Source organism: Stegodyphus dumicola, chromosome 2 (genome assembly GCF_044657685.1).
Source record: "Stegodyphus dumicola isolate Sdum_Otavi_A_Nest chromosome 2, ASM4465768v1".
Classification (NCBI taxonomy): domain Eukaryota; kingdom Metazoa; phylum Arthropoda; class Arachnida; order Araneae; family Eresidae; genus Stegodyphus; species Stegodyphus dumicola.
Window position 1 is genome coordinate 274,589,226 of NC_140769.1, and position 288,358 is coordinate 274,877,583.

The 288,358-nt window shown below is 34.2% G+C and overlaps 1 protein-coding gene, 1 long non-coding RNA gene and 1 other non-coding gene across 3 annotated transcripts; 1 reads left to right on the plus strand and 2 right to left on the minus strand.

The window, feature by feature from the left end:
- Positions 1-14,575: 14,575 nt before the first annotated feature.
- On the minus strand, positions 14,576-197,282 carry LOC118187353 (corticotropin-releasing hormone receptor 2-like). The gene is made up of 12 exons (XM_085810284.1): positions 197,264-197,282; positions 194,727-194,864; positions 160,195-160,289; positions 154,635-154,738; positions 146,019-146,148; positions 124,485-124,641; positions 97,873-98,003; positions 86,482-86,567; positions 51,572-51,646; positions 43,369-43,504; positions 24,040-24,081; positions 14,576-19,642 (listed from the first exon to the last, which is right to left on the minus strand). The coding sequence occupies exons 1-12, from the start codon at positions 197,280-197,282 to the stop codon at positions 19,391-19,393; spliced, it is 1,365 nt and encodes a 454-aa protein (XP_085666410.1). The 3' UTR covers positions 14,576-19,390.
- Positions 57,611-64,545, minus strand: LOC146998980 (uncharacterized). Its single transcript, XR_015039372.1, has 3 exons — positions 64,473-64,545; positions 60,784-60,873; positions 57,611-57,745 (listed from the first exon to the last, which is right to left on the minus strand). It is a non-coding gene; the product is annotated as an uncharacterized LOC146998980 (long non-coding RNA).
- Positions 197,283-217,718: 20,436 nt separating the features above from the next.
- On the plus strand, positions 217,719-217,789 carry TRNAP-GGG (transfer RNA proline (anticodon GGG)). The gene has a single exon. It is a non-coding gene; the product is annotated as a tRNA-Pro (tRNA).
- The last annotated feature ends 70,569 nt before the right edge of the window (positions 217,790-288,358 follow it).

Consider the following 288,358-nt stretch of genomic DNA (forward strand, 5'->3'; position numbering starts at 1 on the left):
TTATTAAATATCATGTTCTTCGCACTTAAACCATAAAATTCAGTTCAAGAGTAATTTTGCAATATAATTTTAAATTGAGCATATTTTTAGAATTTCCGATACACAGTCTCGCGCGCTGGAGATAATAATGTATTTTCTGTACAACGTTGCCATGGCTCGCTTTGAAATCCTTGAGTTCGTTAATCAAAAATTCGTTAAAGTTTTACAAAATATGACATCGATAATAAAACAAATTCCAAATTTAAAATTTGAGCTTCTATAGGGCCCATATTCGCCATTCAAAATTGGATGGCTCTAGGTACCGTTGTTTTATCACAGTGCGAGAAACATGCATACATTTATGCAGATTCTTGATTTTTTAATTTCTTTAAATATAATACAGACCTCTAATATTGGGTGGCAACAGTTTGAAAAGTAAACCGACATTCAGAGTGATTCGACATAAAATCTCAAAACGAAAACAATAGTCCCTCAGGGACAAAGCTCATTTGGACTAATTAATAAATAAAAAATCTGAAAGTTTTCAAATTTTATACTAGTTTTTTTTTTTTTTTTTTTTTTTTTTTTTTTTTTACCCCATTTACAGATGCATACACGTTTCTAGAGCATTTGGGCTAACTCCATTTTGAGCTGAACATATTTAAAAACTGCATACTTTTAGAATTTCCGATAAACAAATTCCAATTTCCGATAAACAATCTCGCGCGCTGGAGATACAATTTTTTTTTCCATACTGTGTTGTTATCGCTCGCTTTGAAATCGTTGAGTTTGTTAATACAAATTTAAGTTTTACAAAACGTAAAATAGGAAATAAAACAGATTCGAATTTCAAAAAAAAAATTCGCGTTTCCAGGTGCCAGTGTTTGGGTGGAGGATTACGTTATTCAAAATTTGATGGGTCTGCAAATACCGTCGTTTCTTCACAATGCGAGGAACATTCATGTCCATTCTCCTTCTTTTAAAATAATACAGGGCGATAATATTTGGTAGCTACAATTTGAAAAGTGATTAAGCCTTTTCCAGTGATTTAACGTAAAATCCCGTTTCTAGACTAGAGCTAACGCTTCTTTAGGCTAAAAATTACTTACTTTTTACTCGTATTTAATTGAAAATATATTTTATATTATTATTATACTTATGTGTGCGTCCAATTATATATACCTACAGTATTATTTTAAATGTAAACAAATTAAATTTAAATTTTAACAAACACGTATAAAAGTAAAAAAGCAAATTTAAAAATTTAAAGAAAAAAAAAAAAGTGTAAACATACAAAACATTTAAAGGATTAAATTATCCAACTAATCTACAATATCATTTAAATTCATAAGCATAAGCAAATCAAGTGCAAAACCAAACCATGCAAATAAATTCACTAATTTAGCAAATTAAAATTAATCCAAACAATTTTTTTAAAAATGCATAAGTGAATGACTCTTTAGCAGGCAGGAGACAGACTTATCAAGGGGAAGTGTCCTCCAAACCTAACTCTGCAATGATTCAATTCAAGTTTCGTCGGGAAGTGTCCTCCAAACCTAACTCTGCAATGATTCAATTCGTGTTTCGTCATTCATGCAGGCAAAAGTCAAAACCAAAAGTAAAAAGTGAAGAATGTCCAAAAAGAAATACCAACTTATACGAATAAGGAAAATATATATCGCTACATATTTACGTATTTATATATTTAAATCAAAAATTTGAGATGATTTGGTTTCAAATTCTTCGATTTTTTCTCTACCATTTCGGTTTACTGGAATTTTACCTTACATTCATCCAAGCTTATATTAATAAGATAAAAATCCTAGAAAAATAAGCAAAAATGATAAAAGTATGTATAAGTAAAAGAATAAAATTGATAGATTACTTGGCACGAAAGACAAGGAAATGAAAATACCGAAAACTGCGCGATGTCTGACCTGTTTTCGCTCAAATTATTTTGTTTATTCAGCAGACGATAAAATTTGCGGGAGCAGCAGTTCTTTCCTGATTAGTCAGTGCTTTATGAGCAATGCATTTTAGGTTGCTAACTTCCAGTAGCTACATTTCGATTTTAAGACGTGAATTAACGGACTTGAAATCTTTCAGAACGAGATCCTTATCGCAATTTTTGATAGCGGAACATAAAGAAATAGCGTAATTTACATTCATTCTTACTTCCATCCTTCCAAAAGTATTTCGAAATGAATAAATAAAAAAGAATTCGAAAAAGCTTAATATTGCGCAAGGGCAGGCTGAAGCATGGTCTTGAATTCAAAATATTTAATATTCTAAACAAATATTAATGCTACTTATTATTCTGTTCGGATGTTCTAGAAATGACAAAAACTTTTAATTCATTTCTGTGGTTTTAAATTAAGAAAAATGTTTCTGAGATTACTTTTGTGTGGTTACCCCACCTGGGGAATAACTGAGGTGTCGGTGTGTATTTTAATTATGGCAAAGCACACTAGGGCTATCTGCCTAAGGGGAGGGATGCCTTCGTGGAGGACTTTCAAAGGGAAACTGGCTCGTATACACGTTACACATGAGAAAAACCACGAAAACACCCATGCAGCCAGCCCGTTCGCGGTATTCGAACCTCGGACCGAACTACCAGTGTTCAGCGACTTTACCGCTCGGCCGCTGGTGGGCAACTGAGGTGTCGGAAATAGCGCAATAAATTTCAAGCTGACCCCGACCTAAATGCAAATATCAAAGAAAAATTTAAAGAAAAGGTCTCAAATAAATGTCTTTCAGATTTTATATTGCGCCCAAAGGGGCGTTTTTTAACGTTTTGTATGTTACTTGATTAAATATCATGTTTTTCGCACCTAAACCATAAAATTCAATTCAATAGAAATTTCACAAGATATTTAAAACAGCATATCTTTAAAATTTTCGATAAACAGTCTCCCGCGCTGAACAAAAATGTTCCCCCCCGTACAATATTAATCCAGATTGTTAATAAAAAATTCTTTAATGTTTGTCAAAATATGAAATAGAGAATAAAACAAATTTGGGTTTCCAAATGCCCATATTCGAATGGAGGACTACGTTATTCAAAATTGGATGTCTCTAAATTCCGTCGTTTTATCACAGTGCGAGAAATATACATAGATTTATGCAGATTCTTCATTATTTAATTTCTTTAAATATAATGCAGGACGCTAATATTTGGTGGCAACAATTTGAAAAGTGAACCGATATTTATAGTGAACGGACGAAAAATTAATAGCCCTTCTAGATAAATTGCCCCTTTGGACTAATAATAGCTTAAGATTAGACAATATTAATCTTAAGCCATAATAATAGCTATAATGCATATTTAGACGATAGAAATTTAAAAGCAGCAGTAATTTCAAGTAGGTCTTCAGCCCCTCCCCAGCTATGTATCTATTAACTGCACTGAATTTAAATCTGTTACAGATGTTTAAAGATTTATGTTAAATTTAGCACAGTCTGTCAAAACATTTCACTAACCTTAAATGCAATCTGAACTACAGTTTCGATCTGAGAAGGTTTAATTTAATCTCCCTGCAAACCCGTTCCGCTTAGAAAGCCCTCTTATGAAGGCATATCTTCCCTTAGGTAGGTACTCCTTGTGTGTCAGTCAGTTATCAAAATAAATTTAATCTAATTGTGTTCCTTTGCTTCAGAGCCCAAAGTTAAAACGTTTGCCAATTCGTGTGCTATCGAATTGTTTTCTAATTCTCTTATCTAAGCGCTGCTGATTGAATCAAACACCAAAGCGTAATAGCAAGTATAATATTGTTATTATAGTTTGGAAAATCACTGCCTGAAAATGGTCATTAAATAAATAAAAAAAAAGTAATCAGATCTTGTTTAATTTTACCTTATTTATTTCACGTACTGTCATTGTTATTTAATTTTACGTTATTTGTACGCAAAATTAAGTCCATGAATTTTGTGCCTGGAGTTTTTACCGTTTTAGTAAAGTAAAGATGTTTGTACAAGAATTACGCGAAATGCAGTAAAAATGCGCGAAAGGAAGTAAAAAGTGCTTTAATTAGATATATTAAATCCTATTTGAAAAAAAAAACTGTGGCTTTCATAATCTCATCACTATACAACGTATCACATTTAATAATTAAAAAGAGTTATGTGATACAAACGCCATAGGTTTCAGTGTTAAAGGAAACCAGATCGTCCCTACTCTTTCTTGCCGACATGTCGGTGACGCGCGCCCCGCCCACTGGGTTAGTCTATATCTTATAAGATCCATGGTAAATCTTTGTTGACGTCATGCAGCAGATTGACGACAAGTTTATAAGATCGCGCTTTGTTAGTAAAATAGTTTTACAAAAGCAGTTGGCACGTGTGCAGTGTGTGGAGTCCCTGATCCCCAGACCTCAACCTATGCGATTTTGGGTCTTTTGGGACAGTTGAAAAATCTGGTAAGTCGTGGCAATCCAAGAACTTTACCTGATTTTAAAGCGATCATTTCAAGCCACGTGCTGACATTTCCCAGCACACATTTCGGTCAACTTTGAAACATGCCATCTTGTGATTTCAGATGGTAGCTGAAAATGATTGTCAACACGTGGACCATGTTTTTTATTTCCTTGTACGAAGTAAAAAGGAAGTATTGTAATCGCGAAAGGTTTCCGGCAGCATATTTCAACGAAAATATCCAATTTGACAGCTTTCGAATGCAATTTAACGATGTTTTTGCGTGATATTTGTACGTAAGGACAGAATAAAAGACTCTTTTCCTCCAAAAAAATTACAAAATTGCTTTAAAATGAATTCTGAAGAGAATTTTTCGTGGCGTCTGTACGAACGTATCTACGTACGTACGTATCTCGCATAACTCAAAAAACGAGTACCCTCAGAATGTTGAAATTTTGTATATAAGACTGCTATAAGATGTAGATGTGCACCTTTGGTTGCAATCGGCCGCACCAAACGTATATAAATATATTTATATATATATCCACTCTGTTACCCATCTCAGTTTCTTTACTCTTATATGTCTGTAAATTGTACATTTTTTTGTTTAAAAATGATTGAATTATGTTGCTTTTATCTTCCGGTTAATGTTTTTATTCCTTTAGTAAATCTGTATGCAATATGTTTAGAATTATCAACAATTTAAAAGTTCTTTAAGTGCCGCTAAGCCTAATAATTTTTTTGACGGCGGCCATTGCTTGTTTACATTTGAAACAGCAGAGTAATGGATTTGTTGCCAATCTAGAGAAACTTAGCTTAGCAACAACAAAGATAACGCCTTCAATTATTATTGCGAATTAAATCATGCTTAATCCTTTCTGGAATTTTTTAGAGGGAATAAATGCTTAAGATTTACTTAATTTTTAATAATTAGTAATTTTAATACAAATATTTTGAGGTTTTACGTATTTTTGCCTTCTTGGGAAGTGAGAACTGAATTAATTGAATGAGAAATATTGAATCGTCTGTGAAAAACTTTCTTTTTTGTTTTGTTTGCTTAATTTCTTTTATACATCGTTCTAGCTTTATTATAGTATTTGAATAGAACCTGTGGCAACGATTAGATAATTCTTTAAAAGAAATAAATTTTGTACATTCTGAGTTATAATATGAACGAAATATAATACTGTTAAGTGAACCTAGCGCCAGAGTGTCGCTATGGTAAACAAATAGAGTTAATTTTAAAGAATGCATTTATTCTATTGTGGCTTATGCGCTGTCGGCGAAGTAGATTTAATTCAATCGAATAAGTTTAAACGAAATTCAAGAAAAAATGCGTATAATTTAATATTTCGTACAAGGAAGTCATGTGGTGTACACATCAGGTTTTTTAGTAACAAAATTTGAAAAACTGTAAATCTGCGTAAGGTTTATCCAAAGCTGTTAACAGTTATCTTTTTATCTAAAGCTACTTTCCTGTCGATTCTAATTTCAGCTTACAAATTTCCTGCCAGAGTGCGTTTCTAGAATCGCGGTTAAATGCAAATGAAGGAGGACCAGTACTTAAGTCGAAGTTCCACTGACTTCGTTAGAGAGCCAGAGATTTTGACTAGCGCGCGTTCTCCTTTTGGCTACACATTCTCTAAGCTGTTACTACGATTGCCGTATTTCAGGACCTTGATAGCTTTGCCGTTTAGTTAGCATTAAAAAGGCCAACTCCTGTAGAGTTTTGATAGCTTTAAGCTATATCTTTTTAGTTAAGCATTAGTTAAGTTTAATTTCTTATTATTCTTGAGGTCAAGCCCAAGTGCAGGCTTTTATGTACGTCTTGAGAAAGGGTCATCTGTAAAACTTTATTTAGAGCAATTAAGGGTAATTAACACTTCTCAAGTTTATGTGTCTGTCTCCCGAACTAAAGTGAATATTCGCTTCCCAGTTCTCAAGGTTCCGCACACTTAGCTGTAAGTTCTAGGTAGGAACCTTATATCTGTTATAAAGTTGTGGCTAAATGTATAATTTATTAATATAATGCCCTCTATTAATAACTAATATTATTCTATGAAAGACAATCACATCCCTTCATTATGTTCTGTATTATTTTTTGTGCACAAAAATGAAAGTTTAACTTTGGTGCCGGTCGGCAAAAAGGCACTAAAGGTGCAGGAACTGAATTCACCATTATGCTAAGTTTCAAATGTAAACAAATATGGCTGCTATGGTGATAAAAAATTAGGCTTAGCCGCACTTTAACGGCTTTTAAATTGTTGATAATTCTACAGCTATTACACGCAGATTAACCAAAGGTATAAAAACCTTAACCGGAAGATAAGAACAAGATAATTCAATCACTTTTACAGCAAACAAAGGCCCAATTTGCCAACATGTAAGAATAATAAAAACTGAGCTCACGGAGCTGAGTAACAGAGTGGGTACATATAAATATATACTTTTGGTGCGGCCGATTCCAACTACACTCATGTCCATAAATTAAGGATAATTCGGAGTCACGCGGAAATCGAACTCTAAAATAAATATATCACCTGTAAAATCAGTACTCACATCTTCAAGAATCATATGCAAATTTCAGAAAGTAACCAGATGATACCGATGGTACGTCACAATGACGAGAGTGTAAGAGAGTGATATATAAGGAATACAGGCAAAGAAGTAAAATCGTTCGCAGGCGCTTTATAAGCATTTCAGTGCAATGACCGAATAGTTTTGACACAAAGGACGCATTTGGATGATATTTTACGTGATAGAATTATCGGCCGTCTGGAATGTGGGTGTACGAAACTGGAAGTATCAGACGAACTTGGAATTGCCCAGAGTGTCATCTCCAGGCTTTGGCAACGATTCCAAGATGATGGTAATGTGAGTAGACGTTACAGCACAGGTCGCACCAGAGTTACAACGCCGAATGAGGACCGGTATTTGGCAGTTACTGCCAAAAGAAGCAGGCGGAGCACAGCCTCAGACCTGTCTCGTCATCTCTCTTCAGCCACTGGTACGACAATTTCAAGGCAGACCGTGTACAGACGCTTAGGACAGATTGGTCTATATGCTCGTAGACCTGTCAGATGCGTTCCACTTACTGCAACTCACTGTCGCCTGCTGTTAGCCTGGAGTAGAGAGCATGCATTGTGGACACCGCGACAGTGGGCTTGTGTGATGTTTTCCAACGAGTCCAGGTTTAGCTTGCAGTTTGATTCTCGTCGGACTTTCATATGGAAAGCTCCAGATACCCGTTACCACCAAAAAAACATCATTGAACGACACCGTTACGGTGGTGCAGGAGTGCTCGTTTGGGGTGGAATTATTCTGGGTCCCAGAACTGACCTGCATGTTCAAATTGGAACCATGACAAGCCAAATCTATCGGGACGTCATTCTGGAACAGCATGTACGTTTGTTTCGGGGGGCCATGGGCGTACAATTTGTGTTTATGGATGACAACGCCCGTCCTCACCGTGCAAACATCGTAAGCGAATGCCTTCAATCGGAGGATATCACCGGTATGGACTGGCTAGCATCCTCACCGGACCATCCAGTAGAGCACGTGTGGGACATGCTTGGCCGACGAGTTGCAGCCCGTCAAGCTCCTCCTATATGTCTACCGGAACTTCGGAGAGCATTGCTTTTTGAGTGGTGTAATATCCCCCAAGATCAGATCGATTATTTGATACTCAGCATGCCTAGGCGTTGTACGGACTGTATTGCATCGTCTGGGAGACATACAATGTATTAACAAACATACCAAACATGTAATATTGGTTTTTTTGTAAATAGTTCTTTTTTTGTAATTTGCTCCAGGGAGAAAAAATCGCTAATTTTTTTAATAATATCAAACATATAGCATCTTTTTTTTGCTCTTTACCTTTTGTTTAATAAATAAGCTTTACAAATAAGTCAAATTTGTTTTTCTTCTAACTCTTCCATTGCCTGATTTTGCATTATCCTTAATTTATGGACATGAGTGTAAAAAGGGAGGTGAATAACTATATGTTATAGCAATCCTATATACAAAATTTCACAATTTTCTGATCAGTTGTTTGGCTTGTAGGCAGCTTTGAAATAGGGTTCTTTAATTATGGACTTCTCTTAAACTTAGTTCGTACGTTATTGAATATGCTGCTGCTGTTGAAATGTCTAAAATTTGTTATGAAGAGATTCTTCTCTTAACATTTTATTGCAATAATAGCATAAGAAACAATAAAAAATATTACAAAACGAATCTGAAAGTTTTCAGATTTTATATATCTGATAGTTTTCAGATTTTATATTATGCCTAAAGGGGCGTTTTTTAACATTTTGTGTTACCTTTAGTTTTTAAATATCATGTTCTTAGCACTTAAACCATAAAATTCAATTCAAGAGCAATATCGGAAAATAATTTAAGAAGAGCATATCTTTAAAATTTACGATACACAGTGTCGCACGTGGAAATAAAAATGTTTCCGTAAAGTGTTGCCATTTTTCGCCTGGAAATCGTCGAGCTTCTTAATCAAAAACTCAAAAATGCTTTACAAAATATGAAAGAGATAATAAAATAAATTCCAAATTTGGGCTTCCAGATGCCCATATTCGGATGGAGCTTACGATATTCAAAATTGGATGGCTCTAAGTACCGTCGTTTTATCACAATGCAAAAAACATACAAACTTTTATGCAGATTCTTCATTATTTAATTTTTTTTAATATAAGGCAGGCGATAACATTATTGGCAACAATTTGAAAAGTGAAACGATGTTTTTAGTTAAATGCCACAAAATACCAAAGCGAAATTAATAGCCTTTTTGCGCAAAAAATGACTAAAAAACTGAATTTATTCCATTGTTTTTTAAATTATACATTGCATTTTGAAGTAGGCACAATTGAAAAAATGGGCGAGTTGTTTGTATAGTAAATAACAAAAATTTTTGCAATACCAAGGAAATAAATTACTAGATAACAAGCTACATTTGGTTAAATTATGCTTATTATAAATCTTATGTTCAGAAATGGGAGGATAGTTATAGTTATGAACCAATGATACATGTCTTCTGAGCGGTGTGTAAGAGCATTGTTTGAGGATCTGCAAGGTGAAGTAGTTGCACAACCAAATATTTGAAGAACAGGTGTTCTGTAGATAAGATTGGAACAAGAATGGGTCATTACACTTAAAGCGCAGTTACTCCATATCAGAGTAGCTCTTAGTTTAATACGATGTGTCTACTTCAGATAAAGATTATGAGAGTTATGTTTTTATGAATAGTTTTATTACGTTTTTTCATTAGTAATGAATACAAAAGCTGATGTGTTATGTTTTTATTTGGTGTTCCTGGAATATGCATTAAAAAAATCTGATGTGTACACCACATAACTTCCTTGCAAGGAATATTAAATTATATGCATTTTTTGCTCCATTTCATTTAAACTTATTTCCTCGACTTTCATTAGAGATATATTTCTTATTCAATTAATTGAGTTCTCATTTCGCGGCAAGGCAGAAATACATAAAACTTCAAAATATCTTCATTAAAATTTAAAAAATATAGAAAAAAATAAAACACCAAATACAGTGACGACAAAAAAAAAAAAAAAAAAAAAAAAGAAGAAGAAAAAAATTTTTTTTACTACTAAAATCAGAGTTTCTGCGGAACAGCAAGCTATTCGGCCAGCGGGCAACAAGGCAGATGCCATGCGAAGATGCCTATGCGAAGCAAAATTATTGTTAATGATATTGTTAATTTTTTCAACATATCCCGAAAATAGAAAGTGAAAACACATGTGGATCAAGAAGTCTGCAAACAATAAGGACAACAACAACGGTATAGTAATAATAATAATAATAATAATAATAATAATGATAATAAAATAAAATCTGAAAGGTTTAAGATTTTGATTCAAACCCAAAAGGGATTGTTAAGGTTTTTTTACGCTCCGGCTGAGATCGCAGTCTGTTCTTGCACTCATTCCTGTTAATCCATTTTTTTTTGTCTTTTTAGCTTTAATATTAAGCATTAGTTTCTTCTCGCACTTAAGCCACATAAAAAAAAAAAAAAAAAAAAAAAAAAAATAAAAAAAATAAAAAAATCTACACATTTCAACAAAAAAATCGAAAATTTTCAAAAGCTGCATAGAAGTATATGTTTAGAATAAATTTTTTCTCTTTTTATTTATTAACTTTCTATGTATTAACTTCATTTATTAAATATCACATTCGTCACACTTACGTCACATAAATTCAATTCAACAGCAAACTAAAAAAAAAATGTAATTTAAGTACTTAACATTTTGTGTGTTATCGTTATTTATTAAATGTCATGTGCTTCGCACTTAAACCATAAAATTCAGTTCAACAGCAATATGGCAAAATAATTTTAAAAATGAGCCTATCTTTAGAATTTCCGATACACAGTCTCGTGCGTTGGAGATAAAAATGTTCTTTTTTTTTTTTCTTTTTCCGTACAGTGTTGCCATTGCTCGCTTTGAAATCGTTTAGTTTGTTAATCGAAAATTCATTGAAGTGTTACAAAATATGAAATCGATAGTAAAACAAATTTCAAATTCCAATAGGGCTTCCACATGCCCATATTCTATGAAAGATTACGTTATTCAAATTTTGATGGTTCTAGGTACCGTTGTTTTATCACAATACCAGAAACATACATACATTCATGCAGATACCTCATTATCTAATTTCTTTAAATTTAAAACAGGTCGATAATATTTGGTGGCAACAGTTTGAAAAGTGAAACGGACATTCAGAGTGATTCGACGCAAAATCGCAAAACGAAAAAAATAGTCAATCAGGGACAAAGCCCCTTTGGACTAAAATTCAGAGAAAAAGCTCTTATGGACTGAAATATCTTGGCGTTATGTTTTATAACAAATTAAATTTTATAGAGCATTTTAAGTTAATACAAAGACGAGCTGATCTGATTTTATTAACTTATAGAACTTTTTCAGCTGAGATTTTAGCCTTGAAATCCTCCACTCTGAGGAAGATTTACTTCAGTGTAGTGTAGCCAATCATCATGAATGGAAATGGAGCCTAGGGATCCAGGGCACGGAAACTGGTTAGATTACGGAAGAAGTTAGACTTCAGAGAGCTTGGGGTTTAGCTTTAACTCGATGTTTCAGAACGGTGCTTACCGAGGCCGTCTTTGTGTTGGCTGGGTTGCCTCCTCTCTCAATTTTATAAGAATTTTATTATGAGAAATTTTATTTAGAACTGGACGAATGGAATTGAAAATATATGAATGTTATTTAGTTACAAACAATGTTTTTGAAAAATTTAACATTAATTTAATACATCCTTCCAATAGATTTGGTTTTGTTTTTGATAAAAGTAAATCCAACTGTTGATGTATTTGATATTTATACAGATGGTTCTGGGGTCGGAGGGAGCGTAGGAGCTGCCTTTGTTGTTTTTTTACTACGGAACTGAGGTGAATTGTAGAATGTTTAAGTTGAACATACATAATTCAGTTTTCCAAGCAGAAAGTGAAGCGTTCAAACAAGCCTTATCATGGATTACAAATACCTTGTTTATACCCACGTCTGTAAATATTTACACTGACTGCCTGCCACTTCTCCACGCGCTCTCCCGCCCAGACAATTTCAATCCATTAATTGCCGAAATTAAGAGTCATTTAGAAACTTGTGAGTTCATATTTAAATATTAAGCTACATTGGGTTAAAGCCCATATAGGCTTTATTGGTAATGAGAGGGCCGACAGCCTGGCCAAGCAGGCGGTCTCAAATCTCAGTGCAATGGATATTGCAGTAACAGGTTCGAAGAGAATTGCTATTCGAAGAATGAAAGAATTTTACGTTAACAGATGGAAAATACAGTGGTTCTCTTCACCTAAAAACAAAGGATTTATGGAACAAATTAAATTCACGAATAAAATGAAATGTATGAACAATATTGATGTTAATCAGGTTTTAACTGGACATGGTAGGTTTCCGTTCTATTTCAACCGATTTAATCTGCAGGAAAATAAACTATGTAATAGTTGTCAGGTTGATGGTGATGCTAGGCATGTTTTGGTTGATTGTAGTTTAACTGCTCCTATTAGACAGATTTTTAACTGATTTTAATGTAAGTGTCATTAATTTTAAAGTTGTTAAATCATATTCTATTGCTCTAATGAGTTTATCAATGAAAATAAGGCGCTGGTAGGAATCTTCTGTTAATATTGAATTCTGTATTTATATGGGTTTTAGATATCTGTGACGTTCTATGTTGTGAATTTGTGTTTATGGTTTTTTTTTTCGTTTGTTTGTTTGTTGGTCTGTAATTTTGTGTTAGATGTGCTTTCTTATTTTTAATTAAGTATCTTTGTTGTTGTTTGGGGGTGGCTGGGTTACTGGATGCCCTCGTTTGTGGAGATACAGGGCCTCTTCTTTTGAGCTATGGGGACACTCGTGTCCAGGTGGGCTGAAGGGAGCCTCCAGTTCTTACAGGGCGATAATATTTGGTGGCAACAATTTGAAAAGTGAAACAACGCTCTTCGTGAATCGACGCAAAATGGCAAAACGAAATTAATAGCCCTTCTGGGCAAATTGCCCCTTTGGACAAAAAATATTTAAAAGCATATCCTAGAATTCCCGATTAGTTTGTCAAAGAAGTTGCCATACAGATTTTTATATTCTCTGTATTCTTTCTTAAGAAACCAGGCGCCCTCTCGTTCAGCAGCCCAAAATAGTTATCGTAAAAATGAAAATGTAGGTACTGATTTTTAGTGAGCCCAGCAAGTGTAATTTCATAAAAGTACTGAATATTTCTAATTAGACATCTCATGATTTTAATCCATGTGTATTTAAATCAATTACATTAAAAAAAAGAAAAAATATTCTTAAGAACTGTGTTCATTGCTTTCAGATCGCTCAATTTATTATTAACTTCCAGATTAAATTTGAAAGTATCGTAGGTTTTAATGAATGACACATTAATATCCTAACTTTTAATGAATGAGGTTTTAATAAAATACGTTTATCTTCCACGTGCGCGTGAAAGATAAACGCATTTTATTTCCCGTCCCAGCAACAATTTGATTGCGTGGAAGATAAATGTATTTTATTTCCTGTTTCGGCAAAACTTTGCTTTCGTAGAGCCAAATTTGTTAACTAAAATTGAAAGATAATATCTTACAATTTTTAGAATGGCAGCAGTTTCGCGCACTGGAGATAAAAATGTTTTATTTGAGACAGTACTGCCACTGCTCGGTTTCAAATTGTTGAATTTAAGAATAAAAAATTCATTAAAGTTTTACAAAATATGAAATGAATAAATAATAAAAGACATTCGAAATTCAAAATTCGGACTTCCAAGTGCACATGTTAGGATGGAGAACTACTATGTAAAGACATTAGGTTATTTCGAAGCAGGAGACGTGAAAAATGAGCAATGCCCTCACCGGTAATCGAACTACGGACCTCTAGAATACGCGCCGAGCGTGCTGACCACTACACCACGAAGGCATGCTAAGAAGCTGAGAGAAATACCTTATAGCTATTGACAATTTGATGGCTCTAGGTACCGTCGTCTTTTCGCAGTGCGAGGAATATAACATAAATACATGCAGATTCTTCATTATTTCATTTAAAAATAATACAAGGCGATAATATTTGGTGGCAACAATTTGAAAAATGATGCATTGCTCATAGTGGACCAATGCACAATACTATTTCGAAACTAATAGCCCCTATTGGGCTAATAATAATAATAATAATAATAATAATAATAGTAGTAGTAGTAGTAATAGTAATAATAGTAATAATAATAATAATAATAATAGTAGTAATAATAGTAATAATAGTAATAATAATAATAATAATAATAGTATTAATAATAGTAATAGAAACAGTAATAATAATAATATTAATATTAATAATAATAATAGTAATAATAGTAATAATAATAATAGTAATAATAGTAATAATAATAATAATAATAGTAGTAGTAATAATAGTAATACTACTACTACTACTACTACTACTACTACTACTAATAATAATAATAATAATAATAATAAGACCATCTTACTGCGGTGTGTAAGGGCCACAATTTTTTTTTATTTGGCCATCTCTACTTCAGAACAGTAAAATACGTTTGTTTCACATTAGTGAGTAATTTTGTAAGTGTAGGGAAAATGCACAAATTAGGTTTACAAAATAAAAAGACGAACAGCTTTTACTTTACAACCATTTATTGAAATATATTTCAATGATACAACGATGATGCGGTGAAGAATAATATGCATGCAGAAACCAGCTCATGGGAACACTTTCACATTTACATGAAGATACTTATCAAGTACACGTATTGTAAGATTGCCTGTGGCTGATACAATATACATGGATTGCAAGGGTTTAGGCATCAAACTGTAGATTTAGTTTACAAAGGGAAATGTATTCCTTCATATGTTTCACAAAATTAACTGATACAGGAGACAAACCATCAAACTGAATTTGCTCTGAAATAAAATCACATTAAATTTCCAAGTTTGGATACAAATAACACGATACTTGAACCAGAAACATTATGTAACTCTTTTAACATTCCATGTCTATTATCTGTTAATTTTTCTACAGCAGTAAGTCATTGAAACTCTTTCAACATTAAAAATCCTTCAGCAAGGTAGGCCAGCAAAAGCTATCCAAACTTTATTGAATTCTAGTATATAGGCAGAATATTAAGATTTCTTTAAGCAGTAGTACAGGAGGAAATAAATCAAACATACTAGGTTCAAAAGAAATTTTTACTCTCATCATATAAAAGAAAACTTTACTTTCCTATTTTACTCTCATGATGGGGGGGGGGGAAGAAAAAAGCCAAATGGGAGGGTTTTTTTCTTCCATTTACAAACACATACACATTTCGAGAGCATTTGGGCTAACGCCACTTTGGGCTGAAAATATTTAAAAACAGCATATCTTTAGAATTTCCGATAGACAGTCTCGCGCGTTGGAGATAAAAATGTTTTATTCCTTACAATGTTGCCACTACTCGCTTTGAAATTGTTGAGGGTGGCTCTAGATATACCGCTGTTTTTTCACAATACGAGAAATGTACATATTAAGACACAATAACACGCCGAACAAATACCAATTCAGAAGTCAAACAACAAAAATCAGCGTTATATTTTCAAAATTTTCACAGGACTAGTTTCGATGGTTTTACGGAACCACCATCCTCAGCTGTAAAACCGGAAATGAACAAGATAGGAAATAATGATTAGAGAAGATAAGAAAGCCTGGGCAAGAATAAGCAAGTGGCGCCATCTGTTGATGAAACCAGAACTAAAACATAATTTCTTTAAAGGCCGAAGGCAAAGATGGATTGGAATTAGGATCGTTAACTAGAACAGAAAGATTTTTTTGAATGTGAAAGGCCTCTAGAAAATCCAGTTCTCCAATGGAAGATGTTTTTTGAATAATTTTGGCAGCAGAAAAATTGAAAATGCGATTTTCGGACCAACAATGTTGAGCAACAGAAGACTTCTGTGTTTCCTTTTTTTCTAACGTATGCCTCATGTTCCTTGACGCGAAACTTTAAGGCTCTCATAGTTTGGCCAATGTAAATCAAACCACACTGGCAAGGAATCCTATAAATACCCCAGGAATTCATATCCGGAATGGGGTCCTTGAGTATGGAACTCGGAATTTTATTGATGGGAGAATAAATGTTGCGGTAATAAACGAATAAATGTCTTGAATAAATGAATAAATGTCTTGTTCATTTGCGGTTTTACAGCTGAGGATGGTGGTTCGGTAAGACCATCGAAACTAGTCCTGTGAAAATTTTGAAAATATAACTCTGATTTTTGTTTTTTGTCTTCTGAATTGGTAAACGTACATATGTTTATGCAAATTGTTTTATTATTTAATTTCCTTAAATATAATACAAAGCTATAATATTTGGTGGCAACAATTTGAAAAGTGATTCACACTTTTCTAGTGTAAAATCCCGTTTTGGGACTAATAGCTCATCTTGGATAACGCCATTTGGGCTAAAAAAAAAGCTTTCCTAAGTGTGCTTCGTTAGGTGTTATTATTTGAAACCTATATTGTTTCTTTATTCTTAATTACATATGGATTGCTCAAAATTTTTTGGAGATTATTTTTTGCATTCTTTTTTATTGCAAAATTGAAAACTATATTGCGATGTATTTAAAAAAAATAATGAATTTTCCAGGATGCTATATGCACATTTATACACTTTTTTAATAAAGCACAAAATGAGATATAAAAAGGCTAAATGCTACAAGTATTCAGGAGTATTAAAATTCCATTGCCGAAATATTCTAACACTTCAAAATGTGTAAAAGATATCAACTGATAAATAGCATTTTTGCTTGAATATTTAGGCTTTAGACTAGCTGCAAACTACAGCTTTATTGAAATTTTTATTTTGGAAATGAATCTAAATAATAAAGAAATAAACTATAATAATAAAGAATAATAGATAAATAAATAATAAATAATAAAGGAACTGAATGAAAAATAATAAAGAAATAAATTATTTAGGAATCTTAGAGACTCATATTATTTTAATAAAAAGTAAGAAGTCACAAAATATTCGTCTCTGAATTAAAATAAAAATGATATTAAAATTATAACTAAAGTTTTCGAAATTGATATAATTTGAAACTGTTATTTTTCGTAATTACAATTACAGATAGTAAGTGCATGTCTGAATTGCTTCGTGTAAAATAAGCCAAAAATTATATTTTTTTTATTAACCAGTTAACTATGGCCCCCTCGTTTAAGAGTGCGCACCGTTTTGTGTCGCCAGAATCGAGCCATGACGAGTATATTATCGTCAATCACAGAGTAAGTTGTGCTGGTAAGATATTGGATGAAAAAGATGGGTTTATTTTATAAAACTGAAAATTGTATTACTAATATTTACTTATTTGGTTAACTGAAGCATATATTACACACATATTAAACTAAAAACGCAATAAATTAAATTAAATATTATACATATAAAAGTGAGAATTTAAATTCCTGCTGTGGAGTGATATTCAGCGAAACGGGGTACTATACACAATGGGACTTTGCAAATCGAACACCAGTAACGCGATTCCTTTCTGATCTTACGTTTGTAGCAATGCGAACACCTTCGCGTAGGGTTGTTTCTTTTTCGATGTTCCGGGTATATAATCCGGAACATGATTCCCGCCTAGTTGGCTTACATTAGGTCTAAATGGCCGAGTTTGTGTCGATTTATTTCTTTCATTGGATACGTCGCAAAAGTGTCTTCAATAAATTGGAGCAAAAAGTTGATACGCAATAATGTTTCATTAATTTTACTTCCTTGTACGAAGTAAAAAGGAAGTATTGTAATCGCGAAAAGTTTCAGGCAGCATATTTCAACGAAAATATTTATTTTGACCGCTATCGAATGCAATTTAACGATGTTTTTGCGTGATATCTGTACGTAAGGACAGAATAAAATAATCTTTTCCTTCAAAAAAATTATAAAACTGCTTTAAAATTAATTCTGAAGAGAATTTTTCGTGGCGTCTGTACGAACGTATGTACGTTCGTGCGTACGTACGTATCTCGCACAACTCAAAAACGAGTAGCCTCAGAACGTTGAAATTTTGTATATAGGACTGCTATAACATGTAGATGTGCACCTCGTATTTTGGTAGCAATCGGCCTCACCAAACGTATATAAATATATTTATATATATATCCACTCTGTTACCCGGCTCAGTGATCTCAGTTTCTTTACTCTTATATGTTTGTAAATTGTACATTTTTTTTTCTTTAAAAATGATTGAATTATGTTGTTTTTATCTCCTGGTTAAAGATTTTATGCCTTTGTAAATCTGTGTGCAATATTTTTAGAATTATCAGCAATTTTAAAGTTGTTTAATTGCCGCTAAGCCTGTTTTAATGGCGGCCATTCATGTTTACATTTGAAACAGGAGACTAGTGGATTTGTTGCCAATCTAGAGAAACTTAGCTTCGCAACAACAAAGATAACGCATTCATTTATTATTGCCAATTAAATCATGCTTAATTCTTTCTGGAATTTTTTCGAGGAAATAAGCGTTTGAAATTTACTTCGTAACTTTTAATATAGATATTTTGAGTTTTTATGTATTTTTGCCTTCTCGCGAAGTAAGAACTGAATTAATTAAATGAGAAATACTCAATCGTCTGTGAAAAACTGTTTCTTTTTTGTTTTATTTGCTTAATTTCTTTTATACATAGTTCTAGCTTTATTATAGTATTTGAATAGAACATGTGGCAACGATCAGATAATTCTTTAAATGATATACATTTTGTGCATTCTGAGTTATAATATGAATGAAATATGATACTGTTAAGTAAACCTTGCGCCAGAGTGTCGCTATGGTAAACGAAATGAATTTTAAAGAATGCATTTATTCTATTGTGGTTTATGCGCTGTCGACGAAGTAGGTTTAATTAAATCTAATAAGTTTAAATAAAATGCAAGAAAAAATGCGTATAATTTAATATTCTGTACAAGGAAGTCATGTGGTGTACACATCAGATTTTTTTTTTATATAATATGAATGCATTCAGACACATAATGTCTAAGAAATGGAGAAATATCTTTTTGTAGTACTTTTTGAGTCGTTTTCTTGCTGTGGAGTACGCTATGATAATTCCATCGCTCATGTCCACTCCACCCATTTTTTATTATAATCAATCATTAGCTCCGGTTTCTTTGTTATTATTTTTCTTTTCCCTGTTTCTATTTCGTTGTCATTATGTACAGTACTTACTAAATAAACCTCCCTTTTATCTTTCCATTTCATTAACATAATATACGCGTGACGAGTATACTCGTCAATACACAAAATTGTGCCGATTTTCCATGACGAGTATACTCGTCAATCACAGTTAACTGGTTAAGTAGTGATATTAGTTTTACATCAGTAAAAGACAGACGTTTTGACAGTTACATGCATCAGATGAGAGGGATAATTCCAGTTATGCAATTTACTGGCACATTCACAAAACAGAATTTAAAACACATATGTCCTTTCTTTGTCGTGGTCATCATCAGATTTCCTCCCGTTCACAGACATTTCTTGAAGTGGCATTAGCGTTTTTCTGCAGGGCGCCACCTTGTGGCGAGCGGTGTCTGTTACAGACATATCTGTGTGGGAAAGGAAGGCCATAGATGTTCGCGGCAAACTTCTGTTTCTGGTATATTTGTGATTTGGATTACGACGTATCACTGCCCTCAAGTAGCTGTTGCGCAATACAGTCTGAACCTGTGGATTACAAAATAAAATGTTAAGCTGTTAATTTTACATGCATTTTATCGACATGTGTCTATTGCATAGAAAAAAGTAAAAACAAGTAATATAATTTTTTTTTAAAGTCAACTCTTACTTAGGTCAACAAAGAAAAATTTGGTACTTTTCCGTTTCGCCGGCGCAAATCTCGTCAAGCAGACTTTTTGGCGACAACATACATGTTGTCGCCAAAAATTATATGTATTCCTCGGTTCATATCACGTGACTCCTAGTGATCTCACGTAAACTACGCTACAAAAATCTAATTCTCTCAGTAATTATTTACATTAATTTCAAGTTAAATCTTAAAATTGGAATACAGGTTTAAATGCAAGAATTATTTCAATTCGTGCGAATAGTTTACTCAGAAATTATGTAAAACTGCAGTGCACTTCCCTATTGCATTGTCATTAGAATAGATGAATTTAATCCTTGACCTTGCCTTTTCTGGCAGCAGAAAAATTGAAAGTGTGATTTTCGGACCAACAATGTCGAGCAACAGAAGACTTCTGTGTTTCCTTTTTTCTAAGATATGCCTCATGTTCCTTGACGCGAAATTTTTCAAAAAACATCTTCCGTTGGAGAATTGGATTTTCTAGAGGCATTTCACATTCAAAAAAATCCTTCTGTTCTAGTTAACGATCCTAATTCCAATCCATCTTTGCCTTCGGCCTTTAAAGAAATTATGTTTTAGCTCTGGTTTCACCAACAGATGGCGCCACTTGCTTATTCTTGTCCGGGCTTTCTTATCTTATCTAATCATTATTTCATATTTTGTTCATTTGCGGTTTTGCAGCTGAGGATGGTGGTTCGGTAAAAACATCGAAAGTAGTCCTGTGAAAATTTTGAAAATATAACGCTGATTTTTGTTGCTTTGTAAGGATCTTAAGTTTTACTAACGTTTATTTTATTTTAAATCTTTACTATCACTTCTTATTTTCTACTTCCGGCCAGAATTATAAGCGTGAAGGAGTTTATGCAAAGTTGTCTGGCGAACGCCAAGTATTTAAGTGTGGCCTTTTTGCCAAGCAGAAGAGAGGAAGCCGTGAGTTCGAAGCAGGCTGCTTACCTTAGAAGTTACGCAGTTGCTACTTTGCCTTCCAGGCCAGAGGTTTTAATCCTCTTGATAAATTAAACGTATTGTAGTGTTCACAGTCTCTGTGCTACATACGCTTCCTGTTACTATAAGGCCAATCTTACACGTGTATTATTCTAAAGTTAAATTAGAGTTTAGTTTTATTTGGATATCTTTTACGTTAGACCCCGAGTGGAGGGTCATTGTATTCCGAAGTACGGAAGTCATTGTATATAAAGAAAAATAAAGGGTTTTGTATACCCTTCGTCTGTATCCTGTCTACTTACTACAATTAGTGAACATAGCTTTAGTAAGCTCTCTGTTCTAGTCAGGTCATTGTATGTTTCCGAAGAAGGTTAGAAGAAACATTGAACCTGATAGCTTGACTTCTGAATTAATAAAGGGGAATTAACCCTTCTTGAGTTTACGTTTCTGTTTCCTGAGTTAAAGCGATTATTCGCTTACCAGTTCTCAAAGCTCCACATGCATAGCTGTAACTTCAAGGTTGTAACCCTATAAGCTCATATTTTTTACGATCACCCTGTATCTAGTTAAAAAAAGACATATATATTTGTAAGTATATGTTCAGCACATACTTGCTAAGACATGCATGTGCGGCACAGGTTTCATGCATATTGTCTTTTTTCTTGTAAAGAATTTCTGCATGCAAATATCTACTTGCACTGCCGTCCAGAATCTTAGAATAACGAAAAGTAGGTTGAGAAGGCCGCTAATCTTTCGGATCCCATACCCGATTTTGAAGATATCGTTTTTGATGTACCAAAAACGGGTTAAAAGGACTACATAGACTAAACCTTACGAAAATCACAGCGTTATAACAAAAGACGTGGTATTACACTGTCGATATCATCTCACCAAGATATTCGCAAGAGTGAGATGACTGGTCTTGGAAGAGAGAAGATGCAAATAATAATGCAATAGAAAATGAAATTCTTTTTATATCAGCAAACAGAATAATCAAGTTAAGAACGAATTCGAAGTGCCAGAGGAATATGTTAAGTGACATACAAGAAAAGGAGACGTCCTACATGTTATTGGACATGCTGCGGTAAGATACAGTGTCTCACAAAAGTGATGGGACACTTGTGCTTTACAAAAGGAAACTGCAGTAAAATAAATTAAAAAAACATGTAAAAATTTTTAGTGGGCGTGTTTCATACTTAAATTTAGTAACAATTATTGCATAACATACATTTTCTCAAAATATTAAAATAGTAATTTAATAAAAATACAATTGTTTAGAACGGAGCAGAAAATGGCTCACATAAGTGATGGGACACTTATTTTCCATCAAATATTTATCCAAAAATTTTACTTTCTAAAAGATTTTAATATTTTGTTGGATTTCCTTTGACTTTTAAAACATGATTTAATCTTCTTGGGATGGATTCCACTAATTTTTTTGTGATTTCACCCCATTCTTCTTGAAGCACCGATTTTAATTGTTGTTTTGAAGAAATGGTGTGTTTCTGAATTCTTGATTCCAATCCTTGCCAAGTATTCTCTATGGGATTTAAGTCTGGAGATGGTGGTGGTGTTTTTATTATTTCAGGACAGTTATACAGCAGCCAGAGTCTAACGTTCAAAGTAGTGTGCTTGGGGTCATTGCCCTGGTAGAATTTAAAATCGTTATGAAGGTTCAATTTTCGTGCTGAAGATTTCACATTTTGATTTAAAATGTCAACATACTTGTACTGATCCATTATACTGTCAATAAAAATAAGGTTACCAACTCCAGCGGACGACATACACCCCCATACCATAACTCCTCCTCCACCATGTTTTACTGTTGGCACCAAGTTCTGTTTGCGAAATTCTTCCCTGGGTTTTCTCCACATCAAGATTCTACCGTCAGAACCAAATATATTAAATTTACTCTCATCAGCAAATATAATTTCATTCCAGTAGTCAGAATTCTTATTTATGTTGGATTTTGCGACCAGTTTGAGTTTTCTATTCTTTACACTTACGAAGAATTTTTTCCTGGCTGCTCTATCTTGATATCCAGCAGATCGAATTACTCTTCTAATAGTTTCAGGATTAACAATTATTCCATATAATGCTTGTAAATCAGCAGCAACTTTAGGAGCACTCATTCTTCGATTTTTTTTAATATATCGAACGATAATTTGCTTTATTCCACTAGATAGCTTTGATAGTCGGCCAGGTCTTCTTTTATCCTGAATCATATGATTCTTTTTATATCGTTTAATGATATTGAAAACTGTTGAATGACTGAAGTTAACTATTTCAGCAGTTTCTCTAATAGATTTTCCACGTTCAATATGCGAATTAATAACTAATTTTCGAATTTCAGGCAAAGTTTCTTTTCGTTTAGCATTCATGGCTGCCCAGAGTTAAAAAACACAAAAATTTCCGAAACCAACTGGAGAGAAATACTGAAGACGATTTTATAAATTATTGCCAATTGCTTTTAAGTAACAATAAAAACCCCAAAAAATATTTTTATTGTAGTACGTAGTAGTATCTATTGGTGTCCCATCACTTATGTGAGCCATTTTTTTGCTCCGTTCTAAACAATTGTATTTTTATTAAATTGATATTTTAATATTTTGAGAAAATGTATGTTATGTAATAATTGTTACTAAATTTAAGTATGAAACAAACCTACAAAAAATTTTTACATGTTTTTTTAATTTATTTTATTACAGTTTCCCTTTGTAAAGCACAAGTGTCCCATCACATTTGTGAGACACTGTAGGCTCCTCGCAAAACGGGGTTAGGGTTTCCAGAAAGTAGCAAGGACAGACAGGGTTGCTATATTGGCCACAAAATTGCCCACTTGGCGACAAAATTGGCGATGTGCCATAGACAGTGCGAGAACATTCTAGAACGAATTCTTACCGGTTTTTCCCGAGAATGTTCTCGAAGGCATGCCAAAAGCTATATATACCCTACCTGTACGCATAGTACAGTAGTATGCTAAGTTCAGTAGTAGGGTCTTGAGTTCAGTGATTAACTCTGTAATGCTGACGAATAAATTGTGTTTTGATTCTTCATCAAGTTTGGTCATCAATCACTCAAAACCCACAAACCCGTAAAATTAAAACCCGTAAAAACTCAAAACAAAAGCGTATTTATTTAGAAATTGGAAAAATATGAGGCTTCAAATGAGAAAAATATTCACGGCGGCTGTAGAATTTATGTTCCTTAGAGACAGCTTTCTAAACAATGCATCCGGAAAATGAATCGAAATGTGAATGCATTATTTTTAAATACAAATTTAAGTGATGCGATATGTATTTTTAGTTCTTACCTCGGAGTTCATGAAGCAGTAGAGCAAACCAACAAAAAAACCCTGCAATGAAAAAAAAAAAATATTACTTAAATTATAGTCACACACGATTGTATAAAACTATATATTTATTGTAAATGAACGTATGAATTATATATGAATATCAATGTTATAAAATTATTAAGGGGACCCATACACCTTAAAACCCATAAGATCTTCGAATAAGTGACTGTTGCAAAAATTCGGATAATTTATTTATTTTAAAAGCAATTACTTCCAACATTTTACAGCTGACTACATAATATAGCTGCTTTGTGAAATAGTCATCCGAAAGTTTGTGTTGCCACAAATATTTTCATAATTTAATCCGCTTTGTGACAAAATGTTTCGTCATGTTTCCAGCTCGCGCGCACAGTTGAAAACATTCTGTTGCATAATTTAATTCCATATTTAATATATAGCTTTTATAACATTTGCAAACTACTGTGAACCAACAATTCTAAGAATTTCAAGTTAAATTTTTTATTTTATTTGGAATTGAGTTTGTAAAATGTATTTTATTAAAAAAAATCTGTAATGTTTTCGTTCAAAAAATTTTTTAATATTAAAATATTCATCAGATTTTGGGTTCATTTATAAATTAGTGCCCATATAAAGATTTCCATCCAATTTCAAGTATATACCATTAGCCATTTTTAAAATATCATGCGCGCAAGGTGGAAACATGACGAAAGATTTTGTCACAAAGCGGATTAAATTACAAAAATATTTGTGGCAACACAAACCTTCTGGTTACTCGTTTCCAAAGCAGCTATATTATGTAGTCAGCTGTAAAACGTTTGAAGTAATTGCTTTTAAAATACATAAAATAGCCTAATTCTAGCAACAGTCACATATTTGAAGATTATAAGGGGTTCAAGGTGTATGAGCCCCCCCTTAAATAAGCAGATCATTTGAGAAGAAACTTATCTTCAAGTTAAAGGTAAGAGATAAGGTGCGATATCGAATGATTCACATGTAGGGTAATAATTTTATGGCGACTATAAAAGATTACTGGATACAAAATTGCTTTTTAATAAGCAACATCAAAGAAAAAAATTACTCCATTTGAATAGACACATTAAATGTTTTCATATGAAAAGGAAGTCTCTGTACAAATTTTGTAACACATACCCACAAATGTAACAGGAAATACGATGTTGTCCACTTTTCTACTTTTAGACTGCGATTTCCGGTGTTTACACGGGTCTGCTTTAAGGAAGCGATATATGTCAGTGATTACTATTTTAGCAAATCTTTACCAATACCTCTCTTTATTTACTTAAAATAAAGTGATCAGAGATTTTCGAATATAGTGCAGAACAAAAGGATTTCGAAGCCTTTTTACTTAAAAGGGAGTATTGTAATCGCGAAAAGTGGGACCAAAAGTAAACTTTCTGTTTTGTGCACCGAAAAATCTGCTTTCTTGTGCTGTGGCTGAACTGATTCTCTTTGCGTAGAAACTCTAATTTTTATTTGTCAAAATTGCTTTTTAATTGCTTTAACTGCATTTGGTGTGTTATGTTTTTCTATATTCTTCAATTTTTAAAGAAGATATTTTATGTTTTTATGCATTTTTGCCTTGTAGTGAGAACTGAATTAATTGAATGAGAAATATATCTCTAATGAAATTCGAGGAAGTAAGTTTAAATGAAATGGATTTAAAAGTGTGTATAATTTAATAGGCCATACAAGGAAGTCGTGGTGTCCACATTAGATTTTTTTAAAAAAATTCTCTAAACAGCATTGTATGGAAATAAGTAAAGGAAGTTACACGAACAAATATTTAACACAGCTTGTATTCTAAATTATAATACACTTTGCGAAACGTAATTTATTTCTTCTCAGTTTTAATGCATACTAAATGCCAAACGTTACAGTTCATTTCAAAATCATTAAAAGAAGCAGAATTAAATAAGAGTTACTTCAGTTATTCGCATTTTAGTCAATAGTCTTTGGGATTAAAATGAAAATATAATTATACGAGGGTTGGAACTTTAATAGTGGCAACTATTTATTTACAAGGAATACAAAATTGATTCATGTCACCATGTTTTACAGTCCTTCAATATAGTGGCCAGCATTGTGTACAACCGGTTTCCAACGATGTGGAAGTCGCAGAATACCTGTAGCAGCGCCTGTTTTGTTGATATTTTGAATGGACCGGTCTACTGCCGCAAGAATCTCAGGAACAGTTTGGAAGCGAGTGCCACGAAGTGGCTCCTTCATCTTAGGAATTAAGTCATAGTCACAAGGGCTTAGATCTGGGGAGTATGGTGGATGGTAAAGCACTGCCCAGCCCCATCGCTTAAACAAATCGGTCACAACTTGCGCTGCATGCGGCCGAGCATTGTCATGCAAAATGAGAGGAGCGTTCTGCAGAAAGTGTCGCCGTTTTTTTATCAAAGCTGGTCGGAGATTGTGCTCCAAAAATGAGCAGTAATACTGCGCAGTGACGGTCTGCTGTGGGGGAACGGTATGCGTTAGGATGACACCATCACAGTCGTACACGAGAATCACCATAACTTTCACATTGCTGGGGTTCTGACGAAATTTCGAACGTTGTGGTGACCCTTCAGTTCTGGCTGGTACGATCGGGCCCAAGTCTCATCCAGCATAATGATACGGCGTAAAAAAGCATCTCCTTCGCGCTCATAGCGTTCCAGGTGGGTTCGGGCACCATCGTATCGTAGCCATTTCTGCATGTCCGTCAATTGATGTGGAACCCATCGTGAAGCAATTTTTCTCATGGACAGGCGTTCCTTCAGAATGTGCAGCACAGTCGTATGCGCTAATCCTGTTTGTCCGGCCAGCTGACGAATCGTTTGGCGGCGATCACTGTCCATTAGTGCGGCAACAGCTTGCACGTCTGCATCGCTGACACTCGCATGACCTGCCCGCAGCATGTCTGCCACGTTTTGGCGTCCTTCATTGAATGCTTTCACCCATCTTGCTACGGTTCTGTAAGGCAATGCAGATTCCCCGCAAGCCCCCTGAAGCCCTTGATGACACTGTCGTGCTGTACGACCTCTGGCACATTCAATTTTTATCCAACATCGTTGTTCTTGTTTTGAAAACATCCTGACAACACTTACTTTAGACCGCTAGCTAATACAAGGATTCGTTCTTCGCGTCACTCCGCATGCGCGTGACGTAGGCAGGACGAGTCTTTTTGCTGAGAGGTAAGGTAGGTATGTTGTTTACGTGTGGTATACGCGATATTCTTTGGTTTTGTTGCGTAGCGTTTTTTCAGCTGTGTTGCCACTATTAAAGTTCCAACCCTCGTATCAGACACAATATTAATGATTTACAGCCGGTGTAACGGTTAATGACTCTGAATGTCGTACCGATGGGCACAAGTTGAAATCCCGGAAAAGGCACGGTTTCTGTAAATGTATACTGTCTGCGCGGCTTGGGATACCTAAAATATACGACAAAACGGAAAATTCTCTCGAGCGGTTTGGTGGTAGGAAAAGAGAGGTGTGAGATCCTTAGACCCGTTTCCCTCGAAGATAAATATAAGCTAAAATACTGTCGCTAATAAACATAAAATTCTGTTTATAACATTTAGAATATATTTGTAGGCCGATACTGCCCTGACAGTTTTTTGTTGGGGTATGCGGACTAGAAACTGCGAAAAGTTGCACTGGCTTAGATAACTAATGCCACGTAACATTTTTTATTTAACCATTCTATATATAATTGTCAGTTCCAATATCTGATGTCTTCTAGAAAATGCCCAAACTACCAAGACTCAGGAATTTGAAGCTTTGTAGTTGAATAGTACATAATCCACACGAATAGTAGTATTTCAACCTCATTTTGGAAGGGAATATATTAGTGTTATTTGCTTAATAATGAAACGTAGGCACTTAGTTATTTTACGAACTTAAAATAAATTTCGTGTCTCAATAGATCGATTCAATACAAATTTATTTGACAAACGGAGCTTAACACCTTTTCAACGGGATTTTTTCTAAAAAAGTTTATTTTTTAAAATGTACAGTTTATTTTTCTTTGATTTTTGGACGCGTTAAACTTTCATCCTTGCGACTGCTTTTACAAAAAGAATTTTGGAAAAATTATAATATTTTGTATTTTTAAAACAATTTTTTAAATGAAGCTCCCGAGTACACTTCTCACATTTCACATCTTTAAAGATGTGATTTTGGCAACAATTTTCCTTTCTTATTGTTGTTGATAGATTTTTGATGAAATCGCATCATTTTGAATAGTTTCATTCTTTTAGAAATATGGGCTTGGAAAAAATTTTTCATCGCATTTCTTATGTCACTGTTTTTAAGAGATTGGCATATTTCATTGTCATTTATATATATATATACATAATACATTTTTTATTGATTTTTTTGATAAAGTTGTTCTGCAGAATAAACTTCTGCGCGGAAATTTTTGTTTTCTGAGTTTGTTTCATGTTATTTTTTGCTTATTTCACTATCGAAAATTTTTGCGTGATTTTTTTTTCAACGGAAAGTTGGTTAATTTTTTATTATAATAATTAATATTTGTATTAAGGGATATAGCTTATTTCATTGTAATTTTTTTCTCTTGAAATTATAAGACAAAATATCATGAATGATAGTTTGCTTTTCAGAATTTTTTGATTTTTGTATTCTTTTATGTTATTTATGGCTCATTTCACCGTTTTTAAGATATTGAAAAGTTTTGAGTGATTTGTTTTAGGAAACAAAGTTCTTAACCTCCTTTATACCACTTGAGTTCTTAAGATTTTGCAAAAGGAAGTTGGTTACTTTATTTATTAGGATAATTAATATTTCTATTAAGGGGTATTGTTTATTTCATTGTAATTTTGTTATACGTAATAACTTTTTTTATGAAGTTGTTCTGCAGAGTAAAATTATACGCAGTTTTTAAATTTAACGTTTGGTGTTTCCTTCAGCCATTTTTCCGGTACATTTAAAAGCCAGACGAAGGCTGGCAGCGAAGCTGCTAGTGTAAAATGAAAAGCACCGATGACAATTTCAACTTTTTAAAACTATTCTAAAATTGCTTAACGAAATGCATTAATAAATTTAAACCTTTTGTAGAATTTTTATTTAAAACGTTCCAAATTAGTTGCAACAATCAAAACATACGTTTGAAAAAAAAGTAGGCTTGGCTTAAAAAGTATTTTAAAACCGATTTATCTTTCCCTCTTAAAAAAATGTGCTGACAATACTAATGGAGCATTTCTTTTCACGCCTCTATTTTAGTTTACTCTTTAAAAACTTAAAGTAAATACTTTAAGTTTTTAACTGAACTAATTACTCAAAATACTTAATGTTATATCCTCAAGAGTTAATTAAGCATTCTTCACACGTTGCGAACACTTTTTGTTTCTTTACAGTTACCTAATTAGTTTTTAATAAAGAGTCGGAAGAAAGTAAATTAACTTTTTGCACGATACTTTTGTAATTAATCTGTTTAAGACTTCGAATTGCATCCAAAAACATTTCTTTACTGATTTGTGCTTCCGGAGTAACGATGGAAATCTTTTTAAGGCTACATTTTGTATAGATGCATTGTCAGATGCTGTTTCTAATTTACTCGCTAAAGTTGAAAATAATTAAATGATAGTAAGAGGAAAGACTTCAGTTCAAGCATTGGACAAAAGCAATTACATTCTAATTGAAATCACACATCATTTTATTATTCTGTTGACTTTGTTTGTGTAAATGTAATCTCGCTTGCTACCTAAATTAAGAGGTAAATGCATTTTCATTTAAATTTACCATAGTTACCATAATGGACTAGCAGCTTCGCTGCCAGCCTTCGTCTGGCTTTTAAATGTACCGGAAAAATGGCTGAAGGGAACAAAACGTTAAGTTTAAAAACTGCGTAGAATTTTACTCTGCAGGACAACTTCATAAAGAAAACGCTATTACATATAACAAAATTACAATGAAATAAGCAATATCCCTTAATACAAATATTAATTATCCTAATAAATAAATTAACCAACTTCCCTTTGCAAAATCTTAAGAATTCAAATGGCATAAAGGAGGTTAAGAACTTTGTTGCCTAAAAAAATCACTCAAAACTTTTCAATATCTTAAAAACAATGAAATGAGCAATAAATAACATAAAAGAATACAAAAAAACAAAAAATTCTGAAAAGCAAAGTATCATTAATGACATTTTATCTTATATTTTCAAGAGGAAAAAATGACAATGAAATGAGCTATATCCCTTAATACAAATATTAATTATCTTAATAAAAAAAATTACCCAACTTTCCGTTGAAGAAAAAAAAAATCCTGCAAAACTTTTCAATATCTTAAATAGTGAAATAAGCAAAAAATAACATGAAAGAAACTCAAAAAACAAAAAATTCTGCGCAGAATTTTACTCTGAAGAACAACTTTATCAAAAAAAAAAAAAAAAAAAAAAAAAAAAGTATTATATATATAAAAAAAAATGACAATGAAATATGCCAATCTCTTAAAAACAGTGACTTAAGAAATACGATAAAAAATAGTTGCCAAACCCATATTTCTAAAAGAATGAAACTATTCAAAATGATTCGATTTCATCAAAGATAAGAAACAATAACAATAAGAAAGGAAAATTGTTGTCAAAATCGCATTCTTAAAGATGTGAGATGTGAGAAGTGTACTCGGAAGCTTCATTTAAAATTTTTTTTAAAAATACAAAATATTATCATTTTTCCAAAATTCTTTTTGTAAAAGCAGTCGCAAGTATGAAAGTTTAACGTGATGAAAAATCAAAGAAAAATAAACCGTACATTTTTAAAAATAAACTTTTTAGAAAAAAATCCCGTTGAAAAGGTGTTAAGCTCCCTTTGTTAAATAAATTGGTATTGAATCGATTTATGAAACACGAAATTTATTTTAAGTTCGTAAAATAGCTAAGTGCCTACGTTTCATGACGATGTGAAAATGGAGTGCGTAGAGTAAAATCTCGCTTTCCTATAGCCCATTATGTCTCAAAAGGACGCGATTTCGTCCCAAAACATAAAATAAAAAAAAAATTCGAATTCGAATTTCGAAAAAATCGCTTCGAGGTGCACTGGCTCTTGTCTAGATGCACCTATGTACTAAATTTTGTAGCCGTGGATCTATTAGCTTACGCGCAGCGCAAACGAAAGATACACACACTGCCACACAGACAGACTCTTTCTTTTATTATATGTAGAGAAGATTAATGCCCTAAAGTAGGTGAAGTTTATCTACAATATTAATCTGCTTAGGAGCAATCTACTCCTAAACAGATTAATACTCTCAAATTGCTTGGCACTTTGCTCCTAAACCGATCATAAATGAACAAATTTTCCCACAGGCGCTGTTGCATTCTTTTGCTACGTTTCTATACGGGTTTTTGGATTTGGAATGATTAACGACAACACTTGATGAAAAATGAAAACACAATTTATTAGCCAGTATTACTTAAACCAACTACAAAAAGAAGTCGTTGAAAAACTACGACAAGCACGCTGAAACAATCAGCAACACAGCCTTCTAGGTAAGTGGTGCCCAACCTTTGACCTCTCGCGAACACATTTTGGCCTCTAGCGAGCACATTTCCAAAACATCAACATTTTTGTTAAACATATTTCCAATCTTCTGTGATGCATCTGAAATATTAATTTCGGCAAATGGGTTTGAGATGAATAATAATATTGGTTGAACTTTATGGAAATCAGAGAAGCGGAGTTCAAAATTATTTTTCAGTGCATTTAGGTTTTCCGAGTATTTCTGTGTTTCAATTGCCTTGTGGTTATTAATATGGCTTGATAAACTCTGAAAATGGGTGAAATTTGTTTCTTTCATCTGATTTATCCACAAATTTAACTTTATCTGAAAAGCAGTTACAGCCCCAGTCAATTGAAAAGGTTTTTTTTTCTTTTCCCTGGAGATCTTCGTTCAGTTTGTTCAGTTTAGCTGCTATATGAGAAAACACAGATCACATAACCAATTGTTATTGTTCAATTCTTTTATAACTTTCGTTTTCGGATTCCAAAACCTGCTTTATTGATAAAGGAATTTCTACAAATCGTTGAAGTACTTTTCCCATGCTGAGCCACCTAACATTGGAATGAAGCAATAAGATTCCATGTTCGCTATCAAGTTTATCAGTTAGCAATCAATTATTTTATAACGTCTTGTAAGATAAAAGGGTTGGACAAAAATATGGAAACACCTTTAAAAAACATGTTTCTTTGCTTAATATGGTGTAGGAAACCTGTTGGCATCCAAAACAGCTTGCAGTCTTCTCGAAGTGGATAAATACAGTTCCTGTATGTTTGCCAAGGGAATATTATACCTTTCTTCCTGCAAAACGGTGGCAAGTTCAGATAACGATGTTGGCGGTGGATAACGAGAACGCACTTTCCGTTCCAATGTAGACCACAAAGGTTCGATAATATTCAGGTCTGCTGACTGTGGTGGCCAGGGGAGATGGGACAACTCATCCTCGTGCTCATAAAACCAGTCCTGCACAATGTGAGCTGTGTGAACAGGGGCTTTGTCGTCTTGGAAGACACCATCACCATCGGCGAACAAAGTTTGTACCATGGGATGAACTTGATCGGCTAAAATGTTCACATAAGTCTTGGCAGTCATGTGCCCTGACACAGTTATCATGGGGCTAGCAGAGAACCACGATATGGCTGCCCAAACCATAACAGAACCCCCGACATGTTTCACTCTTGGCAACAAGCAGTCTGTATTATAGGATTGAGATGGCGTTCTCGAGACGTAAACTCGGCCAGAAGTGGGAAACAATGTGAAAGAAGACTCGTCAGACCATATTACTCGCTTCCACTGCTCTATAGTCCAGGCTTTATGACTTAACACCACCTTTTCCTGTTACGGACATTAGCATCACTGATGAGTGGCTTCTCAATTGCAGCACGACCAGCAATGCCCTGTTTATGAAGCTCCCTTCTAATTGTTTTGGTACTCACAGGGTTCGGTAACACAACATTCATTTCAGCAGTAACTTTTGCAGCTGTGGGCTTCTTATTTTTCGTCACAATTGCCCTTAATGATCGTCTGTCACGATCACTCCGGACACACTTTCGTCCGCGCTGTGATTTAGCAGATCATGCTTTTCCGCTTTTCAAATATGCGGAATAAATCTTCGATACAGTACCTCTTCAAACACTAAACACCTCGGCTACCTTGCTTACGGAAGCACCTACCATACGTGCTCCACAACGTTCGAAGTCTGTTAACTCTGACATAATGCAATGACAACCTCACATAACAGTACTCCGACAACAACTGAACTGTTTAGCACATTTACGAAGTTGTATAGGTGGCGTCAGTAGTCAAAAACGCCAGTGCCACCTACATATTTCATTAAAATCAATCTTTCTTTTCAAACATGCATTTCACAAGGTGTTTCCATATTTTTGTCCATCCACTGTATCTCTTATGACTATAAATGCTTACTATATTTTAACAATTAAGAAATGTAAAAGAATGATTATTTTTAAAATATTTTTTGTTCATAGTACCTAATCGGGCTGGTGAGCATATACAAAACGATCGGCGGGCACACTTGAGCTCGCGAGCACAAGGTTGAGCTCTCGAGCACAAGGTTGAGCTCTCGAGCACAAGGTTGAGCTCTCGAGCACAAGGTTGGGCATCGCTGGCGTAAAGACTGGCAACTATATTCAGTGGTAGTGAGCATGATCATACTGACGGCAACAGAAGAGTCAGTAAAGCCATGACCACCAACCACTGGCAATTAAAGGTGAAATTCCGTTGGTGAAAAAAGTGGAAATGAGAATGAAAAATTTAAAAAATGGGTAAAAAATTCTGAAAACAAAAAGTTTCACAAAATTATTCATTACAACGGTGAGCCTGTGTTATTCATATTTAAACAGTTAACGGCCACATTCTGTGCTATTTGGAAAAGTCATCGCGCGCCATACTAAATCAGGACGCGGGCCATGTGATGCATATGCCTGCTTCAAGACGATGCTCCTAGGGGTAGGTGATAAGTATAGTTGCAAGTATACATACATTTATAAATACGAACTATCTTTAAATTCAATACTATTGCATTTGGTCCTTACCTTATCAGGTTCAATGTTCCTTCTAACCTTCTTCGGGAACATGCAAGGACCTGACTCGGAACAGAGAGCTTACTAAAGCTATGTTCAAAACCGTGGGAAGTAAACAGGCTACACAAGAAGGGTATACTAAACCCTTTATTTTTTCTCTATTTACAATGACTTCCGTATTTCGGAATACACCGACCCGCTACTTGGGGTCAAAACGTAAAAGTATAAAAATAAAACTAAACTCTAATTTAACTTTAGAATAATAAACGTGGAAGATTGGCCTTATATTAACAGGAAGCGTATGTAGTACAGAGAACTGTGAACACTACAATACGTTTAAAATTTATCAAGAGGATTAAAACCTCTGGCCTGGAAGGCAACAAGCAACTGCGTAACTTCTAAGGTAAGCGGCCGGCTTCGACTCACTGCTTCCTCTCTCTCGCTTGGCAAAAAGCCACAACTTAAATACTTGGCGTTCGCCAGACAAACTTTGCATAAAAACCTTAACGCTTATAATTCTGGCCGGAAGTAGAAAATAAGAAGTGATAGTAAAGATTTAAAATAAAATAAACGTTAGTAAAACTTAAGATCCTTACAACCTTCTTTAGCCTCTTCCTGTTTTTCAAACAGATGGATGTGTACATGGACATAGTTTGTGCAAATCTTTGACTTTTCTTGGTTTATCTTAACTTGTTCTTCTTGGTTTGACTTATCTTGGTTTTGTGTAGCGGCCATTTTGAAATTGTGCTTTCTTGGCGCCGATCTTGGCGTCAAAAAAGAATCGCCAAAAACATGGGGCACCCAATTGTAAACTTTTACCAAAAGTGTTAATAGCCATTTAAAGCCACGGCTATTCACCTGAAACTTAAACATGTTTCTTAACATTTCAAGACGATTGCAGTAAGGTTTCTCCTATGTTTTTAACAGTTACCTTTAGTTAACGTTACTTTCCTGTCCCTCCTAATTTCAGCTTACATTTTCCTACCAGAATGCGCTTTTAGAATCGCTGTTAAGGCAAATGAGTAAGAGCGGTACTTAACTCGAAGTTCCACTGACTTCTTTAGAGAGCCAGAGATTCTGACTAGCGCGCGTTCTCCTTTTGGCTACACTTTCTCCAAGCTACTATTACTACGCTCGGCCTCATCTCAGGCCCTTGATAGCTTCGCCAGCGTAGTTGATATTTGAGGGGCCAACTACTTAGAAATCTTGATAGCTTCGGCTATATCTTTCAGTTAAGCTTTTAATTAAGTTTCATTTCTTATTGAGTTCAAGCCCAAGTGGAGGTTTTGCTGTACGTCGTGAGAAAGAGACTCTTATTTTGAGAAATAAAGAGTAATTAATCCTTCTTGAGTTTTACATACCTGTTTCTGACATAAAGCCATTATTCGCTTACCTGTTCACGAGGCTCCTACACAGCTGTTAGATAAATGGTTGGAACCACTAATACATATTCGTTGTTCTGTACACTTAACCACATCCGCATACCTTTGTGGAGAACAATCACACTAATACATATTCGTTGTTCTGTACACTTAACCACATCCGCATACCTTTGAGGAGAACAATGACACTAATACATATTCGTTGTTGTGTACACTTAACCACATCCGCATATCTTTGTGCAGAACAATGGAAATACGGAAAAGACAATTCTTGAAGTCTCGTGTGATCTTGTATCGTCTTTAATCTTGAGTTTTGCATTCTGTCCGCTTTAACCCTTTCGCCGTCCTCTCCTGTCCGCGAAAATTCCCCTCCCCCTCCAGCGGCCGTCTGTTTTTCGTAGCCTGTAATATTGTTTTCTCTGTACATCATAACTTTCCATACATGACTTAGTGGATGAATCAAGTAAAATTATAAGGAAATAAAGCAATATTGGAAAATCATATCTCCGCTTATTTCTAATAGCAGGATAATTTGATAACATCTGTTCCAGACGGTTCGCTCCTCCCATTTTGTTGTTGTAATCTTTTACAATTGCTGGGTTTTTTACAGTTCTTTTCCGTGTTCCAACATCAATCATCGAGTTATTATGGACTGTACTCATCAAACGTATATCCTTCTTGTCTTTCCGATTCACAACCTCATTTTTTCTCTTTCTCTGCTGAGTAGACGTTGAAGCCATCTGTCACTGTCCTTGTACCTTATGCAAAATGGCGCGAATATTCATAAAACCCGGGGCAAATTCAATTAGAAATAGAATGTCTGATCAGTGCTGCCCACTAGGAGGTATTTAAACAACCAAAAATAAAAACTCAAACAAGTAAACATTTAGAAAGGGTTTTAAACGTTTAAAAGTTTTAAAATGTAGAAGAACGCTTGCAGCGCGTTACGGCCGCCCTGCTCAAGTTTCGCTTGAAAGCGTTAGACGCGTTACGGACGACGAAGAGGTTAAGCTAAAATTATCCTAAACAAAGCTGTGTATGTTTTCGCATTTATACTTTATCTTATAACTACAAATAATGCTATCCTAATTGTCATTGTGCTATCAAGAGAACAGTTTTTATGATGCCAAACAGTAAACTTTATCTTTAGAGGAGTAATTTTTCGTATTTGATTTATTCGGTAGAAATAAAAAGAAAAAAACGAAGGGGAGGGAGATTATTAGGTCAATAAAAGTTTTCTAATTTTCATATCCTGCACTTCATTAAATTTGAAATTTTAGTTATAAGGTATTTTTTCCGCCTTCTTAGCGTGCTTTCGTGGTGTAGTCGTCTGCTGGCTCAGCGCGTAATTGAGAGGTCCGCGGTTGGATTCCCGGGGTAGGCTTAACTAATTTTTTATTTTGCCTGCTTCCAAAAATACCTAATGCCTCTACAGTGGTGTACGAATTAAAAGGGTGGTTGGTGGATGATGATTCTCTCCACCCAGAATTTGGCGATTGGGTCCCCTAAAAACCCCAGTCGCCCTTTAAAAGAGGGATTACATAAGGTATTTCTCCCGCCTTCTTAGCGTGCCTTCGTGGTGTGGTGGTCTGCACACTCAGCGCGTAATTGAGAGGTCCGTGGTTCGATTCCCGGCGAAGGCGTTGCTAATTTTTCATCTTTCATGCTTCCAAAAATACCTAATGTCTCTATATAGTCTATTAATACAGCATATTTTAAAGCTGAAATTGAAGCATAATATAATTGTAAAAGCTGAGATAACCTGTATAGAAATGAAAGAAAGACGCCACAGGTCGAAGAGCACATTATTATTAGTCCAAAGGGCTATTGTTTTCGTTTTGCGATTTTGCGTCGAATCACTCTGAATGTCCGTTTCACTTTTCAAACTGTTGCCACAAAATATCATCGCCCTGTATTATATCTGCATAAATGTATGTATATTTCTCGCATTGTGATAAAACAACGGTACATAGAGCCATCCAATTTTGAATGACGTAACCCTTCTGCGAATATGGGCATCAAAAAGAGAGAGAGACTTTTTGGACGTAATTTAAAATCTGAAATTTTTCAGATTTTTTTGAAAGTATTTTTTTTTATTCTGATAAGCTACATTGGTTTCTATGGTTGGACATAATATAAGATGATTCAAACATCAGAAAATATTTTTCTGTACAAGTAAAGAGTTATAGGTATCAAAACAAGATCTCGAGCAATCGTAATACGTAAAAGACGCTGTCTACCTATCTATATTGTGGGAACAATAACACTGTTTGGAGATAAATGTGACTCCTGTCCAAAATGTTCAGATGAGAAATCTATAAAAGTAAAGAGTTCAAGGAGTTTCTTGACATCTTCATTTCTTACGGATATAATGATACGTGAACTTTACGTAAATGGGCTGCTAATCCTGTTATTTCTTCTTTATAGTCACGAAATGTTTGGTATGCCATGATATTTGCAAAGCAAACGGTTCGGGTTTCTCCATTATGGATTCAAAACACATCAGTATTTTTCATTTGAGTTTCGCTTAAGAGGAGATTTAAGCGGATTTTATTGGTTTGCATGTAACAACGAACTTTGGCTGAAACCAGTTTCGAAGGTTAACTGACGCATACCGTGTTGAGCAATCTTCAATGTGATTAAGAAACTACTGCTGTAACTTATTCTGTTATATAAAGCAGTTTTCAGATATCAGTTATCGAAGCTTGATTTTTCAATAACTCGTCTATATCATTATTAACAAATATTAGTATTGTTGAAATAAAGATTGCTTAACTAATTAAAAAAAATCTGATGTGTGCACCACACGACTTCCTTTACGGAATATTAAATTATACCCATTTTTTCTTGCATTTCAGTTAAACTTCTTGGATTGGATTAAATATACTTCGTCGATAGCGCATAAACCACAATGCACTCTTTAAAATTCACTATATTCTTAAGAATCTTAAGAATTATCTAATCGTTGCCACATGTTCTGTTCAAATACTATAATAAATCTAAAACGAAGTATAAAAGAAATTAAGCAAAAAACAACAACAACAGAAACGAAACAGTTTTTCACAGACGATTCAGTATTTCTCATTCAATTAATTCGGTTCTCACTTCGCGACAAGGGAAAGTACATTAAACACACACACACACACATATACACTGACTACCAATAAGTATTTGGACACCTATGCAAATGACGATATCTGCGGTCCTAAGGTACGTAACAGACTCCGCCGGTATATATCGTGTAGGAAACAGCATCGGCTTTAGTCGCATGCAAGATGCCTCGCAGTTCGGAGCTCTCTGATTTCGAGAAAAGTATAATTATCGGGTATCACAAATGTGGCCGATCCTTAAGGGACATATCTAGCGGTCTGATGTACCCAAAATCGACAGTGGCCTATATGATTAAGAAGTGGAAGGTGAGCGGTGATTGTTGGAATGTGCCCCGAGTCGGCAGACCAACGAAACTGGGAGATAGACACCGACGAGTGCTGTCCAGAGAAATTCGGAAGAACCGCACCCAACCGATGGCCCTCATCCGCGAGGAGTTTCAACAGGCATCCGGGAGTATTATTTCAGTAAATACCATCCGTAAGGAAGCACATCTGCTTGGTTTTCATGGTCGTGCTGCTGCCCATAAGCCTTTGATCACAAAGTCCAACCGCGCTGCTCGGTTAATGTGGTGCAAAGCACATCGAAATTGGACCGTAGATCAGTGGAAACGGGTTCTTTGGAGTGACGAATCAAAGTTCACCCTTTACCGTTCCGATGGCACGGTCTGGGTCTGGCCTCTTCCTGGAGAACGTCTCCTGCCAGAATGCATTGTGCCAACAGTTAAGTTTGGCGGAGGTGGAATTATGGTTTGGGGGTGTTTCTCCTGGTATGGGCTGGGACCCTTTGTCCCCATTCATGGTAAGCTCAACTCCGATGCCTACTGCACTATTTTGGATGACAATGTGCTTCCTACGTTGTGGCAGTTTTACGGGTTGGACCCCCGTTTCTTTCAGGACGAATGCCAGTTGTCATCTTTCGACGTTAACCAAGGCTTGGTATGGTGCCAATTGAGTTCATCGAATAGACTGGCCTGCCCAGAGTGCAGACCTGAAACCTATAGAGGACCTCTGGGACCAGTTGCATCGCCGAATTCAGGGGTGCACTAACCGTGCAAAATCGGTGAAGGAACTTCTATGTCTTCTCCACGCCGAGTGGAAGAAAATACCACTAGCTGTCATACAGAGACTTGTGGAAAGTATGCCCCGGAGGGTCCACCCTGTAATTACCTCTCGTGGAGGCTCTACCAACTATTGATTTTGAATAAAGTTAGTTTTTCTTTTCTATCACAGGTGTCCAAATACTTATTGGTAGTCAGTGTATATACATATAAAGAAGAGAAAAAGACGTAGCAAATGTTGACGGCGTAGAACGTAGATCCATATTGAAGAGGGAAATGGACACGCTAATCATGCCTATTTCCAGAACACATACATTATTTGATAGTGTTGCGTTAGGAATACAGCACAGCGAAGTAGCGTCCAAGCAGCACAGAGGTTTTCAGTCCAAAAGTGCGCATTTGTCCAGTGTGGCAGTTTGTTAAGAGAAAGGTTTTGATTTAGGTTAGAAAAGTTTTCAGTTGACAAAATTTTGAGTTTATGTTCCGAATTAGCACGACATAAGCGTTACGCAAGCTACTTGACATAGATTAATCTAGAAAAGACGCAGTCCGGGAAAGTTATTGCAATTTTTAGAATACAGAGAAGAAACCCCCAGATTATAAATGAGGAATTAAAAGCCTATTGCTAAATTGAGTTACAAAGCTGATTTAAATATATTTATCTTACATGTATATACATATATGTTAGGTATAACAAAATACGATAGCTGCTTTAAGAAAATAATGGGTGACCTCGAAATTAACGATTCTAGATGATATGTTCTCCCCCTAAATTCATCTGTTCTCTCATATTAGAGATATCTCCATGCTACGTAATGCTTAATGCATGTACTACCTCTTGTCCAATCAAAATAACTGTAAACCAAAACTTTTTTAACTCGAACTAAAATTTTTGATTTCCTCCCTTTTTCCTTTAAGTTGCTGCTACCCTTTTCGCTTACGTTTTCCTCTTGGCAAGACGCTTTGCTGCCGTGCTTACTTATCTAACATGACGTCGTACTTTAAAGTCCGTGTACATGGAAATTATTGCATTCAAATATGATTTAAAAATATCTTGTCTGAAAAAGGATGATTCGATATGCGTTAAAAAAGACTGTAATACTTCAAGCTCAGTTGTGTTAAATGTGTTATCACGCCTTTCCACTCAGCCTTGTCTACAGCCACAAGCTGATAAAAGTATTGGATTCCTACGCATTAAAACATGACATATGTATACATACATATATATATATATATATATGTATGTATATATATATATATATATATATATATACACACACATGTAATAATAAAATTCCATAGTCAAGAATACAATTAAAATTCTAGCTGTATATTCTTTTCATTTTTAATGGCGACGTTCTCTTATTTGAAAGTACGTGGAATTAAATCCACAGCCCCGTAGTCAAGTTGTTTTTCCCGCCTTTTCTACACGTACAGTTTTAGAATGTTCTGGAAATATTTCAAGCGAACTGGATTGGCTGACGAGGCTGACGTCATTTTCTTGGAAGCTCCGCCTATCCAGAGGCTATAAAAAGACTCGCAAAAGGAATATCGGGAGCTTTTTCTTAAATGTCACGATGCAGTAAACTTCATACGAAATGTTATTAGTAGTTCTTTTTTATTTACTCCGGAGATCAGATTTTTGTAATTGCTATTTTCTCCTGAAATATAATAAATGGATCTTGTTTTTTTAAAACTATCTTCTGATAATTTAAGTTACGACTACATTGATGATTCTTCAACAATCTATTTATTCCTGACAAAAGCTGGTACATCACATACATATAATTAGAGAAAAGGAAACAAAGTATATATATATGTGATGTATCAGCTTTAGTCAGGAATAAATAGATTGTTGAAGAATCATAAATTTAGTCGTAGCTTAAATAATCAGACGATAAGTTTAAAAAACAGGATCCATTTATTATTATTCAGGAGAAATAGCAGTTACAAAATTCATATATCCGGAGTAAATAAAAAGAATTACTAATAACGTTTTGTATGAAGTTTACTGCATCGTGACATTTAAGAAAAAAGCCCCGATATTCCTTTTGCGAGTTTTTTTATAGCCTCTAGAAAGGCGGAGCTTCCAAGAAATGACGTCAGCCTCGTCAGCCAATCCAGTTCACTTGAAATATTTCCAGAACATTCTAAAACTGTACGTGTAGAAAAGGCGGGAAAAACAACTTGACTACGGATTGTGGATTTAATTCCACGTACTTTCAAATAAGAGAACGTCGCCATTAAAAAATGAAAAGCACATACAGTTAGAATTTTAGTTGTATTCTTGACTATGGAATTTTATTATTACATATATAAAATACATATATAATTTAAAGTAAAGTAGGAAAAACAAACGATAAAAGACCTATGTGGTCAAGAATTTTGCGCATTGTGCTACAAAATTAAAGAAATTAAAAGATACATTTTAGTACGAACGCTAAAAAGCTGCTTAAATACTGTGGTTCCGTGAAGACTTTAACATAAGCAAAATTAGTTGCAATGAAATGTGTTAAAAGTGAAAAATACAACATTTGATTATTTACAAGTAAAAATAAAAAATAATAGTAAGCTATATGCTAAATTATTTTAGCAGTATATTTAAGTATATTTAAAACATAGTAAAAGTATCAACTAATTAATCGAGTTAAAAATAAAATTAAGAAGCGGTAAATGGTCGATTAGCCCAATTCGAAGTTCACTATGGCACGTCAGGGGAAATATTTTTTTAATGAACCTCGAACTAAGCTAACTCCATCACGCGTTTCGCCGAAACAGACATACTGTCGATTGCAATAAAAAAGGAAGGTGCACAGCTAAGTATTTTAGCAGTCTCATATACAAAATTTTAACGTTTTACGGCTAATCTTTTTGAGTTTACGAGATACTGTAACGTTTTCTGTAGTATTTAACAAAATAACCGATGGGCTCCTTTGTAAAACACAAAATTTTATTCTCAGTTCACAAATATAGATAATTTAAATTTAATCCTATCCATTACAGCTTCACACTCCAGCTTACCATGACAGGTTTTTTTCTCCATAAATTTTTCATACAACTACTAGCTGGTAAAACTTTCAGAATTCCAAATTTGAAACATATTTTTACGTTGCTCGGGAACGGTTACAGGATACAAATATGACGTTGCCACTCCAATATCAAGGATAATAAATATAATTTTTTGTTAAATATTAAAATATTACAATACATACGTACATACGTACGTACAGACGTCACAGAAAAATCTTGTTTTGAATCCATTTTAGAAAAAGAGTTCTTTAATCTATCCACACTTACAGACGTAGCGCAAAGGAACAGTCAAAATGCATATTTGAGCTGAAATATGATACCCGAAATTTTTCGCGATTACAATACTTTTTTACGAAGTAAATAAAATACTTCCCTTCATTCATAAAGGATCATATTATTTCGTTCCTAAGGAATTACTAATAAGCTGAGTCATCAGCAGTAACATAATAACAAATTACGAAGAGTCCATTTACATCAAGTTCTTATGCTGTTACCTTGACGAATAAAAATATCAGAAACTAAATATTTAACAGTTTTTTTAAAAAAATGAATTAAAATTGCTAAATCATTTTCCTTCTTTTCCATCTGCTTGCTTAATCTCAGGGCGCTTTAATTCTTATACAATTGCATTTGCATTGCAACAGCTAAGAAAAATTAAGAGAAGTAAGTGCTTTTGATACCTGTGAAGATTGTAAGATGGCATTGGTAATCATGTAAGCTTCTTCAAACATGGCGTCGTCTTTTGGATTGATGCAGAACATTAAATGGGTAAGGCCCAGAAGAGGAAATAATAAAGCAGTTGCCTTTACGGCTTTCCTGTAAAGAAATTTTATTTTACTCTGCGTGGAGAAAATTGATTAATTTTGGCAAATAAATGAATGAAATTGATTTAGTTATAAACTTGCAGTTTGGGAAACAAATTCTCTTAGACGCTAATAAAGCAGCGACTTTCGGATTTTTTCAGATTTCTATAAAATATAAATTGTTTTAAAAATGATTGTACTATTTAATATCTATTGAATGGCTGATCGTACGGCTATGGCTACAAATTGAAGAAAGGAATCTAATAAGGTAGGTTTCCAAGCTATGACACTTTTGATCACATGACACGCTTGGAGGAGAAACTAACTAAATAAGTAAATAAAATATAAAAAAAGGCCCGAAAGCTTTCAGATTTTATTCCACGCCCAAAGGAGTGATTTTTTTAACGTTTTGTGCGTTGCCTTATAGAAACATTAGAATTTTTTTGAAGCGGGGGAGATGATAAATGAACAACGCCTTCGCCGAGACTCGAACCACTGGCCTCTCGAATACGCGCCGAGCGTGATGACCACTACACTACGAAGGCATGCTAAGAAGGCGGAAAAAATACCTTATAGCCTGTATTTATTAAGTATCATGTTCTTCGCATTTAAAGCATAAAATTCAATTCAACAGCAATATCCCAAAATAATTCTAAAATGACCCTATCTTTTAGAATTTCCGATACACAGGCTCGCGCGCTGGAGATATTTTTTTTTTCTTCCAAATTTTGTTGCCATGGCTCGCTTTGAAATCGTGGAGTTTGTTAATCAAAACTTCTTACAAAATATGAAATCGATAATAAAGCAGATCTCAAATTACGGCCTTCAGATGCCCATATTCGGTTGGAGGACTACGTTATTCAAAATTTGAGGTCTCTAGGCATTGTTATTTTTTGACAGTGCGAGAAAAATGCATACATTCATGCCGATTCTTCATTCTTTAATTTCTTTAAATATAATGCAGGGCTGTAATATTTGGTGGTAACAATTTGAACAGTGAAACACCGTTTTATTGTGGACTACGCAAAATGCCAAAACGAAATTAAAATTGCCGAAACTCTTTTTGAGACGCAGTCTATGGGGAAAGTTCTAATTAGTACATTATTCAATATTGTTTTAATGATCTTGATGCTGGAGGAGTGAAAAATAAGCAATCCTCTCCTCGGGAGTCGAACCCCAGACCTTTCGAATACTCGCCGAGTGTGCTGGCCGTTACAACACGAAGGCATGCTAAGAAGTCGGGAGAAATACCTTATATACTCCCTCTTTTAAAGGGCGATTGGAGATTAGGGGACCCAATCGCCAAGCCTGGTGGTGGAGAATCATCATCTACCATCTTTTTTAGTTCGGGCGCCACATTGTAGAGGCATTAGGTTTTCTCGAAGAAGGAGACATGAAAAATGATCTCTGTCTTCTCGGGACTCGAACCTCTCACCTTTCGAATACGCACCGAGTGTGCTGGCCATTACACCACGAAGGCATGCTCAGAAGGGAGAGAAATATCTTATAGTTTGGCTGAGGGTCAAAACCAACCAATGTGTGTATTAAGATCACGTTTCAGTTTTATGGTATTTTCACTTTAAAACTACCCCCTTTTTTGGGGGGGGGGTGAATAACAAGATAAGTATTACTGAAAATGTAATTAGAAAACGCTTTAAAGATAAAAATTAAAATTAAAATTATAATTTTTATAAAAGCAAGCGTAATTGAAGGAGCTTTATTTTTCCCTTCGATATCAATGGCTTCCCTGATGGAGAAGCTGCTTATGATCTTACTTAACCCTTTCCGGCACGCTACCTTTTAAAGTTGGAATTCTGATAAAAAAAAGATAGGCAGTCTAACTAGGTCTAGAGGAGTACACAAGTAAAATTTTGTGAAGATAGCACTTATCGTTTTAATTCTGTGGGTGGGCCCAAAGTGGGCACACTGATTGAATAGAGCTTCGAAAAGAGTGCAGAAACGAGCATTGTTGTCAATGAACTGACCGATGAGATGCGAAGAAACGAAGAATACAGACGCTCAGTTGTCCTTGATTATCGGTGAGCCCGGTCTGGGCACACCTAGGGTTCGCCGTTTGATTTTAGGCAACATTTCAAGGTAAAAATTTAAAACTAATATAGAATAAGGAGATTAGCATACAGCCAAAAACATAACATAGAAATTTCTTTTCAAACAATTCCTTTTATACCCTAAAAAAAATCTGGAAGACTTTTTTGAAAAATGAGGGTCTTAAAAAACTAAACATGGCTAAAATATATGGATGGTTTGTGTTGAGCTGCCATCTACTATAAATAAAGAAGGTTCAGAGTAACCTATAAATCCTTTTTCATTCAATTTTTATGTGCGTATAGAAGGAAATTTTTAGGCTTGTCTAGACCGGACACACTGTGCCGCATTCACGTTTGAAAAAATATTTGCTCTCATTTATAAGTTAAACCGAACGCGGACAGAATGGCCCAACGTTTTGGAATTATGTATTGCCAAATTTTTCAATTTCTCCTTGAAATTATCTTATAAATATTAAAAAATGCATGTAGCCAGTTTCCCTTAGAAAGTCCTCCACGTAGGCATTCCTTCCCTTAGGCAGATAGCCCTAGTGTGCTTTGCCATAATTAAATACACCAATGCACTAAAAAATTTATGTTCCTTATTGCAACTTTGGAATCAAAGAAAAATGTTAATATTATTCTTTATTTTCAGTTTATCTTTTTATGTAGTCGTCAAATGCTCGTTTCATTTTTATTTTTTGGAATTTATTTTTAGCGCAGAGGAGCGTTAGTTCAGAAGGGCTATTAATCTCGAAAACAGGATTTTGTGTTGAATCACTTTTCAAATTGTTGCCACCAAATATTATCGCCCTGTATTATTTTAAAAGAAATTAAACAAAGGAGAATGTGGATGAATGTAGGTATATTTCTCGCATTGAGCATCTGAAAAACCGAAATTTAAATTTCGAATCTGTTTTATTATCTATTTCCCATTTTGTACAACTTTAAGTAATTTTTAATTAACAAACTCAATGATTTCAAAGTGAGTAATGACAACACTGTACAGAAACAAACTTTTTTACCTCCAGCGGGTAAGCCTGTCTATTGGAAATTCTAAAGATATAGTGTTTTTAAATATTTTTTGATACTTTTGTTGAATTGAATTTTATATGATTTAATTGTGAAAAACTGTAGGGTATTTCTCCAGCCTTCTTTGCCTGCCTTCGTGGTGTTAACTATAGGGTCTGCATGCTAGGAGCGGATTCCAGGGGTCTGAGGTTCGATTCCCGGAGAAGGCGTTGCATATTTTTCAGGTTTCCAAATTACCTAATGTCTCTACAGTGACGCCCGAACTAAAAAAGTGATGGATGATGATACTCCACACCCAGGATTTGTAACTGTATTTTTGTATCTGTATATTTAATTTGTAGTTTTATTAGAATTTTATTGTGAATGTGCAAAATTACCATAGCAAATTGCAACAACAAATGTCAAAACGGTAAAACGAATGCAATCTGCCCTTGTATGGCCATGTAAATGCTCTTGTTAACATTCTAAAAAGCTCCCGAGGCGGCCTCTTGAGGCCCCAGGGAGTTGTTTCTGGTTAGTGGAGGGCGCGGAACACATGCCTGTTTACCTCTGTTTACCTCTGTTAGACATCAGGCGACCCCGTCCTCCGTTACCAACCAACCAACCCAGGATTTGGAGATAGGGTCTTCTAAAAAACCTCAGTCGCCCTTTAAAAGAGCGAGTACATAAGGTACTTCTCCCGCCTTCTTGGCATGCCTTCGTGGTGTGATGGTCGGTTACAGCCGAAAACATCGCGGCAAAAACATCGCAGACGAAAATGTCGCGGAGAAAACAACGCAAGGCGAAAACGTCATGCTACAAAACATCGTGGGAGAAAACATCGCAGTTCTAAAACATCGTGGTACAAAACATCGTCGTCGAAAATAAAGCGGTTCAAAAACATCGCAGTTTAAAAACAACGTCGTCGAAAATATCGTGGTAAAAAATAAAGTATCTACCAATCATCGCATGACGATAACATCGCAGACATGCTTTTTTCAGGCATGCTTTAATAAGTGTAAATGGATATTCCCATAATGATTTGTGAGCGCAAGATGGAAAGAAGGATAATTTTTACTTTCATATTTTTTATTAATTAATACATTTTTGCTGAGAAAATAAAAAGGAAACTTAAGCATAAAAAATTAATGCAACTTTAGCACTTAATAGAATTTTAAACAGACATAGTTAACTAACAAAGGCCATTAATAAAACATTTTATAAAGATTTACTGTTAATATTTCATGAAAAGTATAATCTATAAGTTACATTTAATTTTCTATACTTAAGTTTCCTTCTTACGTTTTCAGCAAAAATTTATTAGTTAATAAAATATGTGAAAGTAAAATTTATCCTTCTTTACACCTTGCGCTCACAAATCATTATGGGAATATCCATTTACATCTATTAAAACCTGAAAAAAGCATGTCTGCGATGTTATCGTCATGCGATGATTTGTAGATACTTTATTTTTTACCACGATGTTTTCGACGACGATGTTTTTAAACAGCGATGTTTTTGAACCGCTTTATTTTCTACGACGATGTTTTGTACCACGATGTTTTAGAACTGCGATGTTTTCTCTTTGCGATGTTTTCTCCCACGATGTTTTGTAGCACGACGTTTTCACCTTGCGTTGTTTTCTCCGCGACGTTTTCGTCCACGATGTTTTTGCCGCGATGTTATCGGCGGACACCGTGGTGGTCTGTACGCTGGGCGCGTATTCCAGAGGTACGAGGTTCGATTCCCGGCGAAGGCGTTGCTCATTTTTCATCTTGCCTGCTTCCAAAAATACTTAATGTCTCTACAGAACATGATATTTAATAGATAACTGAACGTTAGAGAAAGCCCCTTTCAGCGTACTTTCAGATTTTATACAAAATTCTGAAAGCTTTTTAATATATATATAATTTTACATATTACAGTACATAAAATAATATAAAATCCGATAGCTTTCAGATTTTATATTTTTTTATATATTATATTTTATTTTCGTTACTTAAATGGGTCACTCGGTGACTGGGTTACCGAGGCCTGGTCTAACTACCACAACAGTTCAAGAGTCTTCCGGCTTCATGACAACACGCAACCATATTGTCAGGAACAATAATCCGAAAAGCAGGTAATTTGCACTATAAGATGCTTCCTCATCCTCCATAGCGTTTGCCAATTTACGACTCTTTTACAAAATTGTATTTCACTCATTTATTGATGTTAAAATGATTCAACAACGAGACAGTTGTAAAAAATAATTTCGGAGGATTTCTTAAATCTGAGAAGAACTTAATCTTAAATCTAAACTTAAATCGAAGAATCTACGAAGACTTTCGCAAAATTGGCACGAATATATCTCTATCTTGTCGGAAGAAGCGCATCCAGTGCCAGCTATTTTGATAAATAAAAGTTAGTTGTAATAGAGGCATTGTCTGAAGGTCCACTTCTAGACCTGACAGTTCATGTGCAAGCAGTGATTTACATAGCTACAGGCAAGCTTCCGTTCATGCTTACAGCTAAAGATTGTATTCAAGTTACCAAGTTACCGTATATACCCGCGTATAAGTCGAGATATTTTGGACCAAAAAAAAAAAAAAAAAAAAAGACTTCAAAGTGGGGAAGTTTAAAAATTTCTTTATATAATGCAGTTGTTTTCTTCCCGCACTCAAATTGGACGACTTATCAAATAAGTCACTTACTTGAAGTAATTTCATGACTTAAAATTATGTGACGAACTAATCACAGAGTTTCATACTTTAACTAGAGTAAATTTCGATTAAACCAAAGAATTTTCGGTCCCCGAACAACCGATCAATATCGAGCAATAAAAAAGTTTCGCCAACACGCCAAGAAAAGAGAAATGCAGATAGTTTTTACGTACGTATAAGTCTTTATAATAGTTATTGTTCATTCATGAAATACTTTTGTTAACAGGCGTACACGTCAAAATTAAAAAAAAAAAAATAGCCCACGCAATAACTGAACAGTTTTGAATACTTCTTTTAAATTTTAAAAAGGGAAAATGCAGATAGATTTTACGTACGCGAAACTTTTCCGGAACAAATTCTAGAAGGTTCCTATATACGATCATTTTCCCCCAATTATCCCAATATGTATGATGACGAGCCAATGACGACAGAAGAGTTCTATGAAATGTTTGGCGAATCTGACCATGAATCGGACGTTGAAGGATTTTGATTTTGTTTATTTACCAAGGTATTTTTTATCGTATATTTATTTTTTTCTCAGATAATTTTGAATAAATGTAGTACTTAAAAATTTTTTTTCTAAGTTTCTCGATCGATTTCGGAAGTGGGGGGTCGACTTATACGCGGGTTTCTTATTTTCTACGAATTTTTTATGTCGAAGTGGGGCGGTCGACTTATACGCGGTATCGACTTATACGCGGGTATATACGGTAATTGCTTTTACGATTTTGTACTTACGGGCTGATGTCAGTTATACTTGTATTATGGTAGAATTATCTAATATTCAGGTGTACATTTAGAAACGGCAATTCTTTCGACACACACGAAACTTTTCTCTGGATTTGCTTACATACTCCTTGAAATTTAAGATTATTTTATGAACTGCTGACCTAATGAGTATGCATTCTGACTTAAAAGTTATAATATCGTAAATATGAGGGGGGTTCAAACGAAAATTTAAGAAATGACACTAGGGATATATTCAAGTGTTCATTCAAAAGTAATCACCAGAGGTCTGAGCACTATTATTCCATTGTTTCACTAGCCGAGGGATTCCCTCTTCCCAGGATTCCTGTAGCCGTGCCAGGAGCCAGTACTCCACTGTGTCCTTCAGCTCGGCGTCCGAGTTGAAGCGCTTCCCTTTCAGATGTCACTTCTCACCAGACCGTTACCCTTGTCGATGAGTTCGGCCATGATTACCGTGTTTGCCTGGCCTGGTCTTGGGACATCACCCAAACACTCCAGGTCTTCACGAAAACGGGCAGTCTACTTTTTCACTGAATTGTCTGGCACATAGTCATCCCCGTATACGGCCACCCAAATATCGACAGGTTTAACCACTTCGACAGTCAGAAATCTGATAACACCTTGCTGTTCGTCCAATAGTCGTCAAATTTTGCAATGCCAACGCCATGATGTCCCCAGGCGCACTGCTTCATCAATTGGGCAGAACACACAACTTCTTGCTTTTACGCTGCAAAAGAGGACTACTGACCTTACAGCTATAAAAGTTGCCTCACAGCATTATTGTCCTCCTTGAAGAAGAGATTTAGTGCTGATGCGCTCCCTTCGTAGGATGGCCGGCAGAACAGACTGCTACAAACACATGATAAAAAAAATTCAGAAGGCTACTTATAGTGATGCATACACACAGGGTACACAGTCTTATGCTAATTACCGACTAAGTGCGATCACTGATGGTGGTTGTGTCAGATAGACAGCTAACTGCACACAACCACTACCTCCTACAGTAGGAGGTACTGACACAACTGCTTTCTTGTGTCTGCGTCACAAGGCGGGCGCCTGCGCATGCGCACAACCACGCTGGACACTAATATCGCGTCGTTAGGTTATGCCAAAGCGGCATACTTAAATTTCAGCTGGTTTATTTGTTACAGCCTTTCGTACATTTTCTTTTGAACACTTTTTATAATCAGGAAACAAAAGAAAGCTCGAAGACAATTTTGAACTGAACTTACAAATTATAAAGTTTCTTAATACATTATAGAATTAAGAAACTTTATAATTTTATATTTTATATTTATAATATATAATATAAATAAAAAATTGTAAATTATAAATATAAAATTATAAATTATTATTTATAATTTTATATTTATAATTTATAATTTTATATTTACTTTATATTATTCTATAATGCAATTCCGATTCAACAAAGCTTTTACATCTTATCGACTTGTTTTCAAATAATTAACTTTTGAATGAATTTTTAGAATAAACATTAAATGAACTAATTACATAATTTACTCTTAAGTAAAATTCAGTAAAAGTTTTCGTTAAAAAAAAAATCTATATACATACCAATTAATTCGCAGGGGATCACGCGTTGTTACTGACATAGCAGATAATCTCTTACAAGATGATTTTTCTTCTTGTCTGAAAGAAACATAAAAAGAGGTATATGCAGTATTAGAAAGACTTAATAAAGCTATGTGGAATATTAAAAAAACTATCTGACTTTAATTTATGATCTAATTAAAATAGATCATAAATCAAATCTTTTATAATTAGACCTGCAACAAAGAAATCATTATTTGAAAAAATTAATATATACTTTTACAATAAATTACAGTAATTGAACGAAAAGAGATGGTAGCTCTGAGTTCCGTTTTTGTACATAGTGCATGCGAATTTTGAATAAAAATTGTTCCGCTAAATAAAGTATATCTCTAACTATCGTTCCCAAATATGATTTTTCAAGCACTCTTGTTGGAACACCGTTAGAACAAATTTAAAATTTCGAAGTGCTGCCATCTATGAGTGAGATGAGAAACTACTACAAATTGCATGATAATAATTCGACATCAGAGTTTACCGAACTAATTTATTTTAAAAGCGATAATTAAATTAATTAGTAGTTACTTTTATTTTGAAAGACCAGTGGAAAGAATTGTTTTATAAAATGGCCGCAAAATAATTCTTTGTCGCATTTTTCCTGGAAATCTTTGTTTTAAATATAGGGCGAAATTAAGTGCTCTTTGCGTAAAGTGGTTTCAATAATTTCATGGTGTTAATCAGTTCTAGTAGAATTTATTTTCCTAGATTTTATGTATTAAATAATATTGAGAGAAAAAAAGATTTTCATCAACCGAAACAGATTTTCACACTAAAAAATGCAAATATCCAATTTCTGGACGCAATAATTTCTGATGGCAAAACTGAATCAATGCTATTAATGAAAATTTATGTAAGTATAAACAAAATACGAACTTGAAAGGAAATGTTGTTTCTCAGTTTCAGGAATAAATATTTACATATATATAAAAAATTCTTAGATTAAAAAAAGTTATTCTTTTTAAATAATAAAATTATAATTAAAAATTTATTAAAAATATCGTTTTTTAAATATGCTCTCATTTTAACTGTTATTTAGATTTCAGTAAAATGCATTCTTAAAGAATTAATAAGAAGCATTCGTTTGAAATGTCATTATTGCATATGCTGTATTTACAAGTAAATAGCAAAGTTATTTTTAGTCCGAAGGGGCTTTGTCCCTGAAGAACTATTGTTTCCGTTTTACGATTTTGCGCTGAATCACTATAAATGTCCGTTTCACTTTTCAAACTGTTGCCACCCAATGTTAGAGTCCTGTATTATATTTGAAGAAATTAAACAATGAAAAATCTGCATAAGTGTATGCATATTTCTCGCATTGTGATAAAACAACGGTACATACAGCGATCGAATTTTGAATGGCGTAATCCTACTGCGAATATGGGCATGTGGAAGCCCAAATTTGAAATTTGGAATTTGTTTTATGATCGATTTCATATTTTGCAAAACTTTAACGAATTTTTGAGTAACAAACTCAACGATTTGAAAGCGAGCAATAGCAACAATCTACGGAAGGGGAAAAAAAAAAAAAAAAAAAAAAAAAACCCTTTTTATCTCCAGCGCGGAACTGTGTATCAGAAATTCTAAAGATAGGCTCATTTTAAAATTATTTTGCGACATTGCTATTGAACTGAAATTTATAGTTTAAGCGCGAAGAACATGATATTTAATAAATAAATGTAACACACAAAACGTTAAAAAAACGCCCCTTTGGACGTAATTTAAAATCTGAAACATTTCAAATTTTTTTGTAAGTACTATTTCTGATAACAATTTGAATTTGCAAGTTCCTAATTTTTCAAAGATAACTGCAACCAGACCAAATCCAAGTTTTGCAGTAATTAGGTAGATGACTGACATAAAGTCACTATTCTTAATAGCAAATTAAAATTTCTTTTTCCTGAATTTCCAAAACCTATTATAATATTTATAATTTTTACGAGTTGTTGAATTTAAGAAATTATACTCAGGTTTTTATCTGTTGGATTATTTATGAAATTTTTATTTATGCTGAGTCAGTATCAGGAAATACCTAGTTTGCATCTCTGCAGAAATTTTTCTAAAATATTTTTATTTTGGGAAACCGCTTGCTTAAATTTAATTGTGATATTTACTTAAGCAATTTATCGCTATTTGGATTTTAATTTTACCGTTTATTTAGCTGCAAAGCGATGCTTCAAATTTTTAAATCCTATCACTCACTAATGTTTATTTTTTAAAATTAATATTTCTCGCCATCTCATACGATTATAGATTATGTTCTCGATATTCCAATAGATGGCAGCACAAGTTAAAATCGTGGAAAGGAAAAGTGTGATTACGAGCCGCGAAATGTAACTAATTAATTTGAATTGGGAGAAGTTAAAGCTTGAACGACACAACAACGCCGTAGAGAAAAATTAAGGCGAAATATGTAAGGCATCGACAAACTTTACGGGAGTAATGACAGGCTTTGTAATTAATCTGTGAATGACATTCAAAATCGCCAGCAACATCTGAGAACTAGCGCGTTATACTGATTGATTTAAAACCGTGAATTCTTTGCACAATTAATTCTCATTTCTTTAATATTAGAAATATGTTAACGTTGCCAGGTTTAATTTCATTAAAAATTCATCTTATGATATGAGGAGGTAATTAAAAACTCGCATGTAATGAACAATTGAACTGGAAACTCTCACGGGAACATATTATTTCAAAATTATAACCCAGACTATAAAGAAATAAGCAACATTTGAAAGTATTTCAATATGAAGTTTTCTTACACAATGCAGATTATTTGCCTTACTTTTAAGAATCGAAAGTTGCCAACAATTTTTAAAAACCCAACTTCATCCAATCCCCCAATTTTCCCAATCCGCTTGTTTGTAATATTATTATTTATCATTACAAACATCCCTAATCATTTCACTGCTGGGCGGTAGAAGGGGTAGACAGTCAGTGAATTTGCAGGTTAGTGACTAAATCATTGTATAAAGTTTATTCGAGTTTTAATTAATTAATTTAAATGCGTAGTTTTAGTTACATGCGCAGAAATTACCATGTGTAGGAACTTTATTAAAAATCGTATATAATCATAATAAAATATTTTAATAATATTTATGATTTTTATCAATTCAGATTTTTAAACCACTGGTATTAAAGCTATTTTTCAGCTGACTCTTATTTCTGATTTATGGTCAGTTTTAACCATTTGCCTTTCCAACATCAAGTAGTCTACCACATAACACAAATTATTATTATAACCATTCGTAATAAAATATATGAGCAATTTGGGTTAACAAGTGAGATTTCGACGATGCCCCACATAGCACAAAAACATCCTTGGGATATCCCAAGGATGTTGCTCGCGGGATATGCGCACATCCTCAGGACATCCCGGAATATCCCGCGAACCTCCTAAACACCTCCTCCCGAGTGCTTAATGTCACATCCCGGGATATCCTCAGGACATCCTAACCAAGTCCCATCGACAGCGTGCGGGATGTTATTAGGATGTGAACTCCTACTTACTACATCCTCAGGACATCCCACAAACCTCCTAAGCACATCCCATTATATCCTAAAAACATCCTATCTATGTCCCATCGACAGCATATGGGATGTTATTAGGATTTAAAGTCCTACTTACTACATCCTCAGGACATCCCGTAATATCCCAATTTCCTCCTAAACTCATCCTCCTGAGCGCTTAATGTCACATCCCAGTATATCCTTAGGACATCCTATCTACGTCCCACCAACAGCGTACGGGATGTTATCAGGATTTGAAACACTAGTTACAATATCCCTTTAACCTCTTAAATACATACTCTCAACTGCTTAGTGTCACATCCCAGTATATATACAGAGGAAAATTCCAGTGAAAGTATGTGAAGGTGTGATGATCTAAAACCTACTTTTTTTTACACAGATAGTCTCAAATCGTTCTCCTATGGTTACTATGGAAAAATCAGAAATGTTGAAAATATTTATACAACTTATTTTGTTTTTAAATCTGAATTTGTGAATATATTAAAACTGAGCAAGGAAATTAAAATGAATTATTAATACAAAATATTAAAACTGAAAATTTTGCTTTTAAGATATTAAAAATCTTTTGATCATTTTTAAACATCCAATAGCCCCCAAATTGAATTATTCATAATTAAATTATTTTACAAAATCAGTTTCTAATTTCAGTTAATTTGTATTAAAAATTGAATAATAAAATTACCCATTTATTAATCTTTACATAAATGAATCATCTTTCTTTAAAACATGTAAGGAATTTATAGTGTTTTGATGACACTGTTGGGAAATTGTTAAAAGGAATAAATTGTATTTTTAAAACTAAATCAATTCCTAGCCTCAGAATAAATAAATATGTTTTCGTAACATGAGAATGCTGCAGGCTTTTTTATATATTTAATATTTAGTTGTAAAAATTTGACATTATGTTAACAATTCTTTATATCATTCAAAAGGTAACTCAAGAAGCTCTTCTAAAATTCTATCTTTCTGCTCACAAAATTAAAAAAAAAAAAAAAAAAAAAAAAAATCTGAAAGGCCTCAGATTTTAGCAGTCACTCAAAGAGGCTAAAAGTTTATGAATGCATAGATTATCAATACAGATGGGGCAGTGGAAATAGCAAAACATTTTATAAGATACTGACACCAGAAAGTTATATATCTTCTATATATTTGAAAAATGAAGAAATATATCATGTAATTATGTAGAAATATTAAAATGTTTTCAATTAGATATATCATGAATTAAATGCATTTTAAATCAATCAGATTAAAAATTTAAAAAAGCATTGTTAAGAACTGTGTGTAATGCTTTTAAATAGCTTGACTTGTTAGTCAATAATATATTAGATTTTAAAGGTAAATATGTTAAATTTTGCCAAATGGCAAGACTTGAATGAAAAGCAAAACAAGTTTACGACTGACGATATGAAGTCACATTTCAAAACTAATAGCTCTTTTAGATTAAAAAAAAAAGTTCTGAAAATAATTTGCAATGGTTCATTGGTATTATTTTACGCAAAATTCAGCAAAATGAAATTTACCAGTTGAAATCAGCACCAAATTAAACTTTGTAAATTCTAGCACATGTTAAAGGTTGTCTCATCCAGAATTTTATTACTAACCATTCATTTCAGAGCAAAATAAAACAGTAATTGCCATTTATATGACAATCAATATCAAAAATTTAAATCTGCATTTTACGCAACATAGAAAAACTTCAAAAGATCTACGGTTTACCATGCAATTAAGGCATTTTATTCTGCTATCAACTCTACCAATTATTAATTCCATTAAGTATATTCAGTTTACTCTTTCTGCTCAATATATGCAATGTAAAATTTTCCATAAATTTATTAATTCATTTTATTTTGAGGTGAGCTTTTATTCAACTCTCAATGTCAACGAGAATGTTTAGTTCATTTTTTATTCGGTCTCAAAAGAGAAACCAAAATACGTGGATTTATGTACGTGTATTTATGAATCAAAATACATGAGAAATCACAGTGAGAAAAGCACTGCTACCTTAAACTGTGATTATATATAACAAATGCAGTGAATTATAGTTAAAAAATAGTGAAAATATTTATATTTCTGAACTATTTCATATATAACATTTTCAGTTTCGCATATGTGGCAATTTAAGAACTTTTTTACGTATACCAATTTTTTGAAATATCTGCAAATTTTTGTATCTTCAAGGAAAGCTTATTCTTTCACCTTTAGTATATAAGTAATGGTAATTTACCAGATAAAATTACTTAATGGGGAATACAGAAAAATATCTAACCACTTACCTTTGTGACTTCATCTGCAAAGAGACTAAAAAAGTAGTTCAGCTAAATCTGCTATAATAAATATTTATAATAATGCTAAATTATGCAATATCTATTAATATGACAAATTTTTGTAAAGCTATTTATTTGGATGAAAAATAAACACATTCAGAAATTTATGGCACTATATTATGATTAACAGAGGAAAAACACTTTTCAAAATTCAAAATAGTTTTTATTAATCCAATTTATCACATTTTATTTGAATTCATGAAAAACAATCTTATATCCATGTATTCTTATGTATATAAGAACTCTTGATAAATTGGATCTCTGTCATTGCCTTTCACAGCACCTAAAATAAAGAAACACTCACAATTACTATATGTGAATATAATTCATAATTAAATTTAAACAAATGACTATTAGAATGCAAATTAAAGGAAGCATTTAAAATATTTTAACATTTAGTACCTATAAACAGAGTAGCAATTATTTGGTTTTTCGATTATAGTAAAATAAACATGGGGGATGCCTTTTAAAATTTTTTATGTCAGAAAATAAACTCAAACCACCAGCTGAACATATGAGCAGTTTTATCAATCAGCCACTGGTAGGTAACCTGGATACTGAATCAACATATAAAGTTGCCAAGATAAAGAGAGAAACAAAATTATGATAATCACATCTTACCTATTCATAAAACTATTTTAAATTTAATGTGTAGGCAAGTCCAAAAAGAGTGAGAATGAATTTATTTTGCAACACAAAGTAAAGTCTTGCAGGAGCAAAAAAAACTTGTCTCATGAGATTGGCAAGTAAAAAATAATTAACTGCATCTGGTAACATTTATCTGACAACACATAAGTAATTGTTAGCTACATGCAGAAAAAAAAATCTGATCAGGGGCGTAGCTAGAGGGGGGCATCTGTCCCCGGGTGCAGAATCCAAGGGGCGCCAAACTGATGTTAGAACATTTTAGAATTAAATGTTTTCCATCCTTGGCAAGCAGTAGGGGGCACGAAATCTTCAGTTGTCCCTGAGCGCTGAAAACCCTAGCTATGAATCTGATCATGTTAATGCAATTTTAAACTTTTGAATTTAACCGCAGAAATTTACCAAAGAAGTACTTGTAACAGTAGTAAATGAAGATGTGGCTAATCTTTACTGTATGGTACACCTTGGTTTCTGTCTGAAAAAAAATCGCAAAGTGGTATTGGTTGTTTGTGAAATGTGGAAGCCCATTGCGTCAAATAAGTTTTTCGGTAACCCTAATGTTGATAATGTCGGCAAAAGTAGCCTTTGGGAAAAAAAAAAAAAAAAAAAAAAAAAACTTTTTTTTTGTCAATAAAAAGGAGTTATTTCTGCAAATATTGACAACGTGCTGTGATAAATTTAGTTTTGGGCTACTTTTTTTAATAGTAAACCTTTTGTATGGTCCCAGGTTTTTGGTTCTTACCATTCTTTTCAATTACTGTGTTTGGTTGCACGGAAGTGGTATGGTCTTGTATTTTGAACATGCTATTTATTATTTTGGTGTGGGTACCATCGTTTGAGTATGTCTGAGGTGACTAAGAGACGAAAAATTTAATTGAATTGCTTACCTGGAGGATGGTGGTGGGAAGCCTAAACATGCATGTGAAAAAAAAGGTATGTTAAAAAAATGACGTTTCATTTATTTTTTTGTCTCTGTGTGTTAATTTTTGTTAGAAGATTTGTTGTTTAATGTTTTTATGTTAGGAAATATGTATTTTTGGTAACTTATTCCTCTCTGTGTATTTTTGGTTGTCTGTGTGTTAAGACAGTGGCAAATTTTTTCTGGTAACTATGATATTTTTAACTTTCTGATTTTCTTAAAGTGAAAATAGATCAATGTGTACATGGACAAAGTTAAGCAGTGCACAATGCCCAGTTTGTGCAGTTCTCTGTTTTAATAGGTCGATGTGTACATGGACACAGAGTTTGTGTATGTCTTCTTCTGTCTGTCTGCCTAATCACACAGTACTTCTTAGTTTGTTTTTGTGTAGCGGCCACCTTGAAATTGGTGCCGATCCTCTCAGGTGACGATCTTGATATAAAAAAAAGAAACGATTCGCCAAGGGTTACAGTAGAGTAAATTTTTACCAAAGATGTTCTACCATAATCACCATTTCAGTGGTTTAAACACTAGTGGAGCAGTATGCAGAGATGAAGATTGAGTTCTGTTTACACAGCATGATGGTTTAGGCACTCCAGCCATTACAGTGAACAAAATTATAATAAACATAGCCACAATAATTGTCTATAAATATTGATGTATAACACTGCATTAACTAATATATTTCTTATGCTAGTGTATACAGAATCCTTAATCGAAGGGAAAATCAGAAGACTGTGCATGCATTTTCCTTTAACTGAAACATGGATTTGACCATACAAATCTCAGTCTTACGGGACATGCCACACTATGCAGATAGACAGTAAAAAGTGCTTGTGTTGTTTTTATTTGTTAGAGGTGTGAAATAAATATACTTCTAGATTTTAATTTTTTCTTTTCTTGTTTTACATTTGGATTACCTATCAAAAAGTAAGGAATTTTGATATTATTACAATATCGGAGTTAAAATAACAATTATTGGACATGTTAAAGTAATGAAAATTTTAAATTAGGTTAAAAAGTAACCCTTAATGTGGCATATTTTTGAATTAAACTCTATCAACATTAAAAACAACAAAACGTCCCTCTTTATTAAGGACTTTAATTAACTAATTTTAAATACGGAGCTATGAATGAATTTTTTCCCTTGCATGTTATAATAACTGAAACAAAATTACTCTGATACAGTCAAAATTCCTAAATGCAAGTACATAAAATTTACTTTAGCAATTTAAAGAGATGAGACACACTGAACACATGAATAAATTTCTATCAAAGAATAATTTATTAAATTTGGCCCATTCCATAGTAAACTTTAACCATTAGATTACATTATTACACCATGTTATCAGTTTGAAAAGCAAGTCATATGCCAGATCTTGGATGTAAAAGAAATGCACAAAATAATATACAGATTATTGAAAAATGATGTATACCAATAATGATGTTTATAGATATGATTAAACGTAACAGAAAATTTACTGTCACAACCACATTTTTAAGTGAAATGTATTATTTTAACATTTTACAATATTTAAGGTATGGCATTAAATGCAACATTATGTGCCTGGTTATAAGTTAGTAAATTAAAATAATAATAATAATAATAATAATAATAATCAAAGAATGAATGTCATGAAAAATTTCAAAAACAAGCAGAATTTAATTTAGAAGACCTTTAGACACTTATGATAAATAAATTTGAGAATTCTTCACCCAAAATTAAATTATAATTAACTAAAACCAGTTTGACTGACCTTCTACAAAATCCTTCAGCTGCAATTTTTTCTAGCTTGAAAACCAAATTCTTCTCCACATGGTAATAACATCTTAACCAGTTGAAATTCCTGCAGAAAGTTTGATAACACAGTAATAGAATTAATAGAATAGAAAAATTAACACAGAAGTTTAGAACATCATTTAAACTTAACATTATTACAAATTTTGGTGCCTTCTGACTATCTGCAAAGCTGTGAAAATTGGCAAAATGGTTAGTTTATGGTTCATATCTACTGCTCTGTTCACAAGTAATAATTCAAATAAGCACTTTATAAGAAACAAGAAATTTTAGGATGCACACACACAAAAATATATACATTGGGTCAATATTCACATATTTTTCATCCAATGGAATACTATTCAGAAATAAAGATTAAATATAAAGCATGTAAATACATGTGTGTGGTATGCATATTCATAGTTTGCTATTATCGTGTGCATACTCTTGCTGTTTTAGCATAAGTTGAAGCTGTGAGGGCAGATGATAAGAAAGTATCAGAATTTTTCATGTATAAGAAAAGATTGCCCTGACAATAGTATCTCAATTGTTTAGCACTGACATTTACATAGCGCATTAGAAATATATAGTAATATATGTATAATAAAAAGATAATTACATATTATTAATTCATTTTTTTAAATGCCAAACTTTAACAATTCTTTCACATATAATTAAACAGAATTCTTTCACATGAACATCTAAAATCCATTCTTAACTAAAGAATAAATAATAAAACCATGTAAATTTCTTATCAAGCCCATCATTTCCGAAATGTTTACTTCTGAAAGTTCCCAGCATTTCTCAATATATTATTAAATTACTAAACTAAGCATCAATGATCGTCATGTTCGCTAATGTGGCAATATCTTTCACACTTCTTTGTTACCACAAGTAACAAGTAGGCTTCAATAAATCTTTAACTGTTACATGCTACTTTTGTCTAAAATTAGTACAAATAATAAAATTAAATGAGCTCTTTATAATATGCTCAAAGAAATAATTTTGTATGAAAATTTGTATGTTATATATTGGTTTGATTAATGATTCAGGAAATAATTCGGGTTTTCAAAGTGCTTCCAATAATTCAAATTTCAGCTTGTGTCAAAATAAAATCTATAACACAAAGATAAGCAAATTTCCTTATGAACAATGCATTTTAACATTATTCAATCACTGGCAATCACACAGTACTGATTGCTTCAATAAACATTACTGTAACTGTGTTATTTTAAAAGACTGTAATGTTTTAATTATTTCCTTAATTAAAACATTACAGTCTTTTCCTCCTTCTAACACCAAAAGAAAACCCAGATAAGAAATATAAAAATATCAGTAAAAATAAATTATATTATTGAATGACACTTTACATTAATTACACTTATGCATATATTATTTTATTATAAATTATTTCAAAATCAAAGAAGAGAAGGGGGAGAAACTTTAATATTTATTCTAAAATGATATAAACATTAATCATTTAGTACAGTTTGTTATTTCAGGCAAAAAGAATTCACTTTTCTGGATAGCATTTATATTTCCATCTCACTTTCAATGAAACATTAAGAGAAATGCATATAATTTAAACACCAGTTTATTTTATTTATCAGACAGATTATATCAACTCGAAAAAACCTATCAGTAAAATTCGGTAGTAATAATTCTGAATGTTAGCCAACTTGCAAGATTCAACAAAAATTATCAATACTTTTATTATAATGACAATACTACAGTAACATGAACATAAAATTAAACTGCATATAACTATAAAATAAGCCAGCATATAATAATGGTGCATTGGTTTCTAAAACAATGGGCTCCATGAAAAAATACATGTATTATGGTAGCTATTCATATTCTTCAGCTTTCCTAATACAGTCAAAAGTTGTTAATTCGGAAACCCATAATTCGGAATGATCTATAATCCGGACATCCAAACTAAAAACTTTCTGCGCATGCGCCGCGTTGACACATGCGCAGAGGCGTTCACGCGTGCGCGTAAGACCTTTTACGACTGCGCATATGAGTGTGCGCAAGTGCAGAATACGTTTTCGCGTGCGCATTTTATGTATAATGGACGTATAAGCTAAATAATTATCTATTTCAGTTAATGTTGATGATTGCGTTGTTCCTTAATTTTCGAATTGCATCCGGCTTATTATTTTTTGCAGACTGTAAGAGCAATTTTATAAAAGTAAGCTTAAACTTTCGATTATATCAAATAGAATTTCCGATATATATTTGTTAATATGTAAAGGATCTAAAGCGAAAGTATGTTTTGAAATCCGAAATCTGTTTATCAATTTCACGCTGCTCGGCGGCGGGCGCGTAATGAATTGGAAGTTGATTTGTCAGCACTATCCTTATCTTCAGCGCAGATGTTTTTATTTTATTTGGCTTATAATTCCTTACCAAATGTAGTATTTCATCTCGATATGCTCCGTCTTTGATATGATTTAAAACAAGTTCCTCGTCATTATAATTCGCTTCCGATAGCGAAGAAAAGTGACAGAGGTTATTGAAAACAAAAAAATTTCGATTGACAAATTAGTCGGTGTTCTTGACACAGCAATTATAGGACTTGAACGGCGGAACTTTGTAACTGAACAAGAAATTATGTCTGTTTAATAGAATTAAAGAGAAAGTATTATCACATGAAACGAAGCAAAACTTAAACAACTTACATTGAAAGAAAAGTTTAATAAAGTAAACAAATAAATATTAAGCTTTTTCTTTTTGCAAATTTTGATACCCTTTAGATCATAATTGTTCTTTATTTCATAAATTACGGTTTCATATTTTTAATTTTAGAATTTCTGCATGCCATCTTACGAGATTTAAACTGATGATCTATAATCCGGAAAAATCGATAATCCGGAATCGCCGAAGTCCCGACGAGTCCGGATTAACGACTTTTGACTGTATTCTAATGTTCATTTTACATAACTAAAGTATCTAAAATACAATAAAAATGCAAACAATATTTATGAGAAAATATTAAAAGCAATCATAAGCATTTGATTGAATGACCATATTTTGTCTTCCTGCAAGTCGAATCTTAAAATGATATGCAGTTTGAAAAATGCTTAATCCTTTTATAAAATATTCAAAAAAGATTAAAAAAAGGTACTTTTCGGTTATCAGGACCGGGTTCAGAATTGTATTTATGTATGCTTGTATATTTGTATGTTTGTGTGTCTACATATACACATCTATGTACATACTTACGAACACAGGTTCATACATTTCCGATTCTGGTCCCAATAACAGAACAGTACCCCCAAAAAAACTTGAATTACAAACTAGATTAAGATAATGTTTCAACCATACATATTTTGGACAAAACAATGCAAACTCTTATTTTTATACAATTGTTCAAACTATTTAACATAAATTTATTGCTGCAATAAAATAATAAGCAATCTGATCACACATATTATTTTGAAACTGAATACATAAACTAGACTAAAAAAAATTCAGTCATAAACATTTGGATAGCAGGGCAAATTAGATATTTGAAAAAACAGCCAGCCATTGAGATACACGTAATTCACGACAGAATGGTAACAATTCATAAAGCTGTGAAACATTTAACTGTCAAAATGACATAAATAACATAAATTCGAAAAGCAAAAAAAGTAAACATACAAGTATTGCAACTGAACTTACCTTTCATGCAACAAAAAATATCCATACAAGTTAACCTCATGGTCAGCCATTTTGGATTTCGTTTCAAATCAGACACATGTTTACGGATTTGCGGAAGAATACGAGGAACTAGTAGTTTGCCGGATACAATGTGCAATGACGCGAAAGAATATAGTTCTGTAGAACTTCCTACATTATTCCGTAATAAACAGTACTATTTCCTAATTTTTTCTTTATCTAATTAATTAATTAATAAGGAAATAGTTAAATAATGCCGAATTCATTTTTAATGAAATGTAAAATTTTTCATGTATGGGACGACCACCTTCCGTCCAATATTTCTGAGAATATAAACAATTTTGGAATCTGAGAGTATCAGTAAATAAATATATAGAATATCGCCTCTCAAACGACCACTTCTGAAAGTGACCAATAGTTCTGAGATTATAAATAAATATTGATATTAAGCATTATTTCTATAAGACGACCATCTCTATATAAGACCAAAGTTTCTAGAATCTTGGATAGTCATCAGAGATGTATCTTTACTGCGAAATTATCGCACGACTGTAATTCAACATCAATAACAGATCGCGCGATTGAAAAACATTTTCTGTCCTGTAATTAGAGGAAAAAAATTTTCCTTATGAGGTATTTCTCCCGCTTTCCTAGCGTGCCTTCGTGGTGTAATAGTTCTGTACGCTGGGCCGGTATTTCAGAGGTCCGTGGTTCGATTCACGGCGAAGGCGGTTGCTAATTTTTCATCTCTACGGCTTCCCAAAAAAATCCTGATGTCTCTACAGTGGCGCCCGAACTAAAAAGGTGTTGGATGAGGTATATCCACACCCAGGATTTAGTGATTGGATCCCCTTAAAAAAAAGTCGGCCTTTAAAAAGAGAAGTAATATAAGGTATTTCTCCCGCTTTCCTAGCGTGTCTTCGGCCCACTAGCGGCCGAGCGGTAAAGTCGCTGAACCCTGGTAGTGCGATCCGAGGTTCGAATTCCGCGAACGGGCTGGCTGCATGGGTGTTTTCGTGGTTTTCCCCACGTGTAACGTGTATACGAGCCAGTTTCCCTTAGAAAGTCCTCCACGAAGACATCCCTCCCCTTAGGCAAATAGCCCTAGTGTGCTTTGCCATAATTAAATACACCACCACACCTAGCGTGTCTTCGTGGTGTAGTGGTTCTGCACACTGGGCCGGTATTCCAGAGGTCCGTCCTTCGATTCCCGGCGAAGGCAGTTGCTAATTTTTCATGTTTCCTGCTTCCAAAAAAATACCTAATGTCTCTATACCCAAATTTAAAAAAAAAAATCGTTTCCGTAATTAAATATATCTATATCTAATTTTACCTATATTTGTAGTAGGGTTTGTAATCTGTAAGTAATTATACATGTAATTTATACATTTTTTATTAAAAAAATATATGTTATTTAGAATTTTGCAAATATTCTAGAAAATGCTAATCCATTGAAAAAAATCTTTTCCATGACTAAATAAATTTTTAAAAACGTCAGAAAAAATAGCAGTTAAATTTTAATAACAAAATAACAAGAATAAATCATCAATCATATCAATATTTTTAATGTACAGCATTTAGAAACAACGTAGTAAAATACATATGAAAAATAAAATAATGTGCAAGTTTCAGATGTGCAATGTCAAAAAATTAAAACTGGTAAATTTGAGAACAAATATCCTCAAAATGTTTGACAACGAAAGTCCTCCGGACAATGCAGAATGAATGTCCTCAGGATGTGAAATTGGTGAACTCCTCAGGACATCTGAGAATCAACATCTTCAGGACATCCTGTCATATCCCAGGACATAGCGACTTAAATAAGACATCCTCAGGATGTTAAATTACGATCTCCTCAGGACATCTGAGAATCAACATCCTTAGGACATCCTAAGTATGTCCCGGGATATTGCGACTTAAATAGGACATCCTGAGGATGTTTTGTGCAATGGGGAGCATTTGCTTTCCGGTGTCAGGTGGTGGTGACATACAGTGGCTCCCAAAACTGTTCGTACACTTATGATTTTCATTGAAATAGGGCTCTATCCATTAATTAAAAGTAAACTTTCTGAATGAAATTTTAATAATAAGATCTATCATCTATTCGTAACAAAATTACATGAAATATTTTTTAAGTACAGCGCAACTTTTTTTAAGGAAATTAATAATAAAAAAATGACAAACATTTTATCTCACAAAAGTCTTCGTACACTTCAAAAAAAATCTCGACATATTAGTAAATATGTTCAATTTTCGTTAAATTAATATTTAGTAGGATATCCTTTAGCATCCACAACAGCTTTTGAGCATCTGGGAATAGATTTTACTAATTTTTTAGTCCAAAGGGGCTTTGTCCCTGAAGGACTATTGTTTTCGTTTTGCGATTTTGCGTCGGACTCATAAACGTCGGTTCACTTTTCAAACTGTTGCCACAAAATGTTAGAGTCCTGCATTATATTTGAAGAAATTAAATAATGAAAAATCTGCATAAATGATTGTCTATTTCTCGCATTGTGATAAAACAATGGTACATAGAGCCATCGAATTTTGAATGACGAAATCCTACTGCGAATATGGGCATCTGAAATCCCAAATTTGGAATTTGTTTTATTATAGATTTTATATTTTGTAAAACTTTAACGAATTTTTGATTTACAAACTCAATGCTTTAAAAGCGAGAAATGGCAACGTTATATAGAAAAAAAATACTTCCTCGAAAAAAATCTCCAGCTCGCGAGATTGTGTATATCGGAAATTCTAAAGATATGCTTAATTTAACATTATTTTGCGATATTGCTCTTGAACTGAATTTTATGGTTTAAGTGCAAAGAACATGATATTTAATAAATAAAGGTAACACTCAAAACGTTAAAAAAACGCCCCTTTGGACGTAATTTAAAATCTGAAACATTTCAGATTTTATTTATTTATTTATTTATTTATTAGCCAAGTTGAACTGTAATATCCTACAGCTGAGATAATTTTAATATTAATGATAATTTACGTGTAACTTTTCAAACGTTTTCGTTTTTTTTAACGTTTTTTGATTTGCACATAAATATCTGTACATAATTATCTATAAACATTTATTTAGAGCAATCACAAGTTAAACTCATCCTTTAAAATACAAAATTTCAAATTTAAATTTATCAGTAGACTTATTTTATTTGCAGATACTTTTATCGATAATAAGTAATATGTAAAACTTGCGATGGCAATCTGATGAAGGATTCGTATTGTAATGTATTTCTACAATCAAATTTGTAACGCCATATTATTAGGCCAAAGGGGAGTTAGATCCAAAATGACTACTTTCTGCTTTGGTTCGCTTTTCAAACTGTTGCCACCAAATATCATCGCCATGTATTATACTTAAAGAAACTAAATAATGAAGAATCTGCATGAATGCATGAATGTTTCTCGCTTTGTGAAAACGGTACCTAGAGCCATCAAATTTTGAATAACGTAATCCTCCAACCGAACATGGGCACTTGGAAGCCCAAATTTTGAATTCCAATTTGTTTTATTATCTATTTCAAATACTGTAAACTTAAACGACTTTTTAATTAACAAACTCAACGATTTCAAGGCGAGCAATAATTTTATTATCTATTTCAAATACTGTAAACTTTAACGAATTTTTAATTAACAAACTCAACGATTTCAAGGCGGCAATAATTTTATTATCTATTTCAAATACTGTAAACTTTAACGAATTTTTAATTAACAAACTCAACGATTTCAAGGCGAGCAATAATTTTATTATCTATTTCAAATACTGTAAACTTTAACGAATTTTTAATTAACAAACTCAAGGCGAGCAATAATAAATAGACGGTACAGTACGGTAAAAAATATTTTTATCTCCAGCCGCGTAACTGTGCAGCGGAAATTCTAAAGATATGTTGTTTTTGAATATTTTGTCATAGTGCTGATGAACTGAATTTTATGTGATTTAAGTGCAAAGAACATGATATTTAATAAATAAAGGTAACACTCAAAACGTTAAAAAAACGCCCCTTTGGACGTAATTTAAAATCTGAAAAATTTCAGATTTTTTTTTTTTTTTTTCTTTTTTTTCTTTTTTGTAATTTCTGTATCAATGTTCATCCATTCTTCCATCATGACTGTTTTGAGTTCGCTTTTCGTTTTGATGTCGTGTTTTTCTACTCTAACCTCCAGTTCTTCCCAAATGTGTTCTATCTGGCGACTGAGGTGGTGTTTTAAAAACCTGTGGGCAATTATAGAGACACCACAGGTGAACGTATGCTTAGGATCGTTATCATGATTAAAAATAAAGTTGTTTCAAATATCCAAATTTTGGGCTGATAATTTTAAACTGTCTCTTAAAATATTTAAATAAAGAGAATGATTCATTATGCTATCAATAAATACCAAATAACTTAGTTCTAATGTTGTCATGCCCTTCCCCCCACAAGAACACCTCCACCGCCATGCTTAGCTGTTCCAACTAAGTTCTTAGAATGAAGTTCCTAACTTTTTCTTCTCCATACAGTTATTCGACCATCGGAACCAAAAATGTTAAATTTGCTTTCTTCAGCAAATAGGACATTATTCCAGTACGTTTCGGGTGTATTTATCATTGATTTTGCGAATGAAAGCCTAAGCTTTCTGTTTTTCTCACTAACAAAATTTTTTTTACGGGTAGAACGCCCATGTAATCCAGCTTCTCTGAGAACTCGTCGAACAGTTTAAGGTGAAATTGAAGTAGAAAAACGTTGCATTAAATTCTGCAGAAACTTTTACAGTTTTACTGTGGGTTTTTCACAAATTGTCTAATAATAAATCTCTCATCACGTTTAGTTAACTTTCTCGGTCGACCTTTTCTTACTTTGTTTTTAATCCGATTTTCTTCTTTAAAGCGTTTTATCACATACTGCGCTGTAGAATGGGATAAATTAACTCATTTAGCTATATTTCGAATTGATTTACCACTACTATGGTGAAAAATTATCAATTTTCGAATGCTGTTTGTTATTTCTTTACGACTGCAACCCATTTTTCAATAATAAATAGAATATTATGAAATAAACAATAAAAAATTAAAGCAAATGATTTTTCAAATGCCACCACAATGCAAAAATTAAAAAAAGCGGCAAACGATAATTCTAATTTTGATTTTATCCAAAAATATTTCAGTGTACGAAGACTTTTGTGAGATAAAATGTTTATCATTTTTATTTTTATTATTAATTTCTTAAAAATAAAGTTTCGCTATATTTTAAAAATATTTCATTTAATTTTATTACGAATAGATTTTATTATTAAATCTCATTCAGAAAGTTTACTTTTAATTAATGGATAGAGCTTTATTTCAATGAAAATCATAAGTGTACAAACACATTTGGAAGCCACTGTACATACTATTTTCTTTCCTATCCATCTCAGCAAATCATTTCTGTGTAGTTCAACCGTGGCAAAAGCAACCTTCGTTGGCATTCTGCCAAAACACTTAGAATCGTCTAAAAGGGGTGTTAATTACGTGACACAAGGTGAGAGGGGTGACATGAGAGTTTCCTCTCAGTCGAAAGAGGGCGTTTACTATCGAAGGAGTCCCCATGACATCGGGTCATCAGTTGTCTTTCGCCCCCTTGTTTCATATTCACAGAAACAAACGCTGAGGTACGCAATGATATGTAAGCCTAGATACCAAAAATGCTGACATTCTTTTTATTACCATAATATATCAAGTTTTCATGAATAGGGCATATTTCATTGTTTACTTTTAAAAATAAAATCACTAAAAATAATGTTAACTAAATTTGTTAGCACACGTATTCTTTTTGTAGTTTAAAAAAAATATTTAACAATTCTCCACCCCATTTGAGCGAGATATTTTTGCGTTCTTTTCTTAAACATAGTTTTTTTTCCCCTAAATCCAAATATGTGTAATAATGCGTACAGATTTTAGCACTAAAATCAAAAAGAAATATTATAATTATTTATTACAATATAATTATCATAGTTAATTAAATAACTGCAATTATTTATTACCGTATAAGTATTATAACTAATTATTTAGGAATTTTTTTATTTTTCAGTGTGTGTTAGTGTATACATATTTTAGCTCATAGATAAAAAAATAGATATGTACTAATAATTAATTATAGTATACTTCTAATAATTATTGGTTATCGTGATGTTATTACACTCAATTATAATTACCGGAAATTTAGGTCTGTACTTGCTAATAAAAAGCATTTAATTTATAACTTTTATATTATGAATCTTAAAACCGAGTGAAACGAATCTTTAGAATTTTCCGTGATATAGTTCAGACTTTCATCTTGTTAAAAATATGAATATTTATGAACAACAACAACAACAGAAAAAAAAAAAAAAAAAAAAAAAGCTTTCAGATTTTACATTACACCCAAAGGGACATTTTTTAACGGCTTTTATGTTACCTATATTTATTAAATATCATGTTCTTCGCACTTAAACAATAAAATTCAATTCAACAACAATATCACAAAATAATTTTAAAACGAGCATATCTTTAGAATTTACGATACACACAGTTTCGCGCGCTGGTGATAATTTTTTTTTTTCTCCGGACAGTGTTGCCATTGCTCACTTTGAAATCGTTGAGTTTGTTAATCAAAAATTAATTAATGTGTTACAAATTATAAAATCGATAATAAAGGTTACTCCAAATTAGAGCTTCCAGATGCCCATATTCGCGTGGAGGACTACGTTATTCAAAATTGGATGGCTCTAGGTGCCGTTGTTTTATAACAATGCTAGAAACATAGATACATTTATGCAGATTCTTCATTAATTAATTTGTCTGAATAATTATTTAATATATGGTCGTAATATTTGGTGGCAACAATTTGAAAAGTGAATGAACGCAAAATGCCAAAAAGAAATTAATAGCCCTTAAAAATAGAATATATGTAAAAACGATGTTGGTAAATTACATATTTTACATTTAAATTTAAAGAAATTGGACCGTCCTGCAATTAAGAGTACTGCTATATTTACACAGAAATGGTGAAAACCGATTATGCGACAGCACATATAATTTAAAATCAAAACGGCGTTTTCCTTATTACAGTTAACGACGTCGTTCATATCCGTGCTCATTATAATCATATTCTTAAAAATCAAATCAAATTCATTTGTCCTTGCCTCCAGACATTAATGAACGATATTCAAACCGTTAGTTATCCAGAGGAAAAAAATATATGGGATTTTCTTCAAAATTTAAAAATATAATCATATTTCAAATTAATGAGTTTAAATGATTGAGAAAAAAGTCTTGCCGCATAAGATTTACCCCACATTAAATTTACTTTTCTTTTTCTGCTTCATTAACGTTAGAAGTTTAAATGCGATATTTTCCGCAGTAAAAAGTTTTGGTTGTAAATTAAATTTGCAGGAACTTAAACATAATCACGCTTCGAATCCTAAATTTTTTTTTGCTCGGAGAATTGATTTCCTCTGGCAGCATGTGGAAAACAAACAGAATCTTTCCCCGAGAAATGGACGAGAAAAATATTTAGCTTGCGTCAGTATTAGTCTTATATTAAAATAAAATTAAATTCTGTAAGTGTGTGTACACACACTATATATGACGCTATAAACATCGCTCATTAATTAGGAAAAAGTGTAAATGTTAATAAATTTTGCCGTTAAATAAATATCAGAATATGTTTAAAGTTCATATTTTTAAATGGCTGCGTTGTAAATTAACGAGAAAATTCTTATATATATATATGTAATAATAAAATTCCATAATCAAGAATAAACTTAAAATTCTAACTGTATGTTCTTTTCATTTTTAATGGCGACGTTCTCTTATTTGAAAGTACGTGGAATTAAATCTACAGCCCCGTAGTCAAGTTGTTTTTCCCGCCTTTTCTACACGTATAGTTATAGAATGTTCTGGAGATATTTAAAGCGAACTGGAATGGCTGACGAGGCTGACGTCATTTCTTGGAAGCTCCGCCTTTCCAGAGGCTATAAAAAGACTCGCAAAAGGAATATCGGGGCTTTTTCTTAAATGTCACGATGCAGTAAACTTCATACAAAAAGTTATTAGTAATTCTTTTTATTTACTCCGGATATTTGATTTTGTAACTGCTATTTCTCCTGAATAATAATAATTGGATCCTGTTTTTTTTTTTTTTTTTTAAACTTATCGTCTGATAATTTAAGCTACGACTAAAGCTGGTACATCATATATATGTATATATAATAAGACTGCTCCATTATTGTAATAAGACAACGGTATTATTGTAATAAGATGACTTAATGAAAGTAAGTTGCGACGGTCTGGATGTAGTTTTCTGCATTATAACCGTGCAGTTAGCAAGATAACACTCGAAGAACACACATAGCGATAAATTCCAAACATTTTTTTGCTTGATAATGCACATCCTCACCGTGGGTGCGTTATGTACCCTCCTAATTATATACAGCTTACATCTTGAACAATGAACGAAATTAGAAAAGTAAACTCTGCTTGGCTAGCGGCAATGCGAAGCGAAGCAAGAGAGAAGAGCGAAGTTGCGACGCAGTTATCTTTTTATACCGAATTTCATTTCAGATCACATGACATATTAATGTCCAGATGTCGAGTTCAGATTTCATGGATAAGGGCGCAACACAGATTAGATGACGGATCATTTTCATTTAGTTAGGAAAATTATTGCTCTGTTATTTTTAGAATGAAGACAGGAGTGAAAGGGCTATTATTAATTTATTATTTGAAAGATAGATATTTTACACACACACACACACACATATATATGCAAGATAAAAATATGAAAGCAAACTTCTAAATTTAATTCACTATAACCTCTTATATTTTTTACTTCTTTTGGGAACTTTTTCTATCTGTCCTAAAAATAGCACTTAAATCTAAACTGCGTCATTAAAATTAATCATGCGATCTTACGTAACTCTCAGTGCAGATGCCTCTTGACCCATCACCAAAATGTAAACCATACCTAAAGACTGACTCCCTCCTTTCTTTCTATGAACTGATGCGTCACTTTTGCTTGTGCTTTCCTCTTCGCCAGATGCTTTACTGCAGTCATGTATGAGCTGCTATATTCGCTTCTATGGCAATAATATCAAAAATTGTAAGTGTTCTTTAATAGGCACGAGTATAATGCCAAGTGAATTGTAGCCACAAAATGGGAATTTAAATAAATAAAAAGAATTTAATCCGGCTCGACTGCTTCTTCTTCAATATGGATGGACACTCTAAGCATCAAGTATTAGTATTTCTACGCATGTACGTCTCAGTGTTCTTATTTCCAGTGCCTCCAAAAGTGTTCTGTCATTACATTCTTCGGCCAGTCCTAATTATGAAAAAAATCTACACGGGTTTGTTATTCTATGTTCACAGTGAATTATGGGAAAAGTTCTGTTTCACCGAAAATTTGAATGCAAGTTTATGTCGCATTCTCAATCAAATCATTCATGTCGTGTCACCAAACCACATTATATATATATATATATATATATAATTTATTTCCTAAACAGTATTATATATATATATATATGTCTGTGTGTGATGATTTTGTGGATAGGTACAGGCATGATGAAGCTTGGCATCAGAGTCCGAGCGTTGTTTGGCTGCGTGGAATATAGCAGAATGATGACACAGAAGGATTTTGCTTTTAATTGCACATTTTATTCAATTCAAATGGCAAACAATTTTTCTTTTAGATGAAATTCTCCAAATTACACATCAAACAGCGATTTGAACTAAATAAGATTAAATTTACTGCGTCATACTATTCGAACAAAGGGAGACAGATAGAAGAGCGGCAGCAAAGTTCTGAGAGCAACAGGAGGAGAAAGCAGTCTGACGAAAAATGGCGCGAACTCTATTTATACTAGCTGTTACATAACATGCTAGAATACTTTGGAAAGTACTGGTCTAGGGGGGGAAGATCTTGAAATTGCACAAAGTTAATTAGAGGTAAAGGTAAAAGTATGGGGGACACCAGCGATGTACCATAGGTCAACTGGTAACGCCTTCCCATACTAACTCTTTGAAAAAAAAAGCTAGGGTAATTGCAAGTTTTATAAGAATTTGCATAGACTGAAGCTTTTTAAAAGGTCTAGAGTTTGCCTATTATGGTACATCGTGCAATTCCACAGTACGCCCCGCATCCAGTATTTATTAAAAATAATGGTGTAGGGCATAAGTAGATTACAAAATAGTCGGAATACAACTTGAGATTCACAAGATAAATTGAACATCTGATTTGGTGCAACAAAAATAGGAGATAAACATAATTAATAAACAAATAAACATAATGAGATAATTATAATTAGTACTGGCAACACAATGTTAAAATGAATTGTTATAATAATGCTAAAGAGGTGGGTGTCCATGGGTTATTTCAGATATATTGGTTTATTGAAGTTTATAAAGTTCACGTGCGGAGCCATTTTGTCCATAATCACAGCATGTAAAAGTTCACAAAGTTTAAACTGTATGTGGACGTACACTTGACAGGCCGTAGGAAGAGAGTCGTTGTATAATTTTCTGAAACTTTGGATATTGATGTTTATCTTGCCTGTTCACATGGAGTAAAGGCGTATTCGGAAACTAAATACTGTTTTGAAAAAAAAAAAAAAAAAAAAAAAAAAAAAAAATTCTAATCCAATTTTATTTTTACATGAAAATACATGTCTGAAACTATTTTTCAACATAGTTTCCGCCAATGATGAAACACTTGTCATAGCGGCTGATCAGTTTTTGTATACCATCGTCAAAGAAACTTCCCGCCAGTTTCGATAACCACGACTCCACAGCATTTTTCCTGTCATCGTCAGATCCAAAGCGCTTGCCACCAAGCTCGCGCTTCATGTGCAGGAACAAGTGATAGTCGGACGGCGCCAAGTCCGGGCTGTACGGCGGGTGATCGAACTGCTCCCAATGAAACTGTCGAATTAACGATTGAGTGACACCAACAGTATGGGGCCGAGCATTGTCATGGAGCAACACAATTCCTTTACTGAGCATTCCTCTTCGTTTGTTTTGAATGGCACGCCTTAGTTTTGTTAAAGTCTCACAATATCGTGCCGCATTAATGGTTTCACCTCTGGGAAGAAATTCAGTAAGCAAAACGCCTTTCCTATCCCAGAAGACAGTGCACATGATTTTTTGTGATGACATTGCCACTTTGAACTTTTGTGTTTTCGGAGAATGAGTGTGTCTCCACTCCATCGATTGTTGTTTCGATTCTGGTGTGAAATGACCCACCCAAGTTTCATCACCTGTCACAATTTGGTTTAAAAAGTTTTCTCCCTCATCACTGTACCGCGTGAGAAATGTCAGGGCACTACCAAGTCGCTTTGTTTATGTGAACATCAGTGAGCAATTTTGGAACCCATCGGGAACACAGTTTGCGATTATTCAAGTGGTCAGACACAATTTCGAACAAAACAGTACGTGGAATTTGTGGAAATGCCTCTGAAAGAGTTGTCATTGTGAAGCGTCTGTTCTCGTGAATTGCTTCATCAACTTTCCTTACCAAATCATCGGTGACAACAGAAGGCCGACCACTCCCAGCCTCGGCGTGGACATTTGTTCGACCTGCATTAAACATTCTTACCCACTTTCTCACCATTCCATCACTTATCGCGTATTCACCGTAAACTTCTGTCACTTGACGATAAATTTCGGCCGATTTAACATTCCTCGCGTTCAAAAATTTAATCAGGGCACGAATCTCACAGTCAGCGGGAGAACTAATTGTCTTAAACATTTTGAATGTGCACAGCAAACTGAGAGAAGTGACAAGTGACGGTGGACGTGGGCACTGTCCCTTTGCCATACGATTAATCAGTACAGTACCACGTCCATCCTTATCTAGAGCAGGTTGTGTTTAGAGCCATGTGCGCGTCTCGCGTCAGCAAACTGAGAACACAACATAGAGCAACCAAAATGGCGACAATTGAAAGTCAGTGAACAAGAAAGACTAGTGCGCATGCGCGGGGCGCCTACCACAGCGCTGCGACGGCGCTAGACTGAAACGGTACTTAGTTTCCGAATACGCTACCTTTATATACAATAATCGTATAATATATGTTTGTTCTTTGCACTGCAGAAAAAACGGAAGCTCCAAATTTTGAACGCACACAATCTTCCATCAATAAATGTGCATTACGAAGTTCGAATTCAGAATTTCGAATTTGTCTTTTATTTATTTCATACGCTCTGCCACCTTAATAAAATTTTTATTCACAAACTCAATGATTTGAAAGTTATGTTTTATCGCTCGGCAAAGCGTATGATAATTAAATTTCAAATTTAACCAGAAAACTGAACGACTGCCTGAAATAAACTATCTTCATCGTCCATATGCCAGTGATTTGCTCTTCGGCAAAGTGTAAGCTATTTAATTTTTTGTCTCATATTTAATCATCTGTTAAAAGATTAACAAACTAAACAATTTAAAGGCAATAAGTAATAGCTCCCCCTAATTTGCAGTCACAAATTATTAACTGAACGAATGGAATTACACTAGCTGGGCTCCCGAAACCATTATAAATATTTCCATTTTTGTAATAACTATTTTAGGCGTCTATTCTCGTAAGGGACTAATGATAAAAAATAAATCGACATCAAAGATCTTCGAAATTTATGCGACACGAGTCTGGATTATTTTGTAATGAATAACTCTTTTCAGTACGGTACCTGACAGAAGCTATCTGCCACGCCATGACTTCGATCTAAACTCCCACGCAAGGTTAAGAAATTATTTTTCTGCTTACGCAGAGAAAGAGCACATAAAGTTCATGTTTCCGAAAGAGTTTTTGAGAAGTAGTTGATAGACGAACAGAAATATCAGAACTTTCGGAAAACATACTTTGGTTGCCTTCGGTGTAAACTGAGAAGGAGACTAGGGTAGTTTATTTATGTTCGTAGTAAACTAAATTCTTTGCAGCGTCTGGCCGGTGAATTGCTTTATTTTCTGATAGCTGATAAATAACTTTTGTGGCAGATAGGTTTTAGCAGTAGGTTTATATGCACTGATTTCGTATTGCAAAATTCAAAATTATGCTTTCGTGTCCAATTAAGTTTCATAAAATCATAAATTATAAAAATTTTAATCGGAATTTTTAAAATCTATTTTTACTTCCTTGTACGCAGTAAAAAGGAAGTATTGTAATCGCGAAAAGTTTCAGGCAGCATATTTCAACGAAAATATCCATTTTAACCGCTATCGAATGCAATTTAGCGATGGTTTTGCGTGATATCTGTACGTAAGGACAGAATAAAAGACTCGTTTCCTCCAAAAAAATTATAAAACTGCTTTAAATCAATTTTGAAGGGAATTTTTCGTGGCGTTGTACGAACGTATGTACGTACGTATCTCGTATAACTCAAAAACGAGTAGCCTCAGAACGTTGAAATTTTGCATATAGGACTGCTATAACATGTAGATGTGCACCTCGTATTTTTGTTGCAATCGGCCGCACCAAACGTATATAAATATATTTATATATATATCCACTATGTTACCCGGCTCAGTGATCTCAGTTTCTTTACTCTTATATGTTTGTAAATTGTGCATTTTTTTGCTTTAAAATTGATTGAATTATGTTGTTTTTAGCTTCTGGTTAAGGTTTTTATGCCTTTAGTAAATCTGTACGCAATATTTTTAGAATCATCAAAAATTTTAATGTTGTTTAAGTGCCGCTAAGCCTTTTGTTTGATGGCGGCCATTGATTGTTTACATTTAAAACAGCAGACTAGAGCAATCTAGAGAAACTTAGCTTCGCAACAACAAAGACAACGCCTTCATTTATTATTGCCAATTAAAGCATGCTTAATCCTTTCTGGAATTGTTTCGAGGAAATAAGTGTTTAACATTTACTTCGTAATTTTTAATATAGATATTTTGAGTATTTATGTATTTTTGCCTTCTTTAAGTGAGAGCTGAATTAATTGAAAGAGAAATATTCAATCGTCTGTGAAAAACTGTTTCTTTTTAATTTTATTTGCTTAATTGTTTTTATACATCATTCTAGCTTTATTATAGTATTTGAATAGAACATGTGGCAACGATTAGATAATTCTATTCTTTAAATGATATAAATTTTGTGCATTATGAGTTATAATATGAACGAAATAATAATACTGTTAAGTAAACCTAGCGCCAGTGTCGCTATGGTAAACAAAGTCAATTTTAAAGAATGCATTTATCCTATTGTGGTTTATGCGCTGTCGGCGAAGTAGATTTAATTCAATCCAATAAGTTTAAATGAAATTCAAGAAAAAATGCGTATAATTTAATATTCCGTACAAGGAAGTTATGTGGTGTACACATCAGACTTTTTCTTCTAACATTTCTGAAGCTACGGTGAATTGAACAAGTATCGGAAAGACTTATAAGATATTTTCTCCATTTCGGCATGCCTTCATGGTGTAACGGTTAGCATACTAGGCGCGTATTCGAGAGGTCCAAGATTCGAGTCCCGGAAAGGACATTGCTCATTTTTCATGTCTCCTGCTTCCAAAAAAATATACTAATATCTCTACAGGCTTTTAGCGTCAAAGAGTAGAAAACTGGGAGTAGAATACTGAGCCGAGATAAATGTAAGGCGAATGATTTTCAAGGGAAAAGGTAACACAATCACTTTAAATATATTTTTAGCCTAAAGGGCGTTAGCCCAGAAGACTATTAATCTCGTTTTGACATGTTGCATTGAAAACTTCAAATGCCGGTTCACTTTTCAAAATGTTGCCACTAAATATTACCGCCCTGTATTATATTTAAAGAAATTAAGTATTGAAGAATCTGCATAAATGTATGTATGTTTCTCGCATTGTGATAAAACGACGGTACGTAGAGCCATCGAAGTTTGAATAACGTAGGCTTCCACCTCAAGATGAACATCCGGAAGCCCAAATTTGGTACTTGGAATTTGTTTTATTATCTATTTCATATTTTGTAAAACTTGCCATGGCAACACTCTACAGGGAGGGGGAAATATCTTTAGCGTGTGAGACTGGGTAGGAGAAATTCTAAAGATATGCTCATTTAAAAATTATTTTGCAGTATTGCTGTGGTGGAACTGAATTTTATGGTTGAAGTGACAAAAACATGGTATTTGGGTGTAATATGGTCACTTTACTTTAAAAGGTATTTCTCCCACTTCCCTAGCGTGCCTTCGTGGTGTAGTGGTTCTGCTCGCTGGGCCGGTATTCCAGAGGTCCCTGGTTCGATTCCCGGTGAAGGCGGTTGCATATGTTTCATCTCTCTGGCTTCCAAAAAATCTTAATGACTCTACAACTTAACCTGTTTCGCCAAACTAAGTTAATGGCACTACAGGGTTAGGAAGTCATCCTAGTGATTGCTAGCAATCTGACGGTTAGGCCGCCTTTCTACATTTTACACTAATTTTTAATTTCTTGGATATAATTATTTTCATTCACTTGCTTCATTATCTCTAAGATGCCCTTGTTGCAGTCATAGTCCGTGAGCAGTCTATTCACAGAATATGTGATGTAGTCGGAAGGAAATGTAAAATCTGAAAGTTTCCAGATTGCTTTTTTAAATTTAAAATGAATATACATTATTTCTGACTTTATAAATATTATGGAGAGCTGCAATGAATTTTTTATGAGTAGATTACATGGATAATATATAAATAATTAAGAGTGTGAGGATTTATATATTTATTTTTGACTATTAGTTAATTTTGAGTTAAAGTAATGGGTGGCCATAATTAAACTAACAGTGCTCACAATGTTCTGTAGCGCGATCTATTCGCGAGAATGAGGCCAAATTTTGTAGGAAGATTAAACAAGACGGGGGACGAAGGATTTCGCGAAAAAACAAATTAGTTCCAAAAGTCACCGCTAGGGGAATATTTGGCGCTGTGTAATAAAAAATAGAGTGTTAACAAATGCAAATTAATGCGGAATAAAATTTATCGTAGGTAGAACATTACCTCGACAGGACCGGAAACCTGTTCTGTTACCGGAGAGAAATATCGCCACATGTGGAACAGCTTTGTCATTCCGGCACTTCAGCAAAGACAATGCCTGGGGGAAATCATTTTCATGCAAGATGGAGCCCCTCCAACGTTGCTGTACGGGTGCAACAGATGCTACGACAGAAATTCACAACATAAAGAATCATTAGCCGCCACTTTCCAACTGCATGGCCAACTCGGTCGCTTGATCTTACCCCATGCGACTTCTGACTATGGGGTTACCTTAACTCCAAGGTCTATCGAGGAGTGGTCCAGGACCTGGCTACGTTGAAGGATAACATATCAAGGACTGTACGGGAGATTCCTGCAGACATGTTACTTTCTGCTGTTGTGCATACTGTGCACAGAATGCAATATGTGGTCCACAACAGCGGCACCCATATTGAACCTCATTTGAATGCAAAATAAAAGAAAATTTCCGTATTGATTTGCATTTGCTAACACTCTATTTTCTATTACACAGCGCCAAATATTCCCCTAGCGGTGATTTTTGGAACTATTTTTTTTTCGCGGAATCCTTCGTTCCCCGTCTTGTTTAATCTTCCTACAAAATGTGGCGTCATTCTCGCAAATAGATCGCGCTACAGAACACTGAGCACTGTCAGTTTAATTATGGCCACCCGTTACTTTTCTGTCGCTCTCTTTTTCATCCACGCATTTTTCGTGCCAAAACTTAAATGAAATAGTGAGCGATTATAAGGAGGAAAGAAGTGCTATTTAAGCGAAGGCTTCGAAAGTTGATTTTAGAGCGTGCTGTGCCTACTTCAGGCCACCTTGTTATCGTGACTAAATAGCGATTTGATTCTGTGGCGTTGAGTGCTTCTACCCATTAGACTTATCTCGCTGGTTTTCTACAAACCAGAGCCTTACTGCGGGTTATTTTATCATGCGAGTCATTAAGCTAATCTAACTACATTTAATTTTAATTCAGCATTTCTTGTTTAAGTTAAAGTCCAAGTGGGGCGGTCTGTAAGTGTTTGAATAAAAGAGTCTTAAACACCTTTCTTCTGACTTTTGTTTGTATTATAAAACTTGAAGATAATTCTTCTACAGTCTTTTCAGAGCTTGTTAGTGTATGCTTCCCAAGCATGCAAGACGTTATAAGTGGAATTGTGTTTTATTAAAAAGAATTAAAGACTAGCTCTATTAACAATAACCGAATATCACTGTAAATTTGCCTTACCAGGCGGTCTTTTTACTTTTACTGCATTAATGAACTATTTCTCTAGTACTAGTTCACAGCGGACGCGTCGGGAAATGGAACACGGAAATTGAGACTTGGTTTAAATTTATATTGGAACTTTTTATAATAAATAATTTGTTGGCTATCAGTCTCAATGCCTGTTCTACGAAACGCGTTCCGGAATTTATCAGAGTTCGAATATCAATATGCATTTCCCTTGAAGTCCATGATGATGTTCGAATTAGGCTAATTATTCCATTTACCGCTGTCTGTGGTTCTTATTATTTTTAATATGATATTTTTATTTATAATAAATAATTTGTTGGCTATCAGTTTCAATGCCTGTTCTACGAAACGCGTTCCGGAATTTATAAGAGTTCGAATATCAATATGCATTTCCCTTGAAGTCCATGATGATGTTCGAATTAGCCTCCCATTTACCGCTGCTTGTGGTTCTTATTATTTTTAATTTGATATTTTTATTTATAATAAATAATTTGTTGGCTATCAGTCTCAATGCCTGTTCGACGAAACGCGTTCCGGAATTTATCAGAGTTCGACTATCAATATGCATTTCCCTTGAAGTCCATGATAATGTTCGAATTAGGCTAATTATTCCATTTACCGCTGCTTGTGGTTCTTATTATTTTTAATATGATATTTTTATTTATAATAAATAATTTGTTGGCTATCAGTCTCAATGCATGTTCTACGAAACGCGTTCCGGAATTTATAAGAGTTCGAATATCAATATGCCCTTGAAGTCCCTTGGACCCTTGAAGTCCATGATGATGTTCGAATTAGGCTAATTATTCCATTTACCGCTGCTTGTGGTTCTTATTATTTTAAATATGATATTTTGTTGTATTTTTTCTAATATATAATAAGATAGCTTGCACTTTATTTTACATACATTTTTACTTTTAAATTCCAATCAAGTTAAGCATTTATTTTTAGCTTTTCTTTCTTATTTTTTCATACATTCTATATTTTTACATTTTATATTGCAATTAGATTTTTACTATGTGTTTATACTTATGTGCATAGAAACGAAGTATCGCTTTAGACATAGGCTATAGCTTGAAGAATTACTTTTGAACTTTATTTTCAAATTTTGAAGCTCAATGCGCAAAATTCTTAACCTCACATGTCCTTTTTGTCTAGTTCATAAGCTTTTCTTACATTAAAAATAGTCTAATTATAGAGTTATCCATTATTACAATTCTTGCAGTTTACTTTCATACAACTGTAAAACAGAGCTAACTTTAATATCTTACCTTTAATCTCAACTGTAGTGTTCTAGATCTGCAGAAATCTACTAATAGAAAACCAATAATAAGCTGTCGATTCAGATGATTCGTAGTACTTTTAGCGGAGAACTGAAGGAGTGATAATAATAAAAAAAAACATGCTACACGAATCCGTAACACCAGTCTGTAACAACCAATGTATGATCCTAAACCACAAGAGACCAATTAGTACGCTAATATGTCTTGCCCAGTCTTCGCCTCGGTAAACCGAACGTTCAGTGTAATGGGCACCCGGTTAGAAACCTATCCCAGTATAGCAACAGTTTTTCCATTTTTCGATTGTTGTCGAGCATGGTAGTGGAATAAAGATCTACAAGTCCTTGAAATAATGGATAGTAGTAGTCGATGTAGTGGCCAGGAGTTATAAGATGAGTACAGTGACGGAATTGATAAATATTCACTTTCGAAGGCTAGCAGTTGCAGAGTGCGTAGCTGGCTGGAGAGCTTAGGTAGAGCTGCATCGTGGGGCCATCTAATGACCATTCCGGAAAGATCTTAAGCCTGGAAGCTTTAAGGGATCTTAAGCCTTAAGGAAGGAGTGGGTACGATCATCAGCTAAGGAGGAGAAAGGTGATTGGTGGGCGAGAGATCCTGAGTGTACTGGGGTTCTTTTCATTGCCATACAATTTTGAAGGATAGCCGAAAGTAGGGGGGAGGGAGGGATTAGCCTGCTAGATGGAAGTTTAAAGTTAAGAAAATAAGTAATGGTTTAAATGCCCAATCTTATGGACGGATGCTGTTCTAAGATTTTTTGCTGAGGAAGTTTTGCTCAAACTGTTGAATAACCAGCAGATACAGATCTGCAGACGAACACAGATCCAGGTCCGACTTTCAGAACCATACGGAGTTTTGTGTCTATGGTCCCGGGGATCTCATTCTCGCGGGCGCAACCCCCCCCCCCCAGTTTCGGCTTTATACAAAGCATTGGGCAGAACAAACGTAGATATGGATTTTCGTAGTCCTGTTGCCACCGGACACCCTTCCATCGTCATCATTCGTCAAAAGTGCGTTCTGTCACGAGTCCCTGTTACGAGAACTGAATGGAGTCAAATCTCTGGGGATTTGGTCGACGATCTTCGATCTAGCTCCACAACAGCCAGAAGAACAGACACAACAGTACCAGTATGGCCCCTGCCAAGCCTGAACCAGCCTTAGACTGAACTAGGCCTCTAGTATTATGAAGTCAAATTATGGACCCCCGTGGTTAAGACTGCCGAAGTACAGATCCTAGCCAGTACTTCCCAGGAATTCTCCTGAGTCATCCCCCCCGGAGGAAAACCAACATATACAGTAGCCGTTGCCCCGTGATATGTAATTCCAGCAATGTGAGGTCCCAACCCATTGTGGACGTGATGTTGCGACATTTGGGCAACGGTGGATTGGGCGTAGTGGTGCTATTCATTGGTCTGCGCTATTAGCCAGCCCTATCCTCCTTGGATTTTATTCCTGGAATCACGTGACAGATCTGGTGTACGATACACCTGTGGATAGTGAGGAGGTTTTTGTTGCACCCATCTGCATAGCTATCATCATGACAGTCCGAAAGACGCTTGGAATATTTCCTTACCTGCGTGATTTCTTGTGGCGCCAAAGTGAGATTTCTGTTGCAGCTGTTCGTCAAAATTCAAACCCCTCGAGTCCGACTTCTCGTACTATTACAATTGCTATATTTTGATGGTTAAAATAATATCTTTCGATTATGTGTTGCTCTTTCGTTTCTGATCTTTTCTACTTACTTGCACATGTTGATGGCGTTTACGAATTTTCATAGCTATCTGAACCTGATTTATCATTGAATAATCTACTCCTCTCAGAAGTTTACATACGCGATAGCGAATAACCTTATATGTGTAATGCATTAGTAATAAGTTCTAGAAGTGTCTGTCAGTTCATGCTGCCGTATATAAAAGCTGTATAGTATGCACATTTTGAAATCTGGCATCTTTGCTTTAAGACAGGGCTTCTGAAACTGTGGTCGCGGGACCTGCAGTAGGGGATCGCCAAAAATTCTAGCAGTTTTGATATTTCTTGAACTTATTATAATAAGTTTACGATTACCAAATATTTTTGTATTTGAAATGTATCTGAAAATAGATAAAGATAAGACAATACAGACAAAGAAAAAAAAAAAAAAAAAAAGGAAACGTTTCGACTCATTCTTTTTATAATATAAACGTTCATTTTTCTTGCTTTGCAGGTGATGCTGTCATTTCGTCTCCTACTTATTTAAAATTTTCACATTGTTCTATGTCTTAAAATTAGAAATTAAAGTTAATGACCTAAAACTGCAATAGTACATTACAGTATAAGTGAAAAACTCGACAGTTTGACTCACGCGTGTGTCGGATTTGCGCAATGCTTATGGGGTCCCACAAAAATTTTGTAAATATTATGGGGTCCTGGGGGTTGCGAAAAACTCTCAGTGATAAAAAGGAGTCGCAAATGAAAAAAGTTTAAGAAACCCCTGCTTTAAGGAATAATAATGCCATTGTGATTTATGGATCTAAAATTAAAAAATATAATAAAAAGGAATTTATTTGAAAGAATGGACGATGTTACCTTTTTCCCCGCTCTTGCACAATGAAAGGGAAAGGTAAGTAGGTTACTATAAATTAAGAATTTCACTAAGTGAATTATTCTTGGCGCAAACTGAAAAAAAGGCGCCAAGATAAAGGCTTGAATGTCTCTTTAAGTTGCTGAACAAATTGTACAAATTTTAATATTTAAGTATAATTTGAGTCCTAGAATCGGAATATGAGAAAAAATCGGTATGTCATTTCAGAAAAATTCCAATTTTGTTTCGAAATACCTATGTCATAATGTATATATGTAAATATAATATATCATAAGTCGCGCTTTCGATACATGAAAAACACGAGGTAAATTTTATCGACTGGCCCAGCAAAACGGGAGATATTGAACACTTCCCGCATTCTTTTTTGTTCTGTGTATACATTTGCAGGGTGGTGGTGTATTTAATTATGGCAAAACACACTACGGCTATCTGCCTAAGGGGAGGGATACCTTCGTGAAAGACTTTGTAAGGGAAACTGGCTCGTATATACGTTACACATGGGGAAAACCAAGAAAACACACATGCAGCCACGCCCGTTTGCGGGATTCGAACCTCGGGCCGAACTACCAGTGTTCAGCGACTTTACCGCTCAGCCGCTGGTGGGCTACATTTGCAGAGACATGAATTTAATTTCAAATTTAGTAATCTTAGTTTATATTTATGATTTATTTTTTAGTGAGTTTTACAACCAATTCTCTGCCTGAAACACTATTTATAAATTATAACACAAGCACGTAGACAAACACACACGCAGACACACACATGTTTGGGAAAACCATGTAAAATGAAAATAATTCGTAACTTTAACAACATTTGAAATTTTGAAAAATTATTCAATGCTGCATACCTTGTTTTTCTCTAACGGATTAAACTCTGATAATTGTAGAAAGAGCGTAATAAATTACATGTGTTTTCATGTAGTTATTAGTGAACAAGTTGTCTTACTTGATTTGCCTGCTTTCCACAGACGAGCTTCGATTTAGTTTGGTGATCAAGATTCTAACAATATTCACCATGAAGACACTGTTAACCTAAAAGATGCAAAACATTACTGTTATTGGTAAAACAAAGCACATAATAACAATAGCGATCATAAAAGCTTTGAACATTTCATACTCGTATAAATTCTCTCATTTGTAACTAAAATTTCCAAGTGAAAAGTAATGCCATTTGAGATGAGACAAGGATTCAAGATGTATTTTACTTAATAACCAAAATCATATTTGTTATTATGTATTCGAATATTTAAATGTACTTGAAAGGTAGAAAATCTAAGGGCGGGGTAATTGAAAATTGTTTTGTAAAATGTACTAATTAAAAAAATTAATGATAGTTAATTTTTTACCATCAAGTATTTAAAAGAATATTTTAATTGTATTTTAAACAATTCCTGCTTTTTGTATCTAGGAATATTACTTTGTTATAAAGGAAAGTGTATCTGACTTTTTTGAAAATATAAAAATAGTCCTGAAATGTGAATATTAGAGCTAAAAGAAAGGTTTCGAGTAATTTCGATTTAAACACGACGAAAAACGGACATCAAGAAGCACTAATTAAACATGAAAATTTGTAAAAAAGTTAATGTGAGAAGAGGTAAACTTAAATCTAATTAAAAAAAGGTTTAAAAGTCCTAAGTTTCAAATCAGATTAAGAAAGTAAACATTTTACTGTTATGTATATTAAATTTATTAAAAAATATTTACTTTAATTTAAAGAACTGAAGATTTTGATTATAAATCATAAAAAAGAAAATCTGAAAGTTTTCAGATTTTATATTACGTCCCAAAGGGCGTTTATTAACGTTTTGTGTGTTAAATTTATTTATTACTTATCATATTCTTCACACTTAAATCACATAAAATTCAGTTCATCAGCACTATGACAAAATATTCAAAAACAACATATCTTTAGAATTTCCGCTGCACAGTCACGCGGCTGGAGATAAAAATATTTTTTACCGTACAGTACCGTCTATTTATTATTGCTCGCCTTGAAATCGTTGAGTTTGTTAATTAAAAATTCGTTAAAGTTTACAGTATTTGAAATAGATAATAAAATTATTGCTCGCCTTGAAATCGTTGAGTTTGTTAATTAAAAATTCGTTAAAGTTTACAGTATTTGAAATAGATAATAAAATTATTGCTCGCCTTGAAATCGTTGAGTTTGTTAATTAAAAATTCGTTAAAGTTTACAGTATTTGAAATAGATAATAAAATTATTGCTCGCCTTGAAATCGTTGAGTTTGTTAATTAAAAAGTCGTTTAAGTTTACAGTATTTGAAATAGATAATAAAACAAATTGGAATTCAAAATTTGGGCTTCCAAGTGCCCATGTTCGGTTGGAGGATTACGTTATTCAAAATTTGATGGCTCTAGGTACCGTTTTTACAAAGCGAGAAACATTCATGCATTCATGCAGATTCTTCATTATTTAGTTTCTTTAAGTATAATACATGGCGATGATATTTGGTGGCAACTGTTTGAAAAGCGAACCAAAGCAGAAAGTAGTCATTTTGGATCTAACTCCCCTTTGGCCTAATAATATGGCGTTACAAATTTGATTGTAGAAATACATTACAATACGAATCCTTCATCAGATTGCCATCGCAAGTTTTACATATTACTTATTATCGATAAAGGTATCTGCAAATAAAATAAGTCTACTGATAAATTTAAATTTGAAATTTTGTATTTTAAAGGATGAGTTTAACTTGTGATTGCTCTAAATAAATGTTTATAGATAATTATGTACAGATATTTATGTGCAAATCTCTACATATAATAAAAGAAAGAGTCTGTGTGTGTGTGTGTGTGTGTATGTATGTCTTTCGTTCGCGCTGCGCGACAGACTAATAGACCCACAGCTACGAAATTTGGTACATAGTTGCATCTAGACAAGAGCCAGTGCACTTCGAAGCGATTTTTTCGAAATTCGAATTCGAGTTTTTTTTAATTTTATCAATAGGAAAACGAGATTTTACTCTACACATTCCATTTTCACATCGTCATGAAACGTAGACACTTAGCTATTTTACGAACTTAAAATAAATTTCGTGTTTCAATAAATCGATTCAATACGAATTTATTTAACAACGTGAGCTTAACACCTTTTCAACGGGGTTTTATTATAAAAAAGTTTATTTTTAAAAATCTACAGTTTATTTTTCTTTGATTTTTGGACACGTTAAACTTTCATCCTTGCGACTGCTTTTACAAAAAGAATTTTGGAAAAATGATAGTATTTTGTATTTTTAAAAAAATTTTAAATTAAGCTTCCGAGTACACTTCTCAGATCTCGCATCTTTAAAAATGTGATTTTGGCAACCATTTTCCTGTCTTGTTGTTGTTGATAGATTTTTGATGAAATCGCATCATTTTGAATAGTTTCATTCTTTTAGAAATACGGGTTTGGCAACAATTTTTTATCGTATTTCTTAAGTCACTGTTTTTAAGAGATTGGCATATTTCATTGTCATTTTTTTTTATATATATAATACTTTTTTTTTTTTTTTTTTTTTGATAAAGTTGTTCTTCAGAGTAAAATTCTGCGCAGAATTTTTTGTTTTTTGAGTTTCTTTCATGTTATTTTTTGCTTATTTCACTATTTTAAGATATTGAAGAGTTTTGCATGATTTTTTTCTTCAACGGAAAGTTGGTTAATTTTTTTAGTAGGATAATTAATATTTGTATTAAGGGATATAGCTTATTTCATTGTAATTTTTTCTCTTGAAAATATAAGATAAAATATCATTAATTACACTTCGCTTTTCAGTATTTTTTGTTTTTTTGTATTCTTTTATGTTATTTATTGCTCATTTCATTGTCTTTAAGATATTGAAAAGTTTTGAGTGAATTTTTTTTAGGAAACAAAGTTCTTAACCTCCTTTATGCCATTTGAGTTCTTAAGATTTTGCAAAGGGAAGTTGGTTAATTTATTTATTAGGATAATTAATATTTTTATTTAGGGATATTGCTTATTTCATTGTAATTTTGTTATACGTAATAACTTTTATTTTTATGAAGTTGTTCTGCAGAGTAAAATTCTACGCAGTTTTTAAATTTAACGTTTGATGTTCCCTTCAGCCATTTTCCCGGTACATTTAAAAGCCAGACGAAGGCTGGCAAAGAAGCTGCTAATTATACAATATATTAACTAAACACTTTCATTTGCAAATATTAGAATTAAAAGTAGTTACAAATATTAGAATTATTTGTATAAAGAGTTCGTATTCCGTTATGGTGTTTCGAAAAAAAAAAAGAAAAAAAAAGTGCTTTCGGAAAACATATGATCTCTAAAATGCTTAAAAGGATGCCTCAAAACATTTAGGACTGTGAAAAAAAAATAATGGTATTAAGAATCTTTGCCATTCGAGCTAATTTTAAAACTAATTTAATTAACTAATTGATTAAGTCGTGCTTCTCAATCTTTTCGACACCTGACAGGATCTGCAAATAATCTCAGAAATTATTTTCTTCTTAAACAACGAGTGTGAAATGAAAATAAGAAACCTTTTTCAAGCCACCGGACTAAAGTTCGAAAATCCATGATCTGAAAGTCCTGAAGAAGAAATGATTTCAGAGCTTAAGAGATAAAGAGATCGAACAACTGGTCATCAACTGAGCCTTTTTATCGTTAAGAAATGAGGCATTATCAGGAAGCGGTAAAAGTCATCACTCTGCCAAACAGAGGAATTACAAGAAATCTCCCAGAAAGACGAAGCGTAGGATAACTTTTAAGTATTTTGGGATGTTGTTAAGGGGTGTTGGAACTCCAAAATCTTCAAAACATTTTGATTTCTGATTTTTGCATTTTCAAATTTTCTACACTTTTATCTTTCTAAAAATACCATTCTTTAATCTCTATGAAAATTAGAACTGTAAAACAATCTAGTTTTAATTTGTCTTCAACTGCTTTGATCAATGAGGATTTTTACATAAAAATGTGTTTTTCTCCAAACGGGATTTTTTTATACTCGATGTACCTTTTCTCAGGAACTACTGCTCACAGGTATCTAAACTTTTTATGGCTTATTTATTAGGTTCCCTAATATTTACTGAAATGAGCTTTTTGTAATAAACTTAGAAAAAAAAATTTTAAATTTTTTTTTTTGTGTGAGAAAAGTGCTCAATTTTACTATGCCTAACAAAATATTCTGTAATTTACTTTAAAATTCAAAATGCTTCAAAAGCTTAAATTTTTACCTTGAAATTTTGCCTAAAATCAAACGGCGAACCCTACCTGTGCCCAGACCGGGCTCACCGATAACCTAGGACAACTGAGAGTCTGTATTCTTTTTTCCTCCGCATCTCATCGGTCAGTTCTTTGACAACAATGCATGTTTCAGCACTCTTTTCGAAGCTCTATTCAATCAGTGTGCCACTTTGGGCACACCCACAGAATTAAAACGATAAGTGCTAGCTTCTCAAAATTTTACTTGTGTACTCCTCTAGGCCTAATTAGACTTTTTTTTTTAATAAAAACTTGGACTTTAAAAGGTAGCTTGCCGGAAAGGGTTAATAATAAAAAGAAAAAAAAAGTTTTGTGAGAAAGATAAATATTGATACGACGAACTGAAAAAAGACCGAAGGAAAAAAAAAAGAAAGAATTGAAAGCTTTCATATTTTATACTGCGTCCAAACGGGCGTTTCTTTCATTTATAGACACATGCACGTTTCGAGGGCATTTTGGTTAACGCCGTATTGTACTAAAACTATTTAAAAACATCATATGTTTAGAATTTCTGATAGACAGTCTCGCACGCTGGAGATAAATTTTTTTTTTTTTTTTTCCCGTACAGCGTTCCCATTCGTCGTTTTGAACTCGTTGAGTTTGTAAATCAAAAAAATTTGTTAAAGTTTTACAAAATATGAAATAGACAATAAAACAAATTCGAAATTCCAAAAATCGGTCTTCCAGTTGTTGCCCATGTTCGCGTAGAGGACTAAGTTATTCAACATTTGATGATTCTAGGTAGCGTTGTTTTTTCACAATGCGAGAAACATACATACATTCACGCATTATTTAATTTCTTTATATATAATATAGTACGATAGTGCTTGGTGGCAACAATCTGAGAAATGATTTGGAGATTTAAAGTGATTCGACTCAAAATGACGTTCCAAAACTAAGCACTTCTGGGCTTAAAAAAAAAATTGCGAACACTTAAAGCTGTATCGGGAACTCTAAACGCATAGTGCTGTGCTGCTTCTAACATTTTTTGTAATTTTACTGTTGAATTGTAGTTGGCGTAGGCGCCAAGAAAATGATGCTTAATATTAAAGCTAAAAAAAAAAAAAAAAAAAAAAAAAAAAAAAAAAAAAAAAAAAAAAACTGAAATGTTTCAGATTTTAAATTACGTCCAAAGGGGCGTTTTTTAACATTTTGTGTGTAACCTTTCTTTATTAAATATCATGTTCCTCGCACTTAAACCATAAGATCCAGTGCAACAGCAATATCGCAAAATAGTTTTAAAACGAGCCTATCTTTAGAATTTCCGATACAGAGACTCACGCGCTGGAGATAAAAATGTTTTTTCTGCACAACGTTGCCATTGCTCGCTTTGAAATCCTTGAGTTTGTTAATCAAAAATTCGTCAAAGTTTTAAAAAATAGGAAATCGATCATAAAACAAATTTCAAATTTCAAATTGGGTCTTCAACATGCTCATATTCGTTGGAGGATTACGTTATTCAAAATTCGATGACTCTATGTACCGTTGTTTTATCACAATACGAGAAATATACATACATTTACGCAGATTTTTCATTATTTAATTTCTTCAAATATAATGCAGGACTCTAACATTTTGTGGCAACAGTTTGAAAAGTGAACCGACATTTATGAGTCCGACGCAAAATGCCAAAACGTAACTAATAGTCCTTCGGGATTCAAATCCCTTTGGACTAAAAAAAAAAAAAAAACGACGCACCGAGAAGATATAAAGCAAATTAGATACAAATTGATATGCATACAGATTTCGACGGAAAATGCAACATTTTACATTTTGGCTGCCAACGAATGGACGGTTGTCGCTACAGCCCATCTGATCTGCGTAACTGGCAGGATATTTTAGAGGAGAAATTACGATTCCAGGTCAGAAATTCTTTACGAATTTCATTCCGTGTACTCTGGTAGACAGTAGCTATACCTCGAATACAGGTGCGCGAATAATATGCGCAGATGTCAGAATTTGAGAGAGGTCGTGTAGTTGGACTCGAAGAAGCCGGTTGTTCTTATCGGCGAGTAATTCGACATTTGAGCAGGACCGATGAACTATTTGAATATAGGAATGGGTGAACCATGGCCGCACACAGTGTCAAGAACGACGCGGTAGGCCTAGAGAAACGACAGAACGTGAAGGCAGAGCAATCGTCAGAGCGTCACCCACAGCCCCAGATGCATTATTATTATCGATTGTACGTGCAACTAGAGCTTCAGTGACCGCAACGACCATTCATAGACGGCTCACAGAAAGGGGAATGAGGTCACGGCGCCCCTTGCGCCGACTACCATTGATTGACCTCTGTACAACGTCAAGCCCGTTTGCAGTGGTGTCGGGCTCATTCGCACTGGAATGTCACTGACTGGAGTGGAATAGACTTCAGTGATGAGACTCGCTTTGAACTGAGCCCCGAAGACCAGCGAAGGCGAGTCTGGAGACGCCCCGGCAAGCGGTGTGATACCAACCTGACTGCCTTCCGGCAGACAGGCCGACAGCCAGGAGTGATGGTCTGGGGTGCCATTTCATTTTATAGAAGGACCCCTTTGGTTGTCATCCGTCACAACCTTACAGCACAGCGGTACGTCGACGAAGTTCTAAGGCCCGGTGTATTGCCATTCATGTCACGCCCCCTGGGCTTACATTTCAGCAAGATAATGCCCGCCCCCCCACTGCACATGTTTCCACTGCTTGCCTTAATGCTTACCGAACATTACATTGGCCATCAAGGTCGCCGGATCTCTCTCCTATTGAGCACTTTGGAGCATTATGGGCGGGGCCCTCCAACCAGCTCGGGATGTTGACGATCTAACGCGCCAGTTGCACAGAATTTGGCACGATATCCCTCAGGAGGACATCCGCAACCACTATCAATCGATGCCAAGCCGAATAACTGCTTGCATAAGGGCCAGAGGTGGACAAACGCGTTACTAACTTTTTCACTTTGTGAAGCTCTATCACTTCAATAAATCATCCAATTTTTCTCAAACTGTAATAATTTTTTTTTCAGTACATGTACATCACTTCTACCAATTTTCGTCCCATTCGGATAACTTCTTCTTGGTGCATCTTTTTTTTTTTTTTTTTTTTTTTTTTTTTTTTTTTTTTTTTTGTCCAAGAGTGTATTTACATTATAAAATATGAATTTACTTTTGTTTAATGAGAAAATGAAGAAAGTTTCATACAAAAAAGAAACTAGAAGTCATTCACCTTGTGATTTATCAATTTCAATTTTAGTTTCCTGCATTATTTTGGTTCAGCAGTGTTTCATTACCAAAATATCAGCAATAAATTTATATCATTCACATGTTTAGCGTTCTTTTAATTTGTTGGACTGAATTTTTATTTTTGAGGAAAAAAAAAAGGGATAAAAATAAAAAGGTTTCAGATTTTAACTGTCGCCCAAAATTGTTTGTTAAGGTTGTTTACTCTCTCGCTTACCTCGCATTCTGAAACTCTACTGTTACATTCATTCCTACCAACTCCGCTTCTTTTCTTGTCTTTTTAGCTTTATTATTAACAATAATTTTCTTCGCACTTACGCCATATGCAATTAAACAGCAAAATGACAAAAAAATGTTAAAAGCGGCACAACGGTATACGTTTAGAATTGCCAATGCAGCAAACATTTTTTTGTTTGCTTCTGTCTTTTCTGAGTTTATCGCATCAATGTTACTAAATTCTTACTAAAATAGCTTTAGAAAACTATGTTTTGTTCTTTTATTATTAAGTTTTATGTGTTTACTTTCTTGGTGCTTATGCCATACAAAATTCCATTCAACGGTAAAATCACAGATCATTTAAAAACAGCATATCTTTAGAATTTCCGACAGACAATCTTGCGCGCTGGAGATAAAAATGTTTTACTCCATACAGTATTCACAATGCTCGCTTTGAAACGGTTAAATTTGTTAATAAAAAAATCGTGAAAGCTTTACAAAACATGCAGTAGATAATAAAACAAATTCCAAATTCGGGCTTTCAAGTGTCCATATTCGGGTGGAGGACCACGTTATTCAAAATTGGATGTCTCTAATTACCGTTGTTTTTTCACATTGCGAGAAATATGCATACATTCATGCAAATTCTTCCTTATGTAATTTCTTTAAATATAATATAGGGCGATATTTGGTGGCAACAATTTAAAAAGTCATACGCCATTTTTAGCGATTCAACGCAAAGTGCCGTTTTGAGTGGGCTAATTATGATTTTTTAAATTTATCCCTCGTGATTTTGAAATTAAATTATGAAGTTTGAATTAAATATGAGATTTTTTACTTTAACTTTTTTAGAGTAATATGGTAATATTATTGCAGCAAGCATTAATTTGATACTTTTTTTCAAAGTGCTTGTGAGTTTCATATCAGTTTGAGAAAATAAGTCAAGAAAGTTTCCTTTAAAGCTACTATAAACAGGTTTACGAATAATTTCACTACATAATAATTCAGGTAAATTTAAGAACAAAAATTTTAAGAGTAAAACTTTCTTAATTCTTGTTCTTTTTTATTTTAATATTTAAATCTCAAAGCGAAAGTTAGTGATTATTAGTTAAAATATCTGATGTGTACACCACATGACTGCCTTCTACGGAATATTATATTATACGCAATTTTCTTGCGTTTCATTTAAACATATTGGATTAACCGTTAACGAATTTTGAATTAAATTTACTTCGTCGATAACACATATACCTTGTGCCAAGAATATATATTATTATAACCAAGAAATATGCATACATTCATGCAAATTCTTCCTTATGTAATTTCTTTAAATATAATATAGGGCGATATTTGGTGGCAACAATTTAAAAAGTCATACGCCATTTTTAGCTATTCAACGCAAAGTGCCGTTTTGAGTGGGCTAATTATGATTTTTTAAATTTATCCCTCGTGATTTTGAAATTAAATTATGAAGTTTGAATTAAATATCAGATTTTTTACTTTAACTTTTTTAGAGTAATATGGTAATATTATTGCAGCAAGCATTAATTTGATACTTTTTTTCAAAGTGCTTGTGAGTTTCATATCAGTTTGAGAAAATAAGTCAAGAAAGTTTCCTTTAAAGCTACTATAAACAGGTTTACGAATAATTTCACTACATAATAATTCAGGTAAATTTAAGAACAAAAAAAATTTAAGAGTAAAGCTTTCTTAAATCTTGTTTTTTTATTTTAATATTTAAATCTCAAAGCGAAAGTTAGTGACTATTAATTAAAAAATTTGATGTGTACACCACATGACTGCCTTGTACGGAATATTATACTATACGCAATTTTCTTGCGTTTCATTTAAACATATTGGATTAACCGTTAACGAATTTTGAATTAAATTTACTTCGTCGATAACACATATACCACAATAGAATAAATACACTCTCTTAAAGTTCACTATATTTATTTACCATAGCGACACTTCGCCGCTACGTTCACTTAACAGCATTACGTCTCATTCATTTTATAACTCAGAATGAACAAAAATTATATCATCTGGAGAATTACCACATTCTCTCTTCAAATACTATAATAAATCTCAAAAGATGTATAAAAGAAATTAAACAAATAAAAAAGAACAATTTTTCACAGACGATTTTACCTCATACAAGGAAGTAAAAAGGGTTCTCACTTTTTTTACCCATCGGCACTTGATAGTATCATAACAGCAAAATATATATATATATATATATATATATATATATATATGTTACCGTGAAAGACCGAAATTGGAGAATGTCGACTTTCAACAGAGAATATCAACATTCACCAAATACGTCGGTGAAAGATCGAATATTGCACTACATTCTTGTATATTCGGAGCCTCACCGGTGTAGGTCGACAATCACAGATATGCTGTGGTGAAAGTCGAAAAGAGAGGTCATAAAGTGCCATAATAGTTTAAGTTGTTGCAATAAATAAGATTTGAATCCCATAATTTAGTAAGTTTTTTATGACTGTTATTTTATTTTCTGATTTAGAACGTACTGTATAATTAAGTAAGTTTTTAACTTCTATTATTTTCCTTTCTAATTTTGAATATATTGTGTGTTTTAGGTTCTCATGTTCTTAAGTTCTTATTTCAAGTCTCCAGTGGGTTTATTCGCGACTGAATTACGGAGAAGAAAATATAATATTGCTATATGTTCAACATTCACCATTAGTACATGGTGAATGTCGACATTGACCGGTGTAAGTCAGAAATAAGAGTATTTGGAAAATGCAGGGTGGCCCAGAAGTCACTTTACATTTTGAAAATTAAATAACTTTTTTTTTCTATTAATATATTTCTTTTTCTCTTTTCAGAATTAAAAAATATAATCCCTGGAAATTTTTGGCATGGATAAGTTTACAACAGAACAACGAGTGAAGATAATTGAATTTTACTTTGAAAATGGACGGTCAATTGTTGCAACGCAATATATGCGCCATTTTAATGTTCGACATCCCCCTAGTAGGCCTGCAATAAGGAACTTAGTGACGCGTTTTCAAGGTTCAATTAGTGCAATCTTTAAAACCAGCAGACTTTCAGAAACGAGTAAATTATGCTGTCAGATTTCAGAGAACTGCAAGAAATGACAATGAGTTTATTCACAAGTTGATCATGGGAGATGAAGCTCATTTTAATTTGAATGGACATGTGAATAAGCAAAAAATAAAAAAGAATTAATTAAATACAGTCATTTAAGAAAAAGTTATTTAATTTTCAAAATGTAAAGTGACTACTGGGCCACCCTATATTTCGGACATACACCAAGAGACTATGTGAATGTTGACATTCACCGGTGAAAGTCGACATTCTCCAGATTTTGGTGTTTCACCGTAACATATATATAGCATACTTTATTTTCTCACTGTGGGAAATAACAAAAGTATAAACAGTCAATTAAGTGTAGGAAATTTAAATTAACCTCAGTGAGAAAACGCAAAAAAAGCATGACTCATTTCTTAAAAGTCTAAAAATGAGGGTCGCTTTCGCTTTTTTCAAAATATGGTTATAAATACAATACAGAAAAAATAAAATTTTGCAAAAAATTTTTTTTAAATGTAAAATGACATAATAAAGCATCAATAAAAGCTTCTGTTTGTTAAGTTCATAAATATAATTAAAGAAAATGTTTTAAAATTACCAGTAGAGCTATAACCATGGGTCCTGTTAAAATCCACACGTATTTCGATTTTCCGTAGCCTTTCCAGCATGGAGTATGGAGATCACGTGACATTATAAAAGACCAAGTAGAGACGAAAAGTAGTGGCAAACCTAAAGCAAAAACAAATATAGTAGATGTGACACAAAATTTGCATTACACTGTCGATTATGTGATAGCGTAACGCTTCTGTTATGGAGTCTGGGGGGTATTGCCTGTCGTTAGTTTCATTCATATGAATCACTGTTTTAAAAATGAGCAAAAGGCCCACCAGCGGCCGAGCGGTAAAGTCGCTGAACACTGGTAGTTCGGTCCGAGGTTCGAATCCCGTGAACGGGCTGGCTGCATGGGCGTTTTCGTGGTTTTCCCCATGTGTAACGTGTATACGGGCCAGTTTCCCTTAGAAAGTCCTCCACGAAGGCATTCCTCATCTTAGGCAGATAGCCCTCGAGGCTTTGCCATAATCACACACACACACAAAAATGAGCAAAATATTTATTACTATTTAATAGAAACTAGTACTCTTTTAAAAGGAGAAAAACTTAATTCGCTTTTTAAATTCCAACTATTACCTCACACTCTCTCTATATCTTTTTCAAATTTTCAATCGTTAATAAAATACTTTTTATTCATCCACTCAAGCTCAAATACATTTTTTAAACTTGTAGTGGCTGAACACTTGATGTTAATACAGTTTTTTCCATATTAAAAATTTTTTAAATTTTAATTTAAAAAATTTGTTTTGTATTTAAAAAATTTTTCTTTGTTGACCTATGCAGGAATTGACTTAATTTTTTTTATATTACTTATTCGGTTGAATGTCATCTCATTGTATTTTGAAAAACTGCTTAAAGCAGTCGATCTTCACTGCGTACATACTAATTCACATATGGAATCTACTTCAGATTTATTGTTATTTTCACTTTGTTCCAAAAGTCGAAATTTTAAGGGGAAAACAAAGGTAAAAAAAAAAAAAACAAATACAAGGAAAACTTCAAATTCAAATTTGAGGTGCTGGCTACTGGTCTCTGTACCCATAACCGTAATGTAACCATATGTCAAGCAAGAAAGTTCAGATATAACTCATTTGATTAAGGGGGGATAAAACTCGAGCGTGACGTGTCTGTAGGAAGAGATACCTTCGTGATGGACTTCTTAAGAAAAACTAAGTCGCAGTCACATTAGGTACAGAAAAATATCACGAAAACACCCCGTTTGCCAGGATTTTACCTCGTATGTAATTACCAGCATTCAGCGGCATTGCATCTCCTCTGCCTTGGTCCCTAAGAGAGGATTTACCACTCAGAAGGCAGTATCATCAGCTTTTCTCTCTAACCGGCAAGGCCGTATATATACGGACTAGGCTATTTTTCTGTGATGTCTGTAAAAACGTATGTATACGCGCGTCTTGAGTTCTAAGAGAGGATTTACCTCTCAGAAGGCAGTATCATCAGCTTTTCTCTCTAACCGGCAAGGCCATATATATACGGACTAGGCTATTTTTCTGTGATGTCTGTAAGAACGTATGTATACGCGCGTCTTGAGTTATAAGAGAGGATTTACCACTCAGGAGGCAGTATCATCAGCTTTTCTCTCTAACCGGCAAGGCCGTATATATACGGACTAGGCTATTTTTCTGTGATGTCTGTAAGAACGTATGTATACGCGCGTCTTGAGTTATAAGAGAGGATTTACCACTCAGGAGGCAGTATCATCAGCTTTTCTCTCTAACTGGCAAGGCCGTATATATACGGACTAGGCTATTTTTCTGTGATGTCTGTAAGAACGTATGTATACGCGCGTCTTGAGTTCTAAGAGAGGATTTACCACTCAGGAGGCAGTGTCATCAGCTTTTCTCTCTAACCGGCAAGGCCGTATATTTACGGACTAGGTTATTTTTCTGTGATGTCTGTAAGAACGTATGTATACGCGCGTCTTGAGTTCTAAGAGAGGATTTACCACTCAGGAGGCAGTATCATCAGCTATTCTCTCTAACTGGCAAGGCCGTATATTTACGGACTAGGCTATTTTTCTGTGATGTCTGTAAGAACGTATATATACGCGCGTCTTGAGTTCTAAGAGAGGATTGACCACTCAGGAGGCAGTATCATCAGCTTTTCTCTCTAACCGGCAAGGCCGTATATATACGGACTAGGTTATTTTTCTGTGATGTCTGTAAGAACGTATGTATACGCGCGTCTTGAGTTCTAAGAGAGGATTTACCACTCAGGAGGCAGTATCATCAGCTTTTCTCTCTAACCGGCAAGGCCGTATATATACGGACTAGGCTATTTTTCTGTGATGTCTGTAAGAACGTATGTATACGCGCGTCTTGAGTTCTAAGAGATCATTGACCACTCAGGAGGCAGTATCATCAGCTTTTCTCTCTAACCGGCAAGGCCGTATATATACGGACTAGGTTATTTTTCTGTGATGTCTGTAAGAACGTATGTATACGCGCGTCTTGAGTTCTAAGAGAGGATTTACCACTCAGGAGGCAGTATCATCAGCTTTTCTCTCTAACCGGCAAGGCCGTATATATACGGACTAGGTTATTTTTCTGTGATGTCTGTAAGAACGTATGTATACGCGCGTCTTGAGTTCTAAGAGAGGATTTACCACTCAGGAGGCAGTATCATCAGCTTTTCTCTCTAACCGGCAAGGCCGTATATATACGGACTAGGTTATTTTTCTGTGATGTCTGTAAGAACGTATGTATACGCGCGTCTTGAGTTCTAAGAGAGGATTTACCACTCAGGAGGCAGTATCATCAGCTTTTCTCTCTAACCGGCAAGGCCGTATATATACGGACTAGGCTATTTTTCTGTGATGTCTGTAAGAACGTATGTATACGCGCGTCTTGAGTTCTAAAAGATCATTGACCACTCAGGAGGCAGTATCATCAGCTTTTCTCTCTAACCGGCAAGGCCGTATATATACGGACTAGGCTATTTTTCTGTGATGTCTGTAAGAACGTATGTATACGCGCGTCTTGAGTTCTAAGAGAGGATTTACCACACAGGAGGCAGTATCATCAGCTTTTCTCTCTAACCGGTAAGGCTGTATATTTACGGACTAGGCTATTTTTCTGTGATGTCTGTAAGAACGTATGTATACGCGCGTCTTGAAATTGTTCCAAAAAATTAAGGCAATGTGTATAAATACAGGTTTAAAGGTTTAAAGTACCGGGTATATTTTGGCATTAAAATCAAGAAAATAGATCTTTCTCATGTCAATTTTAGGAAATTTGGGCTTTCGTAAAAAAAAAAAAAAAAAAAAAAAAAAAAAAAAAAAAAAAAAAAGAGGAGAGAGAGAGAGGGCAGTTCTATATCTCCCGTTCTACTGGGCCGACTGATAAAATTCAACTTGAATTTTTCATGTCTCGTTAGGTTAGGTTAGGTTATTTAATTACGGCAAAGCCTCGAAGGCTATCTGCCTAAGGGGTGGTGTGGTGTGGTGTATTTAATTATGGCAAAGCACACTAGGGCTATCTGCCTAAGAGGAGGGATGCCTTTCGTGGAGGTCTTTCTAAGGGAAACTGGCTCGTATACACGTTACACATGGGGAAAACACCCATGCAGCCAGCCCGTTCGCGGAATTCGAACCTCGGACAGAACTACCAGTATTCAGCGTCTTTACCGCTCGGCCGCTGGTGGGCCTTTTCATGTCTCGAAAGCGCGACTTGGTACATGCATTAGTTTTATATATAGCGTTGTTTTAATATAAGGTATTTTGACACAAACATAATAATATAGGTTTTGACACAGGTAAAATCGGACTTTTTCCGATACTGAATTTTTTTCCCATACTTCAATTCTACCACTCAAATTATGCCAAATTTCCAAGTTGTGTAAAAGTCCCTGGAGGAAATTAAAAAAAAAAAAAAAAGCTTTCAAAATTTTAGCTCCTCATTGTTAATTGAATTTGGTATATGTTTGTTAACATCTCTTTTTTTTTATTAAACTTACTTGATTTCTTTTTCCAGAATTCGAAATTTAGGTTCATTCCAAATAAAATTCGCCCATTTTTATGGTTTGTATATTTAAATAATTTGTTGTAAATTTTTTGAAAAAAAATTTTAATTATAACCTATAAAATTTTTACCATCCTCTTAAAGTAGATGTATTTGTAAGCATAAGTAAGCACATTTGTATTTCATTTGGGAATGTTAAGGTAGCCGCAATCAGTATGTATCTTCTTTATAATACTTTGAGTTTGCTTCTGTATTGCAAACATGTTTTTTTTTTAAACTAGTTTTGAAAAGTCCAACGCAAAAGTGAATATTTTAAGCGCTAGTTCATAAGAAGATTAAGAGATTTTCAGCAAATTTCATGCTAGTCACGAATTGTACTTTCTGTTCGAAAGTAAAAGTATCTTTCGGAATTTTGCATCGTTAACCGTATTAGCTGCAACTGCTAGAGTTTGTGCTTTAGATTATTTATGCAGGGTAAGTTTTTATCGTTTTTCGAGTAGGCAGTAATTTACAAATTGAATTTATTTCGAGACGCAAAGTTATAAAATGAATAAATATTGCTATAAATTTATGTAAGAGTTTTAAATATTTGTTCCGTATCAGTTTGTAAAAATATTGCATCATATTGTTGTACTACAGAAAATCTTACGCACATTCAAATTTTTCATACAAAAGACAAACGGAGTAAACTAAGATATCGTACGTAATAAATACTTGGACGAATTTGATGGAAGCGTATAGCTACAAATTTATGAAAAGTGGTCGCCAAAATGTTATTTGTAGAAAGATTATTAAAAATGTCTCATTTATATTTTTAAAATTCTTTGTACGAAGCAAAAGAAGTGTTATAATAGCGAAAAATTTCGAGTATCATAGTTCAACGAAAATATCCATTTTGACCGTTCTTGAATCCATTTGAGCGATGTTTTTGCGTTACGCCTGTACGCACTGACAGAATAAAGGACTCTTTTTTCCCAAAATGTATTGTAAAATGTATTTAAAATTGATTCAGAAAAGATTTTTTTGTGTCGTCTGTACGTATGTACATACATACATACACTGAAGTGACAAAAGTCATGGGATACCTCCTAATATTTTGTCGGTCCTCCTTTTGCCCGACGAAGTGCAGCAACTCGACGTGGCATGGACTCAACAAGTCGTTGGAAGTCCCCTGCAGGAATATTGAGCCATGCTGCCTCTATACATGTCCATAATTGTGAAAGTGTTGACGGTGCAGGGTTTTGGGCACGAATTGACAACTCGATGATGTCCCATAAATGTTCGATGGGATTCATGTCGGGCGATCTAGGTGGCCAGATCATTCGCTAGAATTGTCCAGAATGTTCTTCTAACCAATCGCGAACAATTGTGGCCCGGTGACATGGCGCATTGTCATCCATAAAAATCCCATCGTTGTTTGAGTACGTGAAGTCCATGAATGGCTGTAAGTGATCTCCAAGTAGCTGAAGGTATCCATTTCCAGTCAATGATCGGTTCAGTTGCACCAGAGGACCGAGTCCATGCCATGTAGAAACAGCCCAGACCATTATGGAACCACCACCAGCTTGAACAGTGCCTTGTTGACAACTTGGGTCCATGGCTTCGTGGGATCTGCGCCACACTCGAACCCTACCATCAGCTCTTACCAACTGAAATCGTGACTCATCTGACCAAGCCACGGTTTTCCATTCGTTTAGGGACCAACCGATATGCTCACGAGCCCACGAGAGTCGCTGCAGGCGATGTCGTGCTGTCAGTAAAGACACTCGAGTCGGTCTTCTGCTGGCATAGCCCAAGGAAGAGAAATTTCGCCGCACTGTCCTATCGGACACGTCCCTCGTACGTCCCACATTGATTTCTGCGGTTATTTGACGCAGTGTTGCTTGTCTGTGAACATTGACAACTCTACGCAGACGTTGCTGGTATCGGTCGTTAAGTGCAGCTGGTCGGCCACTGCGCTGTCCATGGTGAGATGTTATGCCTGAAATTAGATACTCTCGGCCCACTCTTGACACTGTGGATCTCGGAATGTTGAATTCCCTAACGATATCCGAAATGGAATGACCCCCTGCGTCTAGCTCCAACTACCATTCCGAGTTCAAAGTCTGTTAATTCTCGTCGTGCGGCCATAATCACGTCAAAGCCTCTTCACATGAATAACTTGAACACAAATGAAAGCCCTGCCAAAGCACTTCGCATTTATACATTTTCTACGCGATACTACTGCCATCTGTATATTATCATATTGGTATCCCATGGCTTTTGTCACTTCGGTGTACATACGTACGTATGTCATCCACAAAAGCATCTCTACTACCCTTAAGCAAAAAATTGCTAAGAAGCTTCCTTTTCAGTTTGGCATTAGTTTCTAGGATCCTTATCATCCTTCTCCACAGCTGTGTTTACAAAAAAGTCTCATTACTTATTCTAGAAGTTACTATGTATTACATATAAAAAGAAATGTTATTTATAGCAGTCGGGGTAAGTTATATGCGATGCATTAGCGTGTCTTGAGGCTACACTTAACCATTATTTAGAAAGCGAATGGTGCTTTTACCCGTGGAAGAAAATGAAATTCTGTCTAAGCATTCCAGTATAAAATGCAAGAGTGGGGAATGTTAGAAATATGTAAGAGGAATATAAAAGCATTTAACACTTTAATTTATTATTTTTACTGTATTTTGATAGCTAATACTGCAGTGATATCTCTTAATGTCATTCCATTTGATATTATGAAGCAACCTTGATATAATGTCAGTAGTTATTAACATAAGTTACGGGGTTATTTTATTCTAATATTTTTCGTAATTAAATTGCACTACAATTTGCAGAAGAATTCTTCTCCTTCCAGATTGATGAAAGTTAATTAATTTGCTAATTTTTGATCAAGCAGTTTAATTAAAATAGTAATTTAACGTCCCGTACTTTCTATTGACATTGTGCTGGTAAGAAATCTGAAGAGCCTCTTCTAAAGAATTTACTTCAGAAGTTGTATGAGAATAGTAGAACTAATTAATTACACTTTTGATTGCATAAAAGATAAACATCGATTATATGCATAAAGCAATATGAATTATTTACTTTTTGTAGTATATCCATGCATTCATTGCATGTACGATAAAAAAGTCAAATATTCGAGCCAGTGCAAATTGTTCATATAGATGCTGATAAAGGTTTCAAGGAATATATGGAAATGAGATGCAGAAGTGGTACGCTCTACTTACAAAAATGAGGGGGGAGAGACAGTTTTGTATGTCCCATTCTACTATATCCACCGTTTCCGTTTTTAGTAGCGTAGAATATATACATACTCTGCACCCCCCCCCCAAAAATGGCGCAGTTCCTTATATCTTGTTCTACTAGGCCGATTGATGAAATTTAACTTGCGTTTTCCAAGTCTCGAAGGCGCGACTTAGGATATATATTAGGATATACAGAGCATTTTTTGACACAACCTTTTTCTGAAAGAACGTATCGATTTTTTTTCCATATTTCGACTCTACGAATAAAATTTTGCCAAAGAGCCAAGTTTCGTAAAAATTCGCGAGTAGTTTTTTTAAACATTAGCTCCAAAAGTTTTGCTCCTTAGTGTTAATCGAATTTGTTATATATTTATTAATATCTCTTTTTTATTAAACTTGCTTTATTATTTTCTTCACTGTTCGAAATTTAGATTCAATCCAAATAAATGTTTAATATTTTCTTATATAAATAATATTATAATTATTATAATTTCTATAAATAATATTATAAATAATTAAATATAATATAAATATGTATTATATTTAATTATTATTATATTATTATATATTATATTATATTATTATATATTATATTATATTATTATTATTTTATTATATTATTATATATATTATTATTATAAATTATATATTATAATTATAAATATATTATAATTATAATATTGTAGGGTTTATATTTATTTTAACTAACATTTATTTTAAGTTTAAACTATCTTTCCTGTCAATCCTTACTTTCCCCTGGAACTGCCAATGCCAGAATATGTAAATTTGAGTAGAACGCGCAAGCATTCAAATTATCAGCGGAAGTAGTATGATTTAAATAGAAGGAAACAAGTTCGGTGAGAGAGAGTTATTCTTACTTAGCGAGCGCGGAGGTAGTTAGAGAATTAAAGAACCCCGCGTTGCGGCCTATGTGCTTGGCGGGAAGTAGTTGCAATTGTTCCAGTGAGCTTCAAGTCCGCTGAATTAGCTGCGGCTTTTGTAAAACGCGGTGAGTTAGTTATTTTAGAGAGCCTCGTAGTTAGAATATTGTCTTTACTTTCTTTTCAGGTTCTTATTTTTATTTTGACTGCCGAGTTGGCACCGTTTGTAAGCGTCAAGAGGACGCAATTGTAATTTAGTACGTTGAATAAAAAGGGACTTAAACCCTTTATAAGACTCTGTGGTTTATACAAGCTTTCACAGTCACCTCTAGGTTGCGTGCTAGTTAGAGGCGCGCAACGTTATATTGGCGCCCGAACACTTATCGAACTGAAATGGCCGAAAACTGGATGGAAGCCGCTGGACAACACCAAGAAATGACAACGCAGTTAGAAGGATTTGGATACCTGGTCCAGACTTTGAGAGCATCAATCAAGCCAAACGTCTATTTCGACGGAAAAAATTCGGTGTCCGTATTTTTAGAAGGTATAGAAAACCACTTTCAGCTCTATCCTGTGCCCGAAAGACAAAAAGTTGCTATCGCCACATCAGCATTAAGAGGACAGGCCGCGCTATGGTGGAAAAATATAGGCAAATTTCTTCTAGGTGAATTTGGAAGCCCGACGTATACTTTTGAAAATTTCAAAAAATCGTTAGTAAAGGCCTTCCCCATAGTGAAAGATCGCGCAGGGCTGGAAGCCGAGCTATATAGTTTCTATCAACGGGATACAGCACAACTGACGGACTTTATTTTACGAAAAATCAAGCTAACGGATATGTTGTATGGGAAAAAACCCGATGCGGAGATTATTGAAATAATATTACCAAGATTGTTACCCGCTGTCCAAGACTACTTTGAAATTAGAAACCCAACCACATTGCAGGAACTTTTCGAATTGGCGGTGAAGTTTCAAAATCGCAGAATCGCGGAAAGAGCGAGAGAAAAAAAATTTTCTCAAAGTACCAGACGGAAGGAGGAAACAAGAAATGGAAATCGCTCATATGGGGGAAAGAAATATCAAGCTAACGCATCGAAACTTGAAGGGCAAGGCCCAAAAAGAAAATTTGAAAATAAGCATCCGCGTACCCAGAAGACACAGATTGAAAGGAAAGCTTTAAACGACTAGAGGGGCCTGTGAAAGGGAGGGTCCAGACCCCGGAAGTTTTAGAAAAACCCTCAAATAGACATCTAAATACAGTCATCGTAAAAAACTCACAGCTACCAATTATACAAGTCCTGGTTGGCGATGTACCAGTAGAAGCCCTCATCGATACAGGGGCAGAAGGCAATTTCATGAGTGAAAAGTTCTTCAAAAAGAATTTTTATAGGATACGACTCTTTAAAACCAGAAATACGGAAATTATAGCGGCGCAAGGAAAAACATGTCACTGCATCGGGAAAGTAGCATTAAACGTACAGGTAAAAGAGGAAAATCTCAAAGTATTAATTTTTGTGGTGAAACACCTCCAACACTCTCTTATTTTAGGTATGGACTTTTTAAGGGCCGCGAGGGCCAAATTAAATTTTCAAGATAGTTCCGTGGTGCTGGAGATGGACCAGAGGGTGGTGGAACCGGTGGAGACACCTGAATTGGACCTTAGCCATTTGAATGACCAGGAAAGTAAAGCAATACAGCAAGTGGTGAGTAATTTTTCTCATTTGTTTTCAGAAAAGCCGGGGAAACTGTCAGATTGTAACTCACAAGATTCAATTAAATGCCGAAAAACCTTGTAGGACTAAACCTTACCGCTATGACAAACAAAAAGACGTAATCATCGAAGAACATATTCAGGAGATGTTAAAGAATAAAATAATAACGCCCATAAATAGTGAATACGCGAGTCCAGTCGTACTATGTAGGAAAAAGAACGAGTTTCCTCCTTCGGATAAAAGGGCTTGGAGGTTTGCTATCGATTATAGAAAACTAAATAGCATAACTAAATTCCCAGTTTACCCTTTGCCGGTTATAGACGAGATCATTAGACAGATCAAATCGACGAGATATATGTCTACTTTGGACTTAACGTCTGGCTACTATCAAATAGCTATGAGACCCGAAGATATACATAAAACCGCGTTTATAACAAAATCGGGCACTTATGCATTTTTACGCATGCCTTTTGGGTTGTGTGGGGCCCCGTCAACATTCCAGAGAGCTATGGACATTGTTCTAAAGCCTGTCCTAGGAAAATCAACTTTAATTTATCTAGATGATATAATTATAACGAGTAGTACGTTGGAACAACACATTAGTGATCTCGAACAAGTTTTTAAATTATTAAAAGAGGCCAGTCTTACAATTAACGCCTCAAAATGCAAGTTCGCAACTAAAGAACTTAAATATCTCGGTTATAAAATTTCGCAAAAGGGTATAGAAACGCAAGATTCAAAAATAAAAGCTATTAAGAATTTCCCACCGCCCAACACCGCCAAGAAACTTTCGTCTTTCCTTGGACTATGTTCTTACTATCGATCTTTCATAAAAGATTTCGCTAATATTGTTGAACCACTCTTAGTAATCAAAAGAAAAAAGAGTAAATTTACGTGGACAGCGGAAGCTAACACGGCTTTTGAAAGATTAAAAGAAGCGCTTATTAATGCCCCTGTTTTAAAATTCCCTGAGGGGGACGAAAACCTGGAAATTGCGGCAGATGCATCAGACTATGCGGTGGGTGCGGTTCTTATGCAAAATAACCATCCGCTGGCATTTTTTAGTAAAACATTGAATCAAACACAAAGGAATTATACAGCTACAGAAAGAGAAACATTAGCCGTATTAATGGCTGTACACAAATTTCGAGTTTATTTCGGCAAATCGCCAGTAACTGTCTTTTCGGATCATGCGGCTGTTGGTAGACTTTACTCGGTAAAAAACCTAACGCCCAGGTTAATAAGATGGGCTTTAAAACTCCAAGAATATAATATCACAATAAAATATAAACCGGGTAAGGAAAACAATGTAGCTGACGCACTTTCTCGTATAAAACTGGACGAGGAAGGTAATGAACTTAAATGCGCTGTGTTGACTTCAAAAATTTTAGATTCTAGAGATACGGTTATTACTGAACTGAAAGCTGATCCTGAATTTGGAAATATCTATGCTTATTTGAAAGACCCCGAAGGCTTTGAGCATACAGATATCGATGCGATAAGAAATAGAGCAAAAAACTATGAAATAATAGATAATTTATTATTCTATACGAAAACAACGAACGAAAATCTTGAGTATAAGCCAGCGTCGCTTCGATTAAGCATTTTGAGGGAGTTGCACGAAAAAAAAAACAGCGGGCCACCTCGGGGTCAGAAAGACTTTAAAAAGGGTACGCGAGGCGGTATATTTCCCGCAATTATACAAAATAGTAACGGCGTATGTCAGGTCCTGCAATCAATGTCAGTTAATAAATGATATTAATTACAGCCCGGGCGGGTACTTAAATAGCATTCGCGCTACATTTCCGAATGAAATTTTAGGCATAGATCTCCTTGGTCCCTTCCCCCAGAGCGAGTTAAATAAAAATCGTTTTCTTTTAGTAATAGTAGATCATTTTTCAAAATGGATAGAAATTGTTCCACTTAAACGCGCGTCAGCCAAAACAGTCGCAGATGCATTCTTACACAGATACATTTTAAAATACGGTGCACCGATAAAAGTCATTAGCGATAACGGAAAACAATTCATTAGTCAAATATTTGAAAACATATGCAATGGACTTGATATACGCCATATCAAAATGGTTCCGTATAGACCACAGGCTAACATAGCAGAAAGAGTTAATAAAAACATTGTAAAAATAATTCGCAGTTACGTTAGCACACATCACAAGCGCTGGGATGGCTACATAAATGAATTAGCTTATGCTTTAAGAACGGCACATCATGATACTACGGGAAAAACTCCAGCAGAATTATTTTTAGGCAGAAAGTTAATTACGCCTTTAGATAAATTATTCTTTGTGCAACAAAGAGAGCAGGAATTCAAACAAAAGGACGTGCAAAAACTAATTGATCAGGCGCTTAAAACCTCGGATACGGCAAGAAATAGGCAGAAAATTTATTACGATAAAAAACGCCGTGAAGCAGATTTTAAAGTTGGTGATAAAGTATTGAAACGGAAATTTTCTTTATCAAGTGCCCCAGACAATTTTATGGCAAAGCTAGCTCCAAAGTTTGAAGGCCCCTATGTAATTCAGGAAATCAAAGGAGTAGTTTTATATCTTAAAAACGAGAGAGGGGAAATCTGTAAAGCAAGTCCCGACCAGGTGAAAAAATACTATAATCCCACTGATTTTGAAATCCTTAAAAGTTTCTTGCAGGACTCAAGTCTAAACGAAATAGAAGGGCCAGAGACTGCAACAACTATTCCACCACCCAAGAAACGGAGAACTGAAGAGAGACCTAGCACTTCTACAACCCGGACGTCGGTATCAAAAAGAAAAAATGATTATCAAACTCCGGCGTTTAAGAAAAACAAAAGTACAGATGAATCGGGTAAAGAAACCGTGGTAAAAAGAAAAACACCACCTACAAAGGATGGCAGGAGGAATTACACATCAAGAAGAACGCGCACACGGCCACAGAGTCAGGTGCCAGCAAGGCCGCCGTTCCGGAAACTGAAACGCCAACAGGAAGCACAGAAGTACGAGGAACAGAAGAAATTCAAGGACTCCAGACCGGAGGACGTCAAGACCAGCCGTCCCAGGCAGAAACGCAAAAGCCAACAACCAGACGATTACTCCGTCAAGAGGCCAGCATGTAGAGGACGCAAAAGAAAGATCAACGGGGACGACAATTGGAGATCAACAAGGAGAAGATTGACATCCATGACACCTCTAACTTGGGATCAATTTTGTCAAAAACGGATGACGGAGTTTCAAGCGTCGAAAACTCAAAGATAAGTTAAAACCTTCTATAAATATTTTTCTCTTTTGTTCCGAAATGTTATGCATAAGTACGAAGTTCTATGTTTTGACGAAAGTCAATATGTCTCGGTTGAGACTTAGTTTTGTTTTACTTTATTTAGCTAAGGCAAAAGTATTATTTTCTTTAAGTGTAAAAGCTAAAAACAAGCATTTTCTGTTGGTCGAAAGACTAATTCTGTTATATTAAAGCCAAAATTTGGCCGGAGATAAAAATAACTTCGTATTCTTGTATGTACTAATAAGAATTTTAGTTTCAGTGCCGCCAGCTTGGCGAAGATTGAGTAAAGTAAAAATTTATTTCTCTTATTCATTTAATGGTAAATTGTAAAAAGCATATGTATTAAACTTTTGTAAATGTATGTAAATACTTGCATGTTATGTAAAAGTAGAATTTAGTCTAGAAGCATAAAATTGTAGATGCTAAAAGTGAATGCTTAAAAGCAATGAAGTCAAAATTTAAGTATTAAACTGTAAAGTCATGCTTTAGAGCGAAAGCCTGCATGTTTAAAAGATGAATGAGGGGGAAGTTAGAATGAATGTGTTTTGTAGGGTGTTCTCCACCTACATTTGAATTTTTAAGAATATTAAAGTAGCTCATTAAGTTGTAGAATGTTGAGTAAGGTGTGTCTATTTGGTTGTTGAATTCTAACAAATCATGGTGATTAGGGGAAGTGTTGTAAGACTAAAACACGAATATTCCCGTTTGACACCACACACGGTGGAGAGCCAGGGTAAAGTTAAATTAATGCTTGAAAAATTGAATGAATGTGAAGTAAGCAATAACTAAGAAAAACGAAACGTTAAAAACAAAAATTTATTGTGTCCAGAAAGTGTAAATTATAATGTATGTAGAAAGATACTGATACTTATTCCTTCCAGATGCTGGAAGGAAAGACCAAGATTGATTGATGAAGTCCAGGAAAAGTTGCTGTAAGAAGAAACCTTTGTAAAGAGTAACGGAATTTTAATTGTTACATAAGATTATTTTTGTGTAAACGAGGCTTTCGCCAGTTAGTTCAGAATTAGATAAACTTACAACAGGTCGTTTGTAGGACCTGCTTCCAAGTTTTCCAAATTCTGGCAGCGGCAAATGTAGGGTTTATATTTATTTTAACTAACATTTATTTTAAGTTTAAACTATCTTTCCTGTCAATCCTTACTTTCCCCTGGAACTGCCAATGCCAGAATATGTAAATTTGAGTAGAACGCGCAAGCATTCAAATTATCAGCGGAAGTAGTATGATTTAAATAGAAGGAAACAAGTTCGGTGAGAGAGAGTTATTCTTACTTAGCGAGCGCGGAGGTAGTTAGAGAATTAAAGAACCCCGCGTTGCGGCCTATGTGCTTGGCGGGAAGTAGTTGCAATTGTTCCAGTGAGCTTCAAGTCCGCTGAATTAGCTGCGGCTTTTGTAAAACGCGGTGAGTTAGTTATTTTAGAGAGCCTCGTAGTTAGAATATTGTCTTTACTTTCTTTTCAGGTTCTTATTTTTATTTTGACTGCCGAGTTGGCACCGTTTGTAAGCGTCAAGAGGACGCAATTGTAATTTAGTACGTTGAATAAAAAGGGACTTAAACCCTTTATAAGACTCTGTGGTTTATACAAGCTTTCACAGTCACCTCTAGGTTGCGTGCTAGTTAGAGGCGCGCAACGTTATAATATATAATATTACAAATATTTATAATTTATAAATAATATTATAAATAATTATAATATTAAAATATTATTTATATAAATAATTTATATAAATAATATTATAATATTATAATTTTATAATATTTTCTTACATATTTTTAAAATTGGTATTTTTTAGTAATTTTTATGAATTTTTCGATTGAAATGTAACCGATAAAATTTTTACCAGCATCTCAAAGTAGACGTAGTTCTAAGCATACCTGCAAAAAATTTCGAAATTTCCTAAGATACACTTGAATTTAAAGATTGGCGCGTTTTGAAATTTGGCAACTTTGTTTTAAGCAATAATAACACCAAACGTGGTTTACGGAATTTTATAGCGCCTTTTTTCCCCACCGGTGCACAATGAAAAGGAAAACAAAAATTGGTTACCATAAAGAATTTCCTCAAGTCAATTATTCTTGGCGCAAACTGAAAAAAGTGCGCCAAGATAAATTTTTGAATTTCTCTGTAAGTTTCCCACTAAATTTAAAAAAAATTTAATATTTATGCGTAATCTGAGTGGTCAAACGAAATATGAAAAAACAAATGGTATGTCATTTCAGAAAAAGTCGGAATTTGCGTCATGTTATTACAAGGTAAATATGTTATTACAAGGGTACTTTTCCGTTTTGCCGGCGCAGGCGATAAAGTTGCAAATAATGGCGCAACCGATGCCAAACGGAATATCCTCGCTGGTAACCTTTTACGCCTCATTTTCAAAACAAGTCGCAGCCATTTCTTAACAGATTAATTGTTTCGTTCAATAATGGCATACAATTACATAGAACCTTTACCAGATAGTTCAGTTTTATGCCCTAATGCCTTTCGCGGTAATTAAGGATGCAATCACACCGCTCACCCGAAGGCGAAAATATAGAAAAGGCAAAGTCAAGGGTTAAATTCATCAAATCTAATAGAATGCACTAGCGAAGTAAAGCACTGCGGTTTTATATAATTTCTGAGTAAGCTGTTCGTACGAATTGAAATAATTCTTGCATTTAAACTTGTATTCCAATTTTAAGATTTAACTTGAAATTAATGTAAATAATTACTGAGAGAATTAGAGTTTTGTAGCGTATTTACCGTGAGATGAGATCACTTGGGGTCACGTGATAAGAACCGGCGAATCAGGATGTTGTACCATGAAAGCATAGCAAATTCTTAAATTAATGACGTTTTACAAATTTATTGTCTTTTTATAAAATTTTAAACGATATTAAAATATTTATGCCTTCAAAATAAAAAATTCTTAGAACCAACATTTGTTAAAATTTTTTATGTGTATGCTATGTGTTTGTCCCGAATAAAGTCTGCTTGGCGAGATTTGCGCCGCCGAAACGGAAAAGTACCGAACAATGCTATCTTATATATATCCTAAATAATGCTTTCGAGACACCAAAAACGCAAGTTAAATATTGCCAACCGCGGGCCAATAGAGCAAGAGATTTAACTCCGCCCGAATCGGAGTTAATTGTCAATCGGACCAATAAAGCAAGTGATTTAACTCCGCCCGAATCTGAGTTAATTGTCCATCGGGCCAATAGAGCAAGAGATTTAACTCCGCCCGAATCGGAGTTAATTGTCAATCGGACCAATAGAGCAAGAGATTTAACTCCCCCTTTTTTTCACATGAAATTTAACAGAGTGCACATGAAATATTTTGATTTAACAGAGATTTAACAGAGTGCACATGAAATATTTTGACATGTGGCTAGAGTATTTCTCTTAGTTTACGATAATTTAGTTCATGCATTTATGTTAGTCCTCGCAATCATTTTGTATTGATTATCAATGATACTAAAATACTGGGATTTAATTATGTTCTTAGAACGACTGATAGTTTACAGGACGTGTTTTTTATGGATTAAATCGCCGTGAGAGCTTCCTTGCATTGGACAGCAATTTAAAATTGATAACTTGTAAATGGAGAAGAATCAATAACTGTTAAATAGGTGCCACATCCACATATGGAATTCAAATAAATGAAACGCAGTTATTAGTTTCACTTCTGCTATTCTTATTTTGTGTCATTTATAACTCATAAAATATGCATTCGTTTGAATCACAAATCATTTCTAGTTCAGGTAAAAATGTTACAGAAGAGTAACCTCAAAAGAAGGAAGCTTCCGTAAAGCACAGTGAAATGTGTTTATCCAATTATCAAATTTTAGAACGACAAATTTTCCACAGTATTGCAAAACAAAAAATTTGAAATAAGTACACAAAGCTCATCTTTTGCATAAGAGGTTTAGAATAACGCATATTACTATTAACAGAGGCTGTTCACACATTTTTTAGACGATGTATATTGTATTCACAAAACTAAATTACAAAAAATTCTTGTGTTTTAAATGTTCTATTTGACATCCCTTATTCTGAACTATCTTTCGACACCGCAATTTCCAGGATAATAATGCCTTTTGAAGTGGCAGAAGAGGTATTCTATCCCATTCCTCCCGAACAGCTTTCCAGAGTCCTATTAGGGTTTTGGGACAACGTTTGGATAATGCAGTTTTTAAAAGTCGGAAAGCACAAAAATCCATAAGTGACACATCGGGAAGATTGAGTAGGGATATCGGTGAAGGGTAGGGCCTTGATACCAGTTTCTTGTTTCATTTCGTTTAGGAAATTTACAGTGGATTTTGATGTGTGACTGCTAGCTTTGTCCTGATGGTGTCTCTCAGATGGATGGCACTGTGAGTAAAGCGATGGTATTTCATTTAGAAAAATTGGCTATAAAATAAGTTCCTGATAGTATTTGGAGTTAATCTTCACATTTTTTTGCACTCTCTTTATTTTTAACTTGCCATTATAAGAAAAACCAGCAACAATCATGAATCCCTTGGAAAAACTTTCTTTGAACCATGCTTAAATTTTTTTCTCCCCTTTTATGATAATAAATGGCTCTTTTTTTGTTATAATCATTTAAATACACCCATGCTTCATCTATTGTGACAATTGTTTTCCATTTTTCTTTGGATAAGTGTTTCTCGTATAGAATTCTGCAGCGTGTCCTGCGTTTAGCGATATGCTTTGGAAGAAGACGATGCACATCGCGTTTTTTCGCTTTCTTAAGATTTAAATCAACGTTTATCATTGTGTTTATAGTGGACACCGAGCATTTCAATGATTTTGCAACTGTCCTTTGACTAGAGGGATTTTCTTTTAACATTAAACAACGTACTTTTGCAATAGTCGAAGATGTCCGTTTTTTCCTTGGGTACTTGTTTGGAATTTTTGTCCCACTTGAGGCTCCAATTTGACGTTTGTTTCCTTTCATGTTGATGATATTACCTATCGACGCTTTAGATATCAGAAAACCATGACTCTCACATCGTTTTTGGATAACGGAGTATGCATATTTTTCTTCGGAAAGAGCGTCAATGTAGCCTTCGAACCACTGCTTTGTTAAATTCGCCATTTTGAATAAAAACAAAACTTTCAAGCCACAGACGATAATTTTGACTTTTAAAAACATAGTACAATTGCAATTACGTCTTTTGCAGCAAACGATGTTTTATTACCGCTTGCCAAAATCGTCTAAAAATGTGCGAACAGCCTCTGTAATTTTGCCTCGGATTCTGTTTTTGATGATAAGCGAGGCTTGCCTAGATGGATATTTTCGTCGTTTTTCCATTCTTAAAACACACATGATACAAATTGTCTTACAATATCTTCTTGAAGGCATACCCTACATTTGTCATTAGCTAATTATTTACCTTCGTATACTTCATATACGATGTTTCATGATGTAACCTTTTGCATGATGCAACGCAATTACTATGATTCAAAATTGGTGATATAATTGCTATTGGTATAGTAAAGACGTAAATTTATTCTAACTAATTATTTATTTAATTTCAGAAACGTTCCTTTCCTTTCGCTTTCTGATTTCAGTTTCCTGCTAGAATGTAAATTCTAATGACGTGTATGCAAATCTAAGTAATTTCGGAATCAGTATTTTAAGCAGTGGTTTTTAAGAGTTTGTAGTTCCGAATTAATGCCGGGTGGTTGAAGTAGCCTTGTACGTGAACAGTTGGTGCTTATAGCCACTCTCCTTAGATTATATTGATATTTTACGTTCGGCTTTGCTGTGTGCAGCCGATTTAGCGGTTTAGATAAATAAGAAGCCAATCGTGTAGCCCATCTTACTTTATTGCGATTTTATATCTTATTTTTCTGTCAAGTTACTTAGCCACAAGTGGTGGTAATATTATTCTGTTATAAATCAATGCAACACACTTCTTTGCAACTTTTTTATTAGAGAGAAGGCTTAATTATTCAAGAAGCAGCTGTGCATGTTTTCAGTGAATTGCATGAAAATAAATATTTCTTTCAAGTGAAGTTTTACACTCTCTGGAACGTTGCTTAAAGAGGCTCATACAACTTAAACCCCTTATGATCTTCGAATATAAGACTGTTGCAAGAGTTGGGATATTTTATTTATTTTAAAAGTAATTACTTTCATCTTTTTACAGCTGACTACATACTATAGCTTCTTTGGGAACTAGTAACCAGAAAGTTTGCGTTGCCACAAATATTTTTGTAATTTAATCCGCTTTGTGACAAAATGTTTCGTCTACTTTCATCTTTTTACAGCTGACTACATACTATAGCTTCTTTGGGAACTAGTAACCAGAAAGTTTGCGTTGCCACAAATATTTTTGTAATTTAATCCGCTTTGTGACAAAATGTTTCGTCAAGTTTCCACCTTGCGCGAATCATATTTTAAAAATAGCTAATGGTACAATCTTGAAATTTAATGGAATTCTTTACATGGGCACTATGTTTTAACTGAACCAAAAATCTGATGAATATTTCAATATTAAAAAATTTTATGCACGGAAATATTACAGATTTTTTTAATAAAATACATTTTATAAACTCGACTCCAAACAAAATAAAAATTTAACATGAAATTCTTAGAATTTTTGGTTCACAGTAGTTTCCAAATGTTATAAAAACTATATATTAAATATAGAATTACGTTATGCAACAGAATGTTTTAAACTGTGCGCGCTAGGTAGAAACATGACGAAAAATTTCGTCACAAAGCGAATTAAATTATAAAAATATTTGTGGCAACACAAACTTTCTGGTTACTATTTCAGAAAGCAGCTATATTTTGTAGTCAGCTGTAAAAAGATAGAAGTAATTGCTTTTAAAATAAATGAGTTAACCCAATTCTTGCAACAGTCACATATTCTATGATCTTATGTGTTTTAAGGTATACGAGTTCCCTTAAACCTTCTTCTGCAGTCATCTGTTCCTCCAAGACTTAGCGAGAATTCACTACTCGGTCGTTTCAGCTAGGATCTACAAGTCTGATTCCCAAACATACTACTTATAGCGATGAAATAGAAGTACTAAACATTCAGTATTTCACACTTAATGCTAAACATTCAGTATTTCACACTTTATTATATGCGGCTTAAGTGTCTGTCGCCGATAGTTTATTGGTTGCTTGAGTAACTGTACTAGCCAATGGGGTGAAGTTGCCACGGCATTCAAATAGTCCATATACACTGATACCATACATGCAGTTATCATTGTTTTAATTAAATTATCAGGGTATTTAGGAACATTTAAATATTTTTAGTACATCTCATCAGGTAGGTTTACCCAAACTCCTATGCTAAATATCCTTTCGCGTAAAGAGTTTAAAATTTTGCCCGATTTTATTGCGACATTGTATTTTAAACTGAATTTTCAGCTGAACGCAAATTGAGCGTGTCGGGAGGGGAAACGTGAACATTTGTTTGCATTAGCAATCATCCGTTTTTGAAATGTTTTGCAATAGAACGCAAATTGAGCGTGTCAGGGGGAAGGTGAACATTTGTTTGCATTGCAGTTTATAATATCTAAAGCAGCGGTCATTTCGTATAACCGCCGGGGTTTCTAGTAGTTCATAGTCCTGTTGGTATGAGCTTAAATAGGTACTTCATGAAGAAAATAAGGGGGATTGAATGCAGTATTTAAGAATTTCGGTATAGCATTTGCAGACTGCGGATTGGCAGGTGCCTGTCACTTGAGTTGCCACCCACACAGGTACAAACTGCAGGCTATTACTATCATTCTGTAGAAGACTCTGCAGTATTAAGTATAAAAATCAGCTTTGCTAAGTATGTAGAATAAAAATTCAGACAACTAATCTGAACCTTTTAACTGTCATGCCGGAAATAATCTCGGGCACAGCACTGGTATTCCAAAATGTCACGCCCGAATTATATTACTCGGGCTAATTTTGTTTTGAGTGCATCGTATTATTATACCCGAATATATATCGTGAGAAGTTTATTTCGGCTTCAGTTCAACAGATGGGAGCATTTGATTGAAGGTTTCAAAGGATAGAGGTTAAAGTGCGCGGCAATTTTTTTTTTTTTTTTTTTTTTTGATTTTTTGACTTTGAGGCAAATATTTCATTTCTAGAATAAAAAAAATTGAGAATTTATGCACCCAAATCATCAAAATAACTTGACAGTTAAAAGGTTAAAAGAAAAAATTTAATTGATTTCTCAGAAGAAACTAAAGAATAAATAAAAGGAAAAGTTAAAATCTATTTTATCCTTCCAAATAAATGAATAATATAACATTTAGCTTTTAAAATCGGGAAAAAAGCAGAAACTCAGACCTTTTTCAGAACTAGACATATATGTTTTTACAAAATGAAGTCAAGGAAGCTGCATTATTAATTTCTTACTTTCTTTTTTCCCTAGACTGTTGAATATCATTCATTTTCCCAATTGATCAAAACGAATTCGAAAAATTTATTCAATATTTAATCTTTCATTTTATCCAAGCAATTAAGCAAAAAATTAAGATAAATTTGCTATATACCGTATACCGTAGCTTTGCTATATACTATATTCATGGAAAGTTTCTTAGGTAAAACTAGTATTATCTACATTGTACTCATTTAAAAACCTCAGTTTTATAATTCTCGCATAGTCAAACTCGAAGCTAGCAATTAAACTACATGTGTAACAATGAGTGGTCTGTAGTTTTATCCACTCAACTGCTTTTTGGATCTAGCTAATCCAGAAGTTTTCTGACAGTTATAGAAATGATCTTCGTATCTGTCAGCACTGAACAGATTAATCGACGCCTATCAGAACTCCAGCGCATTCGCAATCAGCACTCATTCACCACTCTCAGTGTTTGGTTTGACCGACGTGGTCTTTTGCGCAGACGTAATGGCGTCAGTGACAAGACAGCTAATCTTTATTTTGTTCTTCTGCTTCGCATCCGAAATATGCAATTCGACAACTTTGCATGTTTTAGGTGTTGTTTCAAGTGTAAATGGCGGACATAGTTTCTTATCTTTTTATTCTTAGTTATTTTCGCGGGATATGGCATTTGCTTTGTGATATTCGGCAAAGCAAGCTTAGAGGCTTTATTTTATTTCATAGCTGTGGAATTATTGTTTTAAACTGTGAAATGTTAGAGCTTCTCTGAAACCACGTTTTCAAGCAGCAGTAACTGGCCTCTGTACCTGGGTGGGTGGCAACTCACGTGACAGGCACCGGCCAATCCGCAATCCACAAATGCTACATCGAAATTCTTAACCCTTTAACAGTCGAGTTATTTTGATGATTTGGGTACACAAATTGTCAAATTTTTTTATTGCAAATATCAAATGTTTAGTACAAAATAAAATATACTTAAGTAGTTAAAAATTGATATTTTGAAGTACATGGGTAAAATTTTTAAAGTTTTGTAGCCACTGCGTATTTGCTTGAGGCGGCTGCCACTCAACATGGCAGTTGTAAAGTTCGCTTCTAGTGAAGCATTATTTTCTAAAAATGAAAAAAAAAAAAAAAAAAAAAATTAATTACTTTCTAAAAATAAATAAATGAAAAAAATAAATAAAAGTGAATACCTATTAGTAGTTCAGTAATTCAGTCTTGTGTGGTACAACTTGAAACACTTTTCCAAGCACAAACCAACTCCACAATCACTACACCAGAATCATGTTTCCTTCCTTATCCTTTTCCCATTTTTATCCTTTTTTCGAACAACACACTTTGCACTGTCCTGTAGGCTCACGTTTCACAGGAGTAGGAGGAGTATTGGAAATAAAATGTCGTTCAGTAAGACGGGCAGGGTTATCTATTGTAGGTAGTCTGCCAATATTCTTTTGTCCAGAAGCTGCATCATCATATTTATGTAAAAGCTCTTCTACAACTTGGATTCGAAATTCTAAAAATGTAATACGTTTCTCAATTACGTTTTTATAGAGTAAATATGAGTTCCAAAGTACTTTGTCAAGTAAATGTAAAAATATCTTTTTATAATATTTTTTCTGACGTTTTCGGATCACAGCGATCTACACCACCCATAGTTAGACTGTAGTCCGAAACAATCTTCGGCTTGAGTATATCTTCATTTTTTTATTTTTGAGGCTGACCATGGAAGTATCATGAATACCGCTCATCAGACACACATCCTTCATCTTCGGTTGAAGAATCTAAATCATCTATATAACGTTTCAAAGAAGTGGACGCCATTTTACAACAAAAAGATCCCGTGCACTTTGAACCAAAGAACTTATAACCTCTAACCTTTGAAATCTTCAGTAAAGTGCTGTCATCTATTGAATTGAGCGCACATTAACTTTTCCCGAGATACAGTCGGGTTTGACAAAGAAATGAAGCCGAAATAAACGTCTCCCGATATATATTCGGGTATAACAATACGATGCACTCAAAAAAAAAAAAAATTACACCGAGTAATACTCGGGCGTGACATTTTCGAACACCAGTGCTGTGCCCGAGATTATCTCGGGCATGACAGTTAAAAGGTTAAATACTACATTCAAATTCCTCTCATTTTCTTCATGATGTGCTTATTTAAGCTCATACGAACAGGATTATAGACTACGAGCTGTGTGTGTTAAGTGCCAAATACTGAACTTCTAGTACTTGCTACTTCATAAAGGGTACGGCAACGTTCATAGTAGGATATTAAAAGCATACCATTAGGCAGTAACTGTAATTTATTTATTACCTCTTATGTCAATTAATAGTTAAAGGTATGCCATTTACTGATGTGTAAGTCATTGTCCATTGCGTGGATTACATTTTGAATAGGATGCCTGTCAAATGATGCCCCCTTTGCACAACACATTCTGCCATAACTCAGCGTAACGTATTCCCTGGGACATTGCCGACGGCAGTTCCTATGCGATCCTTCAACTCAGGAATGGTGGCACAACGTGTTTGGAAAACTTTTTGCTTCAGGTGGCCCCAAAGGAAAAAGTCTGCACATGGAAGATCAGGCGAGCCAGGCGGCCAGGAAATGTCACCAAAGCGGAAAGCTACGCTACCTGGAAATGTCTGTCGCAATGGTCCGTCCATCTGGAACTTTCTCATGACGTCCCAAGTTTAAATGTTGCCGAAATAGACGTTGGGTAGCAATAACAGAGTAGTTATTCTTGAAATAAATTTCAACAGCAAAAGCACGATGCTGTGCCCTCCACCGATCCATATCACTGTCACACTCGAGATGGCAGCTCATTAAGTACACGAATGTGGCACGAGCTGGCGCGCCTTCATGCAGTACGTCATTGGCAAGTCAAATTACGCTATGAACGCTGCCGCACCCTGTAGCTATTGTCATTACCTCAGGCAGCAGCTACCGGGATCTAAATTTGGGTAGGTGATGACTCATGTGAGGCAAATCAGAATTACCACAGGGTCACATTGCTTTTTTATGTTTACATCGCATCAGATTCACTGCTAGAATAGTTTTTCGAAGTTTTGGAACTTCAAATACGTACCTAAAGGTAGCCCCCTTCCGGGGGTTGACGTAGAGAACTCTGCAAAGCTACTGGCTAAGATCTGTACCTAGGCAGTCTCGGCCACGAGGGTATAAAATTTATGAACTTGGTGGTTCGGAAGGCTCCGGAAAGGTCACTTATTGGCCGCCCCGGTGGTCTGGTCTGTCTCACATCCTAGCGCGGTGTGGTCCTAGTAACCCGGAGGGCGTAATGGCAGACCGCACATTGAGTTGAACAATGTTAAGCAAATTTCGCTTACTGCGCATGCTTGATGGTGGTCCTTTGGCGCGGGAAGAAATATTGGCGACTAAGCAACCCTACGCTAGCTTATTCGTGATCACCATGGCTGTCGAGTGTGTTCGACTGATGTTTACAACTGCAATGTTGTGGAACTTTGCTTATTAGTTATTTTAACGTCCCTACCGATTGCACTTGCTTATTTTTCTAATATATATTTCATTGTAATTTGTCAATAACAGTGCATTTAATATTTGTTAACATATGTTCGTAATAATTCGTTATTTAAATGTAATTTGTTTACATGTTATAATTCAGTAATTGTAAACTGCTGTATCTCGCTTAGTTTGTTAGCGTATATTCGCGCTTTTATTTTCTCATTTCAAAGAATTTAATAACTAGCATTAAGGAACTGTAAATTTTCTTCAGTGTTATTTGCAAGCACTTGTTATACTCCTCAGTGTTTCTTATGCTCGAATGGAACGTATGGTAAATTCTGAATTGTTTTTATTGCTTAAAAGTATAATGAATAAATTTTCAACTAATATATCCTAAATTTCAGTCTTTTTCTGAACGAAAATTTGTACAGTTCCAAAGGAATGTGCAGAATTTCATAGGTATTATATTTTACATTTTGAATGCAAACACTGCTTCACATTACTTCGCAATAATTTCAGCTTTCTAGTTGTTTGAGCAGTACAGCAAAAAACAGTATTTTAACACAGTAATTAATTTACATTTACATTATACTCTACGAAGATTTAAACGCCAGATTTGTTTACAATCAGATGGCGGTACATCTACCATATACCGTATTTATCTTCTTTTCAAATCGCGCCAGCGTAGTAATTACGCCAAATTGTTTTCTGGGCATGCGCAGTATGCGACATTCGTTTAACACTGTTCAACTCAATGTGCGGTCTGCCATTACGCACCCGGAGGGGTAGCGTCCCCTGGTTCGCTGGGTAATGTCCCGCTGCAACGGGAAGCCCGAGCGACTGGCAGGTAGCAAATTTAACGACCAGTGCTGCCTGGGAATACCCCAGGTCGTGCACCATCCCTTCTGAGCGGAGGGTTGACAATTCACAGAACAATTCCACTTTTGTGTAAAAAATATGTATATTAGAACAATGCTATATATAAATATAATATATATCATAAGTCTACTAATGCACTTGTAAGGCCACGTACTTCCATTTGACAACCTCAATAATCTCCTGGTGCAGCCTCGTGTGGCTCCAGGAAGCTTTTGCTGTAGTTAGAGGAGGGCGTGGAACACATGTCTGTTTACCTCTTCTAGACACCAGGCGTTCCAGTCCTCCGTAACCTACCTACCTACCTACCTATATATCCTAAGTCGGGCTTTCAAGACATGGAAAACGCAATTTGAATTTAGTCAATCGGTCCAGTAGAACGTAGATATAGAACTGTCCCAATTTTCTTTTTCCTGCAGTGTACCTACCATGAGCGTAGATAACTGTATGATTGCATTTTGGAGATTTATTTCTCATCGTAGATTGTGCCAAGGACCGGGGACACCGATGTCCGTTGTACTCGGACAGTGCCAAGATATTCAAGTGCATTGATCTCAAGTCACGAAAAATCTGGAAGTGCCTTCAATATCCATCTGTATAAAATTTGTTCCTCCCCCCACAGTATGACATGGAAATATATTCTTGAAAGAGCAGCATAGCGGAGGAGGGTTTTGGAAGAGGCATTTTAGAGGGCAGTTTAAAGTTGGATGGTATGACACCATTCGCAAAAATGTTGTTTGGTTTGAGAAAAGTACGAAATATATCCTAGTGTTTATATAAGATACTTTAAACTTACCCCAACCGATTAGATAGTAGAGCTTAAAAGGTGCATCTTGCTTGAACACAGACACAGTGATTCTGCTATGTAGCAGCAAACCTTCAACGAACATCCAGTTGATGCTGGCCATTGCAGCGTACATCTTTACGCACATCAGTAGCTTGCATAACCATTCCTGTAAGAAATAATGCAAAACTGGCGTAAAGCACTCATGTCATTCCATCAAACATTCTGCTATTTTTCTGAAATTTGAGGAACTCTGAAACGGTATTTATATCTTAAAAGCTGTATGAAAGGTGATACTATAGTATGAGCCTTAATAAGTCGTGGAAATAATAATCTAACAATAAACAAAATTTATCTAAACAGCAGAAAATTATATTTTTATAAATTTTTGTATAATTGTATTTTAATTTATGCATAAAACTCTCAAGATGGAATTTAAAAGTTATAATAGTTTACAATTAGCTACTATTCCTAATAGAACTGGAAATGCTGGATTTGGAATTTAAAAAATCTGATGTGTACACCACATGACTTTGTCTGATTTGAACACCACATGACCATACGGAATATTAAATTATACGCATTTTTCTTGCATTTCGTTTAAACTTATTGGATTGAATTAAACCTACTTCGCCGACAGCGCATAAAACACAATAGAATAAATGCATTCTTTAAAATTCACTCTATTTGTTTACCATAGCGACACTCTGGCGCTAGGTTCACTTAACAGTATTATATTTCCAGTATTATATTCATAACCATATTCCAGTATTATATTCATTCATATATTATGCAGTATATTTCATTCATTTTCAGTATTATATTCATATATTTCCTTAACAGTATTATATTCATATTATAACTCAGAATGCACAAAATTTATATCATTTAAAGAATTATCCAATCGTTGCCACATGTTCTATTCAAATACTATATAAAGCTAGAACGATGTATAAAAGAAATTAAGCAAACAAAACAAAAAAGAAACAGTTTTTCACAGACGATTGAGTATTTCTCATTCAATTAATTCAGTTCTCACTTCGCGACAAGGCAAAAATACATAAAAACCCAAAATATCTCTATTAAAAATTACGAAGTAAATCTTAAATACTTATTTCCTCGAAAAAATTCCAGAAAGGATTAAGCATGATTTAGTTGGCAATAATAAATGAATGCGTTATCTTTGTTGTTGCGAAGCTAAGTTTCTCTAGATTGGCAACAAATCCACTTGTCTGCTGTTTCAAATGTAAGCAAGCAATAGCCGCCATAAATAAAAGGGCTTAGCGGCACTTAAACAACTTTAAAATTGTTGATAATTCTAAAAATATTGCAGACAGATTTACTAAAGGCATAAAAACCTTAACGGGAAGATAAGAACAACATATTTCAGTCATTTTTTAAAGAAAAAAATGTACAATTTACAAACATATAAAAGTAAAGAAACTGAGATCACCGAGCCTGGTAACAGAGTGGATATATATATAAACATATTTAGATACGTTTGGCGCGGCCGATTGCAACCAAAATACGAGGTGCACATCTACATGTTATAGTAGCGCTATATACAAAATTTCAACGTTCTGAGGCTACTCGTTTTTGAGTTATGCGAGATACGTACGTACATACGTTCGTACAGACGCCATGAAAAATTCTCTTCAGAATTCATTTTAAAGCAGTTTTATAATTTTTTTGGAGGAAAAGAGTCTTTTATTCTGTCCTTGCGTACAGATATCACGCAAAAAAATCGTTAAATTGCATTCGATAGCGGTAAAAATGGATATTTTAGTTGAAATATGCTGCCTGAAACTTTTCGCGATTACAATACTTCTTTTTTACTTCGTACAAGGAAGTAAGAATCCAAGAAATGTATTCAGGGGACAAACCAATTACATTTGTTTTCGATTTTTCAAATCAAATTAATCAATAACTTGAACATATTTATTCTCATCTTTAACCGTGAAGACATTTAAGTTGGTACTGTTCACGCTATTTCTTAAATACTTCACTGATAGTCATACAATGAAAGTCATACAATCCGAGGATTTCCGAGAAATTGACGGTACTCTTGAAACGCAAAACGATTGTTTGAAATTATACCTCTTCCATCCCAAAGGATCTTCTGTGTCTAATATGAAAATCTTTACTCTTCTGCATGCTCAGTTTAATGAGCGCTTGTAAGATCTATTCAACCACCTGGAGGCCAATAATCCATTTGTACTCAAACTCTATTAGATGACCATATCCCCCCAACAAACACAGATCTGGACATTCTACACGCAAGCGCCAATAAGAGATACTAATTCCATTAAGGGGACCACTTTACTTGCGGTAAATTAAGTGCAAATCAATAATCCAATACATTTACTGTCAAGAACGGTGGTCAAAATTGCTGTCTGATACAAACTTGTGATGTTTGAATACCAATTAGCAAAATGGAAAGTAAGCATAAACCAATACAAATTGTTTCAAAATGAAGTGAATTGTTCAATAGATTTGGCGGCCGGATTTAGTTAATTTGAAAAATGCATCTATATGTTGCTTTAAATTTCTATAGTAGATACACTGCGCAAAAAAAAGGGGGGGCAGTTCTATTCTCTCGTTCTACTGGGCGGATTGACGAAATTCAACTTGCATTTTTCATGTCTCTTAGGATATGTATTAAATTTATATATAGCATTGTTCTAATATAGGTATTTTAACACAAAATTGACTTCGGATATGTATTAAATTTATATATAGCATTGTTCTAATATAGGTATTTTAACACGAAATTGACTTAGAATATGTTTTACATATATATATAACATTCTTTTAATATAGTATTTTAACACAAAATAGGACTTTTTTTTGAAATGACATGCCAATGTTTTTCTATATTTCGATTCTACGACTCAAATTTATGCCAAACTGCCGAGTTTGTAAAAATCGCCCCAGTAGTTTTTAAAAAATCAGCTTTCAAACATTTAGCTCCTCAATGTTATTTGTATTCGATATAAAACCGAAAATGTGCAGATGTGTCTTAAAAGAGTAATAATTAGTCTTAGTAAATTTGGGTATCCGACTATTTGTAAATATTTATGTTTTCGTAAAATCTCTCACACCAGGTTAAAATTCTGAGCTTTATTAAATAAGGTGTGGCATTCAAATTTTAAACGTTTACTACACTCTTTGTAAGCGTAACGGTTGAACAAAAATCATTTAAACACGTGCTTTGCATTTAATGCTTTTAACTCTGCCAGCCAGATTACAAACAAACAATATAGTAATGCTCATAAACATTATTTCAATTCAAAACCATGTTTTCATTTTTCTTGGAATTAAGGCATGTGAAATAAGCTATAAAATATGATTTACTTTTTACTTAACAATAAGCGTAACAGAAAGCAGCCAGCAATAAACCGATTATTTTTTACTTCATTGTACGAAGTAAAGGAAGCATTGTAATTACGGAAAATTTCTTTTATCATATTTTAAAGGAAATATCCCTTTTGGCCCTTCTCGAATCCTTTCTGACTATTTTTTTTTGTATGACGTCTGTAGGTATGGATGTTTTTTTCCAAAACGGATTGTAATATAAATTTAAAATGGATTTTTTTCGTGACGTTTGTACGTACGTATATATCGCATTACTCAGAAGCGATTAGCCGTATAATTTTGAAATTTTATATATTTCACCTTCGCGCGCCTGTGTTTACGTACAGTGTTTACCTGATTTATGTCCATCTCTTGGATTACACAGTGACAATATTTGAACGATTTCTGCAGAAACTCATTATACAGAAGAAGAGCAGAGAAAATAGCGGCCAAGTGTCAATTCGCTTACCGCGGCTGCTTATAGATAGTACAGAGAAGGTTAGCAACCAAGGTAGGATTGCCTGTTTCTGATTAAATCAATTAGTTTAATTAAGAATCGCATTACTTACTGGTTAGACTCGGCTAATTTTAGTCATTAACTTCATATTATAAAATAGGCTTCAGGTATAACACCGGATACTGTATAATTATCAAACTATGTCAATTTGTGTTATTTTGTGCTATCTAATAATATCTATTACTGCTATGTTAATTTAATTACAGTTTCTAACGCTACAATTTTGCTGTGATCGTGTGCATTTAATTTGTACTCTGCACAGAAGGCTCTAGCTCCCATTACAAATCTGTTTTATTTACCGCAGTTCAAACTGGCTCATTAATTATATTAATTGCCAGTATAATTCTCTTGTATCAGTATTTGATAATATGTTTTTACGGAATGCATAAACAGTAGCATTTCTTATCAGAGCATTATGATTTAGTTTCTCTGTACTTTATTCTAAACTTTTATCTGCGGTAATTGGCTTACCAACGTGTTTTAATTAGGCAGTAATTAAACATAAATAGTAATACTATATTATTTGTGTGTATCCCTGTGCATATTATTTATTCCGTGAATGTATAATAGTACTATTACAGCATTCTGGTCACCTTTTGATTATTCTATTTTATTAATCAGCATTAATTAATTTGTTGACCATTACAAATTTCTTCGAATAAGAGCATTAGCGTTACTTAAAGTGCAAGTGTGTGTGAATTACGAGCAGAGTTAGTGTCACAGTGAAATTTTACTGCAGTGAAAGTGAATAAGTGATTATTAAGTGCTTACAGTGATACGTGTGCAAGCAATTAGTGCACAAAAAGTGCATTAGTGATTAGTGCTGATTAGAGTTAGTGTCACAGTGAAAGTGAATAAGTGATTATTAAGTGCTTACAGTGATAAGTGTGCAAGTAATTAGTGCACAAAAAGTGTATTAGTGATTAGAGTTAGTGTCACAGTGAAATTTTACTACAGTGAAAGTGAATAAGTGATATTAAGTGCTTACAGTGATACGTGTGCAAGTAATTAGTGCACAAAAAGTGCATTAGTGATTAGTGCTGATTAGAGTTAGTGTCACAGTGAAATTTCACTACAGTGAAAGTGAATAAGTGATTATTAAGTGCTTACAGTGATACGTGTGCAAGTAATTAGTGCACAAAAAGTGCATTAGTGATTAGTGCTGATTAGCACAAGTGCATTTACGTTCAGTGAGTGCATTTACGAGCAGAGTAAGTGTCACAGTGAAATTTTTACTACAGTGAAATGTATAAGTGATCTTTAAGTGTAACAGTGATACCTGTGAAGCGACTTCTGTGTGTCTCTATGTGATTTTACTCTTTGCATCAAATTCAGTGCGCCATCTCAAGTCCACAACTGTTTCTCGCATTGTATAGTGCAAGTGATTGCTACTATGACACGGCCATCAACCTCAGTGGCTGAGTACGACAATTCTAACTGCGACTCTGATCCGGCAACTCTTGCTGGCTCAGAATTAGACTATCACACAAAAATCAATAAGCTCTGCGAAAGTCTTAGAAAAACAGCCTCCATACAAAGACGAGGCAGATACCTTCTTCCTTCAGACGTAAAGGTATCTCTCCTGGATTTGATAGACGCAGTGCACACTTTGGCACTTGAAGGTCCAAATTACATACCGAAACCTGAAGCAGCAGACGCCTGTACCAACACTCCCTCCATAGTCTGTTGCGGTTCATTGCACGGCACAGCTCCCAACGATTCATCAGCGCTTAGCGATACCGTCGTCAGAGTCAAAACATACGCGCAAGCAACCAGACCGAAGCCAAAACATACGGTTTTAATTTATCCCTCTGAGGGTACTGCACAGGGTAATAAGGACCTAAAAGCTGTCCTTAACGAAAATTTCCCTATTCAGAAGCTTGGAGTTAAAATCTCCTCCATTAGAAATCTACAGAAAGGAGGACTAGCTGTAGACTGTGTTTCCAAAGAGGACGTAACCAAGCTCACTACTAGTTTACAAAGCACGCAGGGACAAGTAATAGTCAAGATCAAGCAACCACTGACTAGACTACCACGAGTGGCTATCCACAACGTATCTCCTGACGTCCAGCCAGAAGAGATAGAAAATGCACTCGCCTCAGAACTCCACCTCACCAAAACAACAGCCAAAGTCATGTACCGACTCAAGGACAGAGGAAACACCGTCAAATGGATACTTGAGTGTCAACCAGCGGCATTTAGAAGCCTCCTCCAGTCATCCAAGCTCTTCATTGGGTGGAGAGGACATAGGATTGCTGAGCACTTCGACACAAAAAGATGTTTCCGATGCCAGGAGTTTGGCCATCTGCAGCAAACATGCACCAATAGAATCTACTGTGCCTTCTGCTCTGGAAGTCACAGTGTTAAGGACTGTCACGCCAGCAGGCCAACATGCATCAACTGTTCAGACGCCAACTATAAAACGCGCAGCACAATGCCATGCAACCATCCGACCTATGATACCAACTGCCCAACGTATGGACGATACATCGAACGCATCAGAAGGAGCACTCTCTATGAATAATGAACAAGAGCCGAACAGCACGGCAACAGAACAAGCGATACGCGGGCCAACCCAAGAAACTTCAAGTCCGGAAGCTAATTCTAATCAAGCACAGATAAAGTGCACACAAATTAACTTACAACGGGCGGTAGCCGCGACCACGCAGGTAGTCCAGCATGCTATTCAATATAACTTAGATTTCTTGATAATTCAAGAACCTTATTGTCGCGAGGGACAAGTGGCAAGCCTACCAATGGCATGGAAAATTTTTCAGAAGAAAGCCAATGCATAACAAGCACCACGGGCAGCCATTGTCTGCTGCAACCCCTCCTGGTCTCCATACGTAGTAACCACAGAAAGAGACTTCGTTACTATTCTAGTCATCTTTGAAGAGCAGCAATTCCTCCTAACCTCCGTCTACTCCCCGCCCACGGAAGGTCTTACGGATGTGACTTGCAACTTTATACGAGTGAAACAGAAATGCCCAACAGTACCTCACGTCGTTGGAGGAGATTTCAATGCACATAATACTATATGGGGCTACCAAGACACAACGCCTAAAGGGCGAGACATGGAAGACTTTATGGCCTGTTACGATCTACATTTACATAATAGTCAAGGGGCACAACCAACCTATGACAATACCTATCATAAAGGATGGCCTGATCTTACACTCTCAACTGCTAATTTTGCCAACAACTTTAGCTCATGGGATGTTCTAGATGATGAGAGTAACTCAGATCATCGATACATCCACTTCACACTAACACTTGAAGCCAGCATTAATATCCTCCAGAGATTCAAACTACCGGGCGGAAAGATACGACGACTGAAGAATGCCTTTCAGGAGCTGCTCATCAGAGAAGAAGACATACTAGAAGAGCTTACCTACCCCCAAGAACTGGATGATTACACAGACCACATTCTGTCATTACTCAGACAAATATGTCAGCAGATCCTCCCTACAAGGACCGCCAAAAAACTCCAAGGCATATCCTGGTGGACGGGAAGACTGAGAGAGATGAAACAGAGGTGCAGAGCTCTGCGCCGCCGCCTCAGATCTGCTACCAACGAAATTGTAGCTTCCAACATCCTTACGGCCTTTCGGCAAGAAAGGGCCGCCTACAAGAAAGCAATTCTTGAAGCTAAAATTAACAGCTGGAGATCTTTCTGCACCAGTAACAGTAATCCATATGGAATTTTACACAAACTGGCAACGCAGAAGATCTTCCAACCAGCGCAAGTACCAGTTCAACCAACAGCACCACATACTATGGACGTAGCGGCCTCCACCGCCAAGGAACTTTTAAATGCTATCTTTCCCACAGATGATACACAAGCAGATACTTCAGAACAGAGGCAAGTTAGAGAAGATACAAGCTCGCCATGCACACCGAACGATATACAGTTTTCTGCACAGGAGATACGTAATATATTCCGGTATCTGCCACTAAAAAAGGCCCCGGGGCCAGACGGACTCGATTACGCAATTATCAAAGTTGCATATCAGGCACGACCATCCTACTTCCATAAATACTACAACCAGCTTCTGCATTATAAAATATTCCCCACAGCTTTCAAAAAAGGCAATGTGGTATTATTTTTAAAAAAGGATAAAGACCCCCTAGTATCGAGTTCCTTTAGGCCAATTTGCCTTCTGTCGGCGATGGGAAAGATTTACGAGAAGCTCATCGTCAACAGGCTAAAATTTCATCTACATCAATACCAAAGCATTAGCCCAAGACAATTTGGCTTCAAACAAGGCAGTTCTACCATTCATGCCCTGTAGCGAATCCATGAAGTCATAATTCAGAACAAATCGCAGGGCTACCAGACGGCTTTTATATCGATAGATTTGCAAAGTGCGTTCGATACCCTCTGGTGGCCTGCCATCAGGCAGGCCCTCAGAGAGGCAAGATGCCCAAGAAATATCTTTCAAGTTCTGGACAACTATCTGGCAGACCGGCAACTGATGATCTCTAACAACAGTAGTACTGTTTCAATAACACAAGTGAGAGGATGTCCACAGGGGTCCTGTGCAGGGCCTCTGCTATGGAACCTCACCTTTAATAAAGTCTTAGAGGCAAGGTGGCCACAACATACTGTGTTAGTTGCATGCGCGGACGACGCGGCATTACTGGTCAGAGGCCGCACACGCGCTGAGCTTGAAGCCCATGGCAGTGAGTCATGCACTATCTTTGCCAACCTCTGCGAAGAGCTAAAACTCCAAATATCCACCAAAAAGTCCACTGCTATCATCTTTCCAAGAAAGGGTACAAATCCAACACGTAGCCCATGTATCAAACTACAAGGCCGGAATATTAAAGTCGTAAAAACTTTAAGATGCCTTGGGTTAATATGGGACCCAGGTCTGACTTGGCTTCCGCATATCCAGGCACAAAAGATTAAAACATCTGCAATTGCCAGGAGATCACGACAATTCCAAGGCCGGAACTGGGGACGGAGTCCCCACATTCAAAAGGTACTTTACAAAACTGTAGCTGAGAAGGCGGCAGCTATATGGGCACAACCCATGACCGCACGCAAGGTTAAGCAACTCCTATCACTACAGCGCCCATTCGCCCTAGGTTTATGCAGAGCCTACCGCACCACTGCAACTTATGCAGCACTCACCTTGGCAGGCATCATACCACTTCATATCCAAGCGGAGCTAGAGGCCACATATACTAAAGTAATACATCTACAGAAAGACGCAACCTTTGCAGGCACCTTACATAGCCCTGCAAATTACGAACATCCATGTACTCATCTCCACACCCACCCAGCACACAAGGGACTTGGCATTCACACTATCCTCAAACCGTCACGACGTCAACCAGAAGGAAACCCTAATATGCACGCGTTCTACACAGATGGCTCGAAAACTGCTGAGGGTGTAGGTAGTGCCTTTATATACTACAGGCAAGGCCATGCTGCACACCATTGGAAAGGGCACCTCAATCCAAATAATAGCATTTTTCAAGCAGAAGTAGTTGCCATAACAGCTGCCATTGAATACGTGGCGCTCAACAACATCACACATGTGCAGCTTTATACAGACAGTATGTCGACACTGCTTGCTCTTGACAAACATAGTCACGCCTCCCCGCTGATCATACGACTGCAGCATATCCTAAAAGATAATCGGCACGCACATGTTGACCTAGTATGGATTAAAGCCCATGCAGGTAACATGGGTAATGAGACAGCGGATGAACTCGCTAAAGAGGCTGCTTCGAACCAAAATGCCAGACCGATATCAGTATCAGCACCACCATCTTTCCTCAAAAGTCAACTGCGAAATGCCGCTATCCAGTGGTGGCAAAGAGAATGGGATCAGGGCGACACGGGAAGGAGAGCGCATAGCTTCTTGCCAAAAGTAACCACGGAGCGCCTTATGGCAATTGCTCCCCTTACCAACTTCATTACTGGTCATGGTCCCTTCCCGGATTACTTCTACCGCCGCACCATCTCAACCACGGATCGCTGTGTTTGCGGGGGTGAGGGGTCACCGGACCATTATATCTTTCAGTGCCCACTCACGGAACAGTTCCACTTCCCGATACCAGCCAATATCTTAGCATTTCACAAGTTCCTAGCCAAAAACAGAGCGGCCATAAATAAAATCTGCAAAATAATAACCACCATTGCAGCATATGGCCAGGACCTCTGTCAACCAGGGTAATATGGCTTACATGCATTACTTGCACTGACATATGCACTCTAATGCTCTACCATCTAATCTCTGACTGCATAGGGAGCAGAAGAAAATTGAACACCATTTTTAGGTGTTTAATTTTTCTTCTTTTGTTATAACCTATTAAGTTTTTTTTTTTTTTTTTTTTTTTAACCTTGCCTGTATGTTAATTCAAATGTACTTCAAATGCCAGATGTCAAACAGTTGCCCCTGTATGGCCATGTATCCACACTTATAACTATTAAATAAACTCCAGGGGAGGACGCGGGACATATGCCTGTTAACCTCTGTTAAACTTCAGGCGTCCCCGTCCTCAGTCACCTGTCACCTGTATATATAAATATCTCTTTTTCAGCTTAAAAATCTTTGCCCGACCTTTATTTTCGTAATCTTTGGTCGTAAAGCTTCGAATTACAAAAATGATTTAAACGACGAAAATGTTCAAATGTTGGTAATATCTGGTTTAAAAAATTAATTTTGAACAAATTACGAAATCTAACTTTTAATGTCTCCCGGTTCTTATGCTTACATCTAGAAACATTTGTACTCATAATGGAAAAATAAAAATACAAGAAGTTTGATCCCCGTACGACAAGGGCCCACCAGCGGCCGAGCGGTAAAGTCGCTGAACACTGGTAGTTCGGTCCGAGGTTCGAATCTCGCGAATGGGCTGGCTGCATGATTATTTTCGTGGTTTTCCCATGTGTAACGAATATACGAGCCAGTTGCAAATATAGTTTGCAACTGGATATAATTCGGACAAATGCAAATATAATTCGGACATTTTATATGTTTTATTTTTAAATATTTTTTATAAATTTTTTGAAAAATAATTTTGTATTATAACCTATAAAATTTTTTATCGTTATCTTAAAGTAGATGTACTTCTAGACACGTCTGCAAAAATTTAGAATTTTTTATTTAAAATTTCCTAAGACATACGTGAATTTACATATTTTGAAATATGGCATATGTATTATAAGCGATAATAATGCTAAATGGAGCTACGCTTTGTCAAAATTATTTGCAAGTAGGAAGGATGACATTTCTCCGTTCGTGTACAATAAAGAAAAGTGAAAGGAAAATAGGTTGCAATAAATTAAGAAGTTCGCGAAAAATCGCCAAAAGTAATTTTTTGAAAATTGGCGAAAAATCGCCAAAAGTGATTTTGTCATGAAAATAACCTAATGACTCTGTAAGGAATCTGGGTGATTTGGCGAAAAATTGCCAAAAGTCGCCAAACCTGATGACCATTTGGCGACATTTTGGTCCAGTTCCTTTTTTATAGGTATCGTAACTGAATACGTGTAATTGATCACTATGTTAGCTGTAACCGTTATTCGACCCTCATATTTTTTTACATTAATCTCGAGACGCAGAAATTACTAGAAATATTTCGGCGCCGGGTGAAAACTATAAAAGGCTCCTGAGAGCAGACGCTGTAGTACTCAAATGGAATCTTTTGCCACACCCACCATATAGCCCCGACATCGCTCCTTCGGACTTCTACATTTTTTCACACCTTCAGCTACATCTTGCTGGTGCTATCTTCCATTCTGCACAGGACGTCCGAAATGAGGTTTTTAAACTCGCAGCCTCCAAGTTTCTGGGCCGAAGGCTTTGAAAAACTACCAAAACCTTGGTAGAAAATCATAGATTTGGGTGGTGATTACTATCCGCAGTAAAGATACTGCTTTCGTATTTTTTCTAACCTTATTAAGAGCGTTTTTTGACGGAAAACTTTCGTTACGAGCAAATATAATATATAATCTTACATTAGTTGCACTAATTTGGTAAATGTTACAAAATAACTAACCTTCGAAGACACCGGTATTCCTTTTGGAACTACTGCACGGAATTTTTCAACAAATGAATGATTTTATCACCGAAAATTTCTAAAACGCTGAATGATTTATCTTTTACGTTACAAGCATGATAAAAGACCATTTATGTGTCATAGTTAGGAAGGAGACAAGACTGAAAAACGAATTTGAGAGCCGAAGTATAAAATATAAATTATTAATTAACTTCTGTCAAATAAAATAAAGATACATTTTAAAATTCAGAAATAAAAAAAAATTCTGATGTAGATAGCACATGACTTTCTTGTACTGCATATTGGATTACACTTTACTGCACTTCATTTAAACTTATTTCCTCAAATTATTCTAACTTAATTAACTGATTCCTCAAGAGAAGTTCAAAATGAAATCAAAAACTATAAATTTCATAATTAAATATCTTTATCAATTTTTGTCGTACGGGTGTGGTGTATTTAATTATAGCAAAGCACATGCCTTCGTGGAGGACTTTCTAAGAGAAACTGGCTAGTATATACGTTACACATGGGGAAAACCACGAAAACACCCATGCAGCCAGCCCATTCGCGGGATTCGAACCTCGGACCGAACTACCAGTGTTCAGCGACTTTACCGCTCGGCCGCTGGTGGGCCCTTGTCGTACGGGGATCAAACTTCTTGTATTTTTATTTTTCCATTATGAGTACAAATGTTTCCAGATGTAAGCATAAGAACCGGGAGACATTAAAAGTTAGATTTCGTAATTTGTTCAAAATTAATTTTTTAAACCAGATATTGCCAACATTTGAACATTTTCGTCGTTTAAATCATTTTTGTAATTTTACGACCAAAGATTACGAAAATCAAGGTCGGGCAAAGATTTTTAAGCTGAAAAAGAGATATTTATATATACAGATAGATAGATAGGTAGATATAGACATTTTGTACTGCCGATTTCAATAAAAAAGGGAGGTGCACAACTACACGTTATAGCAGTTCCATATATAAAATTTCAAAATTCTACGGCTAATCGCTTTTGAGTAATGCGATATATACGTACGTACAAACGTCACGAAAAAAATCCATTTTAAATTCATATTACAATCCGTTTTGGAAAAAAACATCCATACCTACAGACGTCATACAAAAAAAAAAAAAAAAAAAAAAAAAAAAAAAAAAGAGTCAGAAAGGATTCGAGAAGGGCCAAAAGGGATATTTCCTTTAAAATATGATAAAAGAAATTTTCCGTAATTACAATGCTTCCTTTACTTCCTACAATGAAGTAAAAAACAATCGGTTTATTGCTGACTGCTTTTTATTACGCTTATTGTTAAGTAAAAAGTAAATCATATTTTATAGTTTATTTCACATGCCTTAATTCCAAGAAAAATGAAAACATGGTTTTGAATTGAAATAATGTTATGAGCATTACTATATTGCTTGTTTGTAATCTGGCTGGCAGAGTTAAAAGCATTAAATGCAAAGCACGTGTTTAAATGATTTTTGTTCAAACGTTACCCACACTTACAAAGAGTGTGCACGCTTTATTTAAGAAAGCTCAGAATTTTAACCTGGTCTGAGAGATTTTACGAAAACATAATATTTACAAATAGTCGGATACCCAAATTTACTAACACTAATTATTACCCTTTTAAGACACATCTGCCCGTTTTAGGTTTTCCTGATGTTTTGTTATTTCATTTCTTCTGGGGTTTATTCTTTAAATAAGTTTCACTGTTTGACTCAGTTTCGATTATTATTATTATTATTATTAGTCTAAAGGGGCAATTTGCACTGAAGGACTGTTGTTGCCATTTTGGTATTTTGCGTTGAAAACTTTAAAAGGCTGTATCACTTTTCAAATAGTTGCCACCAAATATTAGAGACCTATTTCAGAAGTCAAACAACAAAAATCAGCGTTATATTTTCAAAATTTTCACAGGACTAGTTTCGATGGTTTTACCGAACCACCATCCTCAGCTGCAAAACCGCAAATGAACAAGATAGGAAATAATGATTAGATAAGATAAGAAAGCCTGGACAAGAATAAGCAAGTGGCGCCATCTGTTGGTGAAACCAGAAGTCTAATCTTGTTCATTTGTGGTTTTGCAGCTGAGGATGGTGGTTCGGAAAACCATCGAAACTAGTCCTGTGAAAATTTTGTAAATATAACGCTGATTTTTGTTGTTTGACTTCTGAAATAGTATTTATTCGGCATGTTATTTGTCTTAATTAGAGCCCTGTATTATGTTTAAAGAAATTAAATAATTAAGAACTGCGTAAATGTATGTACGTTCCTCGAATTGTGATTATCAAACGGTACTTAGAGCCATCAAATTTTGAATAACGTACGTTTCCACCCGAATATGGGCATATGGAAGCCCGAATTTGGAATTTGTAAATTGTTTTATTATCTATTTCATATTTTGTAAAACTTTAACGAATTTATGATTAATAAACTCAACGATTTAAAAACGTGCAATGGCAACACACACTATGGGGGGGGGAAACCTTTTTTATCTCCAGCGCGCGGAACTGTGTTTCGGAAATTCTAAAGATAGGCTCATTTTAAAATTATTTTTCGATATTGCTGTTGATCTGAATTTTATGATGTTAAATTAATATATTTATGTAATGTACCAGCTTTTGTCCGGAATAAATAGGTTGGTTAAGAATCATAGATGTAGTCGTAGCTTAAATTATCAGACGATAAGTTTAAAAAAGAGGATTCATTTATTATTGGTCAGGAGAAATAGCAGTTACAAAATTCATATCTCCGGAGTAAATAAAATGAATTACTAATAACTTTGTATGAAGTTTACAGCATCGTTACATTAAAGAAGAGGCCCCGATATTCCTTTGCGAGTCCTTTTATAGCCTCTGGAAAGGCGGAGCTTCCAAGAAATGCCGTCAGCCTCGTCAGCCATTCCAGTTCGCTTTAAATATCTCCAGAACATTCTATAACTGTACGTGTAGAAAAGGCGGGAAAAACAACTTGACTACGGGGCTGTGAACTTAATTCCACGTACTTTCAAATAAGAGACCGTCGCCATTAAAAATGTAAAGAACATACAGTTAGAATTTTAAGTGTATTCTTGACTACGGAATTTTATTATTACATATATATGTATAATTTATTTCCTAAACAATATTGATTAATTGATTATATTATCTCCTAAGTTTAATTAAAGTAGAATTATTTTAAAAGAGTGAATCCATACTGGTAAGTTATATTTTGAAAGATGTTTTGAAGTAACTTGAAAGTAAAATGTTAATAATGTTTTAACGGGGACTGGAATTAAATCATCATGAAGAACAAAATTTCAATTGAAAAGGAAAAATTAAATTAAAAACATGTAATCATTGTCTTTGATCGGAAATTAGTTGACTTTTCAAGGGGAACTAACCAACTCCCGTCAATGAACAATAATTAATAAAAATACATAAATACGAAGGTGTTTCGTCTTTACTGGAGTTATAAGGTAAAGCCAAACCGGCAATTCTAGTCAAGCCGAATATTTCCGCGAATAGAGATTACGAACCAATGCTGATACTCAAAGAAGTTATTCTTATGAAGCATTTTAGCCAATTCAATTTGGAGTAAAAAGCAATTTCTGTAGAGAAATCCGAAAAAACTCGAGTAACCGTCCCCGACACCTTCATGTTTATGCATTTCAGTTCTACATTATTTGTAAAAATTAAACATTGGAAATAATCATTATGAAATAGAATTCAAAGTAAAGTTGAAATAAACATAGATTACAAAATAAGATAAATAATGCAAACTTTGTAAAAACAAATAAAAAATAATATAAAAAATATAATAAGAACAGTGAATGTACATGAAGATATAAAGGCCAGAAAAGGTATTAAGTAACTTACATTCTTTCTAGTGGGGGAGTTGGCAAAGTGTTCTCTTAGTGTCTGACTCAGAAGTGTAGGGTGTCCGAAAATTCTTAGCGGCAGTGGGGGCTTTGAATAATATCAGTCGGTAAGACTTGGGTGAAGTAATTTATGGTAGTGGGTAGGACTCGGAATTCTTGAGGGATGTATTATATGGAGTTCTTATTTGAGTGAAACTGTCTGTTAAGATTTTTTTTTAAAAATACTAGTGAATGGAAATTAATTAATTTCTGGCTAATTGTCGTGTCGCAATGATTAAGAATGCAAGAAAGGAAAAAAAGGAATTTTCACTGTCCAAGAGCTATTAGACAGACTAAAGTCATGAAATAGGCCCATTTTTTTAGTAGCAGCATAGTAACAGCATAAGTTTGAAGACAATTAGCTTTTTACAATATATACAACTGAGTAATTACACTATATAAAAATCCTTCAAATGATATTCATCCAACTTATACCACCTTCTCAGGTTTAGGAACAACTTATCATATCCCTATCAGTTAAATGATTTAGAGTGAGTATTTAACGCCTGCTCTTTTAAGGCAATGGTTGATAAATTGAATGGGTATTAGATTATTTTTGAGAATTTTAATAAGGAGCAAAATTTCGCGTTGTAAATCTATTGTATCTGTGCATATAATTTTAATTCGTTGTATTTGATTAATTATTGTATTGTTAATTACTTTTTTGGATATGTTGGAGTTCCAATTTATTAATTTGTTAGTATTGAAATTGAAGTTTCTTGTTTTGTCAAAACGTAAAATTTTTTTGTAGTTAATGATTTGAAGATCTAGAAAGTCTATGCTATTTTGTGAATTATTAGTTTTATTAAGTGTAAGACAATTTGGATAAATCTCGGAGTGTTCAATTTTACCAAAATTATTAATTGTAATAAGGTCATCAATATATCTCTAGGTGTTTTTGTAGTAATTTAACTCTTGTGGTTGTAGAATTTTTTGGAAGTTAAATTCTTTGACAAATAAAAATATATTACAGATCGAGGAGCTGGAATGTAAGCCCATTGGCAATCCTCTGACTTGTTTAAAAAGTTATATATACTAATATTTCTATTGAGAAATTGAAATATAATCATTGTAAAATGTTGTAGCAGTACTCAAGTTTTTCAATTTTGATTTAGAGGGTACGCGTTAGTTAAAAGGTTGAGCACCGCTGAATTAAATGAAATAAATGGGCTGGCTGATATTTGGCCGTCCCTGATGAAATGAAAGATAATAACTCGCTAGTTATTAAAACTGATGTGCACCTTTTACATCTTTTATTAATGAAGGATTGCTCTGAAAATTAACCTTATAAAAGAAAATAAGTGAATTTCCCCGCTAATTTTCTCATCACGTCCTCTGATATTAAAGTCTCTTGTCAAGCAGAACATTTCAAATGAAACAAATTTAACTTATTTCAAGAGAAACTCTTTTGGGAGCCAGTAAAACAAAGGAGTTAATTGCCATCGGGATAAAATCTTTATCAGTATGAAGTCTGGCTAGCCTCTAGCAGTTCAAAGAAGAAAACAAACAAGTTTTAATTTTACTGGTGGCAATAATCGATACCAAAACAAAGTGCTTCTTCCTAAAAAGGGAACGTTGTTGTGGAAATGGATGAAATTAAAATGCATTTGATTCTTTATTGAAATTTCGATTTCAGATTGCCATCATTGAGTAAAACACTCGAGGGAAATGTTTCATTATAACTGAGAATACAACCTTTCCTGCAACGAACTTGAGATATAAAGAAGAAATATATTCAGTCTGCAGATTTTGTTTAGTATTCAGAGTTTGCATATGATCATTAAAAAAAGGAAAAACAGTTTCTGAAAAGATGAAATAAATCAGCTTATCAGGAACACGTGTTCTTTCTTCTGAATTTCAGACTTTTATTTGAGAATTCTCCAAAGGAATACGAAACGAAGGCTCTGTTCTGAACGGGCTTTAGAGTTTCATTAGAAGTGAAATATATTAAATTGCATTTTGTCACATGAATGAAGCAGAAGTAAAAACTCTGCGTATTTTTTATTAGTAATTCTGGGTATCAGAATCTAAGCCTTTAAATTTTAGTAAAATTAGAAAGCCAATTTACGGCTGCCAAAACTATTGATTTCATAAAAAATAAAATAGGTATTTTTTAATACGTATGGTGTGATATAAAGAAATATTGCGCATACAAAAAACGTTTCCGCTGTTGCAGAGTACTATTTATAAAAGTAAGACGAACAAGACAGTCTTTCAAAACGTACACAATTACATGCTTTATAAAAGCATATTTTATCAATATAAAATCTTCAGTACATCTTCTTTAACATGCATAGAAATGAAACTTCTGGTTATTAATATTTCCTTCATATACTGATATCGGGCAAAAAGAATTATTTTTATTAAATTTTATTCGAACTTTCTCTTTAGTAGAACCATCTGAAAAGATTTCGTTGTGAAATCGGGAAAGTCATCCAGTGTTATTACCGTTAAAAAAAAAGCAGTTTTAGAAAGCTGTTTTGAAGAATTTCAATACGTTCGGAAATGGTATGATTTCTCTTTGTTCGGTAAGAAAGGCAGTTTGAAAAGATTATAGAAATTTTAGTCCTATATTACTATTTGGAAAAATATAAAACAGTTACCATTGAGTTGATTAATAACTGGATCATAGACAGTTATTTGCGTGTAATATTGAGCTATTCAACCTTGTTTCCTATTTTGACCGGCCAATTTGAAATCTATGTTGGTTGCAGAGCGTAGACGATGTACTTTCTTTGGATAGTATTTAGGAATATTCTTTTAAAAATATAATCACTTACTTAAAATTAATAAGTTATATTTATTGACACACATATATGTGTTACCGTGAAATACCGAAATTGGAGAATGTCGACTTTCACCGGAGAATGTCAACATTCACCAAATACGTCGGTGAAAGATCGAGTATAGCACTATATTCTTGTACATTCGGACCCTCACCGGTGTATGTCGACAATCACAGACATGCTCTGGTGTAAGTCGAAAAGAGAGGTCATAAAGTGCCATAATAGTTTAAGTTGTTGCAATAAATAAGATTTCAATCACATAATTTAGTAAATTTTTTTATTACTGTTATTTTATTTTCTCATTTAGAACGTACTGCATAATTAAGTAAGTTTTGAACTTCTATTATTTTCCTTTCTCATTTTGAATGTATTGTGTGTTTTAGGTTCTCATGTTCTTAAGTTCTTCTTTCAAGTCTCCAGTGCGTTTATTCGCGACTGAATTACGGAGAAGAAAATATAATATTGTTATATGTTTAACATTCACCATTAGTACATGGTGAATGTCGACATTGACCGGTGTAAGTCACAAAAAAGAGTATTTGGAAAATATTTCGGACGTACACCAAGAGACTTTGTGAATGTTGACATTCACCGGTGAAAGTCGACATTCTCCAGATTTCAGTGTTTCACCGTAACATATATATATATACTTTGGTGAGGCCGATTGCAACCAAAACGGGAGGTGCACAACTCCATGTTATAGCAGTCGTATATACAAAATTTCAACGTTCTGAGGGTACTCGTTTTTGAGTTATGTGAGATACATAGATACGTACGTACAGATGCCACGAAAAAAAATCTCTTCTGAGTCCATTTTAAAACAGTTTTACAATTCGCTTGGGAATAAAGAGTCCTACCTAGTCCACATGTCACGCAAAAAAATCGTTAAATTGCATTCCATATTAAAATTGATGGTCAAAATGGTTATTTCCGTTGAAATATGGTACAATATAAGAAATAGGAATATTCTTCGTGATTACAAAACTTCATTTACTTCGTACAAAGAAATGAAAAGCATTAGAAAGAGTAAGTACAATAGTAGACTGGTAAAGTGCTAGCGCAGCGAAAGCGTAAAATACCTTAACAAACCCTTCTGGGTGAGAGTTTATAAGGTGTTTCTCCCGCTTTCCTAGCGTACCTTCGTGGTGTGATGGTCTGCACGCTGGGACGGTATTCCAGAAGTCCGTGGTTCGATTCCCAGCGAAGGCGTTGCTAATTTTCATCTTGCCTGCTTCCAAAAAATACCTAATGTCTCTACAAGTTAAAATCTGAAACCTTTCAGATCGTTTATATTTCTTTTTTACTTCCTTTTACGAAGTAGAAAGGAAGTATTGTATTCGCGAAAAATTTCAGGCAGCATATTTTAACGAAAATATTGACCACTATCCAATGCTATTTAACGATGTTTTTGCGTGATATCTGTACGTAAGGACAGAATAAAAGACTCTTTTCCTCCAAAAAAAATTATAAAACTGCTTTAAAATAAATTCTGAAGAGAATTTTTCGTGGCGTCTGTACGAACGTATGTACGTACGTATCTCGCATCTCGCATAAACTGAAAAACGAGTAGACTCAGAACGTTGAAATTTTGTATATAGGACTGCTATAACATGTAGATGAGCACCTGGTATTTTGGTTGTAATCGGCAGCACCAAACATATATATATATCCACACTGTTTCCCGGCTCAATGATCTCAGTTTCTTTACTCTTATATGTTTGTAAATTCTGCATTTTTTTGCTTTAAAATGATTGAATTATGTTGTTCTTATCTTCCGGTTAAGGTTTTTATGCCTTTAGTAAATCTGTATGCAATATTTTTAGAATTATCAACAATTTTAAAGTAGTTTATGTGCCGCTAAGTCTAATAATTTTTTTGATGGCGGCCATTGCTTGTTTACATTTGAAACAGCAGAATAGTGGATTTGCTGTCAATCTAGAGAAACTTAGCTTCGCAACAACAAAGATAACGCCTTCATTTATTATTGCGAATTAAATCATGCTTAATCCTTTGTGGAATTTTTCCGAGGAAATAAGTGTTTAAGATTTACTTCGTAATTCTTAATACAGATATTTTGAGCTTTTATGTATTTTTTGCCTTGTCGCGAAGTGAGAGCGGAATTAATTGAATGAGAAATACTCAATCGTCTGTGAAAAACTGTTTCTTTTTTGTTCTGTTTGCTTAATTTCTGTTATACATCGTTTTAGATTTATTATAGTATTTGAATAGAACATGTGGGAAAGATTAGGTAAATCTTCAAATGATATAAATTTTGTGTATTCTGAGTTATAATATGAACGAAATGTAACGCTGTTAAGAGACCTGGCGTCGGAGTGTCGCTATGGTTAAAAGGTATTTCTCCCGCGTTCTTAGCGCGCCTTCGTAGTTTAGTGGTGTGCCACCGGCCCGGTATTCCAGAGGTCCGTGGTTCCATTCCCGGCAAAGGCGTTGCTAATTTTTCCTCTTGCCTGCTTCAGAAAATATTCCTATTATCTCTACATGGTGAACAAATAGAGTGAATTTTAAAGAGTGCATTTATTTTATTGTGGTTTATGCGCTATTGACGAAGTAGATTTAATTCAATCCAATAAGTTTAAACGAAACGCGGGAAAAAATGCGTATAATTTAACATTCTGTACGAAGAAGTTATGTGGTATACACATCAGATTTTTTTATTTAGCTGCAAAAATTATAAAACACAGAATATAAACGAAACTCATTATTATTATGCCGAATAATAGTTATAATAAGCATTTTGTTGGTTTCTCATTCATATTTTACCAAACTGTACTTGATTTGAGTTTATGAATAGCATTTTACTCGGTTATGTGTATTAGGATTCCACACGATTAATTTAATAACTTGGGGATATTCTTTAAAATTTTCTTTATTCTCAGATTTTAGTTATAGCAATCAAACAAATACTAGAACAGAAATATATTAACCTTAGGCATAAAAGTTACTTACCACGTCCGTATAGGCGGGTAGCGACGACCGAAAAATGACAGCAGAAGGGATGATCATGAGCAGAACAGAATGGATGATGAGTGACACCACGAGATTCCGGTGGACGCGTAAACGAGAGCACAGCAGGGACCTAAAAGATAGGAAAAAGCCATTCAGCTGTCAGTTTCAGAAGGAATTTCCCGGATGATTCTGAAAGAGATTCCTTCTATATTTTAGAGTCGTATCAGCGTAGAGACGCTTTTGACATTCAGTGCACGACGACAGAGATTTATGCAGAACATCAGTCAAGGGGTTTGCAGAGTTTAAATTTCTCTACCGATTTTCTTTTCGACCTTTATTTTCTTTAAAATTTCTTACTTAAGCGAAGATGAAAACAGATTAATAATTATGAGGAATTTACTCTAATTTGAGCTTAAATAATTCAAAAAATCCATAGCTTAGTTTTAATATAACAGTATAAACGAGGCTAAAGATGAAGGAATCATTTTGCGAAAAAAGGAAGCTTATTACATTATATTATTTTAACCCGCGAGCACACGCGGCGGGTATGTCATACCCATGTGCATTTTTCTTTTTGTATATTTCTCGCCCATTATTTCATAAAAGGTCGAAACTTGGTGTAGCTGAGTTCAAGGTCACATACTTAAATGGGGGAAATTCCTGAGGTGGCAAGTGCAACGGTTTTTTAGGAACAGCATTGTTCGGGCATGTCATACCCGTGCGTGTACTCGAGTTTCTCAGCGAGTCACTTCGCACTTCTCGTTTTCAAGTTTTAAGTATAGGTTTTTCTTGAAGTGTAAGCATGGCGCCGTATATTCCTTACGATGAAGAGATGGAAAGATTGAGAAATCTCCTTGAAACAGTTTCTTCTGATGAGGATTCATTTAGTGAAGAAGAGGAAGATGTTGATGACGAAGAATATAATAGTAATCATGATTCACCCATAGAGAGTAGTGATTCAGATACAGAAACAGAAAATGAAACTCTAGAATGTAGCAATGAGTTTTTATGTTGGAAAAAAATGGAACAAAAATAAATTCCGGACTAATGTTAGAATTGGCGCCAAAAATATTATAACTAAACTCCCTGGAAATACAAAGTATTCTGAAGACTTCTCAACACCTTTAGATTCCTTGTCATTGCTTATCGATGAAGATATGTTAAAACATGTAGTTGACAATACAAATATTTATATTGATTCAATACGAGAAAATTTTACTCGTCAACGGGATGAGTACTTTTCTCAAAGCCCTAGGGATGCAGCTAATAGAAAATGTTCAAAATGAACGACGGCGAGCATCTGTGGTTCCTGATTCTGGACAAACACTGACCACCGATGAACATGTTAACAATTAACTGTCCCCCAAAAAACCGAAAATGACTTACAAGAGGTGTACAGAGTGCTCCAAGAAAAAAGATAGAAAGACTAGATTCATTTGTGAAAATTGTAGCAAAAGTATATGTATAGAACATATGACCTCATTTTGTAAACAATGTTCAAGAAGTAAGTAAATAATTTTTCCTCTCCTTAGTGTTTCCTGTTTTGTCTAAAATGAAGTATTAACTTGGTTTTACATTTAATTTCTTTTAAAAAAACGATTAATTTTTTTTTGACAAATTTTTAATTACAATTTTTTTATTCGGGTATGACATACCCGGCGCGTGTTCTCGTGTTCGTCGGATCGGTGCGTGTGCTCGCGGGTTAAGCTTATTTTTTAAAACTTACAAATTATTAATTTTAGTAACGATTAAGTTTCAACGCTCTTTTACCTTCCCTTTGATTCCCCTTTTCCTCGCACACATTTGCTAGGATAAGAAGGTTACGTTAATGTGAACATTTAAAAACAGCGTATTCTAATTGTCAATATAAAACTCGTGTCAATATGTTCTGCATGCCTTCGTGGTGTAAAGGTAGCACACTCGACGCGTATTCGAAAGCTCCAGGTTCGAGTTCCAATGAGGGCATTGGTCATTTTTCCCATCCCCGCATCAAAATAACCGAATGTCTCAACAGTGGCGCCCGAACTAAAGCGTGGTGGATGATGAATCTTCACTGAGAGGATTTGGCGACTGGTTTCCCTAATCCTCAATCACCCTTTAAAGGGGAAAGTATATAAGGCATTTTCTCTTTCCTTTTTGCATGCCTTCGTGGTGTATTGGTAGCACACTCGGCGCGTATTCGAGAGGTCCTGGTTTGGGTCCCGACGAGGGCATTGCTCATTTTTCGCGTCTCCCGCATCAAAATAACCTTATATCTCTACAATTAGAACACCTAATATTTGTATTCCTATTATATGCAGAATGGATATATGTAGCATTCTATTATACATAGAATGGCATTCCCATGGTTAGATTGTTAATCTTTCGCAGCTGTTTAAAATTAAGCCTTCAGTTTACATGATTTGATTTTTACTTCCTTGTACGAAGTAAAAAGGCAGTATTGTAATCGCGAAAAGTTTCAAGCAGCATATTTCAACGACAAAATCCATTTTGACCTCTTTCGAATGGAATTTAACGATGTATTTCCGTGACATCTGTACGTAAGGGCAGGATAAAACGCAATTTTCTCCAAAAAAATTATAAAACTGCTTTAAAATGAATTCTGAAGAGAATTTTTCGTGGCGTCTGTACGAACGTATGTACGTACTTACGTACGTATCTCGCATAACTCAAAAACGAGTAGCCTCAGAGCGTTGAAATTTTGTATACAGGACTGCTATAACATGTAGATGTGCATCTCGTATTTTGGTTGCAATCGGCCGCGCCAAACGTATATAAATATATTTATATATATATCCAGTCTGTTACCCGGCTCAGTGATCTCAGTTTCTTTACTCTTATATGTTTGTAAATTGTACATTTTTTGCTTTAAAAATGATTGAATTATGTTCTTATCTTCCGGTTAAGTTTTTTTTTTTTGCCTTTAGTAAATCTGAATGCAATATTCTTAAAATTATCAACAATTTTAAAATTGTTTAAGTGCCGCTAAGCGTAATAAATTTTTTGATGGCAGCCATTGCTCTTGTTTACATTTGAAACAGCAGAATTGTAGATTTGTTGCCAATCTAGAAAAACTTAGTTTCGCAACAACAAAGATAACGCCTTCATATTATTGCGAATTAAATCATGCTTAATCCTTTCTGGAATTTTTTCGAGGAAATAAGTGTTTAAGATTTACTTCGTAATTTTTAATACAGATATTTTGAGTTTTTATGTATTTTTGCCTTGTCGCGAAGTGAGAACTGAATTAATTCAATGAGAAATACTCATACGTCTGTGAAAAACCGTTTCTTTTTTGTTTTGTTTGCTTAATTTCTTTTATACATCGTTATAGCTTTATTATATTATTTGAATAGAACACGTGGCAACGATTCGATAATTCTTTAAATGATATAAATTTTGTGCATTCTGAGTTGTAATATGAATGAAATATAATACTGTTAAGTAAACCTAACGCCAGAGTGTCGCTATGGTAAACAAACAAAGTGAATTTTAAAGAATGCATTTATTCTATTGTGGTTTATGCGCTGTCGGCGAAGTAGGTTTAATTTAATCCAATAAGTTCAAACGAAATGGAAGAAAAAATGCGTATAATTTAATATTCCGTACAAGGAAGTCATGTGGTGTACACATCAGATTTTGTTTTCCCGGTATGTAGTAGTATAAAAAAGCAAAACTGTTTCTGGTGACAAGAGTAATACCTTATAAGAATCTTGAACAGTTTTGCGTGGCGTAGTTTAGTCTATAGATCCTCATCTTAAAGGAAATATTTTCATCGCTTCCGGATTAAATTGAAGTTCTTGGAGCTGATTGTTCACGAAAATGTTTGAAGAATATTTAAATTTCATTACAATTGCTAACTATTTAATTTCAGCGACTTTAACTTCAGCGATAGGGTGAAATGAAATAATTAAATTTTAGAGAAATGAGATTTAATTGTCGGTTATTACTATTGCACCATTTTTAGAGTTCTAAATCTAATATCCTTTTCCTTAATCTAATATCCTTAAAATTATATTTCACGTATTTGCAAAATTCCGTTATAACCACTTAATAACCATGAGAGATAATATATGAATAATATGAATAAACCGTTATAACCACGAGAGGTATTATACGAATTTATGCTAATCAAATACTCATGTTGCGAAGCTAATTAAAATGTAGGTATAACAACGAACATAAAATCGAAAAATACAAGTAAAAAAAAATTAGAGCTTTTTTTATAATTCTGGATTTTACGTCGCTTAAATTTATCAGTGATTTTTCTTGAGAAATCTGAATGTTTCTTTTGATTGTTTTTTCTTTGCTTTATTTCTTACAAGATTTACATATCTGAAACTTAACCCAAAGAGGCGTTAGACCCAAAGGGCAATTCGTCTCAAAATGGCATTTTGTGTCGTTTCACTTTTTACGTTGGTTCACTTTTAAGACTGTTGCCAACAAACATTATTGCAATATCTTATAATTAAAGAAAGCAAATAATCCAGAATCTGCATTGAATGCAAGAATGTTTTCCGCATTGTGAAAAAGCAACTGTACCTAGAACCGTCCAGTTTTGAATAACGTAGTCATACAACGAAACAGGGGCACTGGGATTCCCAAAAATTAAATTCGCCCAAGTATTCAAATATTGAATTCTGTTTTATTATCTATTTCAAATTCTGTAAAACTTTAACGAATTTTTGATTACCAAACTCAACAATTTCAAAGCGAGCAATGGCAACACTAGACGGAAAAAAAAAAAAAAAAAAAAAAACATTTTTATTTCCAGCGCGTGAAATTCTCTTTCGGAAATTCTAAAGATATGCTTTCTTGCTGTTTTTAAATATTTCGTGATATTGCTGTTGAATTGAATTTTTTTTTGTGGTTTAAATGCGAAGTACATGATATTTAAGTGACAAAAGTCATGGGATACCTCCTAATATTTTGTCGGTCCTCCTTTTGCCCGGCGAAGTGCAGCAACTCGACGTGGCGTGGACTCAATAAGTTGTTGGAAGTCCCCTGCAGGAATATTGAGCCATGCTGCCTCTATAGACGTCCATAATTGTGAAAGTGTTGACGGTGCAGGGTTTTGGGCACGAACTGACCTCTCGATGATGTCCCATAAATGTTTGATGGGATTCTTGTTGGGCGATCTAGGTGGCCAGATCATTCGCTGGAATTGTCCAGAATGTTCTTCTAACCAATCGCGAACAATTGTGGCCTGGTGACATGCCGCATTGTCATCCATAAAACTCCCATCGTTGTTTGAGTACGTGAAGTCCATGAATGGCTGTAAGTGATCTCCAAGTAGCTGAAGGTATCCATTTCCAGTCAATGATCGGTGCAGTTGCACCAGAGGACCGAGTCCATGCCATGTAAAAACAGCCCAGACCATTATGGAACCACCACCAGCTTCAACAGTGCCTTGTTGACAACTTGGGTCCATGGCTTCGTGGGGTCTGCGCTACACTCGAACTCTACCATCAGCTCTTACCAACTGAAATCGTGACTCATCTGACCAAGCCACGGTTTTCCATTCGTTTAGGGACCAACCGATATGCTCACGAGCCCACGAGAGTGGCTGCAGGCGATGTCGTGCTGTCAGTAAAGGCACTCGAGTCGGTCTTCTGCTGGTATAGCCAAAGGAAGACAAATTTCGCCGCACTGTCCTATCGGACACGTCCCTCGTACGTCCCACATTGATTTCTGCGGTTATTTGACGCAGTGTTGCTTGTCTGTGAACATTGACAACTCTACGCAGACGTTGCTGGTATCGGTCGTTAAGTGCAGCTGGTCGGCCACTGCGCTGTCCATGGTGAGATGTTATGCCTGAAATTAGATACTCTCGGCCCACTCTTGACACTGTGGATCTCGGAATGTTGAATTACCTAACGATATCCGAAATGGAATGACCCCTGGGTCTAGAGCTCCAACTACCATTCCGCGTTCAAGTCTGTTAATTCTCGTCGTGCGGCCATAATCACGTCAAAGCCTCTTCACACGAGTAAGTTGAACACAAATGAAAGCCCTGCCAAAGCACTTCGCATTTATACATTTTCTACGCGATACTTCTGCCATCTGTATATTTGCATATTGCTATCCCATGACTTTTGTCACTTCAGTGTAAGTGAAGGTAACACAGAAAACGTTACAAAATGTGAAAGCTTTCAGATTTTATATTACGCCAAAAGGGACGTTTCCTAACGTTTTGTGTGTTACCTTTACTTATTAAATATCATGTTCTTCGCAATTAAAGCATCAAGTTCAGTTCAACAGCAATATCATAAATTATTTAAAATGAGCATATCTTTAAAATTTCCGATACACAGTCTCACGCGCTAGAGATAAAAATGCTTTTTTTTTTTCCATAAAGTGTTGCCATTGCTCTCTTTAAAATCGTTGAATTTGTTAAACAAAAATGCTTTAATATTTCAAGAAATATGAAATAGGTAATAAAACAAATTCCAGATTCCAAATTTGGGCTTTCAGATGCCCATATTTGAATGGAAGACTACGTTATACAAAATTGGATGTCTCCGGGTATCTACGTTTCTTCACAATGGGAGAAGCATACATACATTCATGCAGATTCGTTATTATTTAATTTCTTTAAATATAATGTACTGCTCTAACATTTGGTGGCAACATCTTGAAAAGCGAACCGACATTTATAATGAACCAACGCAGAATGCCAAAATTAAATTAATAGCGCTTCTGGGCAAATTGCCTCTTTTTGCTAAGAAACGCCCTTTTGGGCGTAATGTCAAGCCTGAAAGCTTTCAGAATTTCTTTCTTTTTTTTTCATGCTTGTTCTCAGTTTCTTTACTATTAAAATTTTCCAGCTTTGAGCTCCGCTAAGTCTGTGAATTTTCCGTAAGGGCGTCTGCCATAACACAACTTTATGTGACTTTTTTTTTTCTTGATAAAATATTACGTGATGTAAAGAAAGGTTTTGGTCCTTGAAAGGTTTTTAAATGTAATTATCTACCAAAACTTAAAACTGAAAGAAGGAACTGGAGTGGATTCTCGCTTTCATCAACTTACTATTCACTCGTAGTTCATTTTTACGAACTATCATTGTTGGTTCCGAAAATTAACATGTCGAACCGATATTAATTTCAGCTTCTTTTAACAAACACTATATTTCAGAGAAATAAAAGCTGTCTCTTTGGCAAGAATTACGATCTAAAAAAATAATAAATTTGCCCTCATCTTTTTTTTTTTTTTTTACTTCCTTGTACGAAGTAAAAAGGAAGTATTGCAATTACGAGAAGTTTCAGGCAGCATATTTCAACGAAAATATCCAATTTGACCGCTATCGAATGCAATTTAACGATGTTTTTGCGTCATATCTGTACGTAAGGACAGAATAAAAAACTCTTTTTCTTAAAAAAATTATAAAAACTGCTTTAAAATGAATTCTGAAGAGAATTTTTCGTGGCGTCTGTACGAACTTATGTACGTAAGTGCGTACGTACGTATCTCGCATAACTCAAAAACGAGTAGCCTCAAAACTTTGAAATTTTGTATATAGGACTGCTATAACATGTAGATGTGCACCTCGTATTTCGGTTGCAATCGGCCGCAGCAAACGTATATAAATATATTTATATATATATCCACTCTGTAACCCGGCTCAGTGATCTCAGGTTCTTAACTCTTATATGTTTGTAAATTGTACATTTTTTGCTTTAAAAATGATTGTATTATGTTGTTTTTATCCTCCGGTTCAGGTTTTTATGCCTTTACTAAATCTGTATGCAATATTTTTAGAATTATCAGCAATTTTAAAGTTGTCTAAGTGCCGCTAAGCCTTTTTTTAATGACGGCCATTGATGTTTACATTTGAAAAAGGAGACTAGTGGATTTGTTGCCGATCTAGAGAAACTTAGCTTCGCAACAACAAAGATAACGCATTCATTTATTATTGCCAATTAAATAATCCTTAATTCTTTCTGGAATTTTTTCGAGGATTTTTTTAAGATTTACTTCGTAATTTTTAATATAGATATTTTGAGTTTTTATGTATTTTTGCCTTCTCGCGAAATGAGAACTGAATTAAGTAAAAGCAAAATACTCAATCGTCTGTGAAAAACTGTTTCTTTTTTGTTTCGTTTGCTTAATTTCTTTTATACATCGTTCTAGCTTTATTATAGTATTGGAATAGAACATGTGGCAACGATTTCATAATTCTATTCTTTAAATGATATAAATTTTGTGCATTATGAGTTATAATATGAATGAAATATATAAGTTAACTGTTATATAATTATTGGATTATATAACAGTTAACTTACTTTCCGTTATATAATTATTCTTTAAGTTAACTATTATATAATTATTAATACTGCTAGGTGAATCTAGCGCCAGAGTGTCGCTATGGTAAACAAATACTAGAGTGAATTTTAGAGAATACCTAATGTGTCTACAATGTTACAGCAAAAGAAATAAGCGAGACGAATCCCGACAATATACATCGTTTAAAAAAAATGTGTGAACAGCCTCTGTACAAGTGCAGAAGCAGTTAATGCATTACATTAACATCGATTTAGGAGGAGATCTTACAGATAGATATACGGAAACTATAAGTAAATAATTTGCAGGCAGTAGAATTATTTAATAGATACTCACTTGAAGTAACAGAAGATGCTGAGAGTAACGATAAGTGCAATGAGGGATATGAAGGAACATATAAACAATATGTAGCTCACTATTAAGTGTCCCACTGCTATGTCCTGTATGGATAAAAATGCAGCTGTTAAACATTTTATTGAATTAGTAAGAAAGAATATAACAAAAGGTTACATTCAGAGATAATATTTTTTATTTTAATAGCATTTATTTATACATCATTAATTTTTTGTGTTTTCGTTTTATATAACTGAAAGGGGAAAATATTAAGCATCTGCAATACAAAAACTTCAGATCATAGTGTAACACTTTTAATCACATTGTAGTAACACTTTGATATAGATCTTAATGTAACACCCACATATTTGAACCTAAAGGTAAAAAAAAAAAAAAAAAAAAAAAAAATCTGAAATGTTTCAGATTTTAAATTACGTCCAAAGGGGCGTTTTTTAACATTTTGTGTGTTACCTTTCTTTATTGAATATCATGTTCCTCGCACTTAAACCATAAGATCCAGTGCAACAGCAATATCGCAAAATAGTTTTAAAACGAGCCTATCTTTAGAATTTCCGATACAGAGACTCACGCGCTGGAGATAAAAATGTTTTTTTCTGCACAACGTTGCCATTGCTCGCTTTGAAATCCTTGAGTTTGTTAATCAAAAATTCGTCAAAGTTTTAAAAAATAGGAAATCGATCATAAAACAAATTTCAAATTTCAAATTGGGTCTTCCACATGCTCATATTCGTTGGAGGATTACGTTATTCAAAATTCGGTGACTCTATGTACCGTTATTTTATGACAATGTGAGAAGTATACATACATTTACGCAGATTTTCATTATCTAATTTCTTCAAATATAATGCAGGACTCTAACATTTTATGGCAACAGTTTGATAAGTGAACCGACATTTATCCGTCCGACGCAAAATGCCAAAACGAAACCAATAGTCCTTCGGGATTCAAATCCCTTTGGACTTTAAAAAAAAAAAAAAAAAAAAAAAAAAAAAAAAAAAAAAAATCGCGAATTAAAAAAAAATGAAATCTGATCTTTCTATACGAACTTTAATTTAACTGAATAAATTTAGATAAGAAAAATTTTAATTTAAACAATCACGAGAGGAATACTAGTTTTAGAATTAATTTCCTAGAAGTTCAAGATATAGAATAAAAATCGTATACTGTCTAAAACGGGATGTTCAAAAAGGCAGTACTAGATGGCTGGAAAATAAAACTTGCTATATTATTATTCTGTCATAAATCAATGCAACACACTTCTTTGCAACTTTTTTATTAGAGGGAAGGCTTAATTATTCAAGAAGCAGCTGTGCATGTTTTCAGCGAATTGCATGAAAATATATATTTCTTTCAAGTGAAGCTTTACACTCTCTGGAACGTTGCTTAAAGAGGCTCATACAACTTAAACCCCTTATGATCTCCGAATATGTGACTGTTGAAGGAATTGGTATATTTTATTTATTTTAAAAGCAATTACTTTTTACAGCTGACTACATAATATAGCTGCTTTCTGAAATAGTAATCAGAAAGTTTGTGTTGCCACAAATATTTTTAGAATTTAATCCGCTTTGTGACAAAATTTTTCGTCCTGTTTCCACCTTGCGCGCATGATATTTTAAAATGGGCTAATGGTACATACTTGAAATTGGATGCAATTCTTTATATGGGCACTATCTTCTAACTGAACCAAAAATATGATGAATATTTTAACATTAAAAAATTTTATGCATGAAAACATTACAGATTTGTTTTCAATAAAATACATTTTATAAACTCCAAATAAAATAAAAATTGAACTTGAAATTCTTAGAAATTTTGGTTCACAGTAGTTTTCATATGTTATAAAAGCTACATATTAAATATGGAATTAAATTATGCAACATAATGTTTTAAACTGCGCGCGCAAGGTGGAAACATGACGAAATATTTTGTCACAAAGCGGAATAAATTATAAAAATATTTGTGGCAACACAAACTTTCGGATGACTATTTCAGAAAGCAGCTATATTATGTAGTCAGCTGTAAAAAGGTGGAAGTAATTGTTTTTAAAATAAATTAGTTATCCCAATTCTTGCAACAGTCACATATTCGAAGATCTTATGGGTTTTAAGGTGTATGAGTCCCCTTAATAAGAAAAATTGTGTCATTTAGTCCAAAATGTTATAAATAAGCATGAGAATAAAAATATATAGTTTTGTTTTTATTTTGAACATATACAATCTCCCTTTGCGCCGCAGATGTGTAACACGGGACTTACAAATATGACTAAAACATTAAATATTGCATTGTAAGGTTTTGAACAGTTATTTTTAGTTAAAGCTACTTTCCTGTATCTCCTTATTTCAGATTACAAATTCCTGCCAGAATGTGGTTTTAGAATCGCGGTTAATGCAAATGAGGAAGAGCAGTATTTAAGTTGAAGTTCCACTGACTTCGTTAGACAGCCAGAGATTCTTCAGATAGCTTCGGCTATATCTTTTTAGTTAATCATTAATTATTAAGTTTGATTTCTTAGTACTCTCGAGTTCAAGCGCAAGTGGAGGCTTTTCTGTACGCTATGAGACAGGAGCCATTTGTAAATTCTTATTTTGAGATGTGAAGGGTAATTAACCCTTCTTCAGTTTACGTTTCTGTTTCATGAGCCAAAGCGATTATTCGTTTACCAGTTCTCGAGGTTCCACACACTTAACTGTAAGAGAAAAAGTTCGAATACCATAACATGCATGAATAAAACGAGCAAATATAGAGACGAGAATTATGGACTTTACAAAAACAGATAATTTCACTCGCTAAGTCATGCCCAACATTTTCAAATCATCATAATATAATCTAGGGCTAGCAAAGGTAGGACTTGAGAAAATCAAATGTATAGGTATTTGTAATTGAAAAACTTCGCTTCCGATAGTACGAAGTAAAACACAAAACAGAAAAAAAAAAATTAGCTTATCTTTTTTGTTCATTTTTTTTCTCACTTTTTTGCTTTCATTCTTAACTTTTTCTTTTTGAAGAGATAGTTCTAGGACATATGGTTTCCTCATTTATATTTGATTGCAAATAATAAATGTGAATTTCTGTTATTCTATATTTCTTTATTGGCGGAAGAAACAGCGTAGACAGAGAGTTTAAATCATATCTAGTTTTTGCCTTGCTTCAAATTAAAGCAATTTTCTGAGATAAATCATAAGTTTGTAATGTTTCAGTTATAAATGAAATACAATTTGAAAAACTAAATGTAATTTTTTATTTAATATGTAGCTTGCTTTATAGGAGTAGAAATTACTTTGTTGGATGGATGAAATGTTTCCGCTTGGTTATTATTACTAATTCCTTTCAATTATTCAGGGAAGTCTCCATATATATTTTATGTAAATATTGGTTTTGCCGCTGGACAAGAAAAAATCGATTTAATAACTAGACAGCAGTTAGAATTATTGATAGTCCTATGCTTATACACCGACATGCATTCATCTACATTCAGTTTGATACATTTTATTAAGAACAAGAAAATATTCATCACTTATAAGTATGTATAATATTGGCGAGAGGGTCCACATGATTGTACCGATAGAAACATTGTTTGCACACTTTTTAGACGATTTTGCTTTGCTATAAAAATTAATTGTCTGCTTGGAAACTATTTTTTATTTTTAGCTATATTTTTTAAAGTCCAAATTATTGTTTACTGCTTGACAGTTTTGTTTTCATGCAAAATGGCGCTTTTAAAGAAGCAATGAATGGAAGACTATGTGCTTTTTTCGAGGAAAATTATTTGTATTTAGTTATTAAAACCGCCGTGAAAGCCATAGGTTTTCGATATTTAAAGCTATCATAGGTAGAGAGGAAAAAATCTCAAAGTTTGACTTTGGAAAAAGTGGAAAAATTGTTCAAGCACATACCCAAGGAAAAGACAGAATGTTTGGAATGCTGCAAAGGTAAGATTTTTAATATCTGTACGTAAGGACAGAATAAAAGACGCTGACATTTTGTATATAGGGCGGCTATAACATGTAGATGTGCACCTCGCATTTTGGTTGCAATCGGCCGCACCAAACGTATATAAATATATTTATAAATATATCCACTCTGTTACCCGGCTCAGTGATCTCAGTTTCTTTACTCTTATATGTTTGTAAATTGTACATTTTTTTTTGTTTTAAAATGATTGAATTATGTTGTTCTTATCTTCCGGTTAAGGTTTTTATGCCTTTAGTAAATCTGTATGCAATATTTTTAGAATTATCAGCAATTTAAAAGTTGGTTAAGTGCCGCTAAGCCTAATAATTTTTTTGGCGGCGGCCATTGCTTGTTTACATTTGAAACAGGAGAGTAGTGGATTTATTGCGAATCTAGAGAGACTAAGCTTCGCAACAACAAAGATAACGCCTTAATTTATTATTGCGAATTAAATCATGCTTAATCCTTTCTGGATTTTTTCGAGGAAATAAGTGTTTAAGCTTTACTTCGTAATTTTTAATATAGATATTTTGAGTTTTTATGTATTTTTGCCTTCTCGCGAAGTGAGAATTGAATTAACTGAATGAGAAATACTCAATCGTCTGTGAAAAACTGTTTCTTTTTTTATTTTGTATGCTTAATTTCTTTTATACATCGTTCCAGATTTATTATAGTATTTGAATAGAACATGTGGGAATGATTAGATAATTCTTCAAATGATATAAATTTTATGCATTCTGAGTTATAATATGAACGAAATATAACGCTGTTAAGTGAACCTAGGGCCGGAGTGTCGCTATGGTAAAAAAATATAGTGAATTTTAAACAGTGCATTTATTATATTGTGGTTTATGCACTATCGAAGCAGTAGATTTAATTCAATCCAATAAGTTTAAATGAAATGCAAGAAAAAATGCGTATAATTTAATATTCCGTACAAGGAAGTCATGTGGTGTACACATCAGATTTTTGCTTTTAATCTTCGAAACTTTTTTCTCACTCGATTCCTTTTTTCTGGGGGGGGGGAAAGCAACGCTTTTATCTCAAATACACTGCGGTAATTAAATACTGCTGTAAAACAAAATATTGATAGGTATTGATAATTTCTTTTCTTATCTTGCTATCAATTATTAATAATTAAAATTGCAGCACGATGGCACAAATAAAAGTATATTAAATGCAAACTTTGTTGCATAAAATTCTATTATCACTTTTGAGCTTGATATTAAATTAATTAGGCGATTGCGCGAAGAAACGAACACTGGATTAATCACTTATAATAAATAAAGAACAAAAGAAATATCTTTTGCATAAAATATCATCAGCGTCCTCTGTGATTCCAAGTGATGCACTTACATTCATTTAAATTTTGAAATAGTGTACTTTATAACAATAATAATAACTTCATTTGCATTCTATTGTTATGGCAGGAATAAAAGTCAAGCTTACAGGTGCGTTTCAAGTTTACTCATGATTGTAATTTTTATCATAAATGATTTATTACATTCATGAAAATTTTTATCTTGAAATTTAATGATTTCGTTAAATTCTATAAACTCCCCCGCAAAGGAAATGATTGTAAATTCACCTCATCCGAATGGAGTAAATCTAAGCACTGGGTATAGTTAGTCCAGTTTCCCCATAACCAACGTCCATCCCCTCCGCAGACTCGATATGCTTCCCCTAGAAAAGAAAGAAAAGTTATTGGCAGTAAAATTCTCAATATCAACTCTCACTTTCTACATAATACGAAAGTTGCTATTTATATTTCTAGTCTAATAATGAGAAAAGAAAATGCATATGATCGAAATTGATTTTATTGTTTTTCGGAATATTCTCCATGGCTATCAATACACTTTTGTATGCGTTTGAACTTGCAATTTTTGAAGCACGTTTGCCACTCCCATTGAGGAGACTCCAAACCATGCGTTTTGAACGCCTCAACCGCTTCTTCGGGTGTCGCAGATCGCTGACCACGTAATTTATTTTTGATGTGCGGGAATAAGAAAAAGGCTATTAGGTGCCAAATCCGGGAGATACGGCGAATCACCCATCGGTTCGATGTTTTGGTCTGTCAAACATTCTGTTTACTTCCACGCCTATCGAATTAATTTCCCCCTTTTAGTTGCCCTGCGTTGGCAACACGCTTTTGAGATTTGTCGTTCATAGAATACGGTCGCTAAAAGCGTAGCTGACTTGTAAGTGTTGTAATTCTTATTTTAATGCTTATCTGTATTGCTGAACTATTACTAGATGTTTACGTATAATGTTTTATTATTGAATATTTTCAGTTAGGTTTAAATAGACCAAGAGTGATTAAATTTATTAAGGATATTTAAAATCGAAACTACGTCATCCATTTCGGCGCCATTCTAACATAGGAACGTAAAGACATTCCTTGAGTCTTCCTTTGTCTGATGTGTGAGAGCTTGCATTGTCGTGATGAAGAAAGATTCTCCTCTTCTTCTGCTTTTTTTCGTATTTCTCCGATGATTTCTGGCAGACCTCTTTAAATACATGTTGAATATTGTACTAAATTTTAGAAATGCATGGATTAAAAAATAGTATTGAATATTTCCACTGTAGAGTCATTAGGAGTTTTTGAAGCAGACCCTTGCCGGTATTCAAATCTGGACCTGTCGAGTACGCATCGTGTGTGCTACCGTTACACCACGAAGGCATGCTGAAAGGAGGAAGAAAATACCTCATATACTCTACCTTTAAAGGTTACAGCCGAAAACATCGCGGCAAAAACATCGCGGACGAAAATGTCGCGGAGAAAACAACGCAGAGCGAAAACGTCGTGCTACAAAACATCGTCGTCGAAAATAAAGCGGTTCAAAAACTTCGCAGTTTAAAAACATCGTCCTCGAAAATATCGTGGTAAAAAATAAAGTATCTACAAATCATCGCATGACGATAACATCGCAGACATGCTTCTTTCAGGCTTTAATAACTGTAAATGGATATTCCCATATTGATTTGTGATCGCAAGTTGGAAAGAAGGAAAATTTTTACTTTCATACTTTTTATTAACAAATAAATTTTTGCTGAGAAAATAAGAATGAAACTTAAGCATAGAAAATTAATGCAACTTATAGCACTTAATAGAATTTTAAACCGACATAGTTAACTAACAAAGGCCATTAATAAATCCTTTTTCTAAAGTTTTTACTGGTAATTTTTCATGAGAAGTATAATCTATAATTTGCATTTAATTTTTTATGCTTAATTTCCTTCTTACTTTTTCAGCAAACATTTATTAGGTAATAAAATATGTGAAAATAAAAATTATCCTTCTTTACATACTGCGCTCACAAATCATTATGGAAATATCCATTTACAATAATTAAAACCTGAAAAAAGCATGTCTGCGAAGTTATCGTCATGCGATGATTTGTAGATACTTTATTTTTTACCACGATATTTTCGATGACGATGTTTCTAAACTGCGAAGTTTTTGAACCGCTTTATTTTCGACGACGATGTTTTGTACCATGATGTTTTAGAACTGCGATGTTTTCTCTTTGCGATGTTTTCTCCCACGATGTTTTGTAGCACGACGTTTTCGCCTTGCGTTGTTTTCTCCGCGACGTTTTCGTCCGCGATGTTTTTGCCGCGATGTTATCGGCGGACACCACCTTTAAAAGGGCGGTTGAGGATTAGGAAACCCAATCGCCAAATCCTGGTGGTGAAGAATCATCATCCAACACCTTTTAATTTGAGCACCACTGTAGAGGCATTAAGTGATTTTTGAAGAAGAGAACATGAAAAATTAGCAATGCCCTTCCCAGGAGTCGAATCTGGACCTCTCGAATACGCGCCGAGTGTGCTACCGTTACACCATGAAGGCATACAGAAAGGAATGCAAAAATATTTTATACCATATAAGAAATATTCCAGATTGTTTGAGATAGGGCAGCTTTTAAATCCTTTCCTTCACATCCATTCTTCTCGGAAACTTAAGAGAATTTGGATTTGGAGAACGTTTATTCCAAAATAATGTCTTCCAGACAATAATATATAAATTATATCACGTGAATAGAAATTATATAAAGCATATATGGGTTATATCATATTGTTACGAATTTGGTATTTAAAAAGCTAATATTAGTTCAATTATAAATTAATTGGTTTTATCTCCCACGCAGTGCAGCGCGTGACGAATATTAAAAGAAGAAAGCTAAGCCGGAAAATTAAAAATACAAGAGCGCGTGCATTAAATAAATAAATATCTCTTTTTGATTTCGAGAAAGTACCAGAAAATTCTAGCGCGTGATTTTAAAATCTTATAAAAGGAGGAAAACACTTCAGTTTGTAGTAGTTGCTTAGTTTGTTGTTGTTTAGAAAACTGCTCTTATTGATTATAGCGAATTCGCGGATTAGCTTTCTTTAGCTGTTTTGAATTACGTTCTATTGGACATTTGAGTAGTTAAAAGATTACTACTGTGAGATATTGTAATACTGCATGATAATTTGAGAAGATTTAAGCATTTTTTTGTTGTGCTAATAATAAATTTTTGTTCATTTTTCATCGGACTTGTGCATTCATTTCGTAACGAACCCGTACGCACGCAACAATATATATTTTGAACATATGTGATATATCAGATATATTATGTACCTATGTATACGAATACCTAGCTATATCACGTCTGTGTATCATATACGTTGTGCATATCATATATATTGTAATATCTTGTTATTTAACAAATAACTATATTAATTATATAAATTATCTATCTCCGTAATTCCGTAAACTAAAAATAAAATTTGTGTTTTACCTAAGAAGATTATCTGTTTTGTCAATTACTGCAAAATACATTATATACTTGCATATTGCACTATCCATGAAGGAGATCTCCAGAGGCTCCGAAGAGGTTGGACTTCTGCTTGTTGGTCCGCGGAGGGTATTTTATTTACCCTCAACCACCCATTGGAAATCCAATGGAGGCATTCCCGGATTCGGCACCTGGGGTTACAGGCTCCCCCTAGGGGATTATACCTGCGAGCTCTTGACCATCAAAAAGGCTTTAGATACCTACCCTTTCCAAGGCAATCCAGAACTCCAGTGGCTTATTGTTTTATAAAACCTTTCTTACGTGAAGCTTCAATTAATTATCGCTGTTTCCACAGAGATGGCAGTTGTTGTACTAGTGTAGCATAGCGATGAGCGACACGAGAGATATTTTAATTTTACAGCAGAACCATTAGACGTTCAGATTTGCCCCTGACTTTCCAGTAGAGTGAAAAGAACTTACCTAATTAGTGCCTTAAGTACATCGGGTTTTGTATCACAAACAGCATTTGCGGGAAGTGTTACTCTTCTGCTTGTAGGATTCCCCACTGTGTAATTCGAAGTTACAGTTGAATGTGAAGAATCTCAACAAGAACAGTGAAGAATCTTAGAACAGTGAAAAAAGTGAAGAATGTGAAGAATCTTAGAAGAACAAGTAAGCGAATAATCGCTTGAGTTCGTGTACAGAAAACAACAAGTAAGAAGGGTAAAATAACCCTTTATTATTCCAACTAAAGGGAGCTCATACACCTTAAACCCCTTATAAGCTCCGAATTATGCGACTGTTGAAAGAATTCGGATATTTTATTTATTTTAAAAGCAATGACTTCCAACTTTTTACAGCTGACTACATAATATAGCTGCTTCGGAAACTAGTAACTAGAAAGTTTGTGTTGCCACAAATATTGTTGGAATTTAATCCGCTTTGTGACAAAATGTTTCGTCATGTTTTCACCTTGCGCGCATGATATTTTAAAAATGGCTAATGGTATATACTTGAAATTGGACGGAAGTCTTTATATGGGCACTATTTTCTAACTGAACCCAAAATCTGATGAATATTTTAATATTAAAACAGTTTATACACGAAAACATTACAGATTTTTTTTAATAAAATACATTCTATCAACTCAACTCGAAATAAAATAAAAGTTTAACCTGAAATTCTTAGAATTTTTGGTTTAAAGTAGTTTGCAAATGTTATAAAAGCTATATATTTAATATGGAATTAAATTATGCAACAGAATGTTTTAAATTGTGCGCGCAAGGTGGAAACATGACGAAAAATTTCGTCACAAAGCGGATTAAATTATAAAAATATTTGCGGCAACACAAACTTTCTGATGACTATTTCAGAAAGCAGCTATGTTATGTAGTCAGCTGTAAAAAGTTGCTTTTACAATAAATAAGTTATCCCAATTCTTGCAACAGTCACATATTCGAAGATCTTATGGGTTTTAAGGTGTACGAGTCCCCTTAACAGAACTCCGTATTTGAAGGTTTACAATAAAGCCGACACTTGGACTTGAACTTGAAGCTATGAAGGGCCTAAAGTACGGCTGAGCGTAACAATAGCTTAAGAGAGAGTAGCCTAAAAAAGCGGACGCGTGCTAGCCAGAATATCTGGTATCTTTCTGACTAAGACAATAGAACTTCGCGGTTAAATATCGCTCTTCCTTAATTTGCATTCAGACGTGTGTGTGTGTGTGATTATGGCAAAGCCTCGAGAGCTATCTGCCTAAGGGGAGGGATGCCTTCTTGGAGGACTTTCTAAGGGAAACTGGCTCGTATACACGTTACACATGGGGAAAACCACGAAAACGCCCATGCAGCCAGCCCGTTCGCGGGATTCGAACCTCGGACCGAACTACCAGTGTTCAGCGACTTTACCGCATTCAGACGTGATTCTAAAACTATGTTCTGGCCGGAAGTGGTAAGTTGAAATTAAGAAGCGATAGGAAAGAAAGTTTAACTCAAAATTTAACTGTTAATAAAATTAACATGATCCTTACATGCTTTCATTTCAAGAAATATGTAGCGAAAAGTCATCGTTGTGGAAGCGTATGGAAGTAATTTGCAGCATCAACGTGCAGAGATAAGTTTCAACGATTTAAAAACCACGATTTTGAGGTGAGTGACAAAATGCGTCCTGGTTTGACGATGAATAATTAGAGGCATCGCCCACCAGCGGCCGAGCGGTAAAGTCGCTGAACACTAGTAGTTCGGTCGAGGTTCGAATCCCGCGAATGGGCTGGCTGTATGGGCGTTTTCGTGGTTTTCCCCATGTGTAACGTGTATACGAGCCATTTTCCCTTAGAAAGCCCTCCAAAGGCATTCCTCCCCTTAGGCAGATAGCCCTCGAGGCTTTGCCATAATACACACACACACGAACAAGAGGCATCGTTGGTAGAAGATTCATCTCAGACGCTTTTACAATAGTCTGATACATGCGTCAGCTGTTAGTAAGCATTTAAAAGCAGTAAGGATGATTCCGAAAACCGGGGACCACATGAATTGACAGAAACAGACGTTGCGAAACTCTTAACTATTTGGGAACTGCGCTTTAAAAACATAAACGGAAGTCATTTCTGCATGAAAACGTGGGCACGTCCCTGTACGAATCATCGACAACAACGTCGGAACAGGATATTCCATGGCATGAAGAATTTGCTATGCATTTGGTTGCAATCAAGTTGGTGTGGTGTATCATGAGCTTCTGCAACCGGGTAAATGCTGAACACTACGAAGAACAATTACTCGATCTGAATTGGGCAGTTAAAGACAAACCCCCGCAATATGATCAAGGACATGAGTAATTCTGCTTCATGAAAATGCCAAATCGGTGTTGCAAACCGAGTGAAGGAAACTCTGAAGGGACTTCGGTGAGATGTGTAACCCCACCCGCCATGTTAACCGGACATTGTCCCTTATGATTGCCATTTGTTTGTGTCCATTTCTAAATCAGAATCGGATATTCCACGGCAAGAAGAATTTGCTATGCATTTGGTTGCAATCAAGTTGGTGCGGTGTATCATGAGCTTCTGCAACCGGGTAAATGCTGAACGCTACGAAGAACAATTACTCGATCTGAATTATGCAGTTAAAGACAAACCCCGCAATATGCTCAAGGACATTAGTAATTCTGCTTCATGAAAATGCCAAATCAGTGTTGCAAACCGAGTGAAGGAAACTCTGAAGGGACTTCGGTGGGATGTGTTACCCCATCCGCCACATTAACCAGACATTGTCTCTTATGATTGCCATTTGTCTGTGTCCATTTCTCAACTCATGGTCTTTCTCATCAACACTTTACACCTTTTAACGATCTCGAAGCCTCGCTTCATGAATGGATCACCTGAAAAGAACTTGAATGTTTTAATCGCTGAATTCATTTGTTATCCAAAAAGTGCGAAAAAGTTGTAGCTGCCAAAAGGCACTACTTTCAGTAAGTTATGTTACACCATTCTAGCATTCTATTAAAATAAAAATGTGTTGTGTTTTGTCCAACAAACAGCGAGAATTAATTCAAGCACTCAATACACTGCTTATATATACACTGGTGTGCAAAAATTAAGGACGAGACGGATTTTTCAATATAACTTTGTACAAAAGCTTTCCAAATCAAGACATTTAATACCGTAAGATCCCCAATACGTAAGGACATGAGTAATGTAAGCAACACTTACTAAAAGAGAAATCAGAGGGATAAAAAGAAGCTTTATTGAAAACGTAGCATGGAGCGCAATGCGACTGAAGGCCGAAACATCCCTGTGATGGGTGTCCAGCAAGAAACATCCGGTCTTTAATAGGGGATATGATCTCCCCTGACTCCTAGGCAGGTTTCACAGCGTCTGCCCATGCTGAGAATGAGGGTGTCAAGGAGTTGTTGCGGCATTGCTGCCCATTCGTCTTGCAGCGCCAATCGAAGCTCCGGAATCGTTACTGGTGGTAAGGTACGAGCTGCCAAGCGTCTGCCTAGAAAATCCCATACATGCTCGATGGCATTGAGATCCGGAGATTGTGCCGGCCAATCCATACGTTCAATATCCTCACTCTCTAAGAGCTGTTCGGCAGCTACTGTGCGATGACATGGTGCATTATCGTTCATGAAAAGGAACTGCGGACCCATAGCGCCTCTAAAAAGATGCACATATGGAAGAAGAATCTCGTTACAATAACGGGTCCCGTTGACTGAACCTGCGTGGAAGATGTGAAGGTCTGTACGACTACCAAGCATGATGCCTCCCCAAACGAGAACACCGCCACCTCCATACCTGTCCCTTTCAATAATGTTCGAGGGATGATTGCGGCTTCCCCGCTCTCTGCAGATGAGTATGCGATGAGAATCGCTACTCAGACTGAATCTGCTCTCATCTGTAAAGAGTACGCGTTCGCATTCATTGTCTCTCCAATTCCGGTGTTCCCGGCACCACAGAGAACGTCTTCTCCGATGGGCAGGCGTTAGAGGTACACACTGTACAGGGCGTCGTGCAAACAGACCACCACCGTGCAGTCTTCTGGCCACGGTAAAACGCGATATCGGTCGTCCAGTCGCTTGTGTCGTGTGTCTAGCGATTTCTCCCGCTGTCTGCCGCCTGTTTCTTCTGGCCTGTAAGGCAATATACCGGTCATCTGCGGGTGTGGTTCCTCGTGGACGACCACTGTTAAACCCCCGGATAGCTGTTCTTGTAGTTTGAAATTGTCTCCAAAGTCGTGAAACGATGCTGTAAGCAATTCCGAACTCTGCAGCCACACTTGTCACACTGCGGCTTTCCTCCAACTTCCCAATGATTCGACCTCGGGTAAAAGCATCCAGATGTCGTCTAGCAGATTGATTATTCGCCATTTCTCGCTGAGGCAGCAACTCGGTGTGATTTTAACTGCTATACGGCGTGCAATCTCTTTGCCAGAAATACTGATCTTACACCGACAACATGCTTTATGCTACTCAGACATCCCCCCATTACGTCTACCTGCATATCTGCGCATGTGCTACTGTACATCACCTTACTTAATCTCCCGATTGGTCTTTCTGTCCGCTCTGCCTCTTCGTTCAGCTGATATGCTAATTTTTCGACTTCGTCCTTAATTTTTGCACACCAGTGTATATATATATATCTTTTGTCAGAAAACGTCCAGGACAAAGGTCGTAAAAAATGGAAAATTGCATTTACCAAGTAATAATCCTAGCTACTATCAAAGTAGTCCCCTTGACTGTCTATTCACAACTGCCAACGTTTCTGGAGATTTTGGAAGCAAGCCGTGAAATCGTGAACTACGATGCTTGCAAGCTCGTTTGTCACAGTCCATTGGATGTCTGCAATAATCGTAATGAAGTCAAGATTATTGCAAGATTATTATTTTCCTTTCAGTCACCTTTTTATTCACGGAAACAGAAAATACCACAATAATCTTTGACACAAATATAGGATCAGGTCCAATAGTTTAGTAAAAATTTTTCGTCTTTCCTCTTTGTGTTCATCTGTTTGTAAGTGAGGGACCATTCATGCATTAAGTCTTCGCTTCCCTAAATCTTCGTGCAAAATATTATAACACACATCACGATACAAATTCAGTCCTTCTGATATCATACGCACAGTTATCATACGCATGTTTGCATTTGTATATGCTATAGACGGGCAAGTAGCTCTGGGATCGTCTTGCACTAAATCTTTACCTTCACGAAACCGTTTGTGCCACTCGAAAACACGACTTCTTGAAAGTGCCTCGCCTGCGTAACTTGTTTAATCATGTTCCACGTTTCACTAGGGAAATTCTTGAGCTTAACGCAGAACTTAATGTTCACTCTTTGCTGACAATAGTCGTCCATTGTGTCACCTCAACGAAAGCGACAACAATCCGAGCAGTGTGTTAAGCACAGCCCTGCCACCTACTAGGTTTGCGTGGAAACGTGACCAAGGCCATGTCAAGTAAGAATATATGCCAGGTAACATTATAAGGTATTTCTCCCACTTCCCTAGCGTGCCCTCGTGGTGTAACGGTAGCAAGCTGGGCCGGTATTCCATAGGTCCGTGGTTCGATTCCCGGCGAAGAAGGTTTGCTATTTTTCATCTCTCTGGCTTCCAAAAAAATACCCAATGTCTCTACAGTGGCGCCTGAACTAAAAGGGTTGTGGATGATGATTCTCCACACCCAGGATTTGGCTACTAGGTCCCCTAGTCGCCCTTTAAAAAGAGGAGTATATAAGGTATTTCTCCCGCTTTCCAGCGTGCCTTCGTGGTGTAACAGTAGCACGCTGGGCCGGTATTCCAGAGGTCCGTGGTTCGATTCCCGGCGAAGGCGGTTGCATATTTTTCATCTTTTCTGCTTGCAAAAAAATCCTAATGACACTACAAGTGGCGCCCGAACTAAAAAGGTTGTGGATGATGATTCTCCGCACCCAGGATTTAGCGACTAGGTCCCCTAAAACCCTAGTCGCCCTTTAAAAAGGGAAGTATATAAGGTATTTCTACCACTTCCCTAGCGTGCCTTCATGATGTAACGGCAGCACGCTGGGCCGGTATTCCAGAGGTCCGTGGTTCGATTCACGGGAAAGAAGGTTTGCTATTTTTCATCTCTCTGGCTTCCAAAAAAATCCTAATGCCTCTACAACATAAAAACAACATCTGTTCCTCTTTAATACTGCAAACTCAGAAATTAAAAGAATTGTCTTGGAACTTTTCTGCATATCACGGAGATTTCTTCTATGATTGGAAAAATTCGAAGCAAGAAATAAATTCTATCAAAATGGATAACTTAAAGTACTGTTTATTTTTGATGCGTTTTTCCAATTCTTGTAATGATACTTCATTTAGGGGTTTGAAAGTAATCATCACAGCAATAAAAAAATGAAAACTAGCGCAAGATATATAGTCGTTGAATGGTTGAAGATATATATATATATATATGTATTATTGATTTTATCATAAAGCATTTTCGCCGAGTGTATTATCTCGAAGCCATTTCCGTGACCCAGTTCACCCTCAGAAATTTCACCTTACATTCACAAAGAAAATTCTTTTTTAGCTCTTACGATTTTAAGCTTAAAAGCTAAAGAAGCCTAGTTTGTTAACAGAACTTTATAGTTTCCAGTTTGTTCCAGGAAGTCTTAAAGATTTTCCTGCAGTGACATTCATTAAAGTTAACTGAGGTCGGTGGCAAACAATAAGACAAAAAGTCGAAACTAAAAGTTTGGAATTTTAGTCTTCTCACAGATCTAAAAAATATCTTTGCTAGTATTGTTCATAGCTATAAGTCCAGTTTTAGTTTTCAAATTATTTTATGTTACGAATTAACAGAAGTAATAAAGACAGAAAATTTTCTATCAATAACCTAGAAAGGCAATTTGCCCAGAAGGGCTATTAATTTTGTTTTGGCATTTTGCGTCGGTTCGCTATAAATGTCGGTTCCCTTTTCAAATTGTTGCCACCAAATATTAGAGACCTGCACTATACAGAGGCTGTTCGCACATTTTTTAGACAAATTTGGTAAGCGGTAATAAAAAATCATTTTCTGCAAAAGAAGTAATTGCAATTGTACTATGTTTTTAAAAGTCAAAATTATCGTCTGTGGCTTGAAAGTTTTGTTTTTATTCAACATGACGTATTTAACAAAGCAGTGGTTCGAAGGCTACATTGACGCTCTTTCCGAAGAGAAATATGCATAGTCCGTTATCCAAAAACGATGTGAGAGTCATGGTTTTGGGATTATCTAAAGCGTCGATAGGTAAAACATCAACAAGGAAGGAAACAAACGTCAAATTGGAGCCTCAAGTGGGACAAAAACTCCAAACAAGTATCCAAGGAAATAACGGACATCTTCGACTATTGCATAGGTACGTTGTTTAATGTTCAAAGAAAATCCCCCTAGTCAAAGGACGGTTGCAAAATCATTAAAATGCTCAGTGTCCACTGTAAACAAAATGATAAACTTTGATTTAATCTTAAGAAAGCGAAAAAACGCAATGTGCATCATCTTCTTCCAAAGCATATCGCTCAACGCAGGACACGCTGCAGAATTCTATACGAGAAATACTTATCCAAAGGAAAATGGAAAACAATTGTCACGATAGTTGAAGAATAGGAGTATTTAAATGATTGTAACAAAAAAGCTAATAAAAGCTAATAATTTTGATAATAAAAGAGCCATTTATTATCAAAAAAGGGGAAAAATTTAAGTATATGGTTCAAAGAATCGAAAGAAAGTTTTTCAAAGGGATTCATGATTGTTACTGGTTTTTCTTATAATGGCAAGTTAAAAATAAAGAGAGTGAAAAAAAATGTCAAGATTAACTCCAAATACTATCAGGAACATATTTTATCGTCAATTTTTCTGAATGAAATACCATCGCTTTACCCACAGTGCCATCCATCTGTGAGACTCCATCAGGACAAAGCTAGCAGTCACACATCAAAATCTACTGTAAATTTCCTAAGCGAAATGGAACAAGAAACTGGTATCAAGGCCGTACCTTTCATTAATATCCTTACTAAATCTTCCGATGTGTCACCTATCGATTGTTGTGCTTTCGGACTTTTAAAAACTGCATTATCCAAGCGTTGTCTCCAAACTCTAACAGGACTCTGGAAAGCTGTTCGGGAGGAACGGGATAGAATACCCCTTCTGCCACTTCAAAAGGCATTATTATCCTGGAAATTGCGGTGTCGAAAGGTAGTTCAGAATAAGGGATGTCAAATAGAACATTTAAACCACAAGAATTTTATGGAATTTAGTTTTGTGAATGCAATATACATCGTCTAAAAATGTGTGAACAGCCTCTGTATTTAAAGAAATTAAACAATGAAGAACTGCATGAATGTATGTATGTTTCTCGCACTGTGAAAAATCAACGTTACCTTGAGCCATCAAATTTTGAATAACGTAGTTCTTGATTTTAATATGTGTATCTGGAAGTCTGTTTTAGAATTTCGAATTTGATTTATTATCTATTTCATATTTTGTCAAACATTAAAGACTTTTTCATTAACAAACTGAAAAATTTCAAAGCCAGCAATGGCAACACTGTGCGGATAAGAAACATTTTTATCTCCAGCCCGCGAGAGTGTGTATCGGAAATTCTAAAAATATGCTCTTTTAAATATTTTGTGATATTGCTGTTGAATTGAGTTTTAAGTGCGAAGAACATGATATTTATTAAGTAAAGGTAACACACAAAACGTTAACAACTTTGAGCGTAATATAAAATCTGAAAGCTTTCAGAATTTTACTTATTTTGGAATTGCTTTATTTCTTATTTACACGATTTCTATTTTGCCTAATCCATAAATTGTGGAACAAAATGAATGCCATTTGATATCGCATTAAATATTAATACGGGACGTTCTTTATTTATGAAAATATAACTTGACTTTCACTTGCATAGAAATAAATTCTACTGCAAGGAATATATATATACATTTTTTAATAATTAAAAAAAATCCTGCTATAAGTAATTGAAACTAGGCTCAAAATAGCTGGCATGTATTAGAGATTATTAAGTCAGTAGAATAATGAATGATTAAAAACAAGTAACAATTCATTTATTATGTTTAAATAATTACCAGTATCTTAAAAGGCATTATTGTATCCCAGTCGCTATGCAGCTATCCAGGTATAAAGTGGTCAGCATGTGCAATTAGCAACTGGAAGATTCGTAATTCGAGTCTCGGAAAGAGTATAATTTCATGCCCCAAAATCTTAATAATCATTGCAGTGGCACCCATACTAACATGAGGTGAGCAATAATTCGTTCCTTTCCCAATTGTATTTGGTTGATTAGGACTATGCCTTTCCTTAATCGCTCTTTACATAAGGGAGAATGTCAGGAATTATTGCACCTTCCCTTACGTGCTCTTGTGACGTAAAACAAAACAGGTCTAGGTGTTAACTGGAAGTTCAGTGGTTCGAATTTTGCGCACGGCATAATTGACGTTTTGTGCTTTCTGGCGTAAAATATTTAAAAGGATTCTACAATATGTATACGTTGATTTAGATGTCGATGACGATATAGGTATTAACGATAACATCCAGTTCATGAAGAACTAGACGAAATCATAACAGATTGAACACTTTCTATTTTCGATGAAACATTTTTGATAGAGGCACATCTAATCTGGCGCAGAAGGCGAACTTTTACTTATATAATTACATGGGTTGGGTAGCTTTATCACTTCTGTAATTAATTTCAATGGAAGAAAGCTATGCAATCTGGAAAGGCAGAAAAGCGGAAATGGAACGAATAATTTTCAAATGAAGTCTTAGTCAAGGTTAATTCAGGTATGGTTTCATATAGTTTTGATTGGTTGTTTAAGTTTCAGGTTGCAAAATTTAAAATTAGAATTGACTGAAACGTTATGAAAATACTTGCGTTATTAGCGTTATATAAAAACCATATGAGAAATATTATATGAAATGAGACAAGAAAGCTCATGAAATTTGAGGAAGTGAGAGCTCCGAAACTGTGAAGTGTGTAGAATCATTAGGTTAATTGGAAGCAGAAAAGATAAAAAATATGCAACCGCCTTCGCCGGGAATCGAACCACGGACCTCTGAAATACCGGCCCAGTGTGCAGAACCACTACACCACGTAGGCACGCTAGGGAAGTGGGAGAAATACCTTATGTACTCCCCTTTTTAAAGAGCGACTGGGGTTTTAGGAGACCTAGTCGCCAAATCCTGGGAGCGGAGAATCATCATCCACAAGCCTTTTAGTTCGGGCGCCACTTGTAGAGTCATTAGTTTAATTGGAAGCAGAAAAGATGAGAAATATGCAACCGCCTTCGCCGGGAATCGAACCACGGACCTCTGAAATACCGGCCCAGTGTGCAGAACCACTACACCACGTAGGCACGCTAGGGAAGTGGGAGAAATACCTTATGTACTCCCCTTTTTAAAGGGCGACTAGGGTCTTAGGGGACCTAGTCGCCAAATCCTGGGTGCGGAGAATCATCATCCACAACCCTTTCAGTTCGAGAGCCACTTGTAGAGTCATTAGGTTAATTGAAAGCAGAAAAGATGAAAAATATGCAACCGCCTTTGCTGGGAATCGAACCACGGACCGCTGGAATACCGGCCCAGCGTGCTACCGTTACACCACGAAGGCACGCTAGGGAGAAATTCCTTATAAGTGGTGGATTTCCGTGAATCTCTTCATAGATATTCTTTACGAGTTCAGCATTACCAAGGATTGGCCGGCCATTTCATGCTTCTTCGCTACAATCTGTGTGGCCATTTTCAAACATGATGCACCATTGTCTCAGACCGGTTTCACCCATTACGTCGTTTTCCATACACCTTACAAAGTTCCTGATAAATTTCAATTAGTCTCAGTTTTTTTTTTTGCGAACAAAAATCTAATCACTGATCGCACTTCCCAACTGGCGAGATTTTCTATTGCCTCGCATATTTTAAGTATCCACAGGAAGACAATATGTGGCGTTTTCAACGTTCACAACCGGATGCGTAAGGATTCAGTAGACACTTCGACACCAAGATGGAGATACTAGCAACTACCTTTCCTCGCGCAGCAGCGAAACGTATGTTACTTTGTGAATAGCCCTTTTATTTTTGTGCAGTATAATATCAAAGTTTTCCGACTAAAAAGATCATTCTGCCATTTGTATCAAAGCTATTGGATCCATCGGAATGGATGGCTCCTGCTGTAATTCTCGCTAAAATGATCTTTCAACTTTTAGATTTTATTAATATACCTAAAAAGTCCTGTTACCTGATTATTCTGGATGTGAACTTCACGGATTTTGTGACGCGTCTGAAAAGGGTTTGCAGCAGTTATTTACATCAAAATTTGTAACAGCTTGTAACAGTTTTAGTTGCTATTAGTTTTACATTAAAGTTAGCATTAATGTAAAACTAATATTACATTAATGTTAGCATTAATGTAAAACTAATAGCAACTAAAACTCGTGTAGCCCCACTAAAACCTATCACGATTTCAAGATTGGAATTATGTGCAGCAGCATTATCGGCATACTTCATTCAGGCTGTCAGAGCTGCATTAGTTATAAAATTTCAGTGAATGCGTGGGGGTTATTCACAAATCGTCTTGTCCTGGCTAAGTTCTGATCCTAAAAGGTGGCAAATATTCGTACCCAACAATTTTTGAAATCAATCAATCTTCCCAGCTGATAACTGGAGTCATGCATGTAGAAACATCAGGATTATTTTTGAAGCAGGAGACATGAAGAAATATGCAAAGCCCTCACCGACAATCCAACCTCGGGCATCTCGAATATGCGCCAAGAACGCGCCGAGTGTGCCACTACACCAAGAAGGAATGCTTAGAAAGCGAGAGAAATACCTTATATAATCCCCAGCAGGAGCAGCGGGAGGAGGAGGAGAAGCAGCAGCAGGAGGAAGAGGAGAAGGAGCAACAGCAGCAGGAGGAGCAGTTGCAGGAGGTTGAGAAAGTGGAGCAGAAGAAGGAGGATGAGGAAGTGGAGCAGAAGAAGGAGGAAGAGGAGCAGAAGAAGGAGGAGGAGAAGTAGCAGGAGAAGGAGCATCAGTAGCAGGAGGAGCAGTTGTAGGAGGATGAGGAAGTGGGGCAGAAGAAGGAGAAGGAGAAGAAGTAGCAGGAGAAGGAGCAGCAGGGGGATGAGGAAGGGGAGCAGAAGAAGGAGGCGAAGAAGTAGAAGGAGGATGAGGAAGAGGAGAGAAGAAGTAGGAAGAGAAGCAGCAGCAGGAGGAGTAGTTGCAGGAGGATGAGGAAGTGGAGCAGAAGAAGGAGGAGAAGTAGCAGCAGGAGGATGAGGAAGAGGAGAGAAGAAGAAGGAGGAGAAGTAGCAGAAGAAGGAACAGCAGCAGCAGGAGGAGCAGTTGCAGGAGGATGAGGAAGTGGAGCAGAAGAAAAAGGAAGAAGAGCTGAAGAAAGAGGACGAGAAGTAGCAGGAGAAGGAGCAGCAGCAGCAGAAGGATGAGGAAGAAGAGCAGAAGAGGGAGGCGAAGAAGTAGAAGGAGGATGAGCAAGAGGAGAGAAGGAGGAGGAGGAAAAGTAGCAGGAGAAGGAGCAGCAGGAGGAGCAGTTGCAGGAGGATGAGGAAGTGGAGCAGAAGAAGGAGGAGGAGAAATAGCAGCAGGAGGATGAGGAAGAGGAGTAGAAGAAGGAGGCGAAGAAATAGCAGGAGGATGAGGAAGAGGAGAGAAGAAGGAGGAAGAGAAGGAGCAGGAGAAGGAGCAGCAGCAGCAGGAGGAGCAGGTGCAGGAGGATGAGGAAGTAGAGCAGAAGAAGGAGGAGGAGAAGTAGCAGCAGGAGGATGAGGAAGAGGAGCAGAAGAAGGAGGCGAAGAAATAGCAGGAGGATGAGGAAGAGGAGAGAAGACGGAGGAAGAGAAGTAGCAGGAGAAGGAGCAGCAGCAGCAGGAGGAGCAGTTGCAGGGGGATGAGGAAGTAGAGCAGAATAAGGAGGAGAAGAAGTAGCAGGAGAAGGAGCAGCAGCAGCAGGAGGATGAGGAAGAGGAGCAGAAGAAGGAGGCGAAGAAGTAGAAGGAGGATGAGGAAGAGGAGAGAAGTAGCAGGAGAAGGAGCAGCAGCAGCAGGAGGAGCAGTTGCAGGAGGGTAGGGAAGAGGAGCAGAAGCAAGATCATATGTACCAAATAAGTTAGGTATTTCCCCACACATCAGGTACGAGAATATGCATTAGATGACCAAACGTTTAAAACGCCAGAATAAAATCAAAGGACGTGGAGAAAAAAAAAAAAAAAAAAAAAGAATTTTGAGATGAACAGTTACTTAAAACTCAGGTAATGATATATGTACAAAAGGAGTAAAATCATGAGATACATTAACATGAGATACATTAAAATACATAGTATTACAATAAACATACAACTCCAAAATAAATTAAACACAAAAAATTAAATAACAAATACAAAAAGGTCAAAAATTAAATACAAGTATATTATCTACGAGGAATTATTCTAGAGTGACTGGAAATAAATATCATAGTTGGCTGAACCTAGTTTGGTATCAACTTCTTCCTCTTGCCCTACCTGGTAAATTCTGTATTTTTTGTTTTGAAAATAAGTGAATTATAGGTTGTTTCTATCTTCTGGTTAAGGTTTTATTCCCTTTAGTTAACTTTCACGCAATAGTTGTAGATTTATCAACAATTTAAAATTTGTTTAAATGCGATTAAGACTAATTTTTTTAACCAGAGCAGCCATTTTTGTTTACATTTGAAACTTAGCACAATAGTGGATTTGTTACCAATCTAGAGGAACTAAGCTTCGTATCAACAAAGATAAAGACTTCTTTTATCATTGCTAATTAAATCATGCTTAATCCTTTCTGGAATTATCATTTAAGTTTTTAAATTATTCCATATTTTGACCCAGGGTAGCGTCCACAATAAATCAAGTTATTTTCTATGCCTTCAGTGTTTTTTTTTTTTCTTGCGGAGGGAGACCAAAAGTAATTGAATGAGAAATTAATTAAATGAGAAATATATCTTTAATGAAATTCGAGGAACTACGTTTATACGAAATGCAGGAAAAAATGCTTATAATTTAATATTCCGTACAAAGAAGTCATGTGGTGTACATATCAGTTTTTATAGCTTTACTAAGCATCGTTTTCTTCGCACTTGTGCCATATAGAAATCGACACCAAAATCACAAAATAAATTCACACCAGCTTAGCATGTGTTTAGTGTAGTAGCATATGTTTAGTGTAGTAGCATATGTTTAGTGTAGTAGCATATGTTTAGTGTTCTCGATGCAGTGCAGTACGGTTTTCTATTTTCTCAGTCTTTTCTCAATTCATCATATCGGTGTTAAGTTTTTTAAGAAAGACGGCTTACAACAATTTGTTTTATGAGTTACATTTATTTATTAAATATAATGTTTTCTTGAACTTACGCCATATAAAATTCCATTCACCTGCAAAATCACAAAATAATTCAAAACAGCATTACTTTAGAATTTCCGATAGACAGTCTCGCGCGCTGGAGATTAAAAAAGATATTTATTCCGTGCCATATTGCCACTCTCGGCCTTCAAATTATACAGTTTTTTAATCCAATTTATTAATTAATATTTTATAAAATATGCATTATAGAATTCGAAGTTCAAAATTTTGTATTTCCAAGTGGACGTCTACGAACCATCGTTTATATTTCCTTGTACGAAGTAAAAAGGAAGTATTGTAATCGCGAAAAGTTTCAGGCAGCATATTTTAACGAAAATATCCATTTTGACAGCTATCGAATGCAATTTAGCGATGTTTTTGCGTGATATCTGTACGTAAGGACATAATAAAAGACTCGTTTCCTCCAAAAAAATTATAAAACTGCTTTAAAATAAATTCTCAAGAGAATTTTTCGTGGCGTCTGTACGTACCTACGTATGTATCTCGCAAAACTCAAAAACGAGTAGCCTCAGAACGCTGACATTTTGTATATAGGACGGCTATAACATGTAGATGTGCACCTCGTATTTTGGTTGCAATCGGCCGCACAAAACATACATAAATATATTTCTATATATATCCACTCTGTTACCCGGCTCAGTGATCTCAGTTTCTTTACTCTTATATATTTCTAAATTGTACATTTTTTGCTTTAAAAATGATTGAATTATGTTGTTCTTATCTTTCGGTTAAGGTTTTTATGCCTTCAGTAAATCTGTGTGCAATATTTTTAGAATTATCAACGATTTTAAAGTTGTTTAAGTGCAGCTAAGCTTTTCTTTTGACGGCGGTCATTGATTGTTTATATTTGAAACAGCAGACTAGTGGATTTGTTGCCAATATAGAGAAACTTAGCTTCGCAACAACAAAGATAACGCCTTCATTTATTATTGCATTAAATCATGCTTAATCCTTTCTTGAATTTTTTTCGAGGAAATGAGTGTTTAAGATTTACTTGGTAATTTTTAATACAGATATTTTGAGTTTTTATGTATTTTTGCCATCTCGCGAAGTGAGAACTGAATTAGTTGAATGAGAAATACTCAATCGTGTGTGAAAAACTGTTTCTTTTTTGATTCGTTTGCTTAATTTCTTTAATACATCGTTCTAGATTTATTATAGTATTTGAATAGAATATGTGGCAAGGATTAGATAATTCTATTCTTTAAATGATATAAATATTTATTATGAGTTATAATATGAACGAAATATAATACTGTTAATTCAATGTAGCGCCAGAGTGTCGCTATGGTAAACAAATACTAGAGGGAATTTTAAAGAATGCATTTATTCTATTGTGGTTTATGCGCTGTCGAGGAAGTAGCTTTAATTCAATCCAATAATTGCAAATGAAATGCAAGAAAAAATGCGTATAATTTAATATTCCGTACAAGGAAGTCATGTGGTGTACACATCTGATTTTTTCACAGTTCGAGGAGTATAGGTACATAGATGTATATTCTTTATTATATCATTTCTTTAAAATAATACGGGAGAAAAAATGTTTGGTGGCAACAATTTGAAAAATTATTCGTCGCTTACAGTGAACCGAGGCAAAATCTCATTTCAAGACCAACAGCCTTTTTGCCTAAAAACAGCATTTCTCTTTGATATTTCATCATAAAATGCATATAACCTGTTCCACCGTTAAGGGCTCATCACGGATTAATAGGACTTATGGGAAATACGAAGCATGTCCGTCAATACTGATTACAAGATGTGTAGTGGTGGCATCAAATCTGGGACCCAGCTAGCCCACTGGTAAACAGATAAGCCATAACATATATGAATTAAAGATGAGATGCTGCATAATGTATGAATATTCTGGGAAATAAAATGGAAACACAGGAAAAAATAAAAAGTATTGCATATTTTATGTACACTGCTCAAAAAAAAAAAAAAAAAAAAAAAAAAAAAGGACAGTCATATATTTCCCGATCTACTGGGCCGATTGACAAAATTCAAATTGCATTCTTCTTGTCTCGAAAGCGCGACTTAGGATATATATTAGATTTATATATAGTACTATTCTAACATAGGTATTTTGACACAAAATCGGACTTTTTCTGAAATAACATACCAATTGTTTTTACATATTTCGATTCTACGACTCAAATTACGCCTAAATATGAAATTTTGTAAAATTTGGAGCGAAATTTACGGAGAAATTCACAAATTTATGTTGGCATTTTTTTGTCATTTTGCGCCAAGAATACTTCACTTGGCGAACTTCTTAATATATGGCAACCTAGTTTCCTTTCCCGTGAGAGGAAAAAAAGTTACCATCGTTCCTTTTTTCCAAATAATATTCTTTATATTATATTTTTAATTATAACTTATTATTTTAAGTAATTTTTTCTTTTTCGAATTTCATTTAATTGTTTAAGTTGCACGTTTTTTTTTTTTTTTTGAATAACTGTTTTAAAAATTACTATTTACCTATTCGAACTGCGTAAATAAAGGTGCAGCGTCTATTTTTATTCAAATAGTTTTCTTTATATATATTTTTCGTCATAGTTATTATTTTAGGTCATTTTTAAATTTTTGTACTTTTATTTTAATTGTTTGTGTTGCATTGTCTCTTCAGATAATTGTTTTAAAATTTTCTATTTATTCCTTCGAACTGAGCATTTTAAATATATTTATTAATATCAATTTTCCAGAATTTGATTTTATTTATTTGAATTTTTCTTTCGGAAGAATACTTTGTAACCCAGACTACGATGAGTTTGAAAACTGCATACTATATTAAAAGAGAAAATACAGTAAAGCACAGTTTTACACGCCTTTCAATGTTCCGTTCAGAAAAGATATATATAAATAAGAGAGATGTATAACCGACATTTTAACCTAGGATGACTTGCATACACTGCTTTAAACAGTTTTATCATTGTGCCCATTGCTTTACACAATTTTATCCTACATTTGGTTTCTTAAAATGTTATTCATATTTTAGTCAAATATTTTATTTTTGAAATCGCAAGAATCAAATATCATACAATTGAAAAGTTTTAAATTAAAAAAAAATACAAATACTAAATTTTACGAAAAAATTTATTTTTCTTCTCTTTTTCTTTAAGCATTCTGAAAGTATATTAAAAAGTATCCAACTTTTCGAAACATTTTGGTATTTCTAACAATCATTTTAAATAAAGTTATCGCCTTCCATTTCATAAAGGCCCACAAACGGCCGAGCGGTAAAGACGCTGATCACTGGTAGTTCGGTCCGAGGTTCGAATCCCGCGAACGGGCTGGTTGCATGGGTGTTTTCGTGGTTTTCCCGATGTGTAACGTGTATACGAGCCAGTTTCCCTTAGAAAGTCCTCCACGAAGGCATCCCTCCCTTTAGGCAGATAGCCCTCGTGTGCTTTGCCATAATTAAATAATCCAATCCAATGCAATCCTTAATTAAATATAATTGATTTGTAACTTCTACTAGAACTGACGTTAAGAATTGAAGTGCAAGTAAATAATATCGTGTGCAATCTTGATTAATATAAAATTTAAAATATTTGCACAGAAAAATATTTGCATTCAGACACAATGTTTTTTGAAATATTTGCAATTACTTTATAAGAAGGATTTATTAATAACCGTAATAATTACTTCTTATATTACTGATGATTAGGAATCAGTTCTTGACAATTACATTCTAAATTAGAATTTTAAGAATTATTAGAATTTTAAATTAGAATAATGAAAATACGCTACGCACAAAAATACATTTTAGGATAAAAAAGGAGTTGATTTTTTATGTTTTAAAACTTCTTGAATTCATTTAATAAACATCGTATCCTCGTTATTAATTGAATTCAGAATGTTGGGTGTCGTTTATATAATTATTCTTACTTGTCCACGGAATCTGCTGACTTATCCAGCGATTAAGTAGCTGCAGATCATTTCTACATAACCATTGAACTTCCATTAATTCAGTCTCTAGAGGATTGTATATTTATATCATAATTTGACTTTTATAAAAATGATTATTCTAAATCTTATGTTTCTACAAAAATATACTGTGCTTTAAAAATATGGATGATAGTACCAGCCGCTCTTTCAACCACTTCAAAAGCATCAGTTTGTTTAGAAATAAATTGTGCAGTTAATGTCATAAAATTCAAATAAACATCAAACGAAAATTCTCAGTTTTAGACAATTCGATTTAAACGAAGTAAAGTAGCAGACGATAAAACGCCGAAGGTAAAAATTTACTCTTACAAAAATTTACTCTTATTAAAAAAAAAAAGATAGAGAGAAATTAAAAAAATATTAAAAAATTTATTTAAAATAATAGCTTTTCATATAGTATTAATAAATATTTATTACGCATCATTGAGGGAAAAAATGTCATATAATTAATTCTCCGTAAAATTTACTTGAAATTTAAGGTTAAAAATAGCTGTGGCAATACAGTGTAACAAAAATCCATAGTCCACATTTGGCGTTATTATCGCTCAAAAAAAAAAAAAGATGCCAAATTTCAGAACGCGAAAATATGGAAATTTGTGTACATCTTAGAAAATTTTGAATAAAAAAGTCTAATTTTTTGCAGATATGCTTAAAAATATACCTACTTTAGGATGATGGTAAAAATTTTATAGGTTATAATACAACATTTTTTTCGAAAAATATATAAAAATTATTTAAAAATAGAAATTTAAAAAATAAAACACAAAAAATGGGTAAATTTTATTTGGAATGAACCTAAATTTCGAAATGTGAGAGAAAAAATCAAAAAAATTTAATAACAAAAGAGATATAAATAAATATTTGCCAAATTCAATTAACATTGAGGAGCTAAAATTTTGAGAGCTAATATTTCAAAAACTACTCGTACGATTTTTACAAAACTTGGTATTCTGGCATAATTTGAGTCGTAGAATCGAAATATTTAAAAAAATTGGTATGTTATTTCAGAAAAAGTCCGATTTTGTGTCAAAATACCTATGTTAGAATAGTGCTATATATAAATCTAATATATATCCTACGTCGCGCTTTCGAGACATGAAGAACGCAATTTGAATTTCGTGAATCGCCCCACTAGAACGGGAGATATAGCACTGTCCCTTTTTTTTTTTTTTTTTTTGAGCAGTGTACAAACAGAATTGAGTTTTGTGTTCTTCAGTATGATAAAATAATTAATTATCTAGGCGTAAAAGCTCCTACCTGGAAGCATATTATTTGGAGTAAGAATGATGAAAAATAAATTCAGATAACTTAGATCAGCGGTTCACAATCTTTTCACTTTCTTGTACAAAGTAAAAAGGAAATATTGTAATCGCGAAAAATTTCGGGAATCAAATTTCAACGAAAATATCCATTTTGACCACTTTCGAAGGCAATTTAACGATGACATCTGTACATAAGGACAGAATAAAGGACACTTTTCCCCCTCAAAACATCATAAAACTGATTTAAAATGAATTCTGAAGGTATTTTTTTCGTGGCGCCTGTACCTACGCACGTACGTATCTCGCATAACTCACAAACGAGTAGCCTCAGAACACTGAAATTTTGTATATAGGATTTTGTATATAGAAATGCGTATAATTTAATATTTCGTAGAAGGAAGTCATGTAGTGTACACAGCAAACATGTTAACATTTTGCTATGGTATCGATTGGAATTCAATGCCTGAATGAATATGGCCTGAAAAAAATTATTCAGCTTCCTTATTCTTTGACTATTTGCATTTATTCAAATTTTTCGATTATTTGGATGTTTATTTCTGGCGTAAACATGTCACGCTGTTTTACTTATTCCTTTTCCTCGTTCGACAGCTTTACGCGCAAGAGGGTTATATATCTTTCGCAATGAAAACATTTCTTGAAATTTGAGCATATGTTTAATCTTTAAATTTGTTTATTCTTTCCAAGCAGTCTCTTTCATCGAGATAGAAAATGACGAAATACAGCGCACTTTCTGAATGCTGCTTGCAGATGCAGAATATTTATTTCTTCATTGTTGAATCAAACAGTAACTAACATTGTAGTTATATCAATAAAGCAGTTAATTTAAAGAGAAACGCAGATAAATAACAAAAAGATAAATAAACAGTAATAAGTTAAATAATAAATAAATAATAATAAGATAAATTATAGGTAAATAAACGTAATATAAATAATAATAATGAACGTAGATAAATAATAATAAACGTTGATAAATAATAAAATAAATAATAATAAAAATAGATAATTTAATAAAAAAAAATTATCAGATTTTCGTAAAATCTCTTGTTTATATGTGAAGTAAATTATCATAACTATTTGCCTCAACAAACTCTGTTAAATAGGAAGTGTTACTCAAGAACAAGTAGCCGTAGAGCGTTGAAATTTTGTATATGGGACTGCTATAACATGTAGTTGTGCATCTCCCTTTTTCGTTGCAATCGGCTGCACCAATCGTATATATATATATCAATCATTATTTGAAATTGATTAATTATGAATTTCAATTTCTGGTCTTTGTGAAATATTGCTTCTAAATTTCTTATTTTATGTCTTTAATGATAATTTTTCTACAGCTTAATGGGCGAAAATACTAGGTATGTTTGTGTTTTGTTTTCAAAATAATTGTTTTGTAATTATATATGTATATGTATATACATATTGCAACTTTGTTGCCTGGCTGGGTGAGCTTAGGCAACAAAGATGCAATATGTATACATGTATACAACAAAGTTGCAATATGTCTTTTACAGCAACAAATGCACAGTTTACCAACGTGTAAGAATACCAGTCTTGGTGAGGTATTCTTACACGTTGGTAAACTGTGCATTTGTTGCTTTAAAAGTGATTGAATTATGTGGTTTTAATTTCAGCTTAAGGCTGTATCCCTTTAGTAAATCTGCATGCAATAGTTGCAGAATTATCAACAATTTCAAAGTTCAAGTGGCGAGTTAAGCCTAACGAACAGCCATTTGTTTACATTTGAAACTCAGTAGAATTAAGTCATTTCCTGCACCTTCAGTGTCTTTTTGCCGAGTGGGGCCAAAAAAAAAAAAAAAAAAAAAAAAACCTTTCAGTTTTGTGCACCGAAAAATCTGCCTTCTTGCCCGCTGGCCGAATTATTTGTTTTTGTGTTGAAGCTCTAATTTTAATTATAAAAATGTTTTTCTTTTTTTAACTGTTTTATCTGCTATCATGTTTTTCATTTTTAATCATATTTTTCATTTTTATCATATTTTTCAATTTTTTAATAAAAATATTTTGAGGTTTTATGTATTCTTGCCTTGTCGCGAAGTGAAACCGTAATTAATTGAATGAGAAATATGTCTCTAAGAAATAAATTTAAATGAAATCCATCCAAAAATGTATATAACTTATTACATTTCTCGCCACTAAAACGTTATGGGGGGCGAGACAGAAGAACCGCTAGACCTAATCCTGTAAGGATCTTAAGTTTTACTAACGTTTATTTTATTTTAAATCTTTACTATCACTTCTTATTTTCTACTTCCGGCCAGAATTATAAGCGTGAAGGTTTTTATGCAAAGTTTGTCTGGCGAACGCCAAGTATTTAAGTGTGGCCTTTTTGCCAAGCAAGAGAGAGGAAGCAGTGAGTTCGAAGCAGGCCGCTTACCTTAGAAGTTACGCAGTTGCTATTTGCCTTCCAGGCCAGAGGTTTTAATCCTCTTGATAAATTAAACGTATTGTAGTGTTCACAGTCTCTGTGCTACATACGCTTCCTGTTATTATAAGGCCAATCTTCCACGTGGATTATTCTAAAGTTAAATTAGAGTTTAGTTTTATTTTGATATCTTTTACGTTAGACCCCGAGTGGAGGGTCATTGTATTCCGAAGTACGGAAGTCATTGTATATAAAGAAAAATAAAGGGTTTTGTATACCCTTCGTCTGTATCCTGTCTACTTACTACAATTAGTGAACATAGCTTTAGTAAGCTCTCTGTTCCTAGTCAGGTCATTGTATGTTTCCGAAGAAGGAAAGAAGAAACATTGAACCTGATAATCCAATCGGTTACGAATTATCGTCGATCACTTTTCTAAATCGAGCGTCACTCTAAAGACAGTAAAGATTTTCCAAAGCACAAAGCAGGAAAAATCAACCTGTCACTTTGTCGGTATTCCAACAATGAATGTTCTAAATTCTAATTAATTGCTAACCCTTTACGCCAGAGTAGCTTGTATGGGGGTAATGTAATAATCTCTTATAACAATTCATTCTAATCAAATTTAAAATGTTGAATGGAAATATGTTTTCTTATGAGTGTGTTGGTATTAGTTTGGGGATATTTTTGTCACCCATGTAAGCAGTGTCTCCTGGAGCAATAACGAATTACGCATAGTCACGTGACTTGCCGAGCACGACCTCCTTACAGCTCCCTGGATGAAAAGGGAGCCAATCACTAAGCTTCCAGCTGGAAACTTCGACACTGGCCCGCTACAGTCATGGACCTTATAAGAAATAGACTAACCCAAATGGGTTTTCTCCCTCGTCTGAGGCGTTCCCGGCTGTCACCTTGATCACATCCGAAGGAGTAGGGACGACTTGCAGAAATTTAACAGTGGTTGCCTACTGCAGCGTGTATAATTGTCTAGAAAAAGCTGGTTGTAGCGCCTCATTTCACAAATTAGAATTTCTACATATTTTCTTTTTGAAATTGAGATTGATTTTTAAAAATTTAGCATATTTATCAAGCATAATTAAAGTTCCAAATAATTATAAAGCTATTGCAGGCTTTCAGGGCTGGATATTTTGTTAGCTTTTCCTATGCTGTAAGGAAATTTGTAACTACTTCTTTTAGAAAATAATATTTTAAATCTGAACTAATAGAAAATTTCAAACAAGAAATTTTCTCTTGCGATTTTTATGCTTTTTATGGGTGTAAATAAGTAAAAAATACTAAAATATTTAAAAACGAATTTTTGAAAGTTTTGAAAAATTTACAATTTTAAAATTCTAAATTGTGCTGCTTTTTTAAAATTATAGATGAGTATTATAGCGCAATTTCTATAAAGGAATTTTATTTCAATTATATTTCATAATACATCATAGTGATAAACACTTTTGATTACTTAATAATTTTTACACATTTAATTCTAATATTAAAATTGTATTTAACCGTAATAATTAATTTTGCTTGTATTTTATAGTGATTATCTTTTAAATTTATTTTTAGTTCTGCATAAGATTTTTTAAATTTACTGTTAATTTAATTTATTGGCCCAAAGGGGCGGTAGCCTAGAAAGGGCTGTTAGTTTCGAAGCGGCATTCTGCGCTGTTTTACTATAAATGTCCGTGTCTCCTTGCAAATTGTTGTTACCAAATATTATAGCCTTGTATTATATTTAAAGAAATTAGATAATGAAGAATCTGCATGAATACATGTATGTTTCTCACATTGTGACAAAAACGACAATATCTAGAGCCATCAAATTTTGAATAATGTAATCCTCCACCCGAACATAGGCACGGCCGAATTTCGAATTTGTTTTAATCTATTTCATATTTTGTAAAATTTTAACGAATTTTTGATTAACAAACTCAACGAGTTCAGAGAGAGCACTGCGCAGAAAATAACAGTTTTATCTCCAGTGCGGAAATTCTAAAGATATGTTTTCAAATGTATGTGGTTTACGGGCGAAGAACATGATATTCAATAAATATAGGTAACATACAAAACATTAAAAAAAGGTTCCTTTTGGGCGTAATATAAAATCTGAGTGCTTCTAGATTTTATTTTACCTTTTCTTTTGCACTTCATTACATATAAAAAATTTTATTCTCCGAATTTTGTAAATTACTAAAATAAATATTCCCCTTTAATAAGTTAATGATGATATAATCAAATAAATAATTGTTTTGTAATGTTATTATAGTTTTGAAAATCACTGCCTGAAAATGGTTATTAAATTAAAAAAAAGTTATCAGATCTTGTTTAATTTTACCTTATTTATTTCAAAGCATCACGTACTATCAATCTTATTTAATTTTACGTTATTTGTACGCAAAATTAAGTTTATAAATTTTGTGCCTAGAGTTTTTACCGTTTAACCAAAGTAAAGATGTTTGTACAAGAATTACGCGTGAAAAAAGTGCGCGAAATGCATTAAAAAGTCTTTAATGAGATATATTAAATCCTATTTGGAAATAACTGTGGCTTTCATAATCTCATCACTATACAACGTATCACATTTCATAATTAAAAACAGTTATGTGATACAAACGCCATAGGTTTCAGTGTTAAAGTAAACACCAGATCGTCCCTACTCTCTCTTGCCGTACATGTGGGTGACGCGCGCCCCGCCCACTGGGTTAGTCTATCTCTTATAAGGTCCATGGCTACAGTCACATAACGCCTGTAGCACTTCCCTTCCAACAGACGAGCTATGAATTAGCTCCTTCCTGTCTAGAAGGAATTAAAACACAGAAAAAGGAACTAAAGAATTTTCTAGAAAAAGCTAAACTATGTTCCTCTCTAAAAGGAACTAAAATTCTTTTTTTCTACCTATCCAAACAAGGTTTAATTTATAAAATTAGAAAGGCCGGGGCGATATGGAAAACACTCAGGAAACAGGAACAAGAATAAATAAATTAAAAAAAAAAAAAAAAAAAAAAAATCTGAAATGTTTCAGATTTTAAATTACGTCCAAATTAAATTACGTTTTTTTAACGTTTTGTGCGTTATCTTTATTTGTTAAACATCATGTTCTTCGTACTTAAACCATAAAATTCAATTCAACAGGAATATCGCAAAATAGTTTTAAAACGAGCATATCTTTAGAATTTCCGATACAAAAACTCACGCGCCGGAGATAAAAATGTTTTTTCTGCACAACGTTGCCATTGCTCGCTTTGAAATCCTGGAGTTTGTTAATCAAAAATTCGTCAAAGTTTTAAAAAATAGGAAATCGATCATAAAACAAATTTCAAATTTCAAATTGGGTCTTCCCACATGCTCATATTCGTTGGAGGATTACGTCATTCAAAATTCGATGGCTCTATGTACCGTTGTTTTATCACAATACGAGAAATATACATACATTTATGCAGATTTTTCATTATTTAATTTCTTCAAATATAATGCAGGACTCTAACATTTTGTGGCAACAGTTTGAAAAGTGAACCGACATTTATGAGTCCGACGCAAAATGCCAAAACGAAACTAATAGTCCTTCGGGATTCAAATCCCTTTGGACTAATAAATAAAATGTCTGATAAAATATTTAATAATTAAAAAACTAATTAATTATTTTTTAATAATTAAATAATTAATGATTATAATAATTAAATAATTAAAATTTAATCAAATGTATAGAGATAAATAAAAATTTAACAAGTTAATAAATAAATGATAAATAATTAAATAATGAAATAAAGTACTGGACTTATTTAGCGTTGCGGTTGGAAGTTAAACGTCATACAAAAACTGCGAAATTGCTCAACAGGTCCGCAGTCGAATTTAAGCCCTGAATGTAATGCACTATTTCAAGGGATGACAGAAATAAATACCTTTTTTCTTTCCAGCATACCAAATGAAAAGCGCTAAAATGGTTAAAGCCACTAATGAGAATAGAGAAAATGCTATAAATAGCAAGAGAATAGAGAAAACCTTTTAACGGATGATGTCTAAATATGAAAAAGAGAAGAGTCCAGCATTTTGAGATGAGTCCAACGTTTCATCTTGTAGAGACATTAGTTTTTTTTTTTTTTTTTTTTTTTTTTTGATCCAGAGAGAGGAAAAATTAGCAACGCCTTCGCCGGGAACCGAACCACGGACCTCTGGAATACCGGCCCAGCGTACTACCGTTACACTACGAAGGCACGCGGAAAGCGGGAGAAATACCTTATATACTTCCATTTTTAAAGGGCGACTAGGGTTTTAGGGGACCTAGTCGCCAAATCCTGGGTGTAAAGAATCATCATCCACAACCCTTTTTTTAGTTCGGGCGCCACTGTAGGGACATTAGGTATTTTTGTTTTCGGGGGGGGGGATCCAGAGAGAGGAAAAATTAGCAACGCCTTCGCTGGGAATCGAACCACGGACCTTTGGAGTACCGACCCAGCGTGTTACCGTTACACCACGAAGGCACGCTGGAAAGCGGGAGAAATAATCTGACAGCGGTCTTCTATCAGCATATTTCTAATTTCCAAGAAGAATGTTACAGTAAAACAAATTTTCCCCGAATCCGAGGGTTAGCTGGAAAAAAGAAGGAAATACGAGTTTTCATCCCTCCCGGTCTTTGGTTATATCTTTCCGAAAAGTCTGCAAGTGCCCTTTTCCGCGGGAAGACTATAACGTTGAAATGAAAAATTTAGCCCATGTCAAAAATTCATAGTAGAAGAATAAGTCTTTGACGTGCGAGTGGAGGCTTTTCTTTAATTAAAAGTCTCGACCTTCGTCTAAGGGTATGTTTCCCAAGGAAAGAGAGCCATGCATTCAGAGTTAGAGTCGATTTTCAATATAATTATTAAAAATAAAATTTTCGAGATCAAATTTCTGTTGAATGTGTTCGTCAGTCGCATAAAAGAAGTGCCGGAGTTTTATTATTTAGGGCTCAGGGGCGCTCCCACTGGAATTATGATTTATCCCCAAAACTAAGAAGTACTGGAGCCAAACTCTGGTGGGCTTCGGCGCAATTTAAGCTTTGCATTCAAGCTTCCGTTTGCACGGAATTCACTGTCGTAGAACATTCATCCTTAACGCACCGAAAGGCCGAGATTTCATCTGAATTGGTTGTTGCCAGTTTCACTTGTCTGATCAAGGTAAGTACAAGCCCACGGCATTCATTGTGGCAATGAGTCATATGCGCCTGTCGTTGGCAGATGACGAAGAGCGGCGAATCTGGTGTCTAACAGCAGGTGTAAATACAGTAAGACCCCGCTTAACGCGGGGGATACGTTCCATCGAAGTAGAGCGTAATGCGAAACAGCGCTAAGCGAGGCTGTCTTAACATGTAAATAATGGGGTTAGGGGAAGACGGATAAAAAATGGTTAGGCATTAAATTTAATAATGTTTTTTTAATAAAAATAAAATCAAACATTTATTTCTTACAAAAATAAAAACAATATAAACGCATATACTTTTAAAAACAAATAAAATTCTCAGTCAGATCATTCAGTCTATTCTGGGTTTCCAATTTTCTGCCTTTTTGTCAAGAAGGCATTATGATAGATTGGCTTAATGGCATATTGCGTTCAATTTCGTCGTCAATCCATATAGACAGTCGTTTTCCCATTTCCTCTATAATGTTATTTCTAGAACGGGTAATTCTAGTTGCAGAGCTGGACGTAGTTGCAGTTGCCGATGACAGTATTTTTTTTTTTTATTCTTAAGAATTGTCCTTATTGTTGAAGTTGCCAAAATCAATGCAGCGCTAATTTGAGATTGACGTTCACCGGAATCTAAATCTTCTAATCACTTGCATTTGCGTTTCCAGCGAAATGCCTTTTTCTGGTTGCTTTCTTTTCTTGTGTTTTACTCGTATTATCACCCATGATAAAAACTAAAGATCATAATATTTGTCACTGTATTATTAATCGTTATAGTATTATACAAATTTAAACTTACAATAATGTCAACAAATGTTGTTTCAAATGATAAAAAGCAAGAAACACAACTACACTGTTTCGGATATGTTATTTGGAAACCTAGCGTTGCGCACAATTTCGGAGAATCCCCGGGTTGAAATAAAAGAGCGCTAAACCGAAACAGCGCTAAACGAAACAGCGTTAAGCGGAGTCTTACTGTAGGTATATATCCCACGCCTTCCAATCTCTGTCTTTGGCAAGAGCTTTGAGCACCAAATAGGTGACAACGCGACTTTAACTCAATCCCGCCCCAATTTTGAGAGAAAGCACCCCGGGAGGGACGGCAACAAAATACTTTTAACAGTGAAGCGAACAACAAAGTAGTGTTTGTTGTTGTTGACTAATGCTCACTTGTCTGACCTATAGTCAGCCCAAGAGCACGAAATTCTTCGTGGCAAGGAACGTAAATGTACGCCTGTCATTGACAACAGCCTTGAGCACTTCACAGGTGACAGTGCGATTTAGTCAGTTCCGCCCCGAATTTTGATGGAGATCACCCCGAGTGGGGTGCGTGTGAGGGACTCTACTCCTCTCCCCTTCTACCAACCTCTCGGGAGGACTTTCGAGATATTTAGAATGTCCCATGCCGCACAGGCATTATTCATTTACAAACATACATACCTTCTCCGGGACTCGAATCCAGGTCCTCCGGTACGCAGTCAACGTCACTAACCCCATCCCGGCTAGGCGGCTCTGTAATCTCGGCTGATCGTAACTGGATTAATCGATCGTAACTGGATTAATCGATTAATCGAATTTGGTAAAATTGCGCTCTGCGAAATAGACCAGCAATAAATTATCACATTCGTATTTGTACAATAGCGAGTATGTTTAACGTTATGCGTTCTATTGTGTTTCACCTCCAATTATCCGAACTCCGATTATCCGAATCGCCTTCAGAATTTCAGAAATTTTCAGAATCAACTGAAGAAGAGAAGGCAAGGGAGAAAAAGGAAAAAGAAGCTCAAGAAAAGGCAAGAGACAGGAGAAGATGAAGATGACGAGTCACTTGAGAAATTAAGGGGACTCATACACCTTAAACCCCTCATGATCTTCGAATACGTGACTGTTGCAAATATTGGGATATTTTATTTATTTTAAAAGCAATTACTTCCAACTTTTTACAGCTGACTACATAATTAAGCTGCTTTGGAAACTAGTAGCCAGAAAGTTTGTGTTGCCACAAATATTTTTGCAATTTAATCCTCTTTGTCACAAAATATTTCGCCGTGTTTCCACCTTGCGCCCATGATATTTTAAAAATGGCTAATGGTACATACTTGAAATTGGATGGAATTCTTTTTATGGGTACTATTTTCTAACTGAACCAACAATCTGATGAATATTTTAATATTGAAAAATTTTATGGGCGAAAACGTTAAAAATTTTTTTATTAAAATACATTTTAAAAACTTAACTCAAAATAAAATAAAAATTTAACATGAAATTTTTAGAATTTTAGGTTCACAGTCGTTTCAAAATATTATAAAAGCTATATATTAAATATGGAATTAAATTATGAAACAGAATGTTTCAAACTGTGCGCGCAAGTTGGAAACATGACGAAAAATGTTGTCACAAAGCGGATTAAATTATAAAAATATTTGTGGCAACACAATCTTTCTGATGACTATTTCAGAGAGCAGCTATATTATGTAGTTAGCTGTAAAAAGTTGGTAGTAATTGCTTTTAAAATAAATAAGTTATCCCAATTCTTGCAACAGTCACCTATTCGAACATCTTATGGATTTTAAGATGTATGAGTCTCCTTAAGAAATATTGTTTTGAAAAATATTTGATCCTCAGAAGTTAGTGTTGAGAATACAGTAGAATGGATGGTGTGTGATTCGTCAGACCGTGGGTTTCAATTTCTAAATGATGATGAACTTATTGAAAGTGTGAGAGAAGAAAGTATCAAGAAGATGACCTTAATGAAAGAATGATCTTAAAGAAGGTGACCTAAATGACCTTAAAGAAGATGACCTTAATGACCTTAAAGAAGATATGACCTTCAAGAAGATGACCTTAATGATCTTAAAGAAGATGACCTTAATGACCATAAAGAAGATGACCTTAATGACCATAAAGAAGATGACCTTAATGACCTTAATGACCTTAAAGAAGATGACCCTTAATGACCTTAAAGAAGATATGACCTTAATGACCTTAAAGAAGATGACCCTTAATGACCTTAAAGAAGATATGACCTTAATGACCTTAAAGAAGATCACCTTAATGACCTTAAAGAAGATGATCTTAATGACCTTAAAGAAGATGACCTTAATTATGAAGTTGAAGCAGACACGGGGCCATCAGCTAGTGAAACGTTTGTCGGCTTTGAAGCTGCGTTGAAGTGGATGAAGCGTCAGCCCGAGTGTCACCACATGCAACTTCTCATTGTCAAGTGAATGCGCGACTTTGGCTGCCCGAAAACGAATGAAGACAGTCAAAGAGACTCCTTTGACCGAGATGCTTAGCAGGCAATGGCTTTCAGTGCTTGTAAGTATTGTGCAGTACGCTATATGACATATACGTAAAAGTGTTGCCTTTTCATTTTAATTGATTAAAACCGCTTTTTCTTTAAAAATATTTTTCCTCCATTTTCAACATACAGTATATACAGTAATAAATTAAAATGTACGTAGACACATTCTACGAAAAAAATCCAATTGTCCGAATTTTTGATTATCCGAATGGGTCCGGTCCCGATTGATTGGAGTTCCACTGCACCTTGATGAAAGTAATTTTATTTTATAAGAATGATTCACGAAGCAAACTTTATATTAAAAGAAAACATATTAACAATAACCATACACTTAACGATATAAAACATTGTAAAATGTGATATTACCGTCATCTTTGGATTGCTGGCCTCGAAATCCAACATCAAAAGAAGCAAAGATGACCGAGCAAGGTCTGGCAACAACTCTGCCACCTGGTGTCGGAGGCCAGCAGTAGAAAGAATCCCAAATTGCTTCACAATAGGGTTCTAGAAAAGAAAAATATTTTATAATCATCTAATTGTTATTTAAGAAGCGATTAAATAAAACGTAAATATTTAATACTATTTGCTACTAAGACGACTTCTTAGCATAAATGTGTACATATAACAAATCTTTCTTTTTTGATGCTGAATAAAAGTATTTTAAGGAAAATGATGTTTATATTTAACGAGTAACACTCATTAAACTTGTACGCGTAGCTAAATTTCGGGAAATGTTTGGTTGAAAGAATATCCGGCATTTCTATTTATGGAAACAGTCAAAAGCAAAATAAAATTTTATGGAAACAATTGTAGAGTCATCAGTTTTTTTTTTTTTACTTCCTTGTACGAAGTAAAAAGGAAGTATTGTAATCGCGAAAAGTTTCAGGCAGCATATTTCAACGAAAATATCCATTTTGACTGCTATCGAATGCAATTTAACGATGTTTTTCCGTGATATCTGTACGTAAGGACACAAAAAAATTATAAAACTGCTTTAAAATAAATTCTGAAGAGAATTTTTCGTGGCGTCTGTACGAACGTATGTACGTACGTATCACGAATAACTCAAAAACGAGTAGCCTCAGAACGTTGAAATTTTGTATGGAGGACTGCTATAACATGTAGATGTGCACCTCATATTTTGGTTGCAGTCGGCCGCACCAAACGTATATAAATATATTTATATATATATCCACTCTGTTACCCGGCTCAGTGATCTCAGTTTCTTTACTCTTATATGTTTGTAAATGGTACATTTTTTGCTTTAAAAATGATTGAATTATGTTGTATTTATCTTCCGGTTAAGGTTTTTATGCCTTTCGTAATTCTGGAAGTAATATTTGTACAGCGGTTAAGTTTTAAGTAACATGGTGGACATATCTGTTTATATTTGAAACAGCAGAATTGTAGACTTGTTGCCAATCTAGAGAGACTAAGCTTCGCAACACAAAAATAACGCCTTCATTTAGTATTGCGAATTAAATCAATGCTGAATCCTTTCTGGAATTTTTTCGAGGAAATGAGTGTTTAAGTACTGTTTCTTTTCTGTTTTGTTTGCTTAATTTCTTTCATACATCGTTTTAGCTTTATTATAGTATTTGAACAGAACATGTGGCAACGATAATTCTTCAAATGGTATAAATTTTGAATTCTCAGAGTGTCGTTATAGTAAACAAATATAGTGAATTTTAAAGAGTGCATTTATTCTATTGTGGTTTATGCGCTGTCGACGAAGTAGATTTAATTCAATCCAAACAATTTAAATGAAATTCAAGAAAAATTTGTGTATAATTTAATATTATTTAATATTCCGTATAGGGAAGCCATGTGGTGTACACATCAGATTTTTTTAAATCGGAGACATGAAAATTGAGCAACACCCTCACCGGGACTCGAACCTAAATCTCTCGAATACGAAACCTAAATCTCTCGAATATGCTACCGTTACATCACGAAGTCATGCAGAAAGGAGAGAGAAAATACCTTACATAGTTCCCTTTTAAAGGGCGGCAAGAGATTAGGAGATCCAGACGCTAAATCCTGGTGGTAATAAATCATCATCCACCACCGTTTACTTTGGGCACCACTGTAGAGTAACCGTTTTCTTTTTTAGTCCAAAGGAGTCCTTGAGGAACTATAGTTTTCGTTTTGATATTTTGCATCGAATCACTCTGAATGTCCGTTTCACTTTTCAAACTGTTGCCACCAAATTTTATCGCACTATATTATACTTAAATAAATTAAATAATGAAGAATCTGCATAAATGTATGTATGTTTCTCGCATTGTGATAAAACAATGGTACCTAGAGCTATCCAGGTTTGAATAATGTACGTCTAGACCCGAATATGGGCATCTGGTAGCCCAAATTTAGAACTTCTCTATTTCTTATTTTGTCAAACATTAAAGAAATTTTAATTAACAAACTCAACGATTGCAAAGCGAGTAACGGCAACCCTGTACGAAGAAAAAGCATGTTTTTATCTCCACCGCTCAAGATCGGAAATTCTAAAGAATTTTTTTTTTAATATTTTGCGATACTGCTGTTGAATTGAATATTATGGTTCAAGTGCGCAGAGCGGGATATTTAATAAGTAAAGGTAATAGTAACAAATAAAACGTTGAAAAACGCCCCTTTGGGCGTAATATAAAATGTGAAAGCTTTCAGATTTTTTTATTATTACTATTTTGCTTTTATTTATTTAATTTTCGAAGCATGAGACATGAAATGTGAGCAATGCTGTCGCCGGGACTCGAATCTAGACCTCTTGAACACGTGCCGAGTGTGCTACCTTTACATCACGAAGGCATGAAAAAAGAAGGGAGAAAATGTCTTATAGATTTATTTCAGCAAATTGTACTAAAATAAAATATTTTTCTTTGCTTTTCTTTCGTTTCAAATACCTTCTACAAGAACATTCATTTCTAAGAAATAATCAATGAAGGTGAAGTGCTAGATTGAGTTCGAAAGGAACAATTTAGTTTACGTAAGGTGGATGGGAAAGAAATCTTATTGGGTTTCAAGTTATCCTCTCATCAAAGGACTCCTCTGGTTTTACACTGAATCAAAATTCCTGCAGACGAAATTTTTAAAATATATGATTCTAAAAAACTTATTTTGTGTCTTAGTGTTTGTTTCTAATAGTCCTTGCGCTCGAATGAATTGAGAGCTGATAATTTTCATTGTTAATTAATTATTAACTGATTTACAAATTCCGGGATGCAAATGCAAACACAACGGTGACTGAACTTGATTACATTAAATATACTGAAATTATATATTAATATGTACTGAACAAATTGCTGTTGTACAAAACATGTCATGTGTTTTCCTTATTTGTACTTCCATACACGAAGTACTGTAGTTACGAAAAGTTCCGGGCATCATATTTAAAAAATAATCTCCATTCTGACCGTTCCCGAATCCATTTGGATGATTCGTTTACTGATGTCTGTACGTGTTATCAGGATAAAGGACTGTTTTTTCCAAAAGGGATTGTGAAATAGATTTAAAAGGGATTTTTCGTAACGTCTTTACGCACGTATGTACACTGCGAAAAAACAACATAGGTCAGTTCTATATCTCCCGTTCTATTGGGGCGATTGACGAAATTCGACTTGCGTTTTTCATGTCTCGAAAGCGCGACTTAGGATATATATTAGATTTATATATAGAACTACTCTAACATAAGAATTTTTGCACAAAATCGGACTTTTTCTGAAATAACACACCGATTTTGGATTCTACGACTCAAATTATGCCTAAATATTAAATTTGGGAAAGTTTTATACTCGTTACGAAAAAATAAAATTAGAAGACGTTTGATTCCCGTACGACAAAAAATTGATCGCCGTACAACAAAAAATTGATCGGAATACTTGATTTCGAAATTTGCACTTTTTTTTACATCATTTTCACCTTGCCTTGGGAGATAGGTTGTTAAAGTTAGAATAATTCAAGTAAATAAGTTTAAATGACGAGCAGAAAGAATGTTTATACATCCTTTGTCACAAAAGTTCCAGGATAGTTTTTTTTTTTTTTTTTTTTTTTAATTTTTTTTTTTTTTTTTTTTTATTTCTGAGTTTGCAGTATAAAAAGAAACAAATGTAGTTTTTATGTTACCTGGTATATATTGTTGCGTTTTTTTTTCTTCTGACACCAGTTGTTACGTTATTTTCTTCCTTCACGTTTGTACGGGGTTCATAGATTTGGAGTGAATAACGACGACTCTTGATGAAGTATCGAAACGCACTTTATTTACCAGCATTGTCAGGACAACTCCAAAACACGTTTTACAGTCGTCGATGAACTACTATAAACACACTGACACGATCAGCGACACAGCCTTCAGGCTATCAGGCTATCACGGTGGAGACAGCTTCTTGCAAAGCACCCGACTCTGCTTTCCAGAGTACAGCTTCGGACTCTGCTTGGTCGTTCTCGGAACTCCACGTACTCTCCAGACTCTCCACGCTAAAACTCCCGATGCACTCGACGACACACGAGCACAGCTCCCGACTCTTCGCTTCAGTCGTTTCCGGAGCTGAACACGCTCTCTCGACGATGCACTAACCGCGATACTCTAAGAGACTCCTTCGGTGCACTCGACGACCCCCTTGGCACTCGCTGCCTGGCTGTCAACTTAATCGACTCCGCACGGCTTGCTAGACGAGGCACACTCGATACACTCGCACTCTAGACGAGGCACACACACTCGCGCTCTCGATGAAGCACACTCTCGATACTAAATAACTGACTGCGGAACAGCAGGATTTATATAGGTTTCAGCTTGCGTTCAAGAACATTCTGGGCTAAACCGGTAAGAATACGTTCCAGAAGGTTCCCCATCCGTCCATGGTATATCGCCAATTTTGTCGCCATATGAAAGATTTCTCTCCAAATGTGGCAACCTTGCCTTCCCTTGCCATTTTATGGCAACCCTAAAACTGCTTTGCGGGGAAGCTGTCTTACCGCGCCTGGACATTTCGTAACAATATTCTTGGCTATGTTTGTGCGCAAACTTACTAGGGGGCAGGGTTGTGCTTAACAACACAATGTTTGGATCGTTGTCTCATTCGTTAAGGTGACACAATGGATGCGGATTACGAGCAAAGAGTGAACATTAAGTTCTGCGTTGAGCTCGGTAAACCCCCTGATGAAACGTAGAACTTGATCAAGCAAGGATATACAGACGATGCACTTTCAGTAAGTTCTGATTTCGAGTGCCTCAAAAGATTTCCTTAAGGCACAGACGATCCCAGAGGTGGTCGCTCGTCTATAGCTCACCCCGATGTAACCGTGGAGCGTGTAAGGTGGTTATTGCAAAAGGACCGTCGTGTAACTGCGCGTATGATATCAGAAGAACTGAATTTCAATCGTGATGTGTGTCATAAGATTTTACGTGAAGATTTAGGGAAACGGAAACTTCATGCAAGAATCGTCCGAAAGACGAAGAATTTCTGCTGAACTATTGGATACAGCCAGACGTGATCCCATACTTGTGTCAAAGATTATTGTGATTTTTTTCTCGTTTCCGTGAGTGAAAAGGGACGCAAAGGAAAACTTCGTCAAGATGTCAAGATTACCGCAGACATCCAACGGGCTGTGACAAATGAGCTTGCAAGCATTGCAGCTGAAGATTTCCCAAATTGCTTCCAAGATCTCCAGAAACGTTGGCAGTTAGGTACAGATAGCCATGGGGACTGACTACTTTGATAGCAGCTAGGAACATTACTTGGTAAATGCAATTTTCTATACTTTACTTTGTTCTGGAACGTTTCTGACAAAAGACCTAATTTAAGATGACGTACAAGCAAGTACAGATCAAATCTTTTGTTTACTATTCTAGGGTTCAGAGAACATCCTAGGATATTTCTTTTATTTCAAAATGTATGATCCTTAGAATGCACACTAACGTAACTCTTTACACGTGCTTAAGGGGCGTTGGAACCCAAAAATTTTCAAAAAATTGTGATTTCGGATTTTTGCATTTTCACATTCTCTACACTTTTGTCTTTCTAAAAATACCATTCTTTAATCTCTATGAAAATTAGAACTGTAAAAAAAGCTAGTTTTAATTTGTCATCGAATGCTTTGATCAATGAGGATTTTTACATAAAAACGCGTTTTTCTCCAAACGTGAATTTTTTATACTCGATGTACCTTTCCTCAGAAACTGCTGCTCACAGGTATCTAAAATTTTTATGGCTTATTTATTAGGTTTCCTAATATTTACTGAAACGAGCTTCTTGAGATAAACTTAGAAAAAAAAATTTAAAAAAAATTTTTATGTGTGAGAAAAGTGCTAAATTTTCCTATGCCTAAAAAAATATTATGTCAATTACTCTAAAATTAAAACTGTTTCAAAAGCTCATTTCAGTATAATCAGATAGGTATACTTTAATTACACAAAAAATTTCATGCTTGTATATCTACAGCAGATTTTGAGAAAAGGTACATCGAAAATGGCCAATTTAACATTGTCGGTATAGGGGTTTCTGATATACCTTAATCGAAAAATCTGATGTGTACACCACATGACTTCCTTGTACGGAATATTAAATTATACGCATTTTTACTTGCATTTCATTTAAACTTATTGAATTGAACTAAATCGACTTCGCCGACACCGCATAAACCACAATAGAATAAATGCGTTCTTTAAAATTCACTCTATTTGTTTACCATAGCGACACTCTGGCGCTAGATTCACTTAACAGTATTATATTTCGTTCATATTATAACACAGAATGCAAAAGATTTATATCATTTCAAGAATTATCTAATCGTTGCCACATTCTATTCAAATATTTATAATAAAGCTAGAACGATGTATAAAAGAAATTAAGCAAACAAAACAAAAAAGGAACAGTTTTTTACAGACGATTGAGTATTTCTCATTCAATTAATTCAGTTCTCACTTCGCGACAAGGCAAAAATACTTAAAAAGTCAAAATATATGTATTAAAATTTACGAAGTAAATCTTAAACACTTATTTCCTCGAAAAAATTCCAGAAAGGATTAAGCATGATTTAATTCGCAATAATAAATGAAGGCTTTATCTTTGTTGTTGCGAAGCTAAGTTTCTCTAGATTGGCAACAAATCCAGTCTGTTTCAAATGTAAACAAGCAATGGCCGCCATGAAAAAATTATTAGGCTTAGTGGCACTTAAACAACTTTAAAATTGTTGATAATTCTAAACATATTGCATACAGATTTACTAAAGGCATAAAAATCTTAACTGGAAGATAAGAACAACATAATTCAATCATTTTTAAAGCAAAAAATGAAAAATGTACAATTTACATACATATAAGAGTAAAGAAACTGAGATCACTGAGCCGGGTAACAGAGTGGATATATATATAAATATATTTATATACGTTTGGTGCGGCCGATTGCAAAAACACGAGGTGCACATCTACATGTTATAGCAGTCCTATATACAAAATTTCAACGTTCTGAGGCTACTCGTTTTTGAGTTATGCGACATACGTTCGTACAGACGCTACAAAAAATTCTCTTCAGAATTCATTTTAAAGCAGTTGTATATTTTGTTTGGAGGAAAAGAGACTTTTATTCTGTCTTTACGTACAGATATAACCGAAAAACATCGTTAAATTGCATTCGATAGCGGTCAAAATGGATAATTTCGTTGAAATATGCTACCTGAAACTTTTCGCGATTACCATACTTTCTTTTTACTTCGTACAAGGAAGTAAAAAAGGTTATTGTGCTGTTTTTTGCTGTTGTGACTTATTGGGCAGTAACATGGAAATAAGTGCACGAAACTTATCATGGCCAAAAAAGCAATATTGTGGCCAATTTTTGCAGAAGCATATACTAAACAGGTGACAGTGTTATTTCGCTCAGTGCCGCCTCCAATTTTGATGGACAGGAGATCCCGGAGTGGCCGATCCGATGGCCTTCCTCCCCTCTTCCTCTAACACCATCTTCTCGACAAGACTTTAAAGTGCATTCTGCCGTAAAGACACTATACATTTACAAACATCCATGCCTTTTTTGGGATTTGAACCCGAACATTTCGGTATCACAGTAAGCTCCTCTAACCACTATACCGTCTGGGCTTTGGATCTGCGCATGTCCGGCGCCATTGATATTTGCGTGATTTTGGAGCTCTTGAAATTTGTGATAATTATTGATATTTGTGTGATTTTATTTGAAATTTTGTGCTGTTTTGTGTGCGTTTTTGTGTTTTGAACATATTTTAAGAAGAATTTATCTTGTGCGAGAAGATTTTTGTGCAAACTGAAGATTCTTCTGGATCGAACTTGCTAAGCCTAACTGCGCAGGTATGTTTATTCTTGAATTTCGACTTTCCCGGCGTGTGTTTCTACTATAAACTGTTTACTTATTTAAAAATGAAATAGCTTTTACCGATTTTTGAAATTTTGTGGTTTTTTATGCATATTTTGCTTTGAAGACTATCTTTCCACGTCAAACATTACGATTTTCAGCATGAGATGGAAATGCGTTTTGATTTTGTTTTCAATGGAATAACGGAGTGTTTTTATTACTCTTTATTGCTTAGTTTGATAAACTTTTGTTGTACTTTCTATAATTCATGTGATTTGAGTCTCGGCAAGGGGATATACTATTTTGCGTGCATAAACGCCTTTTCGTAAAAATTCTTAGGAATTTTTTGTGCTTTTTATATACTGTGTATGCTTTTGCACATATTTATAGTGTGAAATTTCGGTGTGAGATTTTTGAAAAATTACATGCTTTGTAATTTGATTTTTCAGTTACTACTATGCACGACTTCTTGTTTACAAATTGCTTATGTGTGATAATTTTCAAAATAAATTGAGTGCTTTTACGTCCGCCTATCGCTTTTTTTTTACTTATTTATGTGAAAACTGCATGAATATGCACACTTGACAAATCTGTTGTAATTTCAAATGCGAGCATGAAGGCCTTTTTAATTTATTGATTGTAATTTCTGCTGTTTGTAATTACTGAGTACTTTTACACGTGTTTATAACGCTTTTACGTCCTTGTACGAAGCAAAAAGAAAGTATTGTAATCGCGAAAAAGTTTAAAGCATCATATTTCAAAGCAAATATCTATTTTTACCGCTATCGAATGCAATTTAACGACGTTTTTGCGTGACATCTGTACGTAAAGACAGAATAAAGGATCCTTTCCTCCCCCCAAAAAAATTATAAAACTAATTTAAAATTAATTCTGAAGAGAATTTTTCCTGGCGTCTGTGCGTACGTACGTATGTACGTATCTCGCATAACTCAAAAACGAGTAGCCTCAGAACGTTGAAATTTTGTATATAGGACTGCTATAACATGTAGATGTGCACCTCGTATTTTGGTTGCAATCGGCTGCACCAAAAGTATGTATATATATGTACATATATATATCCACTCTGTTACTTGGCTCACAGTGATCTCAATTTCTTTATTCTTATATGTTTGTAAATTGTGCATTTTTTGCTTTAAAAATGATTGAATTCTGGTGTTTTTATCTTCCGGTTAAAGTTTTTATGCCTTTAGTGAATCTGTATGCAATATTTTTAGAATTATCAACAATTTTAAAGTAGTTTAAGTTCCGCTAAGCCTTTTTTATATGGCGGCTATTGATTGTTTACATTTGAAACAGGAGACTAGTGGATTTGTTGCCAATCTAGAGAAACTGAGCTTCGCAACAACAAAGATAACGCATTCATTTATTATTGCCAATTAAATCATGCTTAATTCTTTCTGGAATTTTTTCGAGGAAATAAATTTTTCGAGGAAGATTTACTTCGTAATTTTTAATATAGATATTTTGAGTTTTTATGTATTTTTGCCTTCTCGCGAAGTGAGAACTGAATTAATTGAATGAGAAATACTCAATCGTCTGTGAAAAACTGTTTCTTTTTTGTTTTGTTTGCTTAATTTCTTTTATACATCGTTCTAGCTTTATTATAGTATTTGAAAAGAACATGTGGCAACGATTAGATAATTGTTTAAATGATATAAATTTTGTGCATTATGAGTTATAATATGAACGAAATATAATACTGTTAAGTGAATCTAGCTCCAGAGTGTCGCTATGGTAAACAAATAGACTGAATTCTAAAGAATGCATTTATATCTATCGTGGTTTATGCGCTGTCGGCGAAGTAGATTTAATTCAATCCAATAAGTTTAAACGAAATGCAAGAAAAAATGCGTATAATTTAATATTCCTGCAAGGAAGTCATGTGGTGTACACATCAGATTTTTTTTGGTTTGTTTAAGTTCTTTTATGCATCGTTTTAGATTTATTATACTATTTAAATAGAACATGTGGCAACGGTTAGATAATTCTTCAGATGATTTAAACTTTGTGCATTTTGAGTTATAAAATGAATGAAATGTAACACTGTTAAGGAAACTTAGCGTAGCGCCAGAGTGTCACTATGGTAAACAAATATAGTGAATTTTAAAGAGTGCATTTATTCTATTGTGGTTTATGCGCTATCGACGGAATTGATTTAATTCAATCTAATAAAGTTTAGGTGAAATTCAAGAAAAATGCGTATAATTTAATATTCCGTGCAAAGAAATAATGTGGTGTACACATGATATATTTTTGAATAATTTTGCAGAATTTTTTCTTGAATTTTACAGTTTTAGATTTTCACGATCAAAACTGTAAATAGCTCGCATGAAGGCCTTTTTGGTATATGACTGATTATATTTTGTGTTTTTTATGATTGCCAAGTGTTTTCATGCTTGTTGTCATATATTTGTTATACATTTTTTTTTGTAAAATTGGGGAAATTGCACATTTGGATAATTAGCGATTTGAGTTTGTAAATTGTGTGCATGATAGCATTTTCACTTATTTTTTGAGAACATTTTGTGTTTTTAATTTATATTTTTGATTTTCACAGTGATTTATAGTTGAATTTTTACTCTGTATGTATTTTTGAGAATTAATGTGTTTCTGTATTTGTTAGGCTTAGCTTTGTCGGGATTGTTTATCTCACAAACCTTGTGATTTTGCACCTCTCACTCAGGACGTTTTGCCCACTGAACTTAAATCGTCTCTTGTAATTTTGTATTGTATGTTTGTAGATATGTTTTAAATTGTAAATACAGTAAGACCCCGCTTAACGCGGGGGATACGTTCCATCGAAGTAGAGCGTAATGCGAAACAGCGCTAAGCGAGGCTATCTTAACATGTAAATAATGGGGTTAGGGAAAGACGGATAAAAAATGGTTAGGCAGCATTAAATTTAATAATGTTTTTTTTAATAAAAATAAAATCAAACATTTATTTTTTACAAAAATAAAAACAATATAAACGCATATACTTTTAAAAACAAATAAAATTCTCAGTCAGATCATTCAGTCTATTCTGGGTTTCCAATTTTCTGCCTTTTTGTCAAGAAGGCATTATGATAGATTGGCTTAATGGCATATTGCGTTCAATTTCGTCGTCAATCCATATAGACAGTCGTTTTCCCATTTCCTCTATAATGCTATTTCTAGAACGGGTAATTCTAGTTGCAGAGCTGGACGTAGTTGCGGTTGCCGATGACGGTATTTTTTCTTTATTCTTAAGAGTTGTCCTTATTGTTGAAGTTGCCAAAATCAATGCAGCGCTAATTTGAGATTGACGTTCACCGGAATCTGATCTTCTAATCACTTGCATTTGAGTTTCCAGTGAAATGCCTTTTTCTGGTTGCTTTCTTTTCTTGTGTTTTACTCGTATTATCACCCATGATAAAAACTAAAGATCATACATAATATTTGTCACTGTATTATTAATCGTTATAGTATTATATATCAAATTTAAACTTACAATAATGTCAACAAATGTTGTTTCAAATGATTAAAATGCAAGAAACACAACTACACTGTTTCGGATATGTTATTCGGAAACCTAGCGCTGCGCACAATTTCGGAGAATCCCCGGGTTGAAATAAAAGAGCGCTAAACCGAAACAGCGCTAAACGAAACAGCGTTAAGCGGGGTCTTACTGTACTTATTTTAAGCCCTGTCGCAGTAGTTAGACTGATATTTTTTAACTTAAAATTTATTATTGAATTAATTTACATATTTTTAAACAACTCAAATTGTTTCATTAGAATGAGTCAAATATAAGGTGAGAGTGACTTTGTTGATGGAGATTGTGTGGGATCGGATTGATCAAAAATGGAAATTAGAACTACGGATTGCAACAATGAAAATTCTGTTGATGTATTAAATGCCGTCAAAGCACTCTATCAGATTGTTGATAAGTTAAAGGTGAAGAGGGTTTTGCGAGAAATAATAGAAGGTCTAGCGAATGGTGTTGATAAGGTGGTAGACTTATTGCTTACACAGAATTGGAAGGTTATGGAGGAGGATTTACTGCATCCAAAGATTGACGAATTGCAGGCAATTAAGCAGGGAGTCGACGAAATTAAAGATATCCTGGAGAAAAAACAACATAATGAAGTAGTTAAGATTAAGAAGAAGAGAACTTCGGATAGAAAAGACTGGAAAGAAAGTGTCGTATCTGGTGTAGATGTTTACGATGAGTTAATTGCTAATTCGAAACCGGAGGATGCAGATATACATATTATGAGCTCTCATATGAGACGAAATGGTGCTCTCATATGAGACGAAATTGTGCTCTCATATGAGACGAAATGGTGATCTCATTGTTAGGTTTGAAGAGAGTGAACAGGTTAATAATATGGTATAGAATTTAATTACAAAAAGTACGCTATGAAGTACAAATATTGTTGAGCAAACGAAATGGAATGAAAAAAAATGGGTGAAACAATAGATTACGTTACACCCTACTTTTCATTTAAAACTTTGCTAATATTATGTCAATCATACGATGACCAATAGGAAGACATTTCCGTTTTAGCATTATAGGCGAAGATGCAAATCCTAGCAACCTCGACCTCACCCCACTCTCGATGAGAAATGCAATTAACCCTTTGCGGCATAGTTTGTCCGGTCTGGACACACCTAAAAATGTCCTTCTGTACGCACAGAAAAATTGAATGTAAAAAGATTTATAGGTTACTCTTAACCTTCTTTATTTATAGTAGATGGCAGCTCAACACAAACAGGAAGAAACTAAAACAATCCCCACAAACGACTAAGCTAATTCTAATAGATACAATTCTCAAAAATACATGCACAGTAAACATTCATCTATAAATCAGTGTGAAAATCAAAAATATAAATAAAAAACACAAACTGTTCTCAATAAAATAAGTGAAAAGGCAATCATGCACGCAGTTTACAAATTCAAATCGCTAAGTATCCAAATGTTCAATTTCCACAAATTTCACAAAAACGATGTAAAAAAATCTGATGTGTACACCACATGACTTCTTTGTACGGAATATTAAATTATACGCATTTTTTACTGCATTTGATTTAAACTTAATGGATTGAATTAAATCTACTTCGCCGACAATATATTTTAGCCATGTTTAGTTTTTTAAGACCCTCATTTTTTAAAGAAATCTTCCAGATTTTTTTTTAGAGAATAAAAGGAATTGTTTGAAAAGAAATTCATATGTTGTTTTTTTGGCTTATGCTAATATCCTAATTCTATATTAGTTTTAAATTTTTACTTCAAAATCTTGCTTAAAATCAAACGGCGAACCCTAGGTGTACCCAGACCGGGCTCACCGATAATCTAGGACAACTGAGAGTCTGTATTCTTTGTTTCTCCGCATCTCATCGGTCAGTTCATCGACAACAATGCTCGTTTCAGCACTCTTTTCGAAGCTCTATTCAATCAGTGTGCTACTTCGGGCACACCCGCAGAATTAAAACGATAAGTGCTATCTTCGCAAAATTTTTCTTGTGTACTCATCTAGGCCTAATTAGACTGCCTACTTTTTGACTTTTAAAGGTAGCGTGGCGGAAAGGGTTAAAGCATTCAATCCTTCAAAGACCGTGAGGAGAAAGCAAATGTTACAGCGTCTGTTTCATGTTTGACATACTGTGTATATAATTTCAAAACCTCATAAAGCTGGAAAACTACCGTGCAGGTCTGCTAAGGTTATCTTATGAAGGTTTTTATCAAATTACTGGAGCATTTTCCTAATAAATCCGGTACTGAAAGTGATTACTTTTGCTGTTGATTTCACTGGCATTTCTACGACAAGTATAAATCGCATAAAATCAAACATGAAAGAAAATGGTGGATTTTTGATTACAGGAAAGAAATGACCGCTGAAAGACGATATTCAAATCCCCGAATCAAACAACACGATAAGCTAACCTTAGCAACAATACCAAGAAAACTTCACTATTTCTTTTTTACAGAATGAGCCGTGAAAAGGTTATTCTAACAGTTGTGTGCTCCCAGGTTAGATTGTCGTAAGGTAGGGATTCATTCTTCAGTCTACTTTTCTTTGTATAATATATTTAAATTCAAGGTATTTTCGCCCTACTTCCAGCATGACTTCGTTGTGTAACGCTAGCATACTCGGTGCGTATTCTAGAGGTCCAGGTTTGATTCCTGCCGAGGGCACTGCTTACTTTTCACCTCTCCTGCTTCAAAATACTCTAATAACTTTACATATCTATTATAGATTTATTCACATTTGATCACCGCTTATAGAAATGAAATTTTAATCCATACTATCTTTTTCATGCATTTCGTTTAGAATTTAAATATTTAGTCCAAAGGGGCTTTGTCCCTGAGGGACTGTTGTTTTCGTTTTGCAATTTTGTCTTGAAACACTATAAACGACTGTATCACTTTTGAAACTGTTGCCACAAAATATTATCGCCCTGTATTATATTTGAAGAACTTAAATAATGAAGAATCTGCATATGACATGTTTCTCGCATTGTGATAAAACAACGGTGCCTAGAGCCATCCAATTTTGAATGACGTAATCCTCCTGCGAATATGGGTATCTGGAAGCCCAAATTTGAAATTTGGAATTTGTTTTATTATCGATTTCGTATTTTGTAAACCTTTTAACGAATTTTTGATTAACAAACTCAACGATTTCATAGCAAGCAATGGCAACGCTGTAAGGGAAAATAAAATCATTTTTATCTGCAACGCGCGAGACTGTGTATCGGAAATTCTAAAGATAGGCTCAATTTAAAATTATTTTGCGATATTGCTCTTGAACTGAATTTTATGGTATAAGTGCGAAGAACGTGATATTTAATAAATAACGGTAATACAGAAAATGTTAAAAAAAGACCCTTCGGACGTAATTGAAAATCTGAAACCTTTCAGATTTTTTTTTTTTTTTTTTTAATTTTTAAAATTACACGAGATTTTATTAAAGATGAGTTTTTCTTTCTGTACCTCCCTAGTTACAATGGCTTATAGAAAGCAATCAACAAATTATGCATCAACCATTCTACTCTGTGTATACTTTTTTTCCTTTAGCGATTTTTGATATGTTTTTCACATTTTAACCACTTTCGAATGTGAGCAGTTTTATGACAAAAGTGTACGTGTTTCAGTTTTTAACTTTAAATTATGCTTGAAGGAAAAAAGTAAGCATTATTTACGTGAAACTTTGTTTGAAACCACATGAAGCCATCACCGACCCATATCACTCACAGCAAGTTTTTTATTAATAAGCAACCATCACCTGTTACAGGGTCCTGAGAGGGAGTGGCCTTTTTATTTTTATGCTCGTTAAATTTTTTTTACCGCATTGTGGGTTTTGATAAAAACGTAGTGGCAACAAAGAAAAATAATGAACGTTCTAATGTAAACATTTTTGTCGTAAATAGTTGTAAAATAATGTTCTGTGTAAAAGACAAAATGGAAAAGAATTCCAAGCGTCTTGTAAAATCATCAAGAAAGGTAAGCAATAGATTATTTATCAAATGTTAAATGTTAAAAATAAGAACAAGAAAAACGTACAATAATTTTAAAATCACCTGAACAAACTAATAAGAATGCATAAAAATATTTGTTATAAATACTATCTTGCCGGTAACATAATAAGAAATGCCTTTTTTTCTCAATTTTGAACTATATTTCTTCGGCTTGGTTTGTTACTATCGTCTATTGTGTTGTTAGTACATATAATCCACTTACGACACAGCGAGGGTATGGAATTTCAATAAAAGGGATCTTCTCGTGACAGAATCGCGAGTATTCTTGTGCATCGAAATCCGCTGAATAACTCTTCCAAAGATTCTTAACCTCGCTCTTTCTCTGATAGGGCTAGACTCTGACATGATATCATTCTTACTTTATCTTGTCATCACAAGATAAAGTTGTAAGTATCTTGTTTTGAATTTTTTAATTTTATTTATCTATCTATTTTAAGAGTAAACAAAGAAAACTTAGCAAGCGCTTCATGAAGGGCTTGTTCGAAACTTTCTTAAACCTTTTGCTACAGATTTTTTATTTACATTAAGAAAAACAAAGACAATTTTTATACCGTAACATCACAATAATGTAAAACACTTTCTTATTAATGATAAGCTATTGTTCCCAATAGTAAACGTTTACATATGATAAAGGTGATTTCAAAGAGGAAAATTACATTTTCTTGCTGTCAAATTCAGCCAGTTCAGTAAAAGTGACACACATACAACCATATAACGTTATTAATTTATTTTTTATCAGTTATTGAAATAGTAAAAGAAAAAAATAGTGGCCATCCAGTGTAAAGCAACGAAATCAACTTTAAGGGGACTCATACACCTTAAAACCCATAAGATCTTCGAATATGTGACTGTTGCAAGAATTGAGATAACTTATTTATTTTAAAAGCAATTACTTCCAAATATTTACAGCTGAGTACATAATATAGATGCTTTCTGAAATAGTCATCAGAAAGTTTGTGTTGCCACAAATATTTTTATAATTTAATCCGCTATGTGACAAAATTTTTCGTCAAGTTTCCACCCTGCGCGCACAGTTTAAAACATTCTGTTGCATAATTTAATTTCATATTTAATATATAGCTTTTATAACATTTGGAAACTACTGTGAACCTAAAATTCTAAGAATTTCATGTTAATTTTTTATTTTATTTGGAGTCCAGTTTATAAAATGTATTTTATTGAAAAAATCTGTAATGGTTTCGTGCATAAATTTTTTTAATACTATAACATTCATCAAATTTTTGGTTCAGTTAGAAAATAGTGCCCATATAAAGCCTTCCATGGAATTTTAAGTATGTACCATTAGCCATTTTTAAAATATCATGCGCGCAAGGTGGAAACATAACGAAAACTTTTGTCACATAGCGGATTAAATTACAAAACTATTTGTTGCAACAGAAACTTTCTGGTTACTAGTTTCTAAAGCAGCTATATTATGTAGTCATCTGTAAAAAGTTGGAAGTAATTGCTTTTAAAATAAATGAATTATCCCAATTCTTGCAACAGTCACATATTAGAAGATCATAAGGGGTTTAAGATGTATGAGTCCCCTTAAATCAGGTTCTCATATTTATATTAAAGGTGTTTAGAAATATTGAAGGCTATTAAATATTTGGTTAATCTTTAGAATATGGTAGTAGGTAGTTTGGCGACATTTTGGTAAGGCGATAAAGGTTACAAGCTAGACTTTAGCAATAATCTGAGAAATATATTCCATCTTGTATCTTGTGTGAAACAGTGTTGCTTAATATTTGGATCCCATGGCCCTCTGTAAAGTAAATTCCAAATTTTTATTGCATTTATGTGATCATCCAAAAGAGTTGCTTGAATGGTGTATGAGCGTAGGATTAATTGCAGACAAGTATGAATGTCCAACATGTGGGAGCCCACCAGCGGCCGAGCGGTAAAGTCGCTGAACACTGGTAGTTCGGTCCGAGGTTCGAATCCCGCGAACGTACTGGCTGCATGGGCGTTTCCGTGGTTTTCCCCATGTGTAACGTGTATACGAGCCAGTTTCCCTTAGAAAGCCCTCCACGAAGGCATCCCTCCTCTTAGGCAGATAGCCCTCGAGGCTTTGCCATAATCACACACATACCCAACTTGTGGGAATGAAATGAGATTGTGTGAAAGGAAGGGTATTACAGATAAGTTTGAATGGCGGTGCAAGAAATCTGGTGAAAATGGACTTTCCGGAAAATTCCGATCGTGATTTTGGCTAATAAGTATTTAAAAACAATTTGCACCTAATCTTCGTCATGATTAAGCACTTTTGTTCCATAAAAGTTCTAGCATAAGTGTAATTCAGCTAGCAGATTGTTGAAAAAAAATGTGGAGTTAAAAAAAAAAAAAAAAAAAAAAATCTGAAATGTTTCAGATTTTAAATTACGTCCAAAGGGGCGTTTTTTAACATTTTGTGTGTTACCTTTCTTTATTAAATATCATGTTCCTCGCACTTAAACCATAAGATCCAGTGCAACAGCAATATCGCAAAATAGTTTTAAAACGAGCCTATCTTTCGAATTTCCGATACAGAGACTCACGCGCTGGAGATAAAAATGTTTTTTCTGCACAACGTTGCCATTGCTCGCTTTGAAATCCTTGAGTTTGTTAATCAAAAATTCGTCAAAGTTTTAAAAAATAGGAAATCGATCATAAAACAAATTTCAAATTTCAAATTGGGTCTTCCACATGCTCATATTCGTTGGAGGATTACGTTATTCAAAATTCGATGACTCTATGTACCGTTGTTTTATCACAATACGAGAAATATACATACATTTATGCAGATTTTTCATTATTTAATTTCTTCAAATATAATGCAGGACTCTAACATTTTGTGGCAACAGTTTGAAAAGTGAACCGACATTTATGAGTCCGACGCAAAATGCCAAAACGAAAGTAATAGTGCTTCGGGATTCAAATCCCTTTGGACTAAAAAAAGCCTTTACTTCGTGAAAACAAAATGTCGTCCAAAAAAAAAAAAAACTCGCAGGTTGCTGTATCAGGGTTGATCGCCAAATGTTCGCCAAAAAATCGCCAAGTTACCATAATCCGAAGATTTACCAAATATTTTAACTTTTTTAACTATCGCACTAAGTTTCACTTCAAAGAAATGGGAAAGGAAATTTTTTTTGATGTATTAGAGCCTAATTAAAAGAAAAAAAATTAGCGGGGGGGGCGGAGAATTATTTTTATTGAAGACACAAAATGTTTCGAAAACGCAGCGTCAGTCAAAACCGATTACTCTTGGGATATCTTTAGTTTTAGAAAGATTTATTACGAGCCGCCCAACCGAGATAGTGGTTAGTAACTTTGACTGTTGTACCGAAGGGCACGGGTCCGAATCCTGGAGGGGGCATGCTTGCTTGTAAATATATAGTGCCTGTGCTGCATGGGGACACTAATATGCGGCGAGCCGAACGTTCTTTCGAGAGGTTGGTGGTAGGGAAAGAGGGGTGGGAGATTTCGGACCCGTCTCCCCGGGGTGGTCTTCATCAAAGTTGGGGGATGATGAATTTCGTTAGCTTATTCTCATGTTACTGGCAGACAATGAGATACGTCATTACACTACAACACATTTGCTACACGAAAGCACATAAAATTTATTACAAACAGTTGTCGTTTGACTACCATAGTATTCGAATCTTTTAGTTTTCTCTGTTGAATTGTTCTCGATAATATGATTTGTGGGATGTGTTCTCGATTCGCTTGAGGTTAAATTCTGAAAGAAAAATGGACGGCCAACACAATCAGTATATGAAGATAAAAGCTGCGAATTTTCAGAATATTCTTCCCTTGTTTTCAACAATCCAAGCGCAAAAATTCTCAGAAAATCTAACAGAGAAATTTGGTGATCTACAGCAGTCTTATAAAGTTTCCAAGCATTTGATTTAGCAACGTAAATAAAATTCATAAGAATAGACCGCTACCATTCCTTAATTTTTTAGCACTCTATGTACATCGCAATAAGGTTATCCAGAAAGTCCACGCCATCCATATATTTGTTGTAGTTTCCGATGAATTTAGATCACTTTAAGGATGCAGATTTTGTTTACTTCCATGTCTCTCGAATTAATTTACACCTTTTCGTTGCGATGCGGTGGCAACACGCTTTGGATTTGTCGTCGATAGACATCCGTCTAGAATGTACCTGACTTATAACTATCCTAATACTTTATAAGGTATTTCTATCGCCTTCTTGGCGTGACTTCGTGGTGTGGTGGTCTGCACACTGGGCTGGCATTCCAGAGGCCCGCAGTTCGATGTCCGGCGAAGGCGTTGCTAATTTTTCATCTCTCCGGCTTTTCCAATTAACCTAATGTCTCTACAACTTATTTTAAAACTTTATTGTCTTATTGGATTTTTACTAGATGTTTACGTGTAGATAATTTATTACTATGTATTTACAATTTCGTTTGTATAAACTGAGAGTAGTTGAATTTATTAAAGTTATTTCAAAGTGAAACTCTTCGATTTCGATGCCATTCGAACATCACAGCGTAGACATATTTCTTTTCTTTTCTTGAGCACCTCTTGGTCACTGAAGGCGGATAAATTTTATCATAGTTAGGTGTCAAAACTATGACGGTATTGTCGATATATCGAATTTCTGTGATGTTATGTGGTGTTGGATAATTCACATTCTGCTTTATCCATTTTGTTTACAGGTATAATGGGACCATTTCCTAATCCGTACCCAAGAATTGCTTCAGCCGCGGGAACTTTCAGCACATTCAATTCCGACAGCAACATATGTGACGTAGAAAAGCTGTCGAAATATACGTAATCATTTGAAGAAACGTTCACTACAGTTAAAAGACTTGTTACAACATCTCCACCTAGTCCAAGATCAGACAATGTCTTTGAAGGTTTACGAAATATACGTAATCATTTGAAGAAACGTTCACTACAGTTGAAAGACTTGTTACAACATCTCCACCTAGTCCAAGATCAGACAATGTCTTTGAAGGTTTACGAAATATACGTAATCATTTGAAGAAACGTTCACTACATTTAAAAGACTTGTTACAACATCTCCACCTAGTCCAAGATCAGACAATGTCTTTGAAGGTTTACGAAATATACGTAATCATTTGAAGAAACGTTCACTACAGTTGAAAGACTTGTTACAACATCTCCACCTAGTCCAAGATCAGACAATGTCTTTGAAGGTTTACGAAATATACGTAATCATTTGAAGAAACGTTCACTACAGTTAAAAGACTTGTTACAACATCTCCACCTAGTCCAAGATCAGACAATGTCTTTGAAGGTTTACGAAATATACGTAATCATTTGAAGAAACGTTCACTACATTTAAAAGACTTGTTACAACATCTCCACCTAGTCCAATATCAGACAATGTCTTTGAAGGTTTACGAAATATACGTAATCATTTGAAGAAACGTTCACTACAGTTGAAAGACTTGTTACAACATCTCCACCTAGTCCAAGATCAGACAATGTCTTTGAAGGTTTACGAAATATACGTAATCATTTGAAGAAACGTTCACTACAGTTAAAAGACTTGTTACAACATCTCCACCTAGTCCAAGATCAGACAATGTCTTTGAAGGTTTACGAAATATACGTAAACATTTGAAGAAACGTTCACTACAGTTGAAAGACTTGTTACAACATCTCCACCTAGTCCAAGATCAGACAATGTCTTTGAAGGTTTACGAAATATACGTAATCATTTGAAGAAACGTTCACTACATTTAAAAGACTTGTTACAACATCTCCACCTAGTCCAAGATCAGACAATGTCTTTGAAGGTTTACGAAATATACGTAATCATTTGAAGAAACGTTCACTACAGTTGAAAGACTTGTTACAACATCTCCACCTAGTCCAAGATCAGACAATGTCTTTGAAGGTTTACGAAATATACGTAATCATTTGAAGAAACGTTCACTACAGTTAAAAGACTTGTTACAACATCTCCACCTAGTCCAAGATCAGACAATGTCTTTGAAGGTTTACGAAATATACGTAATCATTTGAAGAAACGTTCACTACATTTAAAAGACTTGTTACAACATCTCCACCTAGTCCAAGATCAGACAATGTCTTTGAAGGTTTACGAAATATACGTAATCATTTGAAGAAACGTTCACTACAGTTGAAAGACTTGTTACAACATCTCCACCTAGTCCAAGATCAGACAATGTCTTTGAAGGTTTACGAAATATACGTAATCATTTGAAGAAACGTTCACTACAGTTAAAAGACTTGTTACAACATCTCCACCTAGTCCAAGATCAGACAATGTCTTTGAAGGTTTACGAAATATACGTAATCATTTGAAGAAACGTTCACTACAGTTAAAAGACTTGTTACAACATCTCCACCTAGTCCAAGATCAGACAATGTCTTTGAAGGTTTTCCTGAATATATATCAAAATGATATATGAACTCTTCGTACCACAAAACCCCAAATGTTTTATTCGAAACGGGCGGGTTTTTTTTTTTTTGAGAAACATTTTGCACGAATGTCTCAAAATTAATTATCACTATCTCATCTAGAGAAAGATGTATTGAGAAAATCCTCATATCTTAAGAAAACATATAAGGCATTTTCTCCCTCTTTTCAGCATGCATTTTTGTTGTAATGGTTAGGACACTTGGCGCGTATTCGAAAGATCCGGTTTCGAATCTCGGCGAGAGCATTGCTCATTTTTCTCTTTCAAAAAAACCCTAATGACTCTACAGTGGCGTCCAAACTAAAAATATGGTGGATGATGATTCTTAACCACCAGGATTTAGAAACTGGGTCCCTAGTCCCAAGTCGCTCTTTAAAACGGGGAGTATATGAGGTCATAATAGTCATAATACAGGGAAGACCCAATCCTCCTAGTCCCACTGGACTATATGACCATAAAGGGTGACCATAAAGTCTCTTAAGACCACAAAAGGAAAGAAGAGAGAAAAAGAAGCTAATTAACTAAAATAATTGGAGGTTAATTAACGAACTAAAAATAAGAAAGAGACATACAAACAACGAAGCATAGCACGAAACATTCAAAATCCAAAAACAATTAAAAACCCCACGGGCAAACAGAGTGGCGGAAACTCTCAAGAAACATTTATTCACATGAATTTTCGGAACAGGCACAGACGGTCCAAAGCCATCGAGGAATTCCCAATTTAAATAACCTGTAGAAGGTCAAACCGAATTCTCTACAGTATTACTTTAATAGCATATTATTTGTATAATCATAATTCTATTTGGAGTATATAAGGTATCTTCTCCCCACTTTCTTCCACAATATTACTTTAATAGCATATTATTTGTATAATCATAATTCTATTTGGAGTATATAAGGTATCTTCTCCCCACTTTCTTCCACAATATTACTTTAATAGCATATTATTTGTATAATCATAATTCTATTTGGAGTATATAAGGTATCTTCTCCCCACTTTCTTCCACAATATTACTTTAATAGCATATTATTTGTATAATCATAATTCTATTTGGAGTATATAAGGTATCTTCTCCCCACTTTCTGCAGGCCTTCGTGGTGTAACGGTAGCACACTCGGCGGGGATTCGAGAGGTCCAGGTTCGAACCCCGGCGAGGGCGTTGCTCCTCTTTCATGTTTCCTACTTCAAAAATCCTAATGACACTACAAACTGGCATTTAAAATATTTAAACAGAGACGAACCTCAGCCATTTTTCGGTTTTATTTAATCCTTAATAAATTACAATGCTTTTATTTACTGTTAAAAATCGTTGTCTCGGATTTTCGTTATTTTCAAACAGTTGTTTTGTGGAATTTGAAAAAGCAAAAAAGGTACTAAAACGATCATGTATTTTTATAAAAATTTTTAATGTGAAAGAAACACCTTTTTTTTTGGCCTAGAAACAATGAAGTTTTATCTACAATATACGAAGAAAAGTTAAAGGAAAAAAACACTATACGGAAGACCGGAAAAAAAAGTGTTTTGACTAATGTTACTTTATGAATTTTAGTTTTTTGTAAACTCTGTAACGGGTCTTAAAAAACTGCGATGAAATTATATTAGAGATTTTTGTACATTGAGTTTTTTATAAGTGCTGAAAGCAAATTGCTTTAGGACATGTTTTAGCTAACAGATAATAACCAATAATTTTGTTAATAGGAGGAAAAATATTCAGAGCTCGGTTAGAAACCAGGCAGTATTGTCATACATATCTTTAGAATTCAAGATGCACAGTCTCGCGTGCTGAAGATAAAAATGTTTTTTTTTTTCGTACTTTTTTGCTCTCTTTGAAATCCTTGAGTTTGTTAATCAAAACTTCTTTAATGTTTGACAAAATATGAAACAGAAAAAAAAAAAAAAAATCTGAAATGTTTCAGATTTTAAATTACGTCCAAAGGGGCGTTTTTTAACATTTTGTGTGTTACCTTTCTTTATTAAATATCATGTTCCTCGCACTTAAACCATAAGATCCAGTGCAACAGCAATATCGCAAAATAGTTTTAAAACGAGCCTATCTTTAGAATTTCCGATACAGAGACTCACGCGCTGGAGATAAAAACGTTTTTTCTGCACAACGTTGCCATTGCTCGCTTTGAAATCCTTGAGTTTGTTAATCAAAAATTCGTCAAAGTTTTAAAAAATAGGAAATCGATCATAAAACAAATTTCAAATTTCAAATTGGGTCTTCCACATGCTCATATTCGTTGGAGGATTACGTTATTCAAAATTCGATGACTCTATGTACCGTTGTTTTATCACAATACGAGAAATATACATACATTTATGCAGATTTTTCATTATTTAATTTCTTCAAATATAATGCAGGACTCTAACATTTTGTGGCAACAGTTTGAAAAGTGAACCGACATTTATCCGTCCGACGCAAAATGCCAAAACGAAAGTAATAGTGCTTCGGGATTCAAATCCCTTTGGACTAATAATAAAACAAATTCCAAATTTGGGCTTCCAGATGCCGATTTTCGAATGGAGAACTACGTTATTGAAAATTTGCTGTCTATAGGTACCGTTGGTTTTTTACAGTGCGAGAAACATGCATACATTCATGCAGATTCTTCATTATTTGATTTCTTTAAATGTAACTCAAAGGTCTAATATTTTGTGGCAACAATTTAAAAAGTGAACTTACGTTTATAGTGAATCGAGGTAAATAACCCTTTTGGGCTAAAAATGCATAATTTTCTCCATTTATTTTTGCTTTGGACTGGTCGGAAAGACTTCGCTCTCCTTTTCTCGCTACTTAAAGTATACCTTTGAGGCTAAACGAAGATAAAACTAAGTAGGAACTCTGAAACCTCTATGTATTTTTCTCCAAGGAGAAAGGGATATAATTTATCTCAAGGATATATATATCTTCTTCCCATTTGGGATCTTACATTCTTTGTAATTTTTTATGTTTTGCAAGTAAAGAGGCTGTTTGCACATTTTTTAGACGATTTTGGTAAGCGGTAATAAAAAAACGTTTGCTGCAAAAGATGTAATTGCAATTGTACTATGTTTTTAAAAGTCAAAATTATCGTCTGTGGCTTGAAAGTTTTGTTTTTATTCAAAAGGGCGAATTTAACAAAGCAGTGGTTCGAAGGCTACATTGACGGTCTTTCCGAAGAGAAATATACATACTCCGTTATCCAAAAAAAAAAAAAAAAAAAAAAAATAAAAAACGATGTGAGAGTCATATTTTTGTGATATATAAAGCGTCGATAGGTAATATCATCAACAAGAAAGGAACGAGACGTCAAATTGGAACCTCAAGTGAAACAAAAATTCCAAACAAGTATCCAAGGAAAAAACGGACATCTTTCGATTATTGAAAAGGTATGTTGTTTAATGTTAAAAGAAAATCCCCTAGTCAAAGGACAGTTGCAAAATCATTAAAATGCTCCGTGTCCACTGTAAATAAAATGATAAACGTTGATTTGAATCTTAAGAAAGCGAAAAAACGCAATGTGGCGTCGTCTTCTTCCAAAGCATATCGCTCAACGCAGGACACGCTGAAAAATTCTATATGAGAAACACTTATCCAAAGAAAAATGGAAAACAATTGTCACAATAGATGAAGCATGGGTGTATTTAAATGATTGTAACAAACAAAAGAGCCAGTTATTATCATAAAAGGGGAGAAAAATTTAAGTACATGGTTAAAAGAATCGAAAGAAAGTTTTTCTAAGGGATTCATGATTGTTGCTGGTTTTTCTTATAATGGCAAGTTAAAAATAAAGAGAGTGCAGAAAAATGTCAAGATTAACTCCAAATACTATCAGGAACATATTGTATCGCCAATGTTTCTGAATGAAATACCATCGCTTTACCCACAGTGCCATCCATCTGTGAGACTCCATCAGGACAAAGCTAGCAGTCACACATCAAAATCCACTGTAAATTTCCTAAACGAAATGGAACAAAAAACTGGTATCGAGGCCGTACCTTTCATTAATATCCTTACTAAATCTTCCGATGTGTCACCTATCGATTGTTGTTTTTCGGACTTTTAAAAACTGCATTATCCAAACGTTGTCCCAAAACCCTAACAGGACTCTGGAAAGCTGTTCGGGAGGAATGGGATAGAATACCTCTTCTGCCACTTCAAAAGGCATTATTATCCTAGAAATTGCGGTGTCGAGAGATAGTTCAGAATAAGGGATGTCAAACAGAATATTTAAAACACAAGAATTTTATGTAATTTTGTTTTGTGAATACAATATACATCGTCTAAAAATGTGTGAACAGCCGCTGTAAATATTGTTAAATTGCCTGTCGAACCATTATTATGGGAGAAAATTCTTTTCTCAGGCTACACTGCGATATAGACCAATAGTAAAGGTTTTTATAAGGATAATGATAGTAATATATTGTCTCCATCCCTCTCCGTCAGTCGTTTGGCATAGCCTGCTTTCCCTATCAGGCGAAGGAAGTGGAGATGTTTACACAGTATCTTCAAAAATTTCCAAGACTGGTTGCATTAATGAAAACTACAGAAAACTTAAGATGAAGCTTTTAAGGCTTCAGTGTTCTACATAGTCCCCTCTCCCACTTAAGCAAAATGCACAGAATGTTCATAGAACTATATGAAGCTGTCAGAAAAGTCCTTGTTCGGGATGCTATTCAACTTGCGTAACACTGTGGCTTGAATGTCGGTCCAGTTATGATAGCGTTGATCCTGCATGTGAAGTTTGATTTTCGGGAATAAAAAATAGTCTCTCGGTTCAAAATCGGGTGAATATGGAGAGTGGAGGGTGGTTAAGCATTGATATGTTTTCCTTCGCTAGAACCTACACCACATCTCCAGCCATGTAAGCGGACGCATTGTCTAGCAGCAAGAAGAAATTCCTCTGCTTTGTTTCGAAAGAACCAGCTGAACCAGCCCAAGCGATCCATGGCACCCACGAATTGCATTCGCAGTTTTATTCGAGTTATGATTATATGCCAGGAAAAAAATTTGTTTCGGAGCTTTTCGAATAGAAGGGCCATCTCAACCCCATAAGACAATACCTTATAAATTCTGTTCAAAACTATTATTACCATGATAGCTGCTTCCTATAGCATTTCATCTCAGGTGTCATAAATAATTACGTTTATAATGTAAATTAATTATATATATGAAATATGTAACATGGCATAACAAAATTAAATTTCATATAAAATAAATTTAATTAAAAAGTACTTTGACTAACGACTGTGTTCAAGGAAAAGTAAAAAGTCTTCAAATCAGACATTGAAATCCCACTTCTTTCACGTCGAAATGGATGAATAAATATCTGTTAGTGAAGCTTTCATGAATTACTTTCTTCCCCTGGGAAAAAACTATTGCCAAATGAAAGGATAAACTCTCAGTCAAGTGGGAGAAAAACTTCTGAAACAAGTACGTGCCGTCGTTTCGAGGTTAAACTACCAATAGGATCTGCTCCTTCCATTTTGGGTTCACTATGCTGATGACACTTTTTCTTGACAAGAAACATGATTAAAAAAAATACATTTTCTTTTGGTAAATTATATGTAGTATTCAGCTATTTAGTTTATACTTGATATTGAACCTTGACATTCTGTTTTTTCCCTTACTCTTTTTCCTCTGCTTAAAATTTAATTTTATTTCTCCAGATTGTCGAAAATCCTTTAGCTTTACCTCACTTTATATGCCCAAACTTGGCATTCTGCCAAATAAAAAAATCTAATGTGGACACCACATGACTTGTACGGCCCATTAAATTATGTACATATTTTGCTGCACTTCGCTTTAACTTTTTCCTCGAGTTTCATTAGACATAGATTTCTCATTCAATGAATTCAATTCTCACTTAGCGAAAAGGCAAAATACATAAAACCTCATAACAACATTAAAAAATTGTAAAATACAGAAAAAAATAAAAAACCAAATACTGTTAAAATGGTTAAAAACGATTTTTAGAATTAAAATTATTCTATGCAAAAACATGCAATTCGATCAACGGGTAGGAAGACAGATTTTTTGCGGCATAAAACTGAAAAATTACATTTGGTCCCACTCGGCAAAAAGACTTTTAATTTGGTGCACCAAGGAGCTTAATGCGACATACTGTATTAGAGCTTAATTCCAGCTCTAATACAGTATACTAAAGTTGTTGCGGTAAAACGCTCGTAGTTGGATCTCAGTTCCAGACGGGTCGTCCGCTTATCGGTAGTTAATTCCCGTTCTGAACAGCCGTTTTCCTTTGATGATCGTCACTGGTTGTCTTGGGTGACCAGCAAGATTACGGTCAAAAATCAGAGCGCTCAAAGCAGGCGTGAAGCCTGAATTATGATATATGGAATAGGACCTTGGTTCTATTTTGTTGGTTTTCGAATACGAGGTAATGATTAAGAGGAACAAAAGGGGACATTCGTATTAGATAGAGGTGAAATTCTTGAACCTTCGCAAGACGAACTACAGCCAAGGCATTTGCCAAGAATGTTTCCATGTCGTTTGGTGCTAAGGGTGTCAAATATAAACAAATGGCGACTTAAGTTTAGTACCTCTTCAAAACTTTAAAAATTTTAATAATTCTACAACTATTGCATGCAGGTTAATTAAAATCATAAGAATCTTAACCGCACTTACCCCTATAATATAAGAATAAAAAACTGAGCTACCGAGCGGGTTAACAGAGTGTATATATATATATATATATATATATGTGGGAAATCATACCGTCCAATGCTGAATGAGAATTGCCCGTTATGACGTCATCAGTACAGCATCACCCAGCGCAGTAAGAATCATCCCAGACAGCGCTGAGACCTGGTCGAGAGTGGAGGGCAGACGTGAGCAGATGGCTCACACGTCTTCAAGAGTTTATAAAAGGACTGTTGGTGCATCATTATGTTAATCCTGCATACCGTTAACTTCATCTTTATATACTTTTCTTAATTTTTTTATTTCTTTATATTAAATAAACATTTAAATATTACTTCGTGCTCTCATGCTGTGAATCAAGTCAAAGTCTACAAAAAAATATGGCGACCAACCGTGCGGCCTCGAATTCCAAAATGTTCGAGTAGTAGAACTGTGCTTTGAACTGTGAATTGAGTGAACTGTTGTCACAAGTTATTCGATTTATTGGATTACTCGTATAAAGTGTGGATTACCCAATTGACGACGATCATCTGTCGGGTGAGTACAAAACTTTCTTTCCAATATGAAGTTAGTAGAAATTCCAGAATTGGAAGCAGCTTTAAAGAACAGTAAAAGTTCTGAAATCAAAAGTTTGCATAAGCTTATTTTTAATACTGATGGAGATCGAAATAACCGGAAAAGATTACGTGAATTTTCTGGCTTTATATTTAAACCAGATTCTGAAGAATTTAATAAGAAAATAGATACAGTGCAGAATAGTTTTACTTTGAATGAGTTAATTAAAATTTGCAATGTACTGTGCATAAATTCAGAAGGTTTAAAGACGGAAGTCGTAACCCGAATTGTCTCTTTCCTATGTGATCTATCTGTATTATTTGAAAATGTTTTGCATGAAGAAAATAGTGATATTGAAGATGAAACTATTAATAAATTTTCTGAAGTAATGCTTGATCATAATCAAAGAGACAATCCTGGTTTTAACGAATCTCAAGTAAATAACAGTATGCAGCTTCCAATTCAAGATCATTTTAAACCTCATCTTAGTTTTTCTGATATTGAAAGTATTGTTAATCCTTTTTCTGGTAATGCATATGAAAATGTTGATAAATGGATTGATGAATTTGAAGATGTTATAAATTCTTTGAAATTAAGTGATTTGCATAAATTAGTTTTTGCTAAAAGATTATTAAAAGGTAAAGCGAAACTATTTATTCAGAGTGAACCTAAAGTTAATGACTGGTGTAAGTTAAAAAAGCTTTTGAAATCTGAATATGGTAAAGCTTTTAATTCTGCTGAGTTGCATGAAATGTTATGTAAACGTAAATTAATGCCTAATGAATCTTTAGATGAGTATTTTTTGAAAATGAAAGAAATGTGTTCGCGAGGTAACATTGAAGATGCTTCATTAATTAAATATGTTATTGATGGTATTCCCGATTCGGTGGTTAGGAAAACTATACTATATGGTTGCGAAACAATATCTGAATTTAAACAAAGGCTTAAAATTTATGATAAAATGAGATCGGACAATGATAAGTTTAAAAATCCGAAACCGAAAGTAGACACTCAAGTTAAAGATAGAAGTAAGCTTTCGTCATCAAACCGAAATCAATCTAACGTTAATAAGGTCAAATGTTTTAATTGCCAGGAATTTGGGCATTATTCTAAGCATTGTGTAAACAAATCAAAGGGTGTAAAATGTATAAAATCTAAGAAGTTCGGGCATTATTCAACGGACTGTCCAGATCAGACCACCGAGACACATCAAGCAGCTTTATTACAACGAATTTGTGACAAGGATAGAATTATGAAGACTGTAGAGATAAATAATCATTTAGTTGATAGTTTAGTTGACACTGGTTCAGATGTAACGATATGCAGCGTAGAGTTATACAAGCAGATTGGTTCTCCTAATTTAAATTGTAGCGATATCACGTTAAACGGAATTGAATCAAAGCAAACGTACCCCATCGGCTTTTTCATTTCTGATATTTCAATTGATAGTTTTTTACTTCGTACGAAAATTTATGTTGTTAAGTCATTATGTAATCAAATTGTATTAGGTTTAGATGTATTGAATCAGTTTAACTTCTCTTTTACTGAGAATGGCCTTCAAATAATTTCTCATCGGAATAAAAGTAATGTAAACTTGATAACTGCTGAGTCATATCGAAATTCTAACGTTCGTTGCGTTATGGGAAATTTGAATATTGCTATCTCATTGAAGAATGCTTATGATCCTTCGCGATCGTCTGGCGTCTCTGTTAATGTAAACAAAAGTCCCGAAAGCGGAAGTAGCTCGACGTTTAATTACCTTTCACATCTGGTGAATGCTATTTCTGTCAACGAGATTGATTTATCGCATATTTCAAATGCAGAACATAAAGAAAGACTGTGTAATTTAATTAATTCGTACCAGCCTCGGAAAAATAGACAATCTGACTTCAAGATGCAAATAAATTTATGCGATGATATTCCTGTCTGTCAAAATAGAAGATACATGTCTTTCGCGGAACAAAAAATTGTTGACGATCAAATTAAGGAATGGTTGAAAGAGGGCATAATAAAGCCTAGCAATTCTAATTATTCGGCGCCTATTGTTTTGTGTAACAAGCGTAATAATTCGAAACGTTTATGTATAGATTATCGGAAATTGAATAAGAAGATTATTAAAGACAAATTTCCACTGCCTTTAATTTCGGAAGTACTTGATCGCTTAGAACAGTCAAAAGTCTTCACGACACTAGATTTGAGAAATGGCTTTTTCCATGTAGACATAGACGAAAATTGCACCAAATATACCGCATTTGTAACACATAATGGTATTTACGAATTTCTTAAAGCTCCTTTTGGTTTATGTATTAGTCCAAATGTTTTTCAAAGGTATATTTATTCAGTATTTCGTGACTTGCTAAATGAAGGTGTACTAATTATTTATATGGATGATATAGTCATACCGGCTAATGATGAAGTTGAATGTTTAGACAAATTAGAAAGAGTATTCAAAACTGCTTCGGAGTATGGATTACAAATAAATTCCAAAAAGTGCCAATTCTTAAAACGTAAAATTGAATTTTTGGGACATGTAATTGAAAACGGAACTATTCGACCATCACCTTCCAAAACTGCTGCTGTTCGAAACTTTCCACAACCGCGTAACTGTAAACAACTACAAAGCTTTTTAGGACTAACGGGATATTTTCGTAAATTCATTCCTCAGTATGCTAAAATAGCTAAACCTCTTAGTGACTTACTTGGAAAAGGTATTGGTTTTAAGTTCGATTCCGAACAACAGGAAGCTTTTTGCAGATTAAAAGAAATTCTCTCTCAGGCACCTGTTCTACACATATTTAGGCAAGGATATCCATTAGAACTTCATACTGATGCTAGTAGTCAAGGCTTTGGTGCGGTATTACTCCAATTGTCTGATGATGGTAATTATCACCCAATCCAGTATATAAGTAAGAAGACTTCACCGCAGCAAGAGAAACTCTGTAGTTACGAATTAGAAGCCCTTGCAGTAATAGAAGCTCTGAAGAAATTTCGAAACTATTTGTTAGGGACTAAATTCAAAATTGTAACTGATTGTAGTGCTTTTCAGAAAACTTTAGATAAGAAAGATTTAACTCCTAAAATTGCAAGATGGGCAATGTTTATTGAAGAATTCGATTACGAAATTGTACATCGTTCAGGAAGCTAAATGAAACATGCTGATGCTTTAAGTAGAAATGCTTTAATTTTAACATCATACACATCCGATGTAGCTGAGAAGATTCGGTTAGTACAACAACAGAATGAAGATGAACATGTGAAATTAATCAAGAATTTAGTTGAGAAGGGAGAAGAAAATGGATTCTTCGTGAGAAATGATATTTTGTACAAATTTGAAAATGGTAAAGATCTTCTAGTAGTGCCAGAATCCCTACAGAACGAAATCATACAGAAGGTACATAAAAAAGGTCACTTTGCTGTAGATAAAACTGTGAATGCTGTAGAGCAAGAATTCTATATTCCCAGACTGAAATGCAAAGTTGAAAAAGTAATTGCTAACTGTATAGAATGTATACTGTACAACAAGAAGCAAGGAAAAGCAGAAGGATTTCTTCATCCTGTACCAAAAGAAAACGTTCCTTTGAGTACGTATCATATCGACTTTATTGGACCTCTTCCATCGACGAACAAGAGATACCAACACATTCTAACTGTTGTCGACGCTTTTACGAAATTTACTTGGTTCTATCCAGTGAAATCACCAACTACACAAGAAGTTATTTCAAAATTGAAGCAACAACAGACTGTATTTGGAAATCCAGTCAGAATCATTTCAGATCGAGGTAGTGCCTTTACATCGAAAGAATTTTCAGCTTATTGTACTGAAGAAGGAATAGAACATGTCAAAATTACTACCGGTATTCCAAGAGGTAACGGACAAATTGAGCGAATTCATAGAATTTTGATTCCTGTTTTGTCAAAATTATCACATGAAGATTCAACGAAATGGTTTATCAGAGAATAATCAACAGTACAACTACGAGAAGTACAAAATATTCACCGTTTGAGCTTCTCATAGGCACGAAAATGAAGAATAAAGAAGATTTGAGAATTAGTGAAATATTGAATGAAGAATATTTAGAGCAATTGATGCAAGAACGCGATGAGATGAGAGAAGATGCCAAAAACAACATTTTGAAGATACAAGAAGAGAATCGAAAACAATTCAACAAGAAACGTAAGAAACCGAAACTATACAAGATTGGCGACTTGGTAGCCATTCAGAGAACTCAATATGGGACTGGTTTGAAACTACGACCTAAGTTTCATGGACCGTATAAAATCATAGCTGTTCGATTAAATGATAGATATGAAGTCGAGAAAGTAGGATGCCATGAAGGACCAAATTTGACATCTACTGCGGCTGACCATATGAAGCCATGGTCAAATTGATTCCATGCTTGTATCAGCTCAAAACCTAAGGACCTGATACTCTCTCTCTCTCTCTCTTTTTTTTTTTTTTTATTATCTTTGCAGGTACATGATGGTGATGTCTATTCAACAGACATCAAGGACGATGCCTCTTCAGGCTGGCCGAAGCTGTGGGAAATCATACCGTTCAATGCTGAATGAGAATTGCCCGTTATGACGTCATCAGTACAGCATCACCCAGCGCAGTAAGAATCATCCCAGACAGCGCTGAGACCTGGTCGAGAGTGGAGGGCAGACGTGAGCAGACGGCTCACACGTCTTCAAGAGTTTATAAAAGGACTGTTGGTGCATCATTATGTTAATCCTGCATACCGTTAACTTCATCTTTATATACTTTTCTTAATTATTTTATTTCTTTATATTAAATAAACATTTAAATATTACTTCGTGCTCTCATGCTGTGAATCAAGTCAAAGTCTACATATATATATATATATATATATGTTTGGTGAGGGTGATTGCAAACGAAAAGGGAGGTACACCACTTCATGTTATAGCAATTCCACATACAAAATTTCAATGTTCTCTGACTGTGTTTGGGTTATACGAGATACATACATACGCAAGTATGCATAGACGTCACAAAAAAGTCTTCTGTATCCATTTAAAAGCCATTTTGCAATCATTTCGGAAAAACGGAGTCATTTATTCTGTCCATACGTACAGATGTTCCTCAAAAACATCGTTCGAACGGATTTGAAAGCTGTCAAAATGGATATTGTCTCTAAAATACTCGAAATGTTTTGCGATTATTGCGATATTTCCTTTATTTCGTAGGAAGAATTAAAGATATTGTTATTTTTCTATTTTTACTTATTTTGCTTTATTAACATTTGTTCTTATCATTTATTCTCCCGAGAATTCAGTTATTTAATCTGCTGATGGTGACAGTAGCTTTTAATTCACTTTTACTAATAAAGATTTCAAAAAACCACTTTTTTATGTCTTTTCATTCACTATTCTTCGGCTGAAAACAATCCCAATAATTTTGTTTTAATCTCGTTTTTCCTTTTTACTTCCTTGTACAAAGTAAAAAGGAAGTATTGTAATCGCGAAAAGTTTCAGGCAGCATATTCCAACGAAAATATCCATTTTCACCGCTATCGAATGCAATTTAACGATGTTTTTGCATGATATCTGTATGTAAGAACAGAATAAAAGACTCGTTTCTTCCAAAAAAATTATAAAACTGCTTTAAAATTAATTCTGAAGAGAATTTTTCGTGGCGTCTGTACGAACGTATGTACGTACGTACGTATCTCGCATAACTCAAAAACGAGTAGCTTCAGAACGTTGAAATTTTGTATATAAGATTGCTATAACATGTAGATGTGCACCTCGTATTTTGGTTGCCATCGGCCGCACCAAACGTATATAAATATATTTATATATATATCCACTCTATTACCCGGCTCGGTGATCTCAGTTTATTTACTCTTATATTTTGTAAATTGTACATTTTTTGCTTTAAAAATGATTGAATTATGTTGTTTTTATCTTCCGGTTAAGGATTTTATGCCTTTAGTAAATCTGTGTGCAATATTTCTAGAATTATCAGCAATTTTAAAGTTGTTTAATTGCCGCTAAGCCTTTTTTTTAATGGCGGCCATTGATGCTTACATTTGAAACAGGAAACTAGTGGATTTGTTCCCAATCTAGAGAAACTTAGCTTCGCAACAACAAAGATAACGCATTCATTTATTTTTGCCAATTAATTCATGCTTAATTCTTTCTGGAATTTTTTCGAGGAAATAAGTGTTGGAAATTTACTTCGTAATTTTTAATATAGATATTTTGAGTTTTTATGTATTTTTGCCTTCTCGCGAAGTGAGAACTGAATTAATTAAATGAGAAATACTTAATCGTCTGTGAAAAACTGTTTCTTTTTTGTTTTGTTTGCTTAATTTATTTAATACATCATTCTAGCTTTATTATAGTATTTGAATAGAACATGTGACAACGATTAGATCATTCTATTCTTTAAATGATATAAATTTTGTGCATTACGAGTTATAATATGAACGAAATATATACGTTAACTGTTATATAATTATTGGATTATATAACAGTTAACTTAGTTTCCGTTATATAATTATTATATAAGTTAACTGTTATACAATTATTAATACTGTTAAGAGAATCTAGCTCCAGAGTGTCGCTATGGTAAACAAATACTAGAGTGAATTTTAAAGAATGCGTTTATTCTATTGTGGTTTATGCGCTGTCGGCGAAGCAGATTTAATAGAATCCAATAAGGTTAAATGAAATGCAAGAAAAAATGCGTATAATTTAATATTCCAATATCAGGAAGTCATGTGGTGTACACATCAGATTTTTTATTTACAAACTTGTTTGAATTTAGGACGAATTCGATGATTCATTTTCTTTTCTGTTGATACATTTTGCTTCAAACGTAAAGCCTATTCATTAAATTTAGAGTATTTATTAGCTGCATAATATATTCTAGACATATTGGAAAATTATTAACATTTTATTTTAATTAACATGAATTCTATGATAGAAAAAGAAAATTAATTTTAAAGATAGAAATAAGACAGATAGATAGAAAGAGAAAGATGTTTTTATGCTTTTAGTTAATCTATGTGCAATAGTTGTAGAATTATCAACGATTTAAAAGTTGTTTAAGTGCGCCTAAGCCTAACAGAGCAGCCATGTTTGTTTACATTTGAAACATAACAGAACAGTGAACTAAGTCAGTTTCTGCACATTTAGCCTCTTTTTGCCGAATGGGAGATTGAGTAAACTTTGTGTCGTGCACCGAAAAATCTGCCTTCTTTGCCCGCTGGTCGAATTGCTTGTTTTTTATAGAAATTCTAATTTTAATTGCAAAAATGTTTTTTAATTGTTTTCTTCATTTGATTTTTTACGTTTTCATATATTCTTCAATTTTTAATGAAGATATTTTGAGTTTTTATGTAATTTTGCTTTGTCGCAAAGTGAGAAATGAAGAATTTGAATGAAAATATACAGAGGCTGTTCACACACTTTTTAGACGATGTATATTGTATTCAAAAAACTAAATTACATAAAATTCTTCTGTTTTGAATGTTCTGTTTGACATCCCTTATTCTGAACTGACTTTCGACACCGCAGTTTCCAGGATAATAATGCCTTTTGAAGTGGCAGAAGAGGTATTCTATCCCATTCCTCCCGAACAGCTTTCCAGAGTCCTGTTAGGGTTTTGAGACAACGTTTGGATAATGCAGTTTTTAAAAGTCCGAAAGCACAAAAATCCATAGGTGACACATCGGTAGATTGAGCGGGGATATCAGTGGAGGGTATGGCCTTGATACCAGTTTTTTGTTCCATTTCTTTTAGGAAATGCATAGTGGATTTTGATGTGTGACTGCTAGCTTTGTCCTGATGGTATCTCACAGATGGATGGCACTGTGGGTAAAGCGATGGTATTTCATTCAGAAAAATTGGCGACAAAATATGTTCCTGATAGTATTTGGAGTTAATCTTGACGTTTTTTGCACTCTCTTTATTTTTAACTTGTCATTATAAGAAAAACCAGCAACAATCATGAATCCCTTAGAAAAACTTTCGATTCTTTGAACCATGTACTTAAATTTTTTCCTCCCCTTTTATGATAATAAATGGCTCTTTTTTGTTACAGTCATTTAAATACACCCATGCTTCATTTATTGTGACAATTGTTTCCCATTTTTCTTTGGATAAGTGTTTCTCATATAGAATTCTGCAGCGCGTCCCACGTTGAGCGATATGCTTTGGAAGAAGAGGATGCATATTGCGTTTTTTTCGCTTTCTTAAGATTTAAATCAACGTTTATCATTTTGTTTACAGTGGACACCGAGCATTTTAATGATTTTGCAACTGTCCTTTGACTAGGGGGATTTTCTTTTAACATTAAACAACGTACCTTTGCAATAGTCGAAGATGTCCGTTTTTTCCTGGGATAGTTGTTTGGAATTTTTGTCCCACTTGAGGCTCCAATTTGACGTTTGTTTCCTTTCTTGTTGATGATATTACCTATCGACGCTTTAGATATCACAAAACTATGACTCTCACATCGTTTTTGGATAACGGAGTATGCATATTTCTTTTCGGAAAGAGCGTAAATATAGCCTTCGAACCACTGCTTTATTAAATTCGCCATTTTGAATAAAAACAAAACTTTCAAGCTACAGACGATAATTTTGACTTTTAAAAACATAGTAAAATTGCGATTACTTCTTTTGCAGCAAACGATGTTTTATTACCGCTTACCAAAATTGTCTAAAAATGTGCGAAAAGTCTCTGTATTTCTAATGAGATTCGATGAAAGAAGTTTAAATGAAGCGTATTATAAAAAGGGTATAACGTAATGGGCCATACAAGGAAGTCATGTTGTGTCTGTGTCAGTTTTTTTGTTATTCATTCTTATATTGCAGAAATATCTTGCTTACCTGCTTTTCTAAAGTTATTTTCAAAAGTTTTACGCAAAAGCATATTAAATTTCATTATTTAAATAGGGATTTTCACATATCAATCAAAATACCCGTGGGAATAAAATAGAGAACTTTCTCATCAATTTCTGTCAAACGCGGTGAGCTCAAGTAGTTTATTTCGAATTTTCTATGAAAGTTTCTTTTAACACGTCTTTAGTAATTCATAGCTTCAAGTATTTAAAATTCTGAATTCGAAATTTATAATAAAAGTCTTGCTGTCATTCTAATATTCTTATGAAGTATTTGGAAGGAAGTATAATACCGTTAATTCTTTTATGTGAAAAAAGGGATTTTTGTAGGAATTATCAGGAAAATTATTCTCGGAAAGGGATTTTGGAAACGAACGTATTCAATTATTTGTCTTCTCGAACATATTTCTCTGTCAGGACTCTAATGAGATTTCTTAAAGGTGTCATCAAAACAATTCATCATATTTTATTCAAGCTATTAGAAAGCAGTTTACATTCCAGAACTTTAACCATTTAAATAAACAAAACCATTCTGAAATATATTGTCAATACTAACAACCTGCCCTTTAAATGCAGAAAAATTCTAAATAGTAATAGCTGTGAGTTTTATTAAGACAAATGATAATTAAATAATTTGAAATTAATTAAAAATGTAATTTAATTATTTATTCAATACCATGCCTATCTGACTGCATTAAAAATAAGACATAAATTATACGCCAGCTTTATTTATTTATTTGTTTATTTAATGTAATAAAAAAATTAATACATACTTGATGATTTTTTGGGTGAATTGAATTGTTCTTTCTTCAAGTTTCTCTACAAAAGCTTATATATTACGGAAAGGAAAAATAAAAGATACTAAAGATTAATGTTTATCGTTTCTCTGAAATACAAAATGAAGAAAGAAAATAAATACATACAAAGTTAACAGTCAAAAAGCATTTGAAGTCTTTTAATCTACGTTTAAAGTGCTTAGTCAGTAATAAAAATGCATCTGAATGATAGTTTTAAAAATAAATGTTCCCAAATTCAGTTACGGTTAATGTAACGGTAATATTAATGTGTTCCTTGTTGATGTACTTATACGACTTCTCATAAATTATGGAACTGTTGCGTTTCTTTGAAGAATTCCCATCCATATCGCAACACAAGCAGTCTATTCTTCCAAGATAGGGGCGGGAATAGAAATTTCTCGCAAAAATTATTAGATGAAAGAAAAAAATGTTTTGCCAGGACTACTTTTAGACAGGAATAAATGAAACATTAGGAGTATATCTTAGCATTTTGTTCTTTAGAAATAAATCATTTTAACTTTCTTGTACGAAGTAAAGGAACTACTGTAATCGTGAAAAATTTCGGGTATCATAGTTCAACGAAAATATCCATTTTGACCGCTCTCGAATCCCTTTAAATGAATTTTGTGCGTGACATCTGTACGTACGGACAGAATCACGGACTTTTTTTTTGTTAGTCCAAAGGGGATTTGTCTCTGAAGGACTATTGTTTTCGTTCTGCGATTTTGCGTTGGTTCACTATAAATGTACGTTTCACTTTCCAAACTGTTGCCACTCAAAGTTAGGAGTCCTGCATTATTTTTGAAGAAATTAAATAATACAAAATCTGCATCAATGTATATATATTTCTCGCATTGTGATAAAACAACAGTACATAGAGCCGTCGAATTTTGAATGACGTAATCCTCCTGCGAATATGGATATGCGGAAGCCCAAATTTGAAATTTGAATTTGTTTTATGAACGATTTCATATTTTGTAAAACTTAATTAATTTTTGATTAATAAACTCAACGATTTCAAAGCGAGCAATGGCAACGTTGTACAGAAAAAACATCTTTATCTCCAGTGCGCGAGACTCTTTATCGAAAATTCTAAAAATAGGCTGAATTTAAAATTATTTTGCCATTTTGTTGTTGAACTGAAATTTTTGGTTTAAGTGCGAAGAATGTGATATTTAATAAATAAAGAAAGGTAACAGATAAAATGTTAATAAAACGCCCCTTTGGACGTAATTTAAAATCTGAAATCTTTCGGATTTGTTATTATTATTATGTTACTGAAAAAGAAGAATTAGTGTCGCCTCAGAATCAACAGAGTTTTATTTAAAAATCTACTGCAAAGTTAGGTTGAAAATTTTACCGTTTGTTGTATTATTCTTCCTATTCTTCTTCCCCTTTTTCTTCTTCTTAGTATTATTGTGTGTGCGTTATTGAAAAAGTGGAATTTGTATCCGGTCGGCTTCGGAATCGAGAGGAATCGGAGTTTTATTTAAAAATCTACTGCAAAGTTAGGTTCAATTTTGTCTAATTTTACGTTACGTAGCAATTACGTCGACAGTGCTAATCCATTTCGTATTACTGGGAATTCAGATTTCAAATAATTGGTAATAATAACCTAATCCAGTGGGGTTGAAAAATCGAAATTTTCGGTCACGGAAATTCAGTGCGATAGCTGAAATTAAAGAAACTGAATTTATAAGACTCTTTAAGAAATTGCACTAAATGACATTAATGAAATTAGACTTATATACAGACGTTACATTAATTAATATTAATGAGATTGATTACCTGTTATATAAAGTACAAAAGGAATCTGTAAAGTTATCTAGCAATTCAAACCTAAAACTTGAGTTTTCACAAAAGTCCTTGACGAATTCGGGATCGGAGTTAGAACTAGATTTATCCATTTTTACTGAAATGGCATTAAATATTTTTCTCTCATTCAGCACAACATATTTTTATAAAACTACTTCTTCAGTTTTAACGCTAATCAAAACCAAAAGTCATTCAATGTTGAAACATGTTGAAGATGCTTTATGCCCAGCAATGCCATATATCGCACCAACATTTAATTATGCAGCAGAAAAGATTATTATGTCTCATTAGAATTTTCTTTAATTTTGGTTTGCTTAAAATAAATCTTAAAATACTTCTTTTTATATGTATATTGCTTACCAAAGGAGTAAATTATTTAAGGGAGGATATTTATTTTTAAATTCCTACATTTACTTCACACTCTCCCCATATCTTGTTCAAATTTTTAGTCGTTAATAAAATACTTTTTATTCATCCACTCGAACTGAAATAAATATTTTTAAACTTGTAGTGGATGAGACCTGATGTTAATACAGGTTTTTCACATATTAAAACTTTTTAATTAAATTTTAAAATTAAAAAATTGTTAACTAAAATTTTTTTTTTTGTATTAAAAAAATTTTGCATTTTAAAAATTTTTCTTTGTTGACCTAAGCAGGAATTGACATTAACATTTTTTAAAATTTAATTAATTAATTTTCAATCATTAATAAAATACTTTTTATTCATCCTCTCAAGTTCAGATACATTTATTTTAAACCTTAAACTAAATTTATTTTAAACACTTGATTTTAATACAGTTTATTCACATATTGAATATAATTAAAATTTAAAATTTCACATATTTAAAATTTCACATAATAAAATTTCACATATGTCACATATTATTTCACACATTAAGACTTACAAATAATGACCGTTTATTAAAAATTCTCATGTGCTCTAAAAATTAATTTTATAACAACTTCTAAATAATAGTTCATGTCTGTGATAAATGGGATTGTTATGTTTAACAAAAATAAGTGGCAACAGTAAGACAGAGTTCTAAAGATTTTAAAAGTGTGTGGAATTAAAGAATTGTAGTTTTACAGAGTTAGATGAAGTGGATGTGATGTCCCATAATGTATTTAACAAAAATAAGTGGCAACAGTAAGACAGAGGTCTAAAGATTTTGAAAGTGTATGGAATTAAAGAATTGTAGTTTTACAGAGTTAGATGAAGTGGATGTGATGTTTCATAATGTATTTAACAAAAATATGTGGCAACAGTAAGACAGAGTTCTACAGATTTTGAAAGTGTATGGAATTAAAGAATTGTAGTTTTACAGAGTTAGATGAAGTGGATGTGATATCCCATAATGTCACGAAAATTGTCATAAGTAGGAATTAAAGAAAAAATTATATTACTTGTTTTTATACTTTTATTTTATATTTAACATCCGGTGGCGCAAAAAAAAAATCTCATTTATAAAAAAGGGTCGCGATTGATAAAAGTTTAAGAAGCCCTCCCTTAGAACAAAAGAAAGTCTGAAACAACTGTATCGAAACTAAACGTCAGATGCTCTTGAAACATCTAAGCTAGTCGTTAGTAACGTTTCTTTCACCATTTTCTCAATACACGACGTAACCGTGGCGTAATTTCATGAAACGCAAATTGTTGAAATGTATCGTAAATGTATGTTTTGCATTGATTTTATGGTTCCGGCGCAGCAGGCTTTGTTTATAGAGAAATTGAAAAAAAAAAAAAAAAAAAAAAAAAAAAAAAAAAAATTATAACAGTTCAAATTATTGCACATCCTTCATGGCCTACTGAAACCCACACCAGAATTTTCTTGCAGTGAATGGATTGTCTGTGCGTAACCACTTTCTATCAACTGTTACCATTTTCTATAAAGAAAACATTCCGTGTTTGTTGTATTGATTCAAATAATTCATTGCATTCACATCCTTGCTTTTTTAATTTAGTCTACTTGGCATCGATGCTTACAACTTCCTGTTAACTTTGCAAGCTCATTTTAAATTTTGGATAATTTTTATCCAACAATACATGCAATTTTATGAGGGCTCTAGCACGTTCTTGATTACTAACGTGGAATTCACCAAATTTATACTTAAAGACTGTAAAGTCATTAGGTTATTTTCGAAGCAGTATATGTGAAAAATGAGCAATGCTCTCCCACGGACTCGAATCTCGGCCCTCTAATATTACACTCGAATATGCAGATTTATTTAACATAAAAGCGGCCGAGCGGTAAAGTCACTGAACACTGGTAGTTCGGTCCGAGGTTCGAATCCCGCGAACGGGCTGGCTGTATGGGCGTTTTCGTTGTTTTCCCCATGTGTAACGTGTATACGAACCAGTTTCCCTTAGAAAGTCCTCCACGAAAGGCATCCCTCCTCTTAGGCAGATAGCCCTAGTGTGCTTTGCCATAATTAAATACACCATACACCTTAACATAAAATTACTGATTAGATAAAAAAAAAAATCTGAAAACTTTCAGACTTCGTATTATACCCCAAGGGGTATATTTTTAACGTTTTGTGTGTTACCTTTGTTTATTAAAAATAATATTCTTCGCATTTCAACAATAAAATTCAATTTAACAGCAATATAGCGAAATATTTAAAAAATGCATATCTTTAGAATTTCCGATACACAGTCTCGCGCGCTGGGGACTTCAGTACAGTGTTGCCATTACGCGTTTTGAAATTGCTGAGTTTTTTAATCAAAATTTCGTTAACGTTGTGGAGACATTAGGTTATTTGAAAGAAGGCAAGATGAAAAATGAGGAATCGCCTTCGCCGGGAATCGAACCACGGACCTCTGGAGCACCGGCTCAGTGTGCAGAACCACTACACCCCGAAGGCACGCTAGGAAGGCGGTAAAAATACCTTATAACGTTTTACAAATTATGAAATAGATAATAAAACATATTCCAAATTATTAGGGCTTCCTGATGCTCATATTCGAGTGGAGGACTAAGTTATTCAAAATTGGATGTCTCTAGGTACCGTTGATTTTTCACAGTGTGAGAAATATACGTACATTCATGCAAATTCTTCACTATTTAATTTATTTAAATATAATGCACGACTCTAATATTTGGTGGCAACATTTTGAAAAGTCAAAATGCCTTTTTGATAGTGGACAACGCAAAATGCCAAAACGAAATTAATAGTCCTTTTATTTTAGCCCAAATCCTTACAACTGAAACGGTCGATTACAAGAAATTCATCCCAGCTTCTCTTTACGACGATTAAAAAGGCTGCAATTTTGACTTCCGTTAATAATTTTTCTACAGTCGCCGTAGTGTGTAGTCGCAGATAAGTGATAAGTGATAAGTGACGGAGTGCGTGGGCACCATCCCTCTACCATGATGGTTAATTGGTATAGCGCCACGTCCTCCCTTATCTAGAGTCCGGCTTGAGGGGCCACACGCGAGTCTCGCACAGGACGCCCTGTCCCAACGCCCGGACCGTACCGTTAGCAGTCATGCCGACCAAATGCCAACGGGGTGGACTCCCGTCCAAAGTGTCCGGGCCCAGCGTATATTGAACTTCAATAAAAGTTTGCATGGCCGAACAGAGGCAGTGATACATTTGTTTGATATCATTGTGCATAAGTGCCACTCAAATGCATAATAATAATAATAATAATAATAATAAACCTAAATGCATGAATACCTGAGAACTTATTGCGTGTGCATTTGAGTACTGAGTACAACGTTACCTGGATACTGAATACATTAATTTTAGCATACTTTTGTAACATGTTCATTCGTACACACCGACCTAATTAACCACATAAATACACACATAAATACACTTAAAGACATAATAAATAAATACCTAAATACATAAAAAAAACTGAGAACTGGTTACGTGTGCACATGAGTGCTAAATATAACGTAACCTGGAGACTGAATGCATAAATATTTGCATACATTTGCGACATGTTCTTTCGTACAAATCGACCTAATTAAAACACATATATACACATACAGTGGATGGACAAAAATATGGAAACACCTTGTGAAATGCATGTTTGAAAAGAAAGATTGATTTTAATGAAATATGTAGGTGGTGCTGGCGTTTTTGACTACTGACGCCACATATACAACTTCGTAAATGTGCTAAACAGTTCAGTTGTTGTCGGAGTACTGTTATGTGAGGTTGTCATTGCATTATGTAAGAGTTAACAGACTTCGAACGTGGGCAAATTGTTGGAGCACGTATGGTAGGTGCTTCCGTAAGCAAGGTAGCCGAGGTGTTTAGAGCTTCAAGAGGTACTGTATCGAAGATTTATTCCGCATATTTGAAAAGCGGAAAAACATCATCTGCTAAATCACAGCGCGGACGAAAGTGTGTCCTGAGTGATCGTGACAGACGATCATTAAGGGCAATTGTGGCGAAAAATAAGAAGACCACAGCTGCAAAAGTTGCTGCTGAAATGAATGTTGTGTTACCGAACCCTGTGAGTACCAAAACAATTAGAAGGGAGCTTCATAAACAGGGAATTGCTGGCCGTGCTGCAATTGAGAAGCCACTCATCAGTCATGCTAATGCCCGTAACAGGAAAAGGTGGTGTTTAAGTCATAAAGCCTGGACTATAGAGCTGTGGAAGCGAGTAAAATGGTCTAACGAGTCCTCTTTCACATTGTTTCCCACTTCTGGCCGAGTTTATGTCTGGAGAACGCCATCTCAGGCCTATAATACAGACTGTTTGTTGCCAAGAGTGAAACATGACGGGGGTTCTGTTATAGTTTGGGCAGCCATATCGTGGTTCTCTGCTAGTTCCATGATAACTGTGTCAGGGCACATGACTGCCAAGACTTATGTGAACATTTTGGCCGATCAAGTTCATCCCATGGTACAAACTTTGTTCCCCGATAGTGATGGTGTCTTCCAAGACGACAAAGCCTCTGTTCACACAGCTCGCATTGTCCAGGACTGGTTTTCTGAGCACGAGGATGAGTTGTCCCATCTTCCCTGGCCACCACAGTCACCAAACCTGAATATTATCAAACCTTTGTGGTCTACATTGGAACGGAAAGTGCGTTCTCGTTATCCACCGCCAACATCGTTATCTAAACTTGCCACCGTTTTGCAGGAAGAATGGTATAATATTCCCTTGGCAAACATACAGGAACTGTATTTATCCATTCCGAGAAGACTGCAAGCTGTTTTGGATGCCAACGGGTTTCCTACACCATATTAAGCAAAGAAACATGTTTTTTTAAAGGTGTTTCCATATTTTTGTCCAACCCCTCTATATATACATAAATTCACAAATGCCGCTTAAATACATAATAAATAAACACCTATATGCCTAAGACCAATTACGTGCGCACATGCGTACTAAATGTAATGTTACCTTGAATCTGAACACATAAATAATAGCAATCTAATAACTTTACATATTATGCATACCCCTGTTGTATATATATCAGCATGTTACCAATATTTACTTTACGCATTTTGATTTATTGGTACTTATATCTTTGCATAGCCTTAGCGTTCTCTGCTTTAATTAAATTAAGCAATCTCTTTTCCCTCGATTTAACTCAATGTTATCAAGCATTCATATATGAGGCGCAGTTAAAAAAAGCCAGCGAGTCTTGAGCGATGGACGAATTAATATAGAGAGATAAATTGAGTAGCGAGTCTATTGTCGGATTTTTTATTACCCGGATTTGCTGTAAAGCTAATGGAGAATTAATAGAGTACCTAAATAAACCAGCGATGTTTGCAATAAACTCTTTTTATGTTAATTAATTCTAAGGAAACGTGAGCTGCTGTGAGATTATATTTCAGTTAGTTATCCTTTGACAGATTCGGAAGAGTTGACCTCATCTACTAGTATTGGATTTTTGAAGTTAAATCTCTGCAAAGTTACAGAAGACATTTGAAAGTAGTATTTCGGTAATTTTACCTGTGATAGAATTTTATAAACCTTGCATTCCGTTTTTGTTCGGTTGTTAATATTAATTACCTGAGAAATAAGTCGACAACGGTAGAAAAGATAAGCCTGAAATTTCGTATACAAATATGTTCAATAAGGATAATCGTTGAGAACTGTGGGGAATTTTATTCATCTAGAAATGCTTCTCTGTCTTAAGGAGGGCTGGCTGCATGGGCGTTTTCGTGGTTTTCCCCATGTGTAACGTGTATACGAGCCAGTTTCCCTTAGAAAGTCCTCCACGAAAGGCATCCCTCCCCTTAGGCAGATAGTCCTAGTGTGCTTTTCCATAATTAAATACACCAGACCACTTGTCTTAAGGAAACTTTTATTTTAAATAACTGCAATAATATTTGAAAATATTTTTATTAAACTTTTTACTTCAGATAACTTAAAAAGAAAAAAAAATCTGAAAGCTTTCAGATTTTATATTACGCCCTAAGGGCCGTTTTGTTACCCTTTTGTGTTACTTTACTTACTTTATTAATCTTTATTCATTAAATATCACGCACATGAACGATAAATTTCAATTCAACAGCAATACCACAAAATAATTTAAAATGAGCATATCTTTAGAATATCCAGTACACAGACTCGCGCCGCTGGAGATAAAAATGCTTTTTTTTGGGGGGGGGGTACAGGGTTGCCATTGCTCGCTTCGAAATCGTTCAGTTTCTTAATCAAAAATTCGTTGAAGATTTACAAATATGAAACAGTTAATAAAACAAATTCCAAACTCAGAATTTGAGTTTCCAGATGTCCATATTTGAGTGGAGGACTATGTTATTAAAAACTGGATGTCTGTAGGTACCGTTGTTTTTTCACCGTGCGAGAAACTATTCGTGCTCGCACTATCTATCATTCTTCTGGCGTAACGCCCTTTGGACTAAAAATCTGAAAGCTTTCCGATTTTATATTACGCCTAAAGAGGCGGTTGTTTTTAACGTTTTGTGTGATACCTTATAAGGTATTTATTCCACCTTCTTAGCATGGTTTCGTGGTGTAGTGGTCAGCTCGCTCGGCGCGTATTCGAGAGGTCCGTAGTTTGAGTTCCGGGAATGACATTGCTAATTTTTTATCTCCTGGTTCGAAATAAATAATGCCTCGACAAACTTTTTTTATTAAATATCATGTTCTTCGCACTTAAACCATAAAATTCAATTCAACAGCAATTTCACAAAATAATTTTAAAAGATCATATTTTAAGAATTTCCGAAACACAATCTCGCGTGCTGGAAATAAAAATGCTTTTTTTTTCGTACAGTATTGCCATTGCTCGTTTTGAAATCATCGAGTTTGTTTGTTAATCAAAAATTCGTTAAAGTTTTACAAAATCTGAAATAAATAATAAAATTAATTTCAAATTCCAAATTTGGGCTTCCAGATGCCCATATTCGGGTGGAGACGTACGTTATTCAAAATTGGATGGCTCTAGGTACCGTTGTTTTAATATAATGCGGGAAGCATACATACATTTATTCAGATTCTTCATAATTTAATTTCTTTAAATGTATTTCTGGGATATAACGTTTGGTGGCAACAGTTTGAAACTGAAACGCCGTTTTTGGTGAACCATCTCAAAGTGCCTAAACGTAATGGGCAAACTGGCTTCTGGATAAAAAATATAAGCCTAACTTAAACGTGCCAAAAATAGTTTTGTAAATTTAAAATAAATTTAAAACAACTCAATTTATGTACAGTAATTTAAGTAGGCTTAATGTGTACATGAGTAAAAATGAAAGATGTTTAATCGTCATTAAATAGTTCAAAATATAGCTCATTTGCTGCAAACATTTTGTTAAAACTTCCTTAATAACACTGAAAAATGCGCGACTGAATGCAGTATTACTAAAAAAACGTATAACTTATGTTATATTAAGAAAAGGCGAATGTGTGTGTCCGCTCATAAGTGTTCGCGTTTACAGAGTTTTAAGTGTTGCCATACTTCTATTTATATTCGTCATAAGATTTAATAAATTTATGAACGTATCCGAATGATTTGCTACGAATTTCTTCACCTGTAACAATTGCTATTGATTGTAAAAAAATGTTTGTTTAATTTTTCTTTGCTCTTTTGCCATGTTTATTCTCAAATTTTATGCTAAATGTTAATGCAGGAAAATATTAATTTAAATATCTGAGAATATTGAAAAATATTAAAATGTAATTTAATAATTCTTTGTTTTGTAGCTGTGTGTGGCAACGATTTGTAGAGCAATTTAAACTGGAATCAATGATTAAACTTTGGATTTGAGACAAAAGGTTGGTGTTATTTTTATATATTTAAAATTGTGAATTTTAAGATTCAAAGTGTGCAACATGGGACCAACTTATATAATTTTTTCTATTCTGTGAACAGTTTTGATGTTAGTTTTAAGCCACTATGAGATGAATGAGTTAAGATATGGGTTGTTTTTAGTTTTTATGCACACTGTGGAAAAAAAGGGGGGAGGGACAGTTCTATAACTTCCGTTCTATTGAGTCGATTGACGAGATTCAAATTGCGTTTTTCATGTCTCGAAAGCACGACGTAGGATATGTATTAGCTTTATATATAGCTCTGTTCTAAGATAGGTATTTTGATACAAAATTGGCCTTTTTATGAAATGACATGCCAATGTCTTCCCAAAATTTTAGCTCCTCAATGTTAATTCAATTTGGTATGCATTTACTAATATTTTTATTACACTTACTTGATTAATTCTTTTACAGTCCGAAATTTGGGTTCATTCCAAATAAAATTCGCCCATTTTTCATGATTTATTTTTTAAATATGTATTTTTAAATAATTTTTATAAATTTCTGGAAGAACCTTTTGAAAATTTTTTATAAAATTTATATATATTTTTACTATAATCTTAAAGTAGATTTATTTCTAAGCATACCTGCAAAGAATTAGAGCTCTTCATTCAAAATTTCCGAATTTATATATTGGCGCGTTTTGAAATTTGGCGTACTTGTTGAAAGCGATAATAACATCTAGTATGGTTTAAACTCCTTGTTAAAATTATTTGAAATAGGAACGATGTGACATTTTTTCCGTTCATGCAAAATGTACAAAGGGAAAGGAAAATAGGTTGCCATAAATTAAGAAGTTCGCCGAGTGAAATATTCTTAGTGCAAACTAAAGAAAATAGCCAAGACAAATTTTGAATTTCTCCGTACATTTCGCACCAAATTTTACAAAGTTAATAGTAGTAATATTTATTAATAATTTCAGTTGTAGAATCGAAATCTGGAAAAAACTTGGCATGTTATTTCAGAAAAAAAACTATTTTGTGTCAAAATAACTATATTAGAACAAAGCTATGTATACATTTAATATATATTCTAATATATATATTAGAGTCGCGCTTTCGAGATATGAAAACTCAATTTGAATTTTGTTAATCGGCCTAGTAGGACGGGGAAGGTATAAACCTGTCTCACGTTTTTGGCATACTGTAGCTTAGTTATTATTCCCAGCGTTAGCAGTGACATCAGCACGTTGGTTAATATGACTCAGAAAGGAGAAGAGAAAAAAAAATGCCGAAGGAAAAAGAACAGCAAAGAGAAAAAAACAAGTGTGTGGCTTGGACGTGTAGCTGCAGCTGGCGGTATTCGAAAGATAATATTAATTATGTACTTTCTTATTTAATGAAAAGAAACACGTGAGTAAAATCTTTAATAATACATTATATTTAATATGTTTTGGTTCTTCGAGTTTTTTTTTCCATTTTGTACTACTAAAAAAAGATAATAATTTTGAAACCAGCTATTACAAACATAAAAAAGCATCATGTTGAAAAATGTTCTCATGTATGCGAAGAATAAAATAAAATAAGATAAAAAAACAAAATCTGAAATGTTTCAGATTTTAAATTACGTCCAAAGGGGCGTTTTTTAACATTTTGTGTGTTACCTTTCTTTATTAAATATCATGTTCCTCGCACTTAAACCATAAGATCCAGTGCAACAGCAATATCGCAAAATAGTTTTAAAACGAGCCTATCTTTAGAATTTCCGATACAGAGACTCACGCGCTGGAGATAAAAATGTTTTTTCTGCACAACGTTGCCATTGCTCGCTTTGAAATCCTTGAGTTTGTTAATCAAAAATTCGTCAAAGTTTTAAAAAATAGGAAATCGATCATAAAACAAATTTCAAATTTCAAATTTGGTCTTCCACATGCTCATATTCGTTGGAGGATTACGTTGTTCAAAATTCGATGACTCTATGTACCGTTGTTTTATCACAATACGAGAAATATACATACATTTATGCAGATTTTTCATTATTTAATTTCTTCAAATATAATGCAGGACTCTAACATTTTGTGGCAACAGTTTGAAAAGTGAACCGACATTTATGAGTCCGACGCAAAATACCAAAACGAAACTAATAGTCCTTCGGGATTCAAATCCCTTTGGACTAAAAATGAATTAAATTGACATTTTGATTTTAAAGCACTATAGATGTACTCAGATTATTAAAATTTACGTTTCCAAGTAATACTTTCGGATATCAGAGTAAAGGAAAACAGCCTGAGAAAGATTATTGAGCAGTCAGAAATATTTTAGTTTCTGAGTGCCCGATAAGTCAGCATCAACAGGAGCAGTAAAAAATTTTAGTTGTCTTCATGCGCTGGACAAGAGTTAATATCAGTATATTAAGGGGACTGTGGACTTTAAAAATTAGTTTTTATTTTATGTTTTTGTGTTTCAAGAAATTTTATACATATACGTATTATAAACATCAGTTTATAAAATATATGCTCAAAATTTCAATTTACTTTAAAATAATTTTTTCAAACAAATAATTAATTATATCAATTAAAGATTTAAAATGCTCATTGCGTGCTAATTTTCACTATTTTTTTTTTCTAATTTTCTAAAATCATAATAAATAAATAAATAAAAAATAAAAATCTGAAAGGTTTCACATTTTAAATTGCCTCCAAAAGGGCGTTTTTTTAACATTTTGTCTGTTACCTTTATTTATTGAATATCACGTTCTGCGCACTTAAACCATAAAAGTCAGTTCAAGAACAATATCGCGAAATAGTTTGAAAGTGAGAGTATCTTTAGAATTTTGGATACAGGGTCTCGCGCGCTGGAGATAAATTTTTTTCCTCCGGACAGTGTTGCCATTGCTCACTTTGAAATCCTTCAGTTTGTTAATCAAAAATTCGTTAAAGTTTTACAAAATATGAAATCGATAATAAAACAAATTCCACATGCCCATGTTCGCAGTAGGATTACGTCATTCCAAATTCGATGGCTCTATGTACCATTGTTTTATCACAATGCGAGAAATATACATACATTTATGTAAATTTGTCATTATTTAATTTCTTTAAATATAATGCAGGACTGTAACATTTAGTGGCAACAGTTTGAAAAGTGAAACGGACATTTAAAGTGAGCCAACGCGAAATCGCAAAACGAAAACGATAGTCCTTCAGAAACAAAGCCCCTTTGGACTAATAAATCGTTAACATGGGTTTTGTTTTATTAAAACATTATCCCAGAGGGTTTTAAAAATAAATAAATGCAATATAATTATTGTATTTTAATAAGAAATTAAAATTTCAGGAATTTCTTTATGACAGCAAAAAGTAGTTTAACTCTGATCTATAGAAATTTTAAGCACGGTCATCCTATCTAGTGCTTTCTTTAAACATTTTAACGTAGCATTGATAATGCTTCGAAATAACATTCAATGCACGTTTCTGTTTTAGAATTATAAGCTGCTATTTCTTTTCTAAGCGGTGTTCTTTTCTTTAAACAGCGTTAAAATAACATTTCCTCTGGTGACTTTATGGGTTACTTTCTTGAAACCAACTCATGCATTTAATAGCAGCAAGAACCAAAATGATACAAAATATACGTATCACCCTGTCGTCTAAAAGTACCTCTTACCGAAGATTGTTTTTCGCATTTGATCTAAAGCTTTTACAACGCTTTTTATAGCATTGTAAAATGCTACTGCTTCTGACAATCACTTCGTACTCTGTTTTATTTCTGCGTTAGAATGTAAAGTGATAATAATCAGGTAAAGTTTTGTTTTATAATCCTGTGTACTTTTATTTACGATTACATTTCGTACCACAATATGAAGTGATTTATAATTCCAGAAGATGTGTATTGTGTCATTCTTAAAGTAGATACAGCTACAGAACATTTTACTATAAATGAGATTTTACGTTTATGAGAATGAATCAATGGTTCTTGAGTCAGTTCCTTTAGCTTTTGAATTTTCTGCAAGTATTAGGAAAGCAACGAAATGAACTGTACGTTGTTTTTCCATGGGGTGCAAAAATTATATGCAAGTTGTATCACACCATTTTTAAGAAAATGTTTTTTTTTTTTTTTTTTTTTTTCCTAAATGGATATTATTTTGTAAACATGGTAAACCATTTTCGCTTCCTTGTACGAAGTAAAGAAGTATTGTAATCACGAAGTGGGACTGCTCTAATATATAGTTGTGTACCTCCCTCTTTGGTTGCAATCGGCGGCACCAAAAGTGTATATATATATATATAACAAGCAAGGTAGTTAGTACAATACTGTATGACCAATTTGGTCTAGATAACATTTTTCGCAATATGCTGCAAAATAAGTAAATTAGAAATTGTAGTAAGGTCGCCTAAAAGTTACCAGGAGCTGTGGCTCCAAAAAGTTCAACACGTTTTAAAAAAACAATGTCATTGAAGGGTGAGAAATAGGCTACACGAGAAAGGAAAAAAACACAGTAAAATACTCAGCGTTGGAAACTAGTAATGGCAAAAAATACAGTAAAATACCTACGGATGTGCCATTCGAAAAACTAATACATATGAAAATCAAACTAAGTAACAAGTAAAACATAAAACAAACAAAATCAGATAAAAATAGAAAGAGGAAAATGGTAAATTAGCTGAACTCGACTTCCAAACTGGCTTTTCAAGGAAAATATCTGATTTGAATGTCGAATCAAGCTAACTCCATTACGCGTTTCGCCGAAACAGACAATTGAAACTTTTTCGCTACAAAATTTTTAATTTAGACAAAGCGTCTTTCAAAATTTATTAGTCTCAATTTTCTGTTCCAATTTCCCGACGCGTCCGCACAAAATGACACATTAAGGTGTTAAAATATGTAAAAACTATTTCGATTACATCTAAAATCAAGACCAAAAATAAAAATAAAAATAAAATAAATAGCGGTCTGCTATTAGTCCTAAATATACAAAAACATACGGGCTGGGCCTGCAAGCTTAAAGATTTATACTTTTATAGATTTTAGAAATCTGTAATTAAATTTAAATGAAATATATATATATATATATATATATATATAACCACAATGTTACTTGGCTCCGTGAGCTTAATTATTGAATTATGTTATTCTTATCTTCCCTTTAAAGTTCTTATATCTTTAGTTAATCTGCATGCAATAATTATAGAGTTATCAACAATTTAAAAGTGGTTTAAGTGCGGCTAAGCCTACTTTTTGTTAACCATAACCGTCATATTTGTTTACCTTTGAAACTTAGCAGAATAGCGAATTAAGTCATTTTCTATTTAGTAGGGGCGATGAGTTAGAAGAGTCCGTTTGTACTTTGTGAACCAGCTGAAAATCTATCCGGGCAGTAAGTCCGAGCAGTGTTCGCAGAGACGTCGTGCCAAATTTCTTTTCATATATAAAATGCCGAGATGGAGTTATAACTTAACTATGGCATATTTTAATGCATATGCATCCTGTGAAGTATTATGTGATACTTCACTACCTGACTATTAAGACCATTGTTTATTAATACTTAAATATAACAGGGATATAACTACTGATCATAATGGATTTAGGTTTTTGGTATTGTATAAAAAACACAGAAGAAAATTAAATTAGGGTATCGGACTCAAAATATTTATTTTAAACATATTTATTTACGAATTGTCTTTAATCAAAAAACAATTACATTATATATTATTCAACTACCCAATAAAATACAGTTTTTAATTAAAAAAATAATTGAGAGGGCAAACATTTATTTTATTTTGTTCATATAAATTTCGAAAAGCAAGTTTCTACTCATGGCCAATTTCATCTAAAAAATATCTAAATTTTTAAGTTTTATTTTTTGTTCTTTTTTATTTGAACCACAAGTTAGATTTTACTTACAAACGATCAGGTGGAAGTATTAAAATAAAAATCGCCGACAGATAATCGCCGTATGAGGCCTATTATTAACATTTTAAAATTTGAGAATTGGGAAGAGTTCAAGCAAATAAATTTCGCTCAACCTCATAGAAAGAAAATGGCCTCTAACAGTTCTAGAATAAATTATGTTAATTGTGCATTTTGGTACTCCAAATAAATATTGCAGAGAAATGCAGGAGTCACCCGCTCCCAGAAACTAGTTCTTTTGTGTTCCTAGAACAGAAATTAATTCGTTACAAACTTCTTCGCAAACTTCAAGCACAGCAGCTTGCACGTCGGTATCCATTTTGCAAACAAACTAGGCGAGTTGTCAGTCGGCTCTGATTGGTGTAAACAATTCATCACAGGTCCTTTCACTCGATTCGAGACGCTCGGAAAGGTGTAAACTGGCCTTAAGTTTACTCGTGGCAAATCCTTGAATAGACGAGTAAGTGAATTGTCTCTATGTCTGAGATGAAAAATGGCTTACTTAAGTTAGTCCAAAGGCTACACAGAACAGAATAACGCACAAGTTGACCCAAACTTATACCGGCGTAACAAAAACTATTGACCAGAATAAAACAACACCGTAAACAGACTGCTCTTAAACTGCAACTAGTAACGTTGTCTTTAGCAGGTGTTATGTAGAGAAATTATCTGATAGCGTTGTAAAAACTATGTGAATGATTTTATGATTTATGGAAATTTAAATTTTATTTAGATTCTGAATTATTTAATTTAAGGCTTTAATTTTGGGGAGAAACAGATGCTTCGGGAAATATTATTTAGTATAAATGAATATTATTTATTTTCTTTTATTTGCAAATCTTGTACAAAACTTTTATTCATTGTGAAAGAAGCAGGGAAAGGGAGGCAATTTTCGCCAAGTCATGATTTCGCGCGCTTTAGAATGTTCGAGAAAGAATTTTCATTGTTAGTTGACCTTAAGAGAGGAAAGTACGTGACAGAAAGGTCAAAGGTTGCTACTTGTCTTTCAATGTAAGTCATTCAGGTTTTTGGCGATTGAGGGTCCGGTTGTTGGCTAAGTGAAGAAGGGCGCGCATGCGCGATCACCCTTATTTCCGCATTCTGGAGTTGAAAACGAAGATTTTGCCATAATTAAGGGGGCGATAAGTGAAGCCATAGTGGGAGCCCGTTTGGTGAAGGAGAAGAAGGAAATTTGAGTTGGACACACTTACTTTTTAGCTGACTCTCTGACTGACTCGCTGATTTTCGGGCTTGCTGGACAAAAATGTGATTACGAAGCGGGATGTTTTCCGGCGGGGAGCGGCAAATATGCTCCCCGGCCGCGTTTGGTTAAGAGGCGAGACTCTCTTACACACTTACTCTGGACTCGCTTAGGCACTCACTGCTTGGATTCGCTGACTTTCGGGCTTGACGGACTTGTTGACGGAGACTGAGAAAAAACTTGTGGGTGTTGCGAAGGAGAAAGGAAAAGATTTAGTCGGCATCGAGCAGTGCTTCCGGCGGGGAGCGGCAATTATGCTCCCCGGCCGCGGGTTTTCTCAAAAATGCGAAAAAAAAAACTGTTGAGCGAATAACAAAAAAATTAACAGAGACTTGGGTCTCTATCTGTATCGGCAAAAGTCAGGACGATGTCCTCTGAACTCCGACTTGAAAACAGAAGGAATTATGTCACCTTAGACAACTGGAAGCCTGCGTTAGCCGTTCTCTAAAATGCCTAGCTTAATTGTCTACGTTTTCCTTGGTGGAGCTGAGAGTCTAGGCAGACAGCCGTGCGGTGTAAGCTGTTCTCTTGCTTCCAGTGGGAATAATTTTCTTCTATGGAAACCAGTAGCAGGCGTAAGATTTGACGGTATAGCTGATGTAATTTATTGTCGTGCCGTTCGAGTTTCTGGCTTGCGGATTTGCCAAGTGACGTAAGGATAGAGCTAAGATATGAGCTCTCCTCCACTTCAAGATGTCACCAACCAGATAAGTTATATAGTTTTTTTTTGTGTTTATTCGATCCTCTCACGACGAAACTTTATTCTTTTAACATAACATTTGGTGCCGTGACCTCTGCTTAGTGAAGGATCGAATCAGTAACTGATTTTGTGAATTTATTTATTTCGTATAACTTACTGTTTTAAGAAGGTGTTAAATTTTAGGTGCTAGGATTAATTAGAGTTTTTGATTTGTGTTTGCTTATTTGTTAATACGAGAGTGATAAAGTTTGAAAATGTGTGTGAATTTCAGGAATTTTGGACTTTAACGTTAGGCACACAGAATTGAACTTTAAAGTTAGGAAAAATATATATTTTTAACGTAGGAGAATAGATACTGTATATTTTTACTGTAGAAAATCCTTGAGTGTTTTCTGGATGTATACTTTTGATTTCTGATTTCTGATACAAGATGGAAAATGAATTATTTCACGATAATCCTATGCTATTTGTGTATCCTTGTATAAAGTTTCGAGTGCCTGTCGGTAAAAACTGGACTCATTTTTTTGAGCACTTCTAAGAGAAAGAGATTAAAGACTCTAATTATTTTACTGAATGAGACAAGCCATAGCTATGCGTAGCTAGAAATTTTTTTTTTTTTTTTTGTGTGTTTTTGCTAATTATTTAACCTAGAATCTTGTGAAATGTATAATTGTGAGGGGTAACGTTAGAGAAATTTTGATTTTTTTGACTTAATTGAATAATATTTTGTGAAATGTATGTAATGTTTTCATGATTCTCTAGCGTAGTATATTATTGCGTTTTGATTTACAATGTTTTGTTATAATTCCAGTATATTGTGTAATGTGTTAGAAAATTTAATTTAGTATTGAGCAATGAATTTTATAAGTTCTGAAGGCATAATGATACAAATGAATGAGTTTGAAAAACTGAAGATTGTTTTGCAATTGCAAAATTCTGTTTTAAAGTGAACATGGGTTAGATTTGAATTTTTGCCTGAGATCAGCAATAGCGATGTTTGCATATTTTTTTTTTTTGGATTGAATTCTTCAGCTTGAGTGAGGTTCTAATTAGTTTAATGAGTCAGAGTAATTGAGATTAGTTATCTTCTGAGTTTTAAGTTTGTGAAAAGTTGTCATGTGAGAATTGTTTAAACAGTAGAAATTGAGTTAGTCTTGTGAATTGTAGAAAGTGAATTTTAATGAGAATTTTGTGACAACGGGAATTTGTTTTGTGAAAATTTTGAAATAAGTTTGAGAAGATTAGTTACTTTTGCTCTGTACTCTGTGTGAATTTTCTGTTGATTACAGGTAGTTTGTCTTGAATTTGCTAGTGAATCGTAATAGATTAGATTTTGAGTTATTGAATTTTCTTTCTTGGTTGGACTTGTTGCTGAATTTGGGGTTAATTCTTGTTTTGGCTTAAGTTTTGTATTTGAATTGGTAGTATCAAGATAGTTGTATCAGGTTTTTGTTTTGTTTTCTGGTGGTTTCTGCCAAGGTCCGTAAAATGTAAGTTCTCTGATGTTTAGTTTCTGTGGAAGAATTGAGATTTCTGTGGTCATAGGAAAATAGTAGAATTTGAGTTATGGATTTCATTTGTGTGATTTTTAGGGATTTTTGAGTTACGAGTTATGAGTATTTTTTTTAGTTTGGCACTTTTGAGAACTTTGCATTTGTTGCTTGCAGTTAGGTCTTGCGTGAAGTTGTAATGTCCTGAAAGCTCGTTTTCTTGTAAATACTTGCACTTCATGGTGGCACTTGACCTCTTACACCAGGGCAAACAGGAACTTGTTATCTGAGAAAACTATTGTTGTATCTTTTTCATTGTGTTGGTTCAGAATTGTAACGTTTCAGTCAGCGCACTTTTCTTTCCGAGATAGGAGATCTTATGTTCTCTTTCAACGTGTCTGGAGGTTTGCTTGATACGTAAAATTTTGGGTCTGTCCTTCATAATACAACGCTTTTCTCAGCTTACATGGACGCGGTAAAGAGTTACTTTGTTTCTTTTGTTTGGGTGGAGGTGTTGCTGAAGGCTGCTACTTAGGTTACTATACAACGTTTTGGAAGAGTCTGATGCAGAATAGATCTCAGTTTTCGCCTAAATTGGGGGGTTTGTTTTGAACACCTTTTTGATTTGTGATATTTTATTTAGTGTTCTAGTAACGTGCTTCAGTCCAGCTTTGATTGATTTCTTTGACTAGGTTGAATTTTTTTTCTCGTGGACTTAAGGGATTTTTAGAATTACTGGATTTTTTTTTTTTTGGTGTTGTCTTACTAAGGGGACTTAAGTTTGGTGTTGTTACTCACTAGTGTTTACCGTGAGGTTTGAAATTTTTAGCGGCACTTCACTCTTGCTGGTTGATTTTTTTTTGGCTTGATTTGAATTACAGTGAAATATTTTTTGACTTGATATGGTTTAACATAATGACTATTTGTGTATTTGTTTAGGTATTGCAGTTTAAATTTTTTTTTTAAGTATCGCTGATCTCATTGCTCATTTGAATTATGTACGAAATTTTTACAGTTTAATTGTATTTTCATTTTATGTCTATATGTGTATCTTGGTAGTATCTGTTTGTAATTATTGGCCAAACGTCATTTTGTATATACATTAGGTTGTATTATTACTATTATTTTTGTGTGTTTTGGATAAAATTCTAATTGGTATTTGCACAGCGTATTCGTTATGCTATTTTCGGAATTGATTTTGGTTGGATTGAATTTTTGGACAATCACGTTTTCTTTCTTTCTGATTTTTTTTTTGTGTGGAGTATTTTCGGCTGGTTCCGAGGTTCCTTGTGTTGTAACGTTCTTTTCTTTTCTGATGCTGGGCCCTGATCAGGCCGCTTCTGTTCTTAGACGTGATTGTTTGGGATTCATTCCGAGAAGTTATTCAATTTCGTAGTACTTAGGGGGATCTTTACTCTTTGTTTGAATACGTTCATGTGACATATTTTATTTGGAATTGTTTGAATTATTAGTGTGTTATTTTCTCAGGAATGTATTTTATGTATCTGCGGCGCGTTAATTATCTTATTTTTATTTATTTCATTTTTTTTGTGGTGTGAGCAATTGGATTAGATTATTTCTTTCTTCAGGTGTGTGTATTCGAACACATTCAGTGGCTTATCTATCGTAAGGGAAAAATTGAAAGATAAAGTCTTCTTCAACTTTGAAAGAGTGATTGTTCTTCCTTGCTCGAAGGTGAGACGTAGGAGGGTGAAATCTGGTTTCTTTTAAGGTCAAGTTCCTCTACTAAGGAGTATTGTGGTGCTGAGTTCACATTCCGGGGTTGGTTGCTTTCATTTTCTCGCGTTGAAGGCTGCAGGGGGGGAGTTGCTAACACAATGATTTCTAACTACAGGGTTTTCCCTCGATTGCATTAACAACTCCGTACTCATTTAATGTACTCCATGATTGTGCTCAGCAGAAATTATCACAATAGTAGAATGTGTTCGACCTCAGGTGAAATTGTTCACATTAATGGACTGAAATGGAATGAATAGATAATTACATGTTCAGAATTGTGGCCACACAGAGACTGCAAGACATATTTTGTTTGTGATTAACGCCTTATTTTTATTTTTATTTTTGTATGTGTTCTGAATATTTCTATGTAATTAATTAAGTGATTTAATTGATGTTTTTGATTAATTATTTTTGATGATCTTCCTTGAGTATTTTAATTAGTAATTGCTTTGATTAATCTTGTTGTTTTACTTGCACATTTTGGACTTGAAATTTAATGTGTCAGTAATGTCACTGTACCAAGTAGTCGTGTGCATTATTGTTACATTATGTTATCCTTTAGCCTTATTGCACAGTATGAGTCATGGTATTTCAAGAAGTGTCTGTCTGCTAAATTTTGGTAAACCAAAATTTAATTCCTTAGGGGAAAGGAATGTTATGTAGAGAAATTATCTGATAGCGTTGTAAAAACTATGTGAATGATTTTATGATTTATGGAAATTTAAATTTTATTTAGATTCTGAATTATTTAATTTAAGGCTTTAATTTTGGGGAGAAACAGATGCTTCGGGAAATATTATTTAGTATAAATGAATATTATTTATTTTCTTTTATTTGCAAATCTTGTACAAAACTTTTATTCATTGTGAAAGAAGCAGGGAAAGGGAGGCAATTTTCACCAAGTCATGATTTCGCGCGCTTTAGAATGTTCGAGAAAGAATTTTCATTGTTAGTTGACCTTAAGAGAGGAAAGTACGTGACGGAAAGGTCAAAGGTTGCTACTTGTCTTTCAATGTAAGTCATTCAGGTTTTTGGCGATTGAGGGTCCGGTTGTTGGCTAAGTGAAGAAGGGCGCGCATGCGCGATCACCCTTATTTCCGCATTCTGGAGTTGAAAACGAAGATTTTGCCATAATTAAGGGGGCGATAAGTGAAGCCATAGTGGGAGCCCGTTTGGTGAAGGAGAAGAAGGAAATTTGAGTTGGACACACTTACTTTTTGGCTGACTCTCTGACTGACTCGCTGATTTTCGGGCTTGCTGGACAAAAATGTGATTACGAAGCGGGATGTTTTCCGGCGGGGAGCGGCAAATATGCTCCCCGGCCGCGTTTGGTTAAGAGGCGAGACAGACTTACTCTGGACACTCTTACTTTTGGACTCGCGCACTTACTGGTTGGCTGAACTTGTGGATGTTACTCTGGAACTTACTTGGGACGTTACCCGTGAAGCTTGCTCTTGGGATGAGTAAGAACAGGCGAGCAGTAATTTCCTAGAAACAACGTTTCTGACCGGCGAAATTTGAACGAGTTACCTGCGTGTTGACATAGGACTTTCAGGACCAAGCGGATAGCCGTCCTGGGCAGCAGTGCCCCTGTTTCTGTTCTACAGTAGTGAAGTGGAGTCTACATTTTTAGAACCAGTGTCAAGATGAGCCCGGCCGACATCAACGCGGGATAAGATAAGAGTCCTCCGCTTCAAGATGTTCCTTCAAGATAAGTTTTATTTTTTTTTTTTTTTGGTGTGTTTGAACTTTAGGCAAGCTTTTCAAAAACGTCCTTAGCAGTAAAAAACCAACGTCAAATCTAAAATTTAACTCTCAGGCCTTAAATTGTTTCCCTTTCCTTTCTTTTAAATCACCAGACAAACCTTAAGTTTTTTTATGAATTTAAATGAACAGACTCTCAGATGAGGTTAAGATTTTTCTTATTGTGTTGTAATTGAATAAACTGATATTTAATCTGGAACCTCTTACAGTATGTTTTCTTTATATATTTAATATGAACTTTTCCTTTATATCTTGTATATGTTTTATGTTTTCGATCCTCTCACGGCGCGGTCCCGGAATGCATTTTTTTTCACAACGCAAAAATGCTGTACACGTTTCACTATACGATTACTACCTTTAACGGCAAGTAGTTTCATAATTAACATTTAACAATATAGGAATTTCAGATATAACATGGTACCTAGAAGTAAAACTATTTAACCTTGGTGTCGAAACTATTCTTCATAACACAGGCGAAATACGCTGCAACTGAACAATTTAAAACCTTCCTTTAAATGCTACCTCTTTTTACCTCATTTGAATACGAGAAAACTAAAATTTGGCATTCTGGCAAGAAATCGGAAATGGAGAATGACTGTAAAGCTATTAAATTAATTAATTACAATGTTTAAAATAAATACATAAAATAATACATAAAAATAAATGGATCTTTAGAAATTTACTGTTGCAAATATTTAGCATTATTTAATATCGATTTATTGTTGCCGCAAGAAATGTGTATAATTTAATAGTCTGTACAAGGAAATTATGTGGTGCAAGGAATACATCAGATGTTTTTTAATAAAATATATAAATAAATGCAAAATTAACTACTTGGTAATCTAGTATATTTTCCTGTAATATTATATTTTGCTATAATAATATGAAGCATTTTATATGATACTTTCTTTTGAAATGTATGAAAGATGTGGAAAATGTGGGTGGAAGTCAATAATGCCAAATTCTTTTAATTCCTGTTGTAATTGAAACAAGATTATAATTGGTATTCTAGTACATTTTCTTATAATATTAGAATATTTTCCATGATATAGGAATACGAAGCATATTTTATTATACATTCTTCTGAAATTTTTGAAACTTCTGGAAATAGTTTCGGGAAGTCAATCATCCCAGATTCTTTTAATTCCCGTTATAATTGAAACACGAACATAATTGGTATTCCAGTGTATCTTCCTATAATATTAAAATATTGTCTATTATATAAGAATAAGAAGCATATCTTATTATATATTCTTCTGAAATTTATGAAACTTTTGGAAATAGTCAATCATACCAGATTCTTTTAATTTCTGTTATAATTGAAACACAATTGTAATTGGTATTCTAGTGCGTTTTCCTATAATATTAGAATATTTTCCATTATATAGGAATACGAAGAATTTCTTATTATACTTTCTTCTGAAATTTATGAAACTTCTGGAAAATGTTTCTGTTAAGTCAATAATACCAAATTCGTTTTTGAAACAGATTATAATAGGTATTCTAGTCCATTTTCCTATAATATTAGAATATTTTCCATTATATAGGAATACGAAGCATTTTTTTTTTATTGTACTTTCTTCTGAAGTTTATGAAATTTCTGGAAAATGTTTGTGGGGGTCAATAATACCAGATTCTTTTAATTTCCGTTATAATTGAAACACGATTATAATTGATATTATAATGCATTTTCCTATAATATTGAATATATATAGGAATAAGAAACATTTCTTATTATACTTTCTTCTGAAATTTATGAAACTTCTGGAAAATGTTTCTGTTAAGTCAATAATACCAAATTCGTTTTTGAAGCAGATTATAATTTGTATTCTGGGGTCCATTTTCATATAATATTAAAATATTTTCTATTATATAGGAATACATAGCATTTTTTATTATACTTTCTTCTTAAATTTATGAAACTTCTGGAAAATGTTTCTGGAAATCAATAAACCCAGATTCTTTTAATTCCCGTTACAATTGAAACATAATTATAATTGGTATTCTAGTCCATTTTCCTATACTTTTAGAATATTTTCCATCCTATAAGAATACGAAATATTTCTTATTATGCTTTTTTTTTAATTTATTCAACTGAAAAATGTTTCTGTAAGTCAATAGAATCAAATTCGTTTTTGAAACAGGATTATGATTAGTATTCTAGTCCATTTTCCTACAATATTAGAATATTTCCCATTATATTGGAATACGAAGAATTTTTTTATTGTACTTTCTTCTGAAGTTTAAGAAACTTCTGGAAAATGTTTGTGGGAGTCAATAATACCAGATGTTTTTAATTCTCGTAATACTTGAAACATGATTATATAATTTACTTACATAATGACTAACTGAATACTTACAAAAATGATTATTTAATATATGTAATGGCTAACTGAATAGCTGTAAAATTTTATTCGAACGGCTTCATCTCTGGCTTGCTTTTACTTCGGTTTCTGACGTCATCAATATTCTTTTTTTTTCAATCGATTTGAAGCGAGCAAAAATGCTTCTTTGTGTCATGGTAAATAAAATTCATTTTATATTTTCTTGGGAGTCAGTCAGTTGCATTTAGTGTTTTAACATAACAATGTTTAAAATAATAAAGAACCTACAGGGATGCTTAAGTTTGTTTAAAGAAGATGCAAAATAGCATAATCCGAAAGCTCTCTTCGTCCAGATTTTGTCCACATGTCATTTTAAATATCGATACATCTTGAATACTACATCGCTCTTTTATAAGTGTTCAACGTTCAAAGCGAAAATCAATAACTGGTGTCACGAAATGATATATTGGTCTTCTCCTCATGAAAAATTCAATCATGTGAAAAGGCACAGGTCACATACAAAAAAAAAAAAAAAAAAAAAAAAAAAAACTGAAATGTTTCAGATTTTAAATTACGTCCAAAGGGGCGTTTTTTAACATTTTGTGTGTTACCTTTCTTTATTAAATATCATGTTCCTCGCACTTAAACCATAAGATCCAGTGCAACAGCAATATCGCAAAATAGTTTTAAAACGAGCCTATCTTTAGAATTTCCGATACAGAGACTCACGCGCTGGACATAAAAATGTTTTTTCTGCACAACGTTGCCATTGCTCGCTTTGAAATCCTTGAGTTTGTTAATCAAAGTTTTAAAAAATAGGAAATCGATCATAAAACAAATTTCAAATTTCAAATTTGGTCTCCCAAATGCTCATATTCGTTGGAGGATTACGTTATTCAAAATTCGATGACTCTATGTACCGTTGTTTTATGACAATACGAGAAATATACATACATTTATGCAGATTTTTCATTATTTAATTTCTTCAAATATAATGCAGGACTCTAACATTTTGTGGCAACAGTTTGAAAAGTGAACCGACATTTATGAGTCCGACGCAAAATGCCAAAACGAAACTAATAGTCCTTCGGGATTCAAATCCCTTTGGACTAAAAAAATGGAAATGGAATTGAGTTACACAAAGTCTTTGAATTAGAATAAATCTTTCTAAAATTTTACTTCTATAGGAAAAACGTTTTAACATTTTCAGACGCAAGTATTGTCCTTTACGTATTACTGCAGAAGTAAGGAAGACACACAGGGTGCCCAAAAAATCCCTGAAAAACTTCAACAGCTTGCTGTTTGAGGATGGAACAGCTTAGAGCTTTGCTACTGGTCAAACGTTTACAAGCAATTTTCAAAGTTTTTATCGCAAGTGACACAACTTCAACATGCGCGCTATTGGAGCATCAACAAACAACAAGATCTGGGCATTCCCTGCTCCGTGAACACAATCGCACTACACGTCCACTGGGCAGTTCGTGGAGGTTCAACCTCCACTATTACCCTTCCAGGGGAGCAGTGCACCACCTGGATAAGACACCAGGCAGCACTGGTCGTCAAATGCTCCTGCCAGTCGCATGGGCGAGCCCGTCGTAGAGGGCCGTTCATGGAGGTAGGAAGTAAGATGGAGTCGCCCTAAACAAGTTTCTCCGTACCCTGCTCTGAAGCACCGGCGATCCCTACGTGGTGACCAAAACATTGGGTCATTTACCATTGAGTTCTATGGGATTTGACGCGTTCGGGTGTAAATATTTTGTAATTACGTCGAAAATATACATATAAATGTATATATTTTCTTTTTCTACAACACTTCAGAGTCCTAAGTATGTGAAAACAACATATTTTTAAACAACATTTCATTCTGAACGGAATTAAATGCTATACTTTTCACAGGACAGTTTTCTCAGAATGGTTTAATTTGAATGAAATATTTTCACAAGTTTCCGTTAATTACATTAGAAAAAAAAATTAAGGTAATTCGATTTTATTCGGTTAAGGTACAAAAATTAAGATCAAAGTTTACTGTATTATTAATAATAAAATTATGCATTATTTCTTTTCTATTTATAGAGCTTCTTCCTAAAATACTTTCTTAAATATGACATGATTTTTTGGCTTCTTTTAAATCGAAAAATGTAAGTCAATTTATAATTAATGCTCTATTCGGTTCATTTTAAATTAGAGAATTATTAGGAATTAAATAGTATTTGACTTTCTCTGAACATTTCTGAAAGGGAATAAAATAAGTTTTTTTTTTATTTATTTATTTATTTTTTATTTTTTTTAAAGTATTATTTAAAACTTGTAACTGAGTTATTATAAAATGTAAAGGGAATAATTCTTTTAATTATACTTATCAGATTTTTTTTTACCCTTCATTTCAACAATACATATTCCAAAACTCTTTATTACGTTCTTAAGTGCGCATCTCATAGCATTTGCTGTACAATACCTTTTAACAGATTGCTTTCCAATACGAACAATTCTTGCTTAAATAGTTTTATAACGTATTTGTCAACAGGATTTCAATTTATGTTTACAATTCAATATTAAGGTTATTATATATTTAGATAACATTTATAATCATTATAAATTAGATACATTTAATCATTAGATTTCTTCACAGTACTTTCACAGTTGTTTATAAGTGAATAAATTATTCATTTCAAATACATTTATAAATAATTTAATGAATATTTAAGTATTTTGTCAAAGGCAGATACATCCTTTTTTCAAGCACATGCATAAATACTCATACATATTTCCTATTTATCATTTCCGGCATGTGCAAATCTTTAATTTCTGTGCATTCACTATATTTTTCGTGTAAAGTAATTTACACTAATTTAGCACACACCCGAAAGTTTTACATAAAAATATATATGAATATAATCTGAATGAAAATTATAAGTATTATTTTTAATACCCACTCAAAGGTCAGTTTTTCTTCAAAATTCCTCCACGATGGCATCTCTATCTTTAGGCAGATAGCCCTTGCATGCGTTACTCTATTTAATAAAAACTTAATCTGACCTATGTGCCTAATTACAAATATTTTAACATACATAATTTTATATTTACATTTAGCCATCAAGTTTCAAGCTTTTCAAATCTTCTAGAAAATAAATTTTGGCAGATCTCTTTTAGCAATTTTCTTAAAATCTATATTTTTGTAGTGCAACTGCTTAGAATTTTATAAACAAATTCATAATCAAAATCGCTGTTGTTAGTTATCGAAAAATAACCAAGATGTGATTTTTGCGTAAATGTCAGTAAACTATACAAATTGCTATTATCCATCACACTATGAATGTTTCTTTCATGCGAGAGTGTCCCTTTTTCGATTTGTATGGAATTGTCGTGTGTCGAAATACTATCAGAATCTTGTCAAGCGAGCTTTTGAATGTAAACAAAGAACACCCCGTCTGGTGACCCAAGCTTTAAAGCAGTGCTTCACTTCTAGCGCGGAATGGCCCCTCCTCCCTTTCCTACCTCCATGGGGCCGTTACATAGCAAACCGGGGGAACCCCCCCGGCTACGAATCCAACCGCTCAGGACATGCCAGACCCCAAGGCCGGTCAATGAGTGACCTTTCCCGGGGCCTTCAGAACCACCAAGTTCATAAATTGTATAACCCCGTGGCCTAGACTGTCTAGGTACAGATCCTAGCCAGTAGCTTCGCAGAATTGTCAACGTCAATCCCGGTGGGGGACTATTGGAGGCAAATGTAATTAATCAATATATTATTGAGGAAAGCGAGGGCTGTGCTGTTATCATTTGTTCATGGAAGAAAGCTGACCCTAAAATCTTGTCTTTCAACATCCCATATCTAATATACAATTTTCAGGCTGGTACGCTTGAACTTCCTTACGACATGCAGAATTTCAGATTCCCCAAATCCTCACATTTTGAGTATATTAGACTAAAACAAATTGTTAGGAAAAAGCTTTGATATATGCGTAATAACACCATAAAAATTTACAGCACTACATCTCACAGGGGGACCACAAACATTTTATAGTAAGACCCCGCTTAACGCTGTTTCGTTTAGCACTGTTTCGGTTTAGCGCTCTTTTATTTCAACCCGGGGATTCCACGAAATCGCTCGCAGCATACGGGGATTCCCCGAAATATTATGCAGCGATAGGTTTCAAATACATATCCGAAAGAGTGTACTTGTATTTCTTGTTTAGTGCGGTATTGTACAGACATATTTTGAAGGGGTAAATGTGGAAGATGTCGAAGAAATAATTCAAGAAGCAGCGGCTAGTCTTTCTAATGATGAGCTCAAGGAATTAACTGAACAAGAAGAAAACAAAAATGTTGACAGCAGTGATTCAGAAGAAGAGCAAAAAGAACTTTCGATGGCGTTTGTAAAAAGGAGTTTGTCTACCATAACTGAAATAATGGATCAATTCATTGAAAATGATCCGAATTTTGACAGGAGCTCAAAAGTAAGGCGTGGTGTTAGAGATGCTCTATTCGTTTATGAAGAACTTTTAAGAGAACAACGCAAAAGAAAAAGGCAAACAACATTAGATGCTTTTGTCACAGAAAGGCAGAACACTGAAAACGCGGAAGGCTAACTAAATATGGCTGAGAATTTTATTTGTTTTTTTTAAGAATATTCGTTTTGTTATTTATATTTTGTTTTTATTTTTGCAAGAAATAATAATGTGGTATTAATTTGGGCTTTAAGAAATAAATGTTTGGTTTTATTTTTATTAAAAAAACATACTTTTTAAATTTAATACCTAACCAATTTCCTAGCCGTCTTCCCCTAACCCCAATATTTACATGTAAAGATAGCCTCGTTTAGCGCTGTTTCGCATTACGCTCTACTTTGATGGAACGTATCCCCCGCGTTAAGCGGGGTCTTACTGTAATTATATTAATGAATGACCAAGTTATCCGTTTCATGACCAAGAAAAATATTTAGTGCAAACTATGATGGTATTAAAAAGGCATTAAAAACGCATTACGAAATAACATTAAAAATACTCATAGAATTCATGCATTCATAGTGAATTATGCTTACGTCATTTGAACAATAATTTCACGATTTTTTTCAAACAGCACAATCTGCAAAATATGGAGTTCGTAACATATTTAATAATGTTATCTGACTGAAAAATAAATGAACCTGAGTAAGTTCATACGAAGATAATAATTTTGGGTTTTCGAATCACGAAAAAATGGTATTAGGAAAAGCGTAAGTGAAAATAGTTTTTTTGTAGCGTATACTTAAAAATGTTAAACCCAGATCGACGACTTTGAACCCACTGTGGAACTGAATCGCTTCAGCGTCAAAAAAGCATCAAATCGCCGATGATGTAATAAAACACACCTTTCTCGTATTCGAAATATTGTTGCGTTCTACGGGTTCATGGATTTGAAGTAACTGATAACAACACTTGATGAAGAACTGAAGTAGAATTTATTCGCCAGTATTACACAGGTTCGCAACCTTTAATTAACTTTCTGCAATTCAGGATCTTCCCCTTAGACCAGTACCTTCCACACAAATTCGCGCCTATTACATAACCGCTACTATAAATACAGAGTGCGCGCCAAGCTTCTTTTTCCCTGTGCTGTTACGCTTCTCATCTTTCTTTCTTTGTTAGAATGTTATGACGCAGAAGGCCGACGAAGAAAGATGACTCATTATTAAATACTAGAAAGCCCGGTGGTCATACGAAATGACCGCTGTTCTAGATATTATAAATTGTAATTAAAATGATTTCTGCAAAGGTGTCTGCTAATTTAAACTGAATTACCCAGGGCAGGCGACGAGGTTGCTTACTGCCCCACGGGGTTTCCTCCTTCTACTTGCTTAATTGCTTAAAGTAGAGTGCAATGAAGGAAACCACTGGCGGTACATTTCGTAAGAGCCACAGCTAGCTCAATAAATAAAGGTGATTTAAATAATAAAATGTTAATTTACATGTTAAAGATCTCTTTGTACACAACATTTCTTGTGTAGATCTTTCCATCACTTTTAAGCTCGCCTTGCAGAGGACCATCCATTATTTTTAATTTTACGTTTGTTCTTTCACGAACTCTTGAACAGGCCACATAAAGTTAACCGTGTCTAAATGCAGGCTCAGGTAAAAAAATGCCAACACGCTTAACCGTTTGACCCCGAGACTTATGGATGGCCATAGCAAAAGCCAGTTTTACTGGAAATTGTATCCGTCTCAAATGAAACGGCAACCCTGTGCCGTGGCAACTTCACCCCTTGGCTAGTACAGTTACGCAAGCAACCAATAAACTATCGGCGACAAACAGACACTTAAGCCGCATTTGTATATGGGGTGAAATAACATCATCTCCTCCGAAAAGGCTGGCTCCCGGGCTCAGCGAAGCACACCGTTGGATTCCGCAGATCCGTGACACGCCATTTTGACCATTCGCGTCTTCTTGAGACTTTAATTAGCCGAGATATGAATTAAAAACTAATTATCCCTTACGTTTTCCCTACATTTTCCACTTTCTTTCTTGGGTTTTCCCTATTAGAGGAATTTGGCTAAGTGCCAAATTCTTTTTTCTCGAATATCTATGGAACAGCGCCGAGTTGAAATTCGAGACACGTATCCTCGGATTCCAAAACATTCTCCGAATCCATCGATACCGTTCTCATCTTCGTATGATTCTAATCGGCCGAGATATGAATTAAAAACTAATTATCCCCTACGTTTTCCCTACATTTTGCACTTTCTTTCTTGGGTTTTCCCTATTAGAGAAATTTGGCTAAGTGCCAAATTCTTTTTTCTCGAATATCTATGGAACAGCGCCGAGTTGAAATTCGAGACGTGTATCCTCGGATTCCAAAACATTCTCCGAATCCATCGATACCGTTTTCATCTTCGTATGATTCTAATCGGCCGAGATATGAATTAAAAACTAATTATTCCCTACGTTTTCCCTACATTTTGCACTTTCTTTCTTGGGTTTTCCCTATTAGAGGATTCTTTTTTCTCGAATATCTATGGAACAGCGCCGAGTTGAAATTCGAGACGTGTATCCTCGGATTCCAAAACATTCTCCGAATCCATCGATACCGTTCTCATCTTCGTATGATCCTAATCGGCCGAGATATTAATTAAAAGTTGCAGAAACGTTAATTTCCGCTCTCACTTTTCCGAGTGGCAACAATAAACTATCGGCGACACACACTTTAGCCGCTTATACATATAAAGATGTAATTCGGAGAACTTCGTCGGAAAAGGAACTTGATCTGCTATTTGAATTAAATAAATATGTTCAATTTAAAGTGAAATACCTCTGTGTGTCTTCATTGGATTCTTCCTTGTCACTCTGCAAAAGCCATGCCTGAGCTTTGATGCCAATCTTCACCACGACTGCTAAAATATCACATATATATATATCTTACATATTCTGGTGTCATACCTCTGGTATTGCCGGTTGCAATAAAAATGGAAGTTGCACAACTACATGATATAGCTGTCTCCATATGCAAAATTTCAACGTTCTCCGGTAACCGATTTTGAGTTATGCGAGGTACATACGTATATACCTACGTACTTACGTACGTACAAATCTCACGGAAAAAATCCTTTTGAATGCCTTTTAAATCCATTTTGGAAAAAAGTGTTCTTTATTCTGTCCATATCCACAGACGTCACGCAAAGAAGTAGTCAAAATAAATTCTGGAATGTGCAAAATGGATATTTCCTTTGAAATATGATACCACCCGAACATGAGCACCTAGAAGCCTGAGTTTTGAATTTATTCATACTCTGTTCTTAAATTCTTAAATTCATTTCAAATAGCTTAAATTATGTTTAGGTAAAAAGGAATTATTATTAGATTATCCCCTTCTGTTCTTAAATTCTATTTAAATTTATTAATACCCTATTCTCCAATTCTTAAACTCATTTCGAATATCTTAAATTCTGCTTAATTAAAAAAAATTAATTTAAGCTCACAGATTATTCTCTTGCGTTCCTACATTCTTAAATCCTATTTAAATTTATTAATACTCTAGTCTTAAGTTCTTAACTTCGAATATCTTAAAATCTGTTTAATTAAAAAAAATTACTTTAAGCTTGAGATCTTCTGTTCTATAATCTAATTTCAGAACTGATGGGCAAGAAAAAAAGTGAAATATCAGAATATTGCATTTATTTCAATTATTGCCTCTTTTTGGAAGTTGTTTTTCGTACTTGTTAGAAGGAAAAGAAAGATGCTAAAGCCAATACTTAGCAAAATGTTTGGGAAAAGGAGATTATCAGATAAAAGTCTTGCTGTATCAGAAGGCTCACTAAGTTTTGGCCTCAAGCCAACATTTGTTACTTTGTTTCGGTGGCAATTTTCTTCCCGTAATCTTTTCTTGATCAGACTTTCAATAGGAATAAAGAGAGATAGCATAACATGACATTCGAGAAGCGAAATAAGGTGACAAAAGTAAGGGGCAGAGACACTTTGTCAGGAATTTTACGATAATTAAGCAGTTATCTATAATTTTAGGCTTTACTGTAATTTCTTCTTTCCGAATTCCTCAACAAAATGCAAATGAAGTAGACAGTATTTAAACTAAAGTTTCTGAATTTTAAGTAAAACGTGTTTTGGCATCGCATGCAAGCTATGTGTTAATTTCCTGCCAGCTCTGATAGTTGTAATCATTCGGCTTTCCGTTTTCTCGCTGCCGATATTTTTTGTAGTGAGCTAGCTTCTAGTGTAGTAATTAACCGTGTACTCTTTGGCCACTGTTACATATTTAGCTTACATTTGACACTTCTGTTTAGTTCTCCACAAGTTGTGGTGAATATCGTAGCACAAGAGAGTGCATTTGTATTTTGAATTCGTTTTAAAAATAATCTCATGTGGACACCACATGACTTCCTTGTACGGCCTATTAAATTATACACAAATTTTTCCTGTATTGCATTTAATTTTTATTTCCTCGATTTCATTAGAGATACATTTCTCGTTCAATTAATTCAGTTCTCACTTCAGGGCAAGGCAAAAATACAGTGTAGGGTTTATATTTATTTTAACTAACATTTATTTTAAGTTTAAACTATCTTTCCTGTCAAGCCTTACTTTCCCCTGGAATTGCCAATGCCAGAGTATGTAAATTTTAGTAGAACGCGCAAGGATTCAAATTGTCAGCGGAAGTAATCTGAGTTAAATAGAAGGGAAACGAGTTCGAAAGTGTGCTTTCTTGCGTCACGAGCGTGGAGGTGGCTAGTTAGAAATTGAAGAACCACGCGTTTCGGCCTGTGTGCTTGCCTCGGCAGATTGTTAATCTTTCAACGTAATATTCAGAAGTTTGCTGAATTATCAGCGGTATTTTAGAACGCGGTGAGGTTAGTTACGTTTAGAGAGCCTCGTAGTTAGTCACTTGTTACTATTCTTTTCTTAGTTTCTTATTTTTATTTTACCGCCGGGTCGGCGTAGTTTGTGAGCGTCAAGAGCACGCATCTGTAATTTCTAAAGTTTAATAAAAAGGATTTAAAGTCTTCTCAAGACTTTGTCTACTTTCCAGTTCTCAGCAGTCACCACTATTGTTGCGTGCAGGTTGGAAGCGCGCAACATTACAACAGAAAAATTAAAATGTCGTCATTAAAAATTGAAAAATATTGCAAAGCATACAACACCAAATACAGTTACAAAAACAAGTGAAATTACAGTTTCTATGCAAAAACGAGCAATTCGGCCATCGGAGCAAAGAGGCAGATTGTTCTGTGCAGAAAAAGGAAAGTTTACTTTTGGTCCTATTTGCAAAAAGACATTGAAGGTGCAGAAACTGACTTAATTCATTATTTTGCTATGTTTCAAATGTAAACAAATGGTTGTTTTGTTAGGTTTAGTCGCACATAAGCAATTTTTAAATTGCTGATAATTCTACACATTGCATGAAGATTAATTAAAGGCATAAAAAGGTTAACTGGAACATAAGAAAAACATAATTCAATCACGTTTAAAGCAAAAAATGCACAGCTTACCAACATATAAGAATAAAAAAAAACTGAGCTCCCGGAGCCGAGTATCGGAGTGAGTAAATATATATATATTGTTATGGATTTTGCATTTAAATAGTTGATGTTAGTTGAATTATGAATAAAACTGTTTTATTCCCCGTAGAATGCAACGCGTGACGAATATTAAAAGAATCTTCGGATTATGGTAACTTGGCGATTTTTTGGCGAACCTTTGGTGACCAACCCTGCTACAGCTACTTGCTTGTTTTTGTTTTGGACGCCGTTTTGTTTTCACGAAATAAAGGCATGGTGGTTTATATATATATATATATATATACTTAACATTTTTTTTCAACAATCTGCTAGCCGAATTACGCTTATGCTAGAAATTTTATGGCATAAAAGTGCTTAATCATGACGAAGATTAGGTGCGAAATTGGGAGAAAGTGTAAAACCGCCCACTGCTTGCCGCGTTTTTAAGAATTGCATATACACGGTATCCATGTACGCGTCGACTTATTTTAACTTAAAAAAAACATCTCAGAATTGCACAAAAATGGCATTGCGCACACTCTTGACTTTATCCATGTACACATCGACCTATTTTCACTTAAAAAGTCAAAGAAAATTGACAAAAATCCAATTCTTCTTATTCTATTCTTCTTCTCTTGTAAAAAGCGCCAAACAAATAAGTGTGCGATTCTGCACTTTAGCAGCGAAATTGTTTCTAAGTGCTCTTTAGCTAAAATCCCGATTGGAATTTTCCAGAAAATGTCACATTACATGTCTCATGATCTCTCATTTCTCTGAGACAAAATAATCTGTGATTCGAACTGTGTACTTCTCAGATTATTGCTAAAGTCCTAGCTAGTACCTTTATCGTCTTACCAAAATGTCGCCAAACTACCTGTTACCATATTCCAAAGATTAGCCGAAAGCTAAGCCGGAAAATTAAAAATACAACAGCATTTAACATTTAGTAAATAAATATCTCTTTTTGATTTCGAGAAATTGCTAGAACAATCTCGCGTATGATTTAAAAAGCTTATGAAAAGGTGGAAAGCTTATAAAAAGGAGTTGAAAAGGGCGAAAAATTCCGAGCCTATCGCACCACCAGATATTCCGCAAAATAACAGATTTGAAACTCATAACGAAGCTATGGAAGTTATAGATGAAACGCAGACGACTATAACATAGAATAACGCAGAAAATAAAACGAAAATTCCCTCCCATTAGTCATTCCAGAAAACGATGTTGTTTGGCCTGAAGTAGACAAAATGCTCAGAGAAATAAGTAACAACGAATTTGCAGTTACAATCAAAGCCAGGCAAATTTTCTTTTACACTACCACCGAAGCCGATTATAAAGCTACAGTTGATAAATTTCAGAACGCACAGATTAGTTTTCATACGTACCAAATTTCCTCAGCCACTTCAATTAAAGTTATACTTGAGAATATCCCAAGATCGTACACAGAGCAAGCAGCTCACGCAGACTTAGAACGCGGAAGCTTCCCTATAATTAAAGTAAAGCAATTCACGAAGAAAGCAGAAGACAGCTAAATCAAATATGGAGAAACTTCGTCTAGCTTTTCAAGCCATCAAGATTATTTTAAACTTTGCAGATCAAGATTAATTCGCAGCTTTTCTCAAGACAAGCATAGCCGAGCGGCTGAAGTCCTCAAGCTGCAGATCCTCCGCATCGTGGGGCCAAGTTTACTTCTCTTTTAGAGACTCTGCACTAGATGTAAAAAGTACGTTCCATCTTACTGGATTCAACTCATCATTAAAGACACCCTACTTATAATATATTGGTAAAGGCCGCACTAGGCCAATTGCCTCTTAATTGTGCTACGACATAGACATACGACATAGAATGGACAAAAACCTCCCAACTGTTTTTAAGAGCTTGTTTAGAAAACTGCTCTTGTTGACTGTAGCGAATTCGCGGATTAGCTTTCTTTAGCTGTTTGGAATTAAGTTCTTTTGAACGTTTGAGTAGTTAAAAGATAACTACTGTGAGATATTGGAATACTGCAAGAATATCTGAGAAAATTTAAGCATTTTGTTTTATTTGCTGTTTTAATAATAAATTTTGTTAATTTTTCATGGGACTTGTGCATTCAGTTCATAACGTACCCATACGCACGCAACAATATATATTATATATATATATATATATATGATGTACCAACTTTTGTCCGGAATAATTAGATTGGTGAAGAAATATAGATGTAGTCGTAGCTTAAATTATCAGACGATAAGTTTAAAACACAGAATCCATTTATTATTAGTCAGGAGAAATAGCAGTTACAAAAATCATACTTCTGGAGTAAATAAAAAAGAATTACTAATAACGTTTTGTATGAAGTTTACTGCATCGTTACATTAAAGAAAAGACCCCGATATTCCTTTGCGAGTCCTTTTATAGCCTTTGGAAAGGCGGAGTTTCCAAGAAATGACGTCAGCCATTCCAGTTCGCTTTAAATATCTCCAGAACATTCTATAACTGTACGTGTAGAAAAGGCGGGGAAAACAACTTGACTACGGGGCTGTGGATTTAATTCCACCTACTTTCAAATAAGAGACCGTCGCCATTAAAAATGAAAAGAACATACAGTTAGAATTCCGAGTGTATTCTTGACTATGGAATTTTATTATTACATATATATATAAATATATATTCTTTTAGTGCGGTCGATTGTAAATACATGTTATAGCAGTACCATATACAAAATTTCAACGTTCTGAGGCCATTCGTTTTTGAGTTATGTGAGATACATACATACGTACGTAGAATCGTTACCAAAAAAAAGTCTCTTTTGAATCTATTTGTAAATGCATTTTTAATTTGTTTTGAAAAAAAGAGACCTTTATTCTGTTCGTACATGCAGATAGCATTCAAAAACATCGTTTAGATATATTCGAGAACAGTCAGAGTGTATATTTTTGTTGAAATATTATACCTGAACATCTTTACTTCCTTTACTTCGTACATAGAAGCAAAAATAGTCCTTTATTCGGTAAGTATGTATAGATGGCACCCCCCCCCCAAAAATAACAATTCCGCGAAATGAATTTGGGAACTTCGAAATGGATATTTAGGTTGAAATATGATATGCGAAATTTCTCGTGATTACAATACTTTCTTTAGCTTGTACAAGGAAGCAATGGAAAATGTTATTTTTAACTTTCTCACGTCTTTGCGTTGTTTTAGATACGATCATAATTCACTTTACTTCGGTTAGTATTATTAGACTAAATAAAATAACCTTACCAGATTAACCGTAGAACGGTTAATCTGGTAAGGTTATTTTATTTATTAGATGTAACCATAGAACGGTGCTACTTTGGTAGACGGTTGCACGGATTTTGGCGATCTTTTGGCGACTTTCCTTTTGGCGAGTAATACAACTTATGGTAAACCCATTGCTGGATAAGTTATTTATGGTAGCCGATACTTTGTTGTCATTTTATTAAAAACATAATGCGTTTTATTATGCATAACTTCCGTGTTTTAAATATTATTGATTTATGGCTTCTAAATATTAAAAATCAATTTAATTTTACATTTTTATTTGAAATAACAATTTTGTTGTTTATAATATTTTATATAATTTTATGTTGTGGATAATGTAATCAAGGACGTCACCTTACTTAAAAATGAATTGGTTTTATTAATATCTATAAATTTAATCTAATGTTTTAAACATTATTTATGGCTGTTAAATATTAAAATACAATTTAATTTTGCATTTGTTTTAAAAATGATTTTATTATGAATGATTGTTTAAATAATTTTAATTCTATGCGTGATGTAATCAGCTCCCTGATTGGTTACTAAATATTTGTGCATTACCGCGCCATTTTAAAATTTTATTATTCATCTCTTCGAATTCCTCAGATTTCAAAATGAATGGATATCTCCGTTTCGAAGATGATTGTTGTTATTAATAATTACCAAGAATTATTGGTATTGAAATAAAAAAATTGCCCTTTTAGACCTTATTTTGGCCAACCTGTCTTTCCTAATCAAAGATTTATTTATAAATTGTGAATAGCGTCAGAGGAAATTTATTTTAAATTTTTGGAGGAAGCCTCGCTAATTTCTTCTTCAATGAAGTGCGAGATATTTGGATAACAGATGAAGATGGTTAAAAGAGCCGATTCAATTATGATTTCGATTTTTTTTGTGGTACTTATCAATAAACAAGAGGTTAAATTACTCAAAAAAATGTAAGTACATATTTTTCTTTTATTTTATAATTGTATACTTCAATTTTTGTTAAAAAAATTAATACACTATTTTCAAAAATTGCTGGCATAATTATTGTCACATATGTTTTAATGTTAATTATATTTCATATAACATATTTTAAAGTATTTGAATTTGATAATATTCTAATTCTTTTAAATGTTGGTAGGATGGTTTTTAATTCGATATTCAATTTCAGTAATATTTTAATCTAATTAAACGTTGGCACAATGTTTTTATAGCGGTGTTTTTTTCTCTTTTTTGCTATATGAAAGTAATAATAGCCTTACTTTAATATTTTATACTCATAGTAAATGTATTTATTTACACTTGCCTGCCATCTTAGAAAACGACATTTTCAACAAAAAAATTAATCCATTACTTTTAACGATATTTATTATTTTTTTTTAAGTTTCGAATACTTTACTATGCGTAAAAACAGCGTTTTTCAAGATGGCTGACGATTGTAAAAATCGCGCCAACAATTGCGCCAACGTAAATCGCCAAAAATCTGTGCAACCGTCTACCAAAGTAGCACCCGTAGAACTTCTTGAGAAAGATTAAAACTTTGGAGAAAAAAGAAACTTACAGTTTTTGAGATTTTCAGCTTAAGAATAGGATGCTAACATGTATTTACGTTTTTGAGGTTGCAATGGACGAATTGGCAAAAACCTTTAACTTTTTTCATTGATAAATGTTCTTAAACTTATGTGCGTATGATATAACTTAAAAACATTGAAATTCTTCATTTTTTATGAACGTAGAATTATAACCCTGTAAAAATTCCGAATTTTACGACATGAAATCTATCCGAAATACATATCAGCGATAACTCATATGGTTTTTTCTTCTTAACTAAAAAGAATATCTAGTGTTGCTATCTCCAAAAAAAAAAAAAAAAAAAAAAAAAAAAAAAAAAAAATCGTTATAGTTAAAATAAAATTATAACCCAACTTAAAAAATATTTCTTTCTTAAAAGCTCGAGTGTCTGTTTCTGGACTCATTTTTAAAAACAAAAAGGGATATATAAAGAAAAATTGCAAAATTATATTAAAAGTATTATGGGAAGTTAGAAATGTTCTTTGAGTAATTTTGCTAAAAAATGTATAAACGTTAATAACATTTGTTACAAAAAGGTCATAAAAAATAAAAAGTGTTTTGTCTTACTTTACTACTCTAATAAATAACTCACCTGATGATATGCGATATACATGAAATGTCTTTTGCCTCGGCGATTAGAGCAATTTCTGAATCTGACAAGATAAGTATTTTTTATTATTAAAATCCTATTATTAGCTCACAACTCTCCGTATATCTTGTTCAAATTTTGAATCGTTAATAAAATACTCTTTATTCATCCACTCAATTTCAAATACATTTTTGTAAACTTGTAGTGACTTAACACTTGATGTTAATACAGTTTTTTTATATATTAAAGTTAATTCACGCTTATTGATTCCCGTTTATCGGAACTAAAGATAAGCTGATTTTTAAGTATATTTTAAGACTTAGAAATAATGACGGTTTATTAAGAATTCTCTCGTGCTGTAAAAATTAATTTTATAACAACTTATAAATAATAGTACATGACTGGGATCAACGGAATTGTAATATTTAACAAAAATAAGTGGCAACAGTAAGACGGAATTTTAAAGATTTTTAAAGTGCATGGAATTAAAAAGAATAGTAGTTTTATAGAGTTGGATGAAACGGATGTAATGTCCCATTATGTAGCGAAAATTCACCCCATATTTCTATGTTAACGTGATAATAATGTATGTTTAAAATACGAGGGTAAGTTGAAAAATAAGTTTCCCCTGTCGACTGTGGTCAGAGTTGTGTATGAAAGTCAAAAAATAGAATTAGACATTAAAGATATGACATACCTTTTTTTCCACATAGGTAACAAGTACATTGAGACATTTGTCATATCGCTTGATAAGCTTCAAAAAGCCCTCCAGGAAAAAATCAGGGCTTTGCATATGGAAGAAGCGCTGAACGGCTTTTTCACTTCAGTATAGCTTCCAAAGCGCCTTCCCACGAGATTTTTCTTCAAAGCCGGAAACAGATGGAAGTCGCTTAGTGCAATATGAGGACTGTATGGCGGATGGTGTAGGCGCTCCCAACCAAGAATTGCAATATGGTTTTGCGTTGCCGTCGCCGAATGTGGTCTGGCATTGTCATCCAACAGCAGAACGCCAGATGTGAGAAGGCCAGGCCGCTTTTTCCGAATCGCCTCTTTCAATTTCGACAGGGTGGCACAGTAGCGCGTAGCATTGATGGTTCCAACCTCCAAAAAGTCCAGCAACAAAACTCCTTGGGCGTCCCAGAAAACTGTGAGGAGCACTTTACCTGCAGAGGGAGTTGTCTTGAACTTCTTTCGGACAGGTGATGACGGATGTTTCCACTCCATAGATGCAGCCTTCGATTCTGGCGTGAAATGGTGGACCCACGTTTCATCCCCCGTCACAATCCAAAACAGAAAGTCATTGCCATCTTCATGGTAACGCACGAGATGTTCCAAGCTGACCCCCATGCGTTGTTCCTTGTGTGTCGAGGTCAATTGTCGGGGCACCCATCGTGCTGACACTTTTCTGTATCGAAGAATGTCGTGGATGATGTTTTGAGCTCGCTCATGTGAGATTCTAAGTTCTTCCGCTACTTCATCGATGGTGATACGCCGGTTCGCTCTAATCATGTCATCCACCGTCCTGACATTTGCATCTGTAGTGGCCGTGCGCGTCCGTCCAGCTCTCGGTATGTCCTCCACTTGCTGACGTCCATCACTGAATGTGCGACACCATCTCCGCACCATTTGCTTCGACATCACACCTGGCCCATAGACTTCCACGAGGCGGTTATGAATTTCTGTTCCTGATAATCCACGTGCCCATTCATAGTGGATAACCGCTCTCACTTCCTCCTTTGACCACAAATTCAAAACGCACCTTCTCTCCATACCTACCGCCTTTCCCCTATAGCCGTTCAACGTTTCTTCCATATGCAAAGCCCTGATTTTTTCCTGGAGGGCTTTTTGAAGCTTATCAAGCGATATGACAAATGTCTCAATGTACTTTGTACCTATGTGGAAAAATAAAGGTATGTCATATCTATAATGTCTCATTCTATTTTTTGACTTTCATACACACTCTGACCACAGTCGACAGGGGAAACTTATTTTTCAACTTACCTACGTATAATGTCCTTTAAAATGTCCCTTGCTTCACAAGCGGAGAATGCGAAAAGAAACTACAACACAACGCAAATAATCCATTAATATTATACTCTTCGCAGCAAGTGAAGAATTTGTCGCATTGAGTCGTGTGAAATCAATAGATGGAATATTAATTGAAGAACTGGACTGCTACGAAAAATATTAACAATGGCAATAAAAAGTAACTAAAATAAAATTTTTCTTTATTGACCTAAGTAAAAATTGACTTTAAAAAATTTGTTTTTATATTACTTGTTGCTTTCAGGAAGTGAAACTAACTGTGTTTACTTGCTGTTAATCAAATAGCGTCGAAATACGAATGATCGTTTCGTTTTTGAAATAACTTTCGTAAATTCAACTATTTCTAATTTATACAAATCATAAATCGTAAGCAGACATTAATTAAATATCCATACATAAATATCTAATAATAATCCGATAACATATAGTTCAATTAAATACACTCATGTCCATAAATTAAGGATAATTCGGAGTCACGCGGAAATCGAACTCTAAAATAAATATATCACCTGTAAAATCACTACACACATCTTCAAGAATCATATGCAAATTTCAGGAAGTAACCAGATGACACCGATGGTACGTCACAATGACGAGAGTGTAAGAGAGTGATATATAAGGAATACAGGCAAAGAAGTAAAATTGTTCGCAGGCGCTTTATAAGCATTTCAGTGCAATAACCGAATAGTTATGACACAAAGGACGCATTTGAATGATTTTTTACGTGGTAGAATTATCGGCCGTCTGGAATGTGGGCGCACCCAAGTGGAAGTATCAGACGAACTTGGAATTGCCCAGAGTGTCGTCTCCAGGCTATAGCAACGATTCCAAGATGATGGTAATGTGAGTAGACGTTACAGCACAGGTCGTCCCAGAGTTACAACCCGAATGAGGACCGGTATTTGGCAGTTACTGCCAAAAGAAACAGGCGGAGCACAGCCCAAGACCTGTCTCGTTAGCTCTCTTCAGCCATTGGTACGACAATTTCAAGGCAGACCGTGTACAGACGATTAGGGCAGATTGGTCTATATGTTCGTAGACCTGTCAGATGCGTTCCACTTACTGCAACTCACTGTCGCCTGCGGTTAGCCTGGAGTAGACAGCATGCATTGTGGACACCGTAACAGTGGGCTTGTGTGATGTTTTCCGACGAGTCCAGGTTTAGCTTGCAGTCTGATTCTCGCCGGACTTTCATATGGAGAGCTCCAGGTACCCGTTACCACCAAGAAAACATCATTGAACGACACAGTTACGGTGGTGCAGGAGTACTCGCTTGGGGTGGAATTATTCTGGGTTCCAGAACTGACCTGCATGTTCAAATTGGAACCATGACAAGCCAAATCTATCGGGACGTCATTCTGGAACAACATGTACGTTTGTTTCGGGGCGCCATGGGCGCACAATTTGTGTTTATGAATGACAACGCCCGTCCTCACCGTGCAAACATCGTAAGCGAATGCCTTCAATCGGAGGATATCACCCGTATGGACTGGTCAGCATTCTCACCGGACTTGAATCCAGTAGAGCACGAGTGGGACATGCTTGGCCGACGAGTTGCAGCCCGTCAACCTCCTCCTACATGTCTACCGGAACTTCGGAGAGCATTGCTTTTTGAGTGGTGTAATATCCCCCAAGATCAGATCGATAATTTGATACTCAGCATGCCTAGGCGTTGTACGGACTGTATTGCATCGTCTGGGAGACATACAATGTATTAACAATCATACCAACCATGTAATATTCGTTTTTTTTTGTAATTTGCTCCTGGGAGAAAAAATTGCTAATTCTTTTATAATATCAAACATATAGCATCTTTTTTTGCTCTTTACTTTTTGTTTAATAAATAAGCTTTACAAATAAGTCAAATTTTGTTTGCTTCTAATTCCTCCTTTGCCTGATTTTGCATTATCCTTAATTTATGGACATGAGTGTATATTTAATACTGAAGCTGATATATATTACTGTTTAAATAAATATAAAACAGTAATATGTCAGCTTACATTGTAGCGACCAAATTCTATGGACGGCAACTCGAAAACGTGTTGCCAACGCAAGACAAGGAATACATGTAAATTAATTACGAGAGGCGTGAAGATAAACAAATTGGTTTCAGTGGTAATACACGAAAAAACTGAAAAATTCAAGCTAAATTTTCAAAACAATTTCGTTTCGTTGTTAACGTAGAGTAGGAAATGAATAAGTTTAAAGTAAAATAAAATTTGAAAAATCATTTAGTTTAAGGAGAATTCTATTACTACGTTTAGAAATTATTTCTTAACTATAAATTTAAAACTTAAAATTTAGAGAATTCTATTTTCTTTCACGAAAGCCAATACATCATCCTGTATTAACGTTTTTTGTTTCATGGTTTGGAACATTTATTTAAACCATTAACTTAACAACGAATTAATGCATTTATTTATTAAACGACTTTTACGAGACTTCTAAATGAGGATAAATATCCTGCAGAAAGGTTGTAGACATGTCTTAATGACTCAAAAACCATACCATTAAATTTCAAAGCGGAGTTGTTGTTCAGGGTCATGTTTTAAATGACATGTGTGTAGAAGTAGATTAGAATTAATGAAGCAGAAAAAGTTTTGGGGGTACTTAAACATCGAAACAAAAGAACAAAGATTTTATGATGGGGCGAAATACGAATGATCCAACAATTAACTAAATATGTATGGTTAGAAATACATTTACTTTAAGATGATGGTAAAACTTTTATACTTTTTAATTGAAAATAATTAAAAAAATTTATAAAAATTACTTAAAAATACAAATTTTTAAAATAAGTCGTAAAAAATGGGCGAATTTTATTTGGAATGAAACTAAATTCTCTTTGTGAAAGGAAGAATCAAATAAGTTTAATAAGAAAAAGATATTAATAAATATATTCCACACTCAATTAACATGGAGGTGGCGAAATTTTGAGAAGTAATATTTTAAGAACAACTCGTGGGATTTTTACAAAACTTGGCACTTCGGCATAATTCGAGTCGTAGAATCGAAATATGGAAAAACATTGGTATGTTATTTCAGAAAAAGACCGATTTTTTTGTCAAAATACTTATGTTAGAACAATGCCGTATATAAATCTAAATATCCCAAGTAGCGCTTTCGAAACATGAAAAATGCAAGTTAAATTTCGACAATCAGTCCAGCAGAGCGGGAGACATCGTAGAACTGCCCCATGTTTTTTTTTGTGCAAGGTCTACAACATTTTTTAACTTTTGGAAGGCAAATGTTTGGTCTATATTAATGTTTGCTACTTTTCAACTGTGTCAGGTTTTCGAATATATTTTACTTCCTTTTTATTTTTAAGAAGCCAAGAATATAAAGATAGTTTAAGAAAAGTTTCAGGTGTTTGCTTTAAAGATGCTACTGGGATGCAGTAAGAGAGATAACAATTCTTTCCATTACCACAATTCTGCATTTGACTGATAAGAAGTACAGATACGTCACTGAACAAACATTCTATTTATTGCTTAGGGAAAGTTTTCAGCTTAATGTTCATCTCAACGTTATTTTTATGTTTCCTCATTTATGACTCCACCAGATCCTTCCTTTGTTTTTGCATAGCTATTTATATTTCTCTTTCACAAGCATTCTTCTAGATCTAATTTAAACGCATTGTTCAACTCAACAAATTTATCAGTAACGCTTTTACCTTCTCTCTCAAATTCTGCGAAATAGTATTGCATATGAGGCATGAATTATCCCATTCACATCTTGCCCACGAAAAATTCATATTCACTGCAGCAGCTCAGACGTTAAAAGCTCAGATTTCTTCAAATAATCCCATTCTCCTTCTCTGTAACTTTCACTGCTTGCGGCAACTGAACAGACTATACATTGATATAGCAACTGGACAGACTATACATTGATATAGCAACTGGACAAACTATACATTGATATAGCAACTGGACAAACTATACATTGATATAGCAACTGGACAGACTATATGTTGATATATTACAGCACAATAACTCCTGCTAGATGTTTACATTAGAACTATTACGATAATAATGAATACGAATAATACGATAACAAAAAGAAGATAAATAGTGGAACTTAATTAACCTTTTGTTGCATATACTTTATCAGAAAATTAGAAATATGGTAATTTCCGAACGATATGAGTTCATAAATTTTACATGAAAAACCAGAGTTGCATGCATCGTTGGTTAGGATTCATGCTGTCTGCTTATTTTAAGCCATTAACACAATGGAGTCCAGTTATCTCCTCCAGAACGGAGGAGAGTTGAGTTTCGAGTAAAGTACCCTCCCCCCACCGGTTTCCAAAAATTCATGGAGGTAAGAAAGGAAGGAGTGGCCAACCCGCACTAGAAGTGAAGCACTGCTTCGAAGCTTCGGTCACCAGATGGGGTGTTCTTTGTTTACATTCAGAAGCTGGCTTGACAGTGTTCTGATATTATTTCGACACACGACAGTTCCATACAAATCGAAAAAGGGACACTTTCGCATGAAAGAAACATTCATAGTGTGATAGATAATAGCAATTTGTATAGTTTAATGACATTTACGCAAAAATCACATCTTTGTTATTTTTCGATAACTAACAACAGCGATTTTGATTATGAATTTGTTTTATAAAATTCTAAACTGTTGAACTACAAAAATATAAATTTTAACAAAAATGTTATGCTTAAAGAATGAAAAATACCTTACGGTACCTTTAAAATTGTATACGTCTTTCGATACCCTTGATAGAGAATTCGCTACTTTTATTTTATGTTCCAAACGCCAAAATGCTTTAAATAAAATAAATTTTTTTCACATCCATATATTATTGTAACATGTACCTTTTAAAATTTTTTAGAGGAGAGGCTTTACTGTTGCTCATTTTAAACTCATCATTTTAATTTTATATATCTAAAAATAATCCCTTTGTCCTTACACGTTTTACTTATTTGGGTTAATTAAAAATAAAATATAGTGAATGCACAGAAATTAAAGATTTGCACATGCCGGAAATGAAAAATAGGAAATATGTATGGGTATTTATGCATGTGCTTGCAAAAAGCATGTATCTGCCTTTAACAAAATACATAAATATTCATTAAATTATTTATAAATGTATTTGAAATGAAGAATTTATTCATTTATAAACAACTGTGAAGAAATCTAAATATTAAATGTATCTAATTTATAACGATTATAAATGTATCTAATTTATAATGATTATAAATGTTATCTAAATAGTATATAGTAACCTTAATACTGAATTGTAAACATAAATTGAAATCCTGTTGACAAATACGTTATAAAACTATTTAAGCAAGAATTGTTCGTACTGGAAAGCAATCTGTTAAAAGGCATTGTAAAGCAAATGCTATGAGATGCGCACATAAGAAAGTAATAAAGAGTTTTGGAATATGTATTGTTGAAATTAATGGTAAAAAAAAAATCTGATAAGTATTATTAAAAGAATTATTCCCCTTACATTTTATAATATTCAGAGAACATTAAGTACTATTTAAAGTATTTCGCTAATTTCTAATAATTCTCTGATTTAAAATGAACCGAATAGAGCATTAATTATAAATTGACTTATATGTTTCGATTTAAAAGATGCCTCAGAAGCCAAAAAATCATGTGATATTTAAGAAAGTATTTTAGGAAGAAGCTCTATAAATAGAAAAGAAATAATGCATAATTTTAATATTAATAATACAATAAACTTTGATCTTAATTTTTGTACCTTAACCGAATAAAATCGAATTACCTTAAATTTTTTTTCTAATGTAATTAACGAAAACTTGTGAAAATATTTCATTCAAATTAAACCATTCTGGGAAAACTGTTCTGCGAAACGTACAGCATTTAATTCCATTCAGAATGAAATGTTGTTTAAAAATATGTTGTTTTCATATTGCATAATTACATAATAAACATTTCTGCTACATTTCATTCATTTTAATTTTAATTTTTTTTATTTTAAATCAAATAGCGGGCACTTGCCTTTTTTCAGCATCGGCCACTCTTAAGCCCAGAAGTAGTGGCCATTTTATTCTGGAGACACCAAATAAGCGGCCGTCGTTACCTTCTAGGATGCGGCACACAATTCGCATCCATGCCTTCTCCGGGATTCGAACCCAGGCCCTTCGATATCGCAGTTGACTCACCTAACCACTATACCCTTGTGAGAACATAAAATTCTCACGCCGTTCAGCTTATCTTCATCGCTACTGTAATCGTAATCGCTGGACTGCCACGTGCGCCGCATGCATAAAAAACTAGACAGACTGGTTTTTAGATCTCTTTCTGCTGACGACGTTTCAATCGAGTGTGTGGGGCCTTTCGGCCTCACATCTCGTCCTCGTATTATGGAGCATCACTCACGTCTCTCTGCTATTTTATTTTTCCCTGAGTTGGATGAGAAGATATGTTCCATTTTCTAAAAATTGCACTATTTAGTGATAAGTGTTTTTGGATGGAAATTAATCTGTTGTGATGCGAGATCAAAGGTAAACCTACATCGAATGTCTGAACTGTGCCGTTCCCAATATGTGTAGACCTGTTTCGTCAACCTCGGGAGAAACCGACCATGTGCTCAAAGAATAGAAATGTATGATAAAAGAAGGTCCTTTTGTTTGAAATACAACCACTTCACATTAAATAGTGAAATTAGAAATCAGTATTGAGCACTGTACCACCGATGTTCTTAGATTAATAAGTCGGACTCTCTATTTGCAAAATAGACGATACTCGTAACACGCATGTTTCACGTGTCAGTTTTGTGTTTCTGAGATCTTCATGATGCTTTTCGTTTTATGTGATATATATTAATATTCAAGAGAAGTTTTTTTTATGAAATAAATATGTGATTAAATGATTCTACAAGTCTCATGCATGGGGGTTATTAGGTAAGTCAACCATTTTTGTATTCCTATTATTAGATTGTCAACGCAATGTACTCCACTAATTTTCAGGCTAGCAAATTTTATGCAGACATGATTTATATTTGATACTCCTAGTATCACACCAGATTAGGAAGTCACATTTTCAACAAAACAACCCTTCAATCTTATTTCCTCGATTTTCATTAAAGATATATTTCTCATTCAATTAATTCCATTTTCACTTGGCGGCAAAGCAAAAAAACATAAAAATGCAATTGCAACATGCTGGGAAATCTAAAACACCAAATACTTTTAAAGCAATTAAAAATTCTTTTATTTATTTTATTAACGAGAGTTTTAGATAATTACAAGCAATTAACTCAAAACATTTCGGTGCACAGTATTGAAATTTAACGTTTGGTCCCGCCGAGGAAAAACACTTTGAAGTTGGTGCACCAACTGATTTAATTTACCATGCTACTAAGAGTTTCAAATGTAAACAAATGGCAGCCTCCTTAGCCCTGGCGCCACTTTTAAATTCTTGATAGTTCTACAACTATTCCATGCACATTAACTAAAGACATAGAAACCTTAACAGGAATATTAAAAACAACATATTCCACTCGCTTTTAAAGCAAAAAATGCACAATTTAGCAATAAAAAACTAAATTCACAGAGTCAGGCAAGAGACTGACTGTATATATGCAAGATAAAAAATATGAAAGCAAACTTTTAAATTTAATTCACTATAACCTCTTTTTTATTTCATTTGGGAACTTCATCTATCTGTCCTAAGAATAGCGCTGTAAGTCTAAACTGCGTCATTAAAATTAATCATGCGATTTTACGTAACCCTGAATGCAGATGCCTCTTGACCAATCACCAAATTGTAAACAAAAACTAGAAACTGAAACTTTTGACTCCCTTCGTTCTTTCTTGAACTGATGCGTCACTTTTGCTTGTGCTTTTCTCTTGGTCAGAGGTCTTTCTGCAATCGTGTGTGCTGCTATATTCGCTTCTGTGGCAGTAATATCAAAAATTGTAAATGTTCTTTAATAGGCACGAGGAGTGCCAAGTGAATTAATTGTAGCCACAAAATGAGAATTTAAAATTCATAATAAGAAAATTTTCCATATACCATCTCCAAGGAATCCAAATTGAATTTAAAACCAAGAATGAAAAAAAAAGTTTAGTCTCTCTATGGGTTATGTCCAAGAAGAATTCCAATTTTCTCGCCAATTTAGGCTAAACTTTCTTAAATAGAAAACTACAATTTACGACTACCCTTTTACTGCCATCACTTTAATACTTGAATTTCCAGCCATATGTTCTTAAAATTTTGAAGACAAATTTGTTAATTTTAACTTACTAGTTTGATCTTTAAAAATTTGTAATTAACTGCATATTTTAAATTTTAATTTTGTGGTTGTATCATTTTTAATCTTCTTATGATTTTGAATTAACTTTTAATGTTCTAATACGTTTACTTCCGTTTTTGAAATTGAAATGAGAGTGTAGGGGATATGTCTTCTAAAGTAAGCATCTCGTTCAGATTAATTGTGTTGTTAATAGAAACGTTAATTTTAAGATTATTTGCTATTTTGTTTAACAAGATTCTTGGCTTAAATGGACTAATGTCTTTATTTGGATTGAGTATTAATTTTGACTTGTGGTTTGAATCTAGCAAATAATTTGCTGCTTACTTGGAAATAAAATAAACACTCTCTTAATTTAGTTGTTGTTAATTGATAGTAGATTGGTTTATCCTCTTGATAATCCGATTAATCTGCGATCAATGACAATAACTACTTTTTCAATATTTAGACTTTTCTTTTGGTTTTGGTATTTTTGGGATATATGTTTTTTCTTTGCAGATTTTTAAAAAAAGAAGTTGAAATTATTAATTTAAATTATAACTAAATTTGTTTTCAGTCGTGGGTTTAAACTGAATTCGTGTTCCTTATGGAGATGGTACATGGAAAATTTTCTTATTATGAATTATTTAGTTTATTACTTTGCAGCTTTAGCGCAAGTTATAGGCTTTTTACTTTTAATTACATTATTCTGAATATATAAATATAATATATAATATATAATATCTTAAATCTTCATGTACATCTTCCTATATCTTATATCCTCATGTATCATCTTGAATCTTATATCTTCATGTACATTCACTGTTCTTATTATATTTCTTATTTTTATATTATTTTTGATTTGTTTTTACAAAGTTTGCATTATTTATCTTATTTTGTAATCTCCTGTGTTTATTACAACTTTATACTTTGAATTCTATTTCATAATAACAATTTCCAATGTTTAATTTTTACAAATAATATAGAAGTCAAATGCATAAACACAGGGGTGTCGGGGGACGGTTACTCGAGTTTTTTCGGAATTCCCTACAGAAATTGCTTTTTACTCAAAACTGAATTGGCTAAAATGCTTCATAGGAATAAGTTCTTTGAGTATCAGCATTGGTTCATAATCCCTTCTATTCGCGGAAATTTTTGGCCTGACTAGAATTGTCGGTTTGGCTTGACCTTATTACTCGAGTAAAGATGAAACACCTTCGTATTTACGTATTTATTTTTTAATTATTGTTCATTGAACGGGAGTTGGTTTGTTCCCCTTGAAAAGTCAACTAATTTCCGATCAATGACAACGATTACATGCATTTAATTTAATTTCTCCTTTTATAATTTAAATTTTGTTCTTCATGATGATTTAACATTTTACTTCCAAGTTACTTCAAAACATCTTTCAAAATATAACTTACTTGTATGGATTCACTCTTTTAAAATATTTCTACTTTAATTAAACTTAGGAGATAATATAATTAATTAATCAATATTGTTTAGGAAATATATATATATATAAGGTAAAAAGAAAATTCTTAATGCTTTCGCTTAAAAGTCGTTGTGATACTGTGATTCCGGTGAAACATTTTATAACATAAGTTAAAATAAAGTGCAATGAAAAGTGTAAATACAAAATCGTTGTGATACTGTGCTTCACCGGAACCACAGTATCACAACAACTTTTAAGCGGAAGCATTAAGAATTTTCTTGTTACCTTGTTTTCTAATTTTTGCAGCTCAATGCGCAAAATTCTTGACCACAAAGGTCTTTTTTTAGTTTGTTCTCCTTTCTTGCATTATATATATATATATATATATATATATATATATATATACAGTTTGATGCGACCCATTGCAATTAAAAAGGGAGGTGCACAACTACATGTCATAGCACTCTATACAGAATTTAGACGTTCTACGGCCACTTGGTTTTCATTTATTCTAGATATATACGTACGTACAGACGTCACAAAAATATATCTTCTGAATCCATTTTAAAACCAGTTTACAAGCCGTTTTGTAAAAATGAGTTCTTTATTCTGTCTGTTTGTACGTACAGATGTCATGCAAAACGAGGATTCAAATGGATTTGAGAGCGGCCAAAAGGGATATTTTCGTTGAAATATGATGCCCGAAATTTTTCGAGATTACAATCGTTCCTTTATTCCGTACAAAGAAGTGAAAATGTATCTTCGATTTTAATAAATTCTGGGGAAGTATAATAATAGATTTATAGAAAATTGGTCTTCTTTAGTTGATAATTGCACTTCTAGTTCAAAACAAAATGGTCGGTTTGATTATAAAAAAGCATTCGAAGTTTGTCTGCCCTATCCAAGATGCAATGAAATGACACAGGAGAAAATTTATACGTTTAATACTTTTTTCATAGAGTGAACAAGAGAAAATTTGCTTTTAACTTTTAAATTTGAGTCATCTCTATTTCAATACTCCTTCAGAAAATGGAAACAAAATATCTTTGTTTGTCAGTGAAATGGAAACATTCTCTTTTTACACATCTCTTCTGGTTAGTGTGAAAAGAAGTGTAAATGTTACATCAGTCTGAAATGCAAGCGTATTAAAAAATATTTTTCGTCTGCCTCCATTCGAAGCAGATGTTCACAGTAGTCTTACATTTAATATTCTTTCGTTCGAATGGAACGTTTTACTGTTTCACATTAGAAGTGTCTCTGACATTTGTTACGCCAATCCGTTGTCTTGTCCCGAAGGAAAAATTCTTTATTCTTTTAAGATGTAAAGTCTTTTATTATTTTATGTATTAATAAGAATGAACAGCTGTCCAAAGGAAATCGGGAAAAAAAGTATAAATGTTACTTCTAAAGTGCGTTAATGTTCACATTAAGTCCGAAAGTCGTTAATGTGCAGATTAACTGATCTGCTCCGTTAATGTGCGGAATCAAGAGTTTTCCGCATTTTACCCAGGTAATGTGCATATTAACGGCTTCCGCCCCGTTCAAGTTCAAAATTTCTTTCTCTAATTTCCTTTCCCTGTTTCTCCAAGCCCACGACCGGCCGAGCGGTAATATATATCGCTGAACACTGGTAGTTAGGTACTCTTAGTAGTATAAAAGTATTATTTTTCCTTGTATACGGCGCAAAAGAAAAAAATGAGACAGTTCTATATCTCCCGTTCTACTGGGCCGATTGACAAAATTCAAATTGCGATTTTTTATGTCTCGAAAGCACGACTTAGAATATACAGTGGATGGACAAAAATATGGAAACACCTTGTGAAATGCATGTTTGAAAGGAAAGATTGATTTTAATGAAATATGTAGGTGGCGCTGGCGTTTTTGACTACTGACGCCACATATACAACTTCGTAAATGTGCTAAACAGTTCAGTTGTTTTCGGAGTACTGTTATGTGAGGTTGTCATTGCATTATGTCAGAGTTAACAGACTTCGAACGTGGACAAATTGTTGGAGCACCTATGGAAGGTGCTTCCTTAAGCAAGGTAGCCGAGGTGTTTAGTGTTTCAAGAGGTACTGTATCGAAGATTTATTCCGCATATTTGAAAAGCGGAAAAACATCATCTGCTAAATCACAGCGCGGACGAAAATGTGTCCTGAGTGATCGTGACAGACGATCATTAAGGGCAATTGTGACGAAAAATAAGAAGACCACAGCTGCAAAAGTTACTGCTGAAATGAATGTTGTGTTACCGAACCCTGTGAGTACCAAAACAATTAGACGGGAGCTTCATAAACAGGGAATTGCTGGCCGTGCTGCAATTGAGAAGCCACTCGTCAGTGATGCTAATGCCCGTAACAGGAAAAGGTGGTGTTTAAGTCATAAAGCCTGGACTATAGAGCAGTGGAAGCGAGTAATATGGTCTGACGAGTCTTCTTTCACATTGTTTCCCACTTCTGGCCGAGTTTACGTCTGGAGAACGTCATCTCAAGCCTATAATACAGACTGTTTGTTGCCAAGAGTGAAACATGGCGGGTGTTCTGTTATGGTTTGGGCAGCCATATCGTGGT

Excerpts from the sequence above, each read along its gene's own strand:
- LOC118187353 (XM_085810284.1), bottom strand. Across the intron at positions 160,290-194,726 it reads CCAGCAATCCAAAGATGACG|GGGAAGCATATCGAGTCTGC; the intron begins GTAATATCACAT and ends TTTCTTTTCTAG. Across the intron at positions 154,739-160,194 it reads ATTTACTCCATTCGGATGAG|GACATAGCAGTGGGACACTT; the intron begins GTGAATTTACAA and ends TTATCCATACAG.